The 288,358-nt window shown below is 42.8% G+C and overlaps 5 protein-coding genes across 22 annotated transcripts; 3 read left to right on the top strand and 2 right to left on the bottom strand.

The window, feature by feature from the left end:
• Positions 1-2,281: 2,281 nt before the first annotated feature.
• On the top strand, positions 2,282-18,333 carry CRYGN (crystallin gamma N). Its single transcript, XM_005297166.4, has 4 exons — positions 2,282-2,416; positions 2,878-3,126; positions 6,223-6,368; positions 17,018-18,333. Exons 1-4 carry the CDS (start codon positions 2,396-2,398, stop codon positions 17,151-17,153), a joined length of 552 nt encoding a protein of 183 aa, XP_005297223.3. The 5' UTR covers positions 2,282-2,395; the 3' UTR covers positions 17,154-18,333.
• A 21,229-nt stretch (positions 18,334-39,562) lies between these two features.
• Positions 39,563-73,192, top strand: WDR86 (WD repeat domain 86). Of its 4 annotated transcripts, none has more exons than XM_005297164.5 (7): positions 39,563-40,210; positions 41,908-42,237; positions 48,328-48,469; positions 51,366-51,789; positions 64,955-65,090; positions 70,581-70,684; positions 70,947-73,192. In XM_005297164.5, the coding sequence occupies exons 2-7, from the start codon at positions 42,075-42,077 to the stop codon at positions 71,163-71,165; spliced, it is 1,188 nt and encodes a 395-aa protein (XP_005297221.2). In that variant the 5' UTR covers positions 39,563-40,210; positions 41,908-42,074; the 3' UTR covers positions 71,166-73,192. The 4 variants fall into 4 exon arrangements, with proteins under 4 accessions (XP_005297221.2, XP_005297222.2, XP_042715287.2 ...); XM_005297165.5 differs by having other exon boundaries at positions 70,972-71,133; XM_042859353.2 differs by lacking the exon at positions 64,955-65,090 and having other exon boundaries at positions 70,972-73,192.
• Positions 73,193-79,079: 5,887 nt separating this feature from the next.
• NUB1 (negative regulator of ubiquitin like proteins 1) lies at positions 79,080-110,187 on the bottom strand. Of its 4 annotated transcripts, XM_065582704.1 has the most exons (17): positions 109,859-110,042; positions 107,910-108,107; positions 106,509-106,636; positions 104,205-104,322; positions 103,923-104,090; positions 100,937-100,995; positions 99,703-99,773; positions 97,691-97,885; positions 94,296-94,384; positions 92,702-92,808; positions 91,741-91,927; positions 89,106-89,213; positions 88,744-88,896; positions 86,950-87,096; positions 83,314-83,415; positions 81,758-81,950; positions 79,080-79,821 (listed from the first exon to the last, which is right to left on the bottom strand). In XM_065582704.1, exons 3-17 carry the CDS (start codon positions 106,541-106,543, stop codon positions 79,658-79,660), a joined length of 1,896 nt encoding a protein of 631 aa, XP_065438776.1. In that variant the 5' UTR covers positions 106,544-106,636; positions 107,910-108,107; positions 109,859-110,042; the 3' UTR covers positions 79,080-79,657. The 4 variants fall into 4 exon arrangements, with proteins under 4 accessions (XP_065438776.1, XP_065438778.1, XP_065438779.1 ...); XM_065582706.1 differs by lacking the exon at positions 106,509-106,636 and having other exon boundaries at positions 109,859-110,187; XM_065582707.1 differs by lacking the exon at positions 88,744-88,896 and having other exon boundaries at positions 109,859-109,999.
• A 5,040-nt stretch (positions 110,188-115,227) lies between these two features.
• On the bottom strand, positions 115,228-122,498 carry C2H9orf152 (chromosome 2 C9orf152 homolog). The gene is given in 3 exon segments (XM_005297158.5): positions 115,228-115,515; positions 115,517-116,031; positions 122,270-122,498. Coding segments are annotated over 3 exon segments (834 nt in total). The 3' UTR covers positions 115,228-115,425.
• Positions 122,437-281,661, top strand: XYLB (xylulokinase). Of its 12 annotated transcripts, none has more exons than XM_065582711.1 (20): positions 144,527-144,620; positions 150,030-150,112; positions 151,426-151,538; positions 159,033-159,102; positions 160,800-160,880; positions 162,367-162,453; positions 163,927-164,055; positions 165,940-166,005; positions 169,429-169,501; positions 177,159-177,277; positions 178,625-178,706; positions 180,602-180,642; positions 181,074-181,189; positions 181,989-182,104; positions 185,393-185,466; positions 195,549-195,645; positions 261,440-261,498; positions 268,403-268,490; positions 270,603-270,697; positions 280,592-281,661. In XM_065582711.1, exons 4-20 carry the CDS (start codon positions 159,091-159,093, stop codon positions 280,712-280,714), a joined length of 1,458 nt encoding a protein of 485 aa, XP_065438783.1. In that variant the 5' UTR covers positions 144,527-144,620; positions 150,030-150,112; positions 151,426-151,538; positions 159,033-159,090; the 3' UTR covers positions 280,715-281,661. The 12 variants fall into 12 exon arrangements, with proteins under 12 accessions (XP_065438787.1, XP_005297216.2, XP_065438783.1 ...); XM_065582709.1 differs by having other exon boundaries at positions 144,603-144,763; XM_065582713.1 differs by lacking the exon at positions 144,527-144,620 and adding an exon at positions 144,685-144,763 and having other exon boundaries at positions 162,370-162,453.
• Positions 281,662-288,358: the final 6,697 nt, after the last annotated feature.

Genomic DNA, 288,358 nt, shown 5'->3' with positions numbered 1-288,358 from the left:
AATATTAACTGACTTAGTCCAAACAAAAAAACCAAACTGATATGATTCAAGGACTGTGTTAATATTACGCTTGTTAAAAACAAGAGATGTGAAACCAAAGTTAATGAGCCAAAATTGGTGCATTGACTCTTAGCCTAATTGGTAGACAAAATAATGAGGGGATGAGCTATTCCACCCATCATCCTTTTTTTAAGTCCTTAAAAGGAAGAGATTTTTGTGAGGAAAGGACGAAAGAACTAAAAGAAAAACAGCTGGAAAGAACGGACAGAAGCTACTGGAGCCAGCTTCACCATCCTGGCTGCCACCCCACTGTTTCCTGAGACCCTGGGTCTTCATCATCCTGACCCTGAGAAATGTCCTGACCAGAACAGAGAAGGATCCAGATGACATTGCCACCCCAATAGGCTCCAGCTGAATCCAAAACACCACCTGGAATGATAATTACCATCTTCAATACCGTCAAACAAGGGTGCTTTCCCATCTGTTACTGGCCTTTCATTACAACATCAACGGCAGCCCCAGCCCATCTCAACTAACTTCTTCTCTTTTCCCCAAAAAGACAGTTACTAGCATCTTTAATACCGACCAAAAGACTGCCAAACGGGGTGGGGGAATTCCTTCTAAAAACTGTCTACAGCTAAAGGGAAAGGGAACAAGGGATGTTGTTAAAAGAAAGCCTTACTTAATATTTTACATTTCAAATGCTTTACTGTTTTTCCTTCTTTTCTGTATCTTTAATAAAAAGTTAAAAGGCTGAAGTCTCTGTAGACCAAGCCCTGGTTCTTGTGTATCACTGTTTAACGTTGGACAGTGACTGGGTTATGTTAACACCTTTAGCCCATATATTCCATCTAAATTAATACAACAGGATTCCAAAGGTATTAAACCTAATTCAATAAGGTTTAATTTAGGCCTAGTCTACACTAGGAAATGAGGTTGTATAACTACTTTGCTGAGGGGATGTGAAAAATCCCCAACCTTTAGCGACACAGTTAAACCGACAGAGCTGCCTCTCAGGGAGGTGGGATACCTATGCTGACGGGAGACTCCCTCCCATTGGGGTAGGTAGTACCTTAATGGAAGTGCCACAGTGGTGCAGTTTTGCCACTGCAGTATTTTAAGTGTACACAAGTCCTATAATCAATAAAGTTCACTCAGAATATTGTAGGAAATTGTCAGTCTTGTCACAGTTACATATGGCAGCTTCTTCTATTTTTCTAATGTTAAAAAAACCCAGTTTTTCCCAGGCTTTCTTTACATCATAAAGAAAGATGCAAAAATAGGTAGATGGCTATATTGTGAGGCAGTGTTGTCTAGTGGTTTGAGCCGTAGACTGGGAGCCAGGGGACTTGGGTTCTATTCCAGTCTGCCCTGGGCTTGCTGTGTGACCAGTAACAAGTCAGTTTGTCTCTCTTTCTCCTCCAACTCTTTGTTTGTTATTTTCTATTAAGACTGTACACTCTGGGGGGAAGAGACTGTCTTACTATGTGTTTTGTACAGAGCACTGCACAATGAGCCCTAGAAACTATTGTAATACAAGTAATAGTCCTTTTTTGTTGTTGTTGTTGCTGGTCACCTTTAAGAAACTTGTGGATTATAGAATGTGAAGCTGTATGCCCAGGGAGCCATATTTACTGGTATTTGTGAAATCTGTTATTTACACAGTCAATGGTGCCTTTGCTTAAAATCCCTGGGAAGCATTTTATTCCCAAATTATATATGTATATCTTGGTGCTTAGCTGCATCTGTGTTGAAATACCAGAACATTAACAAACATGACAAATAATGAATAAATTGTGAGTTTTTAAGCACCGACTCTGTGCACCAGAGAGGGTGAGGTGTTTGGCTTTCAGGAACGCAATCTAAAAAAGTGTTAAGGATGGATGAGAAGCAGTTCCTTTGATGGATGACGTACAAATCATTATTGTTAAGGAGTCTTTCAAGGATGCTCACTTCCGAGCTCTCCAGCCCCAGTAGAGAAGAGTGAGCTGAAAAGCAATGGCCCATTTAAAAAGAAGAAGAAAATGCCAATAAAAGAGCCCCCGCTTCCGAGCAGCCACTTTTTTAGAATTTCCTTATTGCCCGTTCTAAAAACAAAGTCCTCTAAAAGGAACGCTACATGTGCAACACGAATCAGTCAAATCCCTGCCAAACAAATCTTTTGTTAAATCATACGCACTAAATCGAAACTCTGGACTCAGCAGGGCCCGACAGTGGAAGTTCTGCCTACTAAGCATGATTTTTTAAAGCCTCCTATTCCTGCTGTATTGTTACGCAGGTCTCGTGATACCAGCCTTGTCTCTCCTCACTGGTATATAGCGGGGTATCCAACATTTCTGTAGATCACATTTTTGGTTTGGCGTCTGCTTTGGCTTTGGTTTGCATCCAGCAGAAAATGTCTCAGTATTCGGGAAAAGTAAGTAAAAAAAAACAACTGCTTGGTCCTCAGCTCAGGCCAAAGAGCCAGAGTTCTCTCTAGGCTGAGATAGTAGGAATTTTCCTAGGTTAGGTTAAGGCAGAGTGAGCTCATGTGGTGATAATGCTAGTAATGAATGTGGAGAAGTGGAAGCAAAGTTGTTAAGGAGGGGAAAGGAGCAACTAGAATGGGGTGTACTTTGATAGCTGTGCTTCCTGTTCAAACATTTATATTTACAAAAGAACAAGAGAGAGGTGATATAAAGCCACATGCAGTGTTGTAAACTTGGCCTGTGTTACAATTCTCATTAAAACAAATACTCCAGTGACAATTTAGTTCTCCGCTGGTTGGACACAGAATTAAAGAACCACTATGTCTGCCAGAATAACAATGCATAGTACAGACAGGCAGTCTGTGTTTGCATGTGCCACAATACAGCATCCTCTCCCTCCTCATTTCAGATCACTTTCTATGAGGGCAAATACTTCACAGGCAGGAAGCTGGAGGTCTGTGGGAACTGTGATAACTTCCAGGACAGAGGTTTCATGAACCGAGTGAACTCTATCTGTGTACAGAGTGGAGCTTGGATCTGTTTTGATCACCCAGACTTCCGAGGACAGCAATACGTTTTGGAGCATGGGGAATACCCTGACTTCTACCGTTGGAATGGCTATAATGATCACATGGGCTCCTGCAGGCCTGTCGGAATGGTTAGTGACAACTTTCAGTTAGTTTCCAAGAGGTTTGTTTTTGTTGCTGAACTATCTGGTTGAGGGGGCCGCATTTGTGCCTTTAGCTGCCATATTAGCTGGAGTCTAAATAAATATCTGAGAAAACGAGCTTTATAGGAATAATACACAGTTAGGAAGTAGACAGCATTCTGGGGAAAGCAGACCCTCTATGAACAGTCTTCATAGGCCACAAAATAGCATAACAATTTCCCATGTTTTCAGGACAAGGGGAAAATCTGTGATTTTTATATGTGAGGGCAATGCTCCTACAGCATCACGTGCATTTATTTGTAATGTTAAATATTATGAAATATTTACATGCAAATGAATAGCAAAGTTCTGTGCACAAGGCAGGGCTCTACTCTGATATTCTGCTCTCTCTGTGTGTGCAGAGCTCCTGATGACGCCCACTAGTAATCTGTGTGTGTATATAGGGAGGACAGGCCATGGGAATCACAATCTGCTGTGCAAACCAGAGAGGAGAATGTTGCTGTGGGACAGCTCTCAGGCTCCTGGCAAAGTCACCCACATTATTTCCTGTGTTTCAAACTCTGAGCACCCCTGAATTAATACCAAATATGGCCCAGATCTCTCTCGCGCGCGCTCTCTCTCTCTCTCTCTCACTCACACACACACACACACACACACACACACACACCCTTTACCACTCTGTGGAGGAAATTTAATTGGGAGAAAAAAATTGAACCTGGTTTGAGCTTTCCATTTGATCCCAACATCACCTGCTACTGGTGGGAGAATGATTAAAGAAAATTATTCACAGGTTATGGTCACTTACAGGTTGATACAGCCACCAAGTCCCATTGGGTTGTAGCTTTCTTCGGTTTTGTGTAAAACTTAGCCTAAAAGAATATATATGTGTGTGTGTTTGTGTGTGGATATATATTGCACAAGGACTAAAACTCCACAGGAGATGCATATAAGACCACACATACTTCTCTAGACTCTAGAGCATCTTCTCCAATTTAGGAATCTGCTCATTACTCTTATACAGGCAGCTCATATTGGAAGTCCTGAAAGCTGTCTGACCAGTACCCTGCAAACTAAAATGAGGCTGTACATCAACAGGTGCCTCTTTGGACTAGGTCTACTGAGGGCCCCGTTCTCCATTAAATAAATCTGGTGTCTCACTAACCCATAAGGATTTGTCAGCCCTTGAGCCAAGCTGCTGAAGGGGACCTTTTCTTACATTTTAAACTGCCATGAGAAGGTATCGGTGGGAGCTGTACCAAGCCAATACTGCGGTCTGTCCCATGCAGCTCTGGTTGGTGTATGTGGTTGGAGGATCCTGCACAGAGCTGCTCTTAGAACTCTGCCAAGGATGTGTTGATTGGGGCTGGGAGGCAATTGATACACCACATGAGAAAAATGAAGGGTGTGTGGTGTCACCCCCATTCAAGCATGTGTGTTGTACAAGTCAATGAATGGCTGTAGCCCTATGCTTGGTGCTCCACTGGTTGACCCCTGCCACCCCTCCATAGTATTAATGGCTTTTTTTCTTCTTGGCTGGCACACAGTGGGGCCTGTTGCTGATATACTAACTTTGCTGGGTGAGTGACCTCACATCAGCCAGGATGAGATGCATCACTCCCTTAACCTGGCCTGAGGGGAGGTAAATGTAGATCTTTGGGGAAGTAGACTCTCTCTCTCTCTCGGCTCATGTTGGAATCAGGCCTTTTCATTCAGCAAAGGGAAAGGTTGTCTTTATATGAGCATTTCAATGAGACTCCCTCAGCATGCCCAGTGCAGCGATGGCAGAGATATAAGTCTATTGTGCAGGGGATGGTTTCCAATGTTTAATACAGAATCCAGAGAGGGGAATATGAGCTTGTATCAAGGGTACCACACAGAACCTTGTTTCCAGTTCCTTGGAGACCCACTGAGACTCTGTGGGCCAGTAGCCATGAATGCTTTTCTTCCCCTCAGGCCTGTGCTCCATCGCTCTTATACAAGTGAGAGTTTTAAAATATTTCAACAATTCAGGCAACAGTTACACTGAAGAATGTTTGGTCAGGAATGGTATCTGAGATCCCACTGCTGGAGAATGCTATGGGATTTTTGGCACTACAATGTAGCTTTTTCATGCGTAATGCGATTTATATGAAAATTTCTTTCGATTAACTCCATCACAAATACCTATGGAGAAGACAGCAAAATTCCCCCAAAGGTATTTACCTCAACTCACCCTTGAAGGCTTTCATAGCTAGGACTCTGGGAAGATATTTTCCTTTTCTTTTTAAAGAAAGGCACAACATCTTGTGTAAATAACCACAGATATGATCGGAACTGAAGGAAAGTGCAAACTGGGGAAATATTCTAATACCTCTGTGTATTTTGGATGTATTAATTTTTTTGCACTATGTTCTTATACTTTTGTTCATGCAAATTTCCAATATTTTGTGTGTGTGGCATTTTTGGTTTTTTTAAGTGTATATGTGGAGTGGGAAATGGTTATGTTTGTGGTGTGCGTCTTTGTGAACAGTGTTTAAGTACACCTCTACCCCGATATAACGTGACCCGATATAACATGAATTCGGATATAACGCAGTAAAGCAGCGCTCCGGGGGGGCAGGGCTGCGCACCCCGGCGGATCAAAGTGAGTTCGATATAATGCGGTTTCACCTATAACGCGGTAAGAATTTTTTTTGGCTCCCGAGGACAGCATTATATCGGGGTAGAGGTGTACTTGTTTGGTGGGGGAGGGGATTTAGAGATGAAAGATGTGGGGGTATATATGGTAAGTACAACATGAGCAATAAGTTTGTGTGTGAACAGTGATTATGCAGGTGTGTGAATGTTTGTAGAGGTATATTTTGGGGAGGAATTTCTGTGTGTGTGTTTTTGTGAGTGAGCTGTTTGTGAGAGACATTTGTATGTTTATGTGGGTATTTGGGTGGGTATTGTGAGGATGTGTTTGTGGGTGGGCAGTGTTATTGTTGGGTTTTTGCCACATTTCTATGATGAGGTATCCTTCTTGCTTTCTGTTTATCTTTTACAATCAGGGGAAACAATTTGATGCATTGTCTTTTAAGTTTACTCAAATCTCTTTGTCCCCAGCATGGTGAGCATTACAGAATGGAGATATTTGATGGGAGCCATTTTAGTGGTCACTGCATGGAGTTCACTGAAGATTGCTCTTTCCTCCAAGGGCAGGGCTGGAACAAGAACTGTGTCAATGCCATCAAAGTGTACGGAGATGGAGCGTAAGTAAGAAAGGATATAAAAGGAATGCAACTGCTATGTCATTCTATCTTGAAACACAATGAAGCTCGCTTTCCACACAAGCCCAATCCACTCTGTCACAGGGTAGCTGGTCTCTGTGGATAGACTGAGCCCAGCTCCCCGGACTGGAGCAGGTGAGCCTAATCCAGCTAATTAAAGAGGGCTGGGCTACACCTGGGCAGCAAAGGCCACACTGGAGTGGAGCTAACTCCTGTGGTGAGTTCTGGAGCAAGAGGGGGGTTCAGGGAAGCAATCCTGCGGCTGCCCCTCCAAGGAGGGAGCGGAGCTGGCTGAGGCTGGGATGCTGCCAGGAGCTGGAGGGTCAGAGACCCCTAGGCAGTGCTTAATCTGTGCCAGGGCTTGCCAGAGCTGAGCCCTGGCCTTCTAGGCTTGGCAGCTCATAGCCCCAGCGCCTCTGGGCTTGCTGCGTCAGTTAGGACTATAAAAAAAATGGCTTGAGCCCTGGCACCTCCTTCATTACAAATTAAGCACTGCCTGTAGGCGGGGTGGCCCTGAAGCCTGGGGGCCAGGTACTGACTTCAGACTGCACTCTGGTTGTTTCTTTAACCTCTGTCACAAAAGAATAAACTTCCTTGACTGGGACTGGGGGTGGCAGTGCATGTTTGGAGCTGGGGTGCAGCAGCGGCCATCCCACTAAAATTGTTGCAAAGACTCCCATTGCCTACGAAAGGGCTTGGACCGGTGGAGGAAGTTTGGTCATCTTGATCGATACATTTACTTGAGGGGAGGGGGTTAAATGTAAGTTGAGTACTCTTGACATCTACAAGAGGTTGCTAATGCTTCAGATAAGAAGTGACGGTTCTTCCTGGTAAGGTTTAGGAGTCATCTGAATCTTTACCTTGAAAATAATTTTTCTCTGACAGACAATGGTAACCACCAGTTAAAATGTAGTAGATTGGGTGCAGTAAATGGCTGACTGGCTTGCTATTTCATGAGTTTGCTAGAGAGCTGACAGTATTGAATAAGTGCACGGACTAGGAGGATTAGCTACTTTAGGGATTTGCTATTGGGACATGGAGCCTTTTGACCCCTGAGGTTGCTGGTTTGAATCCAGCCCAGGTTAGCAGTGAGTGTCTACGTGTGCTGGTTGTTTGGTGGCCTGTGTGAAATGAGCTGGTGGCCTCAGTCCATTACCTAGTAGTTAGGTGTCTGCATCACAAAGCCAACACCATAGCTAGCACTAACTGGAGTCCTTTGGGCCAGATGTGAGCTGGCAAGGAGACTGGACAACCCTCTTCCCCTTATAGGTGGTCCAAATCAGGGTAAAGCCATGTCAGTGGGATATTGTGGGGGAAGATTTGCTTTGCTCTGTACCTTTTTGTGGATATGGAGAGGATGTCCGTGTCCAGGGTGTGCTGGTCTGACACCCTTCAGAACACTACACTCATTACACAAGACCAAACTGAAATAAAACCAAAATATCTTGGACTGGAATGAAACCAAATGTGTGAAGGAGGCAAAGGCCCTGCCTTCACCAAAGCTGTGTGGAAACAGCAGTCTCTGCCCAGAAAGGTGAGCACATTGCTAAGAGTCAGAGGAGCAAATAGAAACTTTCTTCTCTTCTTCCCAAGAGGAGTCAGCCCAGGAACTGACTTTCTGCTCTGCTCCTGCTGCTAGGAGAATACAGGGTCCTGGAATTGAGTTGTTTCTCTCTGTGACTGTTGCCAAAGAGTGATGGGACCAATCAATGCATTGCAAAGCTTGAATGGGACATGTGGCTTGCTGTGCTTGTGGGTGAAGCCTACTGGACAGTGTGTCACTGTCTAATTTCAGGTTGTCAAGGGGAGGAGGTTCCTTATGAAGATGGTTCCTGCTTTCCCACTCGCCATTAGAAATCCTGTGGGATTCCCCAGCGTGGCTTCAAGGTACTTAGAGATGGGCCAAGGCTACAGCATTAAATCTGAATTTAAACGTTGATGTCCCACACCTTGAAGGGGTGTGTGTGTGTGTGTCCATGTGTAACTCCAACTGACACCGGTCGTTGGCGGGTGGGATCAAACCTGGGACCTCTGGAGCTTAGGGCATGAGCCTCTACCTCATGAGCTAAATGCCAACTGCCTGTTGCAAACGCATTTAACTCTCTCTCTAAGTGGTCTCGGTGCCACTAGATGGGACAGAACACCACACCCAGGAGGTGTGTGGATTACACATGCACACACGCAGATCCAGTGTGTCAGGTTGGGTCCATCTCGAGCTATGAGATACTAGAGTTTAGGGAAACATTTTCACTGGGGTGAAAATGGGGGAAAACTGCGGAGTCAACTCAGTCTGATTCCAACCCCATAGCAGACAGACCAGAAAAGGGAGCAGCTCAAGGCTCTGTTTCCACACACCCAACCTGGGCAGCCTGGGGGCCCTGTAAATCATAAAGAGCCACCCTGGCTCCAGTTCAAACCACCATTTAGACAAAGGCACACACTTGGAGCAGGCCTTTAAGACCAAGCAAAGCAGGCAGCCCCTAGGATCACTGTTTTTGGAGCTCTACAACCCATCTACATTGATCATCTCATGGGCCTGCCTGTCTCCCTCTCTAGCACTGGGACTAGAAGGGGAGGGAGGAGCTCAATGCCAGAGTCCCACCCCTCTCTGGCAGCTAGACCAGAGGAGGAAGATGGGTCTGATCTTCCCTTCTGACATCTTGGGACCCTGCTTTTGGTTGAGGCCACTGCCCATAGTGCCATGTAGTTCCACTTACTCAACTCTGACTAGTCAAGAGTCAAGACTCTCCTTCTGGGGAAAGTCAGTGCCCCCTGCACACCCCAACCACGTGTACCTGGTATTGCTCCTTGGCTTATCCAGAGGAAGGGGGGTTTTGTGACACAGGACTGAAATCATTAAACTTGGGTTCTGATCTTGGCTGCAGAGCCATTGTTTGATCTTGGACAAGTCACTCGTGAACATTTTCAAACCCGAGTGCTGAAAGTTTGGTGCCTAACTAAGCCTGATTTTCAGAGGCACTGAGCTGCCACAACTCCCATTGACTTCAATAGCACTTTGAAAAATCAGTACTCAGTTCATTGCCTAGTGAATGTAGGTTTCTAACTTCTGTCACTCATATTTGACAATGTTGGCCATAATCTCTCTGAACTTCATTCTCCCTGTGTTTAAAATTAGGATAATAATAATAATATTTCCCTGTATCACAGTACTCTTCTGAGGTTATATTCACTGTTGCCTTTTGATCCTTCACTGTAGCAGTGCCAACTATGATCAGCCCAGTTTCTATCTCCCTTACATTTTCAGACATCCTTGAAACCTTTTGCAAAGTGAGGGTTGTGCAGAGTTTGCCTTTTGTCACTGTTTTGGGGGAATTAACATTTTCAGGGGGAAAAATTTTGTCTCTTTTTTTCAGGAACACATTTGTTGTTTTTGTTATGTCATTGGTTATTTTTCTGTTTTCATGTACCACATTTCCTTTTACCAACAAACACATTTCGTTGGAAGTGTGTGTGCTGGGGGAGTGTGGAGGGGAGGCAGAAAGATGCAGAATTCTCTAAGAGACGGGAAGTGTTTGGCTTGTGCAAGGCACAGCTGGGTCTGTGGTTACGCATGATGCTTCCATGCCAAGAAAGCATCTTCACTGAGCGTGATCGGTGAAAAGAAGGGGAAGATCTTGCTAAAAGAAGTTGGACAAAGGAGCCCCATGACCATCATGTGATTTGGTGGTCTGTGTTGCAGGGGAGTGGCCTGGATTATTGCACAACCCACATCTACAAATTGTTTTGATGCTGGACATTAGAGGCGGATTAAGGTTCATTGAGGCCCTGGGCACAAAGAACATTTGGGCTACCGACATGCCCTCCCTGCCCCCTACTACTCCCCTTCCCCCCAAGGCACTGCCCCCTGGCCTGGCCAGAGGCCAGGCTGTGGTAAGAGCCACCCAGGGAGACCTGGACCCTCCACCTGCCCTGAGCAGCACATTTTGGGGGGGCAGGGACATGTGCTGGGGACTGCTCTCAGGCATCCCAGCCCCCCGTTCAAGGCAGGTGCAGGGTGCGAGGCTCCCCACAGCTGCCTGGGCTCTCTGTGTGGCTCTGATCACAGCCTAGGGCAGTGGTCCCCAAAGTAGGGGTGCAGTGGGGCCCAGCCCTGCACCCAGTCCCAGCTGTGGCACTGCTCCCAGCTGCGGCCCCGCTCCCGGCCCCTCAGGACGAAATGCAGAGACAAAATTTCTCGATACTTTAAATGACTGCTTCTTGGAGCAGCTGGTACAGGAACCCACAAGGGGAGAGGCAATTCTCGATTTAGTCCTGAGTGGAGCGCAGGATCTGGTCCAAGAGGTAACTATAACAGGACTGCTTGGAAATAGTGACCATAATATAATAACATTTAACATTCCTGTGGTGGGAAGAAAACCTCAACAGCCCAACACTATGGCATTTAATTTCAGAAAGGGGAAGTATGCAAAAATGAGGAGGTTAGTTAAACAGAAATTAAAAGGTACAGTGACTAGAGTGAAATCCCTGCAAGCTGCATGGACACTTTTCAAAGACACCATAATAGAGGCCCAACTTAAATGTATACCCCAAATTAAAAAACACAGTAAAAGAACTAAAAAAGAGCCACTGTGGCTTAACAGTGTAAAAGAAGCAGTGAGACATAAAAATGCATCTTTTAAAAAGTGGAAGTCAAATCCTAGTGAGGTAAATAGAAAGGAGCATAAACACTGCCAAATTAAGTGTAAAAATGTAATAAGAAATGCCAAAAAGGAGTTTGAAGAACGGCTAGCCAAAAACTCAAAAGATAATAACAAAATGTTTTTTAAGTACATCAGAAGCAGGAAGCCTGCTAAACAACCAGTGGGACCCCTGGATGATCGAGATACAAAAGGAGCACTTAAAGACGATAAAGTCATTGTGGAGAAACTAAATGAATTCTTTGCTTCAGTCTTCGTGGCTGAGGATGTTAGGGAGATTCCCAAACCTGAGCCGTCCTTTGTAGGTGACAAATCTGAGGAATTGTCACAGATTGAAGTGTCACTAGAGGAGGTTTTGGAATTAATTGATAAACTTAACAGTAACAAGTCATCAGGACCAGATGGCATTCACCCAAGAGTTCTGAAAGAACTCAAATGTGAAATTGCGGAACTATTAACTATGGTTTGTAACCTGTCCTTTAAATCGGCTTCTGTACTCAATGACTGGAAGCTAGCTAATGTAACGCCAATATTTAAAAAGGGCTCTAGAGGTGATCCCAGCAATTACAGACTGGTAAGTCTAACGTCAATACCGGGCAAATTAGTTGAAACAATAGTAAAGAATAAAATTGTCAGACACATAGAAGAACATAACTTGTTGGGCAAAAGTCAACATGGTTTCTGTAAAGGGAAATCATGTCTTACTAATCTATTAGAGTTCTTTGAAGAGGTCAACAAACATGTGGACAAAGGGGATCCAGTGGACATAGTATACTTAGATTTCCAGAAAGCCTTTGACAAGGTCCCTCACCAAAGGCTCTTACATAAATTAAGTTGTCATGGGATAAGAGAGAAGATCCTTTCATGGATTGAGATCCGGTTAAAAGACAGGGAACAAAGGGTAGGAATAAATGGTAAATTTTCAGAATGGAGTGGGGTAACTAGTGGTATTCCCCAAGGGTCAGTCCTAGGACCAATCCTATTCAACTTATTCATAAATGATCTGGAGAATGGGGTAAACAGTGAGGTGGCAAAGTTTGCAGATGATACTAAACTGCTCAAGATAGGTAAGACCAAAGCAGACTGTGAAGAACTTCAAAAAGATCTCACATTACTAAGTGATTGGGCAACAAAATGGCAAATGAAATTTAATGTGGATAAATTTAAAGTAATGCATATTGGAAAAAATAACCCCAACTATACATACAATATGATGGGGGCTAATTTAGCTGCAACTAATCAGGAAAGAGATCTTGGAGTCATGATGGATAGTTCTCTCCACAAAGTGTGCAGCGGCAGTCAAAAAAGCAAACAGGATGTTAGGAATCATTAAAAAAGGGATAGAGAATAAGATGGAGAATATCTTATTGTCCTTATATAAATCCATGGTACGCCCAAATCTTGAATACTGGCATTAGAAGATATACAGGCATTAGAAAAAAGTTCAGAAAAGGGCAACTAAAATGATTATGGGTTTGGAACGGGTCCCATATGAGGAGAGATTGAAGAGGCTAGGACTTTTCAGCTTGGAAAAGAGGAGACTAAGGGGGATATGATAGAGATATATAAAATCATGAGTGGTGTGGAGAAAGTGAATAAGGAAAAGTTATTTACTTGTTCCCATAATATAAGAACTAGGGGCCACCAAATGAAATTAATGGGCAGCAGGTTTAAAACAAATAAAAGGCAGTTCTTCTTCACGCAGCGCACAGTCACTGTGGAACTCCTTGCCTGCGGAGGTTGTGAACGCTAGGATTATAACAGGGTTTAAAAGAGAAATGGATAAATTCATGGAGGTTAAGTCCATTAATGGCTATTAGCCAGGATGGGTAAGGAATGATGTCCGTAGCCTCAGTTTGTCAGAGGATGCAGATGGATAGCAGGAGAGAGATCACTTGATCATACCTGTTAGGTTCACTCCCTCTGGGGCACCTGGCATTGGCCACTGTCGGTAGACAGGATACTGGGCTGGATGGACCTTTGGTCTGACGCAGTATGGCCATTCTTATGTTCCCCAAATCTGCCCTGCTCCTGGCCCTATCTCCCGGGGGGTGCAGCCCTGGTTGGGGGAGGGGCATGACCGAAAAAGTTTGGGGACCCCTGGCCTAGGGTGACCATATGTCCCATTTTGGCCCCAGACCTCCTGATATTTTTGGCAAAACTGGGCATTTGTCCTGCTTGCTCTTGCCAACTGATCACTCACATACACTTACATCCATTCTTTGTCGCCCATCTAGCCAATCAGGGGTCGATCACACACATAACTGGCAATCTGTTGTTGTTGACTGAAGAGAACAACCTTCGGTCATGGTTCAGATTGCCAGTTACATGTGTGATCCAATACACAACTTCCACCCTCTTGCCCCAGGATCCCAGAGACGAAATTCTTTCTAAACTGTCCCTTTCACCAGATAAGAAAGGCGTTTCAAATGCAGTATGGGGAAGGCTGCATTAGCCTGTGTCTCACCAACTTAGGTTGCCGCAGGCATGCCACATGCCAGCGCATGACTGAAACAATCTGACAGGGCATGCTGCCGAATCACCCCTTTGGCCAGCGCTGCAGTGATCTGTTCTTCTGAGACACCAAACCTGGCGAGAGAGCCCCTGCGAATGCTCACTGGGGACAATGCATGTGCTCACTCGCTGGCTCGGGGAAAGAAAGCTTCAGGATGCAGGTTTTCTGTTAAAACCCTCTTTAAAGAGGGTTGTTTGGCCCTTAAAAAGCTCTCCTCCAGCTGTGCTGTAGTATTCAGGATCAGAAGCCAGGAATAGCCGGGGGAGGTCCCAGATGACTGGAAAAAGGCTAATGTAGTGCCCATCTTTAAAAAAGGGAAGAAGGAGGATCCGGGGAACTACAGGCCAGTCAGCCTCACCTCAGTCCCTGGAAAAATCATGGAGCAGGTCCTCAAGGAAACAATTATGAAACATTTAGAGGAGAGGAAAGTGATCAGGAACAGTCAGCATGGATTCACGAAGGGGAAGTCGTGCCTGACTAACCTAATTGCCTTCTATGATGAGATAACTGGCTCTGTGGATGAGGGGAAAGCAGTGGATGTGTTATTCCTTGACTTTAGCAAAGCTTTTGATACGGTCTCCCACAGTATTCTTGCCGCCAAGTTAAAGAAGTATGGGCTGGATGAATGGACTGTAAGGTGGATAGAAAGCTGGCTAGATCGTCGGGCTCAACGGGTAGTGATCAATGGCTCCATGTCTAGTTGGCAGCCGGTTTCAAGCGGAGTGCCCCAAGGGTCGGTCCTGGGGCCGGTTTTGTTTAATATCTTTATTAATGATCTGGAGGATGGTGTGGACTGCACTCTCAGCAAGTTTGCAGATGACACTAAACTAGGAGGCGTGGTAGATACACTAGAGGGTAGGGATCGGATACAGAGGGACCTAGACAAATTAGAGGATTGGGCCGAAAAAAACCTGATGAGGTTCAACAAGGACAAGTGCAGAGTCCTGCACTTGGGACGGAAGAATCCCATGCACTGCTACAGACTAGGGACCGAATGGCTAGGTAGCAGTTCTGCAGAAAAGGACCTAGGGGTCACAGTGGACGAGAAGCTGGATATGAGTCAACAGTGTGCTCTTGTTGCCAAGAAGGCTAACGGCATTTTGGGCTGTATAAGTAGGGGCATTGCCAGCAGATCGAGGGACGTGATCGTTCCCCTTTATTCGACATTGGTGAGGCCTCATCTGGAATACTGTGTCCAGTTTTGGGCCCCACACTACAAGAAGGATGTGGAAAAATTGGAAAGAGTCCAGCGGAGGGCAACAAAAATGATTAGGGGTCTGGAGCACATGACTTATGAGGAGAGGCTGAGGGAACTGGGATTGTTTAGTCTCCAGAAGAGAAGAATGAGGGGGGATTTGATAGCAGCCTTCAACTACCTGAAGGGGGGTTCCAAAGAGGATGGAGCTCGGCTGTTCTCAGTGGTGGCAGATGACAGAACAAGGAGCAATGGTCTCAAGTTGCAGTGGGGGAGGTCCATGTTGGATATCAGGAAAAACTATTTCACTAGGAGGGTGGTGAAACACTGGAATGCGTTACCTAGGGAGGTGGTGGAGTCTCCTTCCTTGGAGGTTTTTAAGGCCCGGCTTGACAAAGCCCTGGCTGGGATGATTTAGCTGGGAATTGGTCCTGCTTTGAGCAGGGGGTTGGACTAGATGACCTCTTGAGGTCCCTTCCAACTCTGATATTCTATGATTCTATGATTCTATGAATAGGCTCTTAGAATATTGGAAATAAATTATGTAATTGATTCTTAAATTCTATATTTTACCTTTCCATGTAGCTGAGAGTGGGATTCTTTTAGGATTGTCCCATTCCACCCCTTATCTCAGCTTCAAAGGCCCCATGTCAATCAGAAAATGTGACAGTTTTGGGGTGAAATCTGGTATTTTGCTTTCAATAGATGTTTTCTGTTCCACACACAGTGTCATGCACCGTTTCTCTTCCAGTACCACAAATGGCATAATCGGATAGGACACGTGTCTTGTTCCTTTGTAAGGTTCAGTGATTGCGAGAGACTGTTTGTTTGTTAAGAAGAGCATTCAAGAGCTGGAGGTTTTTGGTTTTTTTTTTTAATTGGGGATAATGCACAAAAGTAATTTGTGAAAATTGAGATCACAGCCTTGCGATTAATAATTGCTGATGATTTTGAAGATTTTGTTTAAATTCACATTTACATCAGAGCCACCACTAAAATTCCAATGGTGACTATGCCAGAGTATTTGAATTGACCAAAGTATTGTGATACTTCCTGTACTCAGACTAGAAAGGATTTCAAATACAACAGCAAAGTCAAATAGTGGGGCCCAATAAATGTTTTTTCTCCAATGGGAGATCACTGTGTGCTGCATTGATCAAATAGATTTGCATTTAGAATAAATTTATTCAACCATTGCTCAAAACATGTAGTTCAGAAGCTGTGGGGCCCTGTTTTGATTAAAATTATCAGCCTGCAGCACTCCCTTAACTTAACCAGGAGGTTGGTTTGAGACCTTCCAACATATCAAATTCAAATAGAAAAAAAAAAAAAAAAAACAGCCAAGAAATGACCCTTGTGGAATTCCATAGAAGAAGGGCCTTTGAGAAGATCAGTTATCACCAGTCAGAGAGAGAGTGACAAGATCTGGGCATGGGGAACCAAGTTTACTTTTATAGATAGGGGGTTCAGGAAGATGGAGTGTATTTAGATTGTTTGGGGGCAGGGATGGCCTCATACTGTGTGTGGACAGCACTCAGCAAGATGGGACTCTGATCTCAGTGGGGACCTCTAGATGCCAGGGCAGCCCAGAGGATTCAGAGGGCCTGGGGCAAAGCGAGGGAGTGGACATGTACTCACTGGGCGGCGCTCTGAGTCTTCAGTGGCGGGTCCTTCACTGGCTCCGGGTCTTCCATGGCACTGAAGGACCCCCCACCACTGAAGTCCCGGAGCGAGGTGAAGGACCTCCCGCCGCCGAAGACCCGGAGTGCCACCAGGTGAGTAAAAATTAAAAAGGCGTCTCTAGGCAGGAAAGGGATTCTTGGCCAGGGCTTGTGGGGCCCCTGTGGGGTCAGGGCCTGGGGCAAATTGCCCCACTTCTCCCCCTCCCCTCCCCCCCCACCCCCCCGGGTAGCCCTCCTAGATGCTGTTGTAACACAAATAATAAATAATATGATGGAGTAGTCCAGGATGGTTGTGGAACAGTCAAAAGGGAGCACAGAAGTCAAGGAGAAGGAGCCAGCAGCACTAAGGAGGTTAACCCCACAGAGGAGAGCAGTTTCCATTCTGTGTCCAGATTGAAACTGAACAAATATATTGACTGGGATTTGACCCAGGGCCGAAAGTCTTGTGCCCTTAGCAAAGCAGTGCTCCCTAACTTCCAGGGTGAAATCTGACAAAAGGATTCAGCAAGGGACCAAAGATGGTTATTACTACTGTACTGTATAAATGCTTTCCTGAGTAATCCATTCATTCTCTATTTTAGATGGGTGCTGTATGAGGAACCCAACTATCGTGGCCGTATGTACGTTGTGGAGAGGGGAGAGTACAACAGCTTTAACGTGTGGCAAGCTGACAGTGCAAATATCCAGTCCCTCAGAAGAGTCGTCAACTACTTTTAACTGAATTATTCTTGTCCAAACAATGTCCCCGGTGCAAACTAGAGTTTAATTTTCCTCTCTGCTCACTCAAAGTGTGGAATAAATTCTTAAGAGCTGCTGTTGGCTGCAGGTATTTTTCCCCCATTACACGAGACAAAGTATGTTTTGCTTGATTAGATGGCCTGACTGTACTTTGATTCACATCGCCCCGAAAGGTCAGGTGCCTCTTTTCCCATAGGAGTAAACTGCATTTGATATTAGCTACAGTGTTTCTGGCCAGTTTTTAAAGGGATAATTTTATTCTCCTTTTCACTCCCCCTGTGGTATATATTGGTTTATTATATTGGCTGTTCAGATTCATTTGTCTGATGGTTACTGACAGGAACTGGCAAAATTCCTATAATGCTGAACCGTTGCTTCTCACTGCAAGTCTTTGCATTAGTCCACTGGAAAGTCTGCTGACCCAAGCACTTTAGCTGTCTCTTCAAAGGGACACTGGAAAGGATGGCAGGCCCAGAGTGCATCTGGATGTGATGCAAGAGGGCACTTACAAAGGGCTTCTACGCTCAGCAGTGCATCTCTGTTCTGCCCTTGTGGAGTGGCCTGCAGTGGAGTGAAATATACAAGAATTCTGCAATTTTAAGAGCTCAGAGAAAAGCAGAAGTCTCTATTAATTGCACATTTATAATGGAGCACATGGATACACTTTGGAAGAATGGCAATCTGCATTGCAATTGCACACAGGCTTGAGTCAATACAGGGCCACAGACATGTTGCTGATGAGTGGTGTTTTTTCTTAAACAAATCTGGTTACATCCACTGGGTTTTGTTTTTGAAAAAGAATCAGACGGACCTTGGAATGCCAAGAATGAGTTTTTTACGGTGGAATTTTACGAGCTGCTCACTGCGCCAGTGTTCCCATTAATTGCCTTTATTTTTGTGGCTTATTTTCCAAACATACATATTTTAAATGTACTTTGTAACTTTTTTGTTCATCCTTTCAAGTCAAGATTATTTGCTTAGTGTTGCCCTGTACAAACAACAAAATTAGAGCATTTTATTGGAATGATGCTGTAATGAACGGGCCTGTAGTTGTATGAATATGTATGTATGACATATTATGAAGCCATCAGTAGTGATGCCATAGTTAAGATTGCACTGAGATTTACAGTAAAAGCAGGATTAAAATCCCTTTGTTCCACACGTTGGTGATTGGACTTTTAGTGTCCAGTTTTGGCATAGTAGGACATGGGACAGTTTGGTTTTCTATGACATTTGTTTACAGCGGTATTTACTAACTTTTACAGAAGCACTTAATTATGTTCCCTTTTTGAAATGTTGCCCTTTTCCCTCAAATTTCTTCAGGGTCTTCTATTTGAATCACCGCTGTCTCACTCCGGAATATTCTTTCTCACACACTCAAACCAAAACACACACCTACAACGTGTCTCTGAGATATGCCACTTTTTAAACTTTAAAACTAGCTAAAAAGGGCCCGATTCTCAACTGATTTAAATCAGCACAGCTTAATTGAGTTTGATGGTACTCTCCTGGTCTACACCAGCTGAGGATTTGGCCCATGAATAGTATAATTCAGAATAACACAATTAACATATTAGTTTTCACCAAGACAAGCTAACACAACTGCTCATATCCATCAGCTACTTTCATTTTCAGATGTTGGGAGCTTGTCTCTCCAACTCCCCTGCAGCTGTTGTTGTTTGAATTGCAGTAGTGCTAAGAGGTTGCAAACAAGACTGGGAGCCAGCTTGGTAAACCCTGTACAACCCCATATAAAAGATGGTCTTTGTCCTGAACAGCTTAAAACCTACTCAGGACGGGAAGAGAAACAGCAGCACAGAGAGATGAGGTGGTTTGCCCAAAGTCACGCAGCAGGTCAGTGGCAGAGCTGGTAATCAAACCTCAGTTTCCTGATTCCCACTCCACTAGTGCACACTGCACATGGCCCTGCATCCAGTGGACTCTGGATCAAGCCTCTGGTAGGGCTGGTCATCAAGAATATGGAGGTGGGCTCTGGGAGAGAGCAACAAGCAGTAGCCTCAACACCAACCATAAACAGAATGCCCCAATGTGCACTCCTGCAGATTTCCTTTCTATCATTTCAAACAACACTCACCTCATTTAGAACAATCATTAACACAAATCATCTGCTCACATAAAGCTTCCTAAAAATTACAGGCTGTGTATCTCACACCACACACACGTACTTTATGGAAGCCACACTAACCCTATGTGAATCACTGCCACATATAGGGCTTTGTTTTCAGAGCTGCAGATGACCTGTAGGTTCCATTGACTCCAGCAGAAGCTGTGGGTACTCGCACTTCTGAAAACAAGGCCCCCTGGGTAATAAACATGGTCCGTGTTAAAACTCCCCCTTGGGATGGAGGTATGTGGGCTGTGGGTATGGGAAGGCGGGTAGATAAGATTGAGGAGAAGAAATGAGTGGATTGTAGGTGGGGTGAAGAATGACAAGTGTTTATTTCCCTGTTTTTGTAGGATTTGTGTTGATGGTATGTGCAATCCAGTGATCTTAGCTCTAGGTTAACAAAGATTTTTCTGTATGGGAGTACATATAAAATATGCTCTGCTAGTTAGAATCAGAGTGTCTCAGCTATGCCATAGGCCTTATATTGCTATAGCTAATGTCGCCTTTCCTTTAGCTCCAGTGGGAGGGGCCTGTGCTTTTAACACTGGAAGATCTGAGTTAAAGTCCCACTCTTGCCAAGAAGATCTTGGTGGCCCTGCTGTGTAGCATAATGACAACCATGAAGTCCCTGGTGGTTGTGGATTTGTGTGTTTGCCAGCTCAACTGTACATGCAGGACATAATTGAATAACAGGACCAACAAAATGTTCAGAAACTTGTTAAAATGTTTATTTTCTAAACTGTGGCATAAAGAATATAGCTGCTGAGGTGGTAGAAAGCTTTGGTTAGCATTTGTCTGGAGTCTTATGCATAACTCATTCTTGGTTTAGCAACTCCTGAATAACGTAGCCCTCCTAAACGCATGCTGATTAAAGTCTGCATATTCCCCCATAAAGTCAGGTATTCTACCTTGGCAAAATTCTGCAGGCCTTACTCAGGTAAAACTCCCTTTAAAGTCAGAGCCTGAGAGATGCTCAACACTCGCAACTCTCATTGAAATTACTGGGCTTCATCCTGTGCTCAGGCTGACTTCAATGATCCCTGACTTCAGTGGAAGTTGAGGCTACTTGACATTTTGCAGGATCAGGCCCAGTGGGAGTTGCCAATTCCAGCATCTGTCATGAGCGGGCTTAAGGAGTTTTGCCTAGTAAGGATTCAGGGACTGATTCTGATCTCAGTTACATGAAGTAAATCAGGAATAACTCCATTGAAGTCAGTGGAGTTACATCAGAGTAAAACTGATATGAGAGGACAATCTGGCCCTGAGTATATACTCTGTAAGGGATGTGTCCCTATGTGTCCCTATTGACACTCTCAGTGTTCTGGCTAAACCCTGAAATCAATGGAGCTATGTTGATTTATACCAGCTGAGAAACGTAGCCCATTATATATAGCTAGATAACGTGTGTGTCTGCCTATTACAGTGATATAGAGATAGATAACATATGCTGTGAACTTAATAATAGTTTGGATTGTGTTTGTCTCATAGGCAAGCTGGGCCATCCTGTCTTGTCTTGGGCTCAGCTCTGTGTTCATATGTTCTGGAATGTCGTCATCTAGTCAAGATATCAAATTATCTTTATAGTAATGCCAGAATAGCTCTCTATTGTAATGGGCATTTCCTGTGTTATTCAGAAGGTCACACTAGATACCGTAATTAAAATGGTCTGTTCTGGCCCTAAAATCTATGAATCTTTATGAACTGCAAGGTTTTTTATTTCAGAAAGGAAAACAGAGAAATGATTCATTTACTGAGTGGGATGCAGAAATGCACAATTCATGCCTTGGCTTCTGTGTATTTCGTTTTCTTTTAATTAAATATGGCTTACAGAGGTTTTAGGAGTCCTTTCAGGAGTGGGATTGCTGTTGTTTCATCGGGGCTCTAATCAGCTCCTGAACTCAACACACTCTTATTAAATGTTAATATTCAGTAATATGCATTGTGCTCTATTGCAACCACCTCTAATTCGTTAGTAAATCAAAATTTGGTCCTGAAGAAAGATAGACATGATTTCAATTGAATTGTGACCTTGAGTTGTTTTTAAGGCAGGATTGTCATTTATTTGAATCAAATTCAATATCAGGGCACAGTACAAGAGGATAAAGAAGCAAAAGCGTTAAAATCAACCCAAACTGCACACTCAGGTGCTCTAGGGGTGGTGTGTAATACGTGGAATTTCACCAACCTGCATGCATGTATAACTGTTCCACCTACAGGTTTCAGAGTAGCAGCTGTGTTAGTCTGTATCCGCAAAAAGAACAGGAGTACTTGTGGCACCTTAGAGACTAACAAATTTATTAGAGCATAAGCTTTCGTCTACCTACGCTGACACTAAAACCATGAGCCTCTATTCCTTGAACTGAAGGACCAAGTCCTGAAGCAAAAAGAATGAGGAGTACTTGTGGCACCTTAGAGACTAACAAATTTATTTGGGCATAAGCTTTCGTGGGCTAAAACCCACTTCATCGGATGCATGCAGTGGAAAATACAGTAGGAAGATATATGTACACAGAGAACATGAAAAAAAATGGGTGTTGTCATACCAACTCTAATGAGACTAATCAGTTAAGGTACTCCTCATTCTTTTTGCTGATGCAGACTAACACGGCTACCACTCTGAAACAAGTCCTGAAGCACACTCAAAACCTCTTACGTAGACTAGCCACTAAAGGGAGACAGACCTACATTTTCCTAGCATGTGTTCTATATGCTCTCTCACCCCCACCCCCACAGTATTATGTATTATTTTGTGGTAGCACCCTAGGACTAGGATCTTATTGAGCTAGACCAGGGGTGGGCAAACTTTTTGGCCTGAGGGCCGCATTGGGTTTTGGAAATTGTATGGAGGGATGGTTAGGGGAGGGGGTCGTGGCCTGGCTCCCACCTCCTATCTGCCCCCCCGGACTCCTGCCCCATCCAACCCCCCCGTTCCCTGATGGCCCCCCCAGGACCCCTGTCCCACCCACACACACCCCTCCCTGTCCCCTGACCGCCCCTGGACCCCTGCCGCCCCATCCAACCCCTCCTCTCATTCCTGACTGCTCCCCCGGGACCCCTGCCCCCATTCAACCCCCTGTTCCCGCCCCGACCCCTATCCACACCCCCGCCCCTTGACCACCATCCCGAACTCCCTTACCCTCTATCCAACCCCCCTGCTCCCTGCCCCCTTACTGCGCTGCCTGGAGCACCAGTGGCTGGCAGCACTACAGCCGCACCACCAGGCTAAAGCCGGGCCACGCCGCCGCTGCCACCACCACGCAGCACAGAGCACCGGGTCAGGCCGGGCTCTGCAGCTCACAGCCCCACCGCCCAGAGCCTTGCGCTGGTGGTGGGGAGAGCTGAGGCTGCAGGGGAGGGGGAACAGCAGGGGAGGGGCTGGGGGCTAGTCTCCTGGGCCAGGAGCTCGGGGGCCGGGCAGGACGGCCATAGTTTGCCCACCTCTGAGCTAGACACTGTACACACACAGAACAAAAAGACTGGTTAATCAATTATAGAGTGTAATAGCTTCCAACAGGTTGTCTATAACCATCTATAACGCACTACAGGCCATTTGTGCCATCCCCCTGTAGTGTGAACACCCTTCAATCAGTTTAGCGTAAGTGAATTTGTAGTTGATATAAGCTGAACTGATTTAGGACTGTCCACACGAAGGGGGATTGCACCACTTTAGCTCAATTGGTTTAGAGTTAAATTGTTGCACACACTGTGTGTAGACCAGCCCTAAAACCCTATTGAAAATGATATTTGTGTGTCTTTTAAAGAGTCTGTGGTTGAGATACTAAGTATTCCAGTTTTGCCTTCCCCAGCATAAATGTAACTCAATGAGCCTGATTCTCTGCAGTAAACTGTTACTACACTAGAATAAAAGCACTTGACATGCACTTTGATTTAGAGTAAATTGCAACACAAGGTGCAGGCTTGTGGAGAGCCAAGCCCTGTCGTTTTACAGAAAGTAGAGAGTTTAGTTTAGAACAGACACTCGGCTGTTTTTTACTCATTGTAGAAGATAGAACCCGCACTACCTCTGGAGACCTGATTCTCCTCTCATTTACCTTGGTTTAACACCAGGTTAGCTCTACTGACTTCCCTGGAGTTAGTCCTGATGGACCCTGATCTAATGGAATTGGGCTCAAAGTCTATGATGTGGTAACAGAGCAGTGGGACCCTTTCATTACAAACCCCAAAGTTAGGCAAGACAAAGCCCCAAACTAAGGTTTATGAACGTTTTGGGAGAACTTGAGCCAGGCTTTGCTCTAACCACCCTGTAAGCAACGGGGAGGGATTCCTGATTCTGACTGACAGACATGTAATCTTCTGTGGTTTCAGCTAAACTTCCCTTTGCACTTTTTGCTTTGTTTGAGCCTGAAACACAAAGGAAAACTCAGCAGATGCTAACTGAGCCCGTCCTCTTCCTCTCTGCCTAAAATAATATAGTTCCCTCACTCTGTGTGAAGTAAGGTCCAGCCTACGCTATGAAATCATGTCCCATGCTGAGACCAGTTTCACCGGGGAAGCTTGTGACATGGTAGAGAGACATTTCAGTCTTGCAGGGCAGACAGGAGTGAACCCCATTTGTGAATCCTACTATAGCCTTGAGGAACACAGTGAAGACATGGTCCAGCCTGTCTTCACTGCAAAGCGGAACTGTCAAACTATGTAAACACAAAGGCTGTTCCATCATGTAGCTGGGAACCAAAACTGCTGAGACTTGCAGCGCTCTATGTGGTCAACAGCGGATTTTTGCTGGTAATGCAAGAAGGAAGCAATAGCACTTGAGTCATCTGAACCTGTAATAATAATAATAACAGGACTCCAAGTGTTTTGTTTTATGTGTATCCTGCTGTGACCATAGTATTAATTTCAGAAAAAGAACGCCAATCTCCCTCTTCAATGTGGGGGATACTCATTATCCACTCACATACACATAAAGGGCAAACACAGCTTTGATTTTTGGAGCTCATAACCCCATTTTGCTTGTGAATATAGGAGTTAATAATCTGTGCTTCAAAGTTTTCTGCCCTAAATGTATTAATGAGTATGGCACTGGCTTTGTTGAAGGTTGTTTTCCAACAGGCAACTCCCGAGACAATCAGCGATCCCCATCATAGTGCAGGCTTGGAACTCCTCGATGCTGAAAAAGCTTTTGCACCGAGTGGCCCTTCTTTTTAGCTGTATTCAGACAATATGGGTTTGGACACAAAAAATCCTGGTAGGAATCCAAAAAACTCTGTAACAACACCCCCCCATCCCCTAGGCAAAGGATTAGTCTAATGTTGTTAAAGAGTTTTTTGGCTGGAATGAGATATCAGACAGAGCTCCCCTTTGTTCCAGTTCTTGTTTTATTTATTTTTTCAAATGTAGTGTTGAACCTGTAGCGCAGGCTCTCTGTCAAAATGAAGGGAGATTAGGGAAGGGGTTAGGGGAGTTAGGTTACAAGATAGTCCAAGGTTCTGCTTATTCCTTCCACAAGCTGATCGCACTTTTTCTACCATTTCCAGATCTAATCAACAGATAATAAGTGGGACCTTCATCTGGACAGAATAAAAAATATTACAGCAAATCAGCAATTTTCCCTTGGGTCAAAATCCTCCCTTTAAGAGAAGATGCACAAAGATTTAGTCTAACAGGGGATTGATGAATGGTGTCTCTTTGGGATTTCTGTGTTGATCTTTTTAAACTTAATTTATATGCCATCCAGTTATTGCTGAAATTAAGACTTCTATCCTGGCCTGGGAGTTTTCATTGGATAAAAATGGGTATTGACCCTTGAGCATGGTTTTAATATTTTCAGCACCTTCTCGCTAGGTACTGATATCTGTCACCGTCATTTATGAGCACCCTGAGAGTATTAATAGCTCTATCCTCACACACCCCTGCAAGGAAAGGGAAGCATGATCCCCATTTTACAGATGGGGAGCTGAGGCACAGAGAGATTAAATGACTTGCCCAGAGTCACCCAGGAAGTCTGTGGCAGAGCTTGGGACTGAATCCCAATCTCACAATGCCCAATCATGGGCTTTAACCCCAAGACTAACCTTTCTCACTCTTGCCTTTTCTGTTCTATCTAAAGGCGTCGTCTGTGTTTTCATAATTTTAAAAAATGAATAATTATAGAGCAGAATGGAAAATGTCAGACTGTTTGGCATGGCTCCCAAAGGAGGGCTAAGGTTTGGCTCTTTCTAGCATCCAGTTCTGTTTCTGGACTTGCAAACTCAGCTTTTACCGGTGTGGGTAGCTTGCTACGGAGGCAGTGATTTGAGATCCTCTGCACTCTCTGCTCCTCCTACATTTGCCATCATCTGCTTTGCTCACTCAAATATCTAGATGGCCATTGGTACCTTGCAATTTAGACCAAATCCTTCTCTCTGTTCCAGAGGTGCAACCCTACTAGGGTGACCAGATGTCCTGATTTTATAGGGACAGTCCCAATTTTGGGGTCTTTTTTTTATATAGGCTCCTATTACCCCCCACCCCGTCCCGATTTTTCACATTTGCTGTCTGGTCACCCTAAACCCTACTGAAGTCAACAGGATTTCACTGGTGTAACTAGAGCTGACGTTTGCCCTAGCTTTGCATGGAAACAAGGAAATAGATGCCTGAAACTGTCTCATGAGCTCCAGGGCTTAATTCTGTGCTGCTTTCAGTCTCCATTGGTGCAGCAATCGTGGGGAAACTGGTTGCGATTGTCCAATGCTGAAAGCACAAAATGTGGAATTTGGCCCCCGGTGTAGTTTAGATTAGCTTCAGGGCTGTAATCCACAAGGGGCAGCCACAGGTCAGGCTTAAGAAATTCTGATATAAAAACTGGTTCATAACCACACAGGGCCAGCTCCTCAACCGGTGTAAGCCAGGATAGCTCGACTGACTTAAATAGGGCTACACTGCTTTCCCCCAGCTGGGGATCTGGTCCATACAGTGTGCACAATCCTGATTGTTCTCTGTATCTTCAACTCCCATTTATGGTCTCCAATTGGTACCTATTTAATAAGCACCCCAGCCTAATAATAATTATTGTTCTCATTATTTCAGTGGTTTAGTTGTGAAATTTATGTTGGAGAGAGAACCACAAAAAGGTCTCAAAGGTAAATAGCATCTCATAGGGCCTGATTCTGCTCACACTTACATCATTTTTACACCATAGTACATCCATGCTCATTCTCCACTGCTTTGCACCTTGCGTAGTCATTTTCACCTGTGCAAAGTGAGTACAACATGCTGCCAATCTGATGTAAATGGCTGCACAAGCTGCATAACCCTGGTGACTCAGACCCAATTGCTTGAGTGGAGTTTCTTCTCTCACTCAGAGGCCTGTAAATCATCAGACTCAGCCCCTTACCACTTAGCAAATGATAATATAAACCACAGACACATATACAGAGGAGAAGGAAAATATATTCCCTAAGGGTCAGATCCTCAGCGAGCGTAGACTGCCATCGCTCCAAACCCATGTGATGCAGCACAGGCCTGAAATGTTCTGCTTTTCCAGTGACTGGGCAAAGCTAAACTGGGAGCCAAGGGGTTAATGGTACAACTGCAAATCTCCTTTTTATTTATCTGTGTCACTGTAAGTAATGCATATTTTGAGCACTTGCATCCAAAAGGAATAGATCTGTGAGATGAAATGGATCACTTACACCGCAGAACAGGAAGAGCCTGCAGCTGTCTTCCAAGTGTGTGGAGTGGTTATTTTCCAGGTCCTAGTGCCTTCCACAGCATTTCTGAGATGCTGATGAGCTTAATCATGCCGATTACCAATCACACAGGTTCTCAGAGGGATTTTTTTTAACACTTTGTTTTTATTAACCTATCAGTCCACAAAACCTCAAAAATACGACTTTGGCTGAGCCACATGCCAGGAGATAAATTCAGGCAAATGCATTCTGAAGTAAGCTGCTGTTTGCTGCTCACTTGGCAGTAGGTCGTATGATGCTAAACATTGGGCTTGACTTTCCTGCCACACTTGCTTTGTACTGGTGTAAGTTTTGTGATGTCAGCTGAGACATTCCTGATTTACACCCATCTGAGTGAGGGGAAAATCAAGCCCATTGGGTGTAAACTAATTAGCAATCAGGTGTAAGTGGGTATAACTGGCAAAGCAGTGTGTTTTTCACTGATTTGGCATTGAGTGATTGTGCAAAACTTAGCTGACAAAGGGCCTGTAGGGCATGTTGCCAATGCTTGAGATTTTATCATGCGTGTCACAATATTTGTTTGGCTTTTAAAATGCTCTAGCTCCTGGAGTCCTGTGATTATGTGGAAATCTCAGCTTTCATTTTTAAAAAGACCATATGTTTCTAGCCTTCATTGTTGCAAAGAAAAGCTTGAAAATGTGATCTGAGTGCACACTTAAGGCTGAGAAACCAAAAGGCCAATAAAAAGAGCTCCACATTTATTATAATTTTTTTTAAATCTCATTATTTTTAAGCTCATCTCATAATTTTGGGGAGGCCTCATTGAATGCTTGGGATTGGCAATACTGTGTAGATGGGTAGTTGGGAAAGAAACTAACACAAAAGTGTAAGGCCTTGGCTACACTTACCCGGTAGTTCGGCGGCGAGCGATCGAACTTCTGGGTTCGACTTATCGCGTCTAGTCTGGACGCGATAAGTCGAACCCGGAAGTGCTCGCTGTCGACTGCGGTACTCCAGCTCGGCGAGAGGAGTACCGCGGAGTCGACGGGGGAGCCTGCCTGCCGAGTGTGGACCAAGGTAAGTTCGAACTAAGGTACTTCGAACTTCAGCTACGTTATTCACGTAGCTGAAGTTGCGTACCTTAGTTCGAATTAGGGGGGTAGTGTAGACCTGGCCTTAGATAAAATAGGCCTCCAACCAGCTTTAACTTAGACTTTATCACGCTCTAGAACTCTTGGGGGTCAAACTCTGACCGTGGTGTAAGCAGGCACAACAATTCCCATTGACTTCCATGGGAGCTGCAGCCACTTACAATGGGGGATGAAGTTTGTCTAGGGAAAATACCAAATTGGTGCAATTCCAATCCTTTTATGCATCTTCTCTCATGTGTCAAACTGGCGTAAATCGCATGACTTTGCCATTTACACCAATTTTCTAGTCAACTTGCACATGGGGTGATTTTTACACCACAATTCACAAAATGGCTGAATTTAGGGTTAGGTGGTGTTCATTCTACCACTAGATCATCAGTTTTTAGCAGAATGTTCCCTTGCAATCACTGGGGGAGTTCGGCTGAGATGCAGCAAAGGTTTAAATCAAGAAGTTGTTCAATCGCCCTTTTTTTTTACTATTTTTTTCTTCCCCATAAAAAGATAAGGAAGATAAAAGGAGAGCGAATTTGACAAAAGTAAACAAACAAGAAAGGAACAACGCTGCCTATTATGCCAGTGTAACGCCATTGACTTCAGTCAAGGTCCAGTACGCCTCATGATTTATAGCAGGGAAAGTGCAATCAGATTAGGCTGCAGGAGAATTATCTTGGTTTTCCCTCTGATGTTTGGACATTTGGGTGTGGGAATCCTGTCATGTGATCATTGGGGAGCAATATGTCAGATTCTGCCCTGTTGCTGCTGCTGCTCCATCCTTGGCCATCCTCTGTGGACTGATACAGTCAATGCAATGCTCCCTGACCGTCATCATTCAGACCATGTCATCTTGGTGTCTGCTCTGTGATCCTGTATACACAACACTCCCTAAGGCCCACCCTGCACTGGACTCAGTTCAAGTCCACCTAGAGTATGTCAGCGCATCATTTTAGTGGGCAGCTGGAAAACCTCTGGATGAAGAAACAGATGCTTATGGATTGGCTGAATTACACGTCCTCACACGAGAGGGAGGAGCTGAGTTGCTTTTTTTAAAAATAAGATGATGAAAGCCTTTGAAAATTGGGGGAGGAAGAGAGAGGATTTACAGACAAAGGGGGATGTAGTGTATACACAATAACTGAGAGGAGAATGTCTATCTGTCGTTCTGTTATCTGTGAACTGTGCCTTTAAATATAGAGGGACTTCCCTGCTAAAGCAAAGGTAGATGTGAGGTATCTGCCATTTTGTGTTCCATTCAGATGCAGAATGTTAGTCCCTATGTTCTTTCTCCCACTTACATTAAGATATTGAATCAATGGGGTTTTGCTTGAGAATGGCATGATGGAACATCTAATGGATATGTGGCATATTCTAGACACACTCCGCTCAGTAGAACATATGGCCAAGCCATTGAGACATGTAAGAAGGCTTTGTGACTCTGGTGGTAAGAGATAGATGGAGATTGCTGATTGAGGGAGTCACATTCACCTAGGTTATGTGCCAGCTACTAGAGAACGGCTCCGGGTGGCAGAAGGTCTACTGGGGGAAGGTTACAGCTGTGTAAGGTGGTTGCAACCTCCCCTACATGAGGATGAGATGGAAAGCACAGCCAGCCAGCGCAGACCCAAATATGCGGTGCAACAGTAGGAAAAGATTAATGACAAGCTCAGTGACATCTCAGCCATCTCAACCAGTGGGGCTCCTACAGAAGCCCCAACATAAAGCTGTCCCTAGCAGAAACTGGGAAGGGATGGATGTGGAAATGCTGCTTTCCCTCCATTGGAGGTCCTTCCATTCAGTGATACAGCAATCAGGCTAGTGCAAGAAAGTACAATTTATACACCCTGTGCATCAGCGAAGGGTGATTTTTGCCCCATAATCTACTGTCAAATTACACAAGCAGACAAACTGCATAATGCTGAATACTCACATAACACTCATTTTAAAACATTCAGCCATACTGGTAGTTATGGCAACAAGGACTTCACTGAAACGCTAGTCTGTGTTTCCATGGCTCCAGGACAGTGTCAGCCAGAGCAGGCCTGTTCCCCCCTCTGATTTCCTCCCCACCCCCAGCTAGAGAGGGCAGACGTACCCACCTCACAAACCAAAAAAGACCCATCTCCCAACTGATCACTCAGACCAGGTACAAAAGGGAAACCAATTGCCACACAAGCACCCACTCCACAGTCAGAGAGTGCAGGTCACACTGCTGCTGTTGTGACGAACACTTGGCAGTAGGGGAGCCACATCTGGTCAGGATGGGGTGGGACACTGGGTAGTCCAAGTATTTTACCCTCCCCATGTTGCATGGACCAGCTAAGGAAGGACATTTTAGGGAGGGATTTTGTTAAAATTTTCAGTAAAATGTTGGCTGCGCATCACTGGATTCCCTAAGCAAATGGGCAACTTGAGTTTCCCTTAAACTAGGAGCAGTTGACCTTTGTGATGCTAAGGGTCAGGTTGCTGGTTTGTTAAGAGCCGGGGGGGAGTGTCTAACCAGCATATAAAATCATATGTACCTCTTGTAACAAAATAAATGAGCCAATTATTTCTATATGGACTCAACCCAGCCTACTGCATTGGAGCAGCTCTCGTTTTGATTCTAGTCTGACTGTTCAGGCTTATGCTCATCTCTTTTGTTATCTGTATCTCCTTGCCAAGGACCCGTCTGTGGCATTTAGCCCTGAGTAGAAGGATGGTGGGGAATTATACCGACCAAGGCAGAAATCTGGTAGAAATACAGCCCTCCCTCCTGCTCCATGTCATGCAGAGCAGTGGATAAGCTTTGGCATCTTTTGGGAGGGTGCAGCCTGCTCCCACTTAGCACACCCATCCCAGCTCCTCTCTGCCCCTTCCAACTTCTTTGGAACATTTCGTCCTCCCTTTTGGAAAGCTGTGCTGGGGGCAGGAACAATCCAGCCTTAAGGATCTGATCCAAGGTTCACTGAAGTCAGTGGGAGTCTTTCCATTGTCATCAATGTGTTTTGGAACAGCTCCTTGTCTGACTTTCCCAGCAATGAAAATTGATAGGAGGTCAGTAATGATCAGTCACAAGGAGAAGGTAATGGTGGGTTACATTTAGGGCTCTGGGGGCTGCTCATTGTGCATCCCCTACCTAAGAGGTAAGGTCTCTTGGCGGACACATTACTTACTAAGTAAGGGGAAAAAGTAATGAGGCAGCTTTCAGAGTTCACCACTTCCATATTTTGAATGCATTAGTTAAAATACTGTATAGACCGGCATTTGCAATGAGAATAGCCAACTTGAGTTTTATATATTTATTTTAAAAATGTGTTTTATTACCTATTTCAAAGCCATGAGGCCCATTTCTTCTGTGACACAGATGTAAATTAGGAGTGACTCAACCGAAATCAAAGGAGTTGCAATGCTGCAAAACCACTGTGAGGTCAGAATCAGGCCTATAGTGTTAACCTTATGTCATATTTTGAAACATTTCTTTTGGCTTGTATTTAGAGTTGGCCCTTAAGGAGTCCATCATAAGAGATATATGGTCTGGGCAAGAGGCCAGTTTACTGTCTGGAAAGAAAGCGAGGACTCCTATCAAAGTAGAACAGGGTTGAATGAGGGTTTTTTTCCAGGAAATTTTGTAAAGTTTTGTAATTTTGAGTTATTTTGTAACATTCCAGAAATACAATAATATTGCAGGGAAGTCTGCTGCCTGTCTTAGCAGAGAATAGGATGGAAGAAGCTGATTGCAATAACCCTTCCTGGAACAGCTGTGATCCCAACTGGCTATATGTCAGGAAAAATAATCTTGAAAGTTTCTTGGAAATTATAGTTGGTTTGTTAGCAGAGAGAGAAGACTACTATACAGCAGAAGGTCCTAAACTATTGGGGCAACTCTATCCATTCAACATACTAAGGCTCTGAACCCATAGATCTTGATGGTAATATTCCCATTTGTTTCAGTGAGCTTTGGGCCAGATCCTAAAAGACCTCATTTGTAGCAACCAGTAAACCCACTGTCTCGTGTTCAGGTCAGCTCTCATCTGCCTGGGAATCTGTGCTTCTCCAGACTCCGCTCTTACAGTTACTAGACTGGAGTTTGGAGCAGACCAAGCAGCAAGAGCTAGTGGCTAAGTAGATTCACAGATTCCAAAGTCAGAAGAGAGCACTGTGATCGTTTAATCTGCCTTCCTGTATAACACAGGCTGTAGAGCTTCCCAAAAAATAATTCCTAGAGTTGATCTTTTAGAAAAACATCCAACTTGATTTAAAAATGGTTATGATGGAGAATCCACCACGATCCATGGTAAATTGTCTCAATGGTTAATTATCTTCACAGTTAAAAATTTACAACTTAAGTTATTTTCGGTCTGAATTTGTTTAGTTTCAACTACCAGCTATTGGATCGTGTTAGACCTTTCTCTGCTTGACTGAAGAACCCCTTATTAAATATTTGTTCTCCGTGTAGGTTCTTATAGACTGTAATCAAGTCACTCCTTAACTTTCTTTTTGTTCAGCTAAAGAGATAGACACAAGGAGCTCAATATCTATGGCATGTTTTCTAATCATTCTAGTGGCTCTTCTCTGAACCCTCTCCAATTTATCAACATCCTTCTTGAAATGCGAGCACCATAACTAGACACAGTATTGCAGCAGTGGTCAGACCAATGCCAAATACAGAGGTAAAATACCTCCCTACCCCTACTTGAGATTCCCCTGTTTATGCACCCCAGAATTGCATTAGTTTCTTTAGCCACAGTGTCTCACCAGCAGCTCACATTCAGCTGATTATTCACCACAGACCCCACATTTTTTTCAGCGTCTGCTTCCCAGGATAGAATCCCCCGTCATGTAAGTATTACCTACATTCTTTGTTCCTAGATACAGACATTTACAGTTAGCCATATTAAAACACATATTGTTTGCTTGTGCCCAGTTTACCAAGTGATCCAGACTGTGCTGAATCAGTGACCTGTCCTCTTCGTTATTTACCACTCCCCCAATTTTTGTGTCATCTGCAAACTTTATCGGTGATGACGTTTATGTTTTCTTTCAGGTCATGGATAAAAGTGTTAACCCGTGTAGGACCAGAAACAGATCCCTGCAGGACTCCACTGGAAACAACCTGCTCGATGATGATTCCTGATTTACAGTTCCATTTTGAGATCTATCAGTTAGCTAGCTTTAAATCCCTTTAGTGTGTGCCATGTGTAGGAGTGGAGTGCTGGAGTTTAGCAGATAGCTTAAATCGTTAAAGTAGGGAGAGGGAACCTAGAATACCAGTGATAAAAACTACCACTAGTTGGGAACTACTGCTTTAGAGCTCATCAAATAAAGTGAAGGGCCTTTGTGAATACTGATAGGAAATCCTAGTCTTTGAAATTGTCTCCAACAGGGTTTACCCTGCTAGACTGTGCATGGAAGTTGCAAAATCATTCTGCTCAAGCCAGGCTCGTGAGGAAGCTGGGGCATGCCTACCTGCAAAGAATCTGGAAGAGTGACTGTACAGAAGCCCAAGAATTGTTGTACTTGATCAGACCTGTGGTCCATCTAGTCCAGTGTCCTGTCTCTGATCAGACGCTTCAGAGGTAAATACAGGAAACCCTGTACCAGGCAAATATGGGATAATCTGCCCAGCAGAGGAAGAATCTCCTCCTAACCCCTCTAAGGGCTTGTCTTCATGACCGGGGTAAGTTACGCTACTCCAGCTACATGAATAATGTAACTGGAGTCAACGTACCTTAGGTCGACTTACCCCGGTGTCTTCACTGAGCTGTGTCGATGGGAGACACTCTGTGGTCGACTTAGCTTAGTCTTCTCGGGGAGCTGGAGTACCGGGGTTGACCGGAGGGTGCTCTGCCATTGATTTAGTGGGTCTTCACTAGACCCACTAAATTGATCCCTGCTGCATCGATTGCAGCAGCGTCCATCTCACAGTAGTGAAGACAAGCCCTAATAGTTAGAGACTGATTTGTGCCCCAAAACATGCGGTTTTATATTCTTTCTAGTATTTTTTTTAGTATCTCGTAAAATAACTATAGATATTCCTGTTATCCATATACATATCTCCCTCTTTGAATCTTGCTAAGTTCTTGACCTCAACAACATCCTGTGGCAATGACTTCCACTGATTATGCATTGTCTAAAAAGTATTCCCTTTTATTATTTTTAATTTGCTGATTTTCATTGAATGTCTCCTTATTTTTGTGTTATAGGAGAGGGAGATTAGAAGTTCCTGATCTACATTCCCTACGCCATTGCATAATAATGTGAACATATTAGTTGAGGTGAGTCCAGACTCCTGACCTACAAATATTTTCAGAGCCCATAGGGGCTTGAAAGAAGATCAGTTTCTGTCAGAGTTTTAATGTGGTTGGAGGCCCAAAAGAGATATTGTTACTATTACTTTCCTTAGTTTTTAGTGAATTTAATGCTGGCAAAAGGATCTGAATTGATGGTGCAGGAAATTAAGGAACTGGCATTTATTTAGCAGATACAGAGCTGGGTTTTCCTTATTGCCCAACCAATATGCCTCTTCTCCTATCTATAAGAACCATCTCTAAGGCCTGGTCCATGAGAAATTTCACCAGTTTCACCAATGCAAATTCCTAATGCAGTTAAACCAATTTACTCTTTGCTAACATACTACATTAAGCAAAACAAATGTAAGCAAGGTTTAAGCCAATTTTAACAAGATAGAAACTGGTTTAAGTGCATCTACATTAGGGGTTTGAAACAGCGTAACTAGAGTTATTTTAAATTAATGTAATTACAATGGTGCAACTTTTCTAGCCTAGACCAGGCCTAACTGCTGAGGGGCTATGTCATGGGAGACTCCACCTAACACACCTCAGAAGGTAACAATTTTCATTCACTAACGTGATGTGGCTGCTCTCAAGAGAGTGACCTAAGTGTGGAAAGTATCATATGCTATTACCAATCTCCTGGGTCCCTGACAGCTGTTCCATGAGAGATTTCATAGAATATCAGGGTTGGAGGGGACCTCAGGAGGTCATCTAGTCCTACCACCTGCTCAAAGCAGGACCAATCCCCAGTCAGATTTTTACCCCAGTTCCTTAAATGGCCCCCTCAAGGATTGAACTCACAACCCTAGGTTTAGCTGGCCAATGCTCAAACCACTGAGATTTGCTTGCCTTGTGAAATCTTTTGGGTTGGGAAAGAAGAGAGGTAATATTTAATTGTTAGCAGTTCTGACATTGATTAGGCTTGATAGCTTGAATTAAGAAGCAGAGTGATAGGATGCAGTAGAAAGATGTTTTTAGCTGGTAGCCAGACAAGCCTCTCTGCTGGAATGTGCGGAGAGAGAGCTGGATTGCTGAGGGGGTTAATCCTCTAGGGAAGTTAATTTGTATTGCTAGACACTTTATTCTTTTGTTTTTAGTTGGGTGAGAGGAGCCTTGAGTGCTGACTACTTTAGAGCATTGTTGGCTTTGCTTCTTTAATGCAACAAAAGAGCCTTTGTTGTCTGTGGTCATGCCATCTGCTTACACCAGGTTTGGATTTGGCTCATATAAATAAGGGGAGGGGGGAATAATCTCTTCCCCTCTCTCCCGCTCAGAATAAAAATGAATAACGTCAACAAAAAGTAGCAGTTTGTCCAACATTATTCAAATCCTGTACAGAGTACAGCAAAGGAGGTAAAATGCTATTCTTCAGAGTCTACCTCAGGGCTGCTCCAAATGAAGCTTACGGTTGGGGCTGGAAGCCTAGCTTGTGTGTTAGAAGCAAGCTCAGGCAAGCAAGATCACGCTTTCACACAAGTCAGAAGAAAATGTACTACCAGAGGCCTCCCCACCCCTACAATCCTGTTGTGTCTGGAGGGAGGAGGAGCCCAGCCAATTACAATGTCCCCCTAGATCCTGCTGTCTCTAGTTAGGAGCGGGGGAGTGAGCCCGTCACAGGCCCTTGAGAGAAATTTGGGGCCTGCCCCACCCCTTCCCATTTCACCTTCATTCCACCCCAGTTACAGATGTCCAGGGGGGCACCCTGAACTTGGGTACAACTGTCCCCCCCTTTCCCCACTTTTCTGTCAGCTGTTTCTAGCTGTCAGGGGGGAAAACATTTCATAAAATGAAAGTTTAGAAATAAATGATTGAAAAGAGTTTTAATATTTCTCAACTCATCACCCCAGGAGTGCTCTACATCGCTTTTAGGTAAATAGTTAACAGATCAGGTGCTAGTAGATAGTGCTCAGGAATACATAGAATTGTCACTGGGTTTTGTAAGACCAAAAAAATTTCTTGTGGCCTACAAATGGCTTCTTATAGCAGTTCTTGACAGCCACTCTTAGCACGCCTAAACATATTCTACTGAAATAATAAGTATTAATAAGAATTGTATTCAGGTAATTAGATTACCAGAAAAAAAAAACAACCATTAAGTAACCCATGTCTAAAGGCTGTAGGCATATTTGATCTGCACAACCCACCAACCTTAAGCATATTCTCACCAGCAACCACACACCACACCATAGTAACTCTAACTCAGGAACCAATCCATGCAACAAACCTCGATGCCAACTCTGCCCACATATCTACACCAGCGACACCATCACAGGACCTAACCAGATCAGCCATAACATTATCGGTTCATTCACCTGCACGTCCACCAATGTAATATATGTCATCATGTGCCAGCAATGCCCCTCTGCTATGTATGTTGGCCAAACTGGACAGTCCCTACGTAAAAGGATAAATGGACACAAGTCAGATATTAGGAATGGCAATATACAAAAACCTGCAGAAGAACACTTCAATCTCCCTGGACACACAATAGCAGATTTAAAGGTAGCCATCCTGCAGCAAAAAAACTTCAGGACCAGAATTCAAAGAGAAACTGCTGAGCTTCAGTTCGTTTGCAAATTTGACACCATCAGATCAGGATTAAACAAAGACTGTGAATGGCTAGCCAGCTACAAAAGCAGTTTCTCCTCCCTTGGTGTTCACACCTCAACTGCTAGAAGAGGGCATCATCCTCCCTGATTGAACTAACCTTGTTATCTCTAGACTGATTCTTGCCTGCATATTTATACCTGCCTCTGGAAATTTCCACCACATGCATCCGACAAAGTGGGCATTCACCCACTTATGCTTATGCTCCAATACGTCTGTTAGTCTATAAGGTGCCAGCGACTCTTTGTCGCTTTTTACAGATACAGACTAATACGGCTCCCCCTCTGATACTCTTACCAGCTTGGCTCCTGAGCTTGCAGTGAGTTCTTTGCTTAAAGATCCCTGCTGACTTCAATGGGGCTCTGAGCAAGAGGGAGGGAATCTGCCTACATAGCGCTCATTGCAGGATCAGGGCCTTAAATAGCAAAACCAAACAGATATTTTTCCTGCTCCTTCCTTGCAGTGTGGTATACAAACAAAACACAATGAAATATAATAAATCCTAAAATTCAGGCAGATAAAAGCAATAGAAAAAGATGAAAGGGGCTGGGGGAAGGTAATAAAAATAGGGCAAAATGTTCAAAAGCGTGGACAATTTTGAACATTTTATCCATCACGACTAATAATGATCACAGGGGAAAACCACCTTTGAAATAGAGCCTTGAAATGTCTCTTCAAAATAGGAAGTGACAGAACAATTTCTACACCCAAAGGCTCACCAAAACCTAAAACATGGCCACCTGAGATATAACAGAGGGATCCCCTATGGCCCAGTCTAAGCAGGAGATTTATACTTGTGTAATGAAAATGTGGGTATATGCCTGGCACTTAAATTTATCCTTGCGTCCACACTGCAGCAGTATAGTAAAGTAATGTTTGTGCATCTTCCCCATAACCTGGGGTACCTTCTGCAACTATACCTAGCCCAAAAGATTACCAGGCCTAAATTTTCAAACGTAACTAGTGATTTGGGGTGTCTTGAATTTTGGATTCTCAAACTGAGACATGATAAAGAGGCCTGATTTTTCAGAGGGCAAGTGATCAACACTCCTCAAGTTGGGCATCCAGAATCACTGGTCATTTAAAAAAAATCGGGTTCCAGTTTTGGTCCTGGCGAATGTGTTGAAATGTGTGTCATCAGAGAATGGCCTTTACAGGTAAGCCATTAGGCTTGATTCTGCCTTCACATCAGGCTTACATTGTCGTAACTTAACATTAACTTCAGTGAGTTGCTCCAGATTTACATTGGTGTAACAGAGAGAAGAAGAAGAAGAAGAAGTTAACCATATGCTCTTCTTTGTGGGTGTGATATATTAGGTCTGTCTTCTGTCAGCCATAATGCGCTGCACTGAATATGATTCCTTCTGAAGTATGTTTAATTTGTGCATTTCTTTACACTGGAATAATTTATATAGATAGCAACCCTTTGGGGCAGGGAACTTATCTTCTGATGTATCTGTAAAATGGCTAGTGTATTTTTGTCACTAAATACAATAACAATAATAAGGTGGGTTGTCCCCTGACAGTATCTTGCAGATCTTGCCTAGCGCTAGAAGGATGGTTTTGTGGCCAAAAAAGACTGGGAACCAGGAGAAATGCATTCTGTTCCCACCTCTGCCACAGACTTCTTGAGTGAACTTGGGCAGTCATTTGTCCTCTGCATCTCAGTTGCCCATTTGTTACATAAAAACCTGGGTTCTGTTCCTGATTGAGCCACGGACCTGCTGTGTGATTTGTTGGATCAAATCACTTCTCCTTTCTGTATCTCTATTTCTCCTCCTCTCCTTTGTATATTTAGGCCATGTCTACACTTAAAAGCTTACAGTGGCACAGCTGTACCGATGCTGCTGTAAGATTGCTTGTATAGCCATGTTATGCTGGTTAAAACCAGCTCAACAAGCAGCGGTAGCTATGTTGGCAGGAGAGTGTCTCCCGCTGATATAAGAACATAAGAACTGCCATACTGGGTCAGACCAAAGGTCCATTTAGCCCAATATCCTGTCTTCCGACAGTGAACAATGCCAGGTGCTTCAGAAGGAATGAACAGAACAGGTAATCATCAATCATAAGCGCTAGTGTAGACGTGGCCTAAGACTGTAGCTCTTTGGTGCCGGGATGGTCTCTTTCTACATATTTCAGAGTAACAGCCGTGTTAGTCTGTATCCGCAAAAAGAAGAACAGGAGTACTTGTGGCACCTTAGAGACTAACAAATTTATTAGAGCATAAGCTTTTTATTAGATGCATATGCATCCGAAGAAGTGGGCTGTAGTCCACGAAAGCTTATGCTCTAATAAATTTGTTAGTCTCTAAGGTGCCACAAGTACTCCTGTTCTTCTTCTTTCTACATATTTATACAGTGCCCAACACAATGGGCCCTGATCTTAGTTGAGGCCTTTGGGCACGGTAAAAAAAGAATGCTTCCTTATGTCACCGGGGTGTTGTGAGACAATTAGTGCATGTAAAAATCCTTCCGATTCCTAGGATGGAAAGTGTTAGAGAAGTAAAAAAAAAAAAACCAAAAAAAAAAGTCCTGTGATGAAGCCAACTTCCTCTAGGACCTAGCGGAAGCCGGAGGGTGGTGGTTTGGTCCCCTGCGCAGCTGATTGACAGACAAGCTGAGCTCTGAACCAGCACGTTAATGAGAACCAGGGAGAAGGCGCTGGAAGGAGATGAAGCGAGAATGGGTCGGGGATGCCTGTAGGGACCTCGGCATGAAGTTCAGATGAAGCTCTTCAGACAGGCGCAGCTGCAGGGGGGCCAGGACCCGGACAAAAGGCAGCGTGCGCTGAACATGAAACCTCTTTCCCTGCATTGCAGCAGCTACCACAATGCCGGGGGCTAAGCCCGGGCTAGAGATCATCCCCACGAGCATCTCCCCAGCAGGACCCACGCTTGGGAAAGTTTAGGCTTTAAGGGGCTTGCTAGGCTGGGGCCCCCTCCCCCAAGGTTTTTCCCTTGCCCCTCCTCAGGCAGGGCGATGGATCTGCCTGGAGGTGAGTTTTAGTCGGTGACTTTGGCTTGTTTTCTCGGTGCCCCCCGGACTTTCCCTGCCCCGCTCCCAGTGTGCGGGGAGAAAGTTCCTTGTTTCAAAGGATAAATCTCGCTGCTGCTGCAGGAACGTGTCTCTGCCCCCTGCAGACGAGCCCGGGGACGCTTTATTTTCTGGTCTTCTCCAACAAGTGGGCGCCTCTGCCCCACGGACGCTGGGAAACAGGCTCGTCCTCGCCCCCCCTGGCGGGTTGCAATGAGGTAAGGAACGGGGATCGGGGGTTCCCCTGGGGAAGGTGGCGAGGAGCACAGACATGGGATGTGGGGGGGTGTGGCCGGTATGGGGCTGGGGTGGAAGCACGGAAAAGCGGAAGGCTGGGTGGCCTGGGGTGACATGGGGGCAATACAGCTATGGGGGGTGTCTCCTTTCCTGGGGAGTGTCAAAGGAAACAGCATGGGGGGGTCGTATGTGGGGGAGTCGGGCTGCACTGTTTGGGGAGGGGGTGTGTGCTTGGGGGCATTAGGAGCCAAATAGCCCAATGGGGGGCAACTGGGGGTTGGGCAGTGGGGGGCACCTATGTGAGGGGGCAGCAGACAAAGGGGGAGTGCGAGTGTTAAGGAAGCAGCACAGACGTGGGGGGAGGGCGCAGGGGGAAGCAGCACAGACGTGGGGGAGGGGGACGCTGCTGTCCTGGGAGGGTGTCTGCTCGGGAAGGGAGGGGAGGCTGGCAGGAGAGAAGCGGCACTGGCGTGGTGGGGAACAGTCAGATTGGGGCTCCTCTCTTGGGGGGGGGGAAGGCAGGAGGGGATCAGCACAGCCATGGGGAGGGGGGCCGAGAGGGGCTTCTCCGGGGGTGGGGGGGAAGGGCAGAAGGACAGCAGCACAGCCATGGGGAGGGGAAGGGCAGAAGGAGAGCAGCACAGCTATGGGGGGGGGCTGAAAGGGGACTTCTCCTGGGGGGCGGGGGAGGGCAGAAGGAGAGCAGCACAGCCAGAGGGGTGGGAGGGGATGAACACAGAGATGGGCATGGGGAGGGGGTCTCCTCTCTGATGGTAGGAGCCATTCGGGGTTTATTATCCTGTTTGATTTCACACAGAGGTTGAGATTTTTGGGGGGGGGGTGGGGAAGGTGAGGAGATAACCCAGGGAAAGAGGGGAGAGCCCTTGCCTGGTTTCCCATCTCCCCTTGGTGGGAGGGGCAGGCAGAAACCTGTGTGCTTGTACCTCAGAGGAGGGGCACCACAGAGAGCAAACCTGCCCTGGCCCCTGCCCCTGGGATGGGAGAGGAGGTGGTGTGGGCATTCTCACTGCTCTCTTTGGCATACGACCTCTTTTCTAATGTGTCTATTCAGGACTTGGCACAAAGGTGATGAATAAGTGCTAAAGGCAGAGTTAGGGGTGTGAGAGAGCGGTGCTTAGAAAGGACAGGTTTTGTGGGGCCAGGGCGAGGGTCACTGGGCTGACATGTCCAGTCAGTTCAGTTTGATAATACTGCATTGGCATGACAAGCTACACATGTTTTGCAAACTGTAGAAAAGACTGACCTCTGTCAGGACTGGGCTTTATGCTGCTTTAAGGTGTTAATCCCCTGTGTCTAGTCAGACCTGGTTTTAAACCTTTCAAGGATACATGAGAATCCTCTGGGATGGTCAGGACACCAGATTATTGGCAGTACAGCCAGCCAGAGGGATCAGTGGGAGCTACCAGTGCTCTTCACTGCAGAAAATCAAGCCCTTTCTTATAACCAGAATAAAGTGTATGTGGCAAGGTGGCAACGTAGATTCAGCCCCGTGCCCTATAGCAGTGAGAATTGCTGCATTTCCCATGTTTACTCATAAAGGGACAGGGATTGGTTAGTTTAATATGTCCTGGCCAGGGGAGGGGAAGAGGGTAACTATCCATGCTAAGGATCAGTTAGTGTTGTGTGTCCTGTTCTGTGACCTTGTGCATTTTTGCAGGGCACTAGGGTAGCCTGTTGGTTTCTCAGGGCCATAGTGATGGCTGAAGTTGGTCTCTGGGAGCCCGCTGCAGGCTCATACTACCTTCCTAGAGTGATGTGGAGCCAGTGAGTCAACCCCTGTCTGGGTCCTCTGCCTTTGCTGGGGCCTGTGCTGCGGCCAGCAGGATGGGGAGCAGTGGCTCGGCACTGAAGGTCTGTACTGATCACCGAGGAGGCATCAACTGGCTCAGTCTGAGCCCAGACGGGCAGCACCTGCTGACGGGCAGTGAAGATGGCACTGCACGTCTCTGGAGCACAGCAGATAGCCAGTGCCATGGCCACTTCCAAGGTACAGTATGTGTCCATTTTCTCCAGGCTCTGAGTCCAAGTACAGTTTATTCTAAGGTATGGTACAAACCTGACACAGCATGTTCTATCCTCTCCAGTCTCTGGAGCAGGTTGAGTTGCCAAATATCATGCTTAAGAATCAGTAAGAGTAATATTAACTAGAAGCTCTTTCACCCCAAAGCAAGTTTCAAACGTTACCGCACAGAGGAATCCCTTTGCCTCTGGAGTAGAACACAGCAATTTAACTTCTGCTTCCTTACTGCAGTCCTCAGCTTCTCACCCAAGTGTAGTTGTGGGTTGGTTTGTTTTTTAATTTTCACTTTTATTCAGAACTTCTTGACCTTACAGTTGAGAAACAGACCTCAGTGAACAATGGGATTTTCTTCAGTAGAACAAAACATCCCCATGTGTCTAATGCAAACTTTTAGGCTTTTTCTTCTGAAATTGTTTTTACCTGTTTGAGATTTACATCTTCCTACACAATCCCTAGACTAACCTCAAAATGATTAAAGAATGCAGAAACCCTACAGGAGGGGATTGTGAATTGAAATCTTGAATTTCCAATGGTAAAGCTGCCCTTTAGATAACTTCCTGCATACTCCTTTAGGATTATAATTATTTTTTTAATTCACTCAATAACTGTTGGGTATATTTACAACCAGGTCTACTTACTGCTAGGGTTTGGGGCTCTACCCACACATAATCTCCCTTAAGTATGTTGGTTAGTTTCAATTCTACATGAAATAGTTTATCATATTTAATGGAAAAAAATCATTTGGTGTTGTGAAAGTCACCATACTGACAGCCCTCTACCAACAGAACAAACACCACTGCAAGCTTCCCCCACAACATAACCAAGATGCCTCAACCCTAACCCATCAGTGAAGCCTTGTCTACAATGAGGTTTTTGTGAATTATTCACTGTTTCGCTAGTACATGATGATCAGAGCACTATTTACTCCTGGGGGAATTCTGCGACAAAACATTAAAAATTCTGCGCAAAATATTTCAAAATTCTTCATATCTTATTAATCAAAACAACACAATATAATCCAGTTTCAATTATTTTGTTAATTTATTTCAAAATACCTGTCAGCAAGTATATCTGCAACACTATAGACAACAAAAAAGATTCAGGAAATGTTTTTGACAAATAGATTCCTTAATAGGCATATTAATACAGAACTTTGAGTAATAATTCATTTAAACTACAGTAAAGAAACATATTTCTAGAGCCCTGCTTGGATACAAAAATGTGTATCTGCATCTGATCTGTGATCCGCAAAAGTTGTCTGCGGATATCCACCGATATCAGCGGATTTGCATGGCTCTACTTGCTGTGGGTGGGCTGAGGCTCTGAGGCATCCTCCTGCTGGAGCCGGGTCATGGAGAGCCACGCGGGCAGCTGTGGGGAGCCATCATGGACCCTCCACCTGCCCTTGGCCGGGCAGGGAGCTTGGGGGGTGGGGACATGGCTGGGGGCTGCTCTCAGTCCCTCCCCTGCACTGCAGGCAGGTGGAGAGTCTGCTGTGGCTCCCCACAGCTCCTCGGCTGGGCTCCAGCTGGCCTGGCAGAGGGAAGGGCGGGTGGGACCTTGGTGGGGGAAGAAGAGGGGCAGAGGAGAGGGGGAGGGGTCCGCCCCTGTGAAGAGTGGATGGGCAAGGCCCCTCCTGGCCCCCTATTCCGGCGCCACTGGTCACTGCTGCATGGTGACCTGTGGAGCTGCTCGGGCCCCCCACCCAGGGCAGGTGGAGGTCTATGACTCCGCGCCAGCTCCCCACAGCTGCCCACTCAGCTCTCCCCGACCCGGCTCTGGCCAGGGGGCAGAGTAGGGCCTCGGAGCCGCAGTCTAGCCATGATCAAAGCCACACAGGCAGCTGTGACGAGCCGCGGATTCGCGGACCACCCACCTGCCCCGGGCAGGGACACGGGCTGGGGGCTGCTCGGGTCCCCCACACCACGAGCAATGAGAGGGTCTACCGCGGTTCCCCACAGCTGCCCACGGGGCTCTTATCATGGACGGACTGCGGCTCCGAGCACCCTCCCACCCCTGGCCGGGTCGGGGAGAGCCGTGCTGGTAGCTGTGGGGTGTCTGGGTCCCTCCAGCTGCCCTGGGCAGAGGATCTGGGTGTCAGGGAAACGGGCCGGGGGCTGCTCGGGTCCCCCACCCATGGCAGGTGGAGGGTCCGCCACAGCTGCCAGCGCGGCTCTCCCTGACCCACCTCCGGCCAGTGGGGGACGGGCTCTCGGAGCCGCAGCCTGGCCATGATAAGAGCCAGCTGTTGGGAGTCATGGTGGACCCTCCACCTGCCCTGGGTGGGGGAGCCTGGGCAACCCCTAGTCCGTGTCCCTGCACCCCAGGTGCCCTGCCCAGGGCAGGTGGAGAGTGCGCACCACAGTTCCTCACAGCTGCCGGCCTGGCTCTTACCATCAGAGCCCTGCGCGGATACTAAATTTGTTTCTGCATCTGAGTGGCTATCTGCAAAAATGGTCCACGGATATAAAGTGGATACCCGCAGATTTGCAGGGCTCTATTTATTTCCCGCACCTCTCAGAAACAGTGCAAAGGTTTGGAGGAGTCGGGGTAACAGAGAAGCTGAAGGAGAGGGAAGTAATTGCTGGAAAGCAGCCTGGGAGTGAACCTGGAGGGTTGGTGGGTGTGGGTGGGAGAAGTGTGGAACAGTTGTTTTTTGGGAGGGGTTGTTAGGGAATTGGGGAGCCTCCCCCATGCAGTCCCTGGCTAACCCCTAGCCTCTCCCATTCAGTCAGGCACATCTGCCTCTGTCCCCATGTGTTCCTGCACCCCCACTCAGCCACCCCTTCTCTGCCATCCCCATGTGGCCCTGCACTCCCACTCCCATTCAGCCCGTGACTCAATGCTATCACCCACTAGCTCCTGTGCGCCCGCTCCAGTCTGTCCCCCCCACTAGCCCTTGTGAACCTCAGTCTATGTAACCCCCCCCCAGAAGCCACGTGCCCTGCTCTGTCCATCCCTCACATATCCTGTGCCTCCTCACCTGTCCCCACAGGGAGGGCGCTGTGAGGAAAGCAGCCTCTTCTGCCCATGATCCAGCTGTCCTCTTTTTGCACCACAGTAGCCCCTGGTGGGTGAAAGGTGTAATTGCAGGCCCCCCCTGCAGAATCTATTTTCTGAGGGGTGGGGGTGGGACATGAATTTTGCATGTGTACAGTGGTGCAGAATTCCTCCAGGAGTAACTATTGTAGATAGTGGTGAAATAATTCAGCCACCAGGTTGTCTAGATCAGTGGTTTTCAAACTTTTTTTCTGGTGACCCAGTGCCTTGCATTCTGCGACCCGGTACTGGGTCGTGACCCAAAGTTTGAAAACCACTGGTCTAGATCTGCTCAGAGCAGAATTATGTAGCATGGTGATAAAGATGCTGGTGGATGTCTACACTAACACTCCCACATTTGCTAACACTGGTGGAAGGTTTTCACAAAACCTCAGCATAGGTACAAGGGTTCATAGTATAGATCAGATGGCCTGATTCTTGATCAGTGTGTTGTGTCTGCTTATAAGGGGGCCAAATTTTGCTGTGAGCTTTTTGTTTTTTTGGGTGCACATTACAGTCCCTGGGTAATTGGACTGCGGCCATCAAGCTTGCTTTTCATTGGCTGTTGATAACAACTGTTGGTCACGTGACCTAGGTTGGAATTGAGCCAGCAGCTAGAAGAGTGCTGTATCACATTACTAATCTCCAGAGCCATCTTTTATTTACTTAAAATGCATCTCAGTTTACCTTTACTAGCGATACCATCTGGAAGGTCTCTTACTTTCTGGAAGTCGGCCACGTATTCATTTTATTGCAAAGAATTTATGCTCTAGTTGACAAGATGTGTAATATGCTGTCAGATTAACAATAAACAAAATCTTGTGCACGGCATGGTCTACAGTTAGTCTGACAGTATATTGCGTGTGTCCCTCTTCTAGATAAGTATTTGACTAAGAGCCTAGATTAGCTACAGCAGTTGTTGGATTCCAGAAAGTAGGATGTCCAGGTGCTACTGCTGTTAATGTGAATCAGTTTTGCTCTATTTTTGAAAGACTTGAGAGGATTGCAATAAGACTCAGCAAAAATGGATTAAAAATTTAAGAATGATAAATGTAGCAGGACAAGTCAGAGAGTAACCCTTCATTAATCAAAGAATTCTATATCATTCTAGCACCTCAGGACTCTGGACTGCAGTAACATCTAATTGACCATCTTTAGTCACTTGTTTTAAGTCACATGTTTTTAATGCTGACAGTTAACTATGTCTGCTTGCCTCCTGATCCTTACTCTACCCTTTCCCATTTCCCTCTTCTGCATAACTCTCCCTACTCTACCACTCCCTTCCCCCCCTTGGGGGGAGGGATAGCTCAGTGGTTTGAGCATTGGTCTGCTAAACCCAGGGTTGTGAGTTCAATCCTTGAGGGGGCCACTTAGGGATATGGGGCAAAATCAGTACTTGGTCCTGCTAGTGAAAGCAGGGGGCTGGACTCTATGACCTTTCAAGGTCCCTTCCAGTTCTAGGAGACAGGATATCTCCATTAATTTCTTCTTTCTTCATATCTTTGTTCCTTCCTCTTTCCCTCCAACCTCTTCTGCTTGTCATGTTCTACCTCTTTCCCCCTCCCCCAAGGGGGGCCAAAAACCTCAAACAAACCCCAAGCAACCTGGAATAATAATATTCATCACTTGTATTATAACAGCGCCTAGATCTCTCCTGAGATTGGGTTCCATTGTGCTGGGCACTGTACAGCCGCATAGTAAGAGATGTTACCCCAAGAGTAAGCAATCTAAACAGATAAAACAAAGCGGGGCTGGGAGGTGGGGGAAAGTATTATACCCCTAGTTTAAAGATGGGGAACCAAGGCCCAGAGAGATGTTGTGACAAGGCCAAATTGGAAGGCTATGGCAGAGCTGGTGAGAATTGAATCTTGAACTCATGAGTCCCAGTAAAATACACTTAATGGTACAATCAAATAACAGCTCAGCCTAAATGTTGTAACCCTTGTCCTCCTTGCCTCTATTCCCACACTTTTGTTTGAGTGTAAACTCTTTAGGGCAGGGACCGTGTCTATTTTTAATCTGACTATAAAGCCTAGTACGCTCTGATCACTGTATAAATAGTAATGACAGTGCCTTTATTCTTTCTCTCTACTTTATTTGCTTAAAGAGCTACTATTGCCATTAAAAGCATATGTAATATTTCTATTTGTTATTAGATATAATGGGGGGCGGTGAAATACAGCTGATTTACTTTTCATCACTCATGTTCTTTTAGTTGTTTGCATTTCACTCATATTGATTGGACTGTTACATTAGATTGGTAACTAAACTTTCCAATTAGTCTTTTGTATTTCAGGATTTCCTGCACTAGCCCAGTGCTGCTGTTTGTCTAAAAAACCAGAGGGTAATGTTGAAATACACTTTTTTCACCAAATTAAAAAAGAGCAGAGAAAAGACACTATATTTATATAGTGAACCAAATTCCTTACTCCTTTGAACTCAATTGATTTCAGTTGAGTTACACCAAGGATGAATTTGGCTCATTGTTTCCATTTCCATAATAACCTTTAAAACAACAAGAAGCTCAGTGATGGGCCTTAAGCTGGTTGAGAGTAATCCTTGACATGATCCACCATACCTCTGTTCAGTGGTCCTGGAACAATTTTTATAGTGGGGGAATGCAGAAACCATGTATTTGGGTTGTTACTACTTCAAGCCCGGGGGTGCGGTAGCACCCCCAGTACCCCTAGTTCCAGCACCTATGCCTCTGTTCATTTATTCCTTATACCCATGAAGCTGTAAAATAAAGATAGAGTTCATGCTTTTAAAATTAAAAGTGCCGTGTTTTCCACGAGCTCTTGCTTGTGATGAACTCGGTTGTGGATTTTAAAACTAGAGCCTCAAAAGCATTAAGATCTGGGGTTTTGGATCAGGCCAATTTCAAACTAAGTTTTTTTTTGTTTTGTTTTGTTTTGTTTTGTTTTTTTTAAATTAAACTAAAGAGAGCGTGTCACAGCTTGCCAGATCTGTTCTGTTTGCAACATACTGAATATTTTTTATCTCCCTCATTGTTCCTAGGACATGAAAGCTACATCACCTTTTGCCACTTAGAAAATGAGGTTGCATTCACATGTAGTGCAGATCACACAATTAGAAAGTGGGACGTGATGACAGGCCAGTGTCTGGCCATTTACCGAGGGCACACATCAATTGTCAACAGGTTGGTAATACAGATTCTTCACTTAAGAGGATCATTCCATTGTGCTTCTGTAACTTGACACCAGTTACATTGTATGCAGCTGTTGTAGACCTGTGGGTCCCAGGATGTTAGCGAGACAAGGCGGGTGAGGTAATACACCTCTACCCCGATATAACGTGACCCAATATAACACGAATTTGGATATAACGCGGTAAAGCAGTGCGCCGGGGGGGCGGGGCTGCGCACTCCGGTGGATCAAAGCAAGTTCGATATAACACGGTTTCACCTATAACACGGTAAGATTTTTTGGCTCCCGAGGACAGCGTTATATTGAGGTAGAGGTGTATCTTTTGTGGGACCTGAGGACGAGCTCTGTGTAGCTCGAAAGCTTGTCTTTCTCTCCAACTGATGTTGGTCCAACAAAAATATTATCTCATACACCTTGTCTCTCTACCAGTAAATTGTTTTTTTACCAGTAATCTCCATTACACAACTAAATGGGTTGTGTAAATCTTTGACTCTCTGCTACTCATGTTCTTTGCTGTAATGTTGAGTTATCCTAGCAACAGTGCTGACACAGCTATAGACTGGAGATGGGAGAACAGCAAAAGACTCACAGCATGGTGAATCTGCCACTGGGAATGGAATTCTAGAAGAAACTGCTCAGTTGAAAGCAGATGTCTGTGATAAATAGATTTTAAAAGCAGCGTGTCAGCCATTCTTGTTAGCAAAAAGGACATGGTCCTGTTTGAATGATTTATTCCTTATTGTTAAAACTAAGTTTAAAACGACACTGTGACTTCTTACTGAACTTGCATATTCCCTAGCTTGTTATCATTGGGTTTCTCCTGATTGCTGGAAAATATTTACTTATTTAGGAATAGAGCAATTGAAGCATTTGTTTTGAAAGGAAAAAACAAATACACACATGTAACAGAATCCCTAAACAGATAGGAGGCGAGAGCTCAAATACTGGGTCAGCCAGTTTTCATGACGTCTTCAATTAAAGGAACACCAAAACATTGCCCATTTTAGATGGCTGCCTTTGCAGCCTGAAAGATGCCAAAGGGCCATGTCTAACTTACGGACAAGAAGGTGGTTAGAAGTGTTCTCCCCACCCTGCCCTGTCTCTAATTCGGATGTTTGGCTTCTTGATCTAAGTGGACCAGCTGCTTTTTCTCATTAAGGTGAAGGTGCTATGAACTGTTATGTAGAACTTCATGGGCTGCATGCTGCTCTTTGATCAGCTCTTCTGTCGTCCAGTGGATGGAGTGCTGGCCTGGGTGTCTGATCCTACGTCTGTCACTGACTCCCTTTGAGAGTTTAAGGAAGTCACTTAACCTCTCTCTGCTTCAGTTTCTCTGGCTGTGTCTACACTACAGCTTTTATCAACACAATTTATGTTGCTCAGGGGTGTGAATAAACCACCCCCCCAGTGACATAAATTACACCAACATAAGCGCTGGTGTGGACAGCACTATTTCGATGGCAGAGCTTCTCCTGCCAGTATAGGTAGCAGCCACTCGCCGGGGCTGAAGTAGTTAAGCTGTTGAGAGAGCTCTCCCCCGCCTGCTTAGAGCAGCTACATTAGAGAGCTTACAGCAGCGCAGCTGTAGTGCACGGCTCTCTAGTGTAGCCGTAGCCTCTATCTGTAAAATTGGGATAATGATGATTATCCTCTTTTTGTGAAATCCTTGGCTAGGTGTTTATTTAAATGTTGTCTTTAACCTGCCTGTTTGTCAGACAGTTGCATGATAATTGGTTTTAGGAACCATTTGTGGTTCAATTTCTTGGAAACTAAATGTCTGATTAGTGTAATTGCTGTTATTGTTGGCTATTTTCTTAGGCCAGCATTTGGACAACTGAATAGCCATAATGAAAAATGAGCTGCTAAATAACAAGTTTAAAAAAGCAACTGATAACTAATGAATAACACATGGTAGCGCTGCTGGTCAAGGTTATTTTTTAGAGGGTGCCCCAAATTAGTCTATTTTAGGTGCCTAAATAAGTTACATGACTTCAAAATGCTGAAGCAGGTTTTGTTTTTGGCTTGTTTTGGTTTTTTGGGGGGATGGAGGAGATGGAGAGGAAGGATAGCATGTGATTATGTATAATGCATATGCAACAGGACCAAATTAAGGTTGCACAAGCAACCTTAATTCTGGCATTTCCTAACTTCTGAATGCTTCTATTTGCAACTTTAACATTCTTTTTATGTAGTTTTTTTTACATGTAATTCATATAGTTAATGAAAACATCAGCAATTAAATGAGAATAAAAATTGTAAAAGAATTAAACTCTCATTCTTCAGTGTATAAATAATCCCTAATTAGCTGGGATTCGGAAGAAACTTCTTTTATGGGCAAGTTATTCCATATGTAATTGTCCACTATGGGATTTTTTGTATCTTCCTCTGAAACATCTGGTGTTAGCCACTGTTGAAGATGGGATAGCAGATTAGATGGACCTCTGATCTGGTTTGGCAAATCTTATGATCCTGGGAATCTTCCATTGTCAGTGTATCAGAAATCTAAATACTTCCTGCAGTGGGGAATTGGAGTTGCTTGCTGGTGTGCTAAACTGGAAGGGAAATGTTAAGAAGCAGAGAATCAAATACCAAAGGCGAAAACCTTGATGAACCCTGAATGGAGTAGTCTTCTGCCTTGCAATGTGCCTGTTTTCATTTGTAACTGGGTAAGGCTCTGAAGGACTGTGCCATGTCCTTGCGTGTGGCAATGAGGCGCTCACACTGATATAGTTAATATATCTGATGGTTGAACAATTATTTGAGGGATGGTTGCTGCTAGCGCTTCATTGCACTCTTGGTACAGTATCCTTTATGCAGTCACCGGGGGCGAGGGGGGTGGAGATTAAAGCACAAAGCAACAATGTGTATATAGTTGTTTATTTTTAACAGGATCCTGGTTGCCAAAGACTATCTATTTAGCAGCTCCTATGACAGGACAGCTCGGTGCTGGAGTGTGGACAAGGAGAAGCAAATCCAGGAATTCCGGGGCCATCGGAACTGTGTTCTGACTTTGGCTCACTACTCCTCCAGGGATGTTCTTGATGAGTCGGAGGAGGAGCAGGAGAAACTGAGCAGAGACTTCCTGGTGACAGGAAGCACAGACTGCACTGTTAAGGTCTGGTGGGTGTCGAGTGGGCGTTGCTATCAGACTCTGCTAGGGCACACTGGGGCTGTTTTATGCCTTATACTTGATGCTCCAAACAGGGAGTTATTTTCTGGCAGCACAGATTATACCATCCGAACATGGAATATTGTGACCGGCGAGCAGTTAAAAGTGTTCAAAGAGCATCAAGGATCGGTTATCTGTCTAGAGGTAAGAACCAGTATGTTTCATACTGCCACCTGGAGGTGATTATCCACATTATACCATTCTTGGCCAAGAACTGAATAGGCCAAGGGGACTGAGCCACCTTCTTATACTCAGAAGAGGTTTCTCTGAGACAGTGTACAGAAATTACATGCAGGAAACCTGCCCAGTTGTTGCCTCATCCATAGCTAAAAAGCTTCAGTACTGACAAGCTATAAAACAAAATGTTTCAGTAAGCACGACTAGGAAGCACAAGCTTTAGTCTCAGACCACAAAGTAGCCAGAAACTGGTGTAAGCAAATTAAAATGGACTGTAATGAAAAGTGTTGGGTAGTTTTAACTATAGGCAGCGCTACATGCATAGGCCCTGCCTTAGAATACCATACATCAGTGGTGTCAGACCTCTTCAATCTGAGGGCCAGACATATTGTTTCAGAAAGATCGAGGGGCCACAGTGAGTAGTTTGGGGCTGATTTTTTCTGTCTTGTTCCCTTTGCATTTTTCAGGTGGTGAAAAGGGAGCAGAAACCACCTGCAAGTCTCTGCTGGAGATTCCCCTGGCATATGGGGGGTGGTGTCTGGTGGGAATACAGCTGGGATACCCAGGTTTTATACTTCATTTCCTGTGGCCCCAGGTGCAAAAGACATGTTGGGGGGAGTGGGGACAGTGAAGTGGCAGGATTGGGCTGTGTTCTGGATTTCCTCAGTTGGCTTGTGGTCTCTTGAGTATCCCCGCCAGCTGGCACAAGCTGGAGTAGCCTCCAGGCTGTTCTGGGAGTAGAATCAGGGAGCCGTGAGTGGTGGTTGTTTTTTTAGGTTTTCTTCTCCCCCCCCCACCGCCGCATCTTCAGGCCCCCTGTCCCCCATACACACTTTCTTGGGCTGTCCTTTGCTAGGTGCTCTCATTGGATTAGGCAGAGCCCGTCAAGCTTCCAACCTGCTCCCTCTGAGACTTCCATTGCCTGTTACCTAACCAGGTTGTGGAGCAGCTAGAGCTACTCACTCTTTCCTCTCCCTGCAATGCAACACACGACCAGTGCGGCGGCTGCATCAGGGAAGGTACAGCAGCTGCTTGGAGACCGCTGGGGAGGGTGTAGGGATGCAGCTGATTCAGACCTATACATTTAAAAATGTCAGGGCATGGCTAAGGGAACATTTTCAATTCGTAACCAAATACATGCTTTCCTTACCACAACAGTTTGGACAACCTTCCCTAAATAGAATCATAGAATCATAGAATATCAGAGTTGGAAGGGACCTCAAGAGGTCATCTAGTCCAACCCCCTGCTCAAAGCAGGACCAATTCCCAGCTAAATCATCCCAGCCAGGGCTTTGTCAAGCCGGGCCTTAAAAACCTCCAAATATATACAGTACCTCTGAACCTGAGAATTTCCAAGATGTTCTATCAACTGTCCCCAGAGATTGCTTCATCTACTACTGATGTACAGCCTCGGGGGGTATTTGTCAAAATGACACTGCAAGAGGAGGTTGCTCTGGTGGGGGAGTGGCATTATATGTGAAAGAAAGCATAGAGTCAAATAAAGTAAAAATTAGGGGAGTCAAGTGATTAAAAAAACTGCATGATTAAACAATAATAGAATACCATTTATTTAAATATTTTTGGGTGTTTTCTACATTTTCAAATATATTGATTTCAATTATAACACAGTGTACAGTGCTCACTTTATATTTATATTTTTATATTTGATTACAAGTTTCTGCATTGGAGTGTTGCCCTTTTAAGACTTCTGAAAGCATGCTCCACACCTCGTCCCTCTCAGATTTGGAAGGTACTTCAGATTCTTAAACCTTGGATCGAGTGCTGTAGCTATCTTTAGAAATCTCACATTGGTACCTTATTTGTGTTTTGTCAAATCTGCAGAGAAAGTGTTCTTAAAATGAACAACATATGCTGGGTCATCATCCGAGACTGCGATAACATGAAATATATGGTAGAATGCAAGTAAAACAGAGCAGGAGACATACAATTCTCCCCCAAGGAGTTCAGTCACTAATTTAATTAACGCGTTATTTTTTTAACAAGCATCATCAGCATGGAAGCATGTCCTCTGGAATAGTGGTCAAAGCATGAAGGGGCATACGAATGTTTAGCAACATTAATTAGAATGTAAATACCTTGCAATGCCGGCTACAAAAGTGTCATGCAAATGCCTGTTCTCACTTTTTGGTGACATTGTAAATAAGAAGAGGGCAGCATTACCTCCTGTAAATGTAAACAAACTTGTTTGTCTGAGCGATTGGCTGAACAAGAAATAGGACTGAGTGGACTTGTAGGCTCTAAAGTTTTACACTGTTTTTTGTTTTTGAGTGCAGTTATGTAACAAAAAATATCTACATTTGTAAGTTTCACTTTCATGACAAAGGGATTGCACTACAGTGCTTGTATTAGGTGAATTGAAAAATACTATTTCTTTTATCATTTTTACACTGCAAATATTTGTAATTAAAATAATATACACTTTGATTTCAATTACAACACAGAATACAATGTATTTGAAAATGTAGAAAAACATCCAAAATATTTCATAAATTTCAATTGTATTATATTGTTTAACCGTGTGATTAAAACTGCAATTAATTGTAATTAATTTTTTTAACCGTGATTAATTTTTTTAGTTAATCGCGTGAGTTAACTGTGATTAATCAACAGCCCAAGTAAAAATCTTAAACAAACTGTACCATAGGATATCTAGGCCTCAACTGGAGTATTGTGTCCAGTTCTGGGCACTGCATTTCAAGAAAGATGTGGAGAAATTGGAGAGGGTCCAGAGAAGAGCAACAAGAATGATTAAAAGTCTTGAGAACATGACCTATGAAGGAAGGCTGAAAGAATTGGGTTTGTTTAGTTTGGAAAAGAGAAGACTGAGAGGGGACATGATAGCAGTTTTCAGGTATCTAAAAGGGTGTCATAAGGAGGAGGGAGAAAACTTGTTCATCTTAGCCTCTAAGGATAGAACAAGAAGCAATGGGCTTAAACTGCAGCAAGGGAGGTTTAGGTTGGACATTAGGAAAAAGTTCCTAACTGTTAGGGTGGTTAAACACTGGAATAAATTGCTTAGGGAGGTTGTGGAATCTCCATCTCTGGAGATATTTAAGAGTAGGTTAGATAAATGTCTATCAGGGATGGTCTAGACAGTATTTGGTCCTGCCATGAGGGCAGGGGACTGGACTCGATGACCTCTCGAGGTCCCTTCCAGTCCTTGAATTCATAGATTCATAGATTCATAGACTTTAAGGTCAGAAGGGACCATTATGATCATCTGGTCTGACCCCCTGCACGCTGCAGGCCATAAAACCGTCCCCGCCCCTTCCCTGGACTCTGCTGCTGAAGTCCCCAATCCTGTTATTAGTGACCTCAATCGGCAGAGACCCTCCTGCTAGAGATCCCTGCCCCATGCTGCGGAGGAAGGCGAAAAACCTCCAGAGGCTCAGCCAATCTGCCCTGGAGGAAAATTCCTTCCTGACCCCAAATATGGTGATCAGTAAGACCCCGAGCATATAGGCAAGAATCTATGGATAGAAAAATTCCATACTTGACTAAAAACAGTGTAGCAGTAGGAATATACTACTGAGCACCTGACCAGGATGGTATCCATGATTGTGAAATGCCAAGGGAGGTTAGAGAGGCTACAAAAGCAGAAAGTACGATAATAATGGGTGACTTCAACTTTCCTTCTATTGACTGGGTAAATGTCACCTCAGGACATGATGCAGATAAAATTTCTAGACACCATAAATGAGTGTTTCTTGGTGCAGTTAGTCCTGGAACCCACAAAGGGAGAGGCAATTCTTGATTTACACCTAAATGGAGCACAGGATCTGATCCGTATAGCTGAACTGCTCAGTAATAGTGACCATAATGTTATTAAATTTAATATCCTTGGAGGGGTGATAATACAAAAAAAACTGCCACAATAACATTTAATTTTAAAAAGGGAAACTACATAAAAATGAGTATGCTCCTTATATGGAAATTAAAAGGCATTGCCACAAGGGCTAAAAGCCTGCAGGTAGCATGCTGGACTACTTAAAAACACCCTAAGAGAGGCTCAGACTAAATGTATACCACAAATCAGAAAAGACAGTAAGAGGACCAAAAGAATGCCACCATGGTTAAATAGCAGAGTAATGGAGGCCAGTAGAGGCAAAAATTTGCAAGTCAAATCCTAGTAAGGATAATAGGAAGGAGCACAAACTTAGGTTAAGTGTAAAAGTATAAAAATGCAATCCAGGGAAGCAACTTACTCTAAAGATATAAAAACTAACAAGAATATTTTTAAGTATGCCGAACAGGCAGCCAGGCCACTGGATGACAAAGGTATTAAAGGAGCACTCCTGGAAGACAAGGTCATTGCAGAGAATCTAAATGTAAACTTTGCATCAGTCTTCACTGCAGATGATGTGCAGGAGATACTCACATCAGAGCTATCCTTTTTGGGTGACAAATCTGAAGTACTATCCCATACTTATCTGTGAATAGAAGAAGTTTTAGAACAAATTGCTAAATGTAACAAGTCACCAGGACCCAATGTTTATTCACCCAAGAGTTCTGAGGCAACTCAAATATAAGACTGCAGAACTACTAACGTAGTACATAACCTATTGCTGAAATCAACTTCTGTACAAGATGACTGGAAGTTAGGTAAGGTAACACGGATTTTTTTTTTTTAAGGGCTCCAGTGTCAGTCCTGACAATTGTAGGCTGGCACACCTACCTTCAGTATCAGACAAATTGGTAGAAACTGTGCTAAAGAAAAGAATGATCAGACCTATAGATAAATACGATTTGGTGGGGAAGTGTCAACCTGGCTTTTATAAAGGGAAATCATGCCTCACCAATCTCCTAGAATTCTTTGAAGGGGTCAACAAGCATGTGAACAAGGGTGATCCAGTTGATATACTGTACTTTTCAGAAAGTGTGTGACAAGGTTCTTCACCAAAGGCTCGTAAGGAAACTAAGTCGTCGTGGGCCAACAGGGAAGGTCTTTTCATGGATCAGTAACTGGCTGAAAGATGATAAACTAAGGATAGGAATAAATGGTCAATTTTCACAATGGAGAGAAGTAAACAGTGGGGTTTCCCAAGGATCTGTACTGGGACCTGTGCTATTCAGCATATTCCCTAATGATTGGGAAAAGGGGGTGAACAGTGAGGCGGCAAAGTCTGCAGATGATACAGAACTATTCAAGATAGTTAAGTCCAAAGCAGACTGTGAAGAGTTACAGGTGGATCTCAAAACTCGGTGACTGGGCAAGAAAATGGCAGATAAAATTCAATGTTGATAAGGACAAAGTATGCACAATGGAGAAAAAATAATTCCAACTATAGTAATATATAATATAAAATGATGGGTTAGCTTTTACCACTCGAGAAAGATCTTGGAGTCACTGTGGATAGTTCTCTGAAACCTTCAGTCAATGTGCAGCAGCGGTCAAAAGGGCTAACAGTAGGGTTGGAACTATTAGGAAAGGGATAGATAATATGATGGAAAATATCATAATACTACTATATAAATCCATGGTGAGCCCACACCTGCAATGCTGTGTCCAGTTCTGATTGCCCCATCTCAAAAAGGTTATAATAGAACTGGAAAAGGTTGAGAGAAGGGCCACAAAAATGGTCAAGGATATGGAATGGCTTTTGTCTGAGGAGAGACTAAAAAGATTAGGTTTGTTCAGCTTAGAAAATAGATAACTAAGGGGGTGGGGGTATGATAGAGGTCTATAAATGGTGTGGAGAAAGTGAATAGAGAAGTATTATTTACCCTTTTTCACAATATGCAAACCAAGGATCACGCAATGAAATTAATAGCCAGCACGTTTAATACAAACAAGAGGAAATGTTTTTTCACATAATGCGCAATTAGCCGGTGGAACTCATGGCCATGGATGTTGTGATGGCCAAAAGTATAGCTGGGTTAGAAAAAGAACTAGACAAGTTCATTGCTGATAGGTCCATTAATGGCTATTAGCCAAGATGGTCAGGGATTCATCCCCATGCTTGAGGTGACCCTAAACTTCCGGCTGACAGAAGCCAGAACTGAAAGATGGGTGGATCAGTCCAAAATTGCCCTGTTGTGTACACTCTCCCTGAAGCTTTGGTGCTGGCTACTGTTGGAGATGGGATACTGGGCTAGATAGACCATTCGGTCTGATCAGTATGGCATCTCCTATGTTCTTATGAGGAACATAGGTTAGTAGAACAAAGTTATCCAGTTTGGGATTTAGCTTGGAAGCCAGAGGAAACATTCCTACTGTGGTGAAAAGTGCAACATGACCACAAACAGGCAGGAACTTAGCTTTGGGTCTCTTCCAAAATACGGCACCTTTAGTAGGACAAGTCCCTCTAAAGATGTATTGAATTTTAGTACTCGGGATGGAGGAGTGCCACCTACTCAATTGTCACTTGCACTCCATTTCCTGACGCAGTGTGATCACAAGAGGAGGAATGACTTGTCCCGTTGTTCCAGTTGTTAACTGGATTTGAAATGTTCTTAAATCTTGTAATTTGCCTTAGTATTTATTTTATAACTAGTCAGGTGATGCACATATAAATCAGAGTAATGTACTTTTGTACAGTACCTGGGGGTACTAGAGAAGCGTAGTTTCAGCACCAATCCAAGAAATCAAGCTGCAGTGGAGGAGTTGGACTGTTTTTTCTGAGAATCCAGCCAGCATAAGAACTATGGTCTTATTGTCAGAAAACATCCTCTTGTCTGCAGATTTTTTTTTTTGCTCATTCAAATGAATGTGGTTGGAACAGGATCTTGAAAGGCCAGCTCAGCTGAAAGCTCGCATAGTTGGACCTCAGGAACTGGTCCCATTAGTAATTCTGTATTTAGCAAGCTCGGTTTAAATGAGTCTCCCCCTGAAAAGTTGTGGGAATGCAGCCCAGTGATGTGGCGAGTAAGCAGATAATTGGGAATTTGGTAAGCGAAGAGACACAGGAGTGGTTGGGAATGTGCATGGATGCACTGACACCAGTAATGTTTGTCCAGATCTGATTGGAGGGCTGAGAAGTGAACTTGTTTTCTTCTGGCAGAGATGTACCCGTGAGAGGAAAGTGCATGTCTATGAACCGTGGCATAAGTACCAGCCAGGCAGTTGTATTGCAGATATTTTTGGCCCTCATACAGAGAGAAGGGAAATCTTGAGCAGCAGCATATTCAGATCCACCAAACTGCTGAGCATTAAGCTATTACTGGCCGCTTCAGTCTTGAGAGCTGCCTCGATGAGAACATTGTTATTCATGTAGTGTTTGTATTAAAATAGTGTTTTAGAGGCCCAAACCAAGAGCAGAGCCATCCGGAAGATGACCTCGCCATAGCTAAAGCTGTAACAATTTTACCATTATGATCTGTTTCACTCCTGCCCTAATTTTGCTAGTGCCAAACTGGTCTGCCTGAAATTTCTCATGCAATAGTATATCTCAAATGGTGTGGCCTGTATGCTCAAATTTGTTTTATTCTTCTGTTGTAGGTGAGAGCTAGTGTTTCAGCTAGCACAGAGTGCAGAGGAGAAGTCTCTCTCAGCAATGGGGCGAGTGAACAGGTCGGCGTTCTGGGCAGCTGTGCAGTGAAAGCCACTCCATATAATTCATTTTGTAAATAAGGCTTTAAAACCAGGCAGCTGGTTGCCATCTCCTTTTTTAGCTAATTAGCTTTCAAATGTTTAGACCCCTTTAAATGAGGCACTTTAGTGTCCACTTTTCTCATTGATATTGGAGCTGCAAATCTCAGCCTGTGCTCTCTAATCTATTAGAAGTCTCCGTGGTTTGCCGTGCTTTTCCCCAACAGGAGCTCTCTTGGGAAATTGGCCAAAGCAAACAAAGCTTCTCCAAAGACAGCCAAGGAAAGTACAGGTCTGAGGATATCGCTGCTTCTCCAGGCAGTGGCAGATTAGAATTTGTAATTGTATCTTCTGATCACTTATAAATCAGGAGTTGACAGACCTGGGTCTATTTAAAAAAGCTGTTGTGTAAAGTTTCTCATTTTTTCCCCTCCCCCACCTAAATCAAATTAATTTTCCATGCACTCTTATCAGCATAAGGCATCCGTATCTTTGTAATGAAACAAATATACATTAAAAATTAGAATATTTGACATTTTGTAGTGAAGACCTAATTTAGGATTTTGCATACTTGATAGTCTATATCATACAATGCATATCTCAAGCCTGAGACTGCAGTCATTTTTCCATTTCATTAGGCAATCTCCTAAAAAATTCGTTTGGCTAAAGTATTTTATTCCATATTTTATATGCTGTAAACAAATATAACTCTGGAAAAACAAATGGGTGAGGCCTTACTAAACTAGAAAGTTCACTAGCGTGACCAGACAGCAAGTATGAAAAATCAGGACGGGGGTGGGAAGTAATAGGTGCCTATATAAGAAAAAGCCCCAAATACCAAGACTGTCGCTATAAACTAGGGACATCTGGTCACCCTAAAGTTCACTCTCTTTGGTCTGTATGGTTTGTTTTTGTATGAAAATAGATTTTGCTTTAATAAAGGAACAGGATTGGATAAGTCAAGAGTTGGTAATGATATATGGAATCTTTCACATCTAGGATGAATGATCTAGTGATTAGGGTGCTAGCCTGAGACTTGAGACCCACGTTCAGTTCCCTGCTTCACCATAAACTTCCTGTATGATCTTGGGCAGATCATTTCATTTCTCTTCCCTAATTCCCCATCTATAAAATGGGGATATTATTAATTCCTTGCCTCACAGGACTGTTGAGAGACACTCAGATAGTAAAGGGATGGACGCCACACAAGTACTATAGGTAGATCTAGGTTGTGATGGGATGTATCCCCAGGGTGAAGCCGGGAAGCTGTTGTAACCGCTGTGCTCCCCTAACTATTCAGCTGGGTTGGCCTCTCCCCTGCTCTGCTGGCGAGACACAGCCAGTCCCTCTGGGTCCTGTTATCACCCGACACGACAGCAGGTGGCACCACACACCCCACTAAGTTACCTGATTGCTTTACCTAAGCCACTCATGGACCAACAATGGAGGCACCAGCCAATTTCCCAGCACCCCAGCATTGCACGCCTATTGGAGCATAAACACAGAATTAGACCATCTTGCACTGCACTGGTATCTGTACTGGTATCTGTACAGTGCAAACTCATTAATTAGTCTGTTCCCCCCTCGCTGTGGGGAAGATATGCCCCAGCCTTTGTTAACAGGACTAAGATTCCCAAACACTTCGCTCAAAACCACCCTAGTTAAGATAAAAAATAAAACAGGTTTATTAACTATAGAAAGATAGATTTTAAATGATTATAAGTGATAGCAAACAGATCAAAGCAGGTTACCTAGGAAATCAAACAATCGCACTCTAAGTCTCATACAAACTGGATAGGATTTGAATCAGCAATATCTCACCCTGACTGATGGTACAAGCAGGCTCACAGAGTCTTGATGTGCAGGCTGCATCTGCTTTTCAGCCTGGGGTCCCCTCAAAGTCCTTTGTCTTCCATAGGTTCTTTCAGGTGTTGAGTTGTGGGGGAGTGAAGACCAATCAAGATGTCGCTCCCTGTCTTTTATAGTTTCTTCCAGTTTGCTGGAAAGTCTATAAATGTGGAAGGGTGGGGTCCACTTCCATTGGCCAAACATTCTCCATTGTCTCAGTGCTCCCTGGGAGGAGGCTTCCTTATGCAGAGTTCCTGTGTTAGTAGATTCTTCCCTTGATGGGTGTTGATGACAGAAATTAACACTGTCTGGCTACTCCATTGTTGTACCTGAAAGGCTGGTTTGGGGTATTTCCAGCTTCACGTCATACTTTAGTAACTCCCACATAGCAAGATTTCATAACTTCACATACAATGATAGCACATACAATCCACCAAGATATTAATGTTTAGCAGATCAAGACTTTTAGAATGATACCTCACAAGGCATACTTTGTACAAAACCTCTCATAATTACATCACCATGGTAAATATGGGGTGCTTTGGGGTGCAGAGTGCCATATAGGTTACAACTTCAAATCCAGTGGGAGTTTGTGAAAGCTATCACCAAGTGATGGCTGACAGGTGCCCTAGGTGCAATGAGATGGTGGCTTCAGTTCAGTTCCTATTGCAAAAACAGCATCAAAAGGAGTGGCAGGATTATGTTATGGTTAAGGACTGGGACTTGAGAGATTTGTTCCTGATTCGGCAGCAGACTTCCTGAGTGACCCTTGGCAAATATTTAACATGTTGATACTTCAGTTTCCCAGTCTGTAAAATGAGGCTGATAATACTTTCCTATATCGTATGGGTATTGTGAGTCTAACTTCATTAGGTTGGTGTGATGCCCATACACTGTAGTTGGGAAAAGCATAGAAAAGCCTATAAATCAGTACAACTGGTACCCTTCTTGGCACAGAGGCTACAGACTAAATAAAGACTGAACTAGAGTTCACAAAGACTCTTAGAGTTCATCCCTCCATATCACAGCTAGGGCTTTTCAGGGAAAGTTTTCACTGCTGTTACACCGTGGGTTCCATTAACTAGCCAGCTAAGCCCCCTTCATTTGCCACATTGTATTTCTAGCAGAGAAATAAAGATGGAACCAAGACACGTCGCTGTTATTTTGTTTGACTTAAATGTTTTCACAGCCGCTTAAATGGAGAGCTTAAGCACTATAACCTAATGTACCCTTAATGCAAAGTGGCTTGCACCTGTAAGAGGCTGTAACTTAGTGTTCGTTCTTGTTGAGTAGATTCTGCTGCTTGTAAGATGTTTGGAACAGAAATACCATGAGTTGGCCAAGAACAATCCAGCAGGATCCCAACTCCAGCCAACCTTTTCCAATTAGCAGTGGAATGTGACAATGTTTTCCATGCCCACTTAGGTTGGGTTTTAAGGTCAGATTAGCTCTGTCAGGCTATTTGTGTAGCTCAAAATCTGTGTTTATACAGCAGGTCGCTCCCTCGCTTCCCTTCTTGAGATGTAATAGTAATGCCACTGCTGATGCATCAGAAATTTAATGAGATGTGAAATTTCAAGCTCCTAGTGTTTGGGCAATTGTGTGTTTTATGAGCTTCTGAGACATGGCCTTGGAAGAGGTCCTGTGTACCAAGTTCTGCCTGCAGTCAGCACATGCATGAGCACAGTTACTCTTGAATTCGGTGGGGTTTGTGCAGGTGTCTTCAAGGGCATCTTGGTCCTTTTGTGTGAGTTTGCCATTACTCTCGTCCAGTGCAGCACAGCCCCATCGTAAACACTTTAAGTATCTTTCGTTAGAGGTTCTCACAATACTGTACAAGCAGTAAAGATGTGATTTACCCCTTTGGTACAGAGCTGACTCGGGACACTAAAGGGGATTTGGGGCAGGAAGGAAATCAAATTTATCTGCACAATCCAGGGGTGAGCAAAAGAGCTGAATAGCCACATGGAGTGTGTGGAGGGAGTGGAGGATGGGGAGAGGTGTTTTAAATAACTTACTTTATGGTGAAGTATAGGAGTAGAGACATGGCCTAAAAGTGAAGTCCATGTCAAGCTGGGTTAGTGCATAACGTGCAGTCAGTCTCTATGCAGGACTCCCCTTGACATCAGAGGGAGTTTGATCAAGCAAGGGGTTATCTTCTGGACAGGGCTTAAATTCTCAGAGTATTTCCCAGAGCCCCCACCCCCATTCCTCATGGGAGGTGCCTGGAGGCTTGGGGGCCCCCTGAAACCAGCTTGCAGCCCCCCCAGGGGACCCTGGACCCCCAGTTGGGAACTGTAACACCATCAGACAGGAGTCAAGTTTTTAAAATATTTACCGGTGCTCTGCTCCAGTCAGCGCCAGCTGAATTTAAGCCCTGCTTCTGGGCGTGACAGCCTTTTAACCTGTGTGCTCATAGGGGAAAATAAGCCATTATTCCTTGTGCAAGTTCTGTTTTTCTTCCGATTGCCACCTGTTTCTCCCTCCTCTTTATGTGTTTAAATCAGTCCCAAGGTGGTTCCTACCAGCCCTTAAAAGCCTGATATGTAAAACTGTGATTACCCTGGCACCTGAATTGGAACTTTTGGTAAGAGAATTTTTTATTTTATTTTATTTTATTTATGTAGCACCAGCTGCGTGCTAGATGCTTTACAGACAAGCGCCCAACCAGAGTCCTTGCTGTGAAGAGGTTACAATCTTAGTATTTTAATGATGCCTGTTTAGTCTTAGTTTATTTTCCTTATCTGTATGTTAGAAGAACTCAGTGAGATCTTTCCCATATTAGGGAAGGCTGATGAGAGGAAGGATGGCCTTGTGGCTAAGGCACTGGACTATGACTCAGGAAGTCTGGGTTTCATTCACAGCTGTGCCACAGACTTGCTACATGATTTTGCACAAGCCACTTAATCTCCCTTTGCTTCTGTTTCCCATCTGTCTGGTGGAGGTAACCCTGCCCTTCCTGTCTTGTCAGTTTAGACTGTAAGGGAGTGTCTCCTACTATATGTATTTACAGTGACTAGCACAATGAAGTCAGCTGAAGCCTCTAGGCAGTATTGCTGGAATTCAGATAATATTGGAAACCGTTTTAATTGCTACCTTGCTAAGATAATTTATGAAACACTTCTAGGCTCCTGTCTGAAAACAGCATTTTTAAAAATGTTATTGCATCATTGAACAATACTGGAAACAAACATCCAAAACAGTTACAAAGAAAACACAGTATTTCAAAACACCGACCTTGTCTGTTGTTATCCCATTAGCCTCTGACTTGGTTTATTTAATTTGCCTTTTTGTCACTTAGGATTTGTTCTTTGAGGGGTTTTTTTTATTTGAAATTTGTGATCTCATAATGTATTTACCAATTGTTTTTAGTCTAGTGCTTTTATAAACTGACAAACTAGTCCAAACTCTCTACTAGTGCAGCTCCATAAACTTCAAGAGAGATGTGTCCACTTTCACCAAAAGAGAATCTGGCCCTTAATCTCTCCCTTGTTTGAAATTTGGAAACCATTTTTAGGGCCCAGAAGTCCCATGAGGGACGTGGCTGTGCAAAGAATACTGGATCAGGCAATTCTGTTTCAGCTCGGAGAGAACTGTTTTGCTGAAACCCCCCTCTAAAAGCTAATTGCGTTTTTTTTCAGTTGGAAGATGTGACTGAGGATGAATCACTTGAGTGCAATTCCCTGAATTTTCCCTGGAGGCTATTGCCGATGTTCTTTTCTCTTTCCCCCTCAGCTGGTGAATCGATACTTGTATTCGGGAAGTGCAGACAAGACGGTGAAGTGCTGGTTAGCAGACACTGGGGAGCAAGTCCAAACATACAAGACTCACAAACACAGCGTTAGCACTTTGAAATACCATGCAGGAATCTGTAAGTTGCCTTTCCCCAAATTTTGTCTCATTTTCCCTGCTATTTATGGATGTTTTTCCTTTGATTAAAAGTTAATAATAAAGGTAACATTATAGTTGTGAAGTATCAGAGGGGTAGCCGTGTTAGTCTGAATCTGTAAAAAGCAACAGAGGGTCCTGTGGCACCTTTGAGACTAACAGAAGTATTGGGAGCATAAGCTTTCGTGGGTAAGAACCTCACTTCTTCAGATGCAAGTAATGGAAATCTCCAGAGGCAGGTATAAATCAGTGTGGAGTTAATTATAGTATATATGGGAATATATATGGGAGATAATTATCTCCACACTGATTTATACCTGCCTCTGGAGATTTCCATTACTTGCATCTGAAGAAGTGAGGTTCTTACCCACGAAAGCTTATGCTCCCAATACTTCTGTTAGTCTCAAAGGTGCCACAGGACCCTCTGTTGCTTATTATAGTTGTGAGGAGTGAGATCTTGTGAAATCTTCACTGACTCTTCCTCCTGCCCTAGTGCTACTAGATTGAGCACCAAAGTATGGCACTCACTCTACTGGGTGCCTTCACTTCTCCCAAGCAGAACATTAGTGCAGGTGCATGCAGCTGTTTCTACTCCCTGGCTGCAGCGGGATCCTGCTATTTCTGCACGTCTCAAAGTATATCTGGATGGGTTGGAGACGTGGCTGGGTTCCATCCTCATGTGCACCAGCTAGCACTAGAGCATGCAGGGATAGCAAGATATTGGGTTTGTGTAATGCACAGTTTATTGTTCTCAAACTAAAAAGTATATTTGTGAAACTTGGCCCTTTCCAAAACATTCTGTCTACTTTGTCCTGAAAGCTAAAACTCCTATTCTGACACCCATACTCTCCCATACTGATTCCTGCAAATAACTAACGTCTTGTGCCTACAAACCCCATCAAGGCCTCGTTGTACTAGGCATTACTAACGATTAAGATAGTTCCTGCCTCAGAGAGTTTACAGTCTAGACTTCTGGCCATGTCCTCTCCCCTCTCTGAATCCCTTTGTTGGCTGTCTCTTCTAGCATGTCTCATTTATGCTTCTTGTTCTTGGCTTCAGGTTCATGTATAATGCTGATCCTAGATAGTCATCATCCTGAGCCTTTTTATGTATCATCCTCTGGCCTGATCTGCCAGTGATATAGCCATGGTGTGCTATTTGCCCAGTAAATGTCTCCATGCCTTCTTGCATACAGGCAACATGGAAGAAATGCCCTTCCTGAGCCAATCCACAAGGCCACTGCTCTCTTCTCTTCAGCTCCCTCTTCCACATCTGTCTCAGCTATGACATCTGCAAATAACTTTGTTGTCGGGTAATTTGGAACTAACTGGCCATCTCTATAGGTGGAAGGGCAGTACAATGGCAGGTGAAATTCACTTTTGACAAATACAAGGTAATGCATGTTGGAAAGAATAATATGAACTGCTCAGACATACAGATCATGGGTAAACAATGATTAGCTGACATGATACTGCATATGGTTTTCCTTGGTCCACACTGGCTGGTTGGTCATGATCAGAATCAAGTAAGCTAACTTGATTTCATAGTTGTACTTGGGCACTTAAAAAGTGTTCATGTAGACAAGCCCAGAGGCATGATACTGAACTATATACACTGCTGGTCTGATCCACTACTGTAACTCCTACTTCCTATTGGGGAGGAGGACAGGAGAGGTGAAGTGGTGGGAGGTCTTTCTTTGTTTAATGAGAGCATGAGAAAGACTAAAGTCTAAAAACAATTCCCGTTCTGTAGCTAAGCTGGGAAATGGATGGGCATTGAAAGATTTGAAAGATTACACACCAAGTTCAAATCAAACTTTCCAAGCTGCCACCCCAGTATTGCCAGATTTTGCACACTCTGCCATCTTTCCTTTCATCCCCTTCTCTTTCCATAACACTCCACACTCTGGGACTAAGCAGTCAGCATTGATATATTTAGCCAGACCTGGGAGAAACATGGTGTTAGTGTGACAGAGGTGTTCACAAGGGTATTATTAGCTTTTAATATAACAATAAAAGCTAAAAGGTGTTGAAGAGAGACAGCTGACTTGTCCCATTTGGGAAATAGAACATCCAGTGGACAATGAAGAACATTAAGGACCTGTTTGGGAAGAATAAACACACCGTTTTAACCTTGTAAAAGAGAAACTTCCCCCTTACAACCAGTCATTTGTTTACGATATGATTTTATTACAGTAGCGCCTAGAGGCCCAGTGGAGATAAGAGCCTCACTGCGCTCAGCACTGAACACATACATAGTCCGAGACGATGCCTGCTCCAGAGAGCTTACAGCTGAAAAAAGACAAGCCAGACAAAGTATTTTTGCAGATGGAGAACAGAGGCAAGAAACAATTTGCCCAAGGTCACACAGGAAGTCCACAGCAGAGCTGGGACTTGAACCCATGTCTCCTGACTGTCAGGCTAGCATCCTAACCACACTACCAAGCATCTTCTCTTTGCCTCTGTAACTAACACCACCACAGATTATTAAAACGAGCTTTTTTTTCAGTGCAATTTATCTTTCACTGTTTGTGTTTGTTGTTTCTCTCTTACATTTCTGGGCTTGGACAATGAAAATGAATTTAGTCAACTCAGATGTCTGTGCTGCAGTTTTTGTGTTGCAAAGATTGCCAGGGAATCTTGTTTAAGAACTGCTCCTTCCATTGAATTTTAACCCCTTCTTCTCCACCCTCCCCCCCCAAAAGAGGTTTCTGTTGGGTTTGCAGGTAGGTTTGGATACAAATTTATTTATATACAATCTAAATGTTGGCCTGAACTTGATTTGACATTGCCCCTTTGAAACTCTGATGTACAACTTACCTCTTTAAATGCAAAATGACAGTTCACAGGGAAATAAAGGATACCTGTCAAAAAGCAAATCCTGAAAGAAAGAGAGAACTAAAATGTACTCGCTAAGAGCAATCCAGTTGCTGATCCAGCCTGCCCTTGCTTAATTTGAGATCTGCAAAGCTTGTGCCACTAGATGTATAGTGACAGGTTGTTTGGTGTACCAGTAAATAATACTGAACTACCACGTTTGTCCATTTCTTCTCTTTCAGTAGTCAATCAATGCCTTGTCATCTGTTTTGAGGGGTGAGGCGGCTGGAGACAGAATGTGAATCCTTGGATGCCCTTCTGTTTCACAAAACTTTCCACACTGGCAGTTTCTGATGAGGCATGAAATACAAGGATCACTGATTTCACCTATTTTCTATCTTAGTTCAGAAACGTCTGTCTATAGGAAAAGTCAACGAGCTGGGAATAGTTAAGAAAAGTTGTGCCATTAGAAGAGAATGTTCCCCAACCATTCAAGCTGGTTGGAATGTTCCTTACTCTGTGTATTAATAGCTAGTTGTTCATAGTCTGAAATGTTCAAAAATGTCTTGTGATTTTTGTGTGCCCAACCTGAAACTCCTTAAAGGTGCTGAGCATATACCCTCTGAAAATCAGGCCCCTTTAAAGTATCTCAAGTTGGGCACCCAAAATCACTAGTCATGCTTGAATTTAAAATAACCTCCCATAGTTCCTTCGGTATGTGGTATACAATATAGACATGACAGGACATTTTCAGTCATTTCTATAAACTCCTATACTGTAATGGAATACCAACTCTAACCTGTGGCTTAAATCACTCAAAGGCTGTATTGCTTGCAAGGATCCTAAGCTACAAGAGTAAATTGAAAAAATCTGCTCTTATGAAAGGAAATTTGTAGAGTCGCTTGAAGATGCATTTTCACTGCTGAAGAAAAAGGATTGTTTGATAGCTCTGCCCAGAGAAATTGTACCTGCTGATAGTAAGCTTTTTTGGTTGAAAAGCCCAGGCTTTATTCTAACCGTGGTAAAGCCGTGCTTCATATATTATGAGAGAAAGGGTTAGACTCGTACTTAATTACTGGGGTTTGCAGTTTCTCTTTCAAAATCAGAAGGGTATTCACCTCCGCTGCTTGATGCAACAGAAGAAACTAGTGAAGATACTACAGCAATGAATGGGCCCCTGGAACTGTACGGTGTTCAAAGATATTGAAAGCTTCGGGAAAATCTATGAAACCAAGGCTATTTTGTCTGCTCTAGAGACTGTCAAAGCATATGTGTAGACAGGGAAACATACAGAGAGAAGGAAGGGAAACCTAAATGTGTGCAATGAACGTGGTCAGGTAGACTTAACATGAGAAGGAACCGTAGACTTGAGGAGGAGTTCAGTACTTTGAAAAATGAGTGTTGTGTGTGGGGGAAACAAAGTCTAGAAGGAATTTAGGCCGAGTGTAATGAGTGTGTAGCATGGAACAGCAAATGTAGCCACAGAAGCAGCAACTGATTGCTTTACAAATAGAACAAATGTTTTTGAGTGGGGTATGTTTCAGGAGTAAAGCCAGTAGCTGGTTGGATGAACCTGAGTGGGCTGCATGGCAGCTTCTCCTGGAGGAAGATACCCATGTTAATAAAACAGGATCCTTTGTTTCATGTTGTGCTCAGCAACTTCTTCCTCCCAGTGGATTATGTATATTGGAATTCTGGACTAGATCCTCAGCTACAGTAAATCAAGGTAGCACCATTGAAGTCCAATGGAGCTCTGCTGACTCTCATCAGCTGAGGGTCTGGCCCCGCATCATCTAACCCTGCTCAGAGCAAGCCTATATTTCATGGCGATTAAAACATCAGTGGCTACTGGTGCATTGTCTACACTACTCTGCTTTTGGAGCTCCAGATTTCTTAGCAATGGTGGGCAAGACCACAGAATCATAGAAATGTAGGACTGGAAGGGACCATGCATAGAGGCTGGCCAAGGTATTATCTAGGCCATCCCTGACAGGTGTTTATCCAGCCTGTTCTTAAAAAACTCCAGTAATAGAGATTCTAGGTAATTAGTTCCAGTGCTTAACTACCCTTAAAGTTAGGAAGTTTTTCCTAATTTCTGACCTAAATCTCCCTTATTGCAATTTAAGCCCATTACTTCTTGTCCTGTCCTCAATGGTTAAGGAGAACAATTTACCATCCTTCTCTTTATAACAACCTTTTACATACTTGAAGACTGTTATGTCCCCCCTCTCAGTCTTCTCTGCTCCAGACTGAAAAAAAATGGGTTTGTTTAATCTTTCCTCATAGGTCATGTTTTCTAGCCCTTTAATCATTTTTGTTGCTCTCCTCTGGACTTTCTCCAATTTGGCCACATCTTTCCTGAAGAGTGGTGCCCAGAACTGGATGGAGTACTCCAGTTGAGGCCTTATCAGTGCTGAGTAGAGTGGAAGAATTACTTCTTGTGTCTTGCTTACAACCCTCCTGCTAATACATCCCAGAATGACCCTTCTCTCATTTACACAGGACTAAATTGGGAGCAACCTTACTGGTGTCCAGGAAGCTAAACTGGTATGAGCAAGTGGAGAATCAGGCCCAGAAAGTGTTTTCCTCGAATAACTGATCCTTTATGATTGGTCACATGGCTATCCTCAAAAGGCCTCATTGCTCCTTTGTGTTAGTGTTTACAGGAAGTGGTGATGCCTGCGCTCGAGCTTTCAATTCAAAGACAGGCGTCCTGCAGAGGATCTTCCGAGGACACAAGTTCATCATCAACTGCATTCAGGTGAGGAGGGGACTGTACTTTGAAAAACTCAACGTCCAGATCAGCAAGTTTTAGTATAGATTTCTCCATATGTTCTGTGGAAACTGACATGGCCAGTTACCTGGGCACTAGAACACTTGGAATGCCATGTGCTATGACATGCAGTGGGGAATTGGGCCTTAAATGTAAAGGACTAAACCTCCTGTTTACTTCCAAGCTGCATTTTGATTGTGGTGACTCTGAAATGTGCAGTATGGGATTAAGTATGACCTTATTGTTCCAGATTCACAATGAATTATTGTACACAGCTTCCCACGATGGCACGCTAAGGATCTGGGACGTACAAGGAATCTGCAAGCGAAACAAGCCTCGCCTGAAGAAGGAGCGGTCTGTCCTGGGCAAGAGCTCTCAGAAGGGAAGTCTGTCTCGTCTTTTCAATAACAGAGTTGGCTGCACAGTGCAACAGGAGAATGGGGAACTTGAGGCTGTTGAACTAATGTGATTGCCCGGGACAAACTTTCTGTCAAAGAGGAAGAACTGAGCCCTCTTCTGTGCCCTTGGGTGCAGATAAGCCAGACCTTGGAAAGAGGTGGGAAATTACATTGCCTAAAGTATTCAATCAAGAGTTCACATTCATGTGAATCATGAAACTGACTCTCTTCAGAATATTACTGATGTCTCACAGCAGCTCATAGTACATTGTAATGGAAAGTAAACTTGTGTGGATGACTTATCGACCAGGGGCAATATGGGGTCAGGCGCCATTGTGGAGAGCAGTCCATGAGATATGCCTTCCCCTATATTTTTGTTTGTAATTATAATTTGTATTTAAGACTCCTTTTCCCAGTTCCTTCCTGTACAGTGGTATTTGACCCCACTGCTGCCTCACCCTGGTCCCTGACAGGAGGAGAGGCAGGAATAAGTAATAAGCCAATAGGCTCCCTCCCCTTCTTATTGCGTGTTACAACACACTGCAATGGAGCAGAATGTGCAAGCGAAAGCTGCCTTGCAGGATGACTCTGAATTGAATTTTCTCAGCTCCCTTTAGGGTTATAATGTCCTTGCCTCTCACTGATCCGAATGACTTTAATGTAGGAGAGCTTGGCTGAGGCACACAGATGCCTGAAGTCTCTTTGGTGCTTGAGCTTAGAGCAACAGAGCAGAGATTTAAATGGGCTTTGAAAAAAACCAACAAATGACCAACCTGAACTTCAGGTCTGTTCCTCCGCATGCAGCGCGAGTGGGAGAGCAGGTTGGCAGTGAGTTTCCCTGAGGGGTGCGGGAGGGAGGGCGAGGGACTTGTTTCTTTGTTGTGGACATTGGAAAGCAGGACAACAGGCTTCATGTAAGGATGCTGGTTCTGAAGGATGTGATGGAGGGGGGTTGAGTGAATGCAGCCACCCAGTATCTCTCTGGCTTCGCTGCTGGGCCTGGGCTCCTTTCACATTTCATGAACCCATCAGCGGTGCTGCACATTCCATGACAGGTGACATAGGAGCCAGACAAAATCTAGAGAGTGCCTGGAGACCATATGGGCTTTGAAATGAAGAGCATGTTACCATGGAAGAAGGTGGGTACCTGTTGGAAGGAAGGTGGTGATGTGTAAAGATCTAGAGTGAAATTGTTAGAGATCACCTAGGTGTGCCTGAAGGAAAGGGGGGTTTGGATAAGCATCTGAATCAATGGTTCTCACCCTGTTTATGTGGCCCACAGTGTGTTACGTGGGCCGCAAGTTGAGAACCACAGTCCCCCCCCCAGACGCCCTCAGTCCCCTATGCCCAGCGTGGGCCAGGAGCCAATCCCTGGGTGTGGGCTGGGCAGCAGTTGGACCCAGACCCTGCCATGTGGGGCTGCATAGCAGCTGGGACCTGAGTGCCGCGGCATGGGGCCAGGCAGCTGGAAGCCCTGGTACTGGGCCAGGAGCTGAGCACCCGGTGCGGGCTGGCAGCCAGGACCCAAGAAGGGGGGCCAAGAGCAGAGCCCCACCTGAAACCTGGGGGTGCTGCAGCACCCTGGCAAATCCCTAGTTCCCAGTGCCCCCCATCCCCTCACTGCCCAGAGCCTCCTCCACAAACCTACTCACAGACCCACTCTCCCACCCTGTCCCCCTGAGACACTCACCTGCCCCCTGCTGGCAGGAGCACTCCAGCAGTCTGCATGACGCAGTCTTCCCCTCAGCCAGCCCTGCCCCCGCCAGACCAGAACGGCACATTTTGAATTTTTTTTTAGCACACAGTTGGGCTGCAGCTGTGTGCTAATTGGGCCACAGGTTGAGAACCGTTGATCTAAATTTAGGGGTGTCGCACTCATCTCTTCCAAGTTCACTGCTCCTTGATAATCACTGAGCCATAAATAGTCGTGTCATTTTTTTTTTGTAGATACAACACACTTTGTAGCTTCAATGAAACAGATACTTAACCATGTGTTTTTATTTTTGTGGCTTTATTTATTCTGTATTGTGGCAGATAAATGCTGTAATACTCTTTGTGAGTGGGTAATAAACACATGGCATCTATAGATGAAACTGAATCCTTTATTTGTAATTTCTTGCTGCATACATAGGATTGGCTGCAGACAAATGGCAGTCAGAAAGGGAGGGGAAGGGGAGAAGCAGAGGGAAAAAAATCATGTGAACTTTACAAACATGCCCTCACTTTCCCCTCTTAGATGGGCTAGAGTCAAGTCTGTTACTGGTGAAGCAGGATGGTCCCTAAATTCTTATGTCCCGCCTGCTGCAGTTGTATGACTGCCAACATCTCAACTCTTTAAGCTGCTGAATTTGACTGACAAAGCCACAAAATACACTGCAGCCTTGGGACAAGTATGTTATCCTGGGAGCCAGGACACCCTGGTTTCACCTCTTGGCTCTCACTAGCTGTTGCACTTCACAACTCTTATTAGCGAGCGAGGTATCTCGTCCTTCCCTCCCCTGAGGCAGGAGAATGGTACGTCCTCTGTTTTACAAATAAAGTCTCGGCTGGCAAAGTTGGGAACAGACCCTAGCTCTTTGGTAGTGCAGTGCCTGCAACCTCTCAGTCACACTGCCTGTAAGGCTTGGCTCAACCTAACCATTAGCATGCGCTCCTCCCAATGCACCGTATCGAACCAAGGCAGCCTTACTCCTACAATTCTAATACTTTCTAGCAGATAGGTGTGTAAACTGGGGCAAAGTCTGTGCCATACTGAACCCCTCACAGAGTGCCTGGTCCACAAGGATAACAGCCTACATTGCTATCAGTTGTTCCTGTAGTGCAGGCAGTAGAGATGGCTACTGGGGATCAGAAGGTCTTGGGTCAAAGCCTGTTGCCTCACCCTGTGGGAAAGGCAGCACGTGCTCATATGGTAAGGGTTGTCCTAGAAGTATTTAAACAAGCTGCCACAGGCCTATCTTTTTTTCTCTCTCTTATAAATGAAGTGGTGAAATTCTATCCTTGCCCAATGACAGGCTCAGCACAGCTATACTCAAGATTTCAAGGGCCCACCAGATCACTTAGTCTGACCCTGTGTATATCACAGGCCCACGCCATCCAGGACCAGCCCCACATTAGAGTGAAGTATTACAACCCACAGGAGACGATGTGCTGCAGGCAGAGAATAGGAGCGACTGAGGTGCACCAGTGCCCAGGGCCGGCTCCAGGCACCAGCCCACCAAGCATGTGCTTGGAGCGGCGCCTGGAGTGGGGCGGTGCGGCGGGGCCCTCTGGCCCGAGAGCGGGGCCGTGACTGGGCTCGCTGCCCTCCCCCTGGCGCTCCGGCCGGTCAGGGAGAGCGGAGAGCCGCGGCGGGCTCGCCGCCCTCCCCCCAACTCTCTGGCCGCCGGGGGCTCTCCGCCTTCCCCCCGGCGCTCTGGCCACCGGGGAGAGCGGAGAGCCCTGGCCAGGCTCTCCACCCTGCTCCTGGTGCTCTGGCCGCCGGGGAGAGCGGAGAGCCGCGGCGGGCTCGCCGCCCTCCCCCCAACTCTCTGGCAGCCGGGGGCTCTCCGCCCTCCCCACGGCGCTCTGGCTGCTGGGGACAGCGGAGAGCCCGGCCGGCCTCTCTGCCCTCCTCCTGGCACGCTGGCCGCCGGGGAGAGTGGAGTCACGGCAGGCTCGCCGCCCTCCCCCCGGCGCTCCAGCCGGTCGGGCATTGCGGGCCCCCGGCCAGGCTCAGCGCCCTTCCCTACCACGCTGGGGGGGGCGGGGGCGAGAAATCAGAGAAATAATTGAGATAGACCCAGATAATTCTAGGTACCCACATACTACAGTGGAAAGCAAACACCCTCACGGTCACTGCCAACCTGACCTGGAGAAAAATTCCCTTTCCAACATCACATATGGTGATCAGTTAGACCCTGAACAAGAACCAGCCAAGCACCTAATACTTCTGAGGGAATTCTGTGCCAAAAAATTAAAAATTCTACACCAAAAAATAAAAATTCTGCGTGCAACATTTTAAAATGCTGCATATTTTATTTGTCAATGAATAAATGTGGAGGCTGCAGCATGGGAAGGGGGGGGGGCAGGGAACAGGGCCCTGGCTGCACAAAAGTAGGTAATCACCCTGTGCCCCCTGCTAGATTTGGCAGTGGGGTTGTACCTGACCCTCACAAGAGCCACGCCCGCCCCACACCCCAGGGCCCTGCCCCTCCATTCCAGGTGCCAAGACAGTGAGAAGAACAGAGGCTCATTTGCATGCCCAGCCCTGGCCACTGATCCAAGTGTGGGGCAAGCAGCTCTGCCGTGCAGGATCCAAGTGTGGAGGGGCTTAGTGTGGGGGAGCTGGGGTGAGGATTCTGTGTGGGGCAAGCTGGAGGGGGGCAGTTCAGCAGTGGAAAATCTGGATGCACAGGGACTTCTTGGGGGGTTCTGGGTGCAGGGGGAATGGAGCTCTGTGGGTGTGGGGGGGTCCAGGTGAAGGTGGTTGGGACTCAGCAGAGGGAGGGGTCTGGAGCTTTGGGGGCTGGGTGTGAGCGGGATGGGGGCTCAGCGGGGGGGGGGGGGAGGCTCCAGGTGCTGAGGGAGTGAGGCTTAGTCGGGGTGGAGGTCTGGATGCAGCAAGTGGGGGCTCAGTGGGGTGAGAGGGTCTGGGTGCAGGGGGAGCTTGTTGACATGATCCAGGTGCAGGAGGGATGGGCGTTCACATGTGTGTGGGCACTTGGGGGGGGGGGAGTGAGGCTCAGCTGGAGTGTGTGTCTGGGTATGGGGTGTGAGGGAGTCCAGATGCATGCGGGGCAGCGCCCTGTACAGTGACCCCTCCAGGCCCCTTCCCCAAGGCTGAGGAGTGACAGGGGCAGGAAGTAGGGGGGAGGGTCATCCCAGATGTATCGCAGGAAGATTTAAAAAAAAACAACAACTCTCCCAGACTACTTTGAGGGTGGGGGAAAATCCCTTCCTGATCCCCCTCCAGCTGGCTGGCTGAAACCCTGAAGCATGAGTGTAACATGGACGTCAGCCCTGCCCTCCCCACCATCAAAAGTAACCCCTTCATACAATTACATCCATAACTTTGTCCAGCTTGTTCTTGAAACAAACTAAGTTACTAACTCATCCTTCTACCGCTTAGAAACCTTCTTCTAATGTCCAGCCTGAATTTGTTCATGGCCAGTTCACCCCCATTTGCCCATGAACCAACATTGTCCATTAGCTTAACTAGCTTGTCCCCTACCATACTATTAGCACCACCCCACCCATGCAATGTATTTATAGAGCACAATCATTGCCCCTCTCAGCCTTCCTTTTGCTTGACTAAACAAGCAGAGTCCTGCTTTTCTATGCAGGTGTGTTTTTTTTTTACCAGTTGTTGCCTATGTCCAGCAGGTGCCACCACCACTTTGTTGGCTGGGACAGAAGTTTGTGTGTTTAACTCATACTAGGTGTATGTCTACACTTCAAGCTAGAGGTGTAACTTCTAGCTCCAGGTGAATGACCTGAGCTTGCTTGTCCAGAAATAGCCTGGTGCTGACTCCACCAGCTTGATTTGTGCTGGTTTAGGTACCTACCTGCAAGCAGGACGGGCCCTGTATTCTACCACTGTCGGCCACTACTCCATCTTGCTCTGCAGCTCTGTACTAACCATTGGTCTGGGGGCGGGACACACATTTATAAGATGGTGGCTCTTACCAGGTTCAACAGCCAGGAGGCTCACTTTATTCATGGGCTGTGAGCTCACTGATGTGTGTTAGCGGTTCAGATGAATAAATAGGAGTTCTGGCTGGAGGACTGGTAAAGGCTTATCTTTTTCTCTGATGGGTAAAGTGAACCTACATCCTTACAGAAAATTTGAAACAAAAGAATAGTGGATATGTTTACATGAACTTAACAGGCTGCCCTGCAGCAGCACATGGTGCTGGGAAATAACGGTAAATGATGGAGAAGATGATCCCTTGGATCAGAGTTGGGTGAATGAGTAACTTGAGTTTTTCCTCTTGCTTGTAAGCAGATCACAGTATCAAACATGTTTGAAATTACTCTTAGACTTCAACTTGTAATTCTTACTCTGCAGCTCACTCGCCAGTGGCAGATATTCACTATTTGCACATGGATTAGTTACATGACTGGTGGAACGGTTTCTGTTGGAATGACCTTACACATTCAATAGTATATTTTAAATTTCCCTGTGGCAAGCATTTCATTTTAAAGTGTACTGTCTTGCATAAGCAAAGCTTCAGTGCTTAAGGAAAGCACAAAGCAGGAGAAGTGCACAGTTCCATCAAAACTGAATGCACACCCAATTGTCCCCCCACTCCTGCTATTCACTCTGCACTCTATCAAGCTCTAGAGTCCATCTACCCCCACCTACATCATTTGGTGGGAAGCGCTATCCGGTAACATAGTATCAATTTAATAAGGGTTCAAATCCTGCCAGGCACTGAGCCTCCTCAACTCCCACTGGTTTCAATAAGAGCTGAGGGTTCTCAGCCCGTCACAGGCTCACGCCCAAATCCCTCAGGGCTAAACGACTTCCTTGTCCTTCCTTTGTACAGCTGTCTTGGAGGACATCATATTTCTTCCGTTTGTTTCTAGGGTAGTCCCAGGGCTGATCTTTTTCAGGTTTGTTTCATTCCAGCCACCCTTTATTGGATTTTGGTATGCTACCAGCATTCTCATAAATGCATAACTATTGTATTTAACTTTTGTACTGTCCATTGGATTGGTGTACAAAAGCTTTAAATAAGATCAAATTTTAAAGCCATACAAATAATACTACTGTCTACACCATTGCTGTGAGCTGTAATAGCTGATCCATATTTGCCATGACTAAAAGAAATCTTCGTACTAAATCAAATAAATATGCTTCATACTGGAATTTGAAGATTGTTATACTGGTGGACCGAACTACAGCTCCATGTTTCCTCCTTGTTCTAACACGACCATAGGGTGCCACTGAAGGCTAATTCATTAGAATTCCAGCACATATCAATTAACTGGAGTAAACTGAAAAGCAGGCCCCTGAATAACTTGTGTGTACAGCTTAGGCAGTAAACTGACCTTTGAAGGGGCTTCATCTGGTTTTAGATACAGACGACTACGAACACCACAAGTTGCTGTCACATTCCCTCCTTTCCCAATCACTGTTTTCCTCATTGAAGTAGGACCATTTAAATGGACTGACACAATGGATGGGGCTTTGAGTCCCTCTACTGATTGAATGAAGTTAATGAAAATATGATACCACATTCTCTGTTCCAAAATAGCCTCTCAAAAATGGAGAGACAAGGTGGGTGAGGTAATATCTTTTACTGGCCCAACTTCTGTTGGTGAGAGAGACAAGCTTTTGACTTTACACAGAGCTCTTCTTCAGTTTCCCAGACTTTAAGAAGAGGTCTGTTTAAGCCTGAAAGCTTGTCTCTCTCACCAACAGAAGTTGGTCCAGTAAAAGATATTACCTCCCCGATGTGGTCTCTCTAGTCTCATGGGACCAGCAGGGCTACAGTGCCACCACAGATCTCAAAAATGGAACATCTCTGTTCAGCAGTTGCATTTGGAGGAGCACCAGAAAGAAGAGGGCTAAGGGTTAGAATCAAAAGGAAGATAAAGAGCATTAGGAAGGAACATTGGGCTAAATTTCTGAAGGCAACAAAGTGACAGGTGAAATGAGCTTGGCCTAATTTCTGTCTTTATTAGCTGGCCGGTGTTTTGTTTCCTCCTCCTCCTGTATAAATTATCTAAAAATTGAGATAGAGACAGGAGTGTCAAATCTATGGTCCACGGGTCATGTTTGGCTCTCAAGGATGATTTTGTTGAGAATTTGTGTGATTATAAATTGCAAAATGTGTTCCTATGTCATGCCCACCAATTTTTACAGAAAAATGTTTAAATCAGCCCCATCACCCTGAGGCAAGGATGGGGGCATGACCTCCCCAGCTGCTTCCAACTGCCCTTTTTTTTTAAAAAAGAATATTTTTATGTATAAAGTATGGAAAAAATCTCAATAAAAGCAAGGTGCGCCATATGTTTTATTTGTATTAGTTGCTGTTGCAACATCTGACATGAACAGAGACAAGAAAAGACATCATCAGTTCATATAAAACTGATCTGTAAGTGATTTTTGGAAAACAGTACTTCAAAGAGAAGGAAATTGGTTTTGTAAACTGACAGCTCTATAAACGTATTAACTACGTTTCTGATTTACAAACGTAAATATTGTTTTAAAACAGATGATGCAAAATGCTGTAAAATGCTTTTATTTGCTATATTAATTAAATGGGCTAATTTCACACCCATCTAAATATATATTCAACTCTCTACTAAACAATGTTTTTCAGAAAAATATTTGTTTCTGCTTCATCATTATGCTGATTATGATGAATTATAATAAACCAAAAAAAAAAAGCAGATTTTGATGATTGTTGTAATTAATTGATAATTAAATAATTCATCTATAATTGAACTGAATGTAAGGCATTTGACAAAAGATAAGCATGAGGATATAGGTATCTAAATCCAAACTCAAGAGTCCAAAATGTGATATGTAGCCAAAGTAATTTCATGTAACTGAACTGTGAGAAATGAGATTTCAGGGTTGTTCCTCATGCATATAGGTTAAGTATTCTTTAATAACCTGTTCTTCCTCTTCCAGAGTTAAATCCAGATAATCTTCTTCATGTTCTGGAATATCCTCCAAGATTTCATTGACTACATCTGTTTCCATGTCTTCATCCGTTGATGAACTAGAAGTACCTACACAAAAACAAAAAGAAAAAAACAAATCATCTCTTCTCTGAAAAAGTCAACTTCCCATGAAACTCTCTTTTGCCAACCGCACTAATTTTATAAACCTTTCACTGGAGAACTAGTTTAAAATTATTTTGTATCAAAGGATGTCTGGGGTGAGATGCACCAATTTTTTTAAGCAGTAAGAAAAGCCTTAATTGTACATTAGGTGGTATTGTAGTAAATTGGGGTTAAACTGTGACTACCTTAGAGAGATGGTGGAGGGGAGGAAAAGAAGAGATGATGTAAGCTCTCACCCCTTCTTTGCACAGGGCCTAGTAACATTTCTAGTCCTGGTACTCCCTGAGATAGGCCTCAGCAAGGAGCAGCTCTTAGGGCTGTTCTACACTGAAAACTTACATCTGCATAGCTACATCTCTGAGGGGTGTGGATTTTTAACACCCCTAGACATGTAGCTAGGCTGACCTAACCCCCACTATAGACAGTGCATGGAAAAATTCTTCCATTGATCTAACTCCCGCTTTTTGGGGAGATGGATTACCTACAGCAACCAAAGAACCTTTCCCGTCACTGTTGCGAATGTCTACATTGATGCGCTGCAGTGGTTCAGCTGCAGCACTGCAACTGTGCCGCTGTAGTGTTTTAAGCCTAGACATACACCTCTACGCCGATATAACGCGACCCAATATAACACAAATTCGAATGTAACGCAGTAAAGCAGTGCTCCGGGGGGGGCGGGGCTGCGCACTCCAGTGGATCAAAGCAAGTTCGATATAACGCGGTTTCACCTATAACGTGGTAAGATTTTTTGGCTCCAAAGGACAGCGTTATATCGGGGTAGAGGTGTACTCTTAATTAGGATGTGCCATTTTCATCACTCTTCTGACCATAACTCACTTTAAGTACATAGCATGCTATTGCTTCTATGATGGTAGTACCCAAAGGCCCCATTCAGGATTGGGGCTCCCCTAGTGCTAGGTGCTGTACAAACACATAAGATGACATGGTTTCTGCCCTGAAGAGCTTACGATCTAATTTAGGACAAGACACATCAGGTGGGAGTAACAAACACTACAATGACGGAGGGACAGGAGGGAAGGAGGACAAAGCCTACAGTTGTACCAGAGGTTTAAAATTGCCAGCTACAGGCTCAGACTGATTGTTCTGAGACTTTTTACAAAAAATAAACGCTGGGTAACTAGACATCAGCAAGTCTCATGGGCCATCCATGTAGCCATTAACAGTTGGCGGTTTCCTGTATGCTCCACAGAAGAAAGGTCTCAAGGAAGGATTTGAAGGAGGAAAGGATAATTGTTTTATGGAGTAGTTTGGGAAAGGTGTTCTTCCACATCTCCCCTTTGAAGGTACAAATGGATGGTGGAAGCTGGTGTTATTGGTGGAGTGTAGGGGGCAAGAGATTCTTTAGCATTGGGATTCAAACACACAAGCATTTCTGTGACTTGTTTTCAGATGTTTTGCATATAACAAGCTAACACGAACGCTCTGTGCTGAAGTCATGGAAGGCACGACACCAAACTGCATCTTCCCAGTCCTTACCTAACTTCCCTCCAGGGTAGGGTGGCCCTTTTACAGGAAAACTTTTCCCAGCCCACCTTTCTGAAGGCTGCCCCTTAAATATGTCAGAGCTAAAGAGCTGCAGTTTTAAAGCAGTCATTTCATTCCTAGCAGCTATGGACTGCATTTCTCTCTCTCTCACTCAGCTGGTTAGTAAGCGTTCTGTTTTTCTCTGATTTTCCTTATTGTTGCTGGGCAGATAGCACACTGTCACAGCCCAAAGCCTGCTCCTAATAACATCTATCTAGTAGACACTATGCTACTAAAAGCTTGAGTGATTCTTGAGATATTCAAAGTAATAATTCAATATATTCAATATTCAGCAATCATTTCCCTCTCCATATTTGTCATATGCCACAAGTCTTACCTGCAGACTCTGTAGGAGAATCTTTTGATGAAATGGATTCTTCTGATGGAGTGGTCGGTTCGGTTGACAGCTGCAACTCAGCAGGAAGAACTCCTTCATAATGAGCAAGTGTTTGTGCAGCTAACTGGATGTTGCCCTGAAAGACTTTCAGAGCTTCCTCCACTGACTCGCGATTAAAACCCATGTACATCAACTAGACAAAAAACAAAAACAAAAACCCTAAGTCTGAGAGACTGACTTGTTTGTATTCTAGAGCAGTGGTTCCCAAACTTTAACAACCTGTGAACCCCTTTCACTAAAATGTCAAGTCTCACAAACCCCTTCCTAAAAATGAATATTTCCAGGGATTTTCTCCTTTACCTGAGTATAAATTATAAAAGCAGTGATCTTGGAAATATAAAAGTTGTTTTTATGACATGTTTATTACACACTGTTTATTAACTATTATTTATCATTACAGTATTTTTATTACATTATGAAAACAGCAACTCCAAGATCTCACTTTCGCAGCTTGTATCACTTTGAATAAGCCTGTTATAAGACAAGGCTCCTATGTTTCAGCAAGGAGTATCAGACGTGAAACAGCAGGAAGGTATTTAAGAAGCCAACTCAAAGAGTTCCTCCTACACAAGCATTCAGGTCTTGAGCAGTCGTGGCAAACGACGCACGTTACAACAAACCTTAAACTTGTTCTTTAGAATAATTTTAAAAGCAACACTAGCTGCCTATTTAATGTTAAAAACAGCAAAAAATATCCACCTCTCTCTCCATTTCTTATAAGGAGTCTTGAAGTTTAAATCTCCTCAGTGTGATAGATACGCTTGCTTTGATCTGCTTAGCTCTTGGAAGTCCAGGGGCTCCTGGCTGTTGGCCCTGTGCTGCCCGGGGTCCCTAAGGACAGTGCTGTCCGCCATTAGGGATTTTTTCCCCTGAGAACTCCCTGTAACATTTCGCGAACCTCAGTTTGGGAACCACTGTTCTAGAGTATTCCACATTAGCAATCTGAATGTGCCTGTTTATTTCTTCTATTACGGATTCTTTGAAGTGCTGTCCTCCTCTTTGGCATGTACTGACGGAGATACTCCACCATGCGCTCAGCTGGTGACATCATACTGACTACTGAACGGCACCAGAGCAGGGCAGCTGCCTACAAAGTGTTTTCTCCCTGACCCCTCCAAATATTGCAAGGTGTTTAGGGTTTTTTTTTTTAAAGTCTTATTTCCAATCCCTGAGCCAGAACATAAAAAGAGAATTTTACTTCCACCTTAAAACATGCCATATCAGAGGAAAAGAACCCAAGACCTCTAGAATCTGCATTCACAACCCAGGATTACTCAGTAGAATGCGTGACTTTGCACCAAGTGGTAGGTGAAGATCAGTGGGGATTTGATGAGTGCCGGAGGCATGGGGGGTAGAACATGATTGTGGCTTTGCAAAGGAAGATCTAACATAGTTTTAAACAGCTAATGGGATGAAATGAGCCTTCAGAATTAAACTGGCTTGATTAAAAAAAAACCTACCCTACACTCCATCTTTAAGAAAAACATGGAACTTACTTGGTCAACACTTTCCTTAGGAACTTGAAACTGGTGTGGGGCCATAGGATCAGCATTATCATCATCGTTTAGCAAGAGTAACTGAGGTTCATCAAGAAGAATCTAAAGCAGAAAGAGACAGCAATCAGTATAAGTTAGAAGGTTGTAGTATTCCTCAAAAGAGATGTGTACACAATGTGGAAGCAGAGAAAGAACTGACAGGAAGGGGATGCAATACATGACAGTTCGTTAGCAAGAGTCAGGCTAACTGTAACCCTGATAACGCGAGATTTGTAGAAGCGAGGATTGTGTGAGGCGGGTGAGAAAGAACTGTGTAAGAAGTCATTATGACCTGGTATAGATAAGGTGTAGAAGACCTTGTGTAGATAAGGTATAGAAAATATTGTATGTTGGCAAGAGTCAAAACAAGTGAGGAAATGAGATATCAAGATGGCCTATGTATAAACAAAATGCAACTGTTGCTCATTATTGTCTGTAACAAAAGGTATAAATGCTTGCTGTAATTGTTTACCTGTTGAGATACCTGCTTAGCTCTCTCCCTCTGCGCAATTGTGAGAGTTAATAAAGCATCTGACTTGCTATACCTAAACAAATAGTGAGAACTCTGTTTTTCTCCGACAATTTGGGGGCTCGTCCGGGATGGCAACGCCCGCAGAGGCACCGGCAGCTGCTACGGATCGTTCCCCTTTGAACCCCATGGTGCCACAATAGAGGTAGGAGACCTTTTGAAATCTCTATTGGGGTGTCGGAGGAGGACTGTCCGTGGGGCCGTCTGTCCCTGTGGGCTCACGCCATCCGAACTTATTGACTGTGCAGCAAGGTCAGATGCTGAGCGGCTTAGGGGAATTGTTGCCGCCCCCTGTAAGCATATGCGAGGTGCATAGGTATGCACCGGTGTTGAGGGGTTGTTACCGCCTCAGGAGGGGTTTTTACCGCCTTGAGTGATGCATCAAGGTACTTGGGAATAGTACCTGGAGGTACTTGGGAATAGTACCTGGAATAAGGCCTTGGTGTGTGTGTGTGTGTTTGTGTGTGTGTGTACACCAGTGTGAATTGAGTGTTACCGGAAGACGCCCAGGTTACAGAACCTGGAAAAGACTCATTAGCTCATGTAGTTAATACCTCACCATACTGTTCTCTAGAGTAAATTTATCTTACATATCTTGTGATACCTCATGTTGTATCTTGGGTCTTTCACCCCTTGCCTTGTAAGATTGTTTCAGTGTTTAACAGATCTCACTGTTGAAAATTTAGGCAGATCATTAGCCTGAATTCCTAGTACCTGCCCACTTGTACTACTTTCAATGAGAGAGGAATCTAGTTTATACCCTTCACATACTAAAAGACAATTGGTTAAACAAATTAAGGGCAGTATATGCTAATGGCATGTCTACACTTACCTCCGGAGTGATCAATCCAGCGGGGGTTGATTTATCGCATCTAGTGAAGACGCGATAAATCAACCGCCGAGTGCTCTCCCATTGACTCCGGTACTCCACCGGAGTGGGAGGCGTAGACGGAGTTGACGGGAGTGGCAGCAGTCGACCTACTGCAGTGAAGACACTGCGGTAAGTAGCTCAAAGTACGTCGACTTCAGCTATGCTATTTTCGTAGCTGACGTTGCGTAACTTAGACCAACTTAGCTCGCCCCCAGTGTACACCAGGCCTAAGTTTCAGTATTTTATTGTGTTCTTTCCACATAAATCAATCTGACCTGCCCCCAAATCTTTTTTTTTTTTTTTGTTGATTTTGTTTGACCTCTGTCCAAGTTTGTCTACTCTTTCTGATATGGAAATGTCCATAAACTGAAAGTTAGTGCCCTATAGTAATGTATATGTAGAAAACAGGATACCCATATGTATTAGCCTTTGTCTAAATAAAAATGCTACTAGTCATCCTTTCTTTAGAGAGAGAACATGACACTAGTGTGATCAGATTAGATGATCAAACTGGCTTCTTCTGGTCTTAAGCTCTACGAATCTGCACTGGCTGCCTATTAGTTTTTAGGTTGTTTAAGATGTTGGCTTTGACTTACCCAGCTGGGACTTCCTCTCCTAGTACAATACTACCACAGCGACACTCAAATTGGAATCCATCTAAAGGGACTTTGACTTTGTTTTTCATTTCCCCCTTGGTCCAGAGTAGCCATAATTTGTTGGCTTTCAGGGCTTTCTTGGAAGGGGAACTGGATGAGGGTTGGTATATTGGGGGCAGGAGTGCGTTTTAGTCTTTTAGCAGGTTAATCTTTGGTATGTGAATGAGACTAGCCTGCTGAATTTATTTTTTGTATCCCTTGTGTTCTAGAAGTTTTGTAAAAGTGTCTAGAAGTTGGGACAGGTGTTTATCTTGGTAAATACATAAAGAAACATTTGTGTTTTAAAAAAGGATTAGCCTATGTGATGCTGGCAGACCAGGTGCCAGCTCATGCCAGGGCCCCAAGCCCCACTGAACACTGACCAATGCATAGCTGGAAACCAGTCTGGCTTATCTGGGGGTTACTACAGTTAAACAGATATAATTGTTATAGGATGTGTTTAGACTTTATGGAATGCTTGTAGGATGCTGCATGTATTAATCCTACTTATACTATCTGTATTCCACTCTATAAGGTGCTACTTAAGTCTTTCCTCTGTAACTGTAAAATATCTGTTCTGAAACTATGTAACTCACCAAACAGGAAAAAAAACTTCAACTAATGCAAAATGCTGGATTCCTACACGTGTTATCTACTGCCCATCAGGAAGGACCATTGTAGAACAAAGATTTTGTCGATTACTCCCCCCCACCCACTCATGAAGAGGTTACTCGCAGAAGCGCTTGTCCCATCAGCTTGGACGCTAGGGAGGGGAGGATAAAAATTCAGGACCATAAGGAATTAGGGTCTTTTATGGACTCTGGGGGGGCAAAGATTCCTAAACATAAACAAGAGATCCCCAAGCTGCTTGGCTTGGGTTACCCCCAGTGGAATAAAAGCTTGTTTATTATAGAAGCTTCTATTACCTTTTGAACTTAAGATTGTATCTTATTTGTGTGCGTATGCTTACTTGCTTTAACCTTGTAAGTAACTCTTATTTCTTTTCCCCAGTTAATAAACCTTTAGTTAGTTTGTTACAGGGCTGGCTACAAGCGTTATTTCTGGTGTGAGATCTAAGGTGCAAATTGATTTGGGGTAAGTGACTGGTCCTTTGGGACTAGGAGTAACCTGAATATTTTGTGATCTTTTGTGTAAAGTGACCATCTATTACAAAGTCAAGCTTGCTTGGGTGGCAAAATAGATCAGGATGGCCAAGGGAACTGTCTGTGACTCCATCTTAAGGCTGTACAGTGCCTGAGGAGTTTATACTTGTTACTTGTTGGTGAAATCTAAATACAGAACTCAAAACCAGTTTGGGGTTTGTGCCCTGCTTCTTATCAAACTGCTCAAAGGGTGGCATTCTTGCTCATGGGCCACTCCAGACAGCATGACAGCCTGATTCACTAGTTTAGAGAGTGAAAGTTTAATCACATAGTGAGTCAATAATAGAAAAAGAGAAAAAGAAAATGTCTAGAAAACATGCATTTTTGGCAGCTGTATTTCTGTGGCTTCCAGTGGAAAAGATCTACTGTGTGAAAGTACCATTCTTGAAAGTGATTTACCTTAAAGGCTTGGTCCAAGTTTCCTTGTGCCCGGTGAAGTGCTTTTTTAGCGGCTCGCTCTGAATAGCCCATAGTTTTCAAGGTATTTATATCGTCCAATCTCCTCCTCCTCTTAGCTCTCTCCTCTCTCCTTATTTGTGCCTTTTCCTATAAAAGCATGGTCATTACAAAGTGAAGTATTGTATTAGAATACTGTCAGCTTTCGACTAGAAGATGGCTCCATTACTTCTTTGATAGATGCATACAGGGTTTCTTCCGTACATTTTTTTAATCTTTACAAATTTTCCAGGGAGAAAGGAAACTTTTTTTAAAAACAAATTTGTGCTGCTCAATGATCTTTAAGAGACATTCCCCCCTCCAGTATAAGGTTGTATATACACTAGCAAACTTTGTAATCCTAATTCACCATTTTGTAGCCATACTGTGCCCATAGAATCATAGAATGGTAGGACTGGAAGGGACCTCGAGATGTCATCTAGTCCAGTCCCCTGGCAGGACTAAGTATTATCTAGACCATTCCTGATTAGTGTTTGTCTAACCTGCTCTTAAAAATCTCCAATAACAGAGATTCCAGAACCTCCCTAGGCAATTTATTCCAATGCTTCACAACCCTGACAGTTAGTAAGTTTTTCTTAATGGCCAACCTAAACTGCCCTTGCTGCAATTTAAGTCCTTTGCTTTTTATCCTATCCTCAGAGGTTAAAGAGGACAATTTACCTCCCTCCTCCTTGTAACAATCTTTTAAGTACTTTAAAACTGTTATGTCACCTCTCAGTCTTCTCTTATCCAGACTACACAAACCCAGTTTTTTCAATCTTCCCTCATAGGTCATGTGTTCTTGACCTTTAATCATTTTTATTGCTTTTCTCTGGACTTTCTCCAATCTGTCCACATCTTTAAGGAAATATGGTGCCCAGAACTGGAAACAATACTCTAGTTGAGGTCTAATCAGCGCTGGGCAGAGTGGAAGAATTACTTCTTGTGTCTTGCTAACAACACTCCTGCTAATGCACCCCAGAATGATGTTTGCTTTTTTTATGCTTTGGATTCTCTCAGGATCAGGCCTGAGTTTATTAAGATCCCTGTGAGGTAGATATTTTATTAGTTTCACAGATGGGTACACAGGTATGTCAAGTGACTTGCCCAAGGTTGGACAATCAGTATCAGAGCCAGCAAATTAACCAAGGAGTTCAGCTCAGCCCCTTTCCACTTGACTACTCCTGAATCAATGTTTAAATAACTGTCTAAAATTAGAAAGATATTGCACCAAATTCCCATCCTCCCCCTTCCCTTACAAAGCAAATATTCCTCTCCCCCGCATTCCCAATCCAAAGCCAAAATGTGCAGCAGTGTGAGTAGCTACTCTGTGGCCACAACTGCAGCCTCTGAGGTGTCATACCAGCCGACCCTGAAATGGGAGTTTTGGCTGGTAAATCTATGTAGTTGGGATTCCCTATCTGTGCTCCCAAAGAGCACAGTTAAGTGCTAAAAACTGATGCAAAGTATCCTCATGTACCTCTTCAATATCATGGCAGTTCTACTTCTTCAGGCCTTGCACACTTGTGCCAGGTGGGGGAGAATTTGCCCCTTAGAATTTTAAATTTCTATTTCATACTTGCAACAACATATGGCAAACTGTTCAGTTTCACCATGAATACCATTGCAGAATTGATGAAAGCCCTTGGCTTTGTCTCACGTCTCAATACGTACGTAAGATGTACATTCTGGAACATAAGTACTCAGACCTGTTTAATACTGTTCAAGGGCCTGTTTAATACTTTCCCAGCACCGTACCTCTCTTCTGTTGGTAATAAGATTGGCAGCCTCCTCCAGGTTCCCATAACAAGCTCGTAGACCAAGACGAGCTTCCTGAGCAGAGAATCCCAGGACTAACAAATTATTGATTTTTTCAGGATCTATGGAGAGCTCTTGATACAAACCATTTGCCTATATGTAGAAAGAACAGAACAATCAATAGACTCCACCACTGGCATATATATTAAAAGTCCCTTCCCAAATTCCCTGTGCATTGGGGGAGGGAGGGGAGGTGGAAAGGAGAGGGGACAGAGGAGGAATGCAAGATCAGGCAAAACATGTGAGCTCTGTTTCCAAATGAGTTCCTATAATGTGATGTGCTGCACAGTGCAATGCCTTACCTTCTGAAGAAGTTCAACAGCCTCTTTTCCTTTGCCATTATGATAGTTTCCTATTCCCTGAAGGAGGTAAAGCCTTAGAAATAAAACTTTCTCACTTCCAGAACTTCCCTAAAGAAATTTTCAATAAAGAAAAAAGTTAGCGTATACCAGAGCATCAGTCCATTCGATGCTAATTGTCAAGGCACTCAACAAGCAGGTGAAAAACCTGACATTCTAAAAAGATTAGAGATTTGTGCATGTGAAAGTTACAGAAACTAGACCCGCTCTTGCAGTCAGATCCACATGGGCGGAGCCTCACTGAAGTCAGTGGGATTCCACACAGATGCAAGGATCCAACAATAGGATCAAAGTCTGAAAAGCTATTTAACTCCTGTTACGTACTGCACTGTGCTATGGAAAACAGACTGAGAAGCAAAGAAAACCTCTTAATCAGGCATTCAGAAAAACATTTTATATAAAATTAAAATCAAAACGGAAGAAACTTTTTAAAAAGTTTCAAATTTGATTTTCTTTTGGATCTATTATGCACATACACACAAAGACACACACATACACACACACAATAGTCTTGGGTTTTTTAAATATATTTATTTATAAACATGAGTATCTTCTCCCATCACAATATTATGTGAAAGATTCTCCTGGTCTATCTTCCTGCTGGAAGAGTTCACTTTAACAGATCCAAAGAAATCCAAAAGAACACTTTTGTTCACTTTAACAGATCCAAAAGAAATCTGATGAGGTTCAGCAAGGACAAGTGCAGAGTCCTGCACTTAGGCAGGAAGAATCCCATGCACTGCTACAGGCTGGGGACTGACTGGCTAAGCAGCAGTTCTGCAAAAAAGAACCTGGGGATTACAGTGGACGAGAAGCTGGATATGAGTCTGCAGTGTGCCCTCATTGCCAAAGCCAATGGAATATTGGGCTGTATTAGTAGGAGCATTGCCAGCAGATGGAGGGAAGTGATTATTCCCCTCTATTCGGCACTGGTGAGGCCACCAGTACCTGGAGGCCACCAATACCTGGAGTATTGTGTCCAGTTTTGGTCCCCCCACTACAGAAGGGATGTGGACAAATTGGAGAGAATCCAGCAGAGGGCAACAAAAATAATTAGGGGGCTGGGGCACATGACTTACGAGGAGAAGCTGAGGGAACTGGGGTTATTTAGTCTGCAGAAGAGAAGAGTGACGGGGGATTTGATAGCAGCCTTCAACTGCCTGAAGAGGGGTTCCAAAGAGGACGGAGCTAAGCTGTTCTCAGTGGCAGCAGATGACAGAACAAGAAGCAATGGTCTCCAGTTGCAGTGGGGGAGGTCCAGGTTGGATAATAGGAAACACTATTTCACTAGGAGGTTGGTGAAGCACTGGAATGCGTTACCTAGGGAGGTGGTGAAATCTCCATCCTTAGAGGTTTTTAAGGCCTGGCTTGACAAAGCCTTGGCTGGGATGATTTAGTTGGTGTTGGTCCTGCTTTGAGCAGGGGGTTGGACTAGATGACCTCCTGAGGTCTCTTCCAACCCTAATCTTCTATGATTCTATGATCTTTAATGTCTATTGGTTCATCTGGTCATCCCTGCCTCATGCCTGCATGAACCCCCTTGAAGCCTGCAGAAACATTCTCCTATTGCTAAATGCTTGTGTATTGGGGTTAGTGTTTTTGAGAGAAGATTCAGCCTTGTTTCCTTTGTTAATGAAAACTGTGTGACTAATTGTGGTGCTGCAGTGAAAGACTACTCCTTTATTCTTAAACTCATGATGCCAGGCCTCAAATAATTCAAGACTGGAGTAGAAGAAGAAAGCTACAAAATGTGAGACCAATTTTAGGGTAACAATTACATTTTTAAAATACTTTCCTTTGTTTAATACTACTTCAAGCAGTACTTTCAGAAGCCTCTAACCAATTTATATGATCACTGTCTTCAAATTCCGATCAAGAACTAGAGCAACATGTTACCACCACCACCTTTCTTTTATGTCAATAGATCTCAAGGCTCATTACAAAGGAGGGAAGTATAATTTCCCCCCTTTTCCAGACAGGGAAACTGCGGTACAAAGAGATGAAATGACTGGTCCAAAGTCACCCAGCAGGCCAGCGGCAGAACCAGAAACAGAACCTAGTTCTCCTGAGTCCCAGTCCAATGACCTATCCACTAGACAGCTGTCAGTGTGCATGTTCAAAATGTAACTCAGTGAAAATATATACTGCAACTGTGAAAAATCGGGACGGAGTGGGGGTGGGAGATAGTTGTCTATATAAGACAAAGCCCCTAATATAAGGATGATCTCTATAATATTGGGATGTCTGATCACCCTAAATATGTAATACTTATGAAGGAATTCCAACATAGGTGATATATATACTGAATTAGCCAGGTAACATTATTTCCCCATCAGATAGAAACGTGATGCAGTTTGAAGAAAATGTCACTAACAATATAGTGAGGTGAGAAAAGCAGCTATGTTGAATTCTCACAATGCATATCTAATGCTTGACAATTACTCATCTGGAAAGAGTGAAAAGTAAAGGTTAAAGGGGACATATGAGTACTTTACATTCCTAAAAAAGTTATGAAATACTGGAACAACGAATGAATATTTGCTAAAACAAAACCACCTTCAGTAAAATGCCAGCATACTTTTATTGTGAGAAGTCTTTCGTGGTTTTCCCCATAACACCTCTCGAAGCATTTGTGGGCTGTGGCGAGCTTTTTCTCTGCATCATCAAGGCATTCCAGCTGTCCTAGGCGGAAGTAGCACCATACTATATCCAACTGCAACACTGCATAATTATCAACTGTATTCAGAAGTTCATTGCCACAATCACTGCAAAACAGCAATAAAATATTAACTAAGTTGCTTCTTCATTCCCTACTGTGTTGAAGAACTGGGACAGGAAAATGTGAAAAGGAAAAGGTGTGTGTACACGCACATATCATGTGCATTCCGAAAATTTCTAGTCTGACCATCACACTGATATAAATGTAACATACAAAATTACTTTTTAATTTATCAAAATAATATGCTCTGCTCTCATGTCATGAGAATCCCTGGTATATCATATTATGGTATATTACATTTGACTTAAATCTACACTATCTTTACTTTATCTTGTTTCTACATATGATACTGCAGTTTTAAAAGTATAGTGGAATTACAACACCCCAACCTTTTGGGAGGGTACAGAAACCAATTATCCTCATTGGAGGCATGTAAAGATCTAAATTGTGCTCCTTGGGAAGTCTCTCAGAATGTGTTGGCATATCAGAAACATATGGGGAGACCACCACTTTTTTGGACACCAAAGGGGGCTGCATTAGACTAGACTAAAGCAATTTTATCAACCGTTGCTCACTAGTGGCATGCTCGTGGAAGAATACCATGTAAAATAGTGGCTGTCGTTACTATAGAACAGTAGTTTTCAACCTGGGCTCTGCAGACTGTCTAAGATTTCCAAAGGGGTCTGCACCTCCATTTGATATTTTTTAGGGGTCCGCAAATGAAAAAGGTTGAAAACCACTGATGTAAAACATACACTTATGCTGTTCCCATAACTGGTTGGTACTCTAAAAAGCCATGACAATTCAGAAAGGTTCTTACCAGAAGCGTTTATCAGCATCCAGCAAGAATGGCAGTGCTACAGCATATTCTTTTTTCTTCATGAATGCTCTGCCCTTTTCATGATAACCCATAGCTAATAGAAGGGACTATGAAAATGGATTAAGAATATATTAAACCCTTATTATGTTCACAATTAAAAAGAAATGTCATCGAAAATAACTTACATTACTTGTTGTCCATGGAAAAAAACACTCCATCAAGCCATATTATCTCCCATCATTTAATGCTTCTTCCCACCCATCTACCCATGTGTTTGTCATTTGTGTTGTCCAATTTATTGAAAACAATGATTGCTACAGATACATGACATATTTCACCTGCCTTATTGTGAGTTTACTTTTAAAATGCAACCTAAATAGGTTTTCAAGAATTTACTCATAAACAGGACAAGTCTCTTACTGAGCATAACAGTGCAGAACAGCATCCAGACCGTGTTCACAAATAACCAACTAACCCTACTATTTCCAAATAGGTGATAAAATCCCATGAGTCACTTGCCAAAACTCTAATCTTAATTTTTCAATTCTACTGAACTAAATGTCAGAAGTAGTGAATGTTGCTAAAAACTTTCTGGTTCTTGCACTATGCCCATGAACGGCATCATAAATAACATCATTTTATCTAAACATTCTACAAGATTTCTTCCTGCACCTTTAACGTCTTGTGCTCAGCACTGAATAAAATCCTTAAGGTGATTTTCCATTTCTTGCAATGTTGCATCAGAACATGCAGAACATATGCTATTTGGGGTTACCTTTGTAAAGTATACTGGAATATCAGCTGGGGCAGAATAACATTATGCACCATGTGAGGAAATCAGGTCACAATTAACACATTGTACTGGTGCTGCATGCTAGCTATTTCTTTGCTTCTGGGTGCGATTCTAGGTGTTTGTTATGATTCTTAAATCTCTGAATAATCTAGTTATCTAAGAGATTGTCTCTTCCTCTTTTGTTCTGCCATAGTGGTCAAGATCTAATGAGTTGCTCTTGCTGTCGGTTCCTGGAGTTCTACTGGTCCAGGACCAGTAGCAAGGCATTCTCAGTTGAAGGCTCCCAGATGTGGAATTCTCTCATTCTAATGGCCTACGAAACCTAGGCTTGGTGACTGTCCAGGCACAAAACAAAAAGACATATTTGTTTAAAAATTCGACTTTGAGTTAACTATTAGCACATTTCCTGGAGCTTGTGATTTAAACTGACTGAAATCTAATGTAGACATTATTGTATATTGTTCTAACTAAGACACCCAGAAGTTAAATAGGTGCTGTGTAAAATACATAAATTAGTGTATAGGTCCAGGCATGAAGACAAAATGCAAACACATTTCACAAGAGACCCTACAAGAAATCACAGGCCTGCCCTGAGACCATCAAAGTATTCCCAAATGTACTGGAGCACAGTTCTGCTTCACCTTTATCAGAAAACCACTTCTATTAAGCAATTAATTTTTGCTGGCACCTACAGAGGTTGTTTAAGAAACAGTTTTGATTTCAATATAATACTTAAAGTACCACATGTGAAGATTATTTAAAAGGTCTCTAAATAATATCTTCCTTAAATGTTATACTTACTTTCTTGGCTTGCTGAGGAATCTTGATAGATCTTCCAGTTTGGTTAGCTATATCCAGATATGGAGTGGTATCTGGATCTAAATAATCCTCTGCAACAAAAAAAAAAGAGTGCCCACTGATTCATTATCAATGCCTTCAACAATAAGAACAAAGTATGATTATGGTCTTAAAACCATATCAATACGCACGTTGTTAAGAAAAACTGTAAATAAAATGAAGTAGAATAGTGTATGTGGCTTCCAGAGAGAGTTCTCTATTATGGCACCAATTATGCAATGAGAAATCTGATCCATGAATAGCCTTCATGGACTTGTTTGCAGGATCTGGGCCTCTCCCTAGCTCAAGCCTGAATTTTTGAATGAAATTCTAAATTGTGTGTGCTGTAAAGAACTTATTCAGGAGAGGAAAACATCTGCATTTCCAATGGTGCATAATGCATTTCACTTAATAGACTGGTTACAGTGAAATACAAAATAACAAGCTTTGTTCTCTATGGTTTATTCAACTAAAACTAAATATATTTGTTTCCCTCAGTTTTCCTTTGGTGCTTGCAACCCAATGATCTGTTTTTTATTTGCTTTGGTTTGACTTAACATGAAAAGATGTTTTGACAATATGCCAATGCCATCAAGGGAAAGCTCTGCGATCTCCAGATATGCAAAGCTTCTGTCCTGTAACTTTCTTCAACCCTGGAAACTGGGTTCTCAACTCCCTCCTATTCTCTCATGTTCACTGACTTGCCCCAATCCAGCAATGAGCTGTGTGGGTTGATCCTTGAGCCTGCCAATGGACCCAGTGAAGTCTTGCCACGGATCCTCGATACTCTAGTGCTGCACTGTATACTCCTGGGGGCGTTCTGCACCAAAAAAATAATTCTATGCACAATATTTTAAAATTCTGCAAATTTTATTTGTCAAAATAACACTACATAATCATGCCAGTTTCAATTATTTTGGTAATTTATTTGAAAATACCTGTCAGCGAGTATGTCTGTAACAATACAGACACACACAAAAATTCCCCCGGGAGTAGAGAGTTAAAGAAACTCCTATGACAACCCAGTTCCGATTTCTCTGTCCCCATCCCTCCACCCCAGCCAGGGGGCCAGACACTCACAACCCCTCCCGCCACTGACCACCTGCAGGCCCCCCCAGCCAATACACCTGAACTCCCTCCTCCCCAGAGCCCAACAGCGGCCCCCACATCCCAGATACTCGCACCCTGTCCCCCGCCAGAGCCCAGCCTCTGGGCCTCCCAAGCCTGGATATCTGTTCCCCTTCCCTCCCACAACCCAGCTGCGGGGCCCCCCTTGCCCAGACACCCGTCCCCCTCCCCTCGCAGAGCCCAGGGATCTAGAGGGAGAAACAGCCTGATGCTTGGTCCCAGGCTTGCAGTTTCCTGCATGCCAGGGGTTCTCAACCTTTTTCTTTCTGAGGCCCCACCCAACATGCTATAAAAACTCCACGGCCCACCTGTGCCACAACAACTGTTTCCTGCATATAAAAGCCAGGGCCGCTGTTAGAGGGTAGCAAGGAGGGCAACTGCCTGGGGCACCATGTCACTGGGGGCACCACAAACCTAAGTTGCTCAGGCTTCAGCTTTAGCCCCAGGTGGTGGAGCTTGGGAGCTCTGGCTGCAATCTCACGTGGTGGGGATTTGGCTTTCTGCCCTGGGCCCTAGAAAGTCTGATGCCGGCCATGCTTGGCGGACCCCCTGAAACCTGCTTGTGGCCCTCCAGGGAGCCTCAGACTCCTGGTTGAGAACCACTGCTGTATGCCACCCTCTCCTTCCCTCAGGGCATGCTAGGAACTGCAGCTGACAGAAACCTTCGAGCTCCCTCTCCCTCCCCCCAGCAGTGTCTTCTATGTGCAAACTGGGCTCTGCCAAGTCCAGTGGCTCCTAGCAGCACTGCAGCACATTTCTGGGCGGGAGGAAGGAAATTCTGCATGCACTACATTCATTTCTGGAAAATTCTGCATTGCGGAGTGGTGCAGAATTCCCCCAGGAGTAACTGTACAATGAAGGTGTGTTATTCTACAATACTTGCTCAGTATTTCTGGAACTAAGTTTATGGGGGTCTATGCAGGTGCAGAGATCTACCTGCAAAGAGCTTACTGAAGAACTGAAATCTAAGTTGCCTAACAGGCCCAATACAGAGGGGCATTTCCACCTACTTACATTTTTTGTTACAACCTAATACTATTGTAAGCAACTCATTGTAAGAGACGATTACAGAAAACTCGTTTGTATACTTCTACATTTGACAGGACTTTAGTGAATAGTCCAGTTAAGTTTTCTATTTGTGGGTCTTTCAAGCAGAAACTAGGGAAATAAAAACATTTTTAAAACTTCAAACTAAAAAGGGCATCCTGGGCAGGTGTAGTGCCTGAAACTACTCTTAACTCACGTTTTGAAAATGACTACTTTCAAACTGACTGTTCCTTTAACTTGGTCCACAGTTGCCAACAGTCTCCATCAAAACTCATGGAGAAGAGAATGGCCTCACTGTGGACCAGAATGACAAGTGAACTACCTTGCATGGTGAAATCATGGCCACCTATGGTCACAACAGAAATAACTGACAGAGAAGGGCATAACAACTTACAATTTATCATTTTGGCCTAGCTATTTCTGCAATAAATACAAAACACGTTTCCAGAGTTGTCAGTATCTTAACTCTCAAGTGTCCCATTTAACAACAGATTCATACAGTACCTTCCTCAAAACTCAAAATGTTCTATGGAATCACTTCATCTTGAATGGTCCCCTTGAAATATGTGTTAACAACTTAGGCTAAACAATCTGTTCCACCTTATATTCAGCTATGTCTCACTGAGTACATTTCCCAGACTGAAAAAAATGTCGGTGTAAGCACGGAAGCTTGTCTCTCTCACCAACAGAAGTTAATCCAATAAAATATATTACCTCACCCACCCTGTCTCTCTTATGGAAACACGAGCATTATACAAAGAAGGTCTTTTAAGACAGGAAGTGAAGAAGAATACTATAACCAACAGGAGAAACCAATTTTCAAGTGGGCAGAATGTAATAGCACAAACTGGAATCTGGCCAATTTATTGGCTTTAATACCCTTAGAGTCACAAGTTCAAATAGAACTAGCATGGTGCCTCCTAGGATCATGACAATGGCTTTGTTCAGCATCAATTTAGGAATGAATGAATCATCTAGTCCACTTCAAGCAAAACCCAAGTGCTGCAGGGAGGTTTCCCATCCAAGTACTGACAAGGCCTGACCTTGTTTAGATGCGATTAGATCACAACCCAAAGTTATACTAATCTTTCCACTTTACCTTGTTTTCTTTAAAATAGAAGTGGTTTTTTTTTAATTCATACTTCTACTGTCTTCTACTGCATGTAAGGGTAAAATCCCCATACCTCTCGTTGCCAGTATTTCTAAACCCTTCTTAGTTCTTTTCATCCTTTGCTTTCTTTCTTTTTCCTTCATGGTCTCTTCTTCATGTTGCATTTCTTCTTCCTGAACTTTTTTTCTGGTATCCTCCTCACTCTGTCTTAGCTCAAGCACCATGACCTTTACATTGTGTGTTACACCTTGCTCTTCAAGTGTTTTTCCTGAAAAACAGAGCATGATTAATAGGCAAATCAAATGACATTTACGAAGACAGTACATTTCATTGTACTGCCAGATAACATTTTAAAAACAGCTATTCCTGCTAGGAAGATTTCAACAGGAGCAACCACCTAAGGGCTAGTCTACACTGGCAACGCTAAAGCGCTGCCACGGCAAGAGGTGTAGCTCCCAGCGCTGCGCTCAGGGGGGTGTTTTTTCGATGTATCCGAGCCGACTTACCCCGCTGTGAGGATGGTGGCAAATCGACCTCTGCGGCTCCCCCGTCGACAGCGCTTACTCCTACCTGCGCTGGTGGAGTACAAGCGTTGATTCGGGGATCGATTGTCATGTCCCGATGAGAGGCGATAATTCGATCCCCGAGAGATCGATTTCTACCCGCCAATTCAGGCAGGTAGTGAAGTCGTAGCCTAACAGATGTATTGGAGCATAAGCTTTCGTGGGTGAATACCCACTTCGTCAGACGTGAAGACGTAAATGTATTTACCCTCACAACACCCCTGTGAGGTAGGAAAGTGCTTTTATCCCTGTTTCACAGATGGGGAACTGAGGCACAGAGAGACTAAGGCCCAGGGTCACACAGGAAGTCTATGACAGAAGGGGGCAGGAAACTGAACCCAGGTTCCTGATGGCCTAAGCTAGTGCCCTAACCATTGGTCCATCCTTTCTCTCCATTTACATCATGATTTCTTCCAAGGTAGCTAAATTAGGACATCAATGAATGAATTAATAAAGAACAGAAGAAAGTTAATTTGTAAAGACAAAGCTTCTGTTCACACAAATGTCTTGCAAATCAAGAAAGATGGTAAAGATAACAAAGAAGAGTTTAGAACATGTCACTTTACAGCATGAAGAAGAACAGGAGTACTTGTGGCACCTTAGAGACTAACAAATTTATTAGAGCATAAGCTTTCGTGGACTACAGCCCACTTCTTCGGATGCATATAGAATGGAACATATATTGAGGAGATATATATATATGTTCCATTCTATATGCATCCGAAGAAGTGGGCTGTAGTCCACGAAAGCTTATGCTCTAATAAATTTGTTAGTCTCTAAGGTGCCACAAGTACTCCTGTTCTTCTTTTTGTGGATACAGACTAACACGGCTGTTACTCTGAAACTTTACAGCATGAGGTTTTGGTAAATTATGTGAATTAAATCTGAGAATGTGGAACATTGGGCTTTTAAAACACACAAAGTTGTCCTCTTCCATAATTCTCTCCTTTGATTTTGACCATCACAAAGACTTTCTTTAGAGTAGAATCTAACAAATATGACTGCTGTTATTGTGTAGCTCACGGGGTTCTCAAACTTCATTGTGCTGCAACCCCCTTCTGACAACAAAAATTACTACATGACCACAGGAGGGGGGACCGAAGCCTGAGCCTGCCCAAGCCTTGCTGCCATGGGCGGGGGTGAGTCAAAGCCTGAGCCCCACTGACCTGGGGTGGGGGAGGCCAAAGTCGAAGCCCAAGGGCTTCAGTCCTGGGTGGGGGGGCCTGTAACCTGGCCCCTCCACCTAGGGCCAAGGCCGAAGCCTGAGCATAGCTCAGTCCCAGGCGGTGGGGCTCAGGCTTCGGCCCTGGCCTCAACAAATCTACGCCAGCCCCGGTTACCCCATTAAAACGGGGTCGCGACCCACTTTGGGGTCCCGACCCACAGTTTGAGAACCGATCTAGTTCTTATTTCCCTGCTATTAATATTGTTTCTGTGACTGACAAAATGACAAGAAAGATGATTTCTAAGAAAGACATAATTACAAAATAAATATAACATATATTCAATTGGCGATACATACCAAGGTCAAGCTGCTTCTTATTTATAATTATTTTGATACATTTTTCTTGAAATCCATACATCTGTGCAATCCTGTGAAATAAAGTAGTTAATTCCAAAGTATAAATACCTTCTTGTCTCATTTTGATATGAAATATTTTGGCAACATATTGCAATAAAAATTAAAATGTTATATATTTGTAACTGGCTTCAAACTTTTACTATAAGTCTGCTTGAAGATAAAATAACAGTACTAGTAACTGGACACAAATTCACCATATCAGGTGAGGAGAGGACAGGATATTGATATGGTTTCTGATTTTAGATTTTAATCAATAAACAGCAATAAAACACCCCCAATAAAAAGAAAAAAAAATATTTATCCAATAAACAATGGAAAAACACTAGAAATCATTCCTTGTATCTAAGGCCTTGTCTACATGAAACAGTAATGCAAACTACAGGGAACTACTATGTTGCTCATTAATTGGTCCACACAGACCCTGCTGGTGTGCACTAAAGGTTCCATAGTGTGCTTTAAACAGTACCGTGTTAAACTGCAATAGGGAACATTGCAAAGAGTATTTACTACAGTATATATTATGTAATGAATAATGTAAATAATATACATTACTCATTACAGTATATACAAAGAGAAATTCCCCAAAAAACCTGATTTTGGGGCTTCTACATTAAACTCAAAAAATTGCTAAAAATAAACCCTGAAAAATGAAATCAGTAAACCCAGAAAAACAAACGCCTAAGGTATTGAGACAGGGAGAGCAGAACAGCCAGGAAAGTGGCCAGGACAGACCAAGTAGTTGGAAGGCATTCATATATGGCATATATTTAAAGGAAAACACTTTGTACTCTCAGAAGCTCTAGTTGGTTATTAATTTAGAGTGGCAATTCTCAAACTATGTCCGTGGGCCATTAATGGCCTTTTAAGCATATGATGGTGGTCCATGGCAAACTAGCTTAAAAGTCATGTGGTGTTAACCCTTCACCTTGTTGCTACATGTTAAATCACATGACTTTTCCACATAAGCAATTGCCACAGTAACTAGAGATGTTATGTAGTCATAAACAAGATGTGTCCATGAGACACACACTATCAAGATATGCACCCTATGAAAGTTTGAGATCCCCTGATCTAGAACATACCGTAATAAAGCACTATGCAAAAGGATGACACGAAACCAAAAGAAGACACTAACCATTTAAAGCGGAAATAAGACAAAGATTATTATACTTACTGGGATCTTAGTTCCTCACCAGTGATGATCAATTTAGTCTCCAGCAAGTTTTTTCTGGTCTAGTGTAAATATTTTTAAAAGTTATGGTATCCAGGTACTTTGGGCATTTTCTTAATTAACTACTTTTGAACAGCCACAATTTCTCTCTTTATTTTCAGACAAAAACTATGTTAAAATAGTATTAAGGTTGAGACTACACATAGTAATGATTTACAGGGATGCTGAAATTATCCCAAAATAATCATTGTAAAGCCAGGAAATTCAGAGTTATGGTTAACTCAAATCCAAACAAGTTATAGAAATGCACAATTAAGGCACTCAACCTTAACTCTGCTTTTTTTGTCTTGCCATAGAATAGTCAGATTATAATTAAAGCCTATTAATGTTTGTGGTCCCAGATTAGACAGAGACATATTAGATTGTTTTTCCTCATAGTGATGCTACAGAGCAGAGTTAAGGTTGTTTAGGGTGCATACCCTGCACCCATAACGCATTCCCCATTGAGTAGAGCTATTCCAATGCATAGTTTTTTCAAATAAAGTTTTACCATTAAGGTCCCCCCCCCCCCCAGTATTTTTCATAAAAGTTTATCTTTCAGCAGAGGCTGGCTCATAAAATCTCCTTCAGAAACACTAAGTACTGCATCTTTCATCTTTCATTGTTGTCAATATGAATAAGAGCACAGACCGCCCTCAGCAGCGATGTAAACTACCTTCTATTGTTACCAGTGGGAGTGAAGTGATCTTGACTCACTCCACGATGCAGCCAGGAAACAGAAAGTTGCTGAATGGAGGTGGTGGTCATCTTTGCTAAGGGTCTGTCCATCAGGGAAACTATATCACTATGTATTCCAGAATAAAAGTGTTTAGGGACTAATAAAAGGAATTACGCCAATATAATGACAGTGGTATAATTTTATAGCTGCATAATTATATCAGTGAATTTCCCCATACAGGCAAGCCCCCCTAAGAGCAACCCGGGGCCTCAATCACATTAAAAATAGGAAACTGCAGCCACTTTCAAAGAGTTTGTTAATTTCTCTGAAGATTATTGTCCAGCCTCTGCTGAATGATAAACTTTCAGTCATGAAGACTAATTCTAACTTCTTTAATAATAATCATAAAAAAAACTACCCATTGTACTAGATCTATTCAAGAAACAATTTTTTTTGTAGATAATACCTGAGCTGAGATAATTTGAAACAACAACAAAGGTCTGACAGACGGTGCTAAATGTTTTTAAAAAAAGACTCCTTTTTTAGTAAATATCAACAGTAAAAAGATTTACTTTGCAAAAGTAAATTCATTCAGAAAACTGAGTAAATTTTCTCTCTTTTAAACAGAGGGTGCAATTGTTCTTTGTAATAAAACAAGAGGTTGAATCCCTGCTTTAAAGTGCAGAACTCAGCCTTAACTATGGAGCTGCAACTGGTGTGTCTATAAAATAAGATTTTTTTTTTTTAAATGTTGAGGAAAATTTAGTCATTTTTGTCAGAAACTGGGAATAACCAGGGACTAACGGTGCTGACCTGAGGCAGGTACATAAGCATGGTGTCCATGGATGTCCTCATCTACCTAGCTATATAGTCATATACAGTACTAGAGTTCTGACCTGATATTTCTTGAAGAAAAGTTCTCAAATATGCTGAGTCCTCTATCTGGTGGTTTTGTAACATGGCCAAGTGTACAAGACACACTAGACAAACTATTTTTTCCATTCTGTGTCAAGTTCAAGCAATGGACTTAGCAAGTTCAAGCTAATTTGCCTCAGATGGCTAGTTTGGGAAAGTAGTTAACTGACCCATAGATTAACCAATGCAAACATATCTGCAGGTCGTATCATTAAAAGCTGGACATCTACCATTTAAAGTAGCTAAGTTTACAATTTACAGTATTACTCAGGTATATAGGTATATCATAGTTAAAGTAAATACTAGGACTGTCAAACAATTTTAAAAAATCTCAATTAATCGCAAGCCTAAAAAACAATAGTTGTGATTAATTACACTGTTAAACAATAAGAGAATACCAATTTAAATTTAGCATGGAAGCATGACCTCTGGAATGGTAGTCGAAGCACAAAGGGACATATCTGGCACGTAAATACCTTGCAACGCCAGCTACAACAGTGCCATGTGAATGCCTGTACTCCCTTTCAGGTAACGATGTAAACATTTGTAAGTTGCACTTTCACGATCAAGAGATTGGACTACAGTACTTGTCTGAGGAATTGAAAAATACTATTTCTTCTGTTTATCTTTTCTACAGTGCAAATATTTATAAACAAAAATATAAAACAAGCATTGTACACCTTGTATTCTGTATTGTAATTGAAATAAATATATTTGAAAATGTAGAAAACATCCAAAATATTTATAATACATTTAAATTGGTATTCTATTATTGTTTAAAAGTGTGATTAATCGTGATTTTTTTAAAAATCTAGTTAATTTGTTTTGCGTTAATCGAGTTAACTGCGATTAATTGACAGCCCTAGTGAATACAGTTGTCACATAAGTGTCCTTGACATGACAAAAGATAGTGTTGTTTTGGGGTTAATTACTGTGCCTAAATAAGTATTTTGTTTATAATTAAAACTGTGATTAAACAAAGAATATATAAAAAGAACAATATCCATATACTGACAACTTTAGATGTTTTATAGAAGTAGTAAAACTGAATGAGCACCATACATTTACTTTTAACTTGGCTGGTGAGATCAGAAAAGATCAAGTTAAATTTGGTTCATTTTCCTCCACTCAGAATTTGTTTCTGAATGACCCTAAAGAGGGAAATGCTGCAATGTGTTTTATTTTTTTTCTAGGTAGTTTTATGACTGAACTGAATTCCTTCCTTCTCCAATCAATTTAGCTTCTTTGCACAAATGAAATGTTTTGCATCAGATACAGAATTAATGAAAGTTGTACGGCCTTTACTATAGATTTTAGTTATGCTTCTTTTCATAACTTTAATGTATACAGACTTACTTTTCTCATCTTAGGAGGTAAAACCACTTCAAGTTTTGCAACCCCTGTTGTCTTATAAGCTTCATTTCCTGTTCCACGCTCAATTGCTTCACATCTTATTTCTTCAAGAATGCACTCCGTTTCATTTTCACCGAGATTCACCTTGGCTGAATATTTCTGTGCAAGCTCCTAACAAAAAAATAAAAGAACATACATTAGTAAAACATAAAATAGTAAAATGTGTCGTGTATGAAATAAAAGTGAAAAAAAAATGACTGCAGAACAACGAGGCAGAATACGTACCTTCAACTCCAGACCAGATTCTTTATTTTCATTTGTGTATGGAGGTTTCCAAAGCTGAATTTTGTCTTCTCTTAAACAATTTTTAAGTTTTGCTGCAAGGTATTTCTTTTGCGCCATTCTTTAATACAAAACACAATAGGAAAAATGAAAAAGCTAACTAATCTTTTTGTATGTTTGTTTCTCTGATGAATCAAAAGACCTTGTTTAACTCAGGCCCAGATCCTCAAAGGTATTTAGACATCTACCTCCCACGGTTTTTACTTAAATCACCCATCTTTGAGGATCTGGGCCTCAGGGAACATGCACTGTATTGTTCAGAGTTCTGTAGGCAGACTGCATTTAATATAGGATTTTAAAAATACACAAAGCAAATTTACAAAGATTCTAATTCAATTTTTATTGTGCTCTGATAATTATGTAATAATTGGAAAAACTTTTCTATTTAAATATTAACATTTTTTCTTTTTATTACACCAGTTGCACAGGAGGATGGAAATGTGTTGGCCAGTGTTGATTTCAGCAAGATAATGGCTGCCAGCAAAACATCAGTAATGCAGTTTTTACATATAAATAAGCAAACAAGTGAAGTACAATGTGAAACCAATAAATGAACTAACTCTTCAAATTTCATTTAAACTTGGAGATGGAAATTTGCTGACAATTCTACAGTATTTTCTTTAGTCTGCTTTTATATACTTCTCTTTATTGTAATTTCACTGCTTATAAGGAAAATTCATAGGTTAAAAATAATATATTAAAAAAAAAAAAACAGAGACCCTGCTCCTGCAGCTGGCTCCATGCAGGTTAACCACTGGGACTGAACAGAGCTAGCTGGAGGATCAGAGCCCAATGTTTTTTAGGGTACCAGTGACATCTTGGATTATAAAAACTAAAAGAATTTTTAAATCACTTTTTAAACCATATATGCTCTATTTTTTCTCCATTTTCTTAACTGCCAACAGTCCTGGTTTTGGCCACGACTGCTCTGTCTTTACTAACCTACCTAGCTACCATTGTGGGAATGTTGGCAGCTTGTGGCAACAGCGGGAAGCCAAGGAATAGTTTCAACTCCTGCTCTCTGCTGGAGTTTACTCTCTCACTGATTGGATAAGCAGGAGTCTATTAGCTCAGCTAAACTTCTGGGCCCCATTGAACCAAATCAGAACACTCATTATATCAAAGTGCCAACTCTGCTATACTGAAGGTCGAGCAGCATTTTCTGTTTAAAGATCAACTCTAAAATCTGCATGCTTACTCAGCTTGTCTTGAAAATTTCTGTGCCTCATGGGGATGCTAGGTAGTGTTAGTGGTCCAAATTTGGGGTCATTTCAGCAAGGGGTTCTTGAGATACAGCCCTCCAAAAAAGCCAGCATTTTACAAAATCAACAGGTTCTTTTTATTTCGTTTTTCCACATACCATGGCTCTACTTGTCCCCCCACTGATCTCATTCACTTAACATTTTATCTCAGCTGGTCCATGGCACCCACTGCCCCTTTGGAAAAGCAATACTGACAAAAGTGACAGAGTCCTATGGCACCTTATAGACTAACAGACGTATTGGAGCATAAGCTTTCATGGGTGAATACTCACTTCGTCAGATGCATGTAGTGGCAACTGACGAAGTGAGTATTCACCCACGAAAGCTTATGCTCCAATACGTCTGTTAGTCTATAAGGTGCCACAGGACTCTTTGCTGCTTTTACAGATCCAGACTAACACAGCTACCCCTCTGATACTTAATGCTGACAAAGTTAATATGGAAGAGTTTAGCTGTCTAGAACAGTATGTGCTAAAACTTGCAAGCCAGAGATTGAAACGCGCATGTGCAGCAAGCCTATGTATGAGGGTGTGTCGGCAATCCATTGTCACAGTAATTTAGTGGCTCCAGGGGACATAGTACAGATATCATTGAAGCTGAGCTACACACATACACTATAAATTCAAACCCTACCCTTGGCAGAAGCCTGAGAAAAGGCATGAGATACTACCAGGCAACCTTTACTTTGTGTTAATAAATTGCTTTGTGACTCTAACACTCCATCTCTGCCTCAGCCAGAATAGGCAAAGTGAAAGCAGGCCTCAGAGAGGGGGGAGGTAAGACTCTTGAACAGCTTAATATTGGCCTACCAAATTAGAGGAGTCACATTCTGGTAAATTAGGAAACCAAGGTAGTGGGGAGAGGGAAGAGATAGAGATGGAGGAGATACAAGGGAAAAATGTGAATGTACAGGAAGGATTCTGGTGGAGGACTTTTGGCCCCTAGATACCCAAGCTTATTTAGAAAAAATATTCCTCAGCTTTACATGGAAAGGTTTTTTAAATGTTGGCATTTACACATTCATTCCTCTAAAACTGGGTGTTAAAATAGATTAATCAGTTTCGCTTTTGCTTGTAGATAGTTTCACTTCCGATCTTGTATATTAGGACAGTGCTACAGACAGTTCATGGGAAATGGGGAAAAAATAAGAAATGTTTCTATTAATATTTGATTTTGAAAAGGTCTTCCCTTCCTAAAAAACAAAAACCTAACTTGTGGGCAAAGGTTACCCTTACCAGGAGACAGCCTCCCTGTAATCTGATCGACACGAGATCAATTTACACTGGGTGACATTTGGAAGCTTCTTTGTAACCACAAAGACAAGAAACTGTTTTGTTTTTTTGTTTTTAAATAGAAATGTTAATTGTGTAGAAACTGATGTAAGCTGCCCTGTCTGTTTTGTTTCTATTACTTTGGAGTAGTCCTTCTCCAGGCTTAAGAGTAAAGAGCCTAACACACATGCACTCTTGACTATTAGTCCCTGGAAGTACCCGGTGCCGCTGCACAGAGTGAGCAATGTATTCTTTTACTTGAAGGGACTTTTTTTTTAAGGCAGTGGCAGAATATCATCTTCCAAAAGAAGTGGAAACAGGATAAACATATTGAACTCCAAACAAATAAGAATAAAGCACAGGGGGTATTACTAATACAGTCTTCCCCCTATGTTTTCATCCGCACACAATCACTTCTTTTTTAGTCAACATTTTATTCATTTACCCCATTATTATTTACTATTTTTATCTTTTTTCAATTCTGAAATCATTTTATAGCAGATAGTTTACTTAACATATATTGCCTTAAATAATAATTTATCCAAGTAACAGAGACTTTGACATTTGTTGAGACCAGATAAAAAATCTCAAATTGTTACACTGTATCTACATGCAAACCTCCTTTAGATGTTTTACTAAAACTCCAGATCTGTTCTTTTTGTAACAGCTTCCATTTCCCTAAGTCTTCAAAATATATCTGTCACACTGGAGAATATACTAACTGCAATGTGCAGAATTTTAAATTCAAACTGAATCTGAAAACTGATCATACATACAGTGGCTTTACTATCAACATTTTTTGGTATAGTTTTGTAAATCAAGCTTAGCTGTTATTTTTATTAAACTACTAAAGCAGAAAATAGGGACTGAAAAATCATAAGTTAAATGTATTTTACTCCCGTTCTAACAAACTATCTTAAGAATATTTATATAAAAAACAAAGTAGTTTCACTTTTGTAAAGGCAAAGATGCAAGCCACCTTTTTACCTATAAAAATCATCCATGTTCATTAAACAAAGTTTAGAGCCATTTTTTGATCTTACTATTAATATTCATTTATGACAAGTAAACTGCAGTATTCAAAACAGAATTCTTAATAAAACATTTAGACGTACCTCTCCATCGTCCGACATTAATGTTCCTGGAACGATTCAACTTTCACTTTCGTGATGCCTTGCGTCACTAAAAGCTATGGGGTATTTCCCAAAGCTGTTTTCAATAAAAGATTGGGGGTATTTCCCAATGGATGTTTTGAATATAACATCAGATGTTTATGAATAAAAAGCAGTCACAGAATCAGTTGCTCCCCTATTCTATATGACACACAAGAGAAAATGGGTAAAGAAATAAGATTTGGCAGCCTCGTAGAGGGAGGGGAGCAGGGGTGAAAGCTCACTGAGCAAAACACATAACTTGGGGCTTTGCTCGAAGTGAGGCGGCATGGCCAGCTCAAGGGGGAAGCTCACGTGGCATCACGGTCTCCTGGAAAGGGACCTAAAGACCACAGTAGTGTCATGGTGGTTAATGTTAGAAGTTCCATGGAAGGATTTGGACCCATACACTGCAGATTCTCTACCGGCATGCAGACCTGGATTTTCCCAGAGAAATCTGGCCTGTATAGCCACTGCTCCTGCAAATCCAGCATCTCCGCTTCAGTGAAAGAATGATGCAGCAGTGATGGGGTATTTCATAAATGCAGACTGGTATGTAAGTACTAAAATAATTATAGCTCTACATTTTCTCTTTCTGTGGCAGTGGCTAATCCTGCCTTTAACCGTTTGCAGATAATCAACTGCAACTTGGTCTTTGTGGCACTGTTCGACTTAACCATGCCAAAGAATCAAGCTTAATGGAAATGAGAGATTAGTTATTCTGGGGGGGAAATGGCACTGTCATTATCTTTAGGATATGTGACTATCATGATAAAAAGTACGACCAGTCCCAGAACTTGAGTGTATTTTTAAATAAAAAGTATCCAAATATAATAAGAGTAGGGTGGTATGCTATGCTCTATAAGGACCTGTATACACTAGTAAAACACTACGTCTACATCTACATTACAGCCACCATAGGGGCACCACTACAGCGCTGCAGCTGTAGCACCATAGTGCAGACGTTTCCTATAGCGATGCAAAGCGCGTTTCTGTTGATGTGGTTAATTCATCTCTCCAAGGGCTTGCCTACACTTACATTGCTCCAGTAGTGCTGTTGTAGCACGTAGTAAAGATGCTACCTAGGCCAACAAAAGAGCTTCTCCCATCAGCATAGGTCTTCCATCTCCCAGAGAGGTGGTAACTATGTAGATGGGGGGAGCTCTCCCATACACATAGGGCTGCCCACACTGGGAATTAGGTCGGTATAACTATGTCGCTCAGGGGTGTGAATGTCCCACACCCCTGAGCGACATAGTTATAAGCAGTGTAGACCTGGGCCAAGAGGCAATACCTACATCCATGGAAGAATTCACCGGGCGCTAAGTCAACCTATGGCGCTCAGAGAAAGACATTTTTCACAGCCCTGAGCCACATAAGTCGATCTGGTTTTTAAGCATGTCTAGATCTCAGGTTTGCCGCTCGCTCCCCGCGCAGTTTAAAGGGCTGCAGAACAAGGCAGGGAGGGTTAAACACTATGTCATCTAGCCCTCTCCCCACCTCTAACCTAACCAGGCCTGTCCGCCTAACACCGGCTGTCGCAGCGCTAAAGCCACTCGGGGGCGGGGGCGAGCCATGGGCCCGGCCTCTGCTAGTGCAGACGAGCTCCCAGCCCAGCTGCCGCCTTTGGCCTCAGCGGCGGCTGCTTCTCAGTGGCCGGTGCCGCGATCCCCATGCAGGGTCGGGGGGTCACGGGGAGAATCACTCCCGGAGCAGGGAGGGGGGAATGTGCGTGTGGAGGGGGCACCGGGCAACACCGCGCCTGCGTCCCCCGACACAGTAGGCGGCAGAGGCAATTGGGGGCGGGGACAGTTGAGGAAGGGGAGGGGGCGGGGCCCGGCTGCGCCAGCGCGTGGCTGTGTCTCTCCCAGGGGCGGGAAGGCCCCGCCCCCACCCGCTGGGGGCTCGCTCACCTGTGTAGCTGCCGCTGCTCGGCGGGCTCCCGGCCGTTTGTTTACGTCGCGTTCGCAAGGTCAGCGGGAGGCGGGGCAGCCGGCTCCCTACGGAAGCCCGGAAGCGGCGAAGGGTGCGGGGAACGAATCTCACGTGTGCAGGAAACGTGAAGGCTGGCGCCGGCGCCGCCACCATCTTAGCCTCGTATTCCCGCGCGCCCCTAGGGGGCGCCATCCGCCCGGGCCCTAGGGGGGAGCTAGTGAGGTGACCGGCCGCGGGCCCCGGCCCCGCCGTGGTAAGAAAGAGGCGGGGCGGGAACGGGAGACACCTCCCCGCCCCCGGTCACTGTAAATGGGGCTGGATTTGAACATCTAGATGTAGCTGTCTCCGTTTTACACGTCGAGGTAAGGGCTTGACGTGGGAGAGGGTGGCAGCGAGGGAAACTGCTACCAGCAAAGAGAGAGCCTGGGAAAGAACCATGTCTCGTTTTCTTACGTGCCCTGCTTTGCCAAGGTTTCCTCCCGCTGTGTCTCCTCTCTTCCTTCTCTTCACAGGGCCCATCTGCACGTGTAGGAGCCCAGATACCCCGGGGGATCCTCTCTCTGTCCTTGTCTGCATGCATGGGGGACGTTGACACCAGCATTAGCTATTCCAGGATCCTTATTATGGTGTAATTGAGCTACTCCAGAATAGCTATCCTGGTCAATTTCCCTGTGTAGACAAACCCTGTTTAGGCAGAACTGTGAATGTAACCAGGATAGCTGAGGCTACATCCTGCAACCTTTTAAGTGTGAATCCCACAGGTAGCACAGTCCAGTGAATAGGGCACTGAACTGCGATTCAGGAGCTCTGGCTCTTCCACTGACCTCCCCTGTGACCTCGGGCAAATTGCCTCAGTCTCCTGACCTGTAGGATAGTGATATTTACCTGTTTTTTAAGAAACAGGTCTATGGCTGAAAAATGCTATGCAAGAGCTAAGGCTATGAATACACTAGGAATGCTTCACTGTTATAGGAATACTGGTATACTATCCTGGCAAAGCATTCCTAGTGTGGACACAGCTATACTGCCAACCCACTACAAGTCCTGCCCAGGTAATGGTATGGTACGGAGGACAGTGATGGTCATGGTAGTGTGTAATTACGAGTGCAGATTTGGGATTGTGGAGGGGCACAGAGAAAATGGCAGGAGTTGTTAGGATGGGGTAAAATACTATTATGTTCCCAGCTGTTTCTGTTATCTTCATGGGCAAGTGAGCAGCCTGTGGTGCACAGCTGCAGCTATGAGTCTCCTGAGGTGGCAGCATGAGCTCTGACAACCAGCTGCAAATGTTCCAGACTCAACACTGCTCCACCAAGCATAGGAAGGCTCAGTGGAAGTTTATGAACGAGTAGTGATTTGAAGTTGAGGTGGGCACAAAGAAAATGGAAGGTTTTTTATATGCCTTTCCTGCCCTAAAGAGGGCAGTGTGGCTGTGTTGCTGCTAAGCAAACTTAACCTCTCTTCCATTTTTTGCATGTGAATTTTCTCTGACTTTGAGATAGTGGCAGTAGTGAGGGAGGAATGGGGATCACCTATGGAGGGGATGAGGGAGTTCATGGACATTTCACTGCACACCATTCATTTCTCCCTTTATGTCTCTTATAGGGTTTGGAGTGACCACGGGGAAGTCAAGGGCTGTGAGGAGCACAAATACTATCTGGAAGCAGTGTTGAGTCCCTAACCCACATCAGTACCAGTGCAGGGAGAAGGGGCTCTGCAGATGGTAGAGAATCTCAGAGCCCCTTCCCTGATTGCAGAGAAGTGGAGGGGGAAGTGGCATGGGTCTTCCCTTCCCCCACAGATGCTGCAGCTGCAGGGAGAAAGGAGAGGCTGAGTCCTAGTCTACACTTAAAACTTAGACTGGCATGGATATGTCATTCAGGGACAAGAAAAAACACCCCCCTAACCCCTGGCGACATAGGTATGCTGACAACCCCGCCAGTGTAGGCACAACTATGTTAACAGAAGTGTCTTTCTGTCAACATAGATAATGTCCTTTGGGGAGGTGGTGTTCCTATACTGAAAACTCCTGTCGGCGTATGCTGCATCTGCACTAGGGTGCTATGTCATTATAGCTGTGGCAGTATAGGCTCAGGGCATGTCTTTGCTACAGCAGCTGTGCTCTGCTGCTGTAACACCATAGTGTAGATGCTTCCTACATCCTTGGAAGGGTTTTTTCTGGTGGTGGTAATCCATCTCTTCAAGAGGAGCTTGCTAGGTCAACAGAAGAATCCTAAATAAAATAAAATAAATAAATAAATCCTAGCCATGTCTACACTGGGAGTTAGGTCAAGCTACCTATGGTGCTCAGGGCATGACATTTTTCACAGTCCTGAGTGATGTAGCTAGGTTGATCTAATTTTCAAGTGTGGACCAGGCATCAGAATATCTTCCCCTTTCAGAGAGACCTCAGCTGGTTTGCAGCTGCATATGTGCACTGTAGGAAAACCTTAAGCCTTGTCTACAAATCAAGTTGTATAACTTTAGCTATGCTGGTAAAACCTGTGTGTGGACACAGTTATATCAGTATAAAGATATAATGAAGGTATATTGTATCATAGAAATGCAGGCTTGGAAGGGACATTGTGAGATGATCAAATCCCAGCCCCCTGTGCTGAGGCAGGACCAACTATAGTTGAACCATCCCTGACAGGTGTTTGGCAGTCTGAAGGACAATGTTGTGTCCATAGCAGCCTTCGCAAGTCTTGAAGCCCTTCTGGATGGTGCTGATGGCTCCTCCATTCACTGACCAGTCTGTGATCCTAGCCACAAGGCAGCTGGCATACAGTTTGTATATGGTGGAATAGAGAGAGATGGGTTGCTGGGGTTGTCTCGCTTGCCTTTCTTGTAGAGGAACACCATCATGGACTTCTTCCAGAAACTGGAAGTACGGCAGAAGTGTTTGCATTTGATGAAAATAGCAGTTAATACCAGGCAACTAGGGTCTTGTTTTTTCATGAAGCTATAGCAAATGCCATCTTTTCCTGGGGCTGCGTTTTTGGTCTTTTGTAAGTCTGGTCATTACTTCCCACGATGTAATGTCTTGTTCCAGGCCCCCTGCATAGTCAACTCGGGGTAGAGGATGAAGGCACCCTAGACGCATCTTCTGTTGGTGTAGGCTGCGTCTATGTTCTGGGGTTAGGCCAGCATAGCTATGTGGTTCTGTGCATATGGTGCCATATTAGTGTAGATACAGGCCACAGCAATGGAAGAGGTTTGTCCATCACTGTAGGAACTCCAGGATCGCTGTAAGTCGGTTGGCAAAACTATGTCAGACAGATGTGTGGATTTTTCAACCCTCAGAGAGCAATAGCTGTGTGAACCTAAGTTTTAAGTGTAGACCAGGCCTTAGAAATTAACCCATGATCTCTGCCAACAGCCTGATTCAATAGCTCTAAGGTATGAGCCACCAGTTTATCTCAATAGAGTGTTTGCAACTCAAAGAGAATACCTTATTGAGATGAATACAACTTAATATAAAAGCTCTAAGATATATGAACTGTCCATTCAGCTCAAAAGAATATTAAGTACGATATTAAAGTCTCTAGTTGTAATTTGCCCTGACCTAAATTGCAAGGAAGTCTACAAAGATTTAAATTTAAAAGGAGTAAGTATTGCTCTACCTTTAAAATGTATGCTGGCATAGCTATGTCTTCCTCTCAGAGTATGCTGCGTCTATATTTTCTGTGCCTTTTAATTATTGCCTAGTAAAAATAGATTGTCTTCAATTGATCATTGATTAAAAAATTAAAACATTAAAAAATAATAAATTACTGGAGATTTCCTGGCTTCCATTATGTGAGGCTGGCTAATTTAGTGCCCAGTCCAACTACCATTGAAGTCATCGGGTATCCCACCTTTGAATTTAATGGAAGCTGGATAGGCTCTTAAAGCCGAGGGCAAAAACCTCACACAGTTATCAGCATTTAATATCTGTGTTTACCATCCCTAACTGTAAACTGACTGGAGAACTAGGCCAAAAATCATCCCAAAGCATATTGCGCAGTTAAGATGATCCTTTTAAAAGTTCGGAGCAACTAATTCTGCGTAGTGTTCATTAATATTTGTAGACCAGTTTTAATATAAAAGTGGTATCATATTATTATGGTTATTAGGAAACTATATTTCCTTGAAGTTTGTCTCATAGAGCAGGTGCCCCACTTACTCAGATCTTATTTTAAGACTTGTCTAGAGGGGAAGTTGCCTGGCAACTGGTATTCCCCTATAGCTATGCCAGTCCCTGTGTGGACACTCTATTCCAGAATCAGTGTGACTTTATTCTAGAATAATTATGGTATAAAGTCACTTTTATTCCAGAATAGGGTGTCCACATGTGGGATTTATACTGGCATAGCTATAAAAGCTCTAAGATATATGACATTAATATTCTGCTAAATAAGTACCAATCAATTTCCCTGTACAGATAAGTCCTTTAGTAGCTTTGACTGTGTAACAAGTCAAATGGAAAGTTTACATCTCAGGACCAAATCTAATATTGAAGCACATAATAGCTTATTTTGGAAGGTGAAGAATGTTTTTACTAGCACAGAATATCAAAGAATGAGAAGTGATAAATGGGAAAGATATTCTAAGTTTTCTAGTCCATCCCCTGGCCACTGTAAAATAATTCCCCATAGTGCTCAGTATTTCCTAGGGCTTTGCTCATTCCATCTTGGAATGACCCAAAAAATTGTTTCTCCACATGACCCTTGGAAGTACATACTGTACATCTGATTTATCTTGTATGTTTGTTAGCTAGCACCAATTCTTTGATTGAAAACCACATCACAACTTGACTAATTCATCTTACTATGGCAGCAACAACACCACCACAAGGAACAGGTGTGTTTCTAATTCACAGCTGGAAGAAACAATTAACAGCATGTGGGATTTATGAATAGGAAAAGCATTTGGATATTTGCTGTATTTAATGCCATTAAGGACAGCAACAGAAATAGGATCTGATGGTTTTATTCACTGTTTTAGGATACACACAGGAAAATCAATCATAAATAACTTGTGGAAGTAAATGAATAATAAAACCACATGTTAACTAGAATGTATTAATCACCCTGGCTACTGTTGTTCTAAAACCTGCTTCATTTGTTGCTTGTTCAGACGGCTAATTGATTTTTGCAGTACTGAAGTCCAATCTAGTTGTTTCATCAGCAATTTTTGTAAGTGCTAATCTTTTTCAAATGATTTGTAATCTCACTATGATAGAATTCTTGTCCCTCAAAAATCAGTAGTTTGGATTTAGAAAAAAAAAGAAATCAATGCAAAATGAGTTAACATTAGTTCCTATATTTGAAGGTACAAAAATGAGTATGGATAATCCTGATGATGCTCTAGGTATAAAAATTCTTTATTGTCCAATACCCTTTATGACATTGCAACTCATTTAACAGACTTTTCACTCTATGAACTTCTAAAACACATTGATTGGCCCATGCAAATTCTTATAATATAAAGTACTAACCCCTTAGCAAGTAAATCAAAATTACTTTGAAAAATTAGTTTACTGAAATTTTATTTTAAATGTTAACTAAACTTTACACATTACTGAAATTTCTTTATGGTGAGACATATAATCCAAGTCTTCTTGCAGCTTCTGAGATCCTGGGTGTTTTTTTCTGAGGGAATGGGTAATAGCTTAGCTTCCTGGATATGGGTATACATTTTGTGGATGAAATCTGTTGGTGTGTCCAAATTGCTGAAGAGACTGACTTCAAAGGATACTTATGGCAGATGCCTGAAACGGAATTGCTATTCTCTTCAGTGGGACTGTTTAACATACTTGAATTTCCCAGTTCATTGAGTGATACTGTGGATTGTTCACTTGCAGTTAGTGTTTTTTCATATGGCAGCATGACATTTTCCTTCACAGTCAATCTCTCATTGTCAAAGCTAATCTGTTCGTTCTTGCAGTGGGCAAGATCACATGGAGCCTTCTGACAATCAGTTTGTAGTAGACGGTGGATTCCCAGGTGTGTACGCCATGGTGAACTGTCTTGTACATTGCCATTGGAAGTTAACTCCAGGGTGACCTTTCTGACAGGAATGTGTTCTTTAAATTCTTTTGGTTTCCTTATTTTCTTATTAATTAAAATGGCATTGACCATTGATTCCCCAGGAACAGACTGATTCTCATCTGTGAAGAAAATGCATATTTCTACATTATTACATTGGCAAAAATTAAAGATCCAACTTCCATGGCGTAAACTCAACCTTGGGGGCTCTGAGTCAATGTGTCTGCACTTTTTCTCTGTGTCTAATTAGAATGCAAGTTCCTTTAGTATGTGGGTACGGACGGGAAATGTTTTTCTTAGCTACAAAGTCTTGAGTACCCAGGTGGTGCTCCATCAGTCAATCAAATAATAATGGAGCCTTATAAAGGAAATACTGACATTAGCATAAAACCCAATAATAAACTAGATGATCGTTTAGAAGGAATTACTATGATGAACATGGGATCTCTTCAGTTGAAGATAGATCTGTAGTCACAAAGATGCAAAAGCTCTGTTTGATGATTTTGATGCAACTATTCATACAAATTAAAAATACACACTAGTCCATTTGTTGTGGTATGTGCTTTGCTGCCCTCTACCAGATTGAATTGGAACTGCACAACTGTGTCATAGGCTTTATATTACCAACAGTGCATTCATCTACATTAGGAAAAAATCTATTTTGACCATGTGTTAGCTGACAGGTCATAACTATCACATGGCAAACTTCTAGTGTAGACAAGGCAGTTGTAGTTTTAACATGTCAAGATAAATTGTTTACCCATGCCAGGGGAATTCCCACCTGTCAATTTAGGGCCAAATTCTGGCCACTTTGTGTCATCTGAGTGGCACAAATTGGCTGAAATGGAAAGAATCTACCATCTTGTTTTTGAGTTCTCACATGTCGGCCACTGACTGAGGCCATGGGCCAGTCATTGAACATCAGTGCCTCAGTTTTCTCATTTATAAAATAGAGAATAATATTTATTAGTTAATCTCATGGAGAGGTGTTGGGAGGATCCATTAATAAATATTTGTAAAGCATTATGTAAGTACTACTGTTAGTAACGGACAAGATATAAGGAACAGAATTACTGCAAAAGCAAAGGCAGTATTAGCATACAGCAATCAAACTACTAAAAACCAATGGTCTGCTATACATTTAAAATGACTAGAAGTTGAGGCCTTAAAAATATATGGCTCCTACTGACATCTCTACAAGTTCTCATTAAATATATTTTGACAAAAAAACATCCAAACAGTCATTTAAAATAGATCACAGCACTAGATAGTGCAATGAGACCTTCCAGCCTTGGATTTGAAATCAAAGCAGTGTTGTTGACAGAGAATAGGATTGTGTTTTTACAAATATTGTAATTGGTTTTCCTTTGGTGTAACGGTTTTTACAATGAAATACTTGAAGGTGTGTCAGATCCACCTGTTTCACTGATAATTCTCAAAACAACAACAATAAAACACCATTTTTTTCAAGATACTTCTCCTAAAAGTTCTTCTCTCTGTTTATGTTCAGAGAGAGGATATAAAGATTTTTGCTTTGAAGATAGACATGCCATCCCACTTTCCCACATTCAGGATCTGCAGTAATCCATAGAACTCAGTAATGACCTTTTAACAGAACTGTGGAGGTTATGCAGTAAGTTATATTAGCAGTTTATTACATACTCTCCAACATTCTACGGTAAGGTCTTTATTTAAATCTTCTTGCACTGAATGGAACTTTTCTCTATTTAACAAGTTTATATAATGGTTTTATTGCAAGTGTATTTATTGTTTGGGCCTTTTCACTTGCACTTTCATAATAAAGGAACTATGATTGCAGGGTCTTTACATTTTTCAAGGTTTCTGAGTGACACAGGTTAATCAAATTTCACAGGAGTTTTAGAAACTCTCTGAAGAAGCTTTCTATAGGCATATGTTACTGTATGTGACTGTCTCCTATTGTATATTTTGGGTGCCCCCTCAGTCTAATTCCCAGAGTAAGCAATACTTTTTCATTTCCCAGTCTATGATAAATAATGAGTTCACTGGCCTATTTTTCCCCTGAGTGAAGATTTTCAAAGCCTGCCGCCACCTGTTCCTGAATATCAGAAGGAAACTGAAGTGTCACCGTGTGTGTCATGGGAAGGGACAGAAGGAAATTACATTATCAGATGACTCCCCCACTTACTCATCAATTGAAAATCTGGGAGAACCGATAAATTTAGAAAGTGTTCTAAAAGTCACCAAATCAGGGCTCGGGCAGACAGAGGTGGGAAGTGACCATACAGAGCCAAGACTCATCGGAGAATGTCTTGCTGCCAGTCCCCTCCCGATTAAATCAGGACGCAAGTTTTGGATGATCACAACTACTTTATCATGGGAGGAAAGGTAGTCTCAGATATAATCATAGAAATAAAATGCTGGAAGAGACCTTGAGAGGTCATCTAGTCCATACCCCATGCTGAGGCAGGACCATGTAAACCAAGATACTCCCTGACAGGTGTTTGTCCAACTTGTTCTTAAAAACCTCAAACGATTGGGATTCCACAACCTCCCTTGGTAACCTCTTCCAGTACTTAATTGCCCTTATAGCTAGAAAGTTTTTCCTAATATCTACCTAAATCTACTTTCCTGCATTGCTTCTTGACCTCTTTTCAGTGGACATGGAGAACAATTGATCACAGTCCTCTTTATGTCAAGTATCAGAGAGGTAGCCATGTTAGTCTGGATCTGTAAAAGCAGCAAAGAGTCCTGTGGCACCTTATAGACTATCAGACGTATTGGAGCATGAGCTTTCGTGGGTGAATACCCACTTCATCGTATTCACCCACGAAAGCTCATGCTCCAATACGTCTGTTAGTCTATAAGGTGCCACAGGACTCTTTGCTGCTTTTACAGTCCTCTTTATAACAGCCCTTAACATATTTGAAGACTTATCAGGTCTCCCCATAGTCTTCTTTTCCAAAGATTAAACATGCTCAGTTTTTTGGACCTTTCCTCATAGGTCATGTTTTCTAAACCTTTTATTATTTTTGTTACTCTTCTCTGGACTCTCTCCAGTTTGCCCACATCTTTCCTAAAGTGTGTCGCCCAAAACTGGACATAGTAGTCCAGTTGAGTCCTCTCCAGCGCTGAGTAGAGTGGGAAAGTTGAGTCTGTTACAGGAGTGGGTGGATGAGGTTCTGTGGCCTGTGATTTGCAGAGCTTAGGCTAGATGATCACGATGGTCCCTTCTAGCCTTAAGGTATATGAGTCTGAGACAATTACCTCTCATGTCTTACATACAACACTCTTGTTAATATACTACAGAATGATTAGCCTTTTTGCAACAGCAATACATCATTGGTTCATATTCAATTTGTGATCCACTATAGCCCCCAGATCCTTTTGAGCAGTCCTACTGCCAAGTCAGTTATTCCCCATTTTGTGGTTCTGCATTTGATTTGTCCTTCCTTTTTAAGTGAAGTATTTCACACTTATCTGTATTGAATTTTATCTTGTTGATTTCAGATCAATTCTCCAATTATTCAAAGTCCTTTTGAATTTTAATCCTGCCCTCCAAAGGGCTAGTAACTTCTCACAATTTGGTGTCATGTGCAAATTTTATAAGCATACTCTCTGCTCCATTATCAAAGTCATTAACGAAAATATTGAATAGTACTGGATCCTGGACAGACCCCTGTAGACCCCTCTAGATATGCCCTCCTGCTTTGACAGAATACCATTGATAACTATTCTCTGTGGTTTTTCAACCAGTTGTGCACCTATGTGATAGTAATCTCAGCTAGACATTTCCCTAATTTTCTTATGAGTGTGTCCTGGAACAAATAGGCAGGATCCGTACAATTTAGGGATTTATTGGTCAACACGAAGAACCTAGGCTGGGATTTTCAAAGTGTCATAAGGGAGTTAAGTGCCCAACTTCCATTGAACTACAGTGGGAGTTGGGGGTCTAATTCCTGTATGCTCCTTTGAAAATCCCACCCTTAAACTTCACCTGGAAATTATCTGATAGCCATGGAGAACACTGCCTGTAGGTATACTTTGCTGTCAGTGCAAAACATTGCTTGCTAAGTGGGTTGCCTCCTTTTGTTCTAGCAGCAGTGTTTTCGTGGTTGGAATATGTAACCTTATGGAGAATAGCATCCTCAAGGTAGCAAAGGTGTGAATAATTGTGGAAAGGTCCACATTTGAAAAAGAATGCAGCCATCTTTCCACGCACTGATGGAAATTACTGCTACCTGAGTACTCATAAATAGTTGGGTATTCAATATGCTCCCCAGTTTGTTAACCTTGGAACCAGATCCTCAGCCCTGCCAAAATCCACGCAGCAAAGGGAATTTAAAGGTGCCTCAAGCAGTAACAGTAACCCTCCTAATGGCCCTATATATTTACGTCAAACAAGAAAGCTCAGTGAGGGCGTGTGCCTCTGTACAGTGTCTAGTACCTGATTGGTGCATGTGGAAACTGCTGTAACATAAATATTAAATAAAAGTGTAATACCCTGCTGGACAGTGCTCTTAGACAGAAGAACGGTTACCCAGTGTTACCCTCAGAGAAAAAGGAACAGAACCATCTGTGTAGCCATCCTCTGTATTATTAATTTGCTGCCCTCCCAAAATTTATTCCATCAACAGTTTCATGTGTCTGAATGATTGTGTTTTGGTTTGCTGGCCAAATTTCAACTCATATAATTACATTCAATTTATTTGCAGTCTTTCTGGAATTTCATTTGGATACAGTGCATTTCACTTCCTCTCCTAAACTGTTTTGTATTGTTGCTGTGTTCTGTTAAACACTTGAGTTGTTTCACCCCAGATGTAGCTGCATTTCAGTGTTGGAGAAACTGGTTCTTCTGTATGTATATACTTTTCCTCTTCATGGAGTTAATTAATATTTATGTTTCAATGCCCTTGAATGAAAGGAGATCTAGAACTGCATCTATTACATATTATTATTTAATTACATTATTATTTAATGTTTCGGCACTTCTGCATCCAGCCAGAATCCAGAACTGCCAAAAAATGCACAGGAAAATGTAAAGTAAGAAATAGGCTAAATTATTTTGACACACACCAAATTTGGTTTAGACACAGTTTTGGTGGTTCTTAGTTTCTCAGATTTATTTCACTCACCTCTGAAATAAACACCAAACTCTGTTAAATCACATTAATTCTATTCATGCTGCAACTATTTAACTAAAGAAGCTTAAATTACTTTGTTTATTTTCATGGCTCTTCAGATCAGCTTAGAAAGAAAAGAGAAGCACAGCAATATAATATCTGTAAACAATATTCTAATATAAACTTGAAAAAATTTGCTAATATTGGTTATACCAAAACCTGTCTGATGTGGCAGCTAAGTGTCACATGTTATTTGTTTTCCTGTGCGCACATATTCAAAATAATATGCAGTGAAACCACTTCCACGAGGCACCTCTCTGTCTGAAGCTAGCACATTAAAGTTATGCCGGTTGTTCCCAGTATAATTTAGCTCATTTTAAACTAAAGCCTAACTTCTGCTAGGCATTTGACTTTTGCTGCTGCCTTGGTTAGTCTTTTAGGACAGGCTTCACGGAACAGGAAGAACAAAAGGTGCAAGACAGTATTGTTAGGTTAACCATATGGAAGCATTAAGGAAAGCAGAAATCTGACAAGAGCTATATGCTGCAAACATTATCGTCAATTAACACTAAGTAATTGGTACCTATGAAAATTAACAGTTGCGATATCAAGAATTGCATGTAACTTACATAACACTCTATCTTAAAATACATAAAATCACCTCAAACAAACATTAAAAAGTGTTTCAGAGTAGCAGCCGTGTTAGTCTGTATCCGCAAAAAGAAGAACAGGAGTACTTGTGGCACCTTAGAGACTAACAAATTTATTAGAGCATAAGCTTTCGTGGACTACAGCCCAGTTCTTCGGATGCATTAAAAAGTGTTTCACTGCTTCCTTTTCTAATTTATTTGTTAACCATTAGACCAGGGGTTCTCCAACTGGGAGTCGTGAGGTTATTACATGCAGGGGTCGCCCCAGCTGTCAGCCTCCACCCCAAACCCCACTTTGCTGCCAGCATTTATAATAGTGTTAAATATATTTAAAAAGTGTTTTTAATTTATAAGGGGGGGGGTCACACTCCGTAGCTTGCTATGTGAAAGGGGTCACTAGTACAAAAGTTTGAGAACCACTGCATTAGACTACTTTTCAGTGGAATGAACAAAGAAACAGACATCAGCAACATGAAAACAGTCCACTTTGTACTTTCCTTGCAAGCTGTGCATAAGCATTCAAAAGTATCTTAAGTTAATGAAGACTTAAAGGAGTTCCCTTTACCCCTCTACATTTGTCAGGTTTGGTCTATGAATCTGAAGCATACCTGTTTTAAACACAATAATGTGTGTTTGCAGCTTTTGCTTCTGTTTCATACAGTCATACTGCTCCTCAAGTAAGCTTACGTCCATCTTGGTTGGCTGCGTGTCACAGTCTGAAGCCTGTTGCTCTGCTGTATGAGTCACTAAGAAAATACCACAGATATATTTGTAAGCTTGCACCATCTGTTTCCACAAGGAAGACAAAATTAAACAGAAGCAAGAGACGTCCTTCATTATGTTTGCAAAGAAGAAAATCAAGTTTGCAACATTTAAAATGTTCCTAAATGAAGCAATAACTTTTTGGTAAGTATAGCAGCCCCTTTCACTGCCTGGTGCATTCAGAGTTGTAGATTTCAATCAGCTTGTTTTAAGATACATTCGGTGTGTACTGAGCTTCGGAAAACATTTAATGACAAGATCCGTTCAATTGAATTTAATGTTTACTTAAGGTTGAGCATATGAATCTTTGCCAAAAAACACAGTGAAGTACAAAACACCATTGAACAAAACAGTCAGGTGAACAAAGGATTGGATGATATTGGTTTATGTAGTAATCTTAAATTTTAAAGGAACACCAACCATCATGTTGTTCCGTCATTAGAGTGGTTCCATCCAGACTTTACATTCAGGATTATTCTATGCATTTTCCATTCAGCCCTCCCAATCTAATTGTTGCTGCTTTGCCAAATATCTTTAAAAAGTAGGTAAGATTCACAGTGAAGAAACTTGTGCACATCAGTCTCCTTTCAGTGTGTGTGCACCTGGGACTGTGAACCATCGCAGCTGCATGCCTCAGTAGATAAGGCATAGGCTTGGGAGTCAGGAGTTGGAAATTCTGGAATCTGGTCCTGGCTCTACGGGTACGTCTATATTTACCTGCTGGTTCGGTGGTAAGCAATCGATCTTCTGGGATTGATTTATCGCGTCTTGTCTTGTCTAGACGTGATAAATCGATCCCGGAAGTGCTCGCGAGAGGAGTACGCGGAGTTGACGGGGGAGCCTGCCTGCCGCATGTGGACCCACGGTAAGTACCTTGTAGTTCGAACTAAGATACTTCAGCTATGTTATTCACGTAGCTGAAGTTGCGTATCTTAGTTCGAACTGGGGGGTTAGTATGGACCAGCCCTACCTCATTTAATTTTCCTGCCTTTCAGTTATTCTGTGTGTAAAATGGGGGGAAATTTTACCTGCTCTCCTTTGTAAAACATTTTGAGACCTATGGAACTGCCTTCCCAGAGGAGCAGTGGGGGCAAAACACCTAATTGGCTTCAAGACTGAGCTTGATAAGTTTATGGAGGGGATGGTATGATGAGACTGCCTACAAGAGCATGTAGCTGATGTGCGGTAATGGGACACTAGATGGGGAGGGCTGTGAGTTACTACAGAGAATTCTTTTCCAGGTATCTGGCTGGTGGGTCTTGTCCACGTGCTCCGGGTCTAACTGATTGCCATATTTGGGGTCGGGAAGGAATTTTCCCTCGGGTCCGAGAGGGACACTGGGGTTTTTCACCTTCCTCTGCAGCATGGGGCCTGGCTCACTTGCTGGTTTAAACTAGTGTCAATAATGGATTCTCTGTAACTTGAAGTCTTTAAATCATGATTTGAGGACTTCTGTAACTCAGTCTCACAGGAGTGAGTGAGTGAGGTTCTGTGGCCTGCAATGTGCAGGAGGTCAGGCTAGAGTCTAGTCCAGGGGTAGGCAACCTATGGTATGCATGCCAAAGGCGGCACGCGAGCTGATTTTCAGTGGCACTCATACTGCCCGGGTCCAGGGGGCTCTGTATTTTAATTTAATTTTAAATGAAGTTTCTTAAACATTTTAAAAACTTTATTTACTTTACATACAACAATAGTTTAGTTATATATTATAGACTTATAGAAAGAGACCTTCTAAAAATGTTAAAATGTATGACTGGCACGCAAAACTTTAAATCACAATGAATAAATGAAGATTCGGCACCCCACCTCTGAAGGGTTGCCGACCCCTGGTCTAGTCACTAGATGATCATGATGGTCCCTTCTGACCTTAAAGTTTATGAGTCTATCAATGAAATGTGTTAGAAGTGTGAAGTATTAGTAAGGCTTTTGCACAGTTCCCACATGACATTCTTATAAGCAAACTAGGAAAATGTTGTCTAGATGAAATTACTATAAGGTTGCACAATTGATCGCAAGACTATACTGAAAGAGTAGTTATCAAAGGTTCACTGACAAACAGGGAGGACATATCTAGTGGGGTCCCACATGGGTCCTTCCTTGGGCTTATACTATTCCTAGGGTCCTTCAAAATTCAAAATGACCGTGACACATTAGAGATTTAGTCTGAATTCAACAAATGAAATTCAATAAAGATAAGTGCATTTACTTCACTCAGGAAGCACAAATACAAAATGGGGAATAATTGGCTAAGTGTAGTACTGCTGAAAAGGGTGTAGGGTTTATAGTGGATCGCAAACTGAATATGAGCCAGCAATGTGATGCAGTTGCAAAAAAACTAATATTTTAGTGTGTATTAACAGGAGTGTTGTACGTAAGACACAGGAGGTAACTGTCCCACTCTACTCAGCGCTGGTAAGGCCTTGGCTGGAATAATGTGACCAAAACTGGGCAACATGCTTTAGGAAAGATGTGGACAAATTGTAAAGTCAAGAGAAGAGCAACAAAAATAATAAAAGGTTTAGAAAACCTGACCTATGAGGAAAGGTTAAAAAAACTGGGCATATCTAGTCTTAAGAAAAGAAGACTGATCGGGGACATAACAGTTTTCAAATATGTTAAGGGCTGTTATAAAGAGGACAGTGATCAATTGTTCTCCATGTCCACTGAAGAGAGGTCAAGAAGCAATGGGCTTAATCTGCAGGAATGTAGATTTAGGTTAGATATTAAGAAAAACTTTCTAACTGTCAGGGTACTTAAGCTCTGGGAAAGGCTTCCAGGGGAAGTTGTGGAATATCCATCATTGGAGGTTTTTAAGAATGGGTTGGAGAAACACCTGTCAGGGATGGTCTAGGTTTACTTGGTCCTACCTGAGCACAGGGGTCTGGACTTGATCACTTCTTGAGGTCCCTTCCAGCACTACATTTCTATGATTCTATGTTTTCTGTTATAATGCATCTTATAGAAAGTTATTTCCTTTGGTATCCCAGCCCTTGCAAAGACCTTCTTGAGCTCGTTTACTACAGTAGGTGCATTCACAGTGCACAGTTGGATGGCTTCGGGATACCATGTGGCTTAGTCTACTATCATCAGTATATAACTGAATCCCAATGCATTCTTCTCAAGGGTCCCAGTAAATTCTCCCCTACCCATTCGAAGGGTACACCCACCACCGGGAGTGGAATCAGGGGCCTTAGACATCTCTTTAGGTCCTGCCAATTGGCATTCAGGACACGAGGCATAGAAATTGTGCACTTCTTGGTGGATGCCCAGCCAGGCATCTTTTCTCTCCCCAAATGCCTGGCACACAGCACCAAATGGGCTAGGTGTAGTAGCCTCTGGCAGAACTTTTTTGGTACCCGCAGTTGGTGCCATTTTTCCTGGGTTTGGGTGTCTCTCATCACTCAGTATAGCTATTCATTGCAGAGCTTGAAGTGGGGCCACTGCTTTGCCTACTGGGTTTCACTCTCTTCCCCCTCCAGGACAGCTACCTGCTCCCAAGCGCAGCTCAGAATCTTTTCCTCCCCTTGTTTCTGCATGAAGACTATCTCTAATGGTAGCCAATCATGGGTTGCTTCCTTGGATGTGCTCAGGCTAGTGGGCTGTTGGGTCAGTGATCCTGGCTGGCCTGAGGGACCCCACCAGGACCTTTCACCTTGTCCTGTCCCATAAGCCCCCTTATTTTTGGGTTTGGGTCGACCTCTGCTGGGGATTCTTTGTTCCACTGCTGCAGGAGTTCTCCAGATTATCTCTAATCTCGTCCCAATATTACTGGGTAGGGCAGTGTGGTCACTAAGCTGACTCAGCAAATCTCAGTGTGGCCCTCTACTTTAAGTTGCACTTTTGTCATGAGGTAGAACTGCATATCCCTGTGGATGTGTTAGAGTTTAGACAGGGGCGTCTGGCTTGTCAGGGAACTCCACCAGGCTTGTCTGGATGATGGTCTGGCTACATCCAGAATCCACCAGGCCCATCACTGTGATGCCATTGACACGTCCTGGCAGCAGCATATTAGTTGGGCCCCATTTCCGGGCTTGGGTGTCTGCCGTCCATGCCTGCCCATAATTGCAGTTCATGAAGGGGCACTCCTGCCTGAAATGCCCCTCCTGTCCACACTCAAAGCAATTGCCCTTTGGGGTCACTATCATTTGGCCCACTTTTGGGGAAGTTGGTCTTCGTGGGGCGTATCCCCCTCTTCAGGGGCCCCGATTCCCCCCCCAATCCACCTTTGTTGTGAGGTTGCTCCCTGCATCTGGGGGCACTCCACTGGGTAACAGCCAGTTTAGCTGTCCTCGGTCTTCCCTCCTTGCCCGGCCCCCATTAGGGGTCAGAGTCTTGCTTCCAGGAGTCCCAGCCCTTGGCATTAGTGAGGGTGGACCCTCAGTGGACACATAATTCTCCTTTAGGATCATGGTCTCTGCCAGTTTTGATGGCCAATGGTGCTTTACCCACCCTTCACCTTGGTTGGGAGAATCTGGGTGAATTGTTCTAGCATGATCATTTCCGCCATCTGTGTCATGTCTGTTTTTCTGGGTCTAACCAGTGCCAACACTGGTTCTTCAATTGTTGGGCCACCACCTGGGGCTGGGTTCCAGGCAGGTACTTCCTTTGCAAAACCTCTGGCGGAACGTCTTGGGGTTGATATCTAGGTAGTCGAGTATGGCTGTTTTTACCTTGGTGTAGTCTAGTACTTCAGGGGATCCAAACTCCAATAGGCTGCTTGTGCAGGGCCAGTCAAGAATGGGGGTATCAGGGTGGCCCAATGTTCTGGTGGCTAACATGCTGTGGTGGTCACCCATTCAACGGTGAGCAGGAAGGCTTTGGGGTCATCGCTGGGGCCCATTTTCATGAGCCAAATGGGCAGCCCAATTGGGAAGGCGTCTCCTATGGATCTGGGCGCTGTGATGTTGAATGCCCCCTGGGGCTGTGATAGTTTCGCCACCTATTGGATCAGGCGTTTTTGTTGTGCCTGGCCCTGTACCGCCAGCTCCCAAATTAGCTGTTGTTTTTGGGCTACTTGCTGTTGTTGCTGGGCCACAGTCTGTTGCAGTATTTTCCCTTGTTGCTGCTCTTGCTGGGCCACCTGCTGTTGCTGGTTCTCCATCATCCATTCCAGCAGCTTTTCTGAATCCATGGCTTCTTTAGGGTCGTTCAATCGGTGGTCTGATGGTCCTTTTAACAGGACTTGGGTGATGCCTACATTCTCCACCACGTGTCGGGAGAGGTCCAGGTCTAGTCCCAGCAGCACTGCCTGGTGGTGGTTCTCTGTTATGTCACCTAGTGGCTAGAGTCAGATGGCCATATTGTCCAATGGCAAGAGTCAATGGCTGCCTCGCCTAGTGGCTAAAGTCAATAGTTGTGTTGTTCAGCGGTTGTATCACCCAGTGCTGAGAGTCAATGGCTTCCTTGCCTAGTGGCTAAAGTGGCTAAATGGCTATATAACCTAATGGCGAGAGTTGATGGCCACCTCGCCCAGCGGCGAGACTCAATGGCCAGGGGTAGGGGAACCTGGGCCCTCCCTGCTCCACCAGGTCCTAACCCAGAGCCCGGTGAAACAATCATTCAAATGTGTGGCCTAGGAGGAGTGAGCTCCTACTCCTGCTCCCTGGGCCACTTCCTACCCTGGCTTCTGTTCCTCTGTTGGTGTCATTAGTTCGCCTCTGGGTCCCTATTGGAGTCCTCTCTGTCCATGTTCCCTAGGGTTGTCCTCTTGCAGTCGCATCTTGTCGACCTCTGTGACAAAAAGCCCTGGAGCAGCTTGATGCCTCAGCGGCTTCTCGGCCGGAGCCTGCAACACAAAACTGCTCTCCTGCTCCGTCCAACCAGACTGAACTGAGCTGCTCCAGTTTGATCTCAGTCTGTACTGTGAGCATGCCCAGCAGAGGTGTCTGGGTGGGGCTTTCTGGACAGAGAGTTGCTTCTTAACCCTTTCTTCACCAGTGTGGGGTTTGTACACCGCATCACACATGTGATGTTGACAATTTGTGTTCCAACCGTTATCAAGCTTTAATTTTTTGAATCTCAATGTCTACTGTGATTAAATAATTATTGTCTGACCCCCTATTGTCAGTTTCCCCCATAATTTCCCATAGTTGTGAAAATTTAAATTGATCAATATAAAAAATGTTTAAAACCCATCATTTTGCTCAACTGGGAAAATGAAAATAAATAAAAATAGAAAAAGTCTTAAAAATAAACATCAATATTATCTATCAACATTATATCAAAAAAATCAAATTCTGCCAAGCCTCCTCATTCTCTAGGGATTCTCAGCACACTTGTGCCTTGCAGGCCATGCTCCCTGCCTAATCTGCCATACTGTCTATTTCACAGTACCAAGAGGCTGATACGACAAAACAGCTGCTGCTCAGGAGCTATGGATCCTTCCTGTAGGTAAGCTCCCCGCTACGGACACTGGAAGAGAGCATCTGACTCATCAGAGTTGTCACATGGTTCCCACCTTTGGTACACTGATTTGGTAATCTACCTCCAAGCATGACTGGTAGTTGATGCTTTGGAGGAAAGTGAGCTCCTCCTCCCATAATGCACTTGGCCAATTTTGCAATGCTGCTCTGAGTTGTGGGGGGAACCGGTGTCCTTCTCCACACCCTCAGGCTCTCCATTTATACAATGAAGCATGAGATGTGATTGACCTTTATACTTTTAGCTGGCATTAGATACAAACTTTATTAATGGTCATAAAAGTTAACCAACCCTTTCTAAAATCCAAACACCAGTAGTTAGTTGACTCATTGACCACCTGTGAATGTGTATCGCACAACTTGACTATATGTTGCATAAACAATTGCCTTGTCAGCATCCCTTGAAAGTTAAATTTAGGTTCTACTCTAACCGATGTGCATCTACCTATTCAATAAAAAGGCATTTAAAGTATATTAAAGTCTATATGAGGCAATAATTTCTGCTAGCAATAACGTTACAGTCTAAATAGAAAAACACAAATAAGGAAGAGAAACAGAGGCACAGTGACTTGCTCAAAGTCAAACAGTAGGTCCATCGCTGAACTAGGAATAGAACCCGACTTTCCTGACTTCCAGTCTTGTGTGTTATCCCCTGGAACATGCTGCCTCTCTAAAGTAAACTAATGACTAGGGGGTCTGATTAAAACTCCAGAGGTAGGAATAGAGATTATTTTTGGAAACACTAATATGCAACTAGAGTGTGATCCATGAAACAAGCTACAGGTCTAACCTAGAGAAGTTAATACAGTAAATGGATTTAATTGTGCTTTTGATGTTAGGTAAACTGATACAATTAATCCTTTGAAATGGAACACCTGTGGCTTCTGTTCCCACCAAAGTTCAATATGAGCGAGTAACAATAGAAGAATCTGCTTTGTACTCATGCCTTACTTATGTATTAATGGTAAAAAAAAATAAATCTGTTTTCTCACTGACATATAGACACTACTGGAATTGCTTATCTTTGGTCAGAAAGGCAGGATACATGCTCCTTTCTGGCATTGTCACCATTTCTGTTTTATAAAGCAAGCAGGTGATACTTCTGAGAGGAGAGCAGTTAATACCCTCCTTGTAGGTCTAATTCTGATAATTTCTTTAGATCCACTCCGGATTCCCATCATTGTGTGCTCCCTGAAGCATGCAGGAGGCAGTACTATGGGGGTGATGTGGCGGGTTTTTTTTTTTTTCCATCTTAATGCCAGAAACTTACAGATCCAGGATTTGGCCCATATATTGCAAGGACCATCTTTTTGTTCTGTGTTTGTACAGCACCTAGCACAGGGATGGGCAAACTTTTTGGCCCAAGGGCCACATCTGGGTATGGAAATTGTATGGCGGGCCATGAATGCTCACAGAATTGGGGGTTGGAGTGCAGGGGGTGAGGGCTCCGGCTGGGGGTGCGGGCTCTGGGGTGGGGCTGGGGATGAGGGGTTGAGGATGCAGGAGGGTGCTCTGGGCTGGGACCGAGGGGTGAAGAGGGCACGAAGGGGATCAGGGCTGGGGTAGGGGTACAGGCTCTGGATAGCGCTTACCTCAAGCAGCTCCCAGAAGCAGCGGTATGTCCCCCCTCCGGCTCCTACACAGAGGCGCAGCCAGGCGGCTCTGCGAGCTGCCCCATCTGCAGGTGCCACCCCTGCAGCCCCCATTGGCTGTGGTTCTGGCCAATGGGAGCTGCGGGAGTGGCGCTTGGGGTGGGGGCAGCATGCGGAGCTCCCTGGCTGCCCCTATGTGTAGGAGCCGGAGGGCGGATGTGCCGCTGCTTCTGGGAGCCGTGCAGAGTGGGGCAAGCCCCCGACCCTGCTCCCTGGCAGGAGCTTAAGGGCCGGATTAAAATGCCTGGAGGGCCGGATACGGCCCCTGGGCCATAGTTTGCCCACCCCGACCTAGCATAATGGAGTCCTGGTCCAAGGTGCTGTGGTAATATAAATAATATTAATAACAAGCACAAAACCCATTTATTTGCACTGGTACACATATCTTTGCACATACTGTAGGTTCTGAGACATTATTGCTTAGTAGAGTATCTGTGTGCAAGCTTGTCTCAATTAACAAACTGTCAAAATGTCTGATTGGAGTGACTATTTGATTATGGATTGAAATCTGAAATGCGATATTCTCTTTAAAGTCTGTTTTACATCACCCGGCAGAAGCAATTTTTCATTTTCTGGAGGTAAAAAAAATTGTGGGGTACTTCAAAATCCAAAGGCAATGGCTTTTGCCAGAGGTAGACATTTACTTCCCTTGACCTTGTTTGCAAAGCCTCTCATTAGGAGGATCTACGTAATTTTATCTAGTAAAAATAATTTGCTATCTAAAAATCCATTCATTGATTAATTGAATTTTTCTGGGACTCTCTCGGCAATAATTATTGTTGGTTTAGCAGAAGAAAAAAACAATGTTCCTAATGGTTAATTACGGCTGTGTGTGTCACCTGTATCATTATGTTTGTCTATAGACCTGGCACAAAATGATGTTTAGACTCAATGATATGCATGATTGTGCAGTGCTGTACATGGTTATTTGCGTTCTTTATATGTGTAGTGTTGGAAGTATACCCCACATAGTCCGATTGGGGTACAGAGACAGGGTCCAAATATCTTGCAATTTTTTAATTAGCATTAGGAAGCAAAATCAAGGGTATTATCATAATCCTCTGCCTTCCTGATTTTCCTTTTTATACAACCTTGAAAGGTTAAAAGCAGACTATTACATCAAAAGATAAACACATGGTAGAGAACTTAAATAAAGGTAAAACACCCAAAGAGAAGAAAGAAACAGGATGTCTACTATAAGTCTGATTAATTGTACACATTTTGGGTTCCAGAAAATATTGGCACAGTCAATAGTAATTGCTTACTTCCTTTTTCATGAGATATTTGCTAAGAGAATGCAGATTTCTGTGGCTTACAAATACATCTTTAACTCTGAGACCTAGTTAAGGCATGCTAGTTACTAGGGATTTAGCAATGGTTAGAACACAAGGCTGGCCTTCGGGACTCCTGAGTCTATTTCAGCTGGCCCCACTTGGGGATCACGGTACCTGTGCTGCGAGTTTCCAGAATCTTCCAATGGGGCCAGTCATCCCTTCCCCCACCTTCTCTTATGAAGGATTTTGAGGATATGTAAGGGGAAGTGAACCCAACCATCCTTCAGTTCCTTCTAACTGGGAAGGTGTGACGGGATCTCCGGGGTACAACCTGGAACTGGAACTGTAGCCAAGCAGTGTAAATGGGATCCCAGGCTGGAGAGCTAAGGGGACACAGCAGTCCAGATTGCACCGTGGGGAATGTCACAACCTCACAGTCATACTTTATATGAAATGTATCATAGTCTTTAAAAGGGGTGAACATAGGGGTATCGGCTGTCACAGGCACCAAGATCTCTGGATCCTTCCTGATTGACCAAGCCAGGGATTTGACATCCCACGACTCTGGAGAACTGCTTAATAAAGTGGTTCTGGTTCTCAGATTCATCCTGGTCAACAGAGTCAAGTGCTGAGGACCTGACACCATTATCTTGATAGGAATTGCTTACCAAAGTAGAGGCACTCAAGTGCTTGTATCTGTCCAGGTTGACTGAGAATTGTGCTGAGGATCTGGCATCTTCAACTCTGTGCTCATCATTAGTGGTAATGAGGTCCCAGGTCTGTCCAGGTGCACTGTGTCTGATACCAGTGATCCAGCACCATTGACTCCAGGGAGCTTGCTTGCTAAAGTAGTTTCGTGCCCAGTAAAAATGGCTTTGAAACCTCCAAATGCATCCAGCTAACCAAACCCAGTGCTGAGGTTATGGTACATTTGACTCTATGCTCAACATAGGGCACTGAGGTCCCTAGATCCATCTGGATTAACCAAGTCAGTGCTTCAGTCCTTGCACAATCTGATCTTAACCCTCATCACAAACTATGCTGTGGGTGCTGCTTCCATCTGTGTCAAGAGTTCAGTGTGGAGGACCCTGCACAGTTACCTCTGGAGAACCTCCTGCTAATATGGTTCTGGGGGTGGCATAAATGGCACCAAGGTCCTAGGGTCCATCTGGATTAAACAAATCTGGAACTGTCAAATGCAAAAGCTGCACCCTAAGTCGTTCTATGTCTGACAGCAGCAGCATTGCAGGCTTTTGACTGTTACAGATTGACTGAATTCAGTGTCAAGGAACATGCACATTTACCTGTGAAACATTGTGTGCCAATAAGGCCCAGGTGCCCCGATCTGTCCAGTGCAGGGGTTCTGTTTCTGTTCATTGTGTACATAAGTGGGACTGAAGTGCCTGGGCTTGTATGGGTTGACAGAATCCAGTCTGTGACAGGGTTCGGTCACAGAGGTCCCCTTGGGACTGTCACCTGATGTTCTGAATTTACCTCTGAGCCCGTTTTCCCTGCCAGCTTGGGATTCCAGAACCCTGCCTTGTTGAGCCAGACATGCTAGCCAGCTTGCAAACTCAGACCCAGGTCTGGTCCATGCCCCCAAAGCTGCAGACTTTAACCAAAAAGTGCTCAGCAGATCACCTATCCCAGCATCCAGACACCCAGTTCCCAATGGGATCCAAACCCCAAATAAATCCATTTTACTCTGTATAAAGCTTATGCAGGGTAAACTCATAAATTGTCCGCCCTCTATAACACTGATAGAAAGATATGCACCACTGTTTGCTCCCCCAGGTATTAATCACTTACTCTGAATTAATTAATAAACACTGGCTCTCTCTCTGGCTCCCTCACATGCACTAACTCTCTCTCTGGCTCCCTCACATGCACTGGCTCACTCTCACGCACACATACACACACATGCGCGCGCACACATACACACTTGTATTATTATTGTTGTTGTTATTACTGCTTGGTACTTCCTGTCAAAATGCTCAGGTGAGCCAGGAGTGGCTAGGGGCTACAGGAGGGCTGTGGGCTCTGGAAAGATGCAGCCCCCATGTGACAGCACGAAGCCTGCCTTGAGCCACTGCTGCAGCATCTGCTGTGTACGAATCTCAGGGTGTGTCAGTAATGGGGGATGAGGGTTCTGGGGATCCACGGGCAGGGGTGGTGGCTGTGCCCCCTTGACACACTTTGGTCAGCGGCACTGGCTGGGGACTGCCTTCAGTGGAGCATAGGGGCACCAGTTTAATAATATTGCATAGGGCCCCATAAATCCTAAGGACGGCCCTGGCCCCCAGCCTTGCACCCGCAGAATATACTGTCTTGCCATGGTCAGAAGCCTAACCAGTGTAAGTTTATTACCCAGTCCGCCCCTACCTTGATGTGGAGAGGACACACACTAGCCTTTGTAAACTGAGCTGAGATTTCCCAAGCACTTCAGCCAAAACACATTGTTTAAAGTAAAATATAAATCAGATTTATTAACATCAGAAAGATAGATCTTAAGTGGTAGGCACAAAAGGTCGGAGATAGTTACCAAAGAAAATAAAAGGTAAGTGCAGAGTCTAAATCTTAAACCTTATTAGACTAGGCAGTATTTGGATCAAGCAGTTTTTCTCACCCTACTGGATGCTGCAGGTATGTTATTGCTCTTAATACACTGGCTTTCCCTTTAAGCCTGGGACCAGTTTCCTCAGTTCAAGTCTTTGTCTTCCCACTGTTATTGTTGCTTCCAGCGCAGGTGGGGGAAGGAGAAAGGTAAAAGCATGATGCCACTGTCCCCTATTTTATATCCTCAGTCCATGTGCTTGGAAAACACTAACCCAGACATGTCCTGGTGGGCTTTGGTGTGTCACATAGTTGAACAATCCCCCATTGTGTGTTGCTTGTACATCCCTCTTACAGCATTGTAAATCCCTTGTTTACAACTCCCCTGCTGATTAATAGTTGCTTAATACCTTCCTGGGTCCTGGGAGTGGATTACCTCCTTTGTTGTCCCTGGTGAACTAGCAGTAGAGACTATCAAACTTACAACATATTTTAGTGACAAAAACTCATAACTTCATACTAGGGATGAAAGTAATTTAAAGGACTTACCAGTATGCAGGGCAGCTGGGATCCTGGGCAAGGTGGGGGGTAGCTCTGGGCCCCCCCGAAGGGGCGGGCCCTCAGGCAGAAAGGGTGGGGCTGGGGCCAGACTCCCCCAGCCCCCTTCAGCGTTGCCCAGCCCACACCACCCGGGGTTCTGGTGGCGATTTAAAGGGCCCGGGGCTCTGAGCCTGTCACAGAGTGTGGGGGAATCAAGGCCCTGCACCCCTCTTCCTGGGATTCACCGTAACTCTCAGCCAGCCAGTAAAACAGAAGGTTTATTAGATGACAGGAACACAGTCCCAAGCAGAGCGTGTAGGTACAACCAGAACCCCTCAATCAAGTCCTTCTGGGGGGTTTAGGGAGCTTAGACCCCAGCTTGGGGTTCCCTGCGTTGCACCACCCAGCCCAAACTGAAACCAAACCAAAACTCCTCCAGCAGCTTTCTCCCCTCTCCCCTCTGCTCCTCCTCTCTTTTGTTCAGTCTCCCGGGCAGAAGTTGTTATTTCTCCCAACCCCCCTCCTGGCTCAGGTAGCTTCCTTCAAGGGAAGTCCCCCATCCCCAATGCAACCCCCCTGCAACATTCCCAGGTCAAATCTGCCCCACTCCCTGCTCCGTCACAAAGCCCTAGTCCCTTTTAAATTGCCGGGCCCTGGGGCAGCTGAAGATGCGAGCATCATGTACCTTTCCCGGCCATCCCACGTTGATGTTAGTGAAACGTCCCTTGTGATCTACCAGGGCTTGCAGCACCATTGAAAAGTACCCCTTGTGGTTTATGTACTCGGTGGCTTGGTGCTCCGGTGACAAGATAGGGAAATGGGTTCCGTCTATCGTCCCACCACAGTTAGGGAATCCCATTGCAGTAAAGCCATCCACTATGACCTGCACGTTTCCCAGAGTCACTACCCTTGATATCAGCAGGTCTTTGATTGCGTTGGCTACTTGGATCACAGTAGCCCCCACAGTAGATTTGCCCACTCCAAATTGATTCCCGACTGACCGGTAGCTGTCTGGCGTTGCAAGCTTCCAGAGGGCTATCATCACTTGCTTGTGAACTGTGAGGGCTGCTCTCATCTTGGTATTCTTGCACTTCAGGGCAGGTGAAAGCAAGTCACAAAGTTCCATGAAAGTGCCGTTACGCATGCGAAAGTTTCGCAGCCACTGGGAATCATCCCAGACCTGCAACACTATGCAGTCCCACCAGTCTGTGCTTGTTTCCTGGGCCCAGAATCAGCGTTCCATGGCATGAACCTTGCCCCATTACCACCATGATGTCCAAATTGCCAGGGCCCGTGCTTTGAGAGAAGTCTGTGTCCATGTCCTCATCAGTCTCGTCACTGCGCTGCCGTTGCCTCCTCGCCTGCTTTTGCAGGTTCTGGTGCTGCATATACTGCAGGATAATGCACGTGGTATTTACAGTGCTCATAACTGCCGCGATCTGAGCGGGCTCCATGCTTGCCGTGGTATGGCGTCTGCGGAAAAAAGGCGCGAAACGATTCTCAGCCGTTGCTCTCACTGAGAGAGGGGGGCCTGAGGACATGTACCCAGAACCACCCACGACAATGTATTTGCCCCATCAGGCATTGGGAGCTCAACCCACAATTCCAATGTGCGGCAGAGACTGCGGGAATTGTGGGATAGCTACCACAGTGCAACGCTCCGAAAGTCGACGCTAGCCTCGGTATTGTGGATGCACTCCGCCGACATAATGCGCTTAGTGGGGACACACACAATCGACTGTATCAAATCGATTTATAAAAAATCGACTTATATTAAATCAACCTAATTTCGTAGTGTAGACATACCCTTAGTTTAGGAATTCCCAAGCTAGTGAAAGGAACTGAAAGGGGGTTGGGCCATTCTCCATTTTATACCCTTACATCTTCCATGAGAGGAGGGGGCAGAGAGGAGTAAATGGCTCCACTGGACACTTCTCACCAGAAGATTCTGGAAACCTGCAGTTCATGGGGGCCTTGAACCCAAAAGTATGAATATGCAGAGGTTCTTCGTGAACTCCAGTTACTGGCAAGTAGTTTTCATTTCTATGCCTGTTATTGCTACTCACCCATCATGCTACACTAGATACTTTCCATAAACATTTTCCATCCTACCAATGGAAACAGTGATAGGAATGCCAGTACAGAGCAGGTCTAATGCTCAGACCTAGATGACATAAGGGTTAAAATTCTGCCAGCCAATAGCAGTCTGTGTTCACTAGCACTTCCACCATTTTTATCACCTGTGATAGGAAATGTTATGCAAAAAATTCTAGTGTGGGGAAAGTCCATATGAACCTGGGCAAGCCATGTAAATTATCTGCCTCAGTTTCCCCATCTGCAAAATAGTGAAGGTAACACATACTGCTCAGAGATGCTGAGTTTAATGGATTGTTTGTAAAATGCTTTGAGATCCTTGCATGAAATGTGCTATGGAAGTGCAAAGCTGTGCTATTATCCACATCAGATGGTTGTTTGAATAAGAATGAGTTTGTCTTTGATAGCTTTTAATCAATACAAATACATTTATCTTCAAGTGGAGTTTGATAAAATTCAAGTGTAGAGTGAGAGATCTGGGTAATCTGTTGTTAACAATAGTTAAGCTTCTATTTTTATCTAGGTCACAGCATTATGTTGCTGAGCTATTTTGCTCTGAGCATAAGGACACAAATTATGTCAGTTTTCACTGCAAGGACAAAGGTGTCAGATGTAGAAAGCAACCTTAAAAAAACTTGAAGTCTGAACCCAGTTAGACAATCTTCTCCCAAGATCTTGTTAAATGTCAAGCTATTGATAATGGGTAAAGTTAATATGGGGAGAGAAAGTGCCTGTGGAGGTGTTCCAAAAAATCTCTTAAAGGGGTTGGAAAAATTCACCAGTCTCAAATACCCATCCTTCCTTTCCCTTTTGCACAGAAACCTCATGAGGAATTTGCACAGGACTTCATATAAAAGTGTTGGAATTTATAAAATCGAGGGTTAAAAAAAGAAGTTCATGGAGTCCTGGTCTATGACTAGGCCTCTTAAGTGCTACAGTAATACACATAATAATAATAATTAATAAAAAAAACATCAACAGCAATTCTCGTATCATTTCTGCTACCATTGACCCTTTTGCCCATCGATTAAACTAATATGGTTAAAATGAGAAAAAAGTGATGTTTTGACAAAAAGCTAAATCACTACTTAGTTGCATGCTCTTAATTATATAGCCATCTCTGTGTATTTCAATGTGTTAATCAGTTAACCCCTATTTTTTATAATAAAGATATGGAATATAACACACTAGGGTCCCAATTCAACTTCCACTGAAGTCAATGGAAAATTTCTCATTGACTTAAATGGGAGTTGGGTGAGACCCTCTGGGATTGTTTCTGTGTTTGCATATGCTAATTTTACACTCTTTTTGTTCCATTGACTTCAGTTGGGTTACTCAGCAACAGTGTGATCATCAGCACTAGTTTGGTTTTGGCAGCTTTTTGATATGGACATATTATGAAGATGGAAAACCAATGGACTACGAAGTATATTTACCATGGACTGCTATTACAAGGCCAGCAATTAAAGTGTCACAAAAAGCTTGGGTGGTGTGATAATATCATCAGTGATGGACATACACTGAATATCTGGCCAATGACAGGTTAATGACCTAGCTAGACATTGATCATGATGGTGCTCAATCTGCAAGGATGGTATGTCTCTGGGATTTGCCATGATGATTATAATGATGATTGATGAAAGGTGCACATATATTTAAACGTAGTCCCATTAAAAAAAAAAAAGGCAATTCTGTAGCTCTTCCTTAATATATGTTACTATGGTACTTTGCACAGTGCTTCACATACCAGTGTTTGGTTAAACATTAACTATTACACTAGACAGAAAGTGAATAACCTTCAGAGACTCACTTTTTTAAAACATTTCCAGTAGGTAGATCTTATGCTTAAATTGAGATTTTTAAGTGACATAATATTAGTATTGTGTTACTCAGAGCATAACATTGTAAACGTCTCCCACTTAATTAGCAGTGGTGCACATGACTGCTGGCCATTTGGCAAGTAGCAAAGAATTTATCTGATCCAGCTCAGTACATTTAGTACCTTTTTGCAGAGAACAATTAAAAGACCCATTACATTTTTTCTTTGGAAATGGACAACTGTACTAACTTTCAGACTCTCAATAAGGGCTGAATTCTGTGAGGTTCTGAATGCCCTCATCTGTCATTAAGCCAAATCCTCAGCTAGTGTAAAAACTGAAGTCAGTGTAGCTACCGTGACTTACACTGACACAGCAAGGCCGAAGTCAATGTAGCTACACTGATTTACACCAGTGGAGGATCTAACCCATTTATTCTCCAGTGGATGGTGAGGGTGTTCAGCACATCACAGGAGACAGCTAACACCCTGCAGGATAAGGCCCTAAAATAGTGAAAGTTGTATGCCCATTAGTGGCAGTATACAATGCTTGCTATATGGTGAAAAAGGCAGAGGTGACAGCACACAAGCAGCACCATATATTGGCTAATTAATTGTGAGTGGCATTGGTGTTCGCTTCAAAGCAGGACAGATTATCTGGGAGAGGGAAGCATTACTGAAATGGAAGACGACAAAAATACATGCAAACGTGTTACAGAAAATAGAGCCATGCTGCAACTCACTTTTCCATGGGGAGGTGAAGTTGTTAAGTACGGATCTTAAAAACAAATCATGATTATATCTGTGGGGGAAAAAGCAACTGCATTCATTTTTGGCAGGTTTAGGATGCTCTGATGATACAGAAGTATGTTTGCAGTGTTGTTGTAACCATGTTGGACCAACTTCTGTTAGTGAAAGAGACAAGCTCTGTGTAAGCTTGAAAGCTTCTCTCTTTCACCAACAGAAACTGGTCCAATAAAAGATATTACCTCACCCACCTTGTCTCTCTAATATAGAAGTACGGCAGTTGAGCTTGGCCCACTGATATTTCTTTTAAAAAAAGGAATTTGTCTGATTCCCTTTTCACTTGACCCATATAAGTCAGAAGTAACTTTTACAAAGTCAGTGAAGTTGCTGCTTTGGGGTAAAACTGGTGTGAGATCAGAATTGGATCTTCAGAGTTTGAAGTGAGGCAGAGAACCAAATAAGAGCCAATCCTATTTCTTTGATACTGGAGATTGCAAGTAGGAAATATGCAATATAATTTGAGTTCAGCATGTTTAGGCTGACTAGTTTGCACTCAAATAGTGGATGAATCTTTTAGTCAGTAGATCTCAAAGTCCTTTAAAAGAAGGATGTTTACTGATGGGGAAAATAGTTAATTTATCATTTCTAAATCATCCCTGACCGATGGAAGTCAAGCGTAACTGTGAATATTTTCACTGATGACAACTCCACCACTTTCCATGCTTGCTTGCTCCATTACTTAACTACTTTTATAGGATCAAATTCAGGCATTGCCATGGTTTATGAGGGTGCCTGCATAAGCCCTAGCAAAAGCCCCACAAAAAGAAAACTTTGCCAGGGGAATGCACTGACAGCTAGTGTACTCCAACAATGGGGTGTTGCTTTCTGGAAAGCATTTGTGTCCAGGGTGGCTGGGAGATGCACTAATTCAGCAAAGCCCTTGACCTTTGGTAGCCTCCTCTGGTGAAGCTCCAGTGGAGCCCTAGATATAAATTAAAGACTTCACCACCCCAGAGCAGCAGCAGTACTCTCCTTTAGGGCAAATTCCCCTCTCACTCAACAGGGCTTGGTAGAACAAGGCTGTATGAACCTCCTGCTTCAGTACTGGTGAATCAGGCCCATATAACCGTTAATACTCCCTACAGCAGCTTCATTCCATTATCTTTTATCCTGGCTTGTTACCAAAAGAATGTAAGCAGGGTCTGAATGAGCTCTCCCCCACATCTAGTGATGAGCTGGGGGAGTAGACTTCAGGAACTGACCCCATTTGCATAAGACATGTCTAGTTGCACAACATGATGGAGCTGCTTTGCCCAAATGATCACTTTTGACTGCTGTTGGATTGCAAGTCACTGTTATTGGAGGGCAGGGGTAATAAAGCATTGTTACCCTTGTGGTGTGAATAATGGGCAGCAGAATGGTGTTTGTCATGCCATGATTGAGGGACTCACCCTCAACTGAACTGCACTCCTTAGACTGAGGGCAGGAGTGCCAAAGGCCAGGGGAGATGAGAGAGGGTTGGGATAGGTGTTTTTACCTGGTGACATGGGCTCTGCCTAAAGGTCCTAGACATCATTTGATCCTCCCCCCTCTCCAGTGTGTAATGAAAGAGCTGATTAAGACTCAATTGAGAGTGGTTTGGTGCAGATCAATAGAGCTAAAATCACTGATAACTAGGTCTAAGCATTAGACCTGCTATGGGACAGTATCTCTGATTAAAGAGACTCCTCAGCCTGTGCTAGCTGTGAGGCTCCTGCACTAACAGCTGAAATCACTGAAAACTGTGTTAAGTGGTGGGACCTCAAGACATCCCTGAGCAGACAGTGGTGGAGCGGTGAGTGGATGGCATGGTACAAGAGATTTTTCAACTGCTCTGGTCTGTGCAAGGAATAAGAGTGCTCCACTGCCACCACTAGCTGAAGCAGGGAGAGATTGAAATTAAACTTGTTCAAAATAATAAAAAAATAGAGTGGTGACAGTGAACCATAGTGTTAGATCCCTTGCATCTGAAGAAGTGAGGTTCTTACCCACGAAAGCTTATGCTCCCAATACTTCTGTTAGTCTTAAAGGTGCCACAGGACCCTCTGTTGCTTTTTACAGATTCAGACTAACACGGCTACCCCTCTGATACTTGACATAGTGTTAGGGTATACTTAGATATAGATAGTTTATAATTATACAGGTTTAATAATTAATATAGATGATTTTAGATGGTTATGGCTACCGATAACAAGATGGTGGTGGCAAACAGTCAGAGTCAGAGAAATCCAAAATTGGGGTCTGGGAGAGATTTGGCCAATAATAAGCAAGCAGGCTGAGGTGAAATAGAGGTCACTCCAAAACCCTGAAGGGAGGAGTCAGTGAAGCATAATACAGGTCTTCAATCAGGTCTGGCTCCTAAGTAGGGTGACCAGACAGCAAATGTGAAAAATCGGGATGGGGGTGGGGGGGTAACAGGAGCCTATATAAGAAAAAGACCCAAAAATCGGGACTGTTCCTATAAAATTGGGACATCTGGTCACCCTACTCCTAAGGCACAGGTCTTCAATCAAACCCAGCTTTGATTGACAGGGGTTAAACCTGATTGGTGGGAATGCTCAGGATTGTAAAAATCAGAATATGCCAAAATCTGTATATAAGGCAGAGAGCTGACCAGCTTTAGTCCCGTGGTGGGCAACCTGCAGCCTGTAACCTAATCCACTGGCGGGCCGCAAGACAGTGTTTACATTGACCGTCTGCAGGCACGGCCGCCCGCAGCTCCCAGTGGCCGTGGTTCACCATTCCCGGCCAATGGGAACTGCAGAGATGTGCTGGCCGCTGTTTCCCACAGCTCCCATGGGCTGGGAACAGCGAACCACGGCCACTGGGAGCTGCGGGCGGTTGTGCCTGTGGACGGTCAATGTAAACACTGTCTCGTGGCCTGCCAGTGGATTAGCAGCCACAGGTTGCCCATCACTGCTTTAGTCAGTCCTGGTGTGAGTGAAAAATGCTGGAGTGAGAGGGAGCAGAAGCAGGAGAGAAGAAAACATCTAAAACAGTAAAATCACTAAAGAAGAAAGAAGCAGAACAATGGGCAGCAGAATATAAACAAAACAGAAGGACCTTTTCAGAGGAAAAGAAGACTACGGGAAAAGTAAACACAGTGATTTTGATAATGAATTGAAATAATGGGTGTGTCTGAGATAATAAAGTTGGATGTCTGTATATGTTTGTTATTATGTTTTTAAATGTTTCAAATAAGTAACTTGTTGCCAGCATTCTATATGTGACTGGCCATTGCATATAGAATGTAACCACTGAAAATATATATGTAACCACTGAAAATAATATCATAATGTTAAATACTTTAACATGTATCTGCCAGTAGTTTGTTATCTTATGTGTCTTATAAACTGTAAGAACTTATTTTTTGTTCTAAATATATACTTTAGAATAGATTTACTGTATTAGGACATGTGTTAAATAAAAGTTATTTTTGTTTTCAAAGAATTGCTGCCTGACTGTCAATCCTTTGAGTGGAGGGGTGTGTTCATGTCCTCCCAGGGGTAAACATAATTAATCTGTTCTGGGGAGTTTTCCATAGGTTGGAGGGAAACTCCCTTGTAAAATCCTGCCAATTCCTCTAGGGCGGGCCACCCCTTTTCATCTACCAAAAACAGACAAATTACTGATATAGGCAGGCGGTTGTGGGGGGAGCCTTGAGTCTGATTTTATGGGTAACAGGCAGAGCAGCAAATAGAGCAAACAAAGCAAGCTGCCAAATGGCTGGTGGAGCGAGCAGCCGGATCGAGGAGCGAGCAAGGTGCCTTACATCCCTCCCCCCGTGAACTCACATGACTGTACCTCTGAACTCTCAGTCTTCACTGTCCAAAGACAACAATTATGAGTGGGGTGACGTGGAGGGAGAGAGGGACCGACGGGCACTGCACCTTAAAGGAAATTTGTTTGTTGATCATTCTCACCACAAGGGCAGGGGTGCCATGGGGGGCAGGGGTGCCATGGGGGGCGGGGCTGGAGCCCCCCCCCCCCTGAATTTCATACAGGAGATATGCGAGCTCCCAAGTGGAGCTCTTAACTACAGCAAGGCATTAGTGTGAAATGTAAGTTCTGCAGAGGATGTCTGTCCCTGGAGCAGGGAGTCAGTGTTTTGTTTACAAACAGAGGCAGGGTGATTAAGATAAGAAAGGGCTGGTGATTAAGTTAAGGATCTGAAAGTCTAGCCTCTAAAACGGGAATTCCTGGGGTAGGGGTAAGGAGGGGGGATTGTTTTAGAGATAACACAGGGGACTCAGGAAAAAATACAGCCAAGCCCTCAGAGCCAAGGTTACATTCAGAAGAGGGGGAGATTTGAGGGTGTAGGTGAAAAGAAGGGGCCAACACCAAAGGAAAGGATAGCAGTGGTATAGAAATGTTCCCACTCTACCTGTGGTACTTATCAGGCCCCTATCTGAGCGCTCACAAACTCTAACCTAGTTTTCTTCACAGTCCCTCTGAAGGAAAGCAGGGCTGTTATCCTCATTTGTACAGATGGGGCACTGAGACACAGACTAAAGGCCAGATTTTCAAAGGTATTTAGGCACCTAGTGGGATTTTCAAAAGTGCCTGGAAGGTTAGGTGCTTTGTAAACCCCACTGGATACCCAAGGCAGCCCCCCCCCCCATCAGTGTCACACGCTGAGAGTGCATTAGTGCAGTTCCCCCCCTCACACAGAGGGGTCATTAAGGCAAGTCCCCCCCCACGTCAGTGTCCATTAGGGCAGTTTCCCCCCCCCCGTGTCACACGCTGAGGGGTCATTGAGGCAGGTTCCCCCCCCCGCTCAGGGCCAAATGCTGAGGGTCCATTAGGGCAGGTCCCTCCCCCGCACTGTCACACGCTGAGGGGTTATTGAGGCAGACAGGTTCCCCCCCCCCGTCAGTGTCACACGCTGAGGGGTCGTTAGGGCAGGTCCCTCCCCCGATCAGTGTCAGACGCTGAGCGGCCGTTAGGACAGTTCCGCCCCCCGCCTGTTGAGTGTCACGGGCTGAGGGGCCGGGCACTGCGTGGGGTGTTCGGGCAGTTCCCCCCCCACGCTGAGGGGCCGAGCCGAGGGAGGTCGGCTGCCGGTTAGTGCGGCCTCTTCGCCTGGCAGCGGGACGGCCCGCGCGCGCACCTAGGGGCCGGCCTTCCGCGCACAGCCCGGTGCTGCTGCACCATGGCCGCCTCCGAAGCTCCCTGCTACTTGGGATGGGACTTCAGCACCCAGCAGGTACAGGGGCGGTTGGCGCCTCCGCTCCCCCGGGTGGAGCAGCCAGGCCCGAGCCCCGGCGGCTGAGCACAACCCACTTCGGCTGTGGGAGGAAGCGGCCGAACCCAGCCCCCGGTTTCCGCCCCCTTCCCAGTGAGCTGACAGAGCAGCGCTCGGGAGGCCGCCCGGCCGGGTGGCAGAGCCTGGGGTGTTCCCCAGTCAGTGTAATCCCCGCCCTCTGCGGGGGTTGGTCCAGGAGCAGGGGCCACGCTGTAGAAGGGCCCGTCTGTGAGCGGGGGGGGGGGGTCTGTCTGGCAGCCGCAGGGGGATTCAGCCGCAACAGTCTGACTGACGTAGTCGCCCGCCACTGGGCTAGGAGGTGGGCCCTGCTGGCGAGTGGAAAAAAGCCCCCGCTGCTGTAGTAGTAGGATAAGAGAGGTGGGTGGAGGCAGGTGAGGAGGGGGTGACGCAGGCTGCGTGCCTGGGCGAAGTGCAGAGTTCATAGCTGCAAGGTTTGCGGGTGTTTGGAGCCAGGATTTTGATTTGGGCCATGGAGGGGCAGGCACAAAGTTTGGCTTGGTGTCCCCGTTTTTTGCACTTCATCCTATAGTGCTGTTGGTAGATGACTTTGGCTCTTGTATCCAGTGCCCCTATGAAACCCGGTGCTTCAATGGTTAGAATAACGTCTGCTTTTCTCATCTGTTATTTTCCTTGCTTTTTTTTTTTTTAGCAATATATTTTTGATAATAAGCAAAATATTTTCACCGATATGCAGTAATGGTAACAAAATAGAAACTGCTGATCTCCAGGAAACTGCAAGACAGCAGAAATTGTGACTGGGTTCTTGGCTCACTAGGTTCCTGGAATTACAAATCAAAGTTCAATAGTACTAATGTCCACATTTGGCCCACTGATTTTACATTGTCTTCAAACTGAAGAGAGGGAAATAAAGGGAAGAAGGGGTAGAAACTACTAGTTAAATTTCTGCCTGGACACAGGTGTTTTATGTCTCCTGTGCAGCATGCATACACACCTGAAGGTTATGCACTTCTTAGCTTCTGTAGGCTGAGCTCATTTCATGGGCTGGGGGCTCCTTGTATTCCTCCATTCTCTCTCTCCCCCAAACTCTCCGTGTATCACCTTTCTATGCCCTTCTATTACTCCCGCCACTTCTTCCTTCGTGCCAGAGGTTGTGTCCCCCTCAGGTCCTCCTCCGCCATGGTAGTGGCTCCTTGTGTTCCCCCCCATTGCCTACTTCTCTTATTTCTGTTAGAATCCAGGCTACAGATAGTTTCCCCATGCAGAAAATTAAGCTTCTGCCTTTGATATGTGTAGGCAGCAGTCAGTGATGGTAGAGAACTTTCTCTTCCTTAGCGCCAAACAGCCTGGGGACCCTAATTTTCCTCTGAATCAAGCTTTTTTGGTGTTCTGATCCACACCAAAATCAATGGGGTTGTGCCCATGGATTCATAGAATATTCTCTGAAATGTTGGAATTGATTGGATATGACATTCCAACATTATTGTGTTACTAACCAACAGAGAAATGCCACGGAATGTAGGGTCTCACTTTGCTTGGAGGTATGCACAATTTACTTATTTGTGTCATGCCTAGTTGAGAAATCTGAGGAACTAATTTAATGAAGATATTTAGCATTTGTCTACATTGGAGATTTAAGCACAGATGTTGCTGTACTGGTGCAAACCATCAGTGTGGATGTGCTGCAGCAGTGTAAAGAGTGACTTGTACCAGCATAGTTTACCAAATCAGGGTAAGCTCTACCAGTGCGAGTCACTTTTTCCACTGATGGAGTTATCTACACAATAATGATTTGCAGTAGTGCAACAGCAGTGGAGCTACATCAATGGTGACATACTTCATTTCTCCACCCACAAAATAAGTTAAGTCCATGTGAATTGCCAGAATAATATGCCACTCTCTGTATATTGTGCAAAGTATGTTCAAAGTATGATCATGTGTGCTCTGTGAGCTCCACTGGGCTCCTTGAGTTTGGCTGCCCATTGATGGGGCTTCAATATGATCTGGGCTCTGTGATTGGAGAAAAGAGTCAGAAACTTGAGACATCACACTGTAAACTCTGCATCTGTGATCCTCTCACTCACTCTCTTATGAGAAAATAGTTAACAATGTTGCTGTTTAAAATGTCATTACTGAGCATCTGAGTTAACATCTTACTCAGATGAATGGGACAATTAACACCTATTAGTGCTTATGTTCTAGTCTCTCTACAGACTCATCTCAGCATCATTTACACTATGTTTACATTTTTGAGCTTTTCTTTGAAGCTGTAACAGCTACAGACCTAGGCCTTGTCTACACTACAAAGTTAAGTTGACATAAGTTACGTCGACGTTCAGCTACTGCTATAATAAAACCTCTGTTGCATGTCCACACTAAGCTCCTTTTGTCGGTGGAGTGCATCCACAGTAGCAGCTCTTGCATCAACACAGAGAGCAGTGCACCGTGGGTAGCTATCCAACTTGCCACCATCTACCGAAGGGTATTTTGGAAAGGTTGTGCAATGCCTCCTGGAGTCAGGTTCAGCGTCCCATTATGTAGTTTCCTCATCCCATCATTCAATGTGTATCCTACTACGTTTCACACCACTTTTAAACAGCCCCTGTAACCTCTGCGCCTGCCATCTCTGTCAGAAAGTATGGGTCCTGGACTGCTCTCCAGTATTGTTATGAGCATTATGAGCACAAAGTGCCTGATCCTGTAATATTTAATGAGCTGTGACTCTGATGATGATACCTTGGTGTCTGCTTTGCTGTTTGCCATGGAAAGAAACAATTCAAGATTGCTGTTGGCATTCACAGAGTGGCTGCACATGGTGGACTGTTGGTTCCAGGCTTGAGAAACAAGCACTGAATGGTAGGATTGCATTGTTATATAGGTATGGGCAGTGGCTGCAGAACTTTCCAATGCGCAAGGCCACTTCCTGGATTTGTGTGCGGAATTCGCCCCAGTCCTCCGGTGTAGAGACACTAAAATGAGAGATGCACTCACTGTGGAGAAGTGAGTGGCAATTGCTGTGTGGAAGCTGACAATGCCTGACTGCTACCGATCAGTCACAAATCAGTTTGGAGTCAGGAAATTCACCGTGAGGGTTGCTGTGATGTAAGTGTGCAGGGCCATTAATTAACTCCTACTAAAAAGGACTGTGACTCAGGATAATGTGCATGAAATAGTGGATGGTTTTTCAGCAATGGGGTTCCCTAACTGCGGAGGGGCGATAGATAGCATACATATCCCTATTTTGGCCACAGACCACCTTGCCACAGAGTAACAGAAAGAACTACTTTTCTATGGTATTGCAAGCACTGATGGATCACTGGGGTCGTTTAGCCAACATCAACATGGGCTGGTCAGGGAAGATGCATTACACGTGCATCTTTAGGAACATAGGTCTGTACAGGAAGCTGCAAGCAGGGACTTTCTTTCCAGACCAGAGGATTACCATTGGGGATGTGGAAATGGCAATAGTGATCCTGGGATACCCAGCCTTCCCCTTGTTCCCGTGGCTCATGACCAGCCATCTTGACATCAGTAAGGAGCGCTTCAACAACAGGCTCAACAGGTGCAGAATGACTATTGAGTGTGCCTTTGGCTGTTTGAAGGGTCACTAGCGCTGTCTCAGGAGGTTAAACTTCAGTGAGGAAAATATCCCTATGGTCATAGCTGCCTGCTGAATTTGAGTAACCAGATATCAGGGCTATAAGAGAGGCTCAATGGGGACCTATTCGGCTCAGGGAGGTTTTGAAGGAGCATTTTAACACTGAGTCACAGTAATGTGTGTTGCTGTAATATGTTGAGCCTGGCATTGTTTTTTGGCACTGTGCTATGAACCCTGTAACGATTGGTGTGTGTGCACTACTGTAACAAGGCAAATGCACCTATTACTGTCATTCACAGATGACAGCAATCGGTCACCATATTGTGGAGCATAATAAAGATTCATTCTGTTTCCATAAGTAGATTTTTATTCCACATCCATGCAAACATACGTATGTAATGCTGAGGTAAACTTCATACATACATGGTAAAGTATCTTTAAAGAGGAAGGAACAGGGAATTCACAAGCATATACATCAATGGGGCTCTCACAGCTGGGTATATGTGGGGCTGTCATTATGTTTAATCTCCCATGGGGTGGAGCGCCTTGGGTATTGCTGCAGCCCCAGAAGATACATGTGGCACCATTTTCCACAGGCAGTGGTGATCGTAGTTGATATCTCACTCCTGAGGGTAACCAAGGCTTCAAGGGAGCAGCTCCTGCATGCGTCTGGCTGCAGACCAGGTCCATATGCTGCTAACCTGTGTGCTGCAATGGTGCTTACTGAAGTAATTGCCGAGTGGCATGGCAAAGTGTCCTACTGCAGGGCGAGAAACAAGGCAGCCCTCCCAAGATACTGTTGGCAAAGGATTGCAGATTACCTCCAGGAAAGTTTCCTAGAGATCTTTATGGAGGATTCACGGGACATCCCGGTATGCATAAACAAATCGTTCCGCAGGGCCCCCTCTGCCTAGCTGTACAGGGGAATGAGAAGCAGATAGCAACTGTACCTGTATTGGTTATTTCACTACCTCTTCTAGCTTGATTAAAAAAGTAGTACATGAGGATATGTGTCCATGCAATGTTGAAGCAAAGTGAGTACTTACCAGAGGTTCCCTCCCCTGCATCAGACTCACCATAGTTGGAGTGCTGAGAGTGGCTAGACTGCTCAGGAGTCAAAAAGAGGTCCTGGCTTGCCATGCTATTGGATCTCTCTGTCACCTCTCCCCCATCCTTCTCCTCCTCCATTCCTCCTCCAGCACATCATCCTTGGGGTTCACTCTGGTGGCCTCTGACTCCAGCCCCCAAAGTATCCATGGGAGCTTGGTGGTGGAGGAGGGTTTGCCACTGAGGATGGCATGCAGTTCCTTGTAGAAGTGGCATGTCTGCAGCTCCGCACCAGAATGACTATTTGCCTCCCTTGCCTTCTCGTATGCCTGCTTCATCTCTTTGGTTTTTATGTGGCACTGCTTATTGTCCTTATTGTAGCTCTTCTCCTTCATGCCACAAGTGATCTGGCATAGATGTCAAAGTTCCTGTAGTTGGAGCAGAGCTGTAACTCTCGCTAGTGCTTATAGTAATTTTGGGTGCCCAACTTGAGACACCTTGAGGGGGCCTGGTTTTCAGAAATTGCTGAGAACCCACTCTTTACAAATCATCCTCCTTTTGAAAATGTAGGCCTACTTTTTGTGCACTTTTGATTTCTTTCAGCTTAAAGTTATTGCCATTGATGAGCAGCTGAGAGTCATCTATGAGGATAACATTCATTTCGACAAAGATCTTCCGGAATTTGGGTATGTTTTTGAATTTTATTCAGTTAGTGCAAGGGTCGTCAACCTTTCAGAAGTTGTGTGCTGAGTCTTCATTTATTCACTTTAATTTAAGGTTTTGCGTGCCAGTAATACATTTTAACATTTTTAGAAGGTCTCTTTCTATAAGTCTATAATATATAACTAAACTATTGTTGTATGTAAAGTAAATAAGGTTTTTAAAATGTTTAAGAAGCTTCATTTAAAATTAAATTAAAATGCAAAGGCCCCCGGACCAGTGGCCAGGACCCAAGCAGTGTGAGTGCCAATGAAAATCAGCTTGCGTGCCACCTTTGGCATGTGTGCCATAGGTTGCCTACCCCTGAGTTAGTGTAGTGTGATCGGTCCAATGTGGTGTACCTTTTGAAGGGCCTTCACTCCAGTTACACCCCATGGATCTACTGAGTGTGGAGGCATGAACAGAGTTTCCAGCTTCCCTCTGTGTGTGGTATTTGGCAACACTGCAAAGGTGATGTAAACTCTTGTGATGTTTAGTGCTTTTCTTAAAGCCTCAGCTCCTGGAATCCTCTGATTGCAGGAGAATCTCCGCTTTCATTTAAGAAAGAAAGATTTTAGCTTTCATGGTTGTGGCAAAAAACTTGAAAACATGAAATGAGTGCATTCTAAAAGACCAGAAACCAAAAAGCAAATACCAAGTACCCCCTAATTTTTTAAAAAGCTCCTGATTTTTAAGTCAATCTCATGAGTTTTTTGGGGATGGCTCATGATTTTTGAAAATTGAGGGTTGAAAATACTGCCTTTGTGTTTGGAACGGGGGTGCTATGCCAACACCAAATAAGGTTTGGAAGGGACCTTTGGAAATATGCTGGAGCAGATCCATTGACCAAAAATGCTCTCAGGGGATGTAGGAGGGCAGTGCCTGTTACTCCAATCTGTGGTCTGGAGTGTATACATTCCATCCTGCAAGCTCACAGACTTTTTGCACAAAACCTGCTTGCTCAAATTTTATATGGCAAGAAGTGGATTTCACCCATGCTGTGATGTGAAACCATTCATAGTAAACATTAGGAAGTTTAGAAGGTGTTATGACTGACAGATTAAGTTTAATTGGTGCATCAAAAACTCCATGTCCTTTATTTAAGAACAGGATTTAGGTGCCGGATTAGCTGTTTGCATATGCACTTACTCAATTTATAGGAGTAAATTTAATAATCACAAACAGCTGAAGTAGGGGTAACGTGTGGCAGACTGAAAATATCCTATAATATCTTGAATGAATTTTATTGAATTAAGTTAAACCTTATTGAATTTTAATAGCTTTGGGGTTCATTGTACAGGTCTGTCGCATCTTACTCTGGGGTTATGTTCCACAGTCAGCGCGTAAAGCGAAAATCACGTATAGTCAAAATTACATTGAGTGTAATAGCGGGTGGAATCGCCCTCACTACAGGTACAGTATTAAAATTGTTATTTTTCTCTCTCTTTTTTTTTTGCGGACCGCGTAAAGCTGAAATCGTGCATGTTAAATGCGGGTAAGATGCGACAGACCTGTATTAGAATGCAAATGTTTATGTACTATTGTGAGATTGTATGGTACTTCTTTATCAGGAAGACAAGATTAATGCAATATCTGGAAGATATTAGGAACTTCAGAAAGTCTTTTTGGAACAAAACATGTGGATTCCCTAGGAAATTGCTTGGGGTGATGGGAATGCAAATTCACCCTCTGAAGCCAACCTTTTGAAGATATGCCCTGGAGGGAGAGACCCATTGTGTACTAATTACCTACTTCTGGAAACTCCAGTTCAGAGACCCCTGAACTAAAAGGGAGCTGAACATTGTACGAGTGTGCTTGTTCTCAGCTGAAGCTGTGATGAACTTGTAACCAAAAGGACTCCCTTAGGGTGGGTGGAGGTGTTGAAGGACTTATCCTGTCAGAACCCATGCTAGAGTTGGGATGTACTCTGGTAGGCTAATTAGCGTGCATATAGATTCTTTTATTGTTTTTAATATGTTTTCTCTGAAATGCTTTGTACCTTAAGAATAAAGTAGGCCTGCTTAGAAAACTCTGTGTGGCACTTATATCTGTAGCAATCACTCTTATCAGTCTCTAAAGAGAAAGCAAGCAGGTTTGTTTAGGCAGAACATTTAGGCTGGGAAATATGCGGTGAAGGCAGGGAACTGTAGGTCAGAAGGGAGAGAGACAGATGTCTCCATCCAAGAGAGGCAACAACTGGGGAGCTGGAAGCCTGAGAGTTGGTGCCTTCACTGCACCACCAAGGGGAGATACAGGTGCAGTTGCCCTGAACTGTGACATAAAGTATCATGCACATGTACATTTTGCACACTAAGGGTATGTCTACACTACGAAATTAGGTCGAATTTATAGAAGCCGGTTTTATAGAAATCGTTTTTATACAGTCAATTGTGTGTGTCCCCACATAAAATGCTCTAAGTGCATTAAGTCGGCGGACCGCGTCCACAGTATCAAGGCTAGCATCGACTTCCGGAGCGTTGCACTGTCTCTGCCGCCCATTGGAATTCTGGGTTGAGATCCCAGTGCCTGATGAGGCAAAAACAGTGTCACGGGGGATTCTGGGTACATGTCATCAGGCCTCCCTCCCCTCCGTGAGAGCAACGGCAGACAATCGTTTCGCGCCTTTTTTCCTGGGTTACCTGTGCAGACGACATACCATGGCAAGCATGGAGCCCGCTCAGCTCAGCTCAGCTCACTGTCACCATATGTCATCTGGGTGCCAGCAGACGTGGTACTGCATTGCTACACAGCAGCAGCTAATTGCCTTTTGGCAGTAGACGGTGCAGTATGACTGGTACCCGATGTTGTATTACGACTGGTATCCATCGTCGTCGTACTCCTCAGTGAGTTCGGTCAGAGGCGCCTGGGCAGACATGTTTTGTCTCCTGGAGACTCAGTCCTGCCGGCAGTCCTATTGCACCGTCTTGACGATGATGGCTAGCAATCGTAATGCATCATCTTCTGCCAAGCACCCAGAAGATGCTGATGGCTATCAGTCATGCTGCACCGTCTGCTGCCAGCCTAAGATGTAAAAGATAGATGGACCAGATTTGTTCTGTATTCATTTGCTTCCCCCTCCCTCCGTGAAATCAACGGCCTGCTAAACCCAGGGTTTTGAGTTCAATCTTTGGGGGGGCCATTCTGTGTGACAGTTGTGTTTCTCCCTGATGCACAACCACCTTTGTTGATTTTAATTCCCTGTAAGCCATGTCGTCACTCGCCCCTCCCTTCCTCCCTCTGTCAGACAATAGTTTTGTGCCTTTTTTCAGCCCAGACACCATAGCACTGGGATCATGGAGCCTGCTCAAATCACCGTGGCAATTATGAGCACTATGAACACCATGCACATTGTCCTGGAGTATATGCAGAGCCAGAACATGCCGAAGGAAAACCAGGCGAGGAGGCGATTGCAGTGCGGCGACGAGAGTGATGAAGAAATTGACATGGACATAGACCTCTCACAAAGTACGGGCCCCAGCAATGTGCAAATCATGGTGTTACTGGGGCAGGTTCATTCCATGGAATGCCGATTCTGGGCCCGGGAAACAAGCACAGACTAGTGGGACCGCATCGTGTTGCAGGTGTGGGACGATTCCCAGTGTCTGCAAAACTTTCGCATGCGTAAGGGCACTTTCATGGAACTTTGTGACTTGCTTTCCCCTGCCCTGAAGTGCCAGAATACCAGGATGAGAGCAGCCCTCACAGTTGAGAAGCGAGTGGCGATAGCCCCGTGGAAGCCTGCAACGCCAGACAGCTACCGGTCAGTCGGGAATCAATTTGGAGTGGGCAAATCTACTGTGGGGGCTACTGTGATCCAAGTAGCCAACGCAATCAAAGACCTGCTGATATCAAGGGTAGTGACTCTGGGAAACGTGCAGGTCATAGTGGATGGCTTTACTGCAATGGGATTCCCTAACTGTGGTGGGGCGATAGACGGAACCCATATCCCTATCTTGTCACCGGAGCACCAAGCCACCGAGTACATAAACCGCAAGGGGTACTTTTCAATGGTGCTGCAAGCCCTGGTGGATCATAAGGGACGTTTCACTAACATCAACGTGGGATGGCCGGGAAAGGTACATGATGCTCGCGTCTTCAGGAACTCTGGTCTGTTTCAAAAGCTGGAGGAAGGGACTTTCTTCCTGGACCAGAAAATAACCGTTGGGGATGTTGAAATGCCTATAGGTATCCTTGGGGACCCAGCCTACCCCTTAATGCCATGGCTCATGAAGCCGTACACAGGCAGCCTGGACAGTAGTCAGGACCTGTTCAACTATAGACTGAGCAAGTGCAGAATGGTGGTAGAATGTGCATTTGGACGTTTAAAAGCGCACTGGCACAGTTTACTGACACGGATAGACCTCAGCGAAACCAATATTCCAATTTTTATTGCTGCTTGCTGTGCGCTCCACGATATCTGTCAGAGTAAGGGGGAGACCTTTATGGCAGGGTGGGAGGTTGAGGCAAATCGCCTGGCTGCTGATTACGCACAGCCAGAGACCAGGGCGGTTAGAAGAGTACAGCAGCGTGCGGTGTGCATCAGAGAAGCTTTGAAAACCAGTTTTGTGACTGGCCAGGCTACGGTGTGAAACTTCTGTTTGTATCTCCTTGATGAACCTCCCCCCCCCCCCCCAGTTCACTCTACTTCCATGTAAGCTAACCACTCTCCCCTTCGAGCACCACTTGCAGAGGCAATAAAGTCATTGTTACTTCACATTCATATATTCTTTATTAATTCATCACACAACTAGGGGGATAACTGCCAAGGTAGCCCGGGAGGGGTGGGGGAGGAGTGAAGGACAAGGACACAGTGCAGTTTAAAACTTTAAACTTTAACTCTTATTGAAGGCCAGCCTTCTGATGCTTGGGCAATCATCTGGGGTAGAGTGGCTGGGTGACCAGAGGCCCCCCCCACCGCGTTCTTGAGCGTCTGGGTGAGAAGGCTATTTAACTTGGGGAGAAGGACTGTTGGTTACACAGGGGCTGTAGCGGCGGTCTCTGCTCCTGCTGCCTTTCCTGCAGCTCAAACATACGCTGGAACATATCAGTTTGATGCTCCAGCAGCCGGAGCATCGACTCTTGCCTTCTGTCAGCAATCTGACGCCACCTATCCTCTTCAGCCTGCCACTTGCTCTCTTCAGCCCGTGATTCAGCCCGCCACCTCTCCTCTCGTTCATATTGTGCTTTTCTGCACTCTGACATTGACTGTCTCCATGCATTCTGCTGTGCTCTGTCAGCATGGAGGACATCTGGAGCTCCGAGAACATATCATCCCGAGTCCGCCATTTTCTCCTTCTAATCTTCACTAGCCTCTGCGAAGGAGAAACATTTGCAGCTGGTGGAGGAGAAGGGAGACACATTTTAAAGAACAATGGGTACACTCTTTCACATTAAATTTTGCTGTTCACATTACACAGCACATGTGCTTTCGTTACAAGGTCGCATTTTTCCTCTTATATTGAGGGCCTGCCGGTTTGGTGTGAGAGATCACTCACGCAGTGCCAGGCAACAGAATTCGGCTTGCAGGCAGCCATGGTAAGCCACAGTCTTTTGGCTTTTTTAACCTTCATAACATGCGGGACTGGTTTCAAACAGCAGCGCCCTCATTTCCCATACCAAGCACCCGTTGGGTTGGCCATTTAAAATGGGTTTGCAATGTAAAAGGAGGGGCTGCGGTTTCCGGGTTAACATGCAGTACAAACCCAACTAATCCCCCCCTCCCCCCACACCCAATTCTCTGGGATGATCACTTCACCCCTCCCCCCACCGCGTGGCTAACAGCGGGGAATATGTCTGTTCAGCCGAGCAGGAATGGGCACCTCTGAATGTCCCCTTAATAAAATCACCCCATTTCAACCAGGTGACCGTGAATGATATCACTCTCCTGAGGATAAAAAGGAATGGATGTTGTCTGCATGCCAGCAAACACAGGGACCATATGCTGCCATGCTTTGTTATGCAATGATTCCAGACTACGTGCTACTGACCTGGCGTGGTAAAGTGTCCTACCATGGTGGACGGGATAAGGCAGCCCTCCCCAGAAACCTTTTGCAAAGGCTTTGGGAGTACATCAATGTCATAACTATAAAGGGAAGGGTAACAGCCCTCCTGTGTACAATACTATAAAATCCCTCCTGGCCAGAGACTCCAAAATCCTTTTACCTATAAAGGGTTAAGAAGCTCAGGTAACCTGGCTGACACCTGACCCAAAGGACCAATAAGGGGACAAGATACTTTCAAATCTTGGTGGGGGGAAGGCTTTAGTTTGTGCTCTTTGTTTTGGTGGGAGTTCGCTCTTGGGACTGAGAGGGACCAGACATCAATCCATGCTCTCCAAATCTTTCTGAACAAGTCTCTCATATTTCAAACTTGTAAGTAAACAGCCAGGCAAGGCGTGTTAGTTTATCTTTGTTTTCTCAACTTAATATATATGGAGATATACCTATCTCATAGAACTGGAAGGGACCCCGAAGGATCATCGAGTCCAGCCCCCTGCTTTCACTAGCAGGACCAAGTACTGATTTTGCCCCAGATTCCTAAGTGGCCCCCTCAAGGATTGAACTCACAACTTTGGGTTTAGCAGGCCAATGAACTTGTAAATGTACCTTTTGCTAGGGTGTTTACCTCTGATTGCTGTAACTTTGAACCTAAGGCTAGAGGGGGGTCCTCTGGGCTCTTTAAGTTTGATTACCCTGTGAAGTTATTTTCCATCCTGATTTTACACAGATGATTTTTACTTTTTTCTTTAATTAAAAGCCTTCTTTTTAAGAACCTGATTGATTTTTCTTGTTTTTAGATCCGAGGGGGTTGGATCTTGATCCACCAGGAGTTGGTGGGAGAAAGGAGGGGGATGGTTAATTTCTCCTTGTTTTAAGATGCAAGGGGTTTGGATCTGTATTCACTAGGGAATTGGTGAAGAGTCTCTCAAGGCTACCCAGGGAAGGGAATTAGCACATTGGGAGTGGTGGCAGCGGCCCAGATCTAAGCTGGTAGTTAAGCTTAGAAGTTTTCATGCAGGCCCCCACATCTGTACCCTAAAGTTCAGAGTGGGGAAGAAGCCTTGACAATCAAGGAGAGCTTTCTGGAGATGTCCCTGGAGGATTTCCGCTCCATCCCCGTACACATTAACAGACTTTTCCAGTAGCTGTACTGGCCGCGATTGCCAGGGCAAAATAATCATTAATCATTAAACTCGCTTGCTTTTAAACCATGTGTAATATTTACAAAGGTACTCTCACCAGAGGTCCCTTGTGCGCCCTCAGGCTCTGGGAGCATGCCTTGGGTGAGTTCGGGGGTTACTGGTTCCAGGTCCAGGATGATAAACATATCCTGGCAGTTGGGGAAACTGGTTTCTCCGCTTCCTTGCTGTGAGCTATCTTCATTGTCTTCATCATCATCTTCCTCGTACCCCAAACCCGCTTCCCTGTTGCGTGCTTCTCCATTGATGGAGTCAAAGCACACGGTTGGGGTAGTGGTGGCTGCACCCCCTAGCATGGCATGCAGCGCCGCGTAGAAGCGGCATGTCTGCGGCTCTGCCCCAGACCTTCCCTTTGCCTCTCTGGCTTTGTGGTAGGCTTGCCTTAGCTCCTTAATTTTCACGCGGCACTGCTGTGCGTCCCTGTTTCGGCCTCTGTCCTTCATGGCCTTTGAGACTTTTTCTAATATTTTGCCATTTCATTTACTGCAATAGAGTTCAGCTAGCACTGATTCGTCTCCCCATATGGTGAGCAGATCCCGTACCTCCCGTTCGGTCCATGCTGGAGCTCTTTTGCGATCCTGGGACTCCATCATGGTTACCTGTGCTGATGAGCTCTGCGTGGTCACCTGTGCTCTCCACGCTGGGCAAACAGGAAATGAAATTCAAAAGTTCGTGGGGCTTTTCCTGTCTACCTGGTCAGTGCATCTGAGTTGAGAGTGCTGTCCAGAGCGGTCACAATGAGGCACTCTGGGATAGCTCCCAGAGGCCAATACCGTTGAATTCCATCCACACTACCCCAAATCCGATCCGGAAAGGCCGATTTCCGCGCTAATCCCCTCGTCGGAGGTGGAGTAAAGAAACCGGTTTAAAGGGCCTTTTAAGTCGAAAAAAAGGGCTTTGTCGTGTGGATGTGTCCAGGCTTAATTAGATTTAACGCTGCTAAATTCGATCTAAACTCGTAGTGTAGACCAGGCCTAAGGCTTTGTCTACACTACATCATTTACGGTGGTGCAGCTGCACCGATGCAGCTATGCCACTGTAGTGCTTCTGTGAAAACGCTCTAAGCCTACAGGAGAGAGCTCTCCCGTCGGCTTAATAACTCCTGCTCCACGAGAGGCAGTAGCTATGTCAGCGGGAGAAGCTCTCCCGCCAATATAGCACTGTCTACACTGGCACTTAGGTCGGTATAACTTTTGTCGCTCAGGGGTGTGGATTATTCACACCCCTGAGCGATGTAAGATGTATCAAAGTAATTTGTACTGTAGACAAGGGCTCACTTTGGATAGTCTTTGTGTGGGTATTTTGCTTTTAGTGTCAAATTGCCTTGTAGGACACCAGCATGAATATAAAAGACCAAGAGTTTACTGCTGCATGAGATCTGTACAGACAGACCCTTCCACCTATGCAGAACCTCAGTGATTTCAAAGTACTGGGCAAATGTAGGAGTCTGTCCTCTTAGATCTCACTGCAGGATCAGGGACTTTATTTTTTTTCCCTGTGACTAGTCAAAATATCAAAATGTTAGTTCCAGAGAGCAGGCTGAGCTTTCTAACTTTTGTTTTTATCCTTGCTGTGTACTAAATAGTACCGTGTGCTCTTTGATCATAAATGATCATGTGAAAAAACTGCTTGGAGGGGGAAAAATGACCAAATGTGAAAAAAAGACAGGTTCTCCTCCCACCTCAAGAGAAAATATTGTCTTTCTGCAGGACTCATTGCGGCGTCCACGTCCACAGTGATAAGCTGACAGTGACTTCTCCTGTGTTAATGTGGGTCAAGGTCAGAACATGTTTTAATTTTGGTTGCCTGAGTATATTTGTGTTGTTATATGATTCATCTTCTTAACTCAGGATTATAATTATGAGCAGCAATTAAGATTTCCATTCAAGCTAAGGTGTTTCGTTTGCTTGTTTTCTATTTCTTTTGCATGCAGATCTATCTCTTTGAAATGGAAATTTTCACATCATGAACAAGTGAAGCTGGAGTTCTTAAATTGTTATGCTTTTGTTTCTTCACTCTCCATTATTTTTAATACTAGATGCATGAAAAATAGAAGTTCTTTCATAACTGATTTTGAACCCATTTCAGCCCTGCTGAATATTGCAGAATATTGCATCTGCTGGATAGAATTTGGCCCATTCTCCTTCTTTTTTTAATTAGGAAAACATTCTTTGTTTGCTGTCTTTGGGTAGGTCTACACTTACCTCCGGGTCCGGCGGTAAGCAATTGATCTTCTGGGATCGATTTATCGTGTCTTGTCTAGACGCGATAAATCGATCCCGGATCGATCCCGGAAGTGCTCGCCGTCGACGCCGGTACTCCAGCTCAGCGAGAGGAGTACGCGGCATCGACGGGGGAGCCTGGCTGCTGCATCTGGACCCGCGGTAAGTTCGAGCTAAGGTACTTCGAATTCACGTAGCTGAATTTGCGTACCTTAGTTTGAAGTGGAGGGTTAGTGTGGACCAGGCCTTTGTTTCATGTGGAAGAGGAGCCAGTTTGGCTTTGCTTTGTTTACTTCTTTGTTTGTGCAACATCAGAGTTAATTTCATCCTCTGAGAATAAGATTTATTAGCCAGGTTTTGTTTCCCTCTGCTGGCTGGTTCTGCAGCGGCTGATCATAAAACTTTGTAGTGCAGGCCCTTTATGATACTGGTAGAAAATATTTAGCTTAAAATATTGATGGTTTCCTTTTGTATTCTAAAAACATATATTCACGATCCAGAGAAAATTACTCATGTAGGTCCAGTTTCTGTACCGCGTATTCACATTGAGTAGAATCTTACTATGTAAGTAGTCCTAGTAAGGCAACTTGTCTAGTGAAGTCGTGAGTAAGGGTGACAAAATCTAGGTCACAGCAATGATTGTGTAAAGGTAGATTAATTTTTGGTCCTAAGTTATTTCAGAGTGTCCTTTGAAAATCTCATGGCAAGAGCAAAATTTTCAGACTTGAGTGTCTAAAGGTTAAGCATTTAAATCCATATTTAGCCATCTGAATAAATCATCTGAATTTCAGAGGTGCTGAACATCCATAGCTCCCATTGAAATCAGTGGGAGTTGAGGATGCTCAGCATCTTCCAAGATTGGACCTTGCCCCACAAAGAATTCCATGGGTTTTCCAAATGTAAGAACAAAATAAATTGTTCCATTTTGCACCTGTCAACCTCAACAGTGTCTCTTTAATATATTGGAACCCGATGAAGACCAAAAAAAGAGCCAAGATCTAATGATTTGTCCTTTGTGATTCAACCTGTTTGAAGAATTTTTTTCTGTAGTTCCCTTTTTTAAAATGGGCTCCTGCTTAATAAAGTAATTTATTCAATTTCTCAAAAAATCCCTAGTCATTAGCTAATTTTTCATTATCTATTACTGAACCCTTATCAGTGATGACAGATACTTACAATTTAATTCTGAGGACTGTGAGTATGCATAATTTGGTAGCTCATTACAATCACTCTTGATTCTGTTTGTTCTTGTAGGCTCTGGATATGATCTTGGAAAAGATGAAGTCTTCTGGCTTTAACTTCTCTCATGTGAGAGCTTTTTCTGGGGCTGGACAGGTTAGTTTTTAAAGGGAAAAATCAGTCATATTGTATGTCCTCAACAGAGTATTTAAGGAATAATGATACTTATTATTTAGTAGTATTACAATAGCATCTAAAGGCCTCAATTACGATCAAAGTTTCATTGTACCAGACACCGTACAAATACATAATAAGAGACAGATTCTGCCTGAAGAACTTAAAAGCTAATTTAATACAAGATGTAACTTGTATACAACTGGAAGAAGAGAATAGGACAGAGAGGACAAGGATAACAGTATGGTTACATAGACTAGGTGTGTACAACTTGATTGTTTCATGTCATTTAAATTCTTCACACTTACGGGGCTCTATTATGGTTTTGTAAACTTGAGCCATGTTTGGAGATGGAGGGGGAGTTTGAGCAGCTGTGTCTGCAAGATTGTTTCACAGGCACTTAAGGAGAGGGGAATATACATAGTGAAGAACTGAACATGCAAAATCTATTCAAGGTGTAGCAAGCATCCCTCTCATCAGAGCTCTTCATTTGCTGGGTGGTGCACCAGGCATCCTCAGGAATAATGGAAACCAAATGATGGCTGCCTTGTGTGTAAATGTTGCCTCTTGCTGAGGCACTTGTGTAGGGCTTCTCTAATTTAGCCTATATTGCACAGTGCCTTTCTTCTGAAGATGTCAAAGCACTTAGACATTCATTCACCAATTAAGCCTCACGCCATGCCTGTGAGGCAAGCAAGTCTTAGACCCATTTTGCAGTTGTGTAAAGTGAAGTGCAGAGAGATTAAGGCAGACATTATCAAAAGTGTCCACTAATTTTTGGTGTCTCTGTTGTCAATTGCTCAGCTTTAAACTCCTAGGACTGGTTAAACAGAGGTGCTGAACTCTTGCCATTTCATTGACTTCAGTTAAAGGTTTGGATGCTCAGGGAATCAGGGGCTATATGTGTCAAGTTGAATACCCCAAATTAGTGGTGCCTAAGGGACTTGCTCTGGGATACACAGTGAATTAATGGCAGACAAAGTACCTTGAATATGATTAAAGAACTCAGGCATTCTGATTCCCACTTGTCTGCTTTAATCAGTAGACAAAGAGTCTAACCCTGTGTGTCGGGCCCAAAATGACAGAAAGTCATTCAGTGGAGCCCTGACTGCACTTTATAGATGCTCTTCTATGGTAGAATCCTTGGGTAAGGCAATAGCTGCAACTAGCAATATTATAGTAGTGCCCCCTAGATGCTGCTTTAGTTAATAGTCTACATTTTTGCCAGATAAACTCCTGTATTTGATGATTTGGCACATACATTGCTCATTCTTGAACTGTAATTAAATGATCTAATTGGCCTGGATGTCTCCAAAAAAGGTGAATTGTTTAATGCATTAGTTAATCAATAAATCTGTGTCCCACTTTGGACATGGTTCTCCTCCATTTAATGTTTGAAATCCAGATCGGAATCTGTATTTGACATCCTGGGGGCCATCTTTAATTTAAAAATTTATGTCCTCTACAGCAGCATGGAAGCGTGTATTGGAAAGAAGGAGCCAGCCAGATTTTAAAGAATTTATCACCTGATCTTCCTTTACATCAATTACTAAAGGTAATATATGCAATGAAGAGCTTAGAAGGGAGAGTGAGCACACACACTCCTCTTTCTGACACTGAACAGTTGCTTTTTTCCTTCCAAAATATTCCCTTTGCCTGTTTGTGTTAGAAGCCACTGCAGTATACATTTTTCCCTTTTATCCCAGGGGGTTCAGTATTTCATCTTCCCCCGGCATGACAGCATGCAATTTTGTTAAAACATGCAGCGCCCAGTGAGCACCAGAATGTGTGACAAGTGGTCTGTTTGTTGTTTTATAAAGCTTAATATTTTTTTTAAACATCTTTGCCATTATGGATAATATGTTTAGATCTGATTTCCCATTCAGCTCACAAGATTTTATTAGCAAGAATACTTATGTGAAACAGGATAGACTTATCGCTGAAGTTCAAACTATGGTCCTAGGAATTCCTGTGCACAGAGTGACTGCTTGGGGTTGTTTTGTGGCTTGTGGACATAGATTTGAAAAGCCTTCTCCTTTAAAGATATAAGCAAAGTAGTGGTCTGTTTGTCTATTGAAGTCCTCTACATTCAAGTTACATCTTGAAACCAGCCTTTCCCACCTTGAGATCAGAGAGAACTTTTAAACATTTGAAGAAAACATCTGTACAACTGGTCTATTCAAATCTTAAATATGTATATCTGGATTCCCAAATGAAAATATTGTCTGCAATGAACATTTGAAGAACTCCTGGGGACTGGGTTAAAATACTGCATAGTGGTGGTCTGAGTGTCACTTGAAGAATTCCCAAAAGACCATAGCTAGTCATTGGAGACAACAATGTCAGTACAACCCCAATAAGAACAACAGTAGTTATCCATAGGGATAAATCCTGAAAACTGGAACAAAAGGACTATGCTGTGAGAGAACTGTGCTGAAGTAAAGCAGAGCCCAGGAATGGAATCCTTAGCCCCAGCATCTGCTTCAGGGCCTGGTAACCTGCATAGCTGTCCCATGGCTAAATACTGCAAGATACATAAAAGAATGGCAGCTACAGCTTGCTGCTTCTCTCCAACATGAGGTTTGGCCTGGGGTTTTCACACTGTTTGCAAATCCACTGGCTGTCTCTCCAACATGCTGGCTTATATGGATTGTAGATGGGTGTAGAGTCTGACAGTGGGGGATCTCCAGTACAACAGTGTGCATTTCCATGCGCATGTTCTTGGTGTCCTCTGACATGCTATAAGACTCTAACTGCCAGATGCTAGTACTGGATGATAACCTCAGGGGATAGATCATTTGATAATTGCCCTGTTCTGTACATTCCCTTTGAAGCATCTGGCATTGGCCACTGTCAGAAGACAGGATACCGGGCTAGAATTGCCCTTGGTGTAACCCACTATGTCCATTCTTCTGTTCTATTGTATTTGGGCCTAATATAGGCAGAGGTACCTTCTCAGGATTTGGTCATTAGTGTGAAAGTCCCTCCTGGAGTGATAATCTTTTTGATGATTTATTTTTTTCCCCAGGCTTGTTTTTCTGTCAGTGACAGCCCTGTCTGGATGGATTCTAGTACTACTACCCAGTGCTTATCTCTTGAGAAAGCTGTTGGAGGGGCACAGCACCTAGCTAATATCACTGGTTCACGAGCATGCGAGGTGAGAACTGGAGGAGGAAAGAATTAAAGTTCTTATAGAGTCACTGGTACCTCATTGCAAACTTAGAAAATAATTCTGTCCACAGCCACTAAGTGTGATATCAGTATGGGGCTGAAACTTATGAAAAGTTAAGTTCAGTCTGAATATTGACAAAAACTATCTGGCAGTGAAATGTATGGGGCTTTGGAATAGCCTCACAAAGGAAGGGGTGATGTTCTATTGCTTGGGAGTTGTAAAATTAGACGAGTCAAAGCACTAGAAAATGCATTGTATGAAGCAAACTTGCATTGGCAGAAAGAGTGACTGGATGAATTATTACTGTAAATTACTTCTGTAATTCTGTGGGTCAGATCCTCAGCTGGTGGAGCTATGCTAATTTGCACAAGTTGAGGACCTGTCTCTGAGTTTAAGAGAGGAAAACGATGCAGGAGCAGATTAATTTCAATTTTTGCTTTCATGCAGATGCCCACAGTAATAAAACATATTACAGAGTGTTTCTAAATTTAATTTTATTTAAATTAATAAACGTCTCTAAACAAGACATCCGGAGCCCAGCAACGCCACTATCCAGTCCTACCCAACACCCATCTCTTCATATGTAAGGGAATAAAAAAGGACCTTCCAGCGCTCCATGGAGGCTAACAAACTCAGACTTTTTGTGGATCTGGGGGATAAGTGAGTTCCAAAGTCCACGGCCATAACAGAGAATGCCCCATCACCCCACCCTTTTTATTGCAATGGGGCTTCAGATCAGGCACCTTCTCCTACCACAATTGTGACAATATGTCATGGAGTGAGAGGAGTCTTTTAGACCAGTGGTGCGCAAACTTGTCCAGTTTGTGCCCCCCATTACCATTCATGGAATTTGTTATGTCTCCCCCACTCATCACTTGTAATCTGAAGTGATCCCTTACTTCTGCACTGCTTCTGGCGGCATCGCTGCCTTCAGAGCTGGGCGGCTGGAGAGTGGCGGCTGCTGGCTGGGGCATTCATGTTGTTTGTGGTGTGGGAGGACTGTTTTTTTTTTTTTTTTTTTTTTAATTCCTGGTCCTGTCCCGCCCCCAATACCCACTGTTTTTATCCCACTCCTGCTATTATGGCAGTGGGTCCTCTGGGACCTGCAGGATCGCAGGTTCTTCGCGCCCTCCCCCCACCCCGAGAACCTCTTGCGCCCCCCCTCCCACCAGTTTGCGCACCACTGTTTTAGACAAGTAGCATATGTAAATAGCACCTGGTTGTCAGTTTGTTAGTGATGGTAAGTTCATCAAAATATGGTCCTATCCATATGCATAGCTCCTTTTGATTCATTGTTGTGCAGAGTGTATGCTCATTTGAGTTGAAATGAAACTTTAAACAGTGCAGAATGTTTCTTTTTAACTTATAACAGGCAATTAATTAACTTAAAAAAAGTTCAGTATCTTAAGCATTTTTCTTTTATATGATTTAATATATATATGAGAAATAATTATTCCTTAGCCATTAGTTATTTCTGGCTTGAAACACCCTGTCCCCCATTTACCCCACCCATACAGAGTTGTATAAGTTGGGAACCTTTTAAGACTTTGGAGGCCAATGTTTGCATTGTATTGGGTTCTTCTGTATGTAATCAGTATGATTCATTCCATTGAACTGTCATTTCTGAAACATAAATTATGGATAGTAATGCTTTTTCACAGCCTTTTTCCAAAAGGTGAGCAAAATTCTCATAATGAGACTATGCATTATAGCCTGTTTAGTGCAGATTGCCTGCTGTGCACTGACTTTCATCATGCATCAGGCAAATTAAATATCCAAAGTGCAATGTACTGAACTCATTACACAGAGTTAATGATTATTGACTCCATTTAGTGTTTGTATTCCTAAGCATTTGCATTTCTTTCTCAGCGTTTTACAGGAAACCAGATAGCAAAGATTTACAGCCAGAATCCTGAGGTCTACGCACAAACTGAGGTTGGCTCAACTTCAATCCACTTACTGGAAATCACAATTGAAAATCTTTTTAATTTTTTTAAGGAAATATAAAAATAGTTTTTGCTAAAAAGAAATACATTTTGTTTATTGAATTAGTTTTCATAATGCAAAATAGGTAATGCTTTTATAAAGTGGGTCTGTTTTTTTTAATTGTCATTTATTTGGCAGATGAAAATCAAATATCAAATCCTTTTAGAATGATGCATTTAACATTGTGAATATTTCTGAGTCACAACATTTTGAATTGAAGTTTTTAAAAAATAGGCCTTAATTTTGCCTGCACAAAATTGCATTTGCACCAGTTTGTGCGGGTATTACCACATTTGCTCACACAAACAAGTGATTATGCACAGTTGATACACCCACAGAACAGCTATTTGCATGCATCAGTGCAATGTTTGCTGATGCAAAACAGGTGCCAGGCAGCGTTACCCAGGAAAAACTGGAGGTTGAGTTGAGCCCTTTTTAACAAATTGGCCCTTGAAAGTTATTTTGATCTCTATAATTATAAAATAAATTACACATTTCAAACGAAAGTTTCCTTTTTTATTGACATTTCAGAAATCAACAATCACAATTATTATTTTAACTGCTCAAGGCTGAAAATCTGATGTTCTGCCTCAAGCAGTGATTGATTACTCCATGCTTCAGAGCAAGGTGATAAACCCTTGTAATGCATGTAGGCAGTGCTGTACCTGAGGGAAGGACATACACCCTGAAGCATGAGATCTGTCTGAGATTCCTGTTTTGGCATTTATTACTGCACTTGATAAAATTTCCAGGGCTTTTAAAATCTATTACCAATATGGACCAGTTGACTTCCTGCAGCAATAAGTCTCACAGGTTCACTATATGCTTTATAAAGAAATATTTTCTTTAATATTGTTCTGTCTGTATTTGCATGAACATTATTGTGACACCCCTTATTCTAGTGTGGGATGGAGTGGAATGGATGGAAGACCGACTATATATTCTGGTCACAAATTTAAGATCAAATACAGAAGTGAATTAAACTGGGATCGTTGCGATGTGAGCCTTTGATCAGAGTGGGTCTAGAGCAGAGGTTCCCAAAGTGGGCGATACCGCCCCCTGGGGGGCGCTGGAACGATCCAGGGGGGCAGTAGTAACCTCGGGTGCAATTGGGGGGCGTTGAATAAAAATAAGGGGGCGGTGGAAGCATAAAGAAAGAAGAGAATATAAGAAAATTTTGAAAAACTGTTTGTACATGTTTCATCTGTTGTGTAACATAGAGTTAAAGTTGTAGTGATTACTTTATTTTCCAAATAAATTCACAAATTATAACCGATCAGGTGTCAAGTCCGCCAACAGCTCTTAACAAGCAAGTGTTGGCAGGCGAGCGTGTCGCGCATTGTCGGGAAGTCCAGCATGCATCGGCAGGAATATGTGCGTGTAATGACTTGTTTACAATACGATACTATAAATAGGCGACATGTATGAAATCTAATTTAGATTGTTTCTGAATTGTGTAAAAAGCAGTTAACAATCGTGCAATAAGTATTTAAAAATTTTTATTCATATTCGATACCTTCGATCTTTACGGATTACGGATCACATACAAAGCAAATTGTATTATTGTTGTTTCAATAAAACAGCAATTTACATGTGAGTATTTTTATACATTTTCTTACATATCTACCGTACGTTTCTGTGTCTCTAGTGCTTACTAATAATAAAATTGTAGCAGGCTTGTGTCGGTACAGTACTATTTGAAGTGTACAGTCAATATATTTGTCATATTTTTTATTACAATATTAACGAAAACGGGAATGAAATCGTAAAAAACTGTTAACTATTAACATTTATTTATATCTATCGAATTATCTGTGTTAATTGATAAATAAGGCGTGTGTTAATAAGGAACAATTATTTAAATAAGGGCAAACTAAATTAAAACTATTAACTGATTTTTAATTGCGTATTGATTATTTTTTAAATTAATTATTTCTTGATAAATTTAGTTTGATATTTGACAATTTAATATCAAATACATAAATTTAATGCTGAGCAAAGAACAAAACCCAGTTTATTAGATTCATTAGTATTTTAGTTTGGTTGTCTTTTGCCATCTTACGCAAAAGCCACTGTATGCTGTCGTGGGCAATAATCTAATAACACATCTTTCTTTACTATATTGTAGGACGTAGGTAGAAATATAGATACATAAAAGAACGCAAATTTGTCCCCGCATCTTTCTGTTTGTTCGCTTAAAGAAGGTAGATTTCCAGGGGGGCGCTGAGTAATTTTTTTTCTGAAAAGGGGGGCGCTGAGTAATTTTTTTTCTGAAAAGGGGGCGGTAGGCCAAATAAGTTTGGGAACCTCTGGTCTAGAGGCTGAGGACTAGATTGTAACTTTGGCTTCCCCAGTTGTGCTGAAAGGAATGTGGCAGTGCCATATTACAACCAGAGCCCCCAGGAGGAATTCTGTCTTGGTAAGAATTCCGCTTGAGGACCCTCAGGCAGCACACACTAGCTTGGCAGCTCACCACTTTATAGAGGATGCAGTGCGTTCCCTCCACTGTGCCAGGCTGTTTTGCTGACTGATTTAGAGAGTTGAGCCAGAACCAACCTTTAACCCAACACTCCTCATTCTCTTTCAGGCAGCTAGTGTCCTTTGGAGCACTAGGAAGGGCAGGGCCTGTGTTCCTCAGCCATGTTGAGATGTGTCCCTGGGTAGAGCCTCAAAAAGAGATAGAGGGTCATTAAAGCCTACCATCCTTATGATTCCATCTACAATCTATCTCTGAGCAGTTAGTTTGTGGCATAGTAGCAGGTAGCGTTGCAATGCATAGTTGATGGCTGTCAGAGGGCTAACTGCAGGGGTGATCTATGTTGCCTGACTTAGGAAGAAGTTGATGGACTCAGGAAGACAAGAGCCCATGTAGGGGTGATGGAAGAGTCTCTCGGAAGAGGCAGCAGAAGTTTGTAAGATCTATTCCTTGTTTAGCTTTGATTTCCCTTTGGATTCACTGATGGATGTTGTCGGTATGGTTTCTGTGCGGTCATCCATGCTTTGATTTTCCCGCCTCTCTGGTTTTTTGTATGCAGACTTCCTTTTATTAAATTGTGGCCCTTGGATACATCATGGCTGTGCAGTAATTCATGCTAAGGCAGAATACGCTAATATATTGTGTATATTTTGTATGTTTCAGAGCTAAAAGCTATTAAAAGCTTTTATTATAAGGTACCTTTTTGTATGGATGTCTTCTATAAGCCCAGGAAGGAAAATTTTACTGGATAATCCTTGTAGTACTACTATTTCTGGTAGATAGTACCCATTGCTGAGATTTTATTAATATTTTGTTTCTTTCATCTACTCAAACTGCAGTTGCTTTGGCATGAATGTTGACGGGAGTTACTATCTCATGTTATCTTTTTGTTTCAGAGAATCTCTGTGGTTAGTAGCTTTGCAGCGTCCCTTTTTCTAAGTGCTTATGCACCCATCGATTATTGTGATGGTAAGTGTTGTGTCTCTTCTTTTTTGGTGGGGACAGTCTAGCATGGGAGTTCCCTTTGTCTTCCCATCATGAGTAGAAGAGGGGCAAGATGTTTCTCACATGTTCAAGTCTTACTATTCCCATTTTAGTGTTCATCTTAATTCTGTCAGTCCTTTGTCCACATGTGCATACATGCATGTGCGCGCACACACACACTCAAACTCACTCTCTCTTTCTAACCTCCACTTTCTTACAGAATCCCTCAAAGGTTTTTACAAAAATGGATTTGTGCACTTTATTTTTCTGCTTTATGTTGTATGAAGGATGTATGAAATGTCTGTCAAAGTTATAATTTTGCTTTTTGTTGTCTTAGACTTGACATTCCTGATATTTCTATTCTTCCGTCGTTTGGATTGGGTCTCACAACATGTATATGAGCTTTCTCATTTTAATTGGTGGACAAATTTATAACAAAAACATCCTTTCTCCAAAATGTTTATTAGCTGATGTTGTTAAATAGGTGTTAACTAAAGCAAACAAAAGGGTTTTAAACAATCCAAGTAAAAAATCCCTTCCCTTTTTGATTGCTTGATGTCATCACTTTCTTGTGATGACATTGTCTTGGTATTTTTTCAGTCATCAAAGTGAGCCAAGACAGGGTCTTAATTGCTAATTTAAAGAGAAAAACCAGCAAAAATAAATAAGAACAAAACAGGCCTTTTGCATCATAATACAGGCAAAAAGGTGACTAGCCCAATTACTTTTTTCTTTGCAGGTTACCTTTAAGTTTCAGTAAGCTTCAGTAATAATTTTTGCAGGTCTACATCATCTTTCCCAATGGGCTAAATCCTGAAAGATTCTGAGCATCTGTCACTCCCATGATCTTTAGTGCAGCTTATGGATAGTCAGCAAGTGCAACCCATTGACTTTATTGTGAGTTGAGGGTGCTTAGTCCCTCACAGAGCACCTCAGCACTTAGGAGAATCAACCCCAACATACTATACTTAAACTAAAACTGGTCAAAACTCTTTGGGATTTTTGTGTGTGTGGAAAAAATGACTTTTTAAATGAAAAGAAAATTTTCATTTTGGTTGAAATTTTCCAATTGTTTTTCAATGAAAAACTAAAATGGTTTGATTTTTGAAAACTATTTTCAGAGAGAGAAAATAGGGAGGAAAAACAACTTTTTCGGTTTTTGAAATGGAAATGTTTTTTCATTTAGTCAAAAAACCAAAACATTTTGTGAAAAACTTTGACCAAAATGGGAAATATTTTGTTTCATTTGAAATTTTTCACAGATAACATATAGCATTCTAACCAGCTGTAACTTACACATATGGTGCCCTTCTAATTTTGTTGCTCCTCTGGACATTTAAATACCTAGAGTAAATATTCAGTCCTGAGGATATAACATTTATTAAATCTTTGTGTGAAAAAGATGAGAGAGTGAAGTAAGACATTACAGTGCCAGTCTTTACTAGACTGAAGATCATGTATTATTTAAGTTACATTTTGTCTTCCATTCCCTTGTCTTCCATTAACATAATGGGAGATCATTCTAATTCCAGTAATAAAAAATAATTATTATGCAATAGTTATTTTGCTGCTGATTACAGAAGCTTGTTATTTTCTCGTCTTGTACAATTTCCTGCAGTTCACTTGATCTCTTTCCATGGATCCTGTATATTGCATTTGGAAATACATCTCTCAAAATAATGTTCATATAATAGACCTCTATTCTTCATTTCTGTAGGTTTAACTTCAGGTCAGATAGGCTTTAAAAGACCCCTCAAGTTACACTAGAGGACTAAACAACTTATGTCTTTAAAGTTGTAGATTACACTAGGAAATGTTACTTACTCCAATTTAAATTTTTTCCTTTTTAAGACCCAGTCTCATAAGGCATGACTCACTATCCATAAGCAGCAGAACACCCTTGCTTGCTTGATTAAAAAAAATTAACTACACTGTGGGAAATGAGGAACGATTTCCATGTATGTTGTGCAGATGTTAAAAGTAAGATACATTTGGGAGCTAAAATACTTGAGTGTGTCACCTTGAGGCATTGTTATTTTTTTTTTTAAAAAACAAATTAAAGAACAGCTACTCAGCTCTTGACATGGAGAGGCTTTTATGTTTTGAAATGTTTTGTAAGTACCTTAGGCACACCATAGCTTAGCATACTTGTTTATGTTCTACCAAAGAAGAACATAGAGAATTTTTCACTTGACCACAGCTCATAGAGCCGAGAAGGCCTTTGTCAAGAGGAAGCATATTGGCCTAAATTCATCCTGGTGTAGCTCTGTTGGTGCCAATAGTGATATACCAGCTACGAATTTGACTCACCAAGAAACCAAGAAGAGAGCTTTGACACAAATACACTATACAAATACACACATATATGTTTTACAATATTGATCACTGGATATTTTTTTCACTTTTAGTCCATTAATAAATCCAATTAGGCGATGTCTTTTTGCCCTTTGTAATAGAACTTGATTTTTTCCCCCAGTGTTGAATCATTTAGGCTTTTTTGCATCAGTAATTAACATTTGCTGATCCTGACTGCACTTCTTGATCATCTTGAACTACCAATCAATGATGCTTGCAATGAGATCCTGAATCCCTTCCATCCACATATGGATCCTCTTCTCAGTCACCATTGAACCATGACCTCCGATATTGAATTCATTTGTTGAGTGTGTGTCCATATGAAGTGATAGGTCAAAGATCTGGCTTTGCTTTGTATGGCTTGACTCACCTTGATTTTAACCCTTGGAGTACTGGCAATCTTTAGACTGCCATCTAGATGAATATGTAGGAAGGTATGTGTATTCTACCTGTCTTTTATATGTAAAGATAGATATAAGTAAAATATTAATTTCTCCCTATAGGCTCCAATAGGTAAATAGTTCATTTAAAATATTTTTTACATTTTCTCAACCAGGTTCTGAATGGGAAGGTAAATTAAATGATCCTTTCACCCTTGAGTAGTATAGAAATATCTGAACATTTATTAGCAATTGGTGGCCTGAGGGAATTGAATCATCATCTTTTCATTGTAGGAGCTCAGAGTGAATTGCAAAGGTTGGTGTTTTGCCCATCTAATTGGCTTTGTGGTGTTGTGAACACTGTCAGAGCATATAATATATATATATATATATATATATATGAAAGCTATTTGACATTCAATAAATAATGTTATGTCCATACAGAGATAGCTCGGTGGTTTGAGCATTGGCCTGCTAAACCCAGGGTTGTGAGTTCAATCCTTGAGGGGGCCATTTAGGGAACTGGGGTAAAAATCTGTCTGGGGATTGGTCCTGCTTTGAGCAGCGGGTTGGACTAGATGACCTCCTGAGGTCCCCTCCAACCTGACATTCTATGAAATCAAAACACTTTAAATCATCCATTTTAATCATGATTTACATCAGCAAGCGGAAAACCTTGTTATAAATACTCAATTTTAGTTGTGTTTTACATTTATACTTTAGTTATTTGCCTAAAGAAAGTGTGATTTTTATTAAAGCATGTTGATTTTTAGTTTGTTGATTTGCAACTATATACAGCCTTTATACTAAATTTGTTGCTTCTTTTTGCTAACAAGGAGGATATACTATACCTATACAAATTTATTTAAACTATATAAGTTAACACATTTATTCAAATTCTTAGTTGTTTCTTTTTTGTTATGGTAGAAAATGGTCAATGATGCATTTCTTATTAACTAGTCGATTCATTTTTTTATTTGTGATTTGTATCAAGCTTTTATTTGGATGGAAATGCAATTAAAATGCTCAAAAGCAGCATTTTAATTTTTTATTTATTAAATAAAACTACCTTAAATGTGCTGGATACAAAGTAAAAAATGATCAAAAAGTTTATCAGAATATGTTTTGTATTCAAAAGTATCAGATTTATTATACAAAGGAAGTATTATCGGTAATGAATTAACTGAACTGATTATTTCTAGTCACCATGTCCTTCAAGATTTTAGAACCAGTAGATTTCAACCTTTCACACCTAGTTTTTATTTGTAGACTGGAAGGGGAAAACAAACTTTCCTGCTTTTGTCAACTTGCAATTGGTTTCTTAACTTTGAACAAGCTAGTTATTGCACTGAACTAGTTGAATAAATTGATACGAAGAAGATACTCTCTCTGCACCTGCAGAAGAAGCTTCAGCTGTCAAAAGCTGGTTTAGTACTTCAACAAACTCTGGTTCCACCAGTTCTGTGGTTTGACTTTCTTTGAAACTTGGCAGCAGACCTGTACTGATTACTATTACTTTTTATATTTAATTTAAATTATTTTAATAGATTATAGTAATTTTAGGCCTTAACCTGGGTTGTCAATTTTCAAATTTAATTTTAAAAAGGTTTACTTTTAAAAAGAAACCTATATATGATTTAAATCAAAGATATTTGATTTAAATAAACCTCACAATTTTTTTATTAAAAAAAATCAATTTTATGCATCCTGTGTCCATAGAACAGGATTAAAGTGGGAGGTTTTAATGCTCTGCCAGTTGCATGTTGCACAGAAGGGACTAGAAAACTGCATACAAACACATGGTGATAGAGTTTAAAGACTGGAACTGTCATGCCCTTTTACAAAACGGCATAAGAGAAGTCTGATTAAATGTGTCTCTAGGTTCAGATAAAGAATTTACCCACAAAATCACCATATGTTTCTTTAAAAATTTTATTGCTCACTGAATAATTAAACCTTTAGACACTTGGCATTTTACTCTAGGAAGCTAGATGTGTGATAGAGCTTTTCCACAAAACATCCCTCTTTGGCCCTTTTAGGTTTGTCCAGACACTGTGCTATCCCTGCAGAGTCCTTGTGCAAGGACTCCCATTATGCTTAGACCAGGGGTAGGCAACCTATGGCGTGCGTGCCAAAGGCGGCATGCGAGCTGATTTTCAGTGGCACTCACACTGCCCGGGTCCTGGCCACCGGTCCGGGGGGCTCTGCATTTTAATTTAATTTTAAATTAAGCTTCTTAAACATTTTAAAATCCTTATTTACTTTACATACAACAATAGTTTAGTTATATATTATAGACCTATAGAAAGAGACCTTCTAAAAACGTTAAAATGTATTACTGGCACGTGAAACCTTAAATTAGGGTGAATAAACATACCACTTGCCGACCCCTGGCCTAGTACAGGGGCCTTAAGTGGTGGGAAGAGGCTCCTTGCACCCTCTGTCTCTCTTGTGAACCTCTACTGGTGTTGCATGTCGTTTGTCCTGAAGAGTGTGGTGACTGATTTTTTAAAAAATAGTCCTTATAAGAGAACGTGGAAAAAGCTGGAATATCCGTGTGTCTGTTTAAATCCTGTTGTACTTATTGCATTTGGTGGTGGTGGGTGTGATTGACACAGGAAAGAGAAATACATCTCTTGTCCATGGGAAGTGTGCTGTGCTGTATTGAATTCCTGCTGCTGAATCATAGGGCAAATTAACCAGCATATAATTTATTAAGTGTATTTAATTTGCATGAAATGAGATAGATTGAATTTAATACATTTAATTTCATTTATACATCATTAACTCGGGTAAGGTGTAATCTAAATTTCCTACTATGTGGCCTGAGTTAGTGTCTCAAAAGTGTAAATACACTCTGTCTGTAAAGCTACATTCACTCTTGAAGCCCTGACACTGTTATGTTTTAACACATGACCGTGTGTTATTTGGTGTAAATATCCCATACATACTCATTGTTGGACACCTCTATATAACGTTACGCCACCAAAGTGCAGAGGTCTAGCGCAAGTTCCACTGTGCCACTTAATCCCTCTGTGAGTGAGTGAGTGTGTGTCTGAGTGAGGGAGAGTGCTTTTGGAAGAGGGGCTGCAGTGGGGATGGGGGTTATTTCTGCACCCTATGAGCACTGTGGATGGGGGCTCTTCAGTAGCCTGAAAGAGCTTGGAGCAGAAGAGGCTGTTAGGAATTAATCTAGGGTGTGGCATATAGCTCAGTGCTTGCATATCCAATGGTCTCAAATACTTGTATAGGGGTGCAGAGGGGCTACCCCATTGTTTAGGTTAGGGGCCATGTTGCAGCCTTGTGGTCTGCCAGTTGGTTGAGGGGTGGACTACATTTCCTTCCCCCCCCACCCCACAAAACTCCATGGACAGCCTGATCTCACAGTCCCTGTGCAGAGGGTGAGTTTCACTCTCCCTACATGTGTTGAAGTGTCTAAAGGTCCGTAGCACTGAACAAGATTCCATTGGTTTCAAATTTCCCAGTCAGTTTGGACAATGATTGAGTTTCTGTCAGTGAGATAAACAGGTCCTGGGCTAATTAGATATAAAAGCAAAAGTGTTCTTAGCCCAGGATAACATTATTACTAAGTTAAGAGAATTCATCTCGGGTTATTAAAAGTACAGTGAAATGTCTAATTAAATATATCTTAGACCAGTGCAGGGAATGAGTTGATGGTAATCAACATCTCCACAGTTAGTGCTCACTCGATCATGGGTTTTAAAAATGTTTGTTCTTTTTAACTAGAGGAGAAGCTGGAGCATTGTAAACAGAGAGGGGAATGCAATGAGCTACTGAGGCAGCCCTGTCCATTCAGGAGGCCTGATTAATCTAGTGTGCTAACTGCTGGGTTCGGATTTAGAGTCACCTCAACTCTAATCCTGGCTCTGACACTGACTCACTTATGTGGCTTTGGCCAATCATTAAGACCAAATTTTAAAATGTGTCCAGTAATGCACACACTGAACCTGATTTTTAGAGGTGCTGAGCACCCACAACTCTCATTGACTTCAGCTGGACTTGAAGGTATTCAAAAAGTCTGAAAATCATGTCTTAAATGTATAAAACTGGACACTCAAAACTCGTTTCACCCAAAATTAGAGGTTATAGTACTTTTTAAAATTTGGGCCATGATCTCTCTGGATCAATTTCCCCTTTTGTAAAGGAGGGTGATAATACAAACATAACCTCACAGGCATCTTGGGAAGATAAGTTACAGCAAAATGATGGCCTAAAACCACAGCCCAATTAGGGTGCAGTGCAAAGGTGCATACCACCTTAGTAGGAATTCCTGCAATATTTAGGGTGACCAGACGTCCCGATACATTTTTTTTTTTTTTTTTTGCTCAGCCGGGGCAGGACTCGGCTTTTATTTTTTTTTTTTGCTCTGCCCCACCATATGTCCCGATATTTTCTTCCCCTTATCTGGTCACCCTAGCAATATTGTGCCTGAGAGACAATTCCCTCGACTGCAGAGGAAATGCAATTGCTGCATCACCCTTTGATTGGGTGCAGCATATGCTTCATTTTCTGCTGGCCAATGTTGAGGGGTTGCAGGGTCTATGTCTGTACCCCCCACTTATTTTGGGAGTCTAGCATCACTGGTTGGAGTGCAAGGACTTTGACTATATCCAGTCCCTATGCAGTGTGGAAGATTCCTTGCCCCCTCCCCCTTTCCAAAATGAAAGTTACCACAGAGCTGTGAGTCAGTAACTTTACAACATCCCTGTGCTCTGCTCAGCTGAGACCATTCCATTTCAGTATTAAACGTCCACTTTTATTTATAGTTTCTTTTCTGCCTTTAGGCAGGTGAAATCCTCTAATTCAGTATATTTTGTTGTCTTTTCATTAATCTATTCTTACGTTCCAAGATCTACATTGCTTGTTTGAATACTGTTGTCTCATAGGTTCTGGAATGAATTTACTGCAGATTCGTGATAAAATATGGTCCACCGCCTGCCTCAATGCTTGTGCGCCTGGATTAGAAGAAAAGCTGGGACCTGTTGTGCTATCCAGCTCAGTATTGGTATGTACCAGTGGAGGATAACTGCTGATGAACATGTCATTGGAAGATTTTGGGGCTATGCTCTGTGTGTAACAGCTGGGGCCCCTCTTGGTGTACGTTTACAAGGAGATGCTGTGCTCCAGGAGTAGTCCCCAGAGCTGTTCTGGCTGACTAATATGTCCAGGAGTGCTGTGAAAGTGCATTCCAGAGCAGGAGCGCTGACATCTTTGAAAGGATGCACAAGCTTTACTTTTGTGGCTGCCAGCTGTCACTACTTTCATCACTAGATTCCTCTAATCTTTGCATGCTGGGCATACAAAGACTAAGATTTTGGTGACCCCGTTGGTAGTGCTCAAATGATAGAAGTCTCTTTTCTCTCCTTGCACACCCACAAATACTTATTTGACTTTAAAAGAGCGAACGATATTTACTGTATTCCTTTTGTTATCGGTCAGTAACACTGAAGAGATAGAGCCTGACATTCAAGCTTCTCAAGTTCAGTACTGTATGGTAATTATAAAGTTTGTAGGGCTCATGCAATAACTTCAATCAATTATCAGGTTTATTAAAAGCCCCTCAGTTCACCCAGCATATCTTTGTTATATTGCCAAAACGAATCAGGTTGAATACCTTTTGAAATAGATCAATTTGGTCTGATCAGCACCACAAAGAGAGAGATGTGCATGTGTGGGAGTGGGGATAGCAGGCACCCAGCCACTATATAAGCACTAGTGAATATGATTGACCCATCTGGGAGTGTGCTGTGATTCCAGTGCCAAGTGCTGGTCTTCTGGTATTGGCAGTGAAAACTGGAGCAGTGTTTTAGAAGTCATTTTAAGTGTCCTCTTACATTAAAGAATAGTCTCCTCTTGCTACTATTTGTTATTGGTGAGATGTAAAAGAATGGAATCCTCGACCCTTGAAATAAAAGATAATCGATGATGAAAATTCATATCACATCTGACCTAGTGATGCATACTAGCTGTGTATGTGTTTTTGATTGCATATCAATCTGTATTCCTATCTAATTTTGAATATTAATATATATGTATGTGGGTGTGGAACATAAGTGTATGTATATTTTGTGAATAACTGGAGGGAGATCTGAAGTCAGAATGCTGCTGTTGTCTTCACCGTTTCAGAATCTGATCTGAGGGATGTTTTCAGGAGGTTTTCTTGTTTGTATCTTACAAAAATGTTAGCTCAAAAATTTCTAAAGCACTGCAATGTAAAACAAATGTCAATAATTATTGCAGCTACTGTAGAAGTACTATAGAATCAGCTGGAAATCTGTGTTATAGACGTATTTTGACACTCGGGGATTAATTTGCACTTTTCAGCTTTCTTCATGTGTTGTTTACTTCCTAGGGCTCTGTTTCTCCATATTATATTCAGCGCTATGGGTTTAGTCCAGACTGTAAAGTAGTAGCATTTACCGGGGACAATCCAGGTGAGATAGTAAATAAATATGCTTCCATAATTCTGTGTTTGTGTATTATCATCTTCACTGAATAAATCTCATTAATTCTTAGATGATCTATATGTGGTGAAATAATATATCACACAGGCACCTTTTTCCAACAGCCTTTGTCACTGATTCTTCTGAGGTACATAGTTTGTATGAGATATATACTGCATATGGACTCCAAATGCATCTCATAATCACAGTGCACCTAAATTGCACCTTGAAAATTTAGGTTTTGGTTTGTCTACACCTGAGAAACTTCCTTTGCCAATGAGCACTTCCATTTTAGCTTGAGAAAAATCTATTGTTTAAAGAACTTGCATTTTCTCCTCCAAGCCTGAAGGTGGAAACCGAAATCAGAGAGGCACTCTAACTACTAGAACTTTTCTTTAATCAGGCTGTTAATCCTGAGTATGAAGAAGGTAAAACATAGTTCAAATAAACATATATATAAATTAAGATAAACCAATTCCCAAACCTTTAAAAAGAAATCACCTGTTAAAAACTGAAAAAAAGGTTTAAAAGTAAAATTCTATAAACAGGAAACAAACCCTTAAAAAGTAGTGCACAGTTTCACATTAATAGTCCATAACACTAGTACTTGCATTAATGATACTTCAATGCTTTAGACCAGTGGTCACCAAACTTTTTTGATCGCGCACCCCTATCAGTAAAATATTTTTGAGCACGCACCCCCTGCCGGGCCAGCTCTACCATTTTTGCTGAAACAACAACAACAACAACAAAAACCGCTCGGACTCCCGCCCAAACTGACGAATCACCCCGCTTTGGAGACCACTGCTTTAGACGGTTACTTGTGTAGAATAAATACCATAGTTTTTAAAAAAGGAATAACACAGTGACAGAAGACAAACTTCGTCACTACAAGATACAGTGTAAGCCTTACTTGAAAGAGACAGTGGGAGGTCAGGCATCAGAGTGCTTGAAAGTTTGTTTTTATTCTTTTAATCTCCCAACCTCATTAATCTTGTGGGTGCAGAAATTTTAATGATGCCCTTAACTAAAATTCTAATTAAGAGATAATTGTAGGGGCTTCAAAATTCCCTGGTGTCCAGGATGTGCTAAATTTAGGGATGTTTTGTGGAAGTTCTGAAAACTCCTATGGACTAGAGTGCGGAAGCGCCATTTCTTGAGATTTTTAAATGATTATTCATCTGTATTACAGTAGTGCTTCCATGTCTGAACCAAGATAGGGGCTTCATTATCCTAGGCACTGTACTTATGTATAGTAAAAGACAGAGTTATAGTCAAAATGGTCAAGTCAGGCAAAAGGGATTGTCATTGGCCCCACTTTATAGATGGGGAACAGAGGGAGGTTAAGTGACTTGTCCAGAGTAACACAGGAAGTCTGTTGCAGAGCCAGGAATTGAAACAAGACTGCCTGAATCCCAGATGGGTACTTCAACTACAAGACTATCCTTCTCTAAGGTTCAAATCCAGCAAAGGACTTAGGCATGTGAATAGTCCCACTGATATCAGTAGGGTACCTTGTCTGTTTAAGTACTTTACCAAAACAGGGCCTAAGATATTTAAAACTTGAGAGAACAAAACACTAGAAAATATACCATAGAGAACAATCCTGCACTGGGGAAAAGTGGGAGTGCGTCGACTAACAGGTGACATGATAGAATTTTTAATCTCCAACTCCTTTGATTCTAGGATGCCCTATAATGACCAACTTCAGTATTTAGGGTGAACGTCTCCAAAGTGAACAAGGCCTACTCACCACTTAAGTCCACTCTGAGGTTATGCTTGGGCCTTGCGCTGGCTTTCTGTACAGAATAGAATGTCATCTCTAGTGCAGCATAATTACCTTGCATGCCTAGTTATTAATTGAAGTATCTTACGTATGTTTTCAGCATCGCTTGCAGGAATGAAACTTGAAGAAGGGGACATTGCGGTAAGTAAATACACATTCATGAAAAATGTTCACATCACTGTGATACAATTAGAGCTACTACAGAGTGTAAAATAGTAACTTGGACAATAACCTTAGGTCCTCAATAAACCAAAATAGAGAATCTGTTGATTTTCTATGTACTGGAGTCAGACTGATTCTCATTTCAGTTTTTCCTGGAGCTGGATGTAGGATTTTAAGCAAACTCATGGAATATTTTTAAGATAATGCCCCAAATTTATAAATCGCTGGATCTCTTTCTATCTCTGGAACATATTTCATTAGGGTGACAACCTGAATCAGCGCTTGCTATAATAAGAATCCAGTTCACTTAATGTGTGATTTAAAAACAATTAGCAGTAATAATAAATGGGTTTAATTTAATTTCTATATTGCCTTCCATGTGATAACACTGCAATTATTTTCTTCTCCAGATTAGTCTTGGCACAAGCGACACATTGTTTCTTTGGATTAAAGAACCAACGCCTGCATTAGAAGGTCATATTTTCTGCAATCCTGTTGACTCTCAAGCCTATATGGCACTTCTATGGTAACATCCTTTTATATTATTTTTCTCTTACATTTGGAGTCAACAAGATATTTTTTTTGTTTCCTTTGCAAAATGATAATGAATAAAATATTCAGTATTATGTACAGTATATGACAACATTTGCATCAACATTATGACATCCCCATTATTTAATTTGGGGATCAGGAGCTGCAAAATTGTGAGAAATAAGCTCTAGTGTCAATAGTAGGGATGGGGTTCATTTTTGTATAATTTGAGGCTGGTGAGCATGAATCTAAGGCAGTGTATTAAATTTAGAGGAATAGAAATCACGTGAATGGTAATGGTTTGGGGGCTAGCTCCTTGACCCAAAATATTTAACTTTTGCACTAGTAGTACAAAAGGGATTTAAAGGTACCTTTAAGAGGCATCTGGAGATTCCTCTTTCATAGAGGGGAAGAACTGCTGTTGTTCTGAGACATACTGGGTGTGTAGCTGGAACACATCATCCTATGATATTCAGCTGATGGAATGGTCTCTAGGATAGCCCTGTGGCTACTCTAGTTTGTCCCCTAGGCAGCACTAAGGTCAAAGTAGGAGAGACAGTTTGGAGCCACCTTTGTCTCTCCCACCTCAGTTGCACAGACTTATAGTACCCTGGACTGAGTCTTTCAAAGCAGTCTAAGGAATTTAGATATATGTTCCATTAACGTTCGTGAAAGTAGTGTGTATAAATCCTCTAGTGTGTCAAAATCCTCTTTAATAATCTGAGGGGGAGGGTCCAAATGACTTGGAAAATGCAGTTTTTGAATATATAGTTAGTATTGTTGTTTGTTTTTAGTTTTAAGAATGGCTCTCTAATAAGAGAGAGGATCAGAGATGACTGTGCTTCAGGCTCCTGGGACGAATTCTCCAAAGCCCTAAAATGTACTGTTGTTGGAAACAATGGAAACCTAGGTATGAACCTTAACAAAGTAGGGTTTGCTTGGATGCAGTCATTATTTCACAGGTGGTAGAAGTGAAAACTTGGGTGGTGATAAAGACCAAGAGTTAAGAAATCCAGAGTGAGGGGGGGGAAAAAGTCCCAAAATGTACCCAGATATATTCTACTTTGTTGGAAGACCAGTTTTCATTTTAGCCTTTGTCTTGAGTGGCCACTACCAGCATCTTATTCTGGAAGCTGTCTTGGCAACTGAAAATGGGATAGTACTGTTTCATTACCACACACACAGGACACAGTTTGATCTAGAGAATAATTTAAGCACTTAGTGTACTTTGTATACATTGTATTTTGTGTCAAACTGTTTCATAATTACACAAACAGAGGAGACACTTTGATCAAGAAAAGATGAGAGATTTCAATCAGCACTAAATAGCAGTTGCCCATAATGATTTAAAAGAAATAAAAAATAGACTAGTTAAACTATTATGTCATGACAGTAGTAGTCTTGAAATGGTGTAAAATAATGAAAATATGAAGATGAAAAAACCCTAAAATAAAATGAAATTTTGAAATTCCAAAATGAAAACCTTTCAGATTTTCCTTTAGCAGGAAATTCTGAAAATATTTCTTTTCATCCCGATTCAGCATGAAAACAAATTTTGAAATGTTGAAATTTCCAACAAAATAGAAATTCCATGTTTCAACCAGCTGTACTAGGGTGTGTCTTTATGTTTAAAACTAGAGCTGTAATAGTGAGAAAGATGGAGGGCAATAAAATGTCTAGGGAATGAAAAAGGCTTTCATAAAAATTTTCACTGTTCGTCATGGGTCATATCTAAAGTTGATTAAAGTCAATGGGTGTCGGAGCAGTGAAATAACTAATAACCATAGTATGACGTTGTGACCGGGGTCCTAGTGGGGGCCAACTATGATCACTCAATTAGGGTGAACTGCAAAGAATGGGGCAGACAATCCCCATAAAGCTAGTGGATATTCCATATTTAGATTTACCAAGCCAGCATAAAACAGATTCTTTATTACTTTACTGGTTACTCAGAAGTCCAAACAACACAGTTCCCTTAAAGTGATCAAGCCTCAGGCCTCCATCCAAGTATCCACATCAAAGATGATGAAAATTTCTGTAAATCTTTTTCATCATATAAAAGAAAAGATTCTACCAATCCCAAAGTATCGGAAACATTACCTACCAGGTTATTGAATATTCGATGTTACCCAAATACACGCTACAGCCAATTCTTATTAACCAAACTAAACTTTATTAAAAAACAAGAGAGAGAGTATGGTTAAAAGATCAATATGCATACAGATATGAGTTCAGTTCATTTAGGTGCAGATTCATAGCAGAGATGGTGAGCTTTGTAGTTGCAAACAGTTCTTTTAGAAATGGTTCATAGATTATAGTCCAATGTCCGAATATCATAGTCAGGGCATATTGGCATAACTGGGACCTCAGTCTTGCGACTCAAACTTCCCCTGATGAAGCCTAAGCAGAACTGATATAACAGAATCAGGACCAAAGGATCTTTTATCCAATTTCATGTCCTTTTTGACAAGTTGGAGTTCAAAAGGTAATTAGCATGACTTTGAAGGAGATCCATCACTGGTACTTAGCTATATAATTAACATAAGGCAATTTGTTTGTTCCTCCCCCATTCACAGATTATTTGCTATACAGCTCAAAGAGAGATGAGTATAGAGAGAGCCCATGTTTACAATTCATTTAAATGCTAGGATGTTCTTTTGATCTCTGAATTATCAGAATACAGCATAGACAGGGACTGTTGATTACATTGTCGACCCTACTCATACATCTGTAAATACACAAAAACATTATCTCCCCACATGGCTTTTGAGGATTTTGCAGGATGTTTAACCCTTTCTAGCCACGTGTCACAGACGTTTTTAATATTGAAATGTTACGTTGTAAGCAAATCAGAGCAAGTGAACAAAGCACTAGTATCAATGTTACATGATAGTCATGCCTAGTCTACACCTGAAATATTTGCCAGGAGTGTGAAAAAAAAACATACCTGTAACCAACATAGCTAGGCTGGCAAAAACCCTCTTGTAGCTTATTGCAGCTTGCACTTATTTTGGCAAAAAAGTTTTTTTGCGGGTATAGTTTATTTTATTTGGGGAAATAACATAAGTTATACTGGCAACAGAACTCTTTTGCTTGTATAAACTGTGTCTGTACTTGGAGGGTGTGCTGGTATGGCTATATGGATATAGCTCTACTGGCAAACCCTTTCTAGGGTAGACAAGACATCAGACCTTTTCCCAATGTGAGTCAGTGTTTCAGTACTCAGTGTCGTATTTAAGTGAATTAAAACTATTTTCCATTATGCAGAGAATCAAAATAATAGTTGAAATAGTTTGTCTATTTATACTTTGTAAAAGATTTATATTTGAGGATATTTATTTTCCCTCCTGAACTTTACTGTCCCACATATAAGTGTATTGGATAGCTCCTAGTGAAGTTGACGAAAGCTGCGTTGGTATGCATTCTAATAAATAAGACAGGGCCTTATTCCAGTCAGCTGACCATCTAAGATACCCCTTGGACTTTCTCAGCTCTTCTTTCCCCATCCTCATTTTCTTTTCCTTATCTCATTCATTGACAAGTGGCAACAGACCTTTCTCTCAAATTGCTCCTATCTAGAAAACTCTCTCTGCCTCTTATCCCTGATCTATAACTTCTAATGCTGTCTAAAAAAGCCATCAAATCTGACACCAAGAGCCTTCCAGTTTGCCTGTGCTCCTTCTCCTAGCTTCCTATCACGTGTTCCTTTCGTCTCTCCCTTTCCCACTTGCCCTGTATCTACTGATGCTACCTCTAAGATTTATTGTAACCTACGTACACTATTTGTATAGGTGTGTATTTGGTTGGTAATTTCTGTTAGTGAGGCTGAGTTGCTGGATTTGTCTTTTTTTATTATATGGTTTGTGTTTCTATTGAAGTATTAAAGGTGCCTGGAGTCAGAGATGCTTTTAAAAAACACATTCTTATTAATCAATGAAAATAGAATAAATTAAATGAATGTGTGGACTGGAATTGGTCAGGAAACATTCTGTGATTTTATTTTGTATATGGAAATTGCTATACAGAATTTAAATTTATTGTCTAATAAATCAAATTACTTTGTCTTGCTTCACTCTGTTACCATTCTGTACTCTTATGGGCATTATATACACTTGTTATTTTTCTAGCCATTTGCTGAAACTAATACTTTTTTGTGCCAGAAGAAAACATGACTATCTTTAATTTGCTTTGATTTAAGGTTTCTATTTTGATGTGATAGAGATTACTCCTGAAGCTGTTGGGATTCACAGATTCAACAGAGACAACAACAAGGTAGTAATAACCTATTTAACACAGTGTAGTAAATCATGTTGTGTTCATGACTTAAAGGAGGCTCATCCCATCAAGGCCTGAGAACTTTGCTCTCTTCTGCATCTATGGTTATTCCTTCTGGATTTCATATACTGATGTGATTCTTAGAGTGATTTTCTGAAGACATTTTCTGGCCTGTGTCCCAGGCTTAGAGGTATCCACAGTACTGATTCTGAACCCAGATAGCTCATTATAAACTGGCCAACGCCTATTTATCGTGCTCCTGGGTTAGGGGACTTGATGTGCTCTGAAAAGTGCAGTGCAAACCAAATAGTGCTAGATTAACATAGGCTGTTGCCACAGCTGAGACTAAAGGTTTGAGTTTTGTACACTGGCATCCATTTTCTGTGGGCACAAATCACTTTTCTAAGGCAGTGTCTAAACTACGGGGATTGTTGCGGAACAACTATGGTACTTTAACTATGCCAGCATAACCTGGTAGTGCAGAGACAGCCTACAGCAACGGAACAAGTTTTTCTGTCACCGTAAGAACACCACATCCCTGAACAAAGTTAGCTAGGCTGACAGAAGCTATCTGCTGTTGAGCTAGCTACGACTACACTGGGGGTTAGATTTTCACAACCCTAAGTGCCATAGTTATGTAGGTGTAGACCAGGCCAAAGTCCCTGATTTGCATACACAGGCAGAGGTGCACAGATCTTAGTGGCACAAACTATGGGCACAAATAATTGCTTGGTTAAGGGTGAACTGAAATTTTGGCCTTTAAAAAGTTACTTTTTTTGGCCAGCTCCCGCTAAATATACAAAGTAAAGAACTTTCCCCGCCTCTCTGTCTCGATCCAAACGGTCTGAGAGTCATGTGGTGGGCTGTAATGAAACACTGGACCAAATCAAATTGGAATGAAAATAGAATACATTTTTTGGGCAATGGATGTTAACTGGCTTATCAGGTCTATCAGTAAAGATGCTAATGAGACTAATAATGACTGGAAATTGTGATTAATCATTGTTGAGTGAATAGAAGTTGGTACAGTCTGTCTTTATAACTTCACCAATCTCAAACTCTTACTGATTAAGTGGTTGAAAAGTTCTCTCTTACTGTTATCCAAATCATAGGCAGTTATTACATTGCATGGGAAAATGCTACAGATGATAAATAATTATTTATGAAATGTAGCTTGCCTCAGGTTTGTATCTGGCTGTTTTCTTATTTTAGTTGCCTTTCTCATATTGTATATAACTAAAGGAGGAAAAAATATTTTCTTTGAGTGGCCTTTACACATTCCCGCCGTTGCAGCTCCGATAATAGAACGTTTCGTAGCAGGTCCTGTTGGAGTGCTCTCATGTCCTCTTCTGCCCTTCCCCACCCACTGTTTCTGAATATTCTGAAGCTGAGGCTATAACAGGGGGTGTGGTACACTGGTCACCTCAATTCCTTCCATGTGCAGTTGCTGATGGATTGGAACCTTCCAGATCAGACTTGGATCCACTTCTTTAATCAAATAGTGCCATAGTTAGTTAAGAGTACAGTATTTTATTTTATAAAAGTATTTTATTTATTAATATGTTGAGACTCTCTTTAGGTTCTGCACCTCAGTGCAGTCTCATGGATTCTGTGTTGGATCCAAAGGGAAATCCACCAGGTTTTAAGTGAAATCCTTTTTTCCTGCTGTTTTCCTTGCCTCCAGCTCCCGTATGAGGTGTCTAGCATTCTTAGGAGAAGGACACATTCTTTCTTAGTGCAAAGTATATAGCACATTTACTTCAAAAGCCCATAAGGAGCAGCAAAACTGGCTACCAATTCTTCTGTTACAGGAGGACCTAGTAGCCAGACCCTCCAGTACTAATCAATTTGGTTCTGTGAGTAAAGTTAGGTCTGCATCCTTTGAGAACTAAGAATCAGCAACCTAAATTTCTGCAAAATGAATTATCCTCCAATGCAGGGAAAAGAGTAAAACTCTTGATATTGAGAGATCCTAAGTTGTCACCAAGAGTAGCAGAATGGCACATGTGTTGGCCTCTGTTAGCAGAGCCAGCCCTGTCAAAAGAGCCCAGACTCCTGGTTCGGGGCAGAGTGATATTGCGTGATGCTGCCTCCATTTTTATGTCCAAGCACCGTCTGGAATCCCTTTCAGATTCTTTGGGATTGATTCCAATGTCATTCTCAAATCCTAAAATGAAGTCTAAATTGGAGGCTCCTGGTATATCCCATAAGGCAGGTGATATGAGTGTTACCAATCCAAAAATCATCTCCAATACTGAGGAGCCACCTGTGCCAAAGTTAACAATTATAGCTCACTACATGGCTCAGATCCTAAAATAGCCTCAGATCCAGAAGACACAACAAATTACAAAATAAAAGGGAAGCAATAGAGGCACCTGCTCTGCTTTCCCCTATGGGGAAAAAGACAAGAGGTTATGGAGCATATCCAGATCTTCCCTGAACTGTCTTTTCCCTCTCCATCATCTCCTACAGGCTCGCTGGGAAAATCATCTTCCCCTTTTTTAGTTTTTAAGTTTGCATAGACCTCTAGTGTCACTGTTTTCAACTACCTCAGATCTGAGGTTGGATGCACACTCCAGTGTGGTGTCAGATAGACAGGTTACTTTCCACTTGGTTCTGTTTTGCTTACAAAACATATATTCTCAATGACCCATACTCACACAGAACACACCCATATCCAGGTGGGTTCCATGATACAGAAGCTGATTCTGAGTACTGCCAAGACTGGCAGTGTCCTCCTTGAGCTGGATGGTCCTATTGGCCATCTCCTAGGTATTATGAGGAAGCTGAACATATGTTGTCATAAAGGGAGTCATCCCCTCTGAGACACCTCGGTGGCCCCAAATCTGTCTACATCAGCATGTATAGACAGCAATCTCCAGTGGTGGTCCCAGATACTCTTTCAGAAGAAGAACCAATGTAGAGTTCCAGGACACTGATTTAGAGACTGGAGACCAAATCTCTCCAAGTGATAATGTAGGAATAGCATAGCATCTTCACTGTCTGATGATATAATATAGTTCCATGGCTTGGTCTTTAGAAGGGCTTCCAGTTTGAATATACCATTAGTCTCTATAAAAGAGATCTCTCATCTATTTTTTTATAAATTGGGGGCTCCTTCTAATTCAAAGATCACTCTACCAGTATTGGAAGTACTTTTGAAGCCACCTAAAATAATTTGATTTAATCCAGCTATGAGTCTGGTCATGTTGAAAAAAGCAGCTGCTCTATGAAGGGTTCTTGCTGTTTCACACTCACCTTGCTCCCAGCTCACTGATGGTGGCTGCAGCTGTTCAACAAGCAAAAATATGGTCCGGTGCATTCTGCCCTGTCTGATAGGGAAGGTGGAAAATTAGACACTTTAGGGAGGGAGATCATCTTCTCATCAACTTTCTGTGTCAGAGTCTTAAACTACCAAGCTCTGATGTATCAATATCAGTTCTGTCATTGGGAAAAAATGGTTGTTTTTGCTAAGGACCTTCCTGAATAGAAAAGAAAGTTAGTGAAGCTGTTAATTACAGAGAGACAGTTTGTTGCCAAACAGTCATTAAGAGCTGCATATGATATTTCAGACTCTGTTTCAGGGGCAGTGGCATCTGCCATTGCCATAAAGAGACCTGCATAGTTCAGGTCTTCTGGTCTACCACCTGAAACTAGTGCATGTGTAGAAGATCTCGTGATGCCCTAGATCAATGGCCAGATCCTTGGTGTCTATCAACCTCCAACAAGAAGGTTTGGAGTTCCTTTCTTCAGATATGGCTTCTGTTATGCAGGAGGTCAGACTAGATGATCATAGTGATCCCTTCTGGCCTTAGAATCTGTACCACAGACAGAAGTATCCTTCTTCACTTTTCTCCTTATATTTTACCTAGAGGTACCCTTATCAACAACAGCAGCCTGTTCCTCAGCAACAACAAAGGAGAAAGGAACCACAAGCTTTGTCCCCAGAGAAGGCAGACAGCCTCATCCTCTTCTGCACCATGCCATAGATCTCAGGTTTGACAGGGGGAGCGAGAGCTACAATCCAATTTCCAGTCAACCTCTGACTCTTCCTCTGGAGATAGATATTCCCACTATTTCCATCAATAGAGTGCCATCTCCATGAAAAATGGATCCCAGAGATATAGCATTTTGGCACTTCGATGCAATTTGACTCCTTCTCTCCCTATGCAGGGACTCCTCTCACAAGAACCTAGTAAGAATAGATGTTCTCTCCCTTCTAGAAACAGGAACCAACAGGGAGGTGCCGAGAGACTTTAGAGGGGGAGGGGTTTTATTTAAGGTACTTCCGGATCCTAAAAAATGATGGCAGACTGAAGCCCATCTTTGAGTTCAGAAAATTTAATTCTTCCATCAGGAAGTTCAGATTCCATATGATGACTTATGCTTTCACAATTCCCTCTTTACCCACCCAAGATTGGTTCAGAACTCTGTCTCAAAGATGCATACTTCCATACATATGTATCTCAGACCTTCGCATCTCAAATATTTCCATTTCATGGTTGGGGAAGATTGTTATCAGAACAAGGTTCTTCCATTTGGCTTTTTCTTCCACTGCACAGTCATAGCAATACAGTTAAGGTGGCAGGTATTTACATATATCCCTATTTGGACAATTGTCTAATAAAGGCTTTATCTCAAGAGTCCTTGACCATAAATATGGACCACATGCGTAGCCTTTTAAAAAAGCTGGGACTCGGAATAAATTGGAAAAAAACATAATCTACTAGAACTACGCACGATCCACAATGCCTGCAGACACTTCCTACTGCACAAAAAGGACGAATCCATTCGCATCATGACCGACAACATTGCCTGCATGTTTTACATCAATCGACAAGGGGGTACTCAATCTCACTCACTGTGCACTGAAGCCATGAAACCATGAAACTGGTGCATATACCACAACATAAACATTTCGACCTCCTACCTTGCTGGCTGTAAGAATGCGATGGTGGACACACTAAGCGGGTACTTCTCTCGAGACCACAAATGGGAAACGAATGGGAGAGTCTTGCTCTCCATTTTCCGGCGGTGGGGCACTCCCCTCATCGACATGTTTGCATCCCCAATGAACATCAAATGCGCAATGTTCTGCTGAAGAGCGGGGGCGGGATCCTGGTCACTGGGGGACATCTTTCTCATCACAGAAGATGCACAACTCATGTATGCTTTCCTACCAGTTCCAATGATATCACACATGATACACAAGATACGAACAAACAAGGCCAAGGTTATCCTCATAGTCCTGACATGGCCCAGACAAGCATGGTACCCTTACCTGATGCGCAAGGCGATATGTGCCCCTCGAACTCTCCCTCGTTGTCCGGACCTGCTGTCTCAGAACAACAGTCACACTCTTCACCTGCATCCGGAGAAACTCCACGTACAAGCGTGGCTCCTACATGGTTCCATGATGGTGAACTAGCCTGCTCGGAACAAGTTAAAAATGTGTTTCTAAACAGCAGAAAAGTGACCAAAAGATAATACTTACCTTCAAAAATGGAAGAGATTCTCCTCCTGGTGTCAAGAAAAACACTTGATGGCCTCCACAGCACCACTACCATTAGTGTTGGAATACTTACTGGAGAAGAAATGTTCAGGTTTAGCAACGAGCTCAATCAAAGTCCATCTTGCGGCCATTACTGCGTTCCATCTTGAGATTGACGGGAACTTGATCTTTGCACACCCAATTACTTAATGCTTCCTCACAGGTCTCCAGAACATTTACTCAGAAGTTTGTGAACCTGGGACCTCAATCTGGTGTTGAAATGCCTCACCACGCCGCCATTTGAACCCTTAGCCACTTGTTCCCTGCTGCATTTATCCATGAAAGTGGCCTTTCTGTTCGCCATTACTTCTGCCAGAGGGGTGAATGAGATCAGGGCACTCATGGCCAAACCTCCTTACATAATATTCTTCATGCTACTGGTCACGCTATGTCTGCACCCAAAATTCCTACCAAAAGTAATATCAGCCTTCCATATGAACCAACCAGTCCATTTCCCCACATTCTATCCCAGGTCTCATGGTACTCCAATGGAGGCCGTTTTGCATACATTGGATGGTAGGCGGGCGTTAATGTTTTACCTGGAAAGGACTAAACCGTTCTGAAAATCTCCTAGACTTTTTGTTTCTATTATCATGCATTCGAAAGGCTGTGCAATATCCACTCAGTGATTGTCTAAATGGATCTCCATATGCATTCATCAGTGCTATTATATTCAGAACACGGATCCTCCTACGCACCTCAGAGTGTATTCCACATGATCTGTTTCTACCTTGATTGTGTTCCTCAACAATTTTTCAATAATAGAGATTTGTGGGGCAGCCACTTGGGCCTCTGTCCACACAGTCGCTGGGCATTATGCACTCACTCAAGACTCCAGAGCTGACGCCATAGTTGGCCTAACCATACTTACCTCTACAACTCAAATGCACCCGAAGTCCCTCCTGCCTTCTGAGGAGCACTGCTCTACAGTCACCTGAAGTGGAGCACCCACAGGGACAGCACTCAAAGAAAAAGAGGTTACTCACCTTGTGCAGTAACTGAGGGTCTTCGAGATGTGTGTCCTTGTGGGTGCTCCACTACCCATCCTTCTCCTCTCACTTTGGAGATTGCTGCTAGGACTCTACGGTAGAGAAGGAACTGGAGAGCTTGGGTCGTGCGTGCACTAGACGCGGCACCAACAGCACCGCAAGACACCTACTGCGCACGCGTGACCCACACGGACACTACTACCATAAATCTCTGATCGACGGCTCCAGCACCTGAAGTGGAGCACCCACAAAGACACACATCTCGAAGAACCTCAGTTTCTGCACAAAGTGAGTAACCTTCTCTTCCTGGCCTACTCAGACAGCCTTCAGCATGCAAATTCATTCCCATCTAAATACATGAGCGCTCTGACCAGTCGCTCTTTAGTTACATACAGGGCAATGCCCGCACATTCTTAGTCCCAGCCTTGTCTCCCAGAAATGTGAGTCTTATACTGTCCAGCAATCTACTGAACAATGCAAGCTCGCAGAAAATCCGTCATTTCGTCAAAGAAAAATGATAATGAACCAGCCTTGTTATCCGAAAGGGTGTTTCTCCCACACAGTAATCAAAACACATTGGTTAAGATAAAACAAAATATAAGTTTACTAACTACAGACAGATAGAATTTAAGTGATTACAAGTGATGATGCATAAAAGTCAGGATTGGTTACAAAAGAAAATAAAAGGGTAAAACACAAGCTAGTACCTAACTTAACAAGCTAAGTGAACTTAAAAGCAAAAGGTTTTGTCTCACCATACGCTGCAGTAAATTTCACAGGGGGGTCTCCTTTCAGCCTGAGACCCTTCCCCCCCCAGTTCAGTTCTTTGAGAGTCGTTCATGACATGAGCAGGGATGAAGGAGGAGAGAGATGAAGTGGAGGCCACTGTGTCTCATTCTTATACCACTCCCCCCTCTTTGAGGATTATCCCCAGCTGGGTGGAGGTGAAGGTTGAACTGTCATTGAGAGGAAATGTAGATTTCTTGTTCACACCTTCCCATTACTGGAGAATGACTGCTTAAGTAAGTGATAGCTCTTTAACACCTGGCTGGGTGTTAGTCTGATCTGAAAAACTGGTTTGGGCCTTCTTTTCTTAAACTTTGAGCATGTTACAGCAAGGATACATAATAGAATCTTCTAACTTCACATACAGTGCTGATAAGACATATTTTACCAGGACAATAATGTTCAGCAGATTGTGAGTTTTCAAATGATACTTCACAAGGCATACTTTGTACAAAATTGATCATAGTCTTATAAAAGTGGTGAATATAACAGTATAGACCATCACTCATGCTTTATCCAGATTAAACATCTCTCCATCTGATGGCATGGAGAATCTCTGGCTAATGTCAGCAGGTATGGAGTGTTCAGCAGAGACCCAGAGAATCCTTTCAGAAAGCAGAAAACCCTCAACTAGAAAATCATATATGGTGGAAGTGTTTTTCCACAGGGGTCAGGGCAAGACAATGTGACACTCTTCAATCATCCATTCCAGTAATTCTGGACTATCTGGTTTATCTTTCAGATTCATTATAATTTACTTGGCAGTGATTTTGGGCTTGTCATCTGCCTGTTCAGGTCTCTTCCATAAGAATCTATTGCAGATGTTTCTGCCAGTAAGAAAGATACTAGCTTCATGGGATTTAAACCCAATTCTTACCTCTCTAATGGAACCTCCATTTGAGCCTCTGTCCTCTTGTTCCCTTCATCATTTACCTATTAAAGCTGTATTTTTGGTGGCTATTCTTCTGCATAAAGAGTAAGTGAAATTCAGGCACTTATGTCACTCCCCCACCCCCCATGGTTTTACATGCAGATATAGTGACTGAGCCCTCACCCTATATTTATTTATATTTATTCCAACAGTGGCTTCAGACTTTCATGTTAATTGATATAGTCAGATTACCTGTATTTTTTCCAACATGTCACTCATCTTCCAGTGAATCTAAACGTCATACATTGGACGTTAAGAGGAGGCTGTTGTATTATAGGACCATTCAGAATTTCTTTTAGACTATTCATCACATGTGGCAGTACATCTAGAGGTAGACCAGCCTGATCTCTGCTCAAAGCCTGTTTAAATGGATTGTGGACAGTATTAGAATATCATATTATACTAAAAATGACTATTTCTAGTTCATGTTACTGTTCATTCCATGAGAGCCTAAGCTATGTTGGTGGCATGTTTCAGTAGAAAACTAATTGTGGAACTCTCTAGAGCAGTCACATGGTTCTCAATGCATATATTTATCAGTCATTACTCTCTGGTGTCAGCATCAGGAACTAATGCACAAGTTGGGAAAGCAGTTCTACAATTTTTATTCAGATGAGTTCCTAGCTCCCACCGCTTGGAACCAAATTGTTAGCTGAACACCAGGACCGAGATCCTCACACACAGAGACTCAAAGATAAAAAACACAATTACTTACCTTATAGTAACAACAAGGAGTCTGGTGGCACCTTAAAGACTAACAGATTTATTTGGGCATAAGCTTTCGTGGGTAAAAACCTCACTTCTTCAGATGCATCTGAAGAAGTGAGGTTTTTACCCACGAAAGCTTATGCCCAAATAAATCTGTTAGTCTTTAAGGAAGTGAGGTTTTTACCCACGAAAGCTTATGCCCAAATAAATCTGTTAGTCTTTAAGGTGCCACCAGACTCCTTGTTGTTTTTGTAGATACAGACTAACACGGCTACCCCCTGATACTTACCTTATAGTAACTGTCATTCTTTGAGATGTTCTCTGCATGTGGATCCCATGACTCCCCATTCTCTCCACAACTCCCTCCATCCCTGCCACTCAGAGACTCTTAATCTGTATTCTGGGTGGTGAAGGAACTGAATGGTAGGATCTATCCCTTACACCCTGGGGAGGGAGTCCAAGGGTGTGAAAGACGCATATGTGATCCATAGTGGACAGAACTGATAAAACTGCCAAACTCCTGTGCAGAGGGCACATACGCACCATGAGTGAGATCCACATTCACAGAACATCTCAAAGAACAATGGTTACTGTAAGGTAAATAACCGGTTTTTACAAGGGAGTAATCGCTCTTTACCACAGTGAACGAATCAGTGAAAAGGATTAACTTTTGTTTCCTTTTTTTGTAGACAAAAGGACAAATTTAAACTCTTCTGTGTATGACATTACTTAGTACATCTGAATTTTCTCTAATGTACCCCAGAGGAGATAATGTACTTGAGGCGAATTTCATAAGCAGCTGTTGGTGTTGAAGAATAAATGTAGAAGAATTTACAACTGACATTAGAAACATGCCCCATCATGTACTGATTTCAGGATTGAAGGATTTGCCAAGAGTGCCAAGGTTATGGGCTATATTCTGTCTGTCATGAGCTTCTAGAAGTGCTGTGTGTATGTGATTGAAGACTAGAAGCAGAGTTCTGGGTGCAGGCGTCAGGGTGAAGACAAAGATAATGAACTATAAATCTGTTTGTTTTTTTTAAAAACCAGACCCCAACCTTGTGTTGTTTACTACATCAGGTGCATGTTAATTTAATGTATTCCTCTGATACAGGTTCCAGACTTTCCAAAGGAGGTGGAGATACGAGCATTGATTGAAGGACAGTTCATGGCCAAGAGGATTCATGCTGAAAAGCTGGGATATAAAATCAGTAAGTGTGATTAAAAACAAACAAAAAAACAGCAGAGGCAATGGAATCTCATATCAAGCACTAAAAGAGTGGTTCTGACTGTAATGCAGATGGTAAGGTTGTTATCTTGCCTGACAGGTACTGAAACTGATGTGAGTTTTGACTTAGGCTCTTGTTAAATGCCATTCTTGACTATGCAAAAAGGAACCTGATTCTAGCAGATGCTGATTTAATTGGGGGTGATGAGAGTCTCTCAGAATCAGGCTGTAGATTATTTCTTGAGGTATCCTGGATATTTCAATGTATTAGGCTTCACTAATAACTTTTAAACTAGAATTTTTGTTAAATGAGAGGAAGGATGGTCTTGTGGTTAAGACACCGGACTTGAGATTAATACATCTGTATTCAGTTCCTAGCTTTGCCATAAGAATTCCTGTGTGACTTTGAGCAAGTTACTTAGTCTATCTGTGCCTCAGTTCCCCATCTGCAAACTGGAGATAATGATATTTCCTTTCTTTCACCCGTTGTCAGTCTTGTCTATTTAAACTGTAACTCTTTGGGACAGGAACATTCTCTTACTTTGTTTGTACAGCATTTAGCACAATGAAACACCAATCTTGGCAAGTATTGTAATGTAAATAATAAATGGGAAATTTTAGGAAAAGATAAATACATTAAAAAATCATAGGCTTAAGTTTTTGCCTGTTGTTTTCTGCCATGTTTATCTTGGAGCCGCATGCCTTTTTCAACATTTAAAACTAAATAATTATTTAAATATTCATTTAAAACTAAATAATTAAAATCCACCCTCAGTTATCCCTTGGTATCAGACTGAGAACAGACTGGCTCAGGATGGCCTATATTTTTGCTTGGCAGGATACAGTTAAAGATTTATATAAAAACAAAGGCCACATTTGAGACAGGTGAAGAAGCTAGTTGTAGATCCACATTTAAAAGGGGGACATTGCAGTGGGTGATAGGGATGGGGAGGCATGTCTGATGCCATCAGCTTCAATATTAACATAATAGACTCTCTCCATAAATTAAGGTGTAAACATAAGTCATCATCACCCCTGTCAGGCAAAAATGGGCCTTTAACATTCTCTAATGATCAATAGACTTTGGGCTATCTTACACATGTTGGAGAAACATGATGTACCAAGAACACCTGCCTCCAAGCCCTCCCCACCAAATCTGACATTCAAATCTAAGAACTTTTCACAAAAACATCTCAGCTGATATCTTCCATTGTTGTATTCGGTGCAGTTGTAGCTGTGTTGGTCCCAGGATATTATAGAGACAAGGTGGGTGAGGTAATATCTTTTATGGGACTAACTTCTGTTGGTTGTCTTGTCTCTCTCTCATCAACAGAAGTTGGTCCCATAAAATATATTACCTCACCCACCTTGTCTCAGTTTATATCAGCTATTATGAATTTAGATCTGCCCCACCCTTGCCCTTGAACCTTGGATTGCAATCCCAGTCCTCCTGCTGAGGCAGACTGGATTGGCCCCTGGTCAGACCCTACAAATGTTGTTCTTCAATTAACTAGAGGGGTAGTTGCTGAGCTACAGAAAGCATTCCCTTCTTCCAGGGTGCCCTTTGGCAACACTGAATTGAAAGGCTGGATCTGGAAATAAAACCTGGGTCTCCTGTATTGCAGTACCGCTCCTCCATTAGTCTGGCCTTTTTTTGATGATTTAACATCCCATGACTTCTTTTTTAAAGCAATACTTTAGCTTATTACAACATAACTCCCCCACTCTCTCCAGCTGAATATACCCCAACGTATATGTTATACTGTGTTATCACTTGTGTTGAGGCAGCACCTATATGCCTCAGTCAGGGATCAGGACTCCATTGTGCTAGGCACTGTGTCTGTGTTGTCAACCCAAACATTCCAAAATTATGTCAGGTCCCCAAAAGTCATGAGATTGGCTTAAAAATAATAATATATATATCTATATAGGGATCTTTTTCTTTGCCTTCTGGTTTATATACCTTTGGGGTCCACTTGGGGCATGTTTCCAAGCTGTTCTCCACAGCCATGAGGACTAAAACCTTTTTCTAAAAATGAAAGCTGAGATTTTTATGTTAGAATGTGACTCTAGGAACTGGGGCTTCAAGAAAAACATCAAATATCATGAGACTCATGAAAAAAATCATAAAATTTGACAATACTGCTTTGTAAATACAATAAAAAGATGCTGTGTAGTGGAGACAACACACCTGCTTATTTGTGGAAACATTAAAATACATTGTATTTTAAATGTCCATGTATACCTCATTCTTGAGATGACTATTTATAATATCTGAGTGTGACAGTGTCCAGGAGCGGCGCCAGGGTTTTTGGCGCCCTAGGCAGGGGTCCTTCCGCGCTCCCGGTCGGCAGTGGCAATTCTGCGGCGGGGGGGGTCCTTCCGTGCTCCCGGTCTTCGGGGCACTTCGGTGGCGGGTCCCGGAGCAAGTGAAGGACCCGCCACAGAATTGCCGCCGAAGACCTGGAGCACGGAAGGACCCCCCACCACCGAATTGCCGCCAACGGCAGCAAAATGCCACCCCCCAAATCCTGGTGCCCTAGGCGACCGCCTAGGTCGCCTAAATGCAAGCGCCGGCTCTGACAGTGTCCCTTGAATTGTATCTTCCCAACAGATGCTATGGAACATTTTGATTCTAGTTTTGTTGCATCAAGATAAACTTTCATGTAATAACTAAAAGATGAGTTTAAAAAGAACTGCTAATTTTATGCATTTCCTGCTTTTTTCCTCAATGCTGTTATTTATTTAAATGTGATGCTCTATTTTGGTAGTGATGGCACTCTCTCAACTTTTTTTTTTTTTTTTTTTTGTAAAACAGTTCTGAAATGGGAAAAAATACAGTGTGTTTTAGGGTACAGATATGATCATAGTACTATAAATATGTTTAGTTCCCCTGCACACAAGATACTCTTTCTCTTGTTTGTTTTGGTAGCTGTCAGTTTTTATTCTTGTAGTGATTCTTGATGAGGTGTTTAAAAGTCTGTTTATCTTTCGGAAGAGGTATAGAACTAGAGTCACTTGTGTTCCTTAAATACAGCATCCCATAGCACATTTAGGCCTTGTATATATGGGGGATTTGCCCAGATTCCAGGAATTGAGTTGATTTACATTCACTGCTGTAGTTGCATCAGTGCAAACTGCAGCTTTCCTTAATCTACACTTTTGCACAAGTGCAGCTACAATGGTAATTCCTGCTAATTCCTGGAATTGGGACACATTCCTCAATTTAAACAAGGCCTTAGGAGGAGATGGGGTTGACATGATCTACCACAATATACACCTCTATATGGTGTTTTGAAATGTATAGGGACCAATTCTCGGTGGTACAAATGAACCAGAAATCTGGCTTAGCTGGCTACCTGAGAATTTCTCCATCCAGCCCCAGAATATGGGAGTCACAAAGAGTATGTAAAACCATTTTTGTATCCCGACCTTCCCTGCCCCTCAGATCCTGTGTCAGGTGCAGCTTGGTTGAACCCAAGAATCTGGGCCGTAATCTTAAATGCAGTGGAAGATGGATAAGCCTGAAAGGATAAACCCGAAAACTTTGGAGTTTGAAGGAAACTTGTTTAAGGATATTTCCTGTCTGCTAGAGTTCATGGATGAGTAACATAAACAATATAAACATTGGATAATCTATTATAACTTAATTTCATTTTATGAATTAATTTATCAACTTTATAGGAAAACTGAAAATCATAGTGACACTGAGAAATCAGAGTTTGTTTATTTAGTTGTGTTTCCAGTTGCACCTATCTAAAACTCTAGGTGCATTTCATATTTAAAAAAAACTTTTGCCAAAGTCTAATTGCAACAATCTTAAAACAACCCTGTACTTGCCATGTGTATATGTTCACATGTGCACATGTACAGATTTCTGTATACAATTTGTTTATTTACCAGGAGAGGGCGGTAGATTCCATCTCATGATTTTTTTTATTTTTTTTACTGAAACCAAGATATATATTTTTTGTGTCTCAACCCTGTTTTTAAAACTGACAAAGTCACCAGATGATACTTGTGAGAAAAGTTAGACCTTGTATAAATCATGATTTAAAGGCTTTAATGTGTTTGTCACTGTGTTACAGTTTTTTCAATTGTTTTCAATCAGATTTCAAGGGAAATGATTGAGCAACATCTTATATCCTGTTATGATTATTTACTGGATGGGTAGGTAGAGTGTTGCCAACCCGGCACAAACAAATGAAGTTTGCCCTGCTCTTGTTTTTTATATCCTCTAATTCAGTGATCTGCAGAGATAAGGTGAAGGCTTTGTGTTCCCTTTTTTCTCTGGATTTTTATTGTACTAGAAAAGTCTTCTGTTTTGTCACTTCTCTATTTTTATGGCCATCCCCTCTGAAATTTAATTTCTGCTCAACAATTAGGAGTTCAGAGATCAGATCCTAGACCTGTCTGATGATAAAGCCCTGCACCTCTTATATGTCCTCTGAAACAAAACCCATGGCACCTTTATAGTGAAAATTATGGTGTATGTAGCCTCCTGACACAGATATTCACAGCTGCTTTAAAAGTGTCAGTAGGTTCAAACTGATCAGGCAATCTGTACTGTACTTGATTACCCTCTTAGAAGCTTATCCTGTTCCCATGGAAGTCAATTATAAAACGTACATTAACATCAATAGAAGCAGGATAAGACCTTTACTTTGGCTGGAGATCTTACATGTTAGGGAGCCTCAATCAAGGTTTTTATCCTGGTTTGGGGGAATCCACCGTTAGTAGGGTGACCAGACAGCAAATGTGAAAAATCGGGACGGGGGTAGGGGGTAATAGGAGACTATATAAGAAAAAGACCCAAAAATCAGGACTGTCCCTATAAAATCGGGACATCTGGTCACTCTAACTGTTAGTGACAGTGTCACTAGCTACAAAATAAGTAATTTAGGGAGTGAACCCTATGCCCTGCCCCCAGCTGAGTGAAGTATATTTTGGACATTGAAGGAAAACTGTACATGTGGCGGGGAGGGTGGGGGAGTTACTGTGAAGTTGACAGACCCATCAGTATAACTTCTGTGTATTCAAAAGTGCCCATCAGTGTATATATATAATTATATATATATAATGTTGTAGCTTTCTGACATTGTTCTAGTGTGATTATTAGTTTAGGTTTATTAGTTTAGGTTCTCACCATCTAACTGTCATCCAAAGAGTAATGGAGATGGATATAATGTTCTGAGCTTTATATGCTAAAACATTTATGTTAAAACCCTTTGTCTGTATTTATTATATATTACATTGTCCCCTGCATGTGGAAATCCATTGCTTATGTTACCCCTACTAACTGTGTGAACAGTACACTTGCATGCTTAAATATTGATGGCTGTGGTACCAGGCATGCCCACTTTTTTGCTGTCTTGCTAAGAACATGATAGGTTTTGTTTTCTAAAGTGCCATGTGTGAATAGTATTTCAAGTGTGTGAAAGTGCATTTCTTCTGATTGAGTTAAGATGTTAGCCACATCTTTAGAAAAACTGCCATCCCAAGATACTACTTATAAAAAAAATGAGAGAGTGCCAGTCTAGGCTCTTTCTAGGGTTTAACCTCGCCATTGTTGTTGCAGCAATGAGATTGAGACCCTATATTTAAAAAGAAACCAAAGCAGAGATCAGTGTGAGGGCAAACTCCAGTGCATCTAGTGGAATTTCCCTCCTTTCTTCAGGTACTTTTTTACTCTCTACTTGGTTTTTCTTGGTGTAAAACTGCTGAAAAAATGCTGAGCAAATAGACCAAATGGATCCATCTTCCCTCCAAGCAGCTAGCAGGGAAATGAACATAAGAACGGCCGTACTGGGTCAGACCAAAGGTCCATCTAGCCCAGTATCCTGTCTACGGACAATGGCCAATGCCAGGTGCCCCAGAGGGAGTGGACCTAACAGGCAATGATCAAGTGAGCTCTCTCCTGCCATTCATCTCCATCCTCTGACAAACAGAGGCTAAGGACACCATTCCTTACCCATCCTGGCTAATAGCCATTAATGGACTTAACCACCATGAATTTATCCAGTACTCTTTTAAACGCTGTTATAGTCCTAGCCTTCACAACCTCCTCAGGTAAGGAGTTCCACAAGTTGACTGTGTGCTGTGTGAAGAAGAACTTCCTTGTATTTGTTTTAAACCTGCTGCCTATTAATTTCATTTGGTGACCCCTAGTTCTTGTATTATGGGAATAAGTAAATAACTTTTCCTTATCCACTTTCTCCACATCACTCATGATCTTATATACCTCTATAATATCCCCCCTTAATCTCCTCATTTCCAAGCTGAAAAGTCCTAGCCTCTTTAATCTCTCCTCATATGGGACCCATTCCAAACCCCTAATCATTTTAGTTGCCCTTCGCTGAACCTTTTCTAGTGCCAGTATATCTTTTTTGAGATGAGGACACCAAATCTGTACGCAGTATTCGAGATGTGGGCGTACCATCAATTTATATAAGGGCAATAATATATTCTCAGTCTTATTCTCTATCCCCTTTTTAATGATTCCTAACATCCTGTTTGCTTTTTTGACTGCCTCTGCACACTTCGTGGACATCTTCAGAGAAGATGACTCCAAGATCTTTTTCCTGACTTGTTGTAGCTAAATTAGCCCCCGTCATATTGTATGTATAGTTGGGGTAATTTTTTCCAATGTGCATTACTTTACATTTATCCACATTAAATTTCATTTGCCATTTTGTTGCCCAATCCCTTAGTTTTGTGAGATCTTTTTGAAGTTCGTCCCAGTCTGCTTTGGTCTTAACTATCTTGAGCAGTTTAGTATCGTCTGCAAACTTTGCCACCTCACTGTTTACCCCTTTCTCCAGATCATTTATGAATAAGTTGAATAGGATTGGTCCGAGGACTGACCCTTGGGGAACACCACTAGTTACCCCTCTCCATTCTGAGAATTTACCATTAATTCCTACCCTTTGTTCCCTGTCTTTTAACCAGTTCTCAATTCATGAAAGGACCTTCCCTTTTATCCCATGACAGCTTAATTTACGTAAGAGCCATTGGTGAGGGACCTTGTCAAAGGCTTTCTGGAAATCTAAGTACACTATGTCCACTGGATCCCCCTTGTCCACATGTTTGTTGACCCCTTCAAAGAACTCTAATAGATTAGTAAAACACGATTTCCCTTTACAGAAACCATGTTGACTATTGCTCAACAGTTTGTTTTTCTATGTGTCTGACAATTTTATTCTTAACTATTGTTTCGACTGATTTGCCCGGTACCGACGTTAAATGGAGGGAAAAGATCCTAAATTGGAGTTAGAGAGGTTCACAAAATATTCCTGGTGGAGATTTGACATTTGGGCATATCATTGTTTGTGTCATGATGCTGTGTCATTAAGTCCCAACAGTGTGGCATTATGGTGCAGACATTATAATGCAATGTCAGTCCATTTGATGATGAGGTGAGTCCCTGGCTCTGCAAAGCTAGAGACCACTAGTCCTAGGGGCATTCATCTCACAATTTTTCCCTCAGCCCATAAAACAGAATTTCTTGCTAATGGTTCAGCGTGACAGGTTTCAGAGTGGTAGCCGTATTAGTCTGTATCAGCAAAAACAACAAGGAATCCTTGTGGCATCTTAGAAACTAACAAATTTATTTGGGCATAAGCTTTCGTGGGCTAAAACCCACTTCAGTGTGAGTTATTGGTAAAACTTTCAATGGCTTCTGTGTTTGCCTATAGTCACCATCACTTGTCTTGCTTATAGTAACCAGTATCTAACTTCCTACTTGATAAAATATCACAAGCTTTCGGGAAACCTTAATTCCTAAAGGTACTGTATTGAAGGCTTATTCTATCAACGTCTTTACATTCATTGCAGAAGAATCTGGCTACTTGAGCTGTAATTACGTTACATCTTCCTTCCTAGCTGAAAAAAGGAACCTTGTGAAGGAGCCATTTTGTAGCCACATACAGATTAAATTGACGTTTTTGCCCTGAAGGATTTAAATTTCTCAAAGAAAATCAATACTAAAATGTTGTGTTGGCTGCTTGCTTGTTTCTTGCTGTTGCTCAGAGTTCTGATGTTGTTTCAGCAGCTTGAGTGAGGGCGGCTCCTGTGTCTGAGGCCCAATGTTTCATGAAGCAAATGAAAACAGATTAAAATAATGTAGTGCTCTTAACAGCAACAAAAACCTCTATTAACAACCACATGTGCAGTGAAAGCTTCCTACAATGCCCCTTGCCAATACACTTCAACCTTTCTCTGTGGGGAGAGGATTATTAGCTCTAGAGGTGAGAGAGGTTAGTTTTACCTTCATATTAATTAAAGTCATGATCCTGTTCTCACTGAAGTCAATGTCAAAACTCCACAGGGTCCCAAATCCTTTCTGGTGAAACGGCCCACAAGAGTCCCAGTTGTGATGTGGGGACTAGCTTTTCAGCATACCTCATTTTATATCACAACCCAGCAAACATCTATCAGATAGCAATGACTTCTAGTCATGATTGATCAAGGCTTGGATTTGAACCAGTGACCTGGTGGTGAAAGGTTTGTTAGCTGAGCCATGTAGTCCACCCAAAGAGCTGCTTTTTCATCTGGCAGAGGGAAGTAACAGTAGGGTTAACATATTTTGAGTGTCCAAAAAGAGGTCACTCCACAGGGCCCCGCCCCCAGCCACGCCACGCCCCAACTCCGCCCCCTCCCCTGCTTGAAGCAGGCAGCAGGTAAGCTGGGGGGAGGGGGGGGAAGGAGGCGCGGCCCAGTCTACCCCCCCCCAACCGAGCGGCTCCCTCCGGCAGCCGGCCCCAGCGTCTCCAGCCTGGCTTGGCTCGGGCCCTGGGGTGCCGGCCCCGGGCCAGCCCCCGGCTGAGCACCCCTGGCCCACCCAGCACTGCCGGCCCGGCCCAGCACCGCCGGCCCCCGGCCCAGCACCCCAGCCTGGCCCCGGCCCCTGGCCCAGCATGCCTAGCCCCCGGCCCAGCACCGCCAGCCCCGGCCTGGCCCTGGCCCCCAGCCCAGCACTGCCGGCCCCGGCCCAGCACCCCCGGCCCCGCATGTCCCTATTTTCCCGGACATGTTCGGCTTTTTGGGATTTCCCCCCAGACGGGGATTTGAGGCCCAAAAAGCCGGACATGTTCAGGAAAATCTGGACGTATGGTAACCCTATGTAACAGAATCCGTTTAATTTTTTTTAAAGCACTTACAGATAAAATGCCTCCAAAGGAAGTGACCTGTGTTACAAGGAAGCAGCCTACGTGCACTAGAATTTTTTGCATGCATTGTCTTGCTTGGAATTTTGTTGTTGTTATTCTCTCGTTATCATCAGAAAGGAAACACAGCTAAGACAGAAAACCTGAACACTTAAAGAGATTGGAAATTGCATTATCTGCCTTTCTTTTGACAATAGATAAGATGCTGTCATTGTCTGAACAATTGCTTTAATGTTTAGTCAGCATAATGCCAAGTATTTAAATGATGTGATTCTTGTGCCCAGATGATTTTTTTATTCTGTTTCGGTGGAGATACTATTCACATAGCCTCCTAAAAAATGTCAGGCTATCAGTGTACTATGTCTGCTAGGAAGCTGCATGGAATCATAGAAATTAAAAACATTAAAAATTTATTAGGTCATCTAATGCATCCTCTACCAGTTAGGGACTGTTTCCTCCAGTATATTTTCTAGTGCTGTTTCCAGTCAAGTTTTAACTGACTCTGGTGATGTGGCTCCTATTCCTTGTTTTGCGAAGCTATTCCACAGCATAAAATATTTCACTGTTAGGAAGCTTTCCCTGATATCCCTGTATTTTCTTGTCTGGTTTCAATCCATTATTTCTAGTTAAACCTCCTCATATCACTGTAAATACCTCCCCTTTTCTATTTTGGTTGTTCACAATGTGAAGGAAGAGATTGGACTCCAGTCAGCTCCCCAAGAGATTCTCCTATTGTTCTGATTGTCACAAACAGGTCAGAGTTAATTCTCTATTTACTTGTCTCAGGTGTCCTGGCTTTTCTTATACACTTATCATTATATGTCACTTTTCATTCATGGATCTCAAAGTGCTTTACAACTGCATCAGCCCAAGTTTGGCCCAATAGAATGTCTTTCTATAATGACAGGGAATCACACCCTTCCCTCCATATGCTGTATTTCCTTACCTATAAACTGGAATTTAGATGAATTTGTGGTTTTGTTCTCTGAGATTGGGATGCGGTTTATAGAATCGTAGAAATGTGGGGCTGGAAGGGACCTTGAGAGGTCATCTAGTCCAGCCACCTGTGCTGATGTAGGACCAAGTAAACCTAGACCATCCCTGACAGGTGTTAGTCTAACCTGTTCTTAAAAACCTCCAGTGATGGGGATTACACAACCTTTTCTGAGAACCTGTTCTAATACTTAACTATTACACTTAGAAAGTTTTTCCTAATATCTAACCTAAATCTCCCTTGCTGCAGATTAAGCTCATTACTACTTGTCCTACTTTCAGTGGACATGGAGAACAACTGATCACTGTCCTCTTTGTAACAGCCCTTAACATATATGAAGACTATTATCAGGTATCCCTCTGCCCCAGTCTTTTTTCTCAAGACTAACTTTGCCCCGTTCTTTTTAACCTTTCCTCGTAGATCAAGTTTTTTAAGCCTTTTATTGTTTTTGTGGCTTTCCTATGGATTCCATCGAATTTGTCCACATCTGTCTTAAAGTGTGTTGTCCAGAACTAGACACAGTACTCCAGCTGAGGCCTCACCAATGCCATGTATAATAGGACAATTACCTCCCATGTCTTACATTCGATACTCATGTAAATCCACCACAGAATATTAGCCATTTTCACAACTGCATCACACTGTTGATTCATATTTAACTTGTGATCCACCATAACCCCCAGATCCTTTTCAGCAGTACCCCATGCCTAGCCAGTTATTGCTCATTTCCTAGTTGTGAATTTAATTTTTATTTTCTAAGTGTAAGTATTTTGCATTTGTTAATGGGGTCCACTCACGGCAAGTTGCGTCTCCTTGTGGCTCCTGTGGGGATCAGCTGTCACCAGGTCTGGTGCCCTCTTCTGTCCTCTTGCTCTCTGGGACTCAGCACACTCCATCTTCGTGTCTTGGCCCTTCAGCCAGGTCACCATAGTCCTCCCCTTACAGGGGTACCAAAGTCCCATCGGATAACTGTCCTAGGCAGTCTTCTGCTACATTGGCTGGTCTGTGCCACCTCCCCAATGACTGATGGGGTACCTGTGCCCACATACTACTCTGGGTTTCAGCCCAGGGACCCAAAAAGAGGTTAAAAGAATATCTAATTCTAGGAAACTTGGGAGCCCCTACTGAACTTCATACATCTGGTACTGTCCAAGCAATTAGTGCATCCATGTAAACAATTTGGCATCCATGTAAAAAACATTGTGCTTAATAAAATAATTTCAAGAAATTTTGAAGGCTGCAGTTAAGTTGAAGAAGAGAAGTGTGTGTGTGTGTGTGTGTGTGTGTGTGTGTGTGTGTGCGCGCACACAGGGGAAGATTTCTAATTATGTTATAGTTGATAGTTTGTCCAGGATAAATCAGGTTTTAGAGGATACATATGGTGCAAATAAACTGTTAAATGCATTTGTCAATCTTTAGCTGAGTATGTCACTACATCATGCTTTAGCTCTTCTTCCCGTTCCATCTTGATATAGGCTCATCACCTGTGTTGGTTCTTGTAAAATGCAAATTGTATTTGGAAGGTGCTTTATTATGTTGGATCAGCTTCTAAATAGAGCCTATTTGTACAAATCAACTAGCTTTTCCACAAGATATAACTATATATAGTTTTACTTATTTACTTTACAGATGCTCCCCGACTTACAGAAGCGTTCCGTTCCGGAACACCTTGTGTAACTCGAACTTTGCGTAAGTCGGAAACATATACCTGACCATTACGCAAAACAAACAAAAAAACGAAAACAAAAAAAACCCTCCTATTTCTAGCTTACGGAACTTTTTCCATAAATGTGGCTTTACGTAAGTTGGGTTTGTGTAACCCGGGGGTGTCTGTACTGCATTCAGGATAAACTAAAAGAGGAACAGTTGCACGGGGATCATAGTGTACAGTATAGTCTATCAGAAAACCTGTCTTGTCTTACACATGGATATTTTGGTGGTGTCTTTCTTTTTACAAATTAATATTAAACATAATTAAAGATTCTAAATAATAAACGTTCATTATAAACATAAATAGCAAATAGCAGCATTTGTTGGGTACAGATTAACTGATTTGAACATGACTTGGGTATCTCTAGAATCTAAAATTATGGTAAATTGATTAATCATTTAGTAAAGCCCCGGGATATTTAAATATGTGCCTTATCACTGATAGAAGCTTTCTGCAGTGTTAGTGTTATGATATTTTGTGTTCAGTAGGTTAACATAGGCTCAGACTTCCTGTTGTCAGATCTGCAATGTGGACTTTGTCAGAAGAGTCTTTAGGATTTTTTTTGTCAATTATTGTGTTCTATAATCTTATGTCAGTGGCAGAGTGGTGGTCCTAAAAAACGATCTATCCCTGACAAACTATCAACTATAAAATTATTAGAAATCTTTCCCTAAGCCTATGTTAACTTACTGAACACAACATATCGGAACAATAACACTGCAGAAAGCTTCTACCAGTGATAAGGCACATATATAAATATCCTGGAGCTTTACTAAATGATAAATCAATTGACCATAATTTTAGATTCTAGAGATACCCAAGTTATGTTCAAATAAATTAATCTGTTACCCAACATATAATAGTGTTTTCTGTTTATATTTATAGTGAATGCTTATTATTTAGAATCTCTAATTATATTTAATATTACTTTGTAAAAAGAAAGATACCACCAGTTCTGAGAGCTGGTCTAATTTACAGCATTCCCCTGTGGGCAGCTAATGGACTGCTCAGTAAATTTGCAACACATGAGAATCCCTGTAGCTCATGCAGGCTTTGGGGGCTGTACTCCAGCCCCACCCTCTTCTGTATTCTCCCACAATTGTCCCTCTATGTCAGGTTTTGCAGGGACTGGGGTGCTTGGAAGACAACCTGTGGCTGTTTTTCTCAACCCCGGGGTAAGGTGGAGATTCTCCCCCAGTCAGAACCAGGGTTGCTAGAGCTCCTTTTCGCTACTCCAGCGCCTTTATCCAATGTACAGGAGTACATTGCTGAAGTAGAGGTGAGTCTTTATACCTTATGTAGGAATCCTTATTTAGGCACCTAAATAAGTGATCTCCAATTGGAGCTGCTGGACGCACAGAAATTCTGAAAATCAGATAACTTATTTTGGTCCATTCAGTTGTCCTCTTGGAACATACAAAATAGTAGTTTAATGCCCAGAATCAACCTACATAATGGCAGCTCTATAAACAGTATGTGAGAGAAGATGATTGTTAATCACATAGAGGTGCTTAAATGTACATCTGGGGTAAAATTTTTGAAAGCATGTAAGTTCCATTTTCACAAGTGGAAGTCAGTGGGATTTAGGCTCTTGTGTCAGTTAGTCACTTGTGAAAATTTTATCTCTGGATTTATTTTGATCAAAATTGAACTTTGTATAGTTTCGAAGTAGAACCAAAACTTGGTTTCCAATATTATGTCCTAATTATAATAGTAATGAAAAAGGAGAAATGCTTGACTGATCTCTTCCAATTAAGTGTTTCTAGTTAAATAACTTAAATTTACTGAACACTTGTGCTCCAGACTGTGTGACATCAAAGCTAATTACTAAATGTTGAATTTTGCCCTTGGATGTGGATATTGGCTACCCACAGAAGTCCAGATGAGTATCTGAGGTCAGAATTTGGCCCTTAAAATGGAACTCTAGAATGAAGTACTGCTGGAACGTTTATTGAAGAGAAAGAATTGTGTTTTAGACAAATTGTACGTTCTTCTTCAAGTGGCTTCTACATATTCCCATTTGTGTGATCAAGGTGCCTGCACAACAAGCTTCTGAAACCTTCTGGAAAGCAGTATCCATTGGGATCACTCACCCTTTACTCCCCCACTCATCTGGGAGGTTCTGAGGGTATAAAAGGGGAAGTGGTCTTAATTCGTTCTAACCGTCAAGAGTGCAGTGCGCTTGGATCTCACACAGTGGCCTCAATGCTTTCCTCCTGGTTTATTCTTATTCTCTGTCCTTTTGGATCAAATTTTGCTTATAGTTTGTCATTTAGTCTGTCAGGTTTGTTTTTTAAAAGAAAAAAAGAGATGCCTGTCTGTCACAGGCTTTGTCTGGACCCACAAGAATGGGAGGGCTGCCTCATACACTCCTACTGACAGGGGAAGCTCCTCACGCTGTTCATCATCAACGTCCCTCTCCAGATTGACCTAGGAGACCTAGCTATGTGCCTAACGTGGCTCTCTAGCTATTGGATCCAGTTTCCAAAGGATCTGGATCCACAGATCACAGAACCTTCAGACAAGCATGGATCTGTGGCTGTAATATCCAGATCTGGATCTAGCAGCCACACATGGGTCCAGAGTTGCAAGATCTGGGTCTGGCAGCCAAACATGGATCCGGGAGCTGCAGAACCTGGATCCACAACAGAGCAAGGATCAAGAGCTTTTTTTTAAAAAAAAGCTTAGTATGGATCTGTTGTTGACAAGTGTAGATCCAAATCCTTTAACCAGTCTGGATCTAGCTAGACAGCCAACCATGGATCCAGGGTGAGAATCTGGATTCAGATTTGGCAGCCAAGCATGGTTGTCAAGAAGGGATCAGGTTGCCTAGGATCTAGCAAATGTGAGGAACTGACACCTTCTATTGTTCAAATCAACAAAGAGTCCCATGGCACCTTATAGACTAACAGACGTATTGGAGCATAAGCTTTCGTGGGTGAATACCCACGTGGAGAATACCCACCACGAAAGCTTATGCTCCAATACGTCTGTTGCTCTATAAGGTGCCACAGGACTCTGTTGCTTTTTACAGATCCAGACTAACACGGCTATCCCTCTGCTACTTCGATTGTTCATTCACTTTTCTAGTGGTTCTGTTACCACTGTTAGGTTGGGTTCATTTTCACATGTTTTGTGTCTACAGGAATCCATGTTGGTTCCAAAATAGAGTTTTGTACCCATATGAGCTATAGGTCCATTTTCCCGCTCTTTAATCTTTCCTGGAGTTGTCAACAACTTCCAGTCAGAACTGGTTTTACTAAGGGGTTTCCCAGAAGGGGCTTCCCACCTTTTCTAAGGGGTTTCCTGAGCAAGTGTAGAAAAGGCTGCCCCGAACATGGCCTCAGGGCTGTCCATCTGAGTGGCAGCCAGGGATGGTCACAGACATCTATCCATCCTAGTGATAGAAAGGTTAGGGATTTTCCTCCAAAAGCTTCCTCACCTGTAAAGGGAAGAGAAAGAAGGAGAAGAAACAACACTTACCTTCATCATCATTCGTTGCTGTTCTCCTGAGCGTACCATCTGTTCTGCTTCCCATGGTCTCAAAGGAATATCAAGGGACTCCTTGGAGCTCCTCTCCAAAGGCTTGCCATTAGCCAGAGGATCGAGGTCCCAAGCACCTGCCATTGCTTTGATCTGTGAAAAAGGTTTTAATATCTGTTTTATAGGGTTGAGTTTGGGGGTAATCACTGTATTGCGCAATTTTGCTGTTTATTCCCCTTCTTATTTGTCCCACTCTGTTATAAACCCTTCAATACACTTTATTTGAGTTTTACCTTTACTGATTGACTCCTAATTATTTAGGGTGGGAGGGATCCTCTTTGCAGGAGAAGGGATCCTACCAGATGACAGACGCTGGACAGGGAGGCTGAACCTAGGGAGACAGAAAGCATAAGGGTCTCTTGTCTCATCACACACACACACACACTCCTCCTTTGTCTTTCAGTCCTTTCCCTTTAACACCACTGATCTGATCTGCCCAGGTCAGTGGAATCTGGTACTGCAGTTCCAACACCATAATCTTTGCAGAACTGCTTGCCTTATTGATTCTGTGCTCAATATAGTAGTGTGAGCAAGGAGGGCCAGGAAATGCATTACAAGATCAGATCAGATCTGGATGGTGGATAGTATTTTTATGTTATGCTTCCTGTTTGGCATTTTCACACACTCAGTGCCCTGCTAGTCTGAGAGAGTTTCCCCCCTTCCATTGCTCCATCTATGAGACTCTTGCCCTTTATGTGGGGAGAGAAGGACAGTCCATTCTTAGACTCTTCTACTGTCAGAAGTCTTAGAATCCAATTTACTTGGTTCTGGAACTGTCATTTCCCCTGGTTCTGGATAGGGACTGTTGAGTTTCTGTAAGGACTAAGTTGTCTAAGACTGTGGTTCCCAGACTTTTTAGTTCTACTGCTCCCTTACAAATATTTTAAAACTTGTTGGCTCCCCCACAACCAAGTACCTTTTTTTTTTTTTTTTTAATGATTCTGTACACTAGATTCAGTTCAGGACACGACTCAAGTTGGACACTTGAATTCTTTGTTTGTTAGATTCGAAAACTTGGTCCTTAGTGTATAATTACTTGACAATTCTAGAGATTTTCTTGAGCTCTGAGATACGCAAAGTTGGAATGGAGTCAACTGTTCCTGAGAACAGGTTTTGAAACTAGAGACTTATGTTCCTGGACACTCATGTTCAACTCCAAGAAAATGTTTGTCAAAATGGGAATACAATACAGATACATGAATTTAGTAGTAGGTCTTTAATAGCAGTTTGATCTTTTTCACTCTGTTGTTTTAAGAAGTCTGATAACATTGGAAGTATCTTGGTAACTCCCCTTTCAATGTGGCATCTCCAAAGACAAGGCTACTTCATGAATTCCCTGATTTTTTCTTTGATATCTAGTATATTTGTATTCCTACCTAGAACTGTTAGGTTCAGTACATTCAATTTGTTGGGTTTCTAAATGTCTCAGTAGTTTCCCTGGCCTCATACTTTAATTTACTAACACTTGAAAACAAATGACACAATGTGGGCTGTGGACTTTCCCTAGTAATACCAAAACAGGAAAATCCAGACAAAATGTAATTATCATATTGTCTACTTTTCTTCCTTTTCTGTTTGACTTTATTAAAATAATCATTTTCAGCCTAAAGTTTTCTACATGTAGGCTTAGCACTTCATAAAAATCGTTCCATTATAAAGATAAGATGCATCTGTCTTTCCCTCAGTCCTCTGCTCCTGTCTGCTGGTACTGCTGCTGCTACCAGTATTAGGAATGTCTCTCTCCCCTGTACTCCAGGAAGCTTTCAGCTGCGAGACTTCCTGCTGAATGCCTCCCTCAGCAGGAAGTCTCTCTGCTGGAGTCCGCCTACTGGAGCGGAGGGCACAGAGAGGCACCCATCCCTGGCAGCAGCAACAGCATAATATAAGACACAGGTGATTTTTAAGCCTTGTTTAATATTCTCTTAATTAGAAAAAATGGGCATATTGATTAAATATTTTTGCCAGATACTTGAGGCTCCTTCATGAACCTTTGTGGCTCCCCCAGGGAGTCATGGTTCACAGGTTGTGAAGCACTGCTCTAACAGAAATTCAGCTGCTCAGGACCAAATTTATGAGAATATATATGAAGATTTGACAGGCCAAGAACTTGGATTAGAAGCTCCCTTACAATGTGGGGCTACTGTATCCACCTCCGTTCGATTGATTTTGAGATCTCTGTAAGAGAAAAAGATTATGGTGTTACAGGATACATCTGATGCTTCAGAAAGGATTGCCTATTGACTTCAGACCCTCTTTGTAGCCTGCAACTACAAAGGCAAAAAAAGAGATGCGTAGAATCCTTTTTCTTCATCTTCAGGAAATTAAAAGGCACATTGCTAAGGTTCTGCTGAGAAGATACAGAGTATTGTAGGTCCTATTTAGATTTAGAGCTGTATGAGGGGTTGTGATAACTACTCTGATATTCCCTAAATATGCTGATGGATTCCTCTCTTGGGAGAAAATTTTATTATAACATTACTGGGCTCCTGGCTACCTACGTCCAATTATAACTAGCTTTTGATTCTAAGCCAGGAAGGAGACTTTTCAGGTCCAGTTCCACCTGCACCATGGAGTACACTGTAAAAGAAGGCTAAACTGTATTACACTGTTCAGCCACTAGTTGCCAATGTGTGTAACCATACCTTATCTGAGCATACAACAGATATACCTGTAGTCATTGAAGGATATAATGAAAGACGCATCTGGTGTATCTTTGAGAAGGAAGCTCTGTAGCCCGTCCATATCTGGTACAGAAGCCTGACCTGCTAACAGCAGCCCTGCAACCTATCATGTACATGACATACACAGTGTCTAGGATTGTGTACTGTGTATTTTCATAAAGCTCATAGGCTCCCATTTAAGCATTGGTCATATTATTCTCTGTACTATATCGCTATGAAGATGCCATTCTTGTTAGCTTATGGTTACTGAGATACAAGTCTAATGACTATCCCCTTTAAGTTGCATTCTTACAGAACAGGTGGTCCTCTCTACCGCTCCGTCCTAACTGTCTAAGATGCTTGGGCTTTCTAGTAGTAGTCAGAAAGAGATGGAATGTCTGTCTGTCCCTGAGCCTCACTTACATTCAGGGAGGCAGGTATCATACTTTGCATATGAAGAGAACTTTCATTTTTATGTGGGTCCCAAACTTATCTACAAGTTCCCAAAACCCTTGGAGAGATGGAGCTGACAATGGAGGAGTCAGTCCATCATGTAAAATGCACTGTTTCACAATTATTACCGCCTGACAGGACTTCAACCTCCTGGAATTGTTGGTCGTTATCCATGACAAAAGCAACATCCATGGCATACCCTCATGCTGTCTTCATCACAGCATGTTGCATATCTGATACTGAAGCTGTATGCAAGCATTCGCAAAAAAATTACCCTCATTAATACTTTTTTATTTTTGGAGTGCAAGAAGTTGAATTGCCTCTATTCACTCTGGTATGGCTTCCAGAGTTGATGTTTCTTTTTGCTGTTCTGCTGTCCATGTTTACTGAGAACCCTTCAGCCCATCTTCCTGGGGATTGTACTGCTCACTAAACTTGCACAAGTGGAAATATGCAGAGCCTGCTTGAAGAAGAAATGAAGGTTACTTTTCTGTAACATGAGTTCTTTGACATAACCCTCTGCATATTCATGCTCCCTGCCCACCTTCCCCACTTCCTTAAAGTATTAGGTTAGGAATGTCCAAATTATTGGAAAGAACTAAGGGGCTGCTGGGGCCACCCCCACTTTATACCTTCTGAATCCTCTCGGATCTGGGGAAGGGAAGGTTGAGTGGATCTGATGGACATTACTTTCCAGAAGATTCTGTAAGCTTGTCCCCCAGGTGGGAATATGCAGAGGCTCATCTCAAAGAACCCCAGTTACATGTAAGTAATCTTTTTTCTCAGGACATAGTGGGGTTTTGTCTTGTTTTTCTCTGTTAAATAAATAAAATAGGATATCTCCATGAATTTATTTATCTCCTAGAACTGGAAGGGACCTTGAAAGGTCATTGAGTCTAGCCCCCTGCCTTCACTAGCAGGACCAAGTACTGATTTTGCCCCAGATCCCTAGGTGGTCCCCTCAAGGATTGAACTCACAACCCTGGGTTTAGGAGGCCAGTGCTCAAACCACTGAGCTATCCCTTCCCCCCGTTAGACCCCTTTGATTCATAATTAAGGATTTTGAAGTTCCTCCAGCTACAAGTTCTGATGCAAACTCAAACACACTATAAATTACAAACTTCTGCCAAACTATTACTCACAAGAGTAATTATTACAAGAGTTTTCCCACTGATTTTACCACTTTCTCATCTGAATGCCAGTGTGTAGGTGTGACTGGAATCCCAGGGGAGCCAGCTGAGATAACTCAATTAGGGGGAACTGCAAAAAATGGGACAGACAATTCCCAAAGCTGGAGCATAGTCCAATACTTACCAAGCCAGCACAAAGCAGCATCTATTATACCTCACTGGTTACTCAGAAGTCAACAACACAGTTCCCTTAAAGTAACCCAGCCCAGGCCTCCACCCTAGACACCCAAGTCAGGTATGATGAGGATTTCTGAAAATCTTATTCATCATATACAAAAGGGTTCTACCAATCCCAAAGGATTGGACACATTATCTCCCAGGTTAATGAATATTCCAGACCTTTCCCAAATACATGCTTACAGTCAATTCTTATTAACTGAACTAAAATTTATTAAAAAAGAAAAGAGAGAGAGAGAGAATTGGTTAAAAGAACAGTATACATACAGGCATGAGTCAACCTTGAGATTCCGTTTCATAGCAGAGATGGAGAGTGTTGTAGATGCAAAGAGTTCGTTCAGAAATAGGTTATAGTCCAGTGTTTATATTCAGGGCGGTCCAGTCAGAACTGGGATCTCAGTCCTTATGGCTTAGGCTTCCCCTGCATGAAACCTCAAGCAGATCTGAGATGACAGGATCAGGACCCAAGGCTCTTTTATACAAGTCCAAGCCTTCTTTGACATGTCGGAGTCCTTAGCAGAACAATATGCAATCAGGGCGACTTTGAAGTAGGTCTATTTCCTAAGCATCACCGGTACTGAGCTACATGAATTAACATAAAGCAATTGCCTGTTTTTCCACCATTCGCCGATGATTTGCTATACATTTCAAAGAGAGATGAATACAGCGATATCCTATGTTTACAGTTCATTTAAATGTTAAGATGTTATTTTGATCTCTGAATTAACAGAATACAGCATAGACAGGGACTGTTTGATTACATTGTTGACCTCTACCACTATATATGCAAATACACAGAAACACCAACATTATCTTCCCATATGTTTGTAAGGATTGAATTTTAAGGGTCATTTATCCTGCAGGATGCTTAACCCTTTCTGGTCATGCTTCACAGTAGGATTGTGTCCTTAATTTCCAAACCCTTGAGCAGTCTTGAAAAATTTACTAGACATCTCCTCCTCAGGGAACTTTATTCACTTTCTATAAATGGACTAGAAAATACAATGCGCTAAACTGAGATGTGGAGTAAGTGGGTATAACTCCACTGAGGCAATAGAGTTGTGCTTACTTATACTAGGTCTGAAATTTGTCCCTCACTGGATTGTCAACTAACGGGAAACAAGGTCAGAGTTGAGGTAGTTTGCAGAACCTTAACTCCAAATATTGTGGCTTTCAAACATTTTAATAGTGTTTTGATAATACTATTCTAAATTAATACATACATATTTACAACCTTAATTAAGTTCTTTTTATGGGAACATATGTTAATTATCAATCTACCACTACAGTTTGAGATATAGGAAGATATGTCTTACTTTGTTGTTGCAGTTTGTGCAATTTGAGTTTCTGATGCTTAAGAGCAGTACCAAGAATGCCTAGGAAATGTGAACTAATGGATAGGATATCTCTAGCCAGCTCACATTCTTGAATGTGTCTGAATAAGAGCAATTATCTCAATTGAATGCAGTGTTTTAAAAAACAGCTTCATCCATTTTACTGCCACTCTTTGCACTTTTTCCTAAAAAAACCCTCTAATGTATATTAATTAATTGCCTGAAATAATGCCAATAGATCTAACAAAGTTTGTCTAAAGCTTGGCTGCACAGAGAAAACTTCATGTTTGTTTCAGTGGGGAGAGGATAAAAAAGCATTTACTGAATATATTAAGAAGGCTAATATTAATTTAGATGGACTATTAAAAAAATCTTTAATGGCTTTTTAAAATTTTTATTTTTGCCCTAGATTTGAATTTGAATTAAGTCATTACTATTGTTAAATTAGTTAAACGCTAAATTAAGAAATGCAAATGAAGTGAACCCAAAATCCAATGTGAATATTGTTTTTATTGATATACTGTAGGTTAGTGGGGTGGAACAAATTCCAATTATATCTGATCTGTTATTTGCAGTACAAGTTCCTGACTCCTCATTAAAAGTAATACTTTAGCTTAAATGCTTTGCTCAGTGAGAGAATTGGAGAAAGTACCACTACTAGAAGCCTCTTGCCTCTTCTGTTTTTTAGTCATAATAGACGTTTGGATTATTAGCACTATGTAATTATGCAGCCTTTGAGACTTTAGGTTTGGAAATTTACCTAGCTGGGATCATCAAAGGAAGATAAATTTGAACTGTAGGGGAACAATCACAGGAGACTTTGTGAGGTAAGGAGAATTGCCAGAGGCAACTCCATTATGTATATCAGTTTACTTGAATAGATGTCCAATGTGGTCTCTATGCCAACTTTAAATACTAGTAGGTAGTAAAAAGAAATGCCAGTTTAAAGTGATATAAATCTATAGTTGACCAAAACTATAAATAAAGCCTGCACTCTAGTATCAGAAGTGGATTTTATACTAAATTGATAGTAATGCCTTAGTTTATATTTTTAAGACTCAGTGCTGTGAGGTGCTGAGCACCTCCTGCAGGGTGCCAGGTGTTCTAAACTCTGTCTGAAATAAAGAGGGGTTGAAAGCACAACATCTCAGAGGATCTGGGCCTTAAGAAGAACATAATAAATGTGCCAATCATGGGTGATACCATTTTGTACCTTGAACAAAATGGTTAGGGGACTCATTTGTACAGAAATCCCTGTCTCTTTCGGAAGCTAATGTATTTTTCTTAAAATACTACCAGAATGTGATAGAAAACAGTTAGGATCAAACGTCTGTTAGTTGCACAGGGAATATTCTGTTTATTTTATTGGAGAGGAACAGTGTAACTAAGAGAAGAAGGTGGCTCATAGTCTGTGAAAATGGGAACAGAGTAGGTGTCCAGATTCCAGAATCTTACAGATAACCCACATGTGACTCAGTCTGTTAGTATTTGTATCCACTTTTCATAATATCACTTTGGGGCAAATCTTATGTACTGTACTCAGATAAAATTCCCATTGAAATCAGATCCAGTTGCCTGAGAATATTTTGAGAGGTGTGCAGGATTTGGCCTTATGTTGTTAGGATTCATTGATAGCTCTCAATCTGCCTAAGTGTGTGTTTGACAGTGCTGGGTAACAGCAGCTGATCCAGCACTCTGATCACTGTAACTTCAATTAGTTGCCTCATGTACACCTGAATATGAGAACTGTGCCAGATGGATAGATTGAGGATATGCTGGAGAGAGTTAAAGCTAATTACCTCATTAACTCAGAAGGTACAAAGGCACAAGAAGGAAATGCAAAGGGGGAAGTGAAAAGGTGAAAAGCTACAGGCCAGTAGAGCCAATGTAGGGTGACCCTACATCCTGTTTTGGCCAGGATAGTCCCCCTTTTAAGCCTTGTCCTGGATGTCCCAATTTTTGGGGCAAATCTGGGCATCAATGGGACAAATGTCCAGTTTTGCCAAAAAAAGTGGGGCGTGCCCCCCTAGGTGGGCACAGAGGAACATTTTAGTGGAGGGGAAGTGGTGGTGCCAGGCAGTGGGGCTGAGGCAGTCAGCCCCCTGGACAGCTCGGGCGAGTGGTGATGCCAGGTGAATTGGTCCAGCCCTGTACTGGGCGGGGGGGGGGGGGGGAAGAGGGCTCGGGCCAGCCCTGCGTGTGGGGTAGGGGGCTCAGGTGAGCGGTGATGCCAGGTAGTTTGGGCGGACCCCATGTGTGGGGAGGGAGAGGCAGGGCTGGGCAAGTCCCGTGCAGTATCGCATTTTCTCTTTGGGATATATGGTCACTCCAAGCCAAGGTCACAGGAGGTCTCCCCTCTGCCTGGCTTGGAAGCTTTAGAGTCCCAGCATACTGCTAAAGCTGCTGCACAATCTGTAAAGTTGGTGGGAATGAAAAATGTAAATAAATCACTGGGTGTTTTCCCTGAGGAAGGTCTCCAAATAGTTTGTCTGGAAAAAGGCAGGAGCAGAGCACATCCCTGGCACAGTGTGACAGAGGGACGGGATAAAGAGCACAATGAAAAACAGCAGAAGAGGAATCTTGAAATGATGTGGGATCAATTGCTTTAATGTGAACAAACTACTGTACAACCCCAATTTCACGATTCAGCACTTCAAGTGTCAAAAATTTTCAGTAATAAACAATGAGATGACATCAGCATTATGTGTGAGGGAGGTAAATATGGGACTGAAGTGAAAGATTTGAAAGGTAAATTTACATCTCAGATCTTGATTAACATCCCCACTCTGAACTTTAGGGTACAAATGTGGGGGTCTGCATGAAAACTTCTAAGCTTAACTACCAGCTTAGATCTGGGCCGCTGCCACCACTCCCAAAGCTAATTCCCTTCCCTGGGTAGCCTTGAGAGACTCTTCACCAATGCCCTGGTGAATACAGATCCAAACCCCTTGGATCTTAAAACAAGGAGAAATTAACCATCCCCCCTCCTTCCTCCCACCAACTCCTGGTGGATCAAGATCCAACCCCCTTGGATCTAAAAACAAGGAAAAATCAATCAGGTTCTTAAAAAGAAGGCTTTTAATGAAAGAAAAAGGTAAAAATCATCTCTGTAAAATCAGGATGGAAAATAACTTTACAGGGTAATCAAACTTAAAGAGCTCAGAGGACCCCCCTCTAGCCTTGGGTTCAAAGTACAGCAAACAGAGATAAACGCTCTAGCAAAAGGTACATTTACAGGTTGAGAAAACAAAGATAAACTAACACGCCTTGCCTGGCTGTTTACTTACAAGTTTGAAATATGAGAGACTTGTTCAGAAAGATTTGGAGAACCTGGATTGATGTCTGGTCCCTCTTTGTCCCAAGAACAAACAACTTCCCAAACAAAGAGCACAAACAAAAGCCTCCCCCCCCTCCCCCCAAGATTTGAAAGTATCTTGTCTCCTTATTGGTCCTTTGGGTCAGGTGTCAGCCAGGTTACCTGAGCTTCTTAACCCTTTACAGGTAAAAGGATTTTGGAGTCTCTGGCCAGGAGGGATTTTATAGTACTGTACACAGGAGAGCTGTTACCCTTCCGTTTATAGTTATGACACACCCCCCAAATCACAGATAGTGTTGGACAGCCGGTTCCACACTGGCTGTGATTTCTTCCTGGAGCTCTAGGAGAAAACCTGTCTGGCCATTCAATGACAGACCTGCGGGTGGCTATCTTACAACAGAAAAACTTCAAAAACAGACTCCAACGAGAGACTGCTGAGCTGGAATTGATATGCAAACTAGATACAATCAGCTCAGGATTGAATAAGGACTGGGAATGGCTGAGCCATTACAAACATTGAATCTATCTCCCCTTGTAAGTATTCTCACACTTCTTATCAAATTGTCTGTACTGGGCTAGCTTGATTATCACTTCAAAAATTTTTTTTTCTCTTACTTAATTGGCCTCTCAGAGTTGGTAAGACAACTCCCACCTGTTCATGCTCTCTGTATATGTGTATATATATATCTTCTCAATATATGTTCCACTCTATATGCATCCGAAGAAGTGGGCAGTAGCCCACGAAAGCTTATGCTCTAATAAATTTGTTAGTCTCTAAGGTGCCACAAGTACTCCTGTTCTTTTTATAGGAATAAGCCTGAGGGCAGGCTAGCAATAAGCTTCAAGGCAGGCTTGGGTCAATATTCCCTTATCACTATGTTTGAAATTGTTTTGCTGCATTTCTTGAAGCATAAGAGGGGCTTTTTCAGATCTTTTGAAGACACACATCCTCTACAAACCCACACACACTGAGAATTCCTCCTTCTTAGGGTTCCTCACATTCGAAGATCATAAAATTACATCAATTTGCTAAACTAGGGAACATGCAGTAATCTACTTTCCTTGCCACATGTAGAAAATAGTGAGTCTCTTGCCCACCATCCCGTTCCAGAATACCTTATCTGTCAGACATAAGAACATAAGAATGGCCATACTGGGTCAGACCAAAGGTCCATCAAGCCCAGTATCCTGTCCTCTGACAGTGGCCAATGGCAGATGCCCCAAAGGGAATGAACAGATAGGTTATCATCAAGTGATCCATGCCCTGTCACCCAATCCCAGCTTCTTGCAAACAGAGGCTAGGGACACTATTCCTGCCCATCCTGGCTAATCGCCATTGATGGACCTATCTTCCATGAATCTATTTAGCTCCCTTTTGAACCCCGTTATAGTATTGGCCTTCACAACACCCTCTGGCAAGGAGTTCCATCGGTTCACAGTGTGTTGTATGAAAAAATACTGTCTTGTGTTTATTTTAAAGCTGCTACCTATTCATTTCATTTGGTGGCCCCTTGTTCTTGTATTATGAGAAGGAGTAAATAACACTTCCTTATTTACTTTCTCTATACCACTTATGATTTTATAGACCTCTATCATATCCCCCCTTAGTCACCTCTTTTCCAACCTGAAAAGTCCCAGTCTTATTAATCTCTCCTCATACGAAAGCTGTTCTATACCCCTAATCATTTTTGTTGCCCTTTTCTGAACCTTTTCCAATTCCAATATATCTTTTTTGAGATGGGGTGATCACATCTGCATGCAGTATTGAAGGTGTGGGCATAGCATGGATTTATATAGAGGCAATATGATATTTTCTGTCTTATTATCTATCCCTTTCTTTATGATTTCCAACATTCTGTTCACTTTTTTGACTGCCGCTGCATATTGAGTGGATGATTTCAGAGAACTATCCACAATGACTCCAAGATCTCTTTCTTGAGTGGTAACAGCTAATTTAGGTCCCATCACTGTATATGTATAGTAAGGATTATGTTTTCCAATGTGCATTACTTTGCATTTATCAACATTAAATTTCATCTGTCATTTTGTTGCCCAGTCACTCAGTTTTGTGAGATCCTTTTGTAGCTCTTCACAGTCTGCCTGGGACTTAACTATCTTGAGTAGTTTTGTATCATCTGCAAATTTTGCCACCTCACTGTTTACCCCTTTTTCCAGATAGTTTATGAATATGTTAAATAGGACGGGCCCAGTACAGATCCCTGGGGGACACCACTATTTACCTCTCTCCATTCTGAAAAGTGACCATTTATTCCTATCCTTTGTTGCCCATCTTTTAACCAGTTACCAATCCATGAGAGAACCTTCCCTATCATCCCATGACTGCTTATTTTGCTTAAGTGCCTTTGGTGAGGGACCTTGTCAAAGGCTTTCTGAAAATCTAAATACACTATATCCACTGGATCTCCTTTGTCCGCATGCTTGTTGGCCCCCTCAAAGAATTCTAGTAGATTGGTGAGGCATGATTTCCCTTTACAAAAACCATGTTGACTATTTCCCAACAAATTATGTTCATCTATGTGTCTGACAATTTTGTTCTTTACGATAGTTTCAACCAGTTTGCCCAGTATTGAAGTGAGGCTTACTGGCCTGTAGTTGTCAGGGTCACCTCTGGAGCCCTTTTTAAAAATTGGCGTCACATTAGCTATCCTCCAGTCATTTGGTACAGAAGCTGATTTAAATGATAGGTTACAGATGACAGTTAGTAGTCCTGCAATTTCACATTTGAGTTCCTTCAGAACTGTTGGGTGAATACCATCAGGTCTTGGAGACTTATTACTGTTTAGTTTATCAGTTTGTTCCAAAACCTCCTGTAATGACACCTCAATTTGGGACAGTTCCTCGGACTGTCCCCAAAAAGAATGGCTCAGGTTTGGGAATCTCCCTCACATCCTCAACAGTGAAGACCGATGCAAAGAATTCATTTAGTTTCTCCGCAATGGCCTTATTGTCTTTGAGTGCTCCTTTAGCATCTCGATCGTCCAATGGCCCAACTGGTTGTTTAGCAGGCTTTCTGCTTCTGATGTATTTAAAAAAATTTTGCTATTACTTTTGGAGTCTTTGGCTAGCTGTTCTTCAAATTCATTTTTGGTCTTGCTAATTATATTTTTACACTTCATTTGCCAGAGTTTATGCTCTTTTCTATTTTCCTTATTAGGATTTATCTTCCACTTTATAAAGGATGCCTTTAAGCCTCTCACTGTTTTTTTTACTTTGTTGTTTAGCTACGGTGGCTCTTTTTTGGTTCTCTTACTATGTTTTTTAAATTGGGGTATACATTTAAGTTGAGCCTCTATTATGGTTGTCTGTCATGGGGCGGGACTCAACCTGCAGCGCCTCCTGCTGGTCACCCAGGGAATTAGCATCTCCAGCTCCGGAGTGCCCTCTGCAGGCTGGTGTCCCGCTTGCCACTGGGCCCGAGTCCCTCCTGGACCCTGGTGCCCCTTTCAGGCCGGGGTGCTGCCCCCTGGCAGTACCCCCACAGATCTGGGTCTCCCCTCCCCAGGGAACCCCCACCCTCTATTCCCACCTCACCTCAGACTATGGCTACTGCCAGTCTCGATCTAGCCCCCGTTCACTGGGGCAGACTGCAGTGTAAATGCCACTCATAAATAGGGTGACCAGATCACCAAAGACAAATATCGGGACGCGCCGGGGGGGGGGGGGGGGGTGACGTGGGGGGGCGTGGCGGGGGGCGGGGCCAAAAAAAAAAAAAAAAAAAAAACTTCCTCCGCAAGTGCTGGAGGGAGGCCCGGGAGACTCAGGGGAAGCGCGGGGCCAGGGTAAGAGTCCGGCCTGGTCCCGAGCAGGCAGGACTCAGTCGGGTGGTAAGGAGAGGAGGGGGGCGGCCCGCGGGGCCAGGCGGCAGCTGTTGTTGTCCCCCCGGGCAGCGGGACTCGGGAGCAGCCGCTGCTGCAGCTCCCACTGCCGCGGGGGAGGAAGCGGCCATGGCGCTTGGCGGCTGCGGCGCCCCCGAACCCCCCGAGCCGGGGCCTGCTGCGGGGACCCAGCAGCGCGCACGCTGCGCCCAGCCCCTGGCCAGCGTCTGGGCTGCTGCCCAGCTGGTGCTATCGCGCGGCGGCCCCGGAGTGGGGGCAGCAGGCCCCAGCCCCCCCGTCCCGCAGGGGAACGAACGGGGCTGGGCGGCCGATGCCTCCGCCCCGGGGCCACCGCGCGATAGCACCAGCTGGGCAGCCCAGACGTACCTAGCCAGGGGCTGGGCCCAGCGTACGCGCTGCTGCAGGCCCCGGCTCGGGGGGTTCGGGGGCGCCAGAGCCGCCGAGCGCCATGGCCACTTCCTCCCCCGTCGCCTGGCCCCGCGGGTCGCCCCCCTCCTCTCCCAACCACCCGAGTCCTGCCTGCACTGGGCCAGGCCGGACTGTTACTCACCCCGGCCCCGCGCTGCCTCTGAGTCTCCCGGGCCTCCCTCCAGCACTTGTGGAGGGAGGGGGAATGGTGAGCCCGGGGAAGAGGCGGGGATTCGGGGAGGGAGCCAATCGGGGGAGGAGGGGGCGGAGTCGGGGCAGGGGGGGGGGGCGCGAGCACTTCCGGGCTCGAGGCTCGGGGCATTTCCTTGTTTGTCCGGTTGTCCCGACCGCACGTCGGTCGGGACGCGGGACAAACAAGGAAATATCGGGACGGTCCCGATAAAATCGGGACGTCTGGTCACCCTACTCATAAATGCCACTCATCACCGGCAAGCGGGGTTTGGACCTGCTGGCTCCGCCTACCTTTGGGCTGCCCCTCAGCAACCCCAGTACCCTTTTCGGCCTTTAACAAGGCCTGCAGCTTGGGGGGTTTCCAGGCTGGAGCTCCCCCAGCTCCTCTAGCCTTCCCCCAGCCCTGCTCCACTTTAGGTACTCTGTTCAGCTCCCCAGCAGCCAGGCCCTTCTCCCTCAAGAGCTAGAGGGAGAGTCCTCTCAGCTCCTGGCTTCACTAGCTTTTATAGGGCCAGCTGTAGTCTGATTGGGGTGTGGCCCAGCTGCGGCAGCTTCCCCAATCAGCGAGCCTTTAGCTCGCAGCCCCAGTCCTCTCCCAGGGCTGGCTTCAAGCCCTTTGAGGGCAGGAGCGGGTGATCACCCTGCTACAGTGTCTTTAAAAAGTTTCCATGCAGCTTGCAGGGATTTTACTTTTGGTACTGTACCATTTAATTTCTGTTTCACTAACCTCCTCATTTTTGTGTAGTTCCCCTTGCTGAAATTAAATGCTACAGTGTTGGGCTGCTGTGGAGTTTTCCCCGCCACAGGGATGTTAAATTTAATTATATTATAATCACTATTACCAAGCGGTCCAGCTATATTCACCTCTTGGACCTGATCCTGTGCTCCACTTAGGACTAAATCAAGAATTGCCTCCCTCTCCTCTTGTGGGTTCCAGGACTAGCTGCTCCAAGAAGCAGTCATTTAAGGTGTCAAGAAACTTTATCTCGGCATCCCTTCCTGTACCCAGTCAATATGGGGATATTGAAATCCCCCATTATTATTATTGAGTTTTTTATTTTAATAGCCTCTCTATCTCCCTGAACATTTCAGAGTCACTAACACCATCCTGGTCAGGTGATCTGTAATATAGCCCTACTGATGTATTCTTATTTTTCAAGTATGGAATTACTATCCATAGAGATTCTGTAGTACAATTTAGTTCATTTAAGATTTTTTACTTAAGATATTTTTACAATATCTATGTTCCTTAGCCCCTTGCTTACCTTTTGTAATGCTTCCCAGTGCATCCCAGGTATGAAAAACTCATGGGCATTTCTAGGTCTCAGTTCAGTTGTTCTGTACCACTGTGGCCTTGAAAGCAAATAAAAAAGAAATGCATGTTTATGGAAGAATATATTTAACTACTCAAATAGTTTGGGATCTTTCAAGGAAAACAAGTGGAATTCAAACATAACTTTAAAAATGGGTTTACCTTTGACATAGCTATAATAAAAACGTTTTAAAAAAGGCTGAGGATGGGGGGCGAAACTTATGTCTGATATTGTGGAGTATGTGTGCCTAATGTAGTACGTTGAAGAAGTTGTTTCAGTTTGCTGGAATAAAAACAATACCTTTAAAGCTTCTGAGGCCATTGGTGCCTTGGAGAACTGGTCTTAGAAGTAAAACCTATTTTATCTTGGGAGATATTTAACTTACATATCCAGTTTAATGAAAAATAAATGTATGAATTTCTCTCATGTCCTTTCATACCAGATCAGTCTCTACTTGCCTCCTCTCTCACTGTCATTCTTTTGGGTTTTTTTAATTTTAAAAAAGGGCCTGCTTTATTGCTTACTATAGCATTGCCATTTGATTCAGTGGTGGGAATGGTTTTTGTGCTTCTTCAAGAGCTTACAGAAGGTTAGAAAAGTAACAAAAGCAAGACAAAACACATTTATTGCAGGATCAATGGCAAAAGAAACTGAAATCCTCTGCTTATCTGGAGAAGAGGTATTGCATAGGCAACATCAGTGAAAGCTGCCTTACCAGTATGTCTCAATCCTGACCTTGACAAACCTCCTGTAGAAATGAGCATGGTTCATTCTCTCTGCCAGTTTAAACCCCATTTCAGCAATGCTTTTAAGAACATGCTTAACTTTAAGGACATGAGTAGTCCCATTGACTCACTAATGTCAGTGGGATTATTCATATACTTCAAGTTACAGGTCTGTCGCATCTTACGCGCATTTAACATGCGCAATTTCAACTTTACGCGGTCGGCAAAAAAAAAAGAGAGAAAAACAACAATTTTAATACTATACGTGTAGTGCGGGCGATTTCACCCACCATTGAACACAATGGAGTTTTGGCTATACGCAGTTTTCGCTTTACGCGCTAACCGCGGAACGGAACCCCCGCGTAAGATGAGACAGACCTGTATTAAGAGCTTTGCTGAATTTGCAAGTTGTTGGCCTTTCTGCTGAGAGTCAGCAAAAATGCTGAGCTAGTGACATAGACACTGTCCACCAATTTCTTTCAGACACCTCACTGGACAGCTATTATTGGATACTAACAAATTTTGGCTACTACTGTCCTGAGCCAGGTTCTTCATACCAGTGATCTATTAGTGTATTGTCTAGGAGCCCCACCCAAAATTGGGGCTCCATTGTGCCTAGATGCTGTGTGTGTGTGTGTGTGTGTGTGTGTGTGTGTGTGTGTGTGTGTGTGTGTGTGTGTGTGTGTGTGTGTGTGTGTAGTCAGAGAATGCCTCTGCCCTGAAGAGCTTACAATATAAATAGCCATGACAGACAAAGGGGGACGGGGGGAGAGGGAAAACATCTAGAGGTGATAGGCTCTGTATCCCATTACTAAATTCTGATCCAGCCAATTAGTCCTCATTTTTACATACTTAATTCTTTTCACAATCATCTGAGTGTCCCCTTGTGATGAGTAGCTTGTGTTGATGAACTGAATGGCAATTTCTTGTAAGCTACATGGGGAAAATTACATTTTATGAGCCTTTTATGTCACTTACAGGAGAAAAAACAGCAACCTAACCTTAAGCAGATATGTCATTTCCGCATCAGGCTCTTAATGAGTGCATGTAGCATTTCTTCAACCTGCAATTTGAAGGTCTTGAAATCTTTTCTCCAATCTTTTCTCTCTTAAAGTGTAACTATACAGAAGCCTACTTTTATGTTCTCCTCTTGAATAACATTTGTATATTAACCTATTTCTGTCAGTTGGTGGCTACAAGCCAATCCGAACCCTCAGATGCCATCCCACGTTATTTTGCCTTGTTTGGACAGCTAGACCTAATTACATTAGATAGTCTATCCAGAGTTTTACAGATTAATTTATAGCATGATGCACACACTCAGTGATGGAGATGTAACTAAGGGAGAGAGGGATGATGTGACCTTGTCACTCAAATGGATTTGAAGACATACTTCTCTTTTCCCAGCTGGCTTTGGAGTTGTGCAGAAAGTCAGTAATATGTTTAATTACTTTTGACAAATGAAGAATGCTTCAGTTTTTTAGCTGTATTGCATTATGCCTTGTCATGATATCAGAAGTGTAGAGTAGTGGCCTCGCCAGCAGCCCTTTGATTAGGATGCTGTGTTATGAGGTCTTGGGTTTCAGGTACAGCTCTCAAATGCAGGGATGCAACTCACATTGATGGTAAGTGAAGGCAGAATTAAGGCCCTTATTCAGGAAAGCACTTAAGCATGTGCTTAGGTCTTACTGAAGTCAATGGGACTTAAGGACGTGCTTAAGTGCTCTCCTGGAAAGAGTTGTGTTCTCAGCAATCAGGCAGGTAACTTGCATGCCAAAAAACAACAATGATGCAATTAGTAGATAGTAAAAAGTAAAGATTAATTTGAGACAGCATTTGCACATGAAAAAGGTACAATGTTTTTGTAACATTAGAGTCATGATAATTATAATTAAAGTTGCCAAGACAGTTTCCATTGTCAAATCATAACTTCTCAGAATAGTTGTACTCAGGGATGAAAATTTCCATACTTGAAACCAAATTTGGTGTAAGTGGGTATAATGTCACTGGCTTTACCCATTGCGTGAGGTCCAGAATTGGCCCTTGTTCACTGCGTGAATGAATTTTTTCTTTACTTGCTTTGGAATAGGAAAGGAGGAGGGAAATTCTGACCAACATTATTTTCATGGGTGTAACTCAGAAATGATTGAACTTTGAGGGTGAGATTTTCAAGCATGTTGAGTATTGGATGAACATTGTTGCTACAAAAGTCAATAGTAAAACTCCCTTTGACTTTAGTGGTAGCAATGTTAGGCTGATGCTGAACATTTTTGAAAATCCCGCCCTGAAACTTCAGAGATTTGCTAGGATAGAAAAAACTTGGGTTTACAATAAAATTATGACATTGGAAAATGTAGGTTGATTATGAGTCAAAGCAATTTCCATTTAACTTGTAGCTGCTGACTTGGGCCTGATTTTTTGAGGTGCTGAGCACCTCTTGTGAGGTGCTGACAACTCTGTTCTCCCTTTGACTTAATTAGAAATTGAGGGCTCTTTGCACCCTGCAGGATCAGCGACCTAAAGGTAGATTCAATGCATGTGCATGGGATGGTAGTTTAGTTGTATAGTACAGTTCAGTACAGGTACAGATTACAGGAATTTACAAGATGACACAGGAGAAGAGTGTAAACTAAGAAGCTTAACAACTTCAGAGCAAGGGGTAGTGAAGCTTTGTAACTGTAGCAAGCTGTTCGCTTAGATCTAGACTAAGGAGCTTAAGGAGCTTATAGTTCCACAAGCCCATTAGCTCCAGAGCAAGGAAACTTACAAGCTGTGCAATAGCTACACTTCAAAGAACTTACAAGCATCATTGATGAAACCTGCAGAGCTTGTAAGGTGTGCATGCCAAATAACTCTGGATTTCTCTCTCTCTAGCATTTGAGTGTTTCCTCTTCTTTTTCCCCTGTGAAATAATAAGGGCTATTAAATATGATGCCTACACCCTCCCCTAGTATTAGTGCAACATTCAGTGTCAGACACTCAAAAGTCAGGAGGTTCCAAAAGTTAACTTGACCATATTGCACATATGTATTTTATTCCTCTTTTTCCTTGCTGAACATATAGTTGTTTATGATATTAATCTATATCATAATACATGTAAGATGTGCAATTTAGCTGTGTTAATGTTTTGGGAGAAATTATAAAAGGTTGAAAAGCCTCTTGTGGTTATAGTGAGGGATAGATAGAGAGTTGATCTCAACCAGTTTGGTGTAAATAAATTACCTTTGGGTCCTGTTGGTTGAGCTAAAGGTCTTAGGGCTAGATTATCATGTCCCTTACTTGCCTACAGAGGGAGTAAAAGTACCCATTTACTTCTCTGTGCAGATTGTTACTCTGGCCAGGGTTGGGAGAGCAGGAGCTACTTACCAGATACTCTTCTTGCAAGGAAGTGGTTATAGATGGGCTGAGTGTGGAAGGAGCCATAGCTATACCCTTTCCAGCTTGCTGTCTCTGGGAAGTAAGCTGCCCCGGGGAAGAGGTGAAGTAAATTACTCCGCCACTGTAAGACGAGAGCAGGGGATGGACTGAGTCACAGTTAGGTCTCTGTTCCACCACTCCTGGGGCAGTGCTGCTACATGTAACCCCTTACTCAAGGCTGGTTGTAAAATTGCAGTTTCACCCTTAGGGCCCAGCCCAGTGCCCATTGAAGTCAGTAAGAGTCTTTCCATTGACTTCAACTGGAGTTGAATTAGTCTTCGGGCAGGTCTACACTACCCGCCTGAATCGGTGGGTAGAAATCGATCTCTCGGGGATCGAATTATCGCGTCTCATCGGGACGCGACAATCCCCGAATCGATGCTTGTACTCCACCAGCGGAGGTAGGAGTAAGCGCCGTCGATGGGGGAGCTGCGGAGGTCTATTTGCCGCCATCCTCACAGCGGGGTAAGTTGGCTCCGATATGTCTAATTCAGCTACGCTATTCGCATAGCTGAATTTGCGTATCTTAAATCGACTTCCTCCCCCCCCCCGCAGTGAGGACGTAGGCTTGGTGAACAAACAGCTGTCTATATTCATATGATAAAGGAAAAATATGTTATCCAACTTTCCCCCATGACCCTCTTGGTCAAATAGCATGAGACAAACTTTCCTTTATATTCCCCAATGATCTCATCTCCTTTTTTGACCCAAGAACCTAGTCAGGGATTAGATTAATCTCAAAGGTTAAGAGTTCATTGTCATATCAGGGTTAGGCGATATCAGCATTTCCACTAAGTACTGAGCCTAATCCAGTGGGTAGCTGTTTGTTGTTAGGGGTTCCACTATCATACCTACAATCAGCATATGATCAAGCCTCCACTGTGGTGGCCACTTGAGTACAGTGTTTTTGCGACCCTCTATGTGTGACTGTCCACTTCATAACTGTTTGCTTTGGATATTTTATTGGAGTTTTTTATATTGTGTATTCTGATTCAATTATTTATTTGACTGTACAGAACCTGGGTGCCTGGAGATGGGAGAAAGGGGTGGGGGAAATCTTTATACTGTATAGACTGGTTCAGCAAACAGGGATGTGATCTTTTAAGATTTTTTGTCATTGTTTAAACATACTTGCCCTTTCTGAGCTGGGTTAGATTGTAATTATTTTAGGAATATGCTATTTCATGGTATATGTAACAAGCTTTATTGTGCGTGTGTGTTTTTTTCACTGAAAAAATACAGTTGTGAGTTTTGTTCAGGTTTTCCTAGGCAGGCTCTTCCTGTGGTTCAGGATGTTAGCAAATCCTATCCTCCACTCCTCCTCCCCATCCAGCGTGATTCAGTTTCAGGGGAAATTCAGCCTGGATGAAAACAAAGGTAGTAGTACACATTTTTCTTCAGTTGTTAATTGTTCTTGTATCTTTCCTTATCTTACATCCTAAACGCTTTCCGGAAGAACACTTTGCTTTGCAGATTTTAGCCTGTTGACCTGACTACTTGTAGCTTTTAAAGAGCTCACAGCACTTTTGGCAAGAGTCAGGGAGTTAACACTGGTGACCTGGAGCAACTCTAGTTGGGGTAATTACTTTCTCTACCTAAAATCCCCCAATTCTTTCAATTAGACACAGTCTTAATCTTCATATCCTGTCCTAATGTGTGTTGCTCTGTTGTATTGCATGCCAGAGGAGGCTGATTTCACTTTCAGACTTCTGTTATAATCTCTTGCCTTCACATGCCCACAACTTAAAAAAAAAAATCACTTGTGGGGCTGACACTTTCAACCCAGAGGTGATATTGTTTTCTATATAGTGGGAGGAAAATCCCATTAGCTATTTCTGTGTTATGGGGAGATTGGAAAAAAAAAGTCATTTTTTCAGATGAAAAGAAATGCACTGGCTTCATATTGATTTCACAATGGTTTTATTCCAGTGTAAATGCACTAACTACTGAATCACACCAGTGAGGTAGGATGGTCTTATGATAATACATTGCCTTGGGACTCCGGAGATTTGGTTTCTGTTCCTGGTTCTAATACAGGCTTCCTGGATGAACATTTATCTCTATTGTGCCTCAATTCCTCATCTGTGAAATAGGGACAATAACATTTCTGTATCTCATAAGAGTGTTGAGAATAAATTCATTGTTTGGGGCCATAAAGAGACCTATAAACACACACCACCAATGTAAGAGAGATCAGATTCAGATCCATTCGGGGGTTCCCCCCACCACACACACGCCAGTAACTCAAAATGGTTGAACAAATAACTCAATTTATCATGTGGTTAATATTCAGATGAGGGGTCTCCTAACTAAGGACCCTATTTCCCTCCTCCACATGGGCCTGACCAAACCCGTTGAAGTCAGTGGAAAGACTTGCAACCATCTCTCCTACAAAAACCCTTTCTGCAGTTGGGGTTAGAGCTCCATGGACTGGGAAGGGGAAGTGTCGGGGGATGGCATCATTTCTCCCCCTTCAAGTCCATTGGGATACTCAAGAGTATGATCATGCTGACTTCAGCTTTATTTAAATTGCTTCCTTGATGTATATTCAACCATTCCCAGGTAGGTTTGTAGAGCTGCCAGCAGGGAGACCATGGAAGCATGGATCTCAAGGAAGCCAGGTTGCCACTGGGGAGGACCTGACCAGGGAACAGTGTGGAAGTCCCACTTCGTTGTAGCCCTCCAAGGCTATCTTGATGAAGCTCAGAGCATAAGCTATTAGTACGTCCTTTTATCCAGGTGATCTTCCTTCACCTGTTCTGTTCTTCCTCTTCGGGGCCACCAGGATGGCGGCTTTACTTTCTACAGGCAGCATTTTGGGGGCAGCCCTCATCTCCAGTTTCTGCTCTTCTTCCCTGTCTCTTTGTCACTATTCCAGCTATAGAACCACCAAGACTTATCTCCTGGACGCTACTTCCTCAGCACAGCCTCCTGGAGTGACTCCAGTTGTACTGTGCAGAGCCCTCAGTTAAAGATTTGTTTACAGATTGCCAAAACTGTTATGAAACTCACTGTCTTTTTCAGATAGGCCTATCTCACATCCCCACTTTTATAGGTCCAGATGTTTGGTTAATGCCTATCCAATAAGGTTGCATCCTCAGACCCTGCTCGCCTGATTAGCTGGCTTTCTGTTAAGTATATGCAGTAAAGGAGGGAGATGAATCCCAAGCTTAATCTGCACCATTAAATTATAAAACCAAAGATGCTAGTTCTTTCTGTTTAACAGTTTGTCCAGTTTGCACTTGTATCTAATTAGTCTTACTGTCAGCGTCCCTGGATAGCTCCTTGGGTTGTATAAGGAAACATTCTAACATCATCTCTCCCTTTGTTTTCCCTTTTACATGTGTGTCTTCATACTTTAGATGGCTTTACAGTATTTTTAGTGGATTTTTGTAAATTTGCAGAGCTGCAGTCAATTTACTTATGAAAAATTAACCAGTCCATGCCCTTGAAAAGTCATTGCATCCTTTATTACCTTCAGATATGATAAGTTAAAGAAAATGATTAGCAAAGGTGTCATTCATTTCTGCACACAGTATATCAGATTGGACTTACTGTGAAGAAGTGAACCATGTTAAAGCTGTGAAATCAGTCCAGTTCTACAGGGACTAGAGCCAGCTGCACCAATTTTACTACTTTTTCCCTTGCAGATTCAAGAATGATTGCAATAGAGTTTGACAGTTTATTTACAGATTTGCTGTGACCGACAGGTTGCCAGAGGGGAAATGTTTGTACTCCCTGAAGATAGTTTTGGTGTAACTAAGACTAAATATCTGACATGTACAAGACTTCAGTTACCTTGCAGGAGACTAATCAACAGCCATATTATTGAGGAATTGGATGTATTCTTTCACTTAAACTGGACTTGAACATATAGGGTCCAATCTGCCTTTTGCACTGGTATAAATCACTACACAAGGTGCAGGGCAAAGTGGATGTAAAATGCTACTGTGCTGATTTGGTAGCATTTTGTATTCACTTTGCATTGCTGTAAATGATGACAGAAAGTGCCTGGCAATGGTAAATCAGGCCCAGAAGGACTGATTCTGATCTTACACCAGTGTAAGACAGAAAGTAACTCCATTGACATCCATGGAGTTGCACCAGTGTGAGTGAGATCAGAATCATTCCCACAACTTGCTTTTACATATAAGCTTGAAGTTTTTTTGCATTTTTATCTGGAATTCATGAGACCAAATCCTGCTTCCCCTACTCTTGTGAGCTATCCCGGGTCTCCAAGGGACCAAGGCAAGTGGGACTTGGCCTGTTCTCATGATTGTTTGGGCCAGATTCTGATCTCTTGTTTATCAGTGTAAATCTAAAGTAACCATTAACTTGAGTGTATTTGCCCTGGTATACAGAGATCAGAATGTGCCCAAAATGCAATTCCATGCAAACCAATCATCATGCTATGAAATTAAAAACCTTCAGTAGAGAAGTCTCTCTTTCTAGCCACATCCTGTATTACGTATAGTATATATATTTCTCTTTTAGTATCATACTCTGTATTCCCAGAAATAGAATTAAACATTGGCTCAGAAAAGTATTCTCTGTTCATTAATACTTTAAAAGGCACAGAAGGTTTCAGATATTGAAAAGGTTAATTATACTACAAATAAAATACTTGAATAAATTGTAAGTTTTATAGGTAACAAAGAGGGCATGAAGGTGGAAAGATTTGTCTACCACAGAGAAAAATAACTTTTTTTTTAGGTTGCTAAATGTGCTGCCAACTAGCCAAATGCAATCTGAGTATTCATAAGCAAGGGATGCTGATAGATTTGCAGGAGACAGAAAGTATACATCTTAGTGCTTGGTCTCTATCTATACTTAGCCAGTCTTACTGTTTGTTTGCCTAGTATCAGAGTTGGGTAGGTTGTTTATTTCTTCCCATTTTTTTTATGTCTTGAGTGATCATCTACTCTCAAGTGGATTCATTCCAGCACAATTTTGATATAATCAAGTTATCAGTCCAGGAAAAGGGCTTAGAACACAATTTATGGAGAAGCCGAGACTGGGAAAACTGAGCAATTTTAAAATCATGACTTCATAGTAAAATAAGCACTTATTTTCCCCTCCACCAATATTGGTATATCAGGCATGAGTCACACAGAGTCCTGGATATAGTGTGCGAATTATTGTGCTAAAAATTTAAGGGATACTGAGCCAGATTCACCCTGGTTGTCAGTTGTTGCAGGGAGCTTGAAACTGCGCCTCCTTACGCCAGCCTGGCCTCTTGCAATGATAAAGGGAATCACATCTACTACCCTTTTTTAAATATTGCCCTGAGGGATGGCAGCTGAATTGCCTCTTGGGGCTCCACAGGAAACCCGCCAGCAAAGATGTGACAAAATTTGGTATCTTTCATGATGTTCCATAGCAAGCACAATTTATAATTTAAATGTATTTATAATGAGGAAAATACATTCTGCATTGTTGAGAGACCAACATACAGAATAATACAGACATGGACGGGCAAATCAGAATTCAGTCACCTTGACTTTTGAAGATCAAAGTGGCTTTTGAAATTCAATAATGAATTTGGAATCAGGAAAATTGCCTACGGATGAGCTTGCTGAGGGGGTGTTAGCAGAGAGAAGGGACAATAATCATTGTATGGAAAACAGATTGTATTCCCCGAAACAGTACTTAGTGGAAATGCTGATATAACCTCACCCTGATATGACAATGAACTCTTAACCTTTGAGATTAATCTAATCCCTGACAAGGTTCTGGGGTCAAAGAAGGAGGTGAGGTCATTGGGGGACACAAAGGAAATTGTTTCTCATGTTGTTTGACCAATAGGGATCATGGGGGAAAGTTGCTTAGCATATTTTCCCTTTTATCATATGAGAAGTTGAAATGTAGGTATGGTCTGAAAATAGTTTTGTTTTGCTACAGTTCTCCCTATTTTTTATCATCTTTCTTTAAAAAAAAAACAATGAGTCATAGACGGTTTAGATAATTTCTTGCAGTCTACCCTAGAGACCAAAAATCCCCCAATCTCTAATAAGAGGTGGTGAAGGGTTTGTGGAACTTTACACTCAATTGGAGGTTTTGGTCGGAAGGGCACTGACAAAGGTGTCCTGTCCTGTCAGCTGTTTCATAACAGGCTGTGGTCAGGTGAACACAAAGGACACAGAGAACCACAGAGAAGACATGAATTGGAGGGGGCGCTAGTGAGAGGATCCAGCAAGGATGCACTGAATAACACAGATCCTTTGGCTATCAAGGCCATGACTCGCCATTTACAGAGCTGTGCGAAGCTCCTATTGCAACCCCAATAGAGAAGAAGTTACATGCTGCTGTGTACCGATGCCACGTCTCCACCAGTGCAGTAGCTAGCATAAACTGGAAGTGCATCTGACCCACAGTGGTGGAGTTTATGTACAGGACTGAAGCATATAGATCAGTGGTTCTCAACAAGGGGTATGTGTACCTCTGGGGTATGCAGAGGTCTTCCAGGGGGTACATCAACTCATCTGGATATTTGTCTAGTTTTACAACAGGCTCTATAAAAAGCACTAGCAAAGTCAATACAGACTAAAATTTCATACAGACAAAATGAAAAGTAAGCAATTTTTCAGTAGTATTGTGCTGACACTTTTGTATTTTTATGTCTGATTTTGTAAGCAAGTAGTTTTTAAGTGAGGTGAAACCTGGAGGTATGCAAGACAAATTCGACTCCTGAAAGGGGTACAGTAGTCTGGAAAGGTTGAGAACTACTGATATAGATAACCACAAGATTTTTTTGCAGTTATTTATTTTCTTATAGATATTACTGTAGTAATAATAAACAGTTTGTGCTTACATCTGAAAATTGTAACTGAGCATCACAATAGTACTGTGAAGCAGGTAAGCATAGAATTATAGAAATGTAGGACCTTGAAAGATCATCTAGTCCAGTCCTCTGCAGTGAGGCAGGACTAAGTATTATCATTGTTGTTCCCTATAAATATGAAGACTGTGGCACGGAAGGGTTAAGTGACTTCCCAGGGCCACACAAGTCAATGGCAAATCCATGAGTAGAATCCAAGAGTGCTGTACCCATACTTTCCTGACATAACTATTAGATCACACTATATTTAAAATATACCAAATAGAAAGTAGATAAAATGTGCTTTTCATTGGACTTCCATGTACTTCCAAAATGCTTTGCCGCATAATGAGTTATACATTGGAAGGGAAGACTGTGGACAAATATAGTAGCCACAACACATCTAGCAATTACATGCACCCAGCCTGGTCATGAAGACCTGTGTTTTATTAAGAAGGGGAATGTTGGCTAATATACTGTAATTATTCCCTATTCCTTGTGATAGAAATGCCATGAGATCTTTAACTTCTATGTTCTCTGCCATCAGAGATGGGCAAAAGGGACCTCAGTGTAATGCCTCATCCAGACTACAGCATTCCCGTAGCACCATTCCTGTCTTCTTCAGAGTATTACATTGCAATTATTCTGAACCCAAGTGATAAACTTTGAGATAAACAACAGAACTGTGAAGTGGAATTACAAATGCTGAGCTTGTGATTCAATGCCTAAAGACAAGAGCATCATTACACAGAAAAGGTCATTTTTCTAACCCAAGGACACTTGTATCCTGCCTTCTGCCTTTAAAAACAAATCAGCATTTGTTGCATTTCATCCTTGAATTATTCATCAAGATCAGACACTTTCTTGTTCAGTTCACTTAGTCATTTTCCTCTTGCTTATTCTCAGCAGTTTTGATGAAAATATAACACAGTGCCTGCTTACAAGAGACATTCAGTTTAATAGATATCTTGATTGGAAAGACATTTCTTTTGGTCCAAGCTAAAATCAGATGCTCATTGTTTGAGTGGACTTTATGTTGTGTTAAGAGAAGTAGCTAAAATTCAATGTTGCAAGGTCTCTATACTAATCTCTTTTTTTATTATTTTCCATCAGTTCAGATCCTTCATTTGGGATAGCCCAGAGTTACACAAGGGTGAAATCCTGAATTCCTATCTCACTGAGTCCTTACTCATGCAAAGCTTCCATTAAAGTCAGAATGTTTTGCCTGCATTGGGATTTGACCCCATTAAATGAAGTATGGTTCCCTGTTGTCCTTTCTTAAACATCCTTCTTCATTAAGTCAAAATACTGCAGATGCTCTAGAGGTGCCCCATTGTTGGTCAGATTATTTTATGATACTGGCTAGTTGCTGAGTGCTATACAAAATAATTCACCTGAAGTGGCACATCTGTTTCACCTTCTATTGAAGTAAATGGAGCTGCATGAGTGGGTAAGGTGATCAGGATATGGTCCTGTGTGTTCTTTCCACCATGAACTGTATTTTTCCTTTTGCTGCTTTCCTCCATAATTTACCTTGTTTGCATATCTTAGTGTTTCATACCACAGTGCCTGAGTCATTTTCTTTTGAATAATTAAGCAGGTACATGCCCTTGGAAAGTCATTGTGTCTTTTATTACTACTAAATGTGTTAACTGTGAGGAATTAGAAAAGATCTGCATTTTTGTTCACTTATACACAATTAGATATACTGCAAAATAGAAAACCTGGAATGTAACATGCAGTGTACTCTGGGGTGCACCAGACCCAAGAAAAAGGGGAAGGAGTGTTAAAGGGGCAGAAACAGGACAGGGAAAGCATTTCCTAGTCCTCCTGCTGCTGCATGAGAGGGCAAATAAGCAGTTTCCTTTTTTGTAAAAATGTTAACCATGGATTGGTGGAGTCAGTGGCTTATCAGCAACTTTCCAAAGAACCAAATGCGGGAAGCAGGCCAGTTGACTGAAGATATTGGCCTCTCCAGAAATACATAAAATTCTTCTTTGAGTGATTGCACATGTCCATTCCACTGTAGATGTGTGCGTGCGTTGTACACAGTTGTTGATTTTCCCCTCAGGAATACTCATCAGGGCAACGTAAGTGCCCTCTGGTGTCTTGTGCCACCGCATGCAGGTATAAAGGGCCATGCTATCCCTGCCCCCCCCCCCCCAAGTTCCTTCCTACTGCCAGTGTCGGTTGTTGGAACTGTGATCTTTGTATTTGCAAGTCTTTCCTCCCTTCAGATGTATATAGTACCTGTCATGTTAGTTTAGTGTAGAGTAGTGTATTTTGTACATAGTTACTGACTAGTGCAAGTTTAGTTTTATTCTTAGTGAATCTTGGTCTCCAGTGCCTGTTTGGGCACCAGGTCCAGTACTGGATTCATGCCACATTCTTTCAGCTTCAAGGCCTGTCACTCTTGTGGCAAACCAATGCCAGTGAGTGATCCTCATCCCAGCTGCCTTAAATGTCTGGGGGAAGCATGCGTAGGTGACATATGTCACAGTTGTAGAGGGTTCAATTGTTCCAAAAAGGAGAGGGCTGGCAGGCTCAAATACTTACTCGTGGAGTTTGCTTGTCACCCTCCATCAGCACCTTCACACTTGGAACGGGTACTGAGCATGTCTGAGTTTGTCAGGAGTGCTCTGCCCATTCTAGCTGACTATAGGCAGACCCTCCTTTCCATACTGAAGAAGAGACTTCATAAGTCCTTGATGCCTTCAAAATCTGCAGGTAAGGCACCGTGTGGAGGCAAGGACACTGAGGGGCAGTCGACGAAGAGATACCCCCTGCATGCAAAGAGGGATTAATGACTTTGGAACTCAGGAAGGACCTGTTGAGACCAATCCCAGGACTGGCGCAGCTCATTGTACCTCAGGGTCAGGAGCCTTTGATGGCGCCATCTACACCCGAAGCATTCAAGATGGCTTGGGAACTATTGATCTTCTTGGTACCGGTTTCACCTGCAGTGCAAGATTCCTGCCCTGCACCAGGATTGGACGTGTTAGATCCTTCCTGCCAGCTCAATCCCCAGTGCACTGTTCAGTACTGCTGGCTGATACCGTTGCTGCATCTTGGTGGCTTCCATCAAGGGGGAAGCCTGTGATGGTCTCACTAGTGCCTCCATCACTAGACTTGCAATCGGTCTCCCCAGGACCAATGGGGTCATTTCCCCCTGGTCAGAGAAAGCAGACTCATCTTCCTCGTTAGACTCTGAGGTTGGATCCTACGCTTCCAGACTTGAGCAGCCCCAGTGGGATTCCTACCCACTATGGTTTAGATCTCAACCCAAGGACCAATGGCTGGCATATAGTTGGGTCCTACCTATGTATCAGTGTTTCTTACCTTCCCCCTATGCTCACAGACATCCCCGCTCCCTTCCAGCCCTCCCATATTGAGTAGGTATTGGGAACATGTTCACCAGGGTCACAACTCCCCCTCTTCTGGGACTGGAACTGCGCAAGGGGAGTTATTTTCTCAGGACTCTCCTGTGCAGGAGTTGGACGAGGGACCTCCTCAGCAGCCACTAGCCTCTTCGTGACCAGATGAGGCGGTAGTCACGGAGTCTACCTCACCCTTGCAAGATGACTTCAAGGCCTATCAAGACTTACTAAGAAGGGTGGCTACAGATCTGGATATCCAGCCAGAGGAGGTGCAAGGAAAGTCTCACAGATTGGTGGACATTTTGATCTCTATGGGCCTTTCTAGGATCGCTCTCTCTATTAACAAGGCTATCCTAGATCCCATTAAGAGTTTATGGCAGACTCCATTCTCCCTTCCTCTCACTGCTAAAAGGGTGGAAAGGAGATAATACATCCCTTCCCAGGAATATGAACATTTTTACAACCACCTGCCTCTGGGTTCCCTGATAGTGTTTGCTGCAAATGAAGAGGAGACATCAAGCATGAGCCTCAAAAGGGAAAGAAATAAGAAAGCTGGACCTCTTCAGCTGGAAGATGTATTCCACAGGAGGTTTACAACTGAGAATTGTAAACCAGCAGGCTCTGCTGGGTTGGTACAATTTTAGCTTGTAGGATAATGTCCTAAAGTTTAAGGACAGGCTTCTGGATGAAGCTAAGCAGGAGTTCACTGCTCTGATGGATGAGGGCAAATTAATTGCCAGATCAGCTTTACAAGTAAGCCTAGATGTGGCAGACTCTGAGGCTCGAGCTATGACTTCTGTGGTTACTATGCGGCATTCATCTTTGCTGCAGTCATTGGGTCTTCCCCCGGAGGTGCAATAAACTGTACAAGATCTCCTGTTCAAAGGCCCCTCACTCTTGTCTTAAAAGATGGACGAGAGGATTCATAGCCTTAAGGATTCAAGGGCAACCCTTAATTCATTGGAAATTTATACACTGGTGACAAAGAGAAAACCATTCCACCCGCAGCAGTCCCAGTGGTTCCACCCTTTCATGCCTTCTAATCAGTAGTGAGGGACCACTACACCCTCTTTCTCAACAAAGAGGGTGTAGTGGTCCCTCACTACTGGCAGACCGCAAGTAACAGTCTTATGTGGGGGAGAGCTCCACCCCCTGGGCAGGATGAAGCATAACAGTTTTTAATCCCAGCAGATAGTAATAGTCTATCAGGGAGCCCTGGCCCTGTGGGCCGGGCAGAGCCGCAAACAGTCTTTAATCCACAGCCACCTGGTTGGGGCAGACAGCTACAAACAGTCTGTAGAGGGGCTCGGGTTCTGGCTCCCTCTGGACAGGGCAGGAAACAGTTAGGGGGCTTGCAGGGATGAGCACCAAAGCAGTCTTGGCCTATGGAGGGGAGGCTGCCACCCCAGGGGTAGAGTAGTAGGGGGACGTGGGCCCACCTGACTCCATCGCAACCCAGCCCAGGGCCCTAACAGTGGCAGTGCGATCTGCCACTGGGTCAGTGGGGATTCCAGTTGCAATACATTGACTCATACACCTGCAGCAGAACTGGACTAGAGTCTAGTTTCCCTGGGCTACGTCCTACCACAGTCTGAGTGTAAGGTATTGTGGTCCAAAGATCCCCTGTCTCCTCAGGGTATTCGGCCATTGGTAGCTCCAGCAGCTCCTCGAAATCCTCATTTCCCTCCCCCGACGGCAAGTCATCGGTCCACTCTGGGGCTGGGCAAGACTTTTTCAGAGGCGTCTGCTCCATAGAAGAGATGTCCGCACTCTCCTGTGGCTCAGCAGCAACTGAACTCCAGGGCTCTCCTTTTCTAGTTCCTGTCCCGCCCTGGTACTTCTGGTGAGGTGGGCAGAGCAGGTTTGGCTCCCCGCACCCAGGGAAGTGCAGTGGTCCCTCACACTCTGGTTCAGAGGGAGGCCATTCAGCCTTACTACAGAAGGGTAGAAGTTTTAAGAGATGGCCTCCACCTCCCCTGTCCTTTAGAGCTGGAGGTTCATCTTGGCAAATTGGATCTTCAGAGCAAACATTTTGACTTGTTGCTTGAGAGCAGCCTACCACTTCCCAGAGTACCATCTTTCCCTTCTCCTGTTTTTGCCAACCGCCTATTCCACTTCCTAAATGCTTGGTCCTACATCATCACAGACCAGTGGGTTCTAAGCATGTTGGAACTGGGATACACCCTTCACTTTATTTCTGTTCCCCTTCTCCCACCCCTTCCCCATCCCTCGTCAGGGACCATTTTCACGAGAACAGGCTTCTACAGGAGGTCCAGTCTCTCCTTTAATGTGGCAATTCATAAGAGTCACAGAAAATTTCTTAGAATCATGGTCAATGAATCCCACTACCAATTCACAGTGCTGCCTTTTGTCCTCTCAGCAGTCCCTCATAAGTTCACGAAATGCATGATGGTAGTAGCGGCATTCCTGGGAAGTTTGGGAATCCATGTGTTTCCTACTTGGGGTGACTGATTAGTGAAAGACTGATCCAGGTCTCAAGTACTCTCCAGCATAGCTGCTATCCAGTCAGCCTGTCATGCACTAGGGCTCCTAATAAATACAGAGAAATATATCCTGATTCTGGTTCAAAGAATGGAACTGATTGAGGTGGTCCTTGACTGTACACAGGCCAAGACGTTCCTGCTGCAGCAGAGGTTTCAAGCAATGCGGCTTATTGCACTAGATCCAAAGATACATCCTCTCACTATGTTTAGAAACTTCTAGGGCAAATGGCGGCATGCACTGATGTGGTCCAACATGCCAGACTGCACTTCAGAGAGCTACAGGGGTTGGCTCACCTCAGTGTATTCTGTGACCTGCATCAAATGGACAGGGTGGTTCAGGTACCTGCTTGAATCTTGTACTCCCTGGACTGGTGGATAGCCCCATCAGATGTTTGCACAGGAGTCCCCTTTGCTCCTCCTCAACAGACACTCCCCTTAGTTACGGATGCGTTGAATCTAAGTTGGGAAACTTTTAGGTTCCCTTCAGACTCAGGGGCTTTCATCTTGCCAAGATCTAAATTTGCACCATGTAAATATAAGGAATTTGTGGGCTACCTTTTTGGCTTGGATGGCATTCTTTCTGCATATTGCATTGCGGAATTCATTAGTGCTCAAGACAACACAGCAGCCATGTTTTCTAAACAAACATGGGGGAGCCTAGTAAATGAAGTTATGCCAAGAGGCAATTTTGCTTTGGAACTTCTGCGTAGCCAGGTCCATCAGCCTGAAAGTGGCTTACTTTCTAGCCCGGGATGTCTAACAGATGCTTTCTTCCTGATCTGGTTAAGAGGCTGATGGATGCCTTCCTTCCAGTTCTTCTCCTGTTCAAAGTGAAGCAAGATTGTGTTCACATTGTGTTAATAGTCCCAGCATAGCCCCATCAACATTGGTATTCAACTTTACTAGCCCTATCACTCTGTCACTCCCGAGAGATGCGGACGTGATCTCTCTGGACAATGGCTGTCTCCTCCATCCCAACAGTGCAGATGCTTCTTGGCTGACATACTTGGAATAAGATTGCTCTAAAGGAATACAAGAAATTCTCTGCAACAGTAGGAAGCCTTCAAGTAGGTCTACTTACCTGGCTAGATGGAAGAGATTCTCAATTTGATCTATGGGCTGGGTGGATTCCTCTTTGCAAGCTTTAATTCCCCATATCTTGGTCTATCTTCTGTTCCTGAAACAACAAGGACTAGCCCTTAGTTCCATCAGAGTCCACCCTCCAGTGGAAAACTGATTTACCTTTTCCAACCCTGTGTCCATCAGATTTCTAAAGGGTTTGGACAGGTTATACCCACAGATACACAACCCAATTCCAAAGTGGAGCTTAAATTTAGTTCTAGCAATGTTGATGGTTTTCCCCTTTGAGCTACTAGCGACTTGTTCCCTACTACCCCTATCTATGAAAGTGGCTTTCTTAGTTGCTATTACCTCGACTAGGAGAGCAGGAGAAATATGAGCTTTAGTGTCAGAACCTTCCTATACAAAATTTTTCAAGGACCAGGTTTTCCTGTGACCTCATCCAATGCTTCTGACTAAGGTGGTTTCTGATTTTCACATTAATCAAGACATTTACTTACCAACCTTCTTTCCAAAGCCTCATTCAGGTAAGATGGGCAGAGAATCTCCATTCTCTAGATGTTAGAAGGGTGTTGGCTTTTTATCTGAATTGGACTAGGTCTTTCAGGTCATCCCTGCAGCTATTTTTCACAATTTCAGACAGTGCAAAGGCCCACCCAGTGTGCACTCAGAGAATGCCCTCCTAGATTTCCAGATGTATTTGTTTATGCTACTGTCCAGCAAATATGGAAGCTCCAACTAAAGTGGTGGCTCACTCAGCTAAATCACAGGTAGCTTCCATGGCCTTTCTGGTTCACGTGCCCATCCTGCACACTTGTAAGGCAGTAGTCGTTCAATCCACATGTTTACCTCTCAGTCTAGAAACAATGCCAGATTTGGGTGGGTGGTCCTACAATCCCTGTTCAAATAGACTCTGAACCCAAGTCCAGCTGGAACAGCTTGTGAGTCACCTCTAGAGGAATGGACATGTGTCATCACTTGAAGAAGAAAAAATGGTTACCTACCTTCCGTAACTGTTGTTCTTGAAGATTTTTTGTATGAGTCCATTCCAGAACCCACCCTCCTTCACCTCTATCAGAGTCTTTCTGTTAGGAAGGAACTGAGGGGGATCAGGGCAACATGGTTCTTCATGCCTGTGTGCAATGACACGAGGCACCAGAGCGTGCTTGCGCTGCTTTGCACTGACAGGTACTGCTGAAAGAAAAATCTCCAACAACCGTGCATGAGGCATGCAGTCTTTTATTAAGGACAAGTGGAGTCTGTTTGGGGAAACAGAATTCAAAGACATTTTGAGAGGAGAGGAATTGTTGAGAGATAAGAGGATTCCAAGCTGGCCTGGAGCTGGTTTGAACTTCAGAAAGTTTCAGGTTCTCATTGAAATGCCAAGCCAGGTGAGTTTTACAGCTGTAGCTGTAACACTCTTGGGGGTCTCATGTTGACTACTGATGTTTGATACCTGGTAATGGGTAGCAACTGCAATGGATAATCCAGTCACCATTTCCATTTGAGGAATAATCTGGATTCACTGTGGTAGTTTGATAACAAAATAAGCTTTTTGTTAAATATCTTTTTGTTTCATTATTGCTGTCTTGATTGATACCCTCCTTCTCCCTCCTTTGGTGGTAGACATTCTTAGTTGAGAGATGTAGTGTAGGGGTTCTGGTCACTACACCACTTCTCTTAGGAATGTTAATTTTCTCTTTTACTGCTCATCTAAGCTCTATTAGTTGCCTGATAGATATTACTAGAACTCTACAGAGTTAGCTAGATAGCTTTCTTTCATAATAAGTCACATATCTGTCTAAATGTAACAAAATAAATTAATACATCTTCTCTTCTTTAATAGCATACAACAGGGTGTCAGGTCTCCTTAGCTGACTTATCCCATTAGCATGAGTTGGAACACTAGGAAAATGCTGGCCTACACTTTGTGGCAGAGATAGCTTGTTAACTCAATCCTGGATATAAGGAGATGGAATCCTCTCTTTGGGAAGAAACAAAGAGGTCTGTGCAGGGAAACAGTAGGAACAGTCAGGCTTTGGGTTAAAGCTCAGACTGATGTTTATACTTTTGTTGCAGTTTATGTGGGTTTTACTCAGAGAAGGTTTGGAGTTCTACCTCTTTACATTCATTTTTCAGCTGTTTCAGCAGTTCTCTTTTATTTTGGCATTTGGAATAGTCTGTGAATTGTCCAGCTGTGTTAATCTTTTACTGTGCCAGGTACACTGAAGCTAAATACATTCAGTTCTGGGCACCTCAACATGAGAATGATGTAGAAAAAATGGAAGGAATTCATAGCAGAGTAGCAAAAATGATTAAGAGGCTGAAGAGATTGACACCTCAGAAGAGATTACAAGAACAAATATCTAGAACATGGGTTAATAATGACTAATATTGGAAAGGTGTAACTACCAAGGATTGATAGGAATTATTTAGCATTGTAGAAGGATTTATAACAAGGAGCATACCTCTCAGCCTTCAAACCCGCTAATGCATATGACACACGTCATCAAAATGTATGACAGATGACTGAAATGTAGAACACCTAGGTTTTGATGCACTTTGTGCCATAAAATCTAAATTATGGGTTTTTAATAATAGAACCTGATTTTTAAAGTGTTTTTTTGTTTTTTGTTTTTTACTGTGTGAATCAAATACATCAGCTCTGCAACCTGTAACAGGTTAATTAGAGTGGAATGAGGTAGGGGCAGCTTGTTATAGATTGCAAAATTTGTTTCAACCAGGAAGAGTGGCAGATTTCTTGTCTTTTTTTTTTTTAATTTTTTTTTTGAATTTATGGAAATCTTTAAAACTAACATTGCTTAACATGAAGGTTTGTTGATAAACTTAGTGTGAATCTCCAATATTCCTTTGATAGGAAAACTGGATGGGCTCAAAAGGAGGCTGAAACAGTTTTAAATACAACATAAAGGATTTGATTGGACTCGGTGAATGAATGGCCCTGGGTTCTCTTTTGTTTATTGCCATCAATTACCAGTGCCCCATAATGGACTTAGTCTTACTAGAGTTGAGCCCTTTTGTGACTGTTCTATAAATGGTACAATATGGACCCAAGATATACAAAGTCAGCTTCACTGTCTCCCTTTTCCCCATAAACCCTTGTTTAATTCTGTGTGGTTGAATTTGGTGACATTTATTGCACATTAAAACAAGCAATTTATAACCCTAGTTAAAGCCAACATTATTTCAGGCTTGTTCCATGTATGCTTTCCCACTTAGTTCTGTCTAATGTACCTGAATCCAGACCTGAAATAAACCCTTGTTATGTCAGTCCTGAGCTTCTGTTGAAAAGAGATTGCTAATTGGAGTGGTTTCATAACATGGAAAGATGTTATTAGAGACTATGTCAATATAAGACAAGTTAGATCCAGGGTCATTAAAACTGAAAAGCTGTTGTATTATATTTGTACCAGAGGTGCAGAGGAAGATGTCTTTAAGCCACAGTTATTCATGTCTGGCCGTGCACCAATTTGGTCCCCTGTCTTAACTTAGTATAATTTATGGCAGTTCATTAGAATGCTCTGACTGCCAGTGACTCCAAGGGGCCATTATGGTATTTCTGAGGTCACTGAGGTTCAGGGAAGATCCAGTCATGCCAACTTTCCTTCACTCCCAGTATAGCTGCAGAGACAGATGGTGATATAACAGCTGCTAAGACAGTTGTGTGCCACCAGAGATCCCCCTATATCTGTGGACAACTATGCAGCATTTAAGGCCACTCTGCAAAAGTGGAAGGGACCAAAGTGGCCTTAACTCTGGGAAGATTTTGGACCATGGAATTGAGACTTGGAAGGAGGTCACAACGAAGTTGCAATCCTGCCGCTGCTGCAGCTTCTTTTGTTTCTGTTGGGTCAACTTGATCTTGTTAAGCTTTCAGTTAGTCCCTTCTCTTGGTTACAATCAAAACTTTTGGCCCAATCTTCCTCTTGTATTTGCAGATTAAAATACACAGTCCATCAGGATCCCCAAATAAACTATTAAATCTATGGAAACAACGACCTTTATCACAGGATTACATTGTTCGCCACACTACAGTGTATCCTGCATAGCTCTGGTATATCATTTAAAGGCAGTTTGCCTGAGTAGTATAAAATATGCATGATGGGTGAACACAGATTAGTTGTGTTAATGTATTCTAATTTACTTGCTAAAAATATTTTTAAATCTTAATAGGCTTACACAGATTTTTCTGATGATCAGATGTCATGTCAATGAGCATGGCAGAAAAACACAGATAGGTAGATAGCACAGGTAGACCATTGGGAATTGCAGTGTTCTTTATCAACACAGCATTCTTTTTCTGAAATCTTTTCATGGTAGATGTCAGAGCTCGGTCTTAATGGATTAATTTCTTAAGAATCTTTAGACTGTCTACTTAAGCTTAATAAAGAAAAATATAAAGCAATTCGCCTATCAGTTTTCTTTTGTTTTGCTAGTTAATTATGCATTATGAAAACATACTAATTATATTTACAATAAATTAATAGTGTGTATGTGTGTTTGTGGCATTCTCTGTCTCCTTTTTAAATATGCCATAAATCTTAGATTGTGATTCTGTTTTTCTTCAGGCTATTAGGTTTCTACAGACTGTATTTCATTCCTTAGCACCTACTGTTGCTTGGCAACAGCATCCAATTTACAAGAGCCCAGCCCAGTGAGTGGCTAGCTACCTAAAACTTCCCTGTTAAGATACACTGAGAGCCAGAACAGTTTAATCCTGATGTAGAGCAATTCTTAAAAAAAAAATCATTCTACCTATTAGTTTGTCTGTGATTATTTTTCAGTTAAAATAAAAACATCATACCCATCAACGGGTCTTAATTTTACTTGTAATGGGATGGAGGGAGTTCCTGGGGACCACAAGAGACCCCTGTTAAAAATTCACTTTCAAAGAGAAGGTGTGTGTGTGTGTGTGTGTGTGTGTGTGTGTGTGTGTGTGTGTGTGTGTGTGTGTAACAGTAGTGTCTCGTGGGTCCAACTGAGATCGGAACTCTCCTATACTAGGTGCTGTATGTACACATAGAGGCACAGAGAAGTGAAGTGACTTGCCCATGGTCACATAGCAGGTTAGTGAAGAGTTGAACGCTGTGCTATGCTATCAATATATTCCCTACATTCATAGAATATAGAATATCAGGGTTGGAAGGGACCTCAGGAGGTCATCTAATCCAACCCCTGCTCAAAGCAGGACCAATCTCCAACTAAATCATCCCAGCCAGGGCTTTGTCAAGCCTGACCTTAAAAACCTCTAAGGAATGAGATTCCACCACCTCCCTAGGCAACCCATTCCAGTGCTTCACCACCCTCCTAGTGAAAAAGTGTTCCAGCCCCCTAATCATTTTTGTTGCCCTCTGCTGGCCTCTTTCCAATTTTTCCACATTCTTCTTGTAGTGTGGGGCCCAAAACTTGACACAGTACTCTAGATGAGACCTCACCAATGTTGAATAGAGGGGAATGATCACGTCCCTCGATCTGCTGGCAATGCCCCTACTTATACAGCCCAAAATGCCGTTAGCCTTCTTGGCAACCAGGGCACACTGTTAATTCATATCCAGCTTCTCGTCCACTGTAACCCCTAGGTCCTTTTCTGCAGAACTGCTGCCTAGCCATTCGGTCCCTAGTCTGTAGCAGTGCATGGGATTCTTCCGTCCTAAGTGCAGGACTCTGCACTTGTCCTTGTTGAACCAGATCAGATTTCTTTTGGCCCAATCCTCTAATTTGTCTAGGTCCCTCTGTATCCTATCGTTACCCTCTAGCGGATCTACCACTCCTCCCAGTTTAGTGTCATCCACAAACTTGCTGAGGGTGCAGTCCACGCCATCCTCCATATCATGAATGAAGATATTGAACAAAAGCGGCCCCAGGACCGACCCTTGGGGCACCCCAGTTAATACCGGCTGCCAACTATACATGGAACTATTGATCACTACCTATTGAGCCCGATGAGCTAGCCAGCTTTCTATCCGCTTTATAGTCCATTCATCCAGCCCATACGTCTTTAACTTGCTGGCAAGAATACTGTGGGAGACCGTATCAAAAGCTTTGCTAAAGTCAAGGAATGACACATCCACTGCTTTCCCCTCATCCACAGACCCAGTTATCTCATCATAAAAGGCAATTAGGTTAGCCAGGCATGACTTGCCCTTGGTGAATCCATGCTGACCGTTCCTGATCACTTTCTTCTCCTCTAAGTGCTTCAGAATTGATTCCTTGGGGACCTGCTCCATGATTTTTCTAGGGACTGAGATGAGGCTGACTGGCCTGTAGTTCCCCGGATCCTCCTCCTACCCTTTTTTGAAGATAGGCACTACATTAGCCCTTTTCCAGTCATCCGGGACCTCCCCCGATCACCGTGAGTTTTCAAAGATAGTGGCCAATGGCTCTGCAATCACCTTGTCCAGAAGCGGAGAATGAATGTTTCCAGCTTAATATGTTTGCTTTCCCAGTGGTGCTGCCTCCATCTTTGGTGCTTCATATGTAACTTTTTTGTTTAAATGGGAAAACAAATGAATAGATTCACTTTTTTCCTTAGCCTTGCTTTCTGCAAGCAAATGTTTATCTTTCAGTCAGTAGCAGTTTGCCTTGGTGAGCTCATCAGGGTTAGGCCCAGGAGGTTATCTTTTTTATATTCTTTCAAATTTCTTACATCAGAAATGTTGAATTAGGAAATTGAGGTTTACAGATAACTATGTAAAATAATTGAGTCCTGTAACATTCTAAGCTTCTTATACTAAAGCCTTGTATTTTGCATCTTGTCCACACATTGGACTGGATCCTGACCACCCCTAATCAAATAAAATCTCAGCACCTGGATCACACCGTTTTTTGTCTTTTCTTTAGGCCTTGGTATATTGATAAGTATGCCTGTCACAACAACCAAAGACTAGAAATGGGAGAAACACAGAGGCTTTGGTTTGCAGATGTTTGTGCAAATTTGATATAGACTCAAGTAATGAAGTTTAGATTCGAAATTGGATCCCAGTTTGAACTTTTCCCAAAGTTTGGAATTGTTCCTGGATTTGTTGTTCCAATTTCACCTGTAGTGGAGAACCACAGTGTTTTGCACTGGAATTAGATCTGAATCTAAATTTCCCTGACGTATGTTCTCTACCTTCATCACTTTAGATCTGGTGTTCAAGCTCTGGCCATTTCCATTGTGAACCTTTTCATTTAATTTTATGGTTTTAGGAGACTCTGAAGCTGGGTCTGTTTTTCCCTTCTCCTTATGGAATGCCTTCTCCAGGTAGCAAAAGCCCTGCAGATTAGCTGTTGTAGAATCTCATGATTTTGTACTGTAGCCATTAGAGGACAGAAACAGGAGTCCTGGGTTCTATTCATGATTCTTCCACTGACTTACTGTGTGACATTGGGCAAAGTCCTTTAACTTCTCTACGTTTCACTTTTCCCAATTTTCCTATCTTCATGCAATGCCTTGAAATCCCTGTAGGAAGATGCTATATGTATGTGTGCCAGTATTATTTTTATTTCTCTTGTGAGTTTCACCAGGCTGAATATGCCTCTATATGGGAAAAATAAAATAGATTTTTTAAAAATAATGTGATGTTGAATGTTATAATGTTTTTTAAAGAAGCAAGTCAGCAGTTTCAAAAACAATAATTGTATATTGGCATGTAGGCAACAAGACTTCTAGAATATTTTGTGTCCCTTGTGTGTATATACCAGAATTATAATGATCTGTACATTCAACATGATTTTTCTCACTCAGATTGAAGCATGCATTTTTCATTTGACAGAATATCTTCATGAAGCCAAGGCTACATTCCAATGCCATTAGTGAGAAATTTGTAGTTCCATGTCAATTCGATCATTGACTTCTTAACTGGAAGTACAGTGCACGATCAACTCCCATAGATTTCAATAGGACTTGCACAGATTGGGGCATGACACCAATGATTCGTGGTCTGGAAAACATGCCTTACAGTGACAAAAGGAGCTCAGTCTATTTAGCTTATCAAAAAGAAGGCTAAGAAGCAAATTAGTCATGGTCTAGAAGTACCTATGCAGGGAGAAGATACTTGGTATTAGAATGCTAATTAATCTAGCAGACAAAGCGATGGCAAGATCCAGTGGCTGGAAGTTAAAGTCACAACGCTCAAACTGGAAAGAAGATGCAATTCTTTAACAGCAAGAGTAATTAACCACTAGCACAGAGTATCTGGTAAGTTCTCCATCACTTTGTGTATTTAAATCAACACTAAATCTCTTTCTAAAATGTATACTATAGTTTATATACTGTAGTTCATCCTCAAATTAAATCTCTTTCTAAAATGTATAGTGTAGTTCATCCTCAAATTGTTGAGCTAAATATAGAAATCACTGGATGAAATTTTGAAACTTTTGTTGTTCAGGAAGTTGGACTAGAATGCTAGAAGTTACTAATATTCCCTTCTGGCCTTAAAAATCTATGAAACTCATTATACATATGCCACCGAACAGCCAGAGACCCAGGATAAAATTTAAAATTGGTGACCTAGAGGTGAAAAGCTCTGTTTTAGCTTCTTTTTTAGAGAGGACTAGTGGGTTGGATAACCCACATATCACTAATCTATATTTTAGTTCTGAGTGAGTGAAATTTCTAAAAGCTGGCAACCCCTAGAACAATATTTTAAAAAGATATAAGACCCTCATAACAAATAAATTAGAAGCATCCTATAGTACATAGAGAGGCATAGTCTAGCAGCCTTAAAGGAATGAGAACCAGGAATTTCTGTGTTCTAATCCCAGCTCTCATGCTTGTACTTGTCTCTGGCCTTGGGTAAATCACCTAGTATATTTACTTCAGTGTCCCCGTATGTAAAATCAGGCTACCTTAGAAAATTGTTCTGAGAATCAATTAGTAAATGAGATAGATTCAGTCCAATATCTGGCTTCTGTCTATTTAATGCCATAGAGCATTCAGGTGGAAAATTAGGGAGGTAACAAGGCCGAGGTGTTGCCAAGTATTTTAGGGACATGTATAGAGGTGTGGGTGTAATTTAAAGTAGGGAAAGCAACTTTATCTTAACCATTTAGTTAGAGTGTTAGCCACTACATGGATGTTTGGAATAGTGCTAAATAGCCAAAAAAGCAATTAGAACTTTCTCTTGACACATCCTGTTTTTAACTTTCCCAGCTCTTGCCTCTTCCAAGCCTTGGGTGACAAAAAGGAGGCTAACTCCACTTAAGCAGCAAATAGTGAATTCCAAATTGATGCAATATAACTCCATTGGCACACATCCCCACTTTCTGCCTTACTTACCCTACCATGTATGTCAATGATGAATAGAACTCATTACAGTTTTTTCTGTCATGAAAAAAATCCTAATAATCACAAATTCCTGGAAGTTAAAGAGACAGAAGAGGTCTACTGGTCCCATCCAGTTAATCTTTCTACTAATGCAGGGTTGTCCCCCAAAATATGATTCTAGAGTCTTGTGCAGTCTAGTTCACAAGTAATGAGGCTTCCATCTTTTCCTTTGGGATTTATATCACAGCCTAATAGATCTCACTCTCAGAAAGTTTCCTGATATATATTCCTGAAGAATTTCTGGCTCATATTTGTGCAGACTTTTGGTCTGGATTTATTCCTTCTTTCCTTACTGTAAATACAAATGCTCAGAGACATATTTTTTACCTTTAGCATTGGAGTGCAGCCCTGGCTTCATCAAAATATTCTGTCAAATTTGTGCCTCGAACAGAGAAAGATCACTGAGAATGGAAAATTTCTTACTGATAATTTCCTCTCTGCTAGCGGCATCACCTACAATTCTGGACATCTGGATTGCTCTCCTCTCTCTGCAGCTCACAGAGATGAATCTGTGTTCTGGCACTGTATAGTGGGGCTGTGCCCCCTCTGCTCCTGCTTGCTGCTAGATGAATTATTCCCATGCTGTAAAATTTGCATAACATCACTATTAACAAATATTCCAGAGATGGCAAAATAACTACAGTAACTCCTCACTTAAAGTTGTCCTGGTTAACATGGTTTCATTGTTACGTTGCTGATCAATTAGAGAACATGCTCGTTTAAAGTTGCACAATGCTCCCTTATAATGTTGTTTGGCAGCCACCTGCTTTGTCCATTGCTTGCAGAAAGAGCAGCCGTTGGAGCTAGCTGTTGGAGGCTTGGAACCAGGGTGGACTGGAAGCCCCCCATCGGCTCCCACTATCAGCTCCCCGCTCCCCTAAGTTCCCTGTGCGGCAGCCGCCCAGCAGGCTATGAATTGACAGGCAGTTCAGCTATCCCTCCCTCCACTGCCATGTGCTGCTCCCAGGAGCCTCCTGCTTGGAATGGGCTGAGATATTGGTATCCTAACTTCCTTGAGGGATGGGCAAAAGGTGTTTTGTTTTGAGAGCCATGCCTTATCCCAGACCACAATGTGAGGGGTGTCCTGACAACTGAGGTCAATGTATCGTTTGTACATTGGTGGAGTTGTGGTGGAGTATGAGTGGATTTTTAATTTTTCATGGTTGTGGTGCAGGTGCTTAGAGGCTGTCAGAATGAGAGAAACTGGCGATATGGACAGGTGAAACCAAGAATGGAAACCATAGATGGTGTAAAAAGGACTCTGGTGGATTGATTTGTGGTCAGAATTATTGTATGTAAACTTGGTAAAGTGAAGAAGTGATGGTAACTGATAAAGCAGCAGAGATGATGCTCCAGAATTCGGTTTACTTATTGTGTCTTCGCATAGGCTGAGGAGGCTCATAGATTAACGTTCAAGAGCTTGAACAATTCCTACCAACGATGGGAAGTGAACTGCAATTCTTGGTTAGATGTATATCCAGTGGTAAACCCTGGAGCTTGAAGATGTGATTAAAAATAGTTGGGCTGTCACCTCTGCAGTAGAGATTTTCCTGCAGAGCACAAAAAAAGACATCATTATGAGGAGGTCAACGATAACTATTGTGGCCAAGTGGCCTTGGGAATTGGAGTGATCAATAATAAAGTCCATAGAGAGAGATGACCAGAGTTGAGATAGAGTCATCAGTGAAACCAAAGTGCCCAGGGTTTCTGCTTATGAGGTTTTTGTCAAAGCACATATGTTGCAGGAATTGATTTAAGACTTTATAGACTGATGTAGTTTTGACCACCAGAAATGACGAGAGACTAACTTCATCATTTTCCAGTGACTGAAATGGCCAGCCAGGGACGAGTAGTGACATAGCTGGAGTAGGGCTAGATGTGGTTGGCCATTGGGGACATAGATCCAATCTTTTAACAGGAGAACCCCGTTCTTGACTGTGATATTTGAGTTGGGGGCCGGGTGTGTAGTGGTCAACAACAGTAATACCACAAATGGATGGAGGCAGGAAAGACTTCACCTATACATTGACAAAAGGCAGGCTTCAAGACTGTGGCAGGCTGTAGGGGTCTATTCCTTTTGTCCAGGTATTTGTCCTTGCGAGACAACACATCAGGCTTGCCATTCCAGGTACAAGGGTGATAGGTGAGGGTAAAACCAAACTGGGAGGAAAAAGGATCAGTTTGTTTGAAGATGATTGAGTACCAAATGGATGTATTGGTCATGGAGGGCTTGGTTTTTCAAGAAGATGATGATGTCATCTAAATAAATCACTACAAACTGGTCCCGAACATCTCTAAAGAAGTCATTGACAAAGTGCTGGAATGTGGTTGGGGCATTGGAAAGGCTGACGAGCATGACAAGATATTCATAATGGCCATCCAGGTGTGAAACACTGTCATTCACTCATCGCCTTCTTAAAATCAGACTAGATTGTAAGCACCACAAAGATCAAGCTTGATGAATGTTTTAGTGGAGCTGACCCTCTCCAATAGTTTTGCTGATCAAAGACAAGGGTTAGCTATTCTTGATGATAATGTTGTTCAGGGCTCAACAGTCTACACAGAGATGGAAGGAGCCATCCTTCTTTTTGACAAGCGTATTCAGAGTCCTGGTGGAGGATGTAGACAGACAGGTAAAGTTTTTTGCCAGGTTCTCATGAAGGTATTCCTGTAGGGCCTGGAATTCTGGTTTGACAAGGGATAAATCCATTCAAATGGAATTTTGGCCCTGGGCTGTAGCTCACTGGGACAGACACAGGACTGATGTGGGGGTAGGATGTCAGCATTTCTTTTGTCAAACACATTGGCAAAATCTCAATATTTTGCAGGGATTGGTCAATTGTTACCTTCTTGAATTTGCTGGACACAGAAGACAGTGGCTTTCCCCACACTGTTTCTTGTTTCCTTGGTGCCTGACTTAGCTAAACATCATTGCTGGCAGTAGCCCGACTCACACTGTACCTCTTGAATCTTCCAGAAGATATTTGGATCAGGGACCAAGAGCCAGGGGATGCCAAGTATTATGTGGAAGTGGAGTGAGTTGATCAAGTTAAATTACAGGGTTTCTTGGTGGTTTTGGATTTCAAACCAAAGGGGCATAGATTCATGGGTAACAGGACCTGAGAACAGTATCAATCAATTCCACCAGGTCTGGGGTGAGCTTTCTTTGTACCAGAAGTTGGTTAGCCTTATCAAATCCAGCATTCATAAAATTACTGGAGACTTTACAATCCACAAGTGCAAATTGAGAGCAGTTCACCTCATGTGTAGACGGGACACAGAGACGGAGCAAGACTTGCAGGTGGGGATGACAACAGTCCACAGCTGTTAAAGTTGGCTTGGGGCACCCAATTTGGTGATTATGTCAAGCTGTGACCCTTCTAAAGGGGCTTTATGTGGTTATTACCCTGATCTGCTGCAGGTCTGGATTTGAGGGAGCATTTGGTGGCAAGACAGCCTTGTCCACCACAGTATAGGTAAAGGCCGTTCTGTCACTGATACTCCTTCTCCCAGTCCATGAGGTGTCTTTGCATCACGTTGATCTTCACAGGCTGTCACCCTGGGACTGGCTGTGGTAGTAGCTGGAATGGGACCAGACTAGACTGGGGTAGAAAATATACCCTTTTTTCCTGTTGGCGCTATTTGAACAGTTGGGTTCTCAATCTGTATGCATAGTTCAGTGTCTGAGTTCAGCACCGTGGGGGCCTGAGGGGGGCGGTCTACCCAGGCCAACTCATTTTTATGTCATTTGTTAGACCCTGATGGAAATGATAGATCTGTGCCTCTTCATTTATTCCATGTCAGTGAGCAAACGTTGACTATAGGTGGCATATGCCAAGATGGACCAATGGCCTTGTTTAAGAAACTGCAGGGCAGCGCTGGTGGTATGAGCACAGTTTGGACCATCGAATATGAGTGAGACGGCATGGAGGAACTTGTCAAAATTGCCAAGGACCTGGCTGGACTGCTCTAGGAGAGGAAAGGTGCAGTCTAGCACTTCACCAGTCAATAAATTGATAACCAGCCCCACTTTGGCCTGATTAGTGGGTTACATCTCAGTGCACATCAGGAAAAACAGATGGCATTGGTTGAGGAACCTGCGGAACTTCTGGTAGTTCCCATCCAACTTCCCTGGCAGCAGGGCCTTCAGGCCTTGTTCTAAAGGTACTGCATCTGGCTACACTGGGGGTACTGGGTTGTCGGGATCTGTGAGCAGAGAGGGTGTTCTCCAGTTCGAGCTGGGCACGTTGGCTCTGGAGGCACTGAATTAACTCCGACATCTCAGTAGCAGACGTGACAGAGGTTTCCATCTCAGTTGCTTGACCAAGCATGAAAAGGACAATCTGCTGAAATGGTCAGAGTTGCCAGGTGAGGCAGAAGCAGATGAAAGCTGGAATAGGGTCTGGCTGGCGTGGGAACAGGCATGGGCTGGAGCAGGAGCAAAGGTAGTTTGTTGAAACTACTGGCAGGGGGAATGTTCCTGGCCAGTTAGTGATGAGCAGACTGGAGAGACTGTTTCTCTTTGGAGCCTATATACCTGCCTTGGGATCACAAGAATGGAACCTTACCTGTGGATTGGGTGAACCCTGCGGGTAATTGATCAATCATTGCATTTGAGCAGGCTCAGTCTCAAAGGTAACTCAGCGATGAGTCATGATGGCCACGAGACCCTGAGCCAACACAGAAGAATTGTCTTCTGTATGGACACTGAAGTCACATAATACAAATCTGGAGAATGCACAAAACAAGCAATTTGTAGCCCAATATTTACCTTGGCCAATTAAAATATACAGCAACATATTCCTGTATTAGTACAGTGATCCAAAGCTGGATGCTTGCATAACAAAAGGACAAAGGGCTGGAGTGTGCGTGGGTAGAAGTAGTTGAAAGAAGCAATTTACCCAAGAAGTGGTTGTAATTTTCATTTGGACTCCTGCTATTTGCCCTTATCACCTTTATGTTCTACATTGTTCTTCCCTGACCTTGGTATAGTGGCACTGTATGATGCATTCCCCATGTGGCTGGAGGCAGAAGCCAGTCTCATTCTTTGAATTGGTCAGTGTCATGCGGCAAAGTGAGGTAAATGTATTTCTGTTTTTCACTTCAGTCTGTTTTGCAGGATGACTTGGAAATGCGGTGCTTTCATCTTGGATGTGATGCTTTTTTGAGAATATCATGCCCACAACAAGGTGTAGCAAAAGAGAAATTCAACTAATAGGCAAACCATAAAGAGTTCAGATTTGTTTCCAGGCACAGTGGTTTATTGGTTATTTTTCACTTGTTTCTGCATTACATTGTTTTGATGATCTTGGCAGGGATCTGTCACTCTATGTAGGTATAATTGAAACTTGTTTCCCCTGAGGAATCACTCTGCCATTTGGTTGATTTGTTTACTGACATTGACAGAGATCTTAATGGCTTTTAAAACACAATTTGTGCATCACTGAATATGCACCAAAAAGGAAAATAAGATTAATGTATTGGTAAAGTGAGGTTCTCTTCGCGGTGCTTTGGCGGTGTCATAAAGTATCTACCTGAGCAAGTCATTGTAGGTTCAGAAATTGTATGAGAACCCTATGCAATCTACATCTTCAATTTGTTGTTGCTTTTTATGTTCAGGGCTTTGACTACAGATTCTCTAAAAGGTAGAATATAAAGAATTGTTTGTAGCCTCCAGAGCTGTTTGACCACCTTTTCCATTGTGTTTTGTCTTCAGCTTAAGCCAAATTGAGGCTGATATAATATAGATGTAATCAGTGAAATATCTCTTTGGGAGGGGTCTTCAGCATTATAGCGTTTAACAGTACCAAACACTATAGTAGTTACTATTGATTATTACAAAACATCTACTTCCATAAATTCATGCTGCGCATTACAAACATGGGCCCTACTTCAGCAATGGTATTTAAATATTTGCCTAGTTTTAAGCACATGAATAGTCTTTTTGAAGTCAATGGGTCTACTCACAACATCTGGGCAGGAAATGGTTTTCCTATCCATTGAAAATTTTTAAGGTTTCAAAAATGTTCCCATTCTGCATTGGGATGAAACGAAGACCTTCTGAAATTTTAGGTGAAAAACCATAGAGCATGCCCAGAATAGCCCCATGGGCAGGGCACTCACCTGGAATTGAGACCCTGTTCTGCCTGTTGAGGGCAAGGGACTTAAATCTGGGTCTCCCCAATTCCAGGTGAGTGCTCTGATCATCAGGCTGTCTGAGGTGGGCTAGTCTCTTGTTCTCATTTTGACCAGAAATCCCATCCTAAACCTAAGAAAGCTTCCCAACAATACTTTTGTTGAAACTGACAAAAAAAGTTTTGGTTTAGAGAAATTTGCATTTTTCAATGAAAAACTATTTCATTGTGAAATTTGCAACCAGCTCTACTACTAATATGCTTAAGTACTTTGCTGAATTGGGGTTATGGACATAAACACAGATTTTGTGCTCTGACAAGCATAAAAACAAACGACAAGACACAGGACAGTGAGTGAATTATTAATGAAGAGAAGGTGGCATTTCTTGAAATGTTGATTCAAAGATGAATAGGATGCTATTTTTAATATCCCAAAAGGTATGAGCTCAGTTCTTCAAGAGATTGTCCACATAGATTCTGCTCTTTGTGCACATGAGCATAAGACTGGATTATTTTCAACAGCCATGTCTGTTGGGGGTTATGCCTGCTCTCAGTGTCCTCTTGCTCCGCATAGCAGTGCGCATAAAGAACAGGGCAGCCATAATCTTCACTCAGTTCCTTCTTCTCTCCCATGGCTGCAAGGTAGAGCCCTGTAGCTCTTAACCACATTCCATAGCAAGTGAAATGAGACTTCACATGTTGGATGTTGTGAGAGCATTATCCTTTTACTTGAATAGGACCAATCCATTCAGGTGTGCACCTGGACTCTTCTCTATATTTGCTGAAAGGGGTAAGGAACAGCCTGTATCTTCCCAGAGATGAAGTGGGTCTTGGCCTGTGTCAGGAGTTGCTCTGGTTTGGCTAAGAAAGAGCCACCTGGACAGATTAGAATTCATTCCACCAGAGTTCAGGTGACTGGCCTCCAGTCTGCTTGGGTAGCATCCCCACAGCAGAGATATGTAGATCAGCAATGTGAAGTTTATCCAGACCTTTACTACTCATTATTATCCAGACCTTTACTACTCATTATTCTTTGGTAAAAGCTTTCAGAGCAGTTGCTAGTTCAGTTAGGTATCCTACAGTCACTCTTGAAATGGGCCTCTGCTCACCAGCCTCCTAGCACTGGGTTAACAGCTTGTTAGTCACCAAGAGTAGAAAGTCTGTGGACAATCACTCGAAGAAGAAAGAGAACAATTATTTGCCTTGCAGTAACTGTGATTCTTCCAGATGGGTTGTCCACACAGATTCTGAATCCTGCCTTTCATCCCCACTGATCAGTGTCCTGCTCGTGCGGGATTCTTATTAGAAAAAGACCTGAGTGCAGGTTATGGCTGCCCTGCCCTTTATGCTCTCATCTATGGGAACTGAGAGGAAACTCAGTGCAGGCGTGGCTTCCATGGGCACTGCTGTGTTGCATGCATGGGGCATGTGTGCACCAAAAGTGAAATATGTGTGGAGAGTCACAGTTACTGCAAGGTAAGTAACCATTCTGTCCTGTGTTGGGTGAAGGTTCAGAAAGACTATTTTATCAGAATGTATTAGTACCTTCCTAATTATTATTCTTTGAAACACATTCTTATCCTTCAGGCAGATGGAGTTTGCCACGATTTCACTGATTAGTGATTGTGAACATCACAAAGAGATGTGTTTTGAGAATTTTGCTGATTTTGTAAGTTGTTTGTCAGTTTGCACATACATAACTGAGATCCAAACTGAGGCTGACCTCAAATCAAAACTATAGCATAATATCATCTTGCCTTTGGTACTGTATCCCTCTTCAGTAGAGCTTACTGATTTTGGTACCACAATGATATTAGAGTTACATTATTTATATTGCCTTTTTTATCCATGGATTGTAACATGCTTTATAACAGTGGCTAAGCAGCACTATCCTCAGTTTTACTGCTGGCAAAATTGAGGCCGAGGTAGGTTATGGATTTGTCCAGAATCACACAGTAAGCCATTGGTAAAGTCAGTGATAGAAACCATGTCATCTTATTCCCAGTTGCGTGCTCTAATTCCCAAATTAAATAGCATATATCTTGATGATACTTATTTAACTGATCTCTCTATTGCCTTGTAGTGCCAAGAACAAGAATTGTGGCCACTGGTGGAGCATCATATAATAAAGAAATCTTACAGGTAAGGGTAGATCGCTGAGTTTGTTAAGAAAATTACATTGCACTGGATATTAACAGCTTTGGCAGAGGTTTATATTGGTGTATTGAGTTTGCCGCCTCTATAGCTGCACATAAGATTGAGAGTATTTGAGATTTTAAGAGCTATTTTTCAAATTTTGAGATCTTGTGTGGAGTGTGTTAACAAAATTATAATAATTTCTCCCCGTGTTTTACAGGTTAAGCCAATGCTAATTTCAAATTGAGTTCTGAAGAGTATTTACAATTGACTAGTTTTGTGAAAGTATCTGAAATGCTGATAACCTCCAAGTCTCATAACTTAAGTCACATCATTTCAGCAACCAAACCAAAGAGGTGTTGGTAAGAGTGCATTTAAGGTGAGATTTTTAAAAATGTTCAGCGTTGGACCATTAATTTCAATGAGAGCAGAGTTAGGCTGAACACCTTTGAAAATCTCAGCCATAATGTCTATGGGAGTGGTGGAGGCTGAAGTCCTCTATTCACCCACAGGACACTTACAGCATAGGCAGTATCAGTACAATCTACTGCATACTGCCCCACCAATGCACATCAGTCCCATTGTGAAGGGACCACCTCTAGGTGATGAGAAAGTAGTTTAGTCTCCCTGGCCCATTTAGTCATCAACCTCTCTCCTGAGATTGATAATTAGTGCTAGTTGTGGTGGTGTATTTGTGACAAGGACAGTTGTCCAGTAGGAACTGGACTGATCTTGCTCATTTATTTCACACCTACCACAGAACAGCTTTGAGACTACAAAGGTCTTTGACAAAATGACTCACCAGCCAATGTGCCGCTTTGTGGCTTGGTGCGGCAGCGTTAGGGTTTTCCTCGCTATCGTCTCGGTGACACACCATTGGGGTCTGCTGGGTGCCACCTTTGTCTTGTGACTCAACTCTCTGGCCAGGCCATGGTTTAGTCTCACCACTTTCGAGGTAAGTGAGAGTCCTGTCCAAATATAGTCTGGTGGCCTTGTGCCAGGGCTTCAGCCTCACTGTAGGCCCACTAGACCTTATGACCCTGGTCTGGGGCTTTCACCAGTCCTTTCACTGGTGGCCTATAGGACAACCAAGTCCATCCTTCTATCTTGGGTTTCAGCCTCGGGCCCCTGCAGCAGGCTATTAAGATCTGCTTCTTCAGACTTCCTGCTTCTTCCCTGGGCTTCTATCTACTGCAGTCTGCCTCTAGGCCTTCTTCCCCAACCCCTTTCAGGCCTCAGAGGAAAGATAACAAAGGAAAAGCACAACACAGAAATAGTCCAAACATGTCTCTGGCCTCCCTCTTTTCAGTGTCCTCAGAGCTATTGCACAGTGTTTTCAGGAAGCCTCTGCCAGCTTCATCCTCCCTTCCTGGGAGCCAATGAAGAGAGGTCTGTCCACCTCCCAGGGCTGGGACCTTCTGAACTGGGCTCCTGCAAGATTAGCATGCCTCCCAGGGGTGGCGAAGCAAGGCTGCCTGAGCCCAAAGTTGTATAGGCAGTTTTGCCTGGTGTGGGGTTTGTACACCCCATCACAGTCTTGGTCATTATGGAATTGATCCAGATTTGAGCTCATGACTTAGAAGTGAAAGGCTCCATATTTCCCGAGTCATCCAGAATCCCTTTTCTCAGTTTTGTATGACAATAGGGTTTAAAGTGGATTGGGACAAGAGAAAAAAAATGACACACGTTGCTTGTTGCTGTTATTTCTCTTTGTCTGTTGTATCTGCTCTGGTTATTCTAGCCAATAACTTGACATAAGGAAAATTAAAAACTATGGGCCAGATTGATTCGTGCTCGTGTAATTCCACTAAGGCAACACCAGGGTTGAACTTGGGCCAGTACATTTAGTGGGAGTGAAACCTTAGTTTCTAAAGCTATATATACACCCTAGAGCCATTTGTAGAGCCTCCTCACTGTTATATCTAGGCAAGGAGCTAGATGTTTTTCACAATACATTTGTACACAGTGAAACAAACTTAGAAAGGGGGAAATAAAGTTACAGAACTTGCAGTTCAAGTATAATAAAACTGCTATTAAAACTTGTTAGAAGTGTCTTAAAATAATATGATCAATATAGTGCCATTCCTTTAATTTAATCACTGGTTAATTGGATCCTTTAAAATTTAATCAAAACCTCAGGAAACAATGTGTTTTCAAGTTATTGTTATTGCTTTTGGATAATTCATTCTGGGGCTATAGAAAGCTGTCACTTAATAACCTCATTTTATACATACCAAAGGTAACACTCAAGAATATCTGTTAAGAACATAAGAATGACCATACTGGGTCAGACAAGGTGTTCATTTATCCCAGTATCCTGTCTTCTGGCAATGGCCAATGCCAGATGCTTCAAAGAGAATGAACAGAACCAGGCAATCATCAAGTGATCCATCCCTTGTTGTCCAATCCCACCATCTGGAAGTTAGAGGCCTAGGGACAGAGCATGGGATTGCATCCCTGACCATCTTGGCTAATAGCCAATTGATAGACCTATCCTCCATGAATTTATCTAATTCTTTTTTGAATTCAGTTAGTTTTGGAATTCACAACATCCCCTGGCAATGAGTTCCACATAGGGTGACCAGACAGCAAGTGTGAAAAATCGGGACAGGGGTGGGGGTAATAGGCACCTATATAAGAAAAAGCCCCAAATATCGCCCCAGATAGGGACATCTGGTCACCTTCCACGGGTTGACTGTTTGTTTTAAGCCTGATGCCTGTTAATTTCATTGGGTGACCCCTGGTTCTTGTGTTATGTGAAGGAATAAATAACATTTCCTTATTCACTTTCTGCACACCATTCATGGTTTTATAGACCTCTATCATATCCCCCCTTTGTTGTCTCTTTTACAAACTGAACAGTTTTATAATCTCTCTTCATATGGAAGCTGTTCCATATGAACAATCATTTCTGTGGCCCTTTTCTGTAGCTTTTTTTGCAACAGTGTTACTCTGTTGACTCATATTTAGCTTGTGATCCATTATGACCTTCAGATCACTTTCCGCAGTACTCCTTCCTAGGCAGTCATTTCCCATTATTTATGTGTGCAACTGATTGTTCCTTCTTAAGTGGAGTACTTTGCATTTGCCCTTACTGAGGGACCCCAGTCATTATGCCCTTCCAGCATGACTGTGAACCACAGATAACTACTCTCTGGGAACGGTTTTCCACCCAGTTATGCACCCACCTTATAGTAGCTCCATCTAGGTTGCATTTCCCTAGTTTATGAGAAGGTCATGTGAGACAGTATCAAAAGCGTTACTAAAGTCAAGATTCACTACGTCTGCCGCTTCCCCCCCATCCACACGGCTTGTTACCCTGTCAAAGAAAGCTATCAGGTTGGTTTGACATGATTTGTTCTTGACAAATCCATGCTAACTGTTACTTATCGCTTTATCTTCTAGATGTTTGCAAATTGATTGCTTAATTATTTGTTCCATTATCTTTCCGGGTACAGAAGTTAAGCTGACTGGTCTGTAATTCCCTGGGTTGTCCTTATTTCCCTTTTTATAGATTGTCACTATATTTGCCCTTTCCCAGTCTTCTGGAATCTCTCCTGTCTTCCATGACTTTTAAAAGATAATCGCTAATGGCTCAGATATCTCCTCAGTCAGCTCCTTGAGTATTCTAGGATGCATTTGATCAGACCCTGGTGATTTGAAGACATCTAACTTGTCTAAGTAATTTTTAACTTGTTCTTTCCCTATTTTAGCCTCTGATCCTACCTCATTTTCACTGGCATTCACTATGTTAGACGTCCAATCACCACCAACCTTCTTGGTGAAAACTGAAATAAAGAAGTCATTAAGCACCTCAGCCATTTCTACATTTTCTGTTATTGTTTTTCCCTCCTCACTGAGTAACAGGCCTACCTTGTCCTTGGTCTTCCTCTTGCTTCTAATGTATTTGTAGAATTTTTTCTTGTTACCCTTTATATCTCTAGCTAGTTTGATCGGGGGCAAAAATCTGTCTGGGGATTGGTCCTGCTTTGAGCAGGGGGTTGCACTAGATGATCTCCTGAGGTCCCTTCCAACTCTGATATTCTATGATTCTATGATCTTGCTTTGTGCCTTGGCCTTTCTAATTTTGTCCCTACATACTTGTGTTATTTGTTTATATTCATCCTTTGTAATTTGACCTAGTTTCCACTTTTTGTAGGACTCTTTTTTGATTTTTAGATCATTGAAGATCTCCTGGTTAAGCCAGGGTGGTCTCTTTCCATACTTCCTATCTTTCCTACACAGTGGGATAGTTTACTGTTCTGCCCTTAATAATGTCTCTTTGAAAAACTGCCAACTGTCTTCAATTGTTTTTCCCCTTAGATTTGCTAGCTCTTCGCAGTCTGCTTTGGACTTAAACTATCTTGAGTAATTCAGTATCATCTGCAAAATTTGCCTTCTCACTGTCTATCCCTTTTTTGCAGAAGATTTATGAATATGTTGAACAGCAGTGGTCCCAGTACAGATCCCTGGGGGACACAGTTATTTACCTTCTCCATTCTGAAAATAGACCATTTATTCCTACCCATTGTTTCCTGTCTTTTAACCAGTTACTGATCCATGAGAGGCCCTTCTGTCTTATCCTATGACTGCTTACTTGGCATAAGAGCCATTGGTGAGAGACCTTGTCAAAGGCTTTCTTAAAGTCCCAAGTACTCTATATCCACTAGATTACTCTTGTTCACATGTTTTGACCTCCTCAAAGAATTCTAATAGATTGGTGGGGCATGATTTCCCTTTATAGAAGCTGTATTGACTCTTCCCTGACAAATCATGTTCATCTATGTGTCTAATAATTCTGGTCATTACTATAGTTTCGACCAATTTGCCTGGTACTGAAGTTAGACTTACTAGCCTGTAGTTGCCAAGATCATCTCTGGAACCTTTTTTAAAAATTAGCTGTCCTCCAGTCATCTGGTACAGAAGCTGATTTAAGTGATAGGTTACACACCACAGTTAGTAGTTCTGAAATTTCATATTTGAGTTCCATCAGAACTCTTGGGTGAATACCATCTGGTGACTTAGGCCTGCCTAATTATACTTTGACATTTGATTTGCCAGAGTTTATGCTCCTTTCTATTTTCTTATTTTAAAATATAGTCCTTAATGTCTATACTAGGGAGTTTTTCCTTTTACATCTTTGACTCTTGATGAATGACTGCATGAAACATGTGGTGAAATGTTTGTTCTTTATTTTTGACATTGAAAAGTTCTATCTGTTACTTTTGAAGTCACTCACGAGGAAGAAATCACACATTCTAAATGGTTTGTTATATACATGAATTTATGAATAAGCTTAAATTCGATCACCAAGCCATGGAAAGGACGTCTTGATCAATTTTCCATTTGTCCCCTAAAATAGAGTTTCATGTGATGCTTGATATAGATGGATCCTTAGAAATGCTTACTTTACAATGCTACCTGAAGGGACCACAGCACTGGCTTGGTTTAGATTAAAAGTAAAACAAGTTTATTAACAACAGAAGATAGGATTTTAAGTGAGTTCAAGTAAGGGATAGAGTTAGATATGGGTACAAGCAAATAAGTGTGAAAAACACTTTCTAGTGGCTAAGGCTTAAAACAACAAGGTACAGCCTTTATTCAAGGTAGTTTCCTTACCAATCTACCTTCCAGCAAGATGGCTGACCACCATTCTGGTCAGGATCTTCCACAAAGTCCAAAGTGCTTGGTTCCTTTATCTTGTTAGGTGGAAGGTAACTTGGGGTTTTTTGCCCCTCTCTTTTATAGTGCAATGAACCTTTACAATGGATTCTTCTGAAGGTTGTCCTAAAGCAAAGTTCAGTCAAGCTGTGAGGAAGGCTACGTAGAGTCTTGTGAGGAAGGAAGCTTCATGCTGGTTTCCTTTGCTGGTGTTTGCTAAAATGCCAATTAATCTGTTTTCTGCAATGTCCTCCCTGTGCCGTGATGCTAAGTGATTATCTCCTCCCCTTGTTGCCTTGATGGTTCTGTTTATCTTTTATGTAAATTGCATTTCCATTGTCTCTTAATGCACCTTGGAAGTACCTTCAAGGTGGCAGAACCACATTACTTTGTCTAGAGTGGGGTAATTTCAGCCCTGCTCAGCAGATACACTTTAAGAACATAATTCACAATATGTTTGTAATTTTGAATTTGTCGTCTGTACATACACCCCGCAATAATATTAATGATCAGTATGTTATTAGATTACTATTGATGTCTTACATTATACCTTTTTAAATACAGGTTATAACATTAGTGAGTTGGTGTACACTGAACTGGTCTGGCCAGCTGAAACTCACTACGAGATACCATTTAGCCCCCTGTCCTCTTGCACTGGGATACTGTTAGGGTCACACGACTCCTATACCACCCTCCCTGCAGACCCCAGAACAAGGGCTATGTTGGGGAGAGAGAGGAGGAAGAGCTGGAATGCTCTGGGCCTCCATGCTGCTCTAACCTTGGTCATGTCTGAGCAGAGAATTGGGGAGTTGCAGTCGACTCCCTCACTTCTCCCCTCCTTCCTTCTACTTTGCTGAGCATAAACTTGGTGAAGCAGAGAATCTGGCCCCCCATTTCTTGGTTCAGGAGTGAACATATCTGCCCCTTACAAGTCTTGGGGGATGATTCTGAGAACTTGCTGGAGATACAATGACCACATACCGAAGCCTTGTAAGTGACAACATCGTAAGAAATGTATCTTTATTTCCTGGCCCCAGTCACCTGAGCTGAGTCAGGTTTGCCAAAGGTTAGTACTGTGTCACATGAAAAGGATCAGTACACATTGACCCCTGAGGTAACTGTTATAAAGCCTGCACAAACATTTGGCTATCATGTGCAGGAACCATTTGCTTGCCTCAGCAATTATAAGGAATTACTTATTGCCCTGTGTTTCACAGTCATATGTAACAGATGCTTTTATACTTCCCAGGTCCTGTCTGATGTGTTTAGCGCACCAGTGTATACTATTGACACCGCCAACTCCGCTTGTTTAGGATGTGCTTACAGAGCAATTCATGGTAAGGCTGTAAAGAAAAGTCCTCTGAGCAACCCGAACATTTAATTTTCATGCACCCAATACCCATGGTTAAAGTTTCTGAAAAAAAGTGAGGGGTATATAAAGCATAGGACCAGATCCATAGCCCACTGAAGTCAAAGGGAGTATTTCCACTGACATCAATGGGGTTTGGATCATGCCCAGTAAGAATAAAAGTGAATTTTTAGGGTTTCACTCACTCTCATTTCTTGCAGCAGAATTTAGGTTTGGGCTCCCAATGGCAGATCGTCTGCCTAGAGGGGAATGTAGGATACAGCAGCACAAACTGCAGCAACCTCCTCTCAGACAGGAGTGGGACCTGGACAGATGGCAGGTACATCCCTGGAAATGGATGAGGTTTGCTGGGAAGGATGTGCAGCCTTGATGCACTGATCCTCCACCAACAGATACCCAGTTGTTAATTAAAGCTCCCCTCTCCTGACTGAACCCACAAAGGAAGGGGGAAGGAGTTAGAGAAAACCAGCCTAGTAATAAATACTGCCAAAACGGGTGACATTAAAATAAATCTTCTGTGTAAAACTTGGCATTTTTAAATGACAAACCATCTATCAGCATATACAAGCTGTGCTGTGCTCCACGTTCAAGCTGTGTACGCTTCATGTTGTGAATGCATAAATCTCTTGTTCAGTCATTTCATTTACTGCAGTACATCACCAGTTGTAATGCAACAGCCAAAGTCCCAGAAGTAAAGGTGTCAATTAATTTGTGTATTGATGTAAAAACTTGTATGTTAATGACAGGTTCTCAGAGGGTTAATGATGTTGAATCCCAGGAAGGTCTTTCTTCTTCAGGTATTTTGGAATGCTTTAATAGCATTGTTTACTGTTAAACATGTTCAAAGCTGTGGGCCAAGTCCTTAAAGTCCTTACTCAGGCAAAATTCCCATAGGCCTCAATTAGACATTTTAGCAATGGACAGCCTATGTCCAGGTTCATGCAGGGTCATAACATTGAAAAAGAAGCATAGTGCAGACAGTGCAGATCATCACAAAAGCATCCAGATTTCATTTTCAGAAGCAAATTCTGCCTTCAGCTACATGTTACACCCACATTGACTGCACTCACAGGGCTGAAGACAAAGCAGAAACTCTGTGCAGCAGAGAACCAGGATCAGTCATTTTAACACACAAAATATGCCTCTACCACTTTGTTTCCAAAGAAGATGCAATGGTGCCATCAGCAAAGCATTTAGGAGAGTGGAAATAGCAGCACCAGACTATCAGTAGGAGTGAAGCATGCTGAGGACATTTTTAAACTTTAGGGACCAAATCCCCACATCCTTCCTCTGTTTTACTCAGAATGTGTCCTATACTTCAAAATCATCCTGAACTTTTCCAGTACATGCTGGATTCTCTGCCCTTGAATACAGCTTGAGGTGCACAGCTTCCATTAAGATTTATGCAGCTATTTCATATGGCCAGAAGATGGGGATTCCCTCTGTCAGTAGACTTGCTAATATAAATGAAATATTGATGACAAGGGCCCCTTAACAACATTATAATTTATATCTACAAATACAGTATTCCATGGTTAGTCTAGGTTGTTTGGCAGGAATAACAAAGAATACCTGAAATGCTGTAGCTTACTCTGCAAGGGAGAATGCTGTAGTAATGGGATTCCCTCTGACTGTTCAGCTGCCTCATGTATCATCATAGTTTAATGAGTATTTGTAGTACACATTTTCTTGATACTGTTTTCACATCTCATCCCTATCTTTCTATCTGTGCTTTTTATTTTGGTTACACTTTGTCCTTGGATCCTTTCCTTCTGCATATTTTCACTGCTGCTTACTTTATTATTGGTGTCCATAAATTATTACTGATATTGTTGAAACTGCATCTCTGCTGCTATCGCACCATAAGGTACAAATTGAATGACTGACCAAAAACTCAATCTCAGAGTCTCCACATTCCACATCAGTGCATTGGAATGTAAGACCTTTGCCATTTATCCTTCACTTTTGAATGCTGACCCAGCGAGGGAGGATCAATATAATGTATTAATTTGCCAGTGTGTCGAGGCACATCCCTCAACTTGCTTTTGAGAATTGATCCGTATTTTGATTCTCTCTGCAGGTCTTGTGGCAGAAACAAGTGTGTCCTTGGTAGATGTAGTGAAATTAGCACCAGAGCCTAGATTAGTTGTTACACCAACTGCTGGGTCAGACCAGGTGAGTAGCTTTGGAATTTCATCATTTTCAATTTCATTTCATTTTATTTTCTGTATGTTTTTAAAATGGTTGGTTTTTTTCCCCCCCAATAAAATGGATGTACTTGTAACTTGCGAGACACTAGGATTGATTTGGGGAGATCTGTGTTTTTGTAATGATACAATATCTGAGTGATCACTATATTCAGACCCATAAAAGAGTAAATTTCCCCAATCAGATACATGCAGAGAGGAAAAACTATCATCTTTCAAGGACAGAAAGTGTTATAACTTGGGTTTAATGCCAGTGCTGGTCATTTGGGTTCTGACTGGTAATATTGACAAAATAGTCTTTACTTCCAGCAAAGTGCTACTTGGAAAAATGTGAATGAAGTTATGCTCTCTGTTTGGAAAACATCAGAAAAATCCGTGCCTGCCTGATTTTTAGTATTGATCAGCAATCATTTATGAAAGGCGCACGCATCTTCACTGATAACTTCCAATCTGAACAGCCAAATGGTCCTAATTAGAAATAATGCTTACTAGAACCAGTTTTCACTACACACACATTCTCTAAAGTTTTACAATTCCCTCAAAACAGGAAACTTGTGTTTTGTGGGGCCACGTGGCTAAGCAACCAGTTAGGCAACAGAGCCACATAGTTCATGTAAACCAAGGAAAGAACTTGTCTTGGGACTTCCAATTTCCCATTAAAGGCAATTTGTTCCCATCTGGAGTTCCATAAGACTGTAGCTCTATTACAGCTTTTTACATATAACTTAATATCATGTAATAAATGAACAGTATAATGCAGCAAGAATCCTGTACAATAGTAACTTAGTTGTAGCTGTCTAGGATCTAAATACCTTCTACCTCCACTAACGTCAACTATGTACAGATTTCTTCTGCATTAATTTAGTCTGTTGGCATGTTGCATAATAAGCTTGGATACACCATGTCACTGGGCCTCAGTGGGTCACAACTTAGAATGCCATATTCAGGACAAGCTGTTGGGAAATAGGGCAGACTCACACCAAAGTGGTGGTTATTCTATCATTAGATTATACCAAGCCAGTAACAAAAGTAAACTTCTGTCTCACCACACTGGCTAAAAAGAAGTCAGAAATGCAGTCTCCTTAGGCATTCCAGCCCTTATCTCACCTCCCAGACACTGGACTCTATGAGGAGTGGTTATTGAAAACCAATTTCATCACATATACGGTCCTTCTAATCTCAAGAGATCAGCCACTTAGTGAGGTCAATATATAGCTCAAATCTTACCCAATAATCATCATGCTGCTGCCAGTCCTCTAGTAACTAAAATCTAAAGGTTTATTAATAAAAAAAGAAGAGAGTTAAACTGGTGAATAGATCATATACATACAATAGTGGCAATATTCTTATATCTGGTTTGTAGCAGTGATATTACAGGCTGCTGGCTTGTAAAGTCTCTCTGGTAACTTCCAAAGTATTGGAAGGTCCTCAGTCCATAGTTCAATATGCTCCTTTTTGTTGTAAATGCACAGTCCAGAGAATCAGAGCAGGAAAGAGGCAAAATGGGTCTTTTATACCCTTGGCCAGGGGCCTGGAAATTTTCTATTTCAAACAAAGCTCATAGCCTAGTTTGTGGAAAATTACTGGCACAAGATGGAGTCCAAGTACACATGAGCATATCTCATGTCCTTACATGGCTTGCTGACTCACAGGTGGTAGCTGAGGCTGAGGCATCTGTAGGAAGAAATATCTTGGTGGAATGAGTTTTTTCTGTGCCCATTGTGAGAGTTAAGTGTCTTTAATGGGCCATCAACACAAGGCTGTCTGACTTCATTTTAGATTTTACCTGGTGAGTTTTACCCAGGAATACAGCATATATGTATGATGTCAGTACGTAGTCAATATTTATAACTTCAGATAAAAAAAGGATACATACATATAATTGGATAATCATACTTAGCAAATCATAACTTTTCCATTGACACCTTACATGACATACTTTGTACAAGATTTGTTGCAGTGGCAATATCAAGGATATGAATGGTCATACTTCAGTCAGACAGCATCACACACCATAACTGCAGACATCAACCTTTAAAGCTTTTATTTAAACTCTTAGAAACTACCAAAATTACTAGCTTCCAGCTAAAAGGGTATTGGAGCACCAGACATCAGCAACAGTAATAATGGAAATGATTATGCTACATAGTAGCATAGTACATACCGGCATATTATTTAATTATTAACAGAACTGGAAAATCTTATTTATCAAACAAGTCCTGATCAGAAATATTAAGCCAGTCAATTTAAAATCAGATGATTTGATCTCATTTGCTCAACTTTGTGATACTTGTTTCCCCTTGTTTTAAAAGATATATAATGATAAAGAGCTGTGTTCTGGTTTTTGTAATCAGAGCTGCCAGGAGATATGGGAGGGGTGGATAAACACTCCTCCCCAGTAGCAGTCCACAGTGACATCTGACTCAGCCACAATGTCTCTGGAAGGAGTGAGGGACACGATACCAGTGGGAGATGCGACACCCTTTGAAAGTGTATAATATGTGCTCCCTGTGCAAAGTTTGTCTCTGCTGGCTTCTGTGAAATGGTGAACCACAGGTTCACTTCTTTTGGGCTGTCTAGTGCTCTTCTACTTGCCGCTTGCAAAGCTGTGCAAGGGAAAGTGGCAGGGGTAGGCACCGCCTAGCTCAAAGTATCAATAGTGAATTCTTTTGTCTCTTTTACATTTGACTGGCATACAATGTCCTGACAACTAAAAGAATAATTGTCTCTGTCTCAATACTTCTCTCCTCCTTTCTCACTTTGTTAGACCTGGCTATCATTGCACATCTTTTTATTGGTCTGAAATGATATCAAGGCAGTGAATTATTGCTCCAGTTGATACTGAGTTATTAAAGAGATGGTAGCAGCTAAACAACAAACTGAGGAATGACCATTTCTGCACCCCCATTTAGCATGCCAGCTGCATCCCATTAAAAGCAGTTTCTTTCAATTATAAATTCCACTCCAATTTTTTATCTCCTGTTCTATAATTTTACAGTTGATAGTGGATTCCTTGGCTAGTTTCATGGCTGTGAAACTGCAGAAAGCCAGAGGGCCTGTCAGTAATACAGTGGGTTAGCATGAACAGTGCAGTGAAAATTCATAACGTGATGAGTCAGTTTGGTTCTGTTTTTTACAGGGCTGCATCTCCCTGTTCATCCAATTTCATTCTGTTGAGTTTACTCGCTTTCACTTACAGGACAGGTCTTTTTATAAACTTCAAAGTCATTCTGAGGTGAAGCTCTGTCTTGCTGAGCTCTTGTAGAGCAGCTTTGCTAACCAACATGAGTTGTCCATATCGTTTTTGGATGGCTAGAGCCAGATCTTGGCAGTGTAGGGAAAGCTGGTCAAAGCTCAGGAATCTAGTCTGGTTTCCTTCTTTTGCCAGTATAAGTTGGAAGCAACAAGGGCCAGATCACTGGAGGGAGAAAAACCTGCTTCTGACTGCGGCAAAACATTACAACTTGCTGTATTTGAATCCTGAATGTGAAGGTCTATAAGCACAATAAAATTTCAAGAATCAAAAGTACAATTTTTATCCGAATGTGTTTATTATTGTAGGGTCAGATGGGGACCATTACAAGTCCTTGCACACACTTGAGCAGAAGGGCTGTGTGGTGCTAGCACTGCCAGCTGTCCCAAAGAGGGGGAGGGGGAGGGGGAGGGGCAGGGAGGAGCATGGGCCCTCAACTTGCCTATCCCTCAGCAATGGTTTGCAGCCATACTGGGAGCAATAGCTGTGCCCCCCTTCACATTGGGGAACATGATGCCTTCCCTTGTTCCTGTTGGGGCAAGGAACTGGGATTGTGCAAGAAGGGCACAATAGAGCTCTGGATACTGAAGTTTCCCAAGTTGCAGCCTGATAGAACCACTAGGCATGACAGAAATAACTGGGAGACCTTATAACAATATGTATATGCTAACTGACAGTAAGAATCCATTATTACAGCCTTAAAATGCAGTTCAATTTTAGAAGTCTATTAAAAATGGAGATGCTTGGCTAATTGGCTAATTAAGCAAAAAGGCATGAGAAAGAATATGATTATCTGGAGATAATCACCTCTCTCGTGTTTTTACAAGGCATGTACCTATGCAATGGTATAAGATTTGGTTTAATGCTGTTATGTAGGATTTTGTGTAGGGAAGGTGCAGGGCAGTCCACTTCATTTAAGTGCATGGGTTTTAATTACATCATCTATTTAATTCATAAATTTTGCATTGATGTAGTCAGCATTGGCTTATATAATACATGATAGGTGTGTAACAAGGGGGCTGTTTGTGTTGTTGACTTTATTAACATTCGTAGTATTCTATTACAATAGTAACTAGGGACTGGGTCAGGGCTACACTGTACAAACAATTGATAAGATGACAATTCCTGCCCTAGAGAGTTCACAATCTAGGTTTGCAACAGACGGATAGGAACGGAGGACAAGATAATACTGATGTGAGCATTTCTTGCATGGAAGGTAGTAGTCTCAGTCTAGGTTATATTGTATTTTGTTTTAACAGTTTATCTTTTGTTTTCTTATTTACGTGCTGAGCCCTGGTAATGTGTGAGACTGTCAGTAATATAGTGATGACAGTTACGTTATAGCAAGTACAAGCTTTATATTATAATACACATAATTACTTTTTAAAAATATCACTCTTTGATATGTTACTTTTTGAGGGTATTACAAAGAGGGAATTTATGTTCCTGAGCTTTTGTGCATCACTGAGTGTGTTCTTTATTCCCTGTGGACATCAATTATAAAAATAAATCCATATAATTGCCTCTGGAAAAATACTCCTGAAATCACTTAGGAAGAGTTATCCAAGGTAATGTCAATGGAAACCAGCTACTAGAAACGTAAGAGTAATCTTCTGTATATACAACCATATGTATGCACTAGGCCAGATCCTCAGCTGACTTCAGTGAATTTAAATGAGCTGCACCAGTTCTTCTTTGAGTAGATGCAGCCGTGTATTCCATTTAGGTGTGTGCACACCCAGGACACCGGAGCTGGAGAATTTTGCCTAGCAGTACCCTCAGGAGGCAGAGCTTGTGCCTGGGGCTCATAGCCCCTCCCCTGGCTGTAGGAGGAAGCGTTACCCCCAACCCCCTCAGTTCCTTCTTACTGCTTGTGACTGGAGCCAGAGCTCTGTGTGGTTGCTAACCTCACAATCGTCTCTCCATCTCTTAATGACTTTTTCTAGTTGTATATAGGTAGTTAGTACCCTTAGTATTAGTGTTAGTTAAGATTTAGCATTAGGTAGCTTCAATTAAGTTTAAACATTGTCCGTAGCATGGGGGAGTGAAGCGGTATCAAGACTGCATATGAAATAGCTTCAACCATGCCTCCTCAGCGGGTGCGAACTCTTTCTACGGGAGAGAAAGCTATGTCAATAGGGATCCTCAGTGACATCTCAATATTGGACATTTGCAGGGCTGCCACTTAGTTGTTGATACATATGTTTACGAACCATGATGCCATTACTGCATCTTCCAGACCGAATGCAAACGTTGGTAGTGCAGTCCTGCAATCTTTGTTTATATAGACTCTAAGCCTTGCCTCCTGGGGTGGATATTGCTTGTGAGTCACCTAAGTGGAATACATGTCTGTGTCTACATGAAGAAGTAGAAATGGTTACTGGTTGTCACTGTGGCTCTTCAAGATGCAGCTGTGTATTCCACAACTCACCCTCCGTCTCCTGTGCATTGAAGTGCATTTCCAGGTGCTCTGTGTGAAGGAACTGAGGGGTGTCGAGGTGGCGCTGCCTTGTATAGATGGAGAGGGGCTATGAGAACAAAGTGCTTTTTCCGCCTCCTACAGGTACCGCTAGGCAAAATTCCCTGGCTCTGTTGCACTGGGCACACACACACCTAAGTGGAATACACATCTGCATCACATCTCGAACCACAGTTACAATAAGTAACTGTTTCTTACACCGTCTGAAGTTCTGACTCACTGTGTGTGTGTGTTTGCATATAAAATACCAGTCACTACAGCCTGCAGTAATAGAGAGACATGCTGTGCCACTAGTGTTTAAACACAACTCCCAATGAAGTCAAAAAAGGGGGTAAGAAGGACATGTATAGTTCACAGACTTTATGCTAGACCTCTGCACAGGGGGTGAATTTCACCAAAGTTGTACAGAAATAAAGTAGGAGGGATGGTCTTGATTTTTCCCACGTGCCTGCAGTATATATTACAGCACTCATTCACACGGATGGCTGGGAGACCCACTGCAGATGCCTGAATTTTGCAAATTAGCAAGTTAAGTGTTCAAGGCCAATAAAATAATCAAGGACACTGTATCGGTTAACGTGGCTGTTCATTTATTTTGACACTTTTTAATTTAGAGTGATGTAGTCAAAATAATACTTCATATTGTGCTAGTAAATGTGCAGTAGTATATATTGTAAAAATAATGTCATATAAGTAATATGAGAACGCTAGCTTAGAAATACAGCACTCTTAGCAATATAGCGTTCTGCTATTAAATCTTTGCTGAAGATTCTGGTAAAGCAGCCAGGGTTTCTCAAGTTTACAGATTAGCAAAGCACGAAGTAGTGAGGCTTGACTATAGATGTTTCAGTAAATAAAGGATCTATTTTTGTCTGACATCGATGCTCCTAATACAACCCAGGAGTGTTTGCTTGGTATTTTGTTTACTCCTCTATATATATTTAAGAAAAATAGGAGCAATAGCATTCTGCGGGATGTGTAATGGTAATTCCGGTATTGCACAGGTCCTGAGAGCACTTCGATTCACAACACACCTAAGGCATTCGTGTCGTTAGTTAAAATCATATGCTCTGTGATGTGCTATGAGGGGTGTTCAGAAAGTGTCTAGCCTGGCAAAGAGAGAGTCATAATTTGCATTCATTTGTTTATTTTTCAGTATAGTCCTCCATGACATCAATGCATTTGGTCCAGTGCAACTGCAGAATAGACAGCTGCAGTTTGGCTATGCTTGTCTAATAGAAGTCCTTGTCCTGCATGTCCAGAAACTCCTCAATTTCTGTGATCACCTCATTATCATCACTGCAACTCTTTCCCCAAAGGTCTTCCTTCAACTTGGGGAACAGGCAGAAATGTGAGGGAACCAAACATGTTGAATAGGCTGGATGGGGAAGCAGCTGAATGCCACATTTGGTTGCTGTGGTCACTACAGTCTGGGATGTGTACAGTGATGCACTGTCCTGGAGGAGCAAAAAGTTTCCTGGAACAGTATCACACTCTCTTCTGATCAGCGCTGAACATTCTAGGCACCCATCTTACGGAAACCTTTCTCGTACCCAAGTCTTCACTGCAGCTGGCATACACTGACCACTGCGGCTGCCCAGTGTCTCAGCTGTGTGCCTGACTGTTGATTTTCTGTTATGTTTCATCGTCCTGTGGACTGCATCAACTTTTTCTGGTGTTCTGGCCTCTCTAGGGCATCCTGACCTTGGCTCATCCTCAGTGCTGATTCTCTCTTGCTTAAATTCAACAATTCATCAGCTCAGCTTTTTTACTGTGGCATATGGGCATCATTCCCCAGTGTTGCAACCATGTCCTCATGGATTTCCTTTGGAGTCAAGCCTTTCTTATGGAGGTACTTGATCACCTCTGTGATTTCATTCTTCTCCATTTTTCAGATCTTCGGTGACTACTCACTTCGACACATCCTTGTACAAGTTCGGCACGGGAGGGGGCTGCTAACAAAGAAATACAAAATATCAGTTCTTTGGTCTGTGAAAGATATTGGGCCCTACTGTATAATTAAATAGATCAAGCTAGACACTTTCTGAATGACTCTCATCATAATAGTACTCTGCAGTTTCATATCCTTTTTGTCCATAGATCTCTTTATCTCCGTTTTACAGACAGGAGAAATTGAGGCACAAAGATTAAACAAGTTGTCCAAGGCCATGCAGTAAGTCAGCAGTAGAGTAGGAGTATAACTTAGGTCTCCTGTCTCCTAGTCTGATGCTCTATCACTGGAAGATAGTGTTTAAAAATATGTTAAAAAACTTATTAGCTACCATGTTTTAAAACACCTATTTTCCTGTACTTGACAGGGCTTCAGTGAAGTGTATAATGTATATTCTCACGTGCCATAGATATATTATATACTTACCTTGTATATTCCTTATAGACTTCCACCTGATATTTTTAATTTAGTATAGACATTTGCTTTAACTGCGGTTAGCAGCTTATTAGTGATGCGTAGAATTAATCAAAGCAGGCTCCTCTGTTGCTGAATTTGTCCAACAATTCAATTCTTTAGTCAACAATTCTTGACTAAATTCCAGGAACAAAGAGAGAATCTCAATTTGAAACAATTATTCAGGGAGAAGGGGACTCAGAAACTGAAGATTTTGAAATGAATGGAAACACAAGGTCAAAACACCATCACTTTTTTCCCCTCAGGTGATAAAATCCTACAAAAACTGTAAATGTGTTCTCTTATGAGAAGATGTGATCATATTGGGAGATTTTATTTTATTCCAGTTGAGTGTGTATTAAACACTGATGCCATGAAGCACTGTACTTTTAACTGATGAAAGGGCAGTTCTGCTTTTATTACTCTCACAAAGCCTGTACTTCTACTCATGAAAAACTCAGGGTGAAGCCATTTAGAGTTTTGTCTGAGTAAAGATTGCAGGCTGGAGTCCTTATTTGGGAAACAGTGAAATTCACTTAAACACTGGGTCTTACTTATTGGTTACTACGGATAAGGGTTTCCAGTTATTGGGCCTGATTTATTATGGCTCTGTGGCCCCTTAGTGCCAGCAGGCAGGCATAACACCGCCCTGCCGGTGAATAGCATCAGCGCAGGGAGCATGTAGGCCAGAGAGGTTGAGGATGGTGCAGATGATATTAATATTGAGGGAGATGAGGAAGGCCGGACAAGAGTTTTGGCTGCGTGGCTAGGAAGACCAGGTTGGGTTTTAGAAATGTTACAGAGAAGGATGTGTCAAATTGTGAGTAAACAATGATTTTAATAGAGATGACTGCTTACTTCCCCTTGAAATAATGACAGGTTTCAGAGTAGCAGCCGTGTTAGTCTGTATCCGCAAAAAGAACAGGAGACTTGTGGCACCTTAGAGACTAACAAATTTATTAGAGCATAAGCTTTCGTGGGCTATAGCCCACTTCTTCGGATGCATATAGAATGGAACATATATTGAGGAGATATATATACACACATGCAGAGAGCATGAACAGGTGGGAGTTGTCTTACCAACTCTGAGAGGCCAATTAAGTAAGAGAAAAAAAACTTTTGAAGTGATAATCAAGATAGCCCAGTACAGATAGTTTGATAAGAAGTGTGAGAGTACTTACAAGGGGAGATAGATTCAATGTTTGTAATGGCTCAGCCATTCCCAGGCCTTATTCAATCCTGACCTGCGGGTGGCTATTTTACAACAGAAAAACTTCAAAAACAGACTCCAACGAGAGACTGCTGAGCTGGAATTGATATGCAAACTAGATACAAACAATTTAGGATTGAATAAGGACTGGGAATGGCTGAGTCATTACGAACATTGAATCTATCTCCCCTTATAAGTTCATGCTCTCTATGAAACAAGTATTCCTGTTCTTTTTGAAATAATGACTGATGCTCATCACAAGAACACTGAACTAACATGCACACATCTTATCACACCACTACAATAGAAACTGTCTGAGAGTGTCATAAAATTAGAGCTGTAAAAGAACTGTTAGTAAGGGCTATTAAAAACAGAATGAAGAATAGCAGTGCATGTTCTTGAGGAAATTTCTAAAAGACTCCTATCACTTTGGTTGGTTCTGGTGGTGGTTTGAAATGCAAAAAGTTTTAAAATCCACGTTTTAAACATACACATGTAACTTTCTCTTCCTTTTAGCTCTACGAGCCCCTTCTGAAAAGATATGCAGAGCTTGAACAAAAGGTGCTCTACAGTCCAAACTCATCTATTCTGGCTAAATTGCAAGAAAAAGAAAAATCTAAGACTAGCTCAAGGAATTGACTGCCAGGGTGAAGATCAGAAGAAACTTGACGGAATTTACTGCAGTTGGTTAAGGCATTCTTTGTATTTTGTGCAAAAACAAGGTCTAATACATATTAAAATGGTTTTTTTAAAAGGTGTTACTGGAAAAGTTGCTGAAAGATTGAAATCTTACTTAATCAATCAAGTGTTTTTTGTGTCCACAGCATCATTTTTTTCTCAGATCCTTTTCAGTATTGTAATTGGCATTTTGTAATAGCTGGGTAACAATAGTCAGGTTAATTCTATCGATCCGTTTACCCATGTCTTTCTCTCTGTCTACATGTCTGTCTCTATCTGTATGTCTACCATATCTGTCTGTATCGTATCTATTTTATCTGTCTGTTATATTCATTTATCTGTCACAACTATCTTTCTATATGTCTCTAATCTGTCTACGTTTTTATACCATGTTATACCATGTTTATTATGGTGCTGCCTTACCGAAATTACATAAAGGCCACAAAAATCTAAGCACCATTGATTTTGGATTCTCTCTCCTCTTTCCTTAACATATAGGCATTTTATGAAGCTGCTAGATTAATCTAAAACAGAAGGTGGTGTATGAATATCCAGGGAATTATGTTCCTCTGAAAGCAATATTAATATTCAAGACAGTACTTTTTAATTTTCCCCTCTTCAGTCCCAGTGATGATCTGTTTCCATTTGTGGAAATGCCTTAGTGAGTATTGCCTGCTATTACAAAGTACTGTGTTGGCTACATTGGATCAAATCCTGCCATAACTTATGTCTGTGCTAGCACACTGAAGGGTTGCCTGGGTGTGACTAAGAGGGCGGTTTGGCCCAGTGACTGAAATGTGAACTCAGTGCTTTTGCAGTTTATCTGTAAAGTAACAGCTGAGGCCTCTGAAAGACAGGAGACTTGGCTAAATGTGCTACATACAATAAAGAGTATTAAAACAAATAAAGGATCTGCTAGAAATGAGCCTTCTTGTAGAAAGTGCCTGTATGTGCTTACAGTGTGTTACATCCGGGGGTGCCCAAACTATGTCTGCGGTTACATCATCACATAGTATTTTTTTCACAGGATCCCTGCCTCATTCAGTGCATAGGAGGGACTTGGTCTGAGGATGAATCAGGGTTGTATAGGGAAAGAAACTGTAATCTGTAGGACCCCTGCTTCTTTTGTTGCAGAAGTATACGGAATGAGACAGGAGACTGAAGGAAGAGAAAGGTTAAGGCAGTTGAATGCCACCCTAGAGAATTGGATTCTCTCCCTGCCTATGCTACTGTGTCCCTGTGTGATGCTAGGCATGCCACTTAAACCAGCCTCTATTATGTGATATTATATTGACACCCCATGAGCCATCAGAGTTGGAAGTTTTAGATCCACTGCACAGACCTCTGTTCTTGAACTAATGGAGTAGCTGATAACAGCAGTAGGTTGTTATCCTCTATGTGGACCAGCACTAGAGGGGAATGAGACACTTGTCTGGTATATTAACAGACATTTGCTGGTAGCAAAGGAAGGGTAAGACTCAGGAATTTTGTGTTCCATTCCAGGCTGTGGAGGGGTTTGTGCTCTTGTGGGTAGATTCTTCTGGCCATTTTCCCAAAGCGTGATCTCTTTGGCCCAGCCCTGTGTCTTTCCCACCCTGCTCCTCCCAGTCCTATTTTCTTCACCTAGTTCAGTCTCCATTCTTCAGGCTTCTCCTTCCAGTCCCTGCAAGTCCTATTCTCATCCCTCAGGGCTCCGTCTTCCCACCCTGTCTCTTTGCACAGCCAGTCACAGTTCCTCATCTGATCTCTTTCTTTCCCTTTCCCACCCTGGCCACCAATCATCTTCCCCTCATTCCTTAGCCCCACTGGCTCTCAATCCCAATCGCCCTCTCCGGTCTCCTCATCCAGTCAGTCCTCTTTACCTAGCCAGCGCTGGTTCTCCTCCCCATGACCCAGCTCCTCATTAGATTGGTGTCCCCTCCCGCCCTCATCTTCCCCACATCCCACTGTTTCCCGGTCGCAATCTCCTTACCCAGCCAGTCCCTGTCATCTCATCCAATCTTAATCTCTCCCCCAGCTACTGGCTCCGGTGCCAGTGCTAGCCCACTGGGGGCCCTAAGCAAAAATATTTCCCCTTCCCCCCCCCCACAACACATACTAATAATTAATAGGGGACCCCCTTGAGCTGGGTCGTCGGGGGGCATCCTTCCCGGTGGGGCAGTGATCAGCTTCCTGGTCCTGGGTCATCAGGGGGGCTCCTCTGGTGGCATCCTTCCTGGCGGGGCAGTGATCAGCATCCTGGTCCTGGGTCTGCTTATGCCTAGTGCCGGCTCTGACTGGCTCCCAATCCGTCCTGTTTCCCTCCCTCACTATGTCCCAGTCTCCTTGCTCAGACCATCATATCGTCCTCTGTCTTCTAGAGCCGATCTTCTTATCGTCTCTGTTCCAGTTTCTACCCCTGGTTCCCAGACCCAGTCTCCTTGTCCAGGCAGTCCCAGTATCTCCCCTCCCCCAGACTCCTTGTCCTAATCTACTCCCCTACCCCTTGTAAATCCAACTCTGCATTTGAGTCAGTCAGTTTCCTCCTCCACACTGCCTGGGCCCAGCAGGGTTATCATTGAAAGTATTCTAGAGACAGTCTCTCTGCACTGAGTTCAGGTGCCTGGACCTGGGTCCAGCATGGCCCACAGAAGCCCAGAGATGCAACTGCAGGGAAAGTCCTGTTCAATCCCAGACTGGAGCATGCCCAGTATGGACAGAATCTTCAGGGAATGTAGCTGCTAAAATATCATAGAATCCTAGAATATCAGGGTTGGAAGGGATCTCAGGAGGTCATCTAGTCCAATCTCCCGCTCAAAGCAGGACCAATCCCCAACTAAATCATGTGCAACTGTACTTTTTCAAAGGCTTATAACTTGGCCAAATTTGGATGGATTTTTATGGCGACTTGTAGGGCAAGAGAGACATCCCCAACACAAAGGCCCATTCCCTTCCCAAACTTAAAGTCCCCGCTCCAAAGTATGGGGGTATTCGAACTCTTCAAAGAAAAGGTGAGCAGAATTTTTTAACGGGGGGAATCATTTTTCCCTAGCCTTTTCCTTGGAAATGGCTAAACCATCTTGGTAACATTTTCCAAAAATGTGCAGCCTGCCCCACACTAGGCTCTAAGGGACTAATAGAGCCCTAGGGAGGCTGTGCAGGAGGCAGCCAGTCAGAGAAGGGCTGAAGGGAGCAGTCAAGCAGGCCCATATGAAAAGGGAGCTGCAGGGCAGAGGAGGGCAGTTCTTTGCTGGGAGCCCAGGGAGGAAGGACTGTGTCTCTGGAGGACTAAGAGAACTGCCCACATCCTGGACAGAGCAGTGCTGTGAGGGAGCAAGAGACAACCCTGGCTGGCTGCTGGGGTTTGCAGGCTGAGGCCATGAGGAAATGGCCTATCTCATAGAGCTGGAAGGGACCCTGAAAGGTCATTGAGTTCAGCCCCCTGCCTTCACTAGCAGGGCCAAGTACTGATTTTTGCCCCAGAGATCCCTAAGTGGCCCCCTCAAGGATTGAACTCTCAACCCTGGATTTAGTAGGGCAATGCTCAAACCACTGAGCTATCCCTGCCCCCCAACAATTTGCTGCAGTTAGCTCTAAGGGAAGCAGCTGAATTGTGGACTGCAGGTCCCCCACAAGGGGGGGAGCACAGTGTTTGGCCTGGCCGGAGGGCTGTGTTGCTGAAGAGGACGCTGCTGTCCTTGGAAAGATGTGGGTCCTAGAGCAGGAGTGACGGCAGCCAGGTACCACCTGAAGTGGGCGCCTTAACACGCAGAGCTAATCCCCAAGACAGCCAGCAGGAGGCACCAGAATGGTGAGTGAACCCCGTTACACTGAGGCAGACACCAGCATGGAAAATTTCAGTCCGAGGGGTTAAAGTTTGGCCAGGTTAGCAGCAGCTGAAAACAGGATGTTATAAATGAGGCCCGGTGCAAATCATGATTTCACACACTGCTCAGGAGTTGTGAAATTAGTCCAATACTGTGATGTTTGCAATAGTGGGGAGGTGGAAGTAGGAATGTCTGCTGCTGCTTCCTCACTGTTGAAAAAATCACAGTATTGGGCTAATTCTGCTGCTCTGGGGGTGAGGATGTCTCACCTCATGGCACCAACCATTGGGCCCAGGCCGCTGCCACTGGCGGGGGGTGGGGGGGGGCAGTGCTAACAATGTGCTGCAGTTAGGAAGCCCAGCCCCCCCCCCCCCCCTCACCTCCCCCACAGCAGGCCCAGAGGAAACATTGCAGGAGCTGAGATGAGGATCTGTGGCTTGGAGCATGAGCACGTGTGAGAGGGGCCCTGTCCTGGTGGGGGAATTGGGGTGTGTGGGTGAAGAGATTAGGGTGGGGGGATGGACCCAGAAAACCCCAATTTTCCTGCAGGGCCATCGGGGGGCCACTGTGGGACAGTCCAGGCCTAGGTTCCTAATTGCTGCATGTTGTCAGCAGCAACCCCGTCTCCCCACTTGCCGGTCAGACAGGAAGCAGCAACAGTCTGGCTGACAGTGAGATGCATCCCTCTTGTCTGCTTGCCCCGCCCTCTCCCTGGGACAGGACTGGCCTGCTACCTACTTAGTCCCCTCTGAGGTAGGAGCAGCCCACTAACCCCACAAGCAGCCATGGCCTCAGCAGGGCGGTGCGAGCTGAGATGCCTGGTTTCACCTCCCAGCTATTGGGAAAAAATGGAGTAGTTCGGGGGCAGGGGTGGGGTCTTTGTGGCTGTGCCTAGCTTGTGAAATTCCAAGGCCTGGGCTCTGGCTGTGATGTGGTGTCTTTGTTTGTTTTTTTGTTTGTTTGTTTTTTAAACACCCTGAGATTTATATAGGGCCTAACTTAAAAAGGGACGTGTCAGGCAAGTTTAATAAAAGGTGGTGTTACCAATTGCACCTACAATTAAATAATGGTGATCCAGATCCTTGCAGTGGACCAAACAGTTAAACTGAACACATTGTACTTTGGACCCAGAACTGGAACCTTTCCAAACATTGTGCTTCAAAGCCATTTCTAATATCTAAGGCCATGTGTGATTCAGGAAAGCACTTATGCACATGCTTAAATCCATCTATCATAGGGCATGCCCGCCTGTAGCGCCCCCTGCTGAGCTGGTGCGGTGCTGCAGGCACTCCCTGCCTCTGTTTCCTTTTTCTCAGGGCCCTTTAAGAACTCCACACTGTCCAAATCGATGCTAGACATAATATCTTTGCTGGGGTTCTACTCCATTAAATTCAAAATACACTTGAACCAATTCTCCCTCTGGCTCAGAGGTTGCACAGCCCTCATCCTTGGGGCCTATGGGTCTCAATCCTGGTAGCACCTCTCCCTTGGGAGAGTTTCTCTCTACATGAGCACCCCCAGTAAGTGAGCCCTGGAAGCCTTTCATGAGGTCCTGGTGCTCGTTATCCAATGAACTGCCTAGATGGCTCCTTAAAGTAGTTCTTCACAGGTGGCATTGGCTTGGACTCCCCTTAGAGAGGCCAGCAACACCATGATAACATCCGTACTATGACATTTCTTTAGCATGTATTTACATCCCATTTTGTTCAGCACGTGCCTAAATGAATTCAGGATGTTTTCCTGACTTGAGCCCCATATTAGTAAATTTCAATACAAGACTGTTACTAGAAGATGACACAAGCGTCTGACTTTTGTGCAAAGAGCAGCTTCAATGAAATGTTGTCCACTGTGCATTATAAAGGAATGTTTGTTTCATTCATTTGAATGAGCTGCTGCTGAGTGAGGACTCTACTATCACTTTTGTGTTTAAATACTTTATCTGTGAATCTGAACACTGCCATTTTTGTTCATGATTGAACCATTAGAACTGTTCCTGATACTAACAAGCTTGGGATTACATGCTCATGTTTCTGAAAGAGGGTTTTTTGAGCAATTGCTTTAAAAAGTGGCATCATAAATACACATTTATCTTTGTGCATTGCTTCCTCTCTTTTTATGTGCTCTTTAGTCTGTGTCCCCAAGTACAATGCTATAACATGTACCACGTACTATAGCAATAGCCCTCCACCTTTAACAGCCATTTTGTTATCCAACAGAGTGGCAGAAGAATTAAAACTATTAATTATACATGAGAGAAAGCAATGCCTTGTAGTTAAAACACAGAACTTGGAATCAGGAATCCTTGGTTTTGTTCCCAGCTTTACTCAGACGTGCTGTGTCACATGGGGCAAGTCACTTAAACACCCTGAGCCTCCTTTTCTGTGTGTGTGGGTAATACTTGCTTTATCTCAAACTGATATTGTGAGGTTCAGTTCATTTACGAGATGGTGCTTTGAGGTTCGGTGATGGAAAGAGCTGTGGAACTGCAAAGTATTAGTATGTTTGGAATTCAGAAGTGTATGTAGAAAATTTCTTATACGTTAATAACTCAAAGTCGGTAATGAAAGGGAACATTTTGTGCAATATCCCTTTGGGTGAGTGAGAAACCTGGCATTTGATGTATGTCACCTGGGATAAAAAGCACGGTTGTACCAATCCTGGCTCCAACATGCGGGGTGTATGTCTGCCGTTCTGTGTTTGTTTCAAATTGTCATTTTCCCCAAGGCGACTGTTGCATTGTCAGGTTGCTGCAGGAGGCCTTACACGACCCTGAGAAGAGAGAGGAACATGTAAGGCTATGAAGGCCTGCAGGTTGAGCACCACTGAATTATAGTATTGCTGTGGTGATGTGTTTATTAGGGGTGACCTCTAAGGATTGGTGTCTGGTGTATAAGAATTTATAGACAAGCTCTTTTTTTCCAACTCACCAAAGTCACAACTATTCACTGACTAGTGTCAGATAGAATAAGACTCAGTAAATCAAGAAAGTCCTTTAAAGAAATGCTGTTGTAAGACTCAGTCCACCCTTTTGTTTTCTCTTTTCCAGGCATACAGGCTAGTCTGGCAAGGACTCACAGGTCTCATATATACACATCCCTTCCCAAAAACTCAGGGATGCAGGAATGTGGGACCCTTTTCTCCAAATTTAGTGTGTCTTGCATTCGAATTTCCAACCAGATTTCCCATTTCACATTGTTCAGGCTCCTTGTTTATCACAGTGGATTTGTCCAGATTAGGAAAGAGGTCAGAGTTAGTTAACACACTAGCTAATCCCAGTTGACCCACAATCTTTCCCCTAGTTTAGCTGCAGGTTGACACCTTCTACCTGGATTTATTCGGTTGAGGTTGACCCTAGGCTCCCTCGCTACAGTGACCTTGACTAGCTAAATACAGGCAAAATGCTAATCTTCATCTAAACTAAGAAAAGGTCAGGGTTAGCTATTATATTGACTAACCCCGACCAATCCACAACCTTTTTATTAATCTAGACAAACCCAGTGAGACTGCACGGAAGACTGATCCCAGCCATCGGAACAGCAGTGAAACATGCTAGCTGTGGGGAACTGGTTTGCTGCTGTTTGACTTGCATTACTTCCCACTCCCATGCCAAAGACATTCTAGGTGGGAGCCTTATGGGTCATGGAGTACAAGGAAAGACCCAGGCTGCAGCCATGCCCTTTAATGGAATGGCCCCTAACTGTAGTCTCAATCCATCTGCGAAAGGCGCGACTCTCCAATAAACTGATCGGATGAAAAAAGCACTTTGTGATAGAAGTGGAAAAGAACAAGAAAAGATGTT

The sequence above is a fragment of the Chrysemys picta genome, chromosome 2 (assembly GCF_011386835.1).
Source record: "Chrysemys picta bellii isolate R12L10 chromosome 2, ASM1138683v2, whole genome shotgun sequence".
Classification (NCBI taxonomy): domain Eukaryota; kingdom Metazoa; phylum Chordata; order Testudines; family Emydidae; genus Chrysemys; species Chrysemys picta.
Note: the sequence above shows the minus strand (reverse complement) of the source record. Positions and strands in the feature narration are given on the sequence as shown.

Excerpts from the sequence above, each read along its gene's own strand:
- CRYGN (XM_005297166.4), top strand. The coding sequence starts at position 2,396 with ATGTCTCAGTATTCGGGAAAA. Across the intron at positions 2,417-2,877 it reads TGTCTCAGTATTCGGGAAAA|ATCACTTTCTATGAGGGCAA; the intron begins GTAAGTAAAAAA and ends TCCTCATTTCAG. Across the intron at positions 3,127-6,222 it reads CCTGCAGGCCTGTCGGAATG|CATGGTGAGCATTACAGAAT; the intron begins GTTAGTGACAAC and ends CTTTGTCCCCAG.
- WDR86 (XM_005297164.5), top strand. The coding sequence starts at position 42,075 with ATGGGGAGCAGTGGCTCGGCACTGAAGGTCTGTACTGATCACCGAGGA. Across the intron at positions 48,470-51,365 it reads CACACATCAATTGTCAACAG|GATCCTGGTTGCCAAAGACT; the intron begins GTTGGTAATACA and ends TATTTTTAACAG. Across the intron at positions 51,790-64,954 it reads GATCGGTTATCTGTCTAGAG|CTGGTGAATCGATACTTGTA; the intron begins GTAAGAACCAGT and ends TTTCCCCCTCAG.
- NUB1 (XM_065582704.1), bottom strand. The coding sequence starts at position 106,543 with ATGTGTAAATGCCAACATTTAAAAAACCTTTCCAT. Across the intron at positions 97,886-99,702 it reads TAAGAAGCAGCTTGACCTTG|GAAAAACACTTGAAGAGCAA; the intron begins GTATGTATCGCC and ends TCTGTTTTTCAG. Across the intron at positions 91,928-92,701 it reads GATGCTGATAAACGCTTCTG|TGATTGTGGCAATGAACTTC; the intron begins GTAAGAACCTTT and ends GCTGTTTTGCAG.
- XYLB (XM_005297159.5), top strand. The coding sequence starts at position 144,710 with ATGGCCGCCTCCGAAGCTCCCTGCTACTTGGGATGGGACTTCAGCACC. Across the intron at positions 178,707-180,601 it reads ATTTACCGGGGACAATCCAG|CATCGCTTGCAGGAATGAAA; the intron begins GTGAGATAGTAA and ends GTATGTTTTCAG. Across the intron at positions 268,491-270,602 it reads TGCTTACAGAGCAATTCATG|GTCTTGTGGCAGAAACAAGT; the intron begins GTAAGGCTGTAA and ends TTCTCTCTGCAG.